Consider the following 277,379-nt stretch of genomic DNA (forward strand, 5'->3'; position numbering starts at 1 on the left):
TCAATTATGCAAGCAGGCTTTATTTAAGTTACCTTTCAAAATGCACATTGGTTTTTCAGACCAGTTCCCATCTTCCTCGCATGTGATTACGTCATGCCCGTCGATGTAGTAGCCATCATTACAAGAATATTTTACGGTGTTCTTGTATGTATACAAATCGCCCTCCTTCGACGCGTTCGCTACTTCGCCTGGTTCACCGCAATCAATGACTAAAAGACAAAACACCGCCGGCATACATAACTACAAGATTAAATCATAATGAATAGTCTTCATATCAAACTAATTTCTGTTTTCATGTGATATTATCCTTAAAGTGTCATATGAAGTTATCATGGAAATGACAGATGGTCATAGCTAATCAAAATATACAGTGACAATGCTATAATTTGTACTGTCATCTATGAGAAATAATACCTATGTTAGAAGTCGTCACTAGAAAAAATAGCTTCTAATAAGCGCTTGCACAATATATTTATCATAGCCATGTATTAAGTACTGAATACTTTTTGATTGGTTTATAAGCAATATACTGGGGAAATATTCTCGCAAAGACATTTAGTAAATGGACTGTCCTATAGTCTATGATCTCTGCACGTGACTGTGTCTGGCCCTGCTGTGTGGAAACCTTCATTACAAGTAATGAACAGAGAGTAGTTTTGAAGACTGTTGCCAATAATCTTAAAGCTATCATTTTCAATGCCAATGGGGAAATTGACAATCAAGATCTGCCTTAACAATAAACATTATTACAATAATCCTACATACACCAATAATCACTTATACATACTGAAGTAGGTATGCATAAAAGCATGTTTCACTCTTATATACATGGTGAATTCAAATGAAAACATTTCGAATTTAATCCATTTCGACTAAAGTAAAAACAGTATATTTTAGTCAATAGTTGATATAAAATCTAACACTCTGAAATAAAGTCTTCATACCTGTACAGTTCGGTATAGTATCATTCCATCCATGACTTTCATAACAGACAACACTTGAATGGGATGTGTTCACTTTCAGACCCTCGTTACATGTGACTGATAGCGTCCAGTTCTTAGTGCAGTCACCAAGTACATTGAGGTGGCCATGCTTGATTTCTCTTGGGAGTGGACAAGCAGTGTACACTTCTGAAAGTTAGACGTTAATTCACTTAAAGCGACTGATAATGAGTTAACGATGTATTCTCAAAGTTATTACGATGGATTTTGAAGGCAATCCCGGCAATGAATATTATTAGACTACGTTTACTGATAAAGATAACGGTAAGATATTGATAGAGAGAAGGTACTGTCAATTTTATTACGATATTTTATCGCCTGAAATCTCGTAGTCTACCTGCTGTTTTGCATTATTTGATATCAAAATGACAAAAGTTTGAAATCTATGTAATCTCTAAAGATCGAAGAAGTTCAATCGCAATTGGATTGCGCTGACATTGTTATTCGTCTAATCTATTGAAATGTGTAATTTAGTGGTCTAATCACTGCACATACCATACCGTCAGAGCGCATTGTCAACACTTATGTAGTTATTCAAAATCCTAATTTTACAACAACTGGTGTTGCAGAGGATATAACATTTCATTTAAGTTCAATTTATTTTTACGGATTGTACATGTGTTATTTCGGTATCATTTAACATATATCATTTTAAGGTAAAAAAATAAACATGGTCTAGTATGTAATAATGAGTGAATGTAATGTGACAACAGTGCAGATGACAAAAGAACAAATTTAAAGCAATAAGTAGTACGGAATGAAAGATGCAGCAAAGCGGATAAAAATATTAATATTTCGCTTAACATTGTCGACGGATGATATTCTCCACTTGTGATGTTACTTTCAGGTACTCAATTGAAATAAACGCGATTGTACCTTTAAAGGTGAGGGCAAACATCCCACTGTGCGAAGTGTTGCTGTTTCCAGAATGAAAGTCCACGAGAACCTTATTAGAGCATGAGAATATGACTTCCGGTGCGTCAGATCCGCTAAATTGATGAATGATGATTCGCTTTCCATCAATGACGTTATAGAGTGCGATGTTATCATCAGTATTATTCAAATTCAGGAAGACAAAGTTTATCATAAAGTTGTTGGCGCTTGAAGATGATAAGGTCCAGGTACAATCCCGAGAATTCGGATAATATCCCGGAAATCCAGGAGAGTAGATCGTTCGAGATCCAGTAACGTGGACTTGACCTCCACATGCACCTAAATGGGCTACAAAGAGACATGGAGATGAGTTTATGTATTTCAAAAGATGGACATCTATGCTCGGATACTACCGCCTATTCACAAAAAATGACCGCACATACAGCAGTAACGAAAAGCCATCTTCTTGCGCATTTAAATAAAATGATCGTTCTGTCATAATATTTATGCGGGAGTATCATTCATTTTTCCTAAACTTCTGAGGGACCTGCGAGAAATGATTAGTATTATTAGTTTATGGTAATTTTGCCTATGTATACTTACTTTTATAGATACTTATCCTTTCTTTACCGTCTTTACCACCGCCACATATTTGTTGATTATTTCCTCTACAGGTACTAACACACCGAGAATTTCGTGATGCTCCTTGTCGTGCGTAGTCGGTTCCCTTCCTACCACAGTGGCAATAATTACGCCAGTACAATCCTGCATACGTCCAGTTACGTTCCCTGCAGTAGTTCAGACACCATTGAATCGTCATTTGATTGTTTTCCGCCTCATCATCAGGAAGTACTGGATCGCTTGCGTTACTGTTGAAACATCCAATGCAACCATCGACTAGATTCAATAAAAAACAATGGAAATACAAGTCTGGTGATGAATAACAATCGTTGTTAAGGCTCCAGAGACGGTGTAATCGAATAACAAGACTAACTATTGAACACCTCGCCGAATCTTTCGAACTGCAGGTCACAGTGACACATGTACAATCGGTTGTCAACAGCCTAATTGTGACAATTCGCCCCGAAGCCAAGCAGGTACAAAATCATGTGGATCGAGGCCATACTCAGCTAGAACCTAACGTGGTGTCAAAACTGTTGTTTACTAGCATTTCACGATCTATTTATCATTAAATTTTCTATAATTTGATTATGTGAAGTATGTTATACATACAGCTTGAATTACCTGATTGCCATGTTCAAGACGGAACAAGCCTTAACAAGCGGAATTCCGACTCACCCAATAGCTAACGACAATCCCTTCCACTGCATTTAAACCGATTAAAGGCAAGACAATAACAGGGGTTTGATCTGATTGCAAGTGTGATCAAGCAGCATTACTTTGATTAATGTAATGTCTTATTTTCTTCAGTCGAAATTTAATATTTAGACAAGTTTGGTTTTGACCGAGATGACCGTGAATCATAAAATCTTGTGCGGAAATAGAGTCAAACATTTATGTTGGAAGTTGGGCGACGCATAACATTGGTAACAATATCTTCAATAATTGCGTAAACCTGCTTTCGCAAAACTTACAGTTACACGTAATCCTAGCGGTGTCATTGCAATGGCCGGGTTCCTCGATACTAAACTGACAATCATCGATGTTGATACAGTTGGCCGTGCAGGCAACCTGATCTACGACTCTGCGAGGGTCATTCCGTAGAAGACCATTTTCCCGCTTTGCTCGCATTGTACCATTGTAACCTATATGTACAAGGTAAGAATGTAATTGAATGAAGTTTGCATTAGCAGATATTGAGCAGCCAAATGAAGTCTACCTAGGATTTTATAGTTTCCAGTTTTTATTTCACTGTTTTATAACAAGAGACTTTAGGTTTTCAACCAATCTATACATCGAGATAGATACAAAGTAAATTACTTGTAATGTAGTACTAATGATTTCTATAGACTATCCTCGGCATTCCTAGCCACGAGAATGGCTAGATGGTCTCCGACAACTGGTGGAAACCTAAACGCAGCAGAATCTTCGTCCAGCGAATGAGAAGCATGACGATTACCCAAAAACTGCAACCTACTTGTCTTATTTAAATTGTATTTATTTATTTATTTCTTTCTTTATTTATTTATTTATTTATTTATTTATTTATTTATTTCTTTATTTATTTATTTATTTATTTATTTATTTATTTATTTATTCGTTCTGGTAATATCAGTTCAAAGGATCCTGATTGACTGATTCGCCACAGATCTTTGATATCAGAAGCTGCTCGCCGTTGAGTAAAATGAACTGATCGCGATGCTTACCAAGTTGATTACAAACGACATTGGCGTCTACAAATTTCCACACGCCCTTAGTTCCACATACAGGTAACCATCCCGTGGTGTCATTCACGTACCATTCCACGAGGCCGTCATAAGGAGACGATCCGTCAACAAGCCGAACAGTAGCTGTAGAATTGTAAATGACATGGACAGATTTAATCGTTAAGTGATTAAAATACTTATTTTTCCGTGTATCTTATGCAGGTCCAATGGCTTGTTGACAAGAGGTCATGGTCGTTTTATATGAGAAATCCACAAACAAAACATTCAACCTTCCAGTATCTATATTTATCAGTTCTAATGAACCTTCACTGTTGCATTCACATGCGTCGACTCTCAGTCACAGAAAACTTATAAATTGTCGAAGCAACTACACGTGTTTGATCGCCCAACAAATTCCTTTTTACCCTTTGTTCACAACAACAACAACAACAACAACAACAACAACAACATCCTAAATACTAATAGTTTGGTATAGAAGTATTTAAATGGTGAAGGAAGAAATATCAGAAAAGGGTTCCATTTTGTAGAATATGGCAAAATATCAAGAACATCCAAGTGTCAAGGGCAAAATTCTCATAATTAAATTTGTGATGTATCATTCCTTTGTGCACTTGGTGTTTGACACTAGATATTTATGTTTGATGTTTACACTAAAGGCTGTTTACTTTATGTAAACATGTGGACTCGAGTGATCTTCGATTGCTGACCGATTTGATAATCGTACGAAATTGTTCAAAATAGACATGATGAGGAATTTCTTGTCAATTGCTTGGGCAAGGTGACGCATTGTATTATCATACTTGCTATACTTGTATAGTTATTCTCCGAATTCTTAGAGAGTACTGGTATGAACTCGTATTTATTCGTGATGTTAAAAGATAAATTGTCATACCAGTATATAGATTGAACATAGAAAGAGATCTGATCGGCTGGACCTGGAAATAAAGCAATAAAGCACGGTTGTAACGCAAACGAGCTCTTGTCAAGAGAAAATTTCATTGTATTTATTATCTTGGTACTTCGTCAACCAACTGTATTCATAAATAGGACTGGTAAAAAAAAAGTTTTCATGGTTTGAGGTAGTTCGCGCCTCGAAAGTGAAAGACTTAAACTTTTTCTCAAAATTTCCTCAAGGAATCTTTCAACCATTCTCTTTCCAAGAATAACAATCGGGGGTCACCGTGCAGATTTTGGTACTAGGAAAAATAAATAACCTAAGATTTACCGATACTTAAAATTCACAACGGCCTCCATCCCTGTGTTAGCTCTATTGAGAAAAATAAAATTTTCGAATTTCGAAAAATAAGTCGTTGAAAAGTTTTCTTACACCAAGAGCTTTAAAATGAACCCCCACGTATATCAGAAAAGAATTGCTCATTTTCTTTGTTACTAGTTCCATCTTTACTGTACTTTTGTTGTTTTAGATCCCTGATGAAGATTTCATGTGTGGAATCGAAAAGTCGAAGTTTTAGAAATATTTTTATTTTCTAAACAGAGTCAGGTTTTTTCATCCGTTTAATCCAGTGATAATTCGATGATAACGTCCACAGATTAGTACTTGCCTATGCTTGCAATCAAACGCATCGGATAATAGCAGCACCAATGTGACAAAACGTAGCTTATAGTTATCACGGGACAAATATGTGAAGCAATGAAGGAGAACAGATGATATTTGTACAAAACCAGTGCTAAGACCAGGGTACCTAAGGTTGGTAGTATGAATCTTTCTGAGGACAATCACTATCAATTCATGTAAATAAACGATAGCAACAAGCAACCTGAGCTTCGCAAAAAGAAATCACCAGTATGGACAAATACGCTGGCTATGACATGAGCACATTCTTAATACAAGAAACTGCTTGAACTCTTTATCATAAACGCAGTAAGGCGCTTCTGTTCAGTGGCATTTTACGTAAATTCACGTCGTAAATTACATGATATACAAGTAATACTAGTAAGATAAGAGAGGTCGTACCTGGAGTTGCCACGACTACCATTGAATTTAGTTTCTACAAAATTCTTTAGTCTTTGTTGGAGTTGCCACGACTACCATTGAATTTAGTTCCTACAAAGTTCTTTAGTCTTTGTTGGAGTTGCCAAGACTACCACTGTATTTAGTTACTACAAAGTTCTTTTAGTCTTTGTAAGCCGATTGTTACACTTCCTCAAACTAAAAAAATAAGCAACTCGTATATTTTTGCGAGAATAATGATAAAGGAAATATGAGGAAGAAAATCCTATATACTGCCTTTAGGCTTTGAAGGCAAAATCGGGGAAGGGCGCAAGTATGTTGGCGTCCCTTATTGAAAATGTTAGTAGCATAGATATCTTAAAATTTGAAAGACGAAAACATTGGGTTTCACTATTTTAAATGTATTTTCTGACTGTTTTCACGCATTCCTAGTAATATCAGTATATGACAGTAATTTCAGCTAAAATGAAGAAGACACTCATTGAAGGAAACTGTCTACCGGAATAAAAAAAAAAATCATTACACCCAGAGTACTTCAGGCATTAACCCGTACGGGGCAGTCGTCCGCGGCTTGGCAGTTGTCCTGGGACAGTTGTCCTGATCCTAACGCGTATAGGGCATTGGGGATATCAAAATTAAATTAATTTAATAAATAAGAAAATAAGGGTAACTTTCTAGCTTAGGCGTTTTCCATTCCATTATATAAAATTTGTCGACCGAAAGCAAATGCACTCGTCGACCAAACTTTCTATAGCTTAACATACACATATATTAGAGGACGCAAATAAATCTGCAAGTTCGAGGTGCGTTCACACTTAGCCGTGCTTATTCAGTGACAGTGTTGTTTTTGGATCAAACTTACCTCCATGTCCTCGTACGCTGAGAACGTTAACGACAAGTAGGAGAATGGCAGGAAGCAGCATGGTAACTTTGGCCCGCCACCTCATTCTTTCCAATACTGTTCGTTGACGGTTACTCTCTAAGTATCTACGACTTTCCTCCGGGGGTGGGCGAAAACGAGACAGGTAAAAAGTGATGTCCGATTTCCCGGTTCAAAGGTCACATAGAAATTAAAATGTTGATGTTTCTGTTTGAAATAGCATCTGAAGTCATGGAGGACCTATAAATTAGAGTACCCATCGTCCCATGGGCCAATATGACCTGCTTGTGACACGAGTCACCAGTCTGTGAAACACTGACCGATGTTTCGGTCAATCTATTGTGTACAGGAAAAGTTACTTCTTCTTGAATTCCATTTACTCCACAAAACATTCAAACAAAAGACAGCAAAACTGTCTATACTTTAAAGTCTAGTTCATGATAGCGTTCTGCATCCTATTCACGAAAGCAGAAGTCATTAAAAGCTATCGGTATCATAAATTATCCGCCTCTCTATAATCGTTACATGATCACGATTACGGACTCAATCAAAGGATAATATTGTTCCTGTTTCCTTTGTTTTAGTCACATTCTACGGCTCGGCATTCTTTTAGTACCGGGCACGCAAACTGGGACTTTAATCGCGTAAATATCTGCGTTAGACTAGGTCGAGCTGTTTTCCAAATTGCGCCCAGACCAGGTACCACCCTCTGTGTACTACATATTGAAATTGCTAAAAAGGCGACCAAACTGTTAATGACCAAGGTGAAGATGGATTTAACTTTTCTGATTTAAATTTGCCTAAGAATGGGAAAAATAGTTTTTAGCTTTCACTTGTTTGAATTTTTACAATATAATAACATTGTAAGCTTCTGTGAATATTGGATAGTTTTATTTTGTTTTTGAACGAATGCATTTCAATTCACTTGAAGTATGGGGTAGTGCAACATGACAGCAACCAACATATAGCGTTCGATGAGCAATGATCTGCTGCGAGTAAATTTTACCTGAGCACAACGAAAAGATTTGTCTCGACAGGGGTCATTGCGGTAAAACTTCTCAGTTGTAAAATTGTGACGTCGCGTATATAAACAGAGCAGTACATTTGCACCGCTACGTGTTTAGTATGGTACTGTGTTCCTATCAAATATCGCAAATTATAACCTGCCTTGAATAAATCCTCATTCGGATTCGGCTGAATTCGACGTTTATGCTTTCTGCTAGAGGACTAATGCTCTAATTGGTGAATTATCAACAGAAATCTGACTACCTGCGACTAATTATTCGTTGGCTTCAGGCATGGTGAATATAAAGTGAAAACGGTCTTATCTACGACATCGACTAAATCTTGTTTTCTTTTAAAATTCCAAGAGTGAAGCATGGGATGTCATAAAACTGCCGCCTGATTGATTGTATGTAGAAAGATAAGATGCTATAAATGTGCAGCAAGAAATGTTTAAGCAATCTGACTGAACCTAAACGCTAAACCAAGCGCCAAACCAAAGATAAACGTATTTGTTCACTTGAAGAGTACAGGGATGCGGAACCCAGAACTCGAAATTATGTATTGCTTTCTTCCTCATTTTCCACGCACATTTTAGGTTCTGATGAATAACGTTGGAACATGTCACCAGAGGGAGCTGTCTACTATACTCCTGACCATGGTTTTAATCACCTGACTCCAAGGACAAATAATTGGGAAATCGATAATTTGGGAAAGTGTCCTGTGGCTTCTTCATTGGAAAAATCATTTGATCTGTCATCTTGCCCCTGAAGCTTAGCCTTTAAAGAAAACATTTGATCGTCCACATTAAACAACATGCTACACAAATTGACATACTCTCGGTTGTAGGAGCCTCGAGTCTGTAGGCTTCACCTCTTGGGAAAAGTGTACGTAGTAGGAACGGGAATCAATCCTTTTGGGTACCCCATCGTACTTCATCGCCCGCCGTGTAGTTTTATGACAGAGGTCATCATTTTGGGGTCAACTTTGTTATAAATGCATAATACCTACATATGTTACCTTTCACCTGGTGACGTATAAGTCGAAAACTTGTGAACAAGACTATAAATGGTGTTGATATTTGCGTAGCAGTGTGAGAGGGTTTTGATCACGAATGATATCAACATGTACAATGGATGATATGAAGACTTTGCATTTCAATTGCATACACATAACCACTGTACATATTGTATATATGAGGTGTCTTTACGAACAAAAGAGGAGAAGGCACAATACCCGACAATATGTAACATCAAGTTGCAAGAAATAAAAGGTGTTATCTTTGAACACTTCGGGCCACTTCTCTGTTTCGGTATCCCGACGTCCTCCCCTTAGCTATTCCCCGAAGGGAGACGGTGAACGGTAAAATGTCCTCGACCGAGGCAAGCAGAAACGAGACCGGAAGGGTGCACCAATAATAGTGACAAAAAGAAGTTTCCGCTTGACGAACAATGATATATGCTGAACTAATATGAATATTCAAATTAGTTGACTTCAAATGTGCAGTCTTGTTTTCATAACCTCTTTTGACACATGACGTCACAGTAAAGTCTTAAAGTCTTCCACTGATATATGTCTAGCTAATTTAACAGCGCCGTTTCCGAAAGAAGGCGATAACAATTTGGAAACAGTTGTATTTCCTTAAGATAAAACAAGTTTGCCACATTGCCTTTACGAAGACAAAATTAATGATCTAAGTACAGGAATAACCTCTTCAAAACTAAGTTTGGCTAGCCTTAATTTTCCATCAAGGTAGCAAGAAAAAATACCACGACATCCTACATGATTTGAAAAAACTTCCTCCATTACAATTACTTTATTAGGAAACCAGTATACAACACAACACAACACGACTGTTCTGAAGTAAAACTATTACAGTTTGATCAACATATTATACTTGTCATTATCATGTGTTTTTCAACCTCCGACCGTTTGCTAACATGCTTTTTAAAACAGTTAACAATTGACATAGCACAAGAAAGTGGCATTCTAAAAATGTGATTAAATCGTGAGGAGCAAATTGAAAATGACTCGCATTACAATGCACGATTTTTATTGAATGTAAAAGAATTTTTTTATTTTGGTATGTAGTATATAAAGAACATGAGGTGAAGATTTCACATTATTTGACCCGGCGAGAATGCAGTTAAAGTTTCTAAAATGTTAAAAACTGTAGTAAAACTGAAACTAGAAAACCGTATCGAACTGTCCAATGCACTCGTTGTGCAAAAAATTAACTATGCTATAAACATTTGATCAGGCCGATTTCTTCTAATCGCGTCATTCAGGGTCAAATAATTACATGAATAACGTACAAATATATCATGTCTCCTTCCCGGATGTAAATATCTTGTGCAAGGGTTGGATTTTCCTAACAAATTAAGGAAATTTCAATTTCAAAATGCTAGAACCACGGTATTAAGCCAATTGCATCCTCAGCAAAGCTCAATAGGTTAAAGTAGATTTCTAAATACTATGATAACGATAAATATATCGGCGGCTTCTACAATTTTTCCCCTTTATTTGAAGAATTCAAGGCTATTCACCTTTTCATACAATAGCTTCCCAAGTTGCAACATTATAAGAAGACGGACCCGATATCGAGATCATGGTGTGTGTGCAAACATTCGCTTTACCTTGACATGCGACACAGGTGTATGGCAACAGCGACATAAACGGAAAAAAACAAAAACGCACTATCATTTACCGGTGACCATGAACGCCAAGGTCAGAAGTTACAGGGCTTTCGAGACTTTCGAGCATGTGTCGAGAAGTAAATCAATTAAAGTATCAAAAGCTCCATGGTAACCGACAACCGCCGAAGGCATCCTAAGGTTTTGGCAAATTTACCTACTAGCTCAGGAATAATTTTTCTCCGCCATCAGAGTGCAAAAAATCTGCCCCTTCCTTTCGTTACGGGAGAACAAACCTCCACGCTCGTGTCTCCCTTTCGAACTCTTTTCACGAACATTTGAATGCCTTTTTTATTTTAATAATTTGTCCATATAGAAAATAACGGACGACGCGCTGACCATTAACGTTTATTTATGGGCAAGGGCGAGAGGAAAGCCAAGCCTCGCCCGATAATTTGGCTTTCCTCTCGCCCGCGCCCATAAATAAACGTTAATGGTCAGCGCGGAGTCTGTATTTCAATTATATATCAACGAACCCCCAAAAAACCGTCAAAATTTACGGAAATATCCCGTGCGAACGACAACTGGGCCCCAGAACCTGTCAGTGACCAGTGCGCGCGCTGCAAAAAATTTGCAAATCCGGAGATTGTTTGAAAAGAGTGTCTAATCTTGGCCAACAAATGCTCTATTTATTTTGTGATTGATTATGATCTTTGTACAAATCACAATTTTCGTTTTAGCCGTAAAGTTACTATGTTTACGATATTATTCATATTCACGGGCATGAAATCAGGCCATTACTATGTATTTGTCGTCATTCACGTGGTGCAGCTCTACCAATTAAAACGCAATGGACAGAGCATGGTAATATAATACATGGTAATCGTACCCGAACAGTTTGATATGAAAGTCTGCGCTTGCATGCAGTCACGGAAAACATCGTTGATGCCTTGCAAATCAGTAAACTCCCTCTACCGACGGAGCGGGATTCCGCATTGAAATCGACATGGCACTGCCGAATGGACATACTTCAATGCTCTACCAGTGGCAGGACATATCATATCTTTTACACATGAGAGTGTCACCGTCTTTACCCGCCTCAGAATTCAATAGGATTCGTTAACAAACACCAAGGAGGAAGATAGGAAGTTTCAGAATTTTTGCTCTTTTTTATAGAACACTCTATAAATCACAGAATATGTCAAGCACTACCCTCCCGAATCAAACTAATTTGGAAGCCCCCCTTCCGAAATTTTAATAACATCTTCCGTCCGCAGAGTTGTGGAGGGTTGCACATTCAAATTTTTGCATTTGGCAATACATTTTTATAGTCTTCTCTTCAGGTGAGAAGGCGTGAGGGCCACTGTATTCTACATCATTATCTTTGTACTATTCTTCAACCCGCAATCTGATTAGTATTTGATGCAGAGATGGGTCGGTCTTTAACGCTATCGTATTGCGGTATTATTTTTCTCCAGCCCTCTCTCACTACATCTGAACCTGTGCCATATAGGAAATCCCGTTTAAATCTTGCGTTTTTCCGAGCAAATCAAAATGCGCGTTACAGAAAGCGCTTGATGAGAGGGTGACAAATGAACGCGAATGACATGGGGAGACAATAAAATCAGTTAATTTGGTAATATACGTGAATGGGTTAAAGGTATACTGTCACCTGTTCCAATTATGCCACAGTTACCATGGAAAGAGAAAATCTAACCAATCACAGATTTTAAGCGGGTGGCCACTTTTTAAAACAGCGCCCTCACATGGGCATTTTGAATACCAAGGAACGCCCCTTTTACCATATATGGATATATTTAGATTACAGGTGACTGTATACCTTAAGGTCGACTTACCCGAAAATCCAATATTCAGAGCGAGTTGTTTCAGTACAATACTGTAACTCACTTTATGTGAGTGTCAGTTTGCATCCAAATGCGCTGAGGAAGCCACTCTCTGATTGGATGAGTATTTTTCTGTTGAAAAAAACACAGTGGAAAGACCGATCCATCTGTACATCGGATTTTAATCACATTGTTCAACCACAAACGTTCTTTTGGCACAATAAAGCGGCTAGCGCAATTTCATGTAATCTCTGTTAATCTTTATGGGTGTGAGAAACGACTTGTTTTTAATAGACTTGTCAAACTATTATACAATTGAGAAAGTGTTTGTACTTTATTTCATTTACTTTTCTCATTATTGGTCCATCGTGTTATTTCAAATCAGCATCATTTTTAAAGTGCACTCTTTCAGTCACACAGTATTGTCGTGTCCTCAATGTACCCTCATATTTGTCAATCCCCCCTCGAATCTTCCACCACTTCTAGAGGTGTTTGTGAACTCAGTCTTGTCTTTCGGATACTTATATCACCATTCTCTTCATGGGGAATTGTTTATTTACCGAATAGCACATCGTACTGTTCCCGCTACACCAGATACTATGGATCCGGAATACGGGGTTATGGTATCGGCCAGTGAACTTTTTACTGGAATTTATACATAGCGTCAGCCAGTGTCACTCAATACAAGACCGTCCGTAAATCGAACTTACAGAAACGCTTATCGCGTTAACTCGGTAATAGTCCGCGCATATACTCAAGAATTATACTATATAAGTAGACTACTGAACTGTGACAAAAACATCTTGCTATAATTAGACTAAGAACATCTGTTTTAAGTCAAGTGCACCTACACTTGTAAGTGGGCTGAGGGTTCGGAACGAAATGAGTCTTGCAGGAAGAGATCAATCTTACCCCTTCCCAAGTATTATAACGCTAACCCCTTCGTTTTGGACCGACCATGTGGATGTTGTGGGTAACGAGATGAAGAGAAACATAGATAAGGGGGAACCATTTGATTTCAGGGGGGGCATGAAGGAAGTGGGTATGGGAGCAATTTTTTTCTGTCAGAGTGACAGCATTTTTTTTCTACTGTCAGACCTACATCAATTTTTTTTTTCAAATGGAGTAGCAGTGCAATTTTTTTTATTGGTCATCAAGTTTGTAATGCAATGTATATAAGGGAGTTGTGATTATTACGGCCTGAAACTCCGAAATTTTTAAGATATTGATGTGTGAAATGGTGCAGTCTGTTGCAACCTGAGAGGTGTTTTTTAATTTGTTTACCAAGTGAAACTGTTAGATTACCCCAAGAGGGAGAGCATGAGAGGGGGTTCCCCCTCTCTTATTGGAAATTTTGAGAAACTGATGTATTTAATGGTGCGATCTGAGAGAAGTTTCAGTTTATTTTGCACACAGTAAAACTGTTTGAAAATGACATTGAACACTGATATTTTTTACATTTTTGCATGATCAGTGTTTGAGTCACAATATTCAACAACCATGCTTATATCATAAGTGCTGGGGAAAAAAACCAAGAATTGCTTGTGGTAAAAACATTTGCGCCGCCTATGGCGGCGCGCCGGCAAAGAATACATGAGAATAAGGTTTCCAAATTTTGCTTATTTCTGGTGCATTGTGACAATTTTTTTTTTCACTTCTGTCTGTTATGACAATTATTTTCTCAGGCCATGACAGGATCAATTTTTTTCTTCTTTTATCTTACCTGGTGACAATTTTTTTTCTTCTCAAAATCCTCCTTACCCCCCATAATCAAATGGTTCTCCCCTAATTTATTCTTTAATGACTTTTGAACTTTCAAGTTCCCCTTTTTAAAATGGTAAAGCAGCGAGTTAGAATAAGTGGCACATTTTCCCGTTTAATGTTTGGGTCATGTTACAGAATTGAGTGAGTGAGTGTATACAATCGATGTAAATCAAGAAGTTGTGACGTTACAGTGTATACAATCAGTTGACCGGACATCGGTGAACCCTTTCAAGGAGCGGTGACTTTTCGTCTCCGCCAAGCGCAGTGTATGCCTCGAAGGGCATACTGAATACAGTCATTGATATAGTACACTATGATATATGGCGGTGACGTGTATCTTGTACGCACTAGCTGAGCGCAGTGCGACGTCAGAGCTGAGGTGCCACTTCAAATAACACGCCACCGAAGTCAGAATGTAACCTTTGAACCGGGAAATCGACAATGTTTTTTCCTTCCCTATTCTCCTAATTGCACTAGAATGTTATTGTTGCTGGTTAGATAGGGACAGGCTATGTAAAGGTAAAGTAATGGAGTATCGAAGATGGAAAGTCAGAGCTACCTCGCTGGCTGTGTTAGTGATTCTACTCATTGCCAGCGTACGAGGAAATGGAGGTAAGTTTCTAACAGAAAAAGTGCAGTAAGTGGAAACTGTTGTTAGAGGAAAACTCTAAGTAAGACAACGTAATATTGAAACTTTACTGATATTTCTACCGTACATTTGCACTATGCATTATGATATGAATCAAAGTTTTGTCACTGTATTCCAGCGTGGCCAACACTCAAAGCCACAGGGCCATTTTCAGTATCCGGAAGTTAAGTGGTATGAAACTTACGATAGTAGAGATGGAAACAACATGACCAAACTTGGCTCATATTTATCACGCACGAAGCTAACGCCCCCTTTAACTTCTGTCAGATTAAGAGTAAAAACGAGGTCCAAGTAGTAAAATTCCAACACTTTTAATCAAACATCTAAGGATTGTGCACAAGTTGTTGTTGAACAGAAACCAGATGCCCACAACAATTTTTGTTGAATCGGCAGTAACTGTTATAATAATTGTCATAGTTTTATGTTGTCTTGTGTCTTGAAAGCAGGCAATGATACGATAGTTTGAAAATGAACACGTTTAGAATTTATCGGAAAGTGATAATCAAGGCTTGATATAATTAAAACCTGCAGCAATTTTGCTGAAGTGAATCAGGAGGGGGGTATTCACCATTTACTTTCCATCAACAAGAACAAACAAGTTGACTATTCAGGCACGCATGGTCACCATATTGATTAATGATAGCTTGCCACTGGCGACCATCCCGTCAACAACCGACAATCAAAAGATTGAGCCAGGTGCGAGGGCCGTGACAAAGTAAAATTGGAGTAAATAAAGCGGCACAGAAAAGCTTTACGGCATTTAGAAACGAGACTCAGTAAATAACAGAATCACAAAGAGTCACAAACGCAACTGAGCGTTTATAACCGTAAACAGATGAAGTACACTTATGACCTACATACAAATATCTTTTTTTATTTGCCTACATGTCCGTGTTACATGTGTTCTAGCGGGTAGAAGGGGAAGCAAACATTCAGATCGCAGTAATGTTTCTTAGGAGCTCAATGACAGTGTACAATATATGTGGTTAATCCAGTTTTGAAGTGTTGAATCTATTTTTCTAAGTTATAACCATTTATCACAGGTATGATTACTGTACATAGTTCCTCATGATATTTCATGGCTGCATATAAATCTTAGATTGTCATGTCTATGTGTACATAGTAAGTCAGACCTGCGTCGACGTGACGAAGGACCAAATACATTTATCGATTCAGGAATTATAGTTGACCGTTTCTACCCCAGCTACCCAACTCAAACAAACAACCAAGCAAGCAAACAAACAAAGGCAAGACTTGCCCGGATTCGGTTAATTCCGTTCATTAATTCAAAGTTTATAAAAATGATTTCAAGTTCTTCATAGGGCAAGTCTCCAGATTAACTTGGTTTCAGATATCGAGCGTAAATGAAGTCGTACACGCACAAAATAGATAGACAGAAAAGTCAGCAGGTATTAACATTGATAAACAGGTAAATAATAAATAAATAAATAAATAAATAAATAAATAAATAAATAAATAAATAAATAAATAAATAAATAAATAAATAATATAACATTATATTTACAACCATTATGATTGATAACAATGCCTTAAAGGACAGAATCGCTATCTTTTCAAATTAATTCATTTTGTTTTACCCGAGAAGTCATACTATTGAAATAATACTGTTGTTCTGCTTACTGATACATGTTTAATTGCCAACCGCCAGAGCTTTTTCATAATAAATGCGCATACACGTACGATGTAAATATGCTGATGTCGTAGTTGCTAGTACGTACCATAAATTATGTCATGGAGGCATTTATTGTTATATCTATTGACAGAGAAGAAGTAGAGATCTGACGGCTGATAATGTTACATGTATCACTAGAGAGCTGAACAACATTCTATTGTTGCTCACTGGGAAAAAAGTAGTGGAAATGATTTTGAAAATGTAGCGACTCTATTCCTTTGATTCATGTTTGCACCTGAAGTGGTCAGTCTGTCCACCCGATATAGTGCAGATAATGTATCCTTTGCGTTGCACACTGAATGATTTTCTAGCATCTGATCTTTGTCTTTGGTCAAACGGTGAAGGGTTTGACAAATTTGACATCTCAGACATTTTTTACAGTTGGAATCGCAAAAAAAAACATGTATACTGGAATCCGCTCAGAGGCTAGCGATGGGACAAGTCTGTAATCATTAATTATTTGTTAAAATACTGTGGTTCTCTAAGTCACTAAAATTGCTGATGTCGTAAATTCCATATGCCCACAGGAAAGAACACGCTGCGCTGAGAGTTTTACTAGGGGCCACAATCATGAAAGTCACTAGGTAAAAAATAGACTCAAACCATTCCATGTGCAAAGTGCATGATCTCTCTCGTACAAGAAGTGGAACCACGGTGATGTCAGCTACCACATTCCTTGAGCCAATCAAGCGTATCTACCAAAAGTACAGTTTACAGTGAAATTCAAAAAAGCTTGGAATTACAACGTGCTTGGCTGATAAGGAAAACGTTTCTGGCGATAAAAAATAACGCCATCTGCATTCATTACAAACGTTCTATTTCGATAAAGTTGCACAACAATTTAACCCAATGCGACGTTCACTGTGCCACAGTCAACATCGTCAGTGTTGCCGCGCTTCCATTAAAAAACTCGCCCGTACACTGACTGTTTGAACATTCTTATATTGCCTTTATCACATTTCCCGTCGATGAAACTGCAAAGAACGCTAACAATAGGTTTTTTCTCGGTACAGTGTGTACGGGTCGGTACAACGATTGGTGTTTCCTACACTCAACGTGTTCTGTGAGTGAGAGCAGTGGACGTCGTATTGGGTTAAATTGTTGCAAAATCTATCGAAAACACGATTGGAACTAATTTGGGATAATTGGATGGTGAAGTAATGTTGATTTAATCTACAAATTTTATCCCATCTGCTTTTCTTTCTATATTACACACTTGTTTTTATGAGTAATTTGCGACATAGAAACATTCAGCTATATGGCACCTAACACTTTTGAGAAATTTGCAAAATATGAAAATCCAATTATCCCAAATTAGTTCCAGTCGAGTTAAATCAAGAATAAAAATCAGGTGTCACCGTGCAAAGTTTTGAACTGAAAGGAAGAAATTACCCTACATTGACAGATACTTCAAATTCAAAATGTCCGCCATCTCTGGTTAACCTTAATGGGAAAAAGGAAATATTTGATTTTCATAAAAATGAGAATGTGAATTTTTTACTCGAAGAGTTTTAGGATGAGGAGCCCCCCTTTCGAAAAAAGTGGTAGATCAAAAAGAATTGTAAAATTTGAGAATCCGACAACATGTCCCCGAAGCGCAATCTACCTTAAACTATCGTCACACCTACGCAGTAAATTTTTTTATTAAAGCTTTTCCGCATTGTGATACTAACACTAGATCTTCTGACAGCCGTCTTCCTGTTTCAACAGTGTAACGCTGTTGTAGAACAAGTTGTAAAACGTTTATTGTGTTTTGAACATAGCCCAATTGGAATGTGCTCTGTTGAAATACATACAACAATGTTCGTATGATGATAAGGGAATCTATAAAAAATGAAATCATAAATCACTATGCTATCGTATCCACCTGTGTCTATGAATAATGCATACTTTCATAAATTATGTGTGCGGGTCGACAAATGCTCCTACTTCCACTTTCGAAAGATTTCAAATTGAGATCATTGAAACTGATCTAATTAAAACAGTTAGCATTTCAGCTTACACCATCATCACTTAGCATAGTGAATGAATAAGTACAATACGCTGAAGACTACCATAATCGCGACACGAATATTTGTCTGGGTACAAGTCAAATCTTTTTAAGCTAATTAAACGTAAAATTACTGCCGCCGCGAAATAATGCTTCCCCTGACCATCGACCTTCAAAACCCAACGTCGTGAATATTTGATAAAATAAACAGTCAACAAGTGATTTTATGTTCGTTCTAATTTCAAACTGCTCGTTCAAATCTGTATATCGCTGATTTAATAAATTGAAACTATCGTAAAACGTCGATAAAGAGAGCTTTGTAGGAAATAGATTGCCGGGTAATGCCACAAACGTAAACTCTAGGCACAACATTGGCGAAGCCTGAACATCGTAAACTTTATGACTTCGAATTTTTCGTACGATTGGAGCGCTTAGCGCATGTAAATAAAATCAAAACCATTCAGTAACCCCAGGTGGTTTGATTCCTATGGGAAGAGAAATGGGAACTTTCCATTGTTCAAGCCAACCGAATAAAACTTTATCAGCTTCTCGCAGCTATTTTCAGCTTGAACAAAATTTTTAATACTCTCTTCATGTGATAAGAATTTCTGTTCTGACTCCCTAAAATAATCCTTTGTCCTTGTTGTCGTGTGTGACCGCTGACCCAGATTACAACACTTATCACACTGTGCAAGCTGAAGTGAATAGTAGTCTAAATTCACGACGTTTTCAAACAAACGACACGGAAATGTGCTTCTATTTATATCTTGCATGTTTTGCATTTTGAAACTTTAGACATATTCACAACCCTCTTCTTCCCGTTTCAACAGAGTGGCGTTTTACATCTCTATCGACAGTTTCGACAACGTTAACCTGCCTTAACCCGGCTCATCTCGACGTTTGCTTCGATGCGATACAAATACATGCATGTGCAGTATTCATAGAATTTTCCAGATACTTACAGAAATTTAAAACACAATATCGATGTCTTTTGTGTTGATGAATTTGAGAAATTCCTCCTTTAGCTTTTCCTACACTATGAAATATAATGGAACTTGGCTCGTTTTAAACAAGTTTTGCATTTAAGCTTGAACTATCACAATTACCAGAGTGAATTGATTGAGAAATGCGTGTTAAATATCACATTAATATGGCATATAGAAAAAGTCTAAGTAAAATGAAGCACGTATTTAAAACTTTGCCACACACCTGTACATTCTTTTTTACGCTTTAGCATTGTGACATTGAATGATATTTCTGTTAAGTAGGCGAAATATTACGGGCGCGTGTTGCATACACTTCCTCTGACTTCCTGCCGGATCTTTCACAGCCAATTTCATTATATACTAAGTAAAAGAATGGTTATTCTGAAAAGTCAATTCTGTGTATCACTTCAAGTGTACAGCTTAGTTGAGTGAAACAATTTTAAAAAGATAAAATAGTGTATAAAGAAAAAACGTAGATGAAATAGTAATAATGACAACATTAGGCACAACCCTATCTTTCGGTATTATTTTCACATCGTACAGTGAACTTGAAACAGCAACCAGAGTATCCAGGCCGCCTAATGGTGTTATAAACAGCATAAATACATTAGCATAGCATACAAACGGTCTCTTATTGGAAGAGATATGCTTGGGTGAAAAAAAGAACAGAAATGGGATATTACCATTATCAAAATGAATGTGAATTCCTCAAAACAACCGCCAGGATGTTTTTGACAAAAATATTCGTACAGTACTTTTTGTCTGTGATCAGAATTTGTGTTCTCGTAACGCATATTGCACCTAATTCTACTTGATAATTTGCTAGTTGGAATTTTTCATATATGGTAATTATTACTTTATAAATGAATGTATATCATTTTTGAAGCTACCAAAATGTTGCTAACTTGTTCTCTTTCACAGAGTCATAATTATCAAGGCCATCGTTTACTGTACCATAATTACGAGTGAGAATTTAATCAATCAATTAATCAGTCAACCAATCAAGTTTATTCCCCAAAGTAGCAAGTGTTACATGGCATATATTATGATACATCCTCGAATAAAACCACGATTATAGAAACTTTTTTTTAAGATAATCGGATTTATATACATGCAATTGTAGTTTTCATATTTTCAAGGGTAGACTGCCCTTTACGGCAAATAGAGTTCCATTCATTAGTGCCTAAGAGGGGGGGGGGGGGTCACAACATTGCCCTGCCTCTTTTCGATCACACCGCCAAACAAGCAGCTTGCAGTTTGTTTTTCCAACAATTTATTCTCCGGCCTCCACCCCTCCAACCTCCATTGCTAGTCATAGGTTGGTGTTGGCGTTTTTGAGGCCCACACCTTTGTGGTAGATTAATATGTGCCTTTTCTCCAGTGTTTTACTGTTGTGTAAATTTTTCCTCGCCAGTTGACCTTTGACCTGTGACCTCCATTGTTTGGGGTTGTTCTGTAGTTTTCTCTCAAATCCAGGAAACTGGCGAGGAATTTTTCATGCTTTCCCATTTTTCATATTTCATTAAAACGTCAAGGATACTTGGCCTTTCGCTCCATCTCATCATTGTTTTGGTGATTATTTATCTCCCACAAACAGAGCAAAATGACCAGAAGTGGTTTAGTTTAAATGCAGGGATATAAAAGGTAATTATCATTTGATTAAGGTTGACTGAAAAGATATATTCGCTAATGTAGGTCAAATTCGTTCCGATAGCGATTTTGAATTGATCCTAAAGTAAACTCTGGAGGGCTCTGATATCAAATTCTGGAGGGCAACCTTTACGCAACTAACAGGGACTAACGGGTACGTAAATAGTTTTATAGATTAATGATCGAGATTGGTTACTTGGCAACTAATAACACTTGTTGATTCACCCAGTAACCACTGATCTCATTGAGTAAGTACACAAATATTCAGTGTATGCAATACAAATTATGAAGATTAACTGTAAAGTGATCTACTACATCTGTAATGATATCTATGAGGTTGTGCTTAAAGCAGTTATAGAATTTGTAGATTGAATATGTTTACTTTATGAATACGGAATACGGAGCCTCTGTATCAGATGTTTCAAAATATCAAAGGATGTGTTAACGCTGGGGACACGATACGCAATTACTTTAAACGATTAGATAAGATATAGGGCAGCTGCTGTAAATTTGTAATCGACAAGCTACTTGGTATCTAATTACACTGGTATATGAGGTTGAATTCGCTGTCTTTTAAATTACTATGGCTTTTACAGTGCCTATACATTCCTCATCTCTGCACCTTGTGATATTCATGTCTATTGCACCCTGGGTCTTTATCGTCCACTACGTTTATCAGCATCACGTTCAAATTATCTTATTTATCATTATACTTATTGCAGTGATTAATTCCGAGGCATTAACACAATATACATGAATACATTCTTTTAAAGGGGACTTTGTGATTTTATAGGGGATGAGGTTAAATACTACGATTTAATTTAGAGGAATAGTCCATCCAAAATGTAATCTGCCTTATACAGGTTTCTATGTATGTCATTAAAGCATTTATCATTACTTTTTGCACAGAAACAGCGATTTGTTGAAGTTATCTATGAAAATACATATCAAAATCGGGCAATATGGAGACCTTTTTAGCCGACTGTGCGCGGCTACTTCCTCGCAAAGCATGTCGGGAGAAATGCCAGGATGATGACGTAAATTTTTCGTGTTTTGGTGCATTGGCTAGGGGGGTCTGATCTAGGGAGTGTCATAAATAGCTTATGCCTGCCTGTAAGTATTACGGATGTACCAATAATCGTGGGCGAGATTTCGATGAGGCATTCTGAATGATCCGAAACCCGAAGTGAAAACACCGCCTCTAGAAATTGTTGCCGGTAAAGATTGCTACTGACATAAGTTTTCAAAATTATAATACAGTGCATTTTTTTACGTGTGCGAATGCCGTTTCCAACAGAAGGACTTTGTCAGCAGTTTGACAATCCATAATCAAACTGGGATTAGGAAAGACTTCAAGATGATGCTGTACCACAAAATTACACCAAAAAACAAATGCACTGGTGAAAAGGAGGGCATCAAGGGCGATTATGATTTTTCTGAACCTCCGGAGAGTTTTGTTGTGATCATCTTTCTTACAAAAAGTTTACTTATTATTCTTGTTATTTTGATGACATCACATTAGAATTTAAAACATAATAAGTTTGCGTGATCAGTTGAAGTCGGAAAGTTTTATTTTTGCTTGGGAATATTTAACCGCATCAACGCAAGAAGCACCCACGCGTCACGGAAACGATCCGTATGTTGAGCGTTATCTGGAACCTAGAATCGGTGCAAAAGAGTTCGAGAAAGAAGAAGATACGTAGATGACAACTTTCATTGATGTCGGAAAAATTTCAGACATAAGTCTTTTCTTCCTTTTAGAAAAAATAGGCACGTCAAAGTAAACTTTATTATAGAGCATCCGTGCTTTGAGTTGAATTTTTCTACGATGCCACGGCAGAAAGCCATATTTTCTCGCGTCGAAAAAAATAATGAGCAATTTGCCACTAAATTGTAATTAAAAACAAGAAGCAGTAAGTGAAGTCCGTTACTTCGTTGCTAGTGCGGAATTACAAGGGATTTTCCCGAAATAACTAATCACATGGATTTCATAAAATGGTCCAAAATGAACCATCGTTTTATTATAAGCACGCTACAAGACCGGTCGTACGACCATGTTGGATTGTAGTGAAAACGAGGCTCTCTGTTGTAAGGTTTCTAGAAATTTCCGCGTAATTACGCCGCGCCAAAAATCAGAGTGCATCGTATCGTTATTCAAACACGCCACTCAACCTCAGCACCACTTATAATAACATCATTGGGCTAAAGCCTGAAAACTTAAGTTCCAGAGTGGAAACATGGAATAAGATACTCAGTATGTGTGATCGAATATATTTTACGTTTCTCAAAGGCTATTCAGACACCGTTACTCTCGTAGCGTAGAGTAACCGTGATTCAGATTTTTTTCTCAGGGCTGCTTTCTCTCTGTACTGCTATATAATAGTACATGACTTTTTAATTTTGCCATCCTCCCGATCTGTCGGAAGGTAGTTTATTTCATTACTTTTTCTGTAATTTTTCTCTACGACCGGTCGCGATGTCATGGCTGTAACTTTTAGTGTTGAATTTTTGCCAACATTTTCTCCGAGACTGGCAGCGAGGTCGTGGCTGTCAGGTTTTAGACGTTTGTCAGTAATTTTGCTCCACGACGGGTCGCCAGTAAGGGCTTTCGTCGTTTTACTTTTTTCTTTTTGTTTTTTTTTCATGACCGGTCGCCAGTTCATGAAGTTTACTTTTTTCTTTTTGTTTTTTTCATGACCGGTCGCCAGTTTATGAAGTAAACTGTCGATTTTTTCTGACTTTTTTGTCCACGACCGGTAGTGAAGTCGTGGTCGACTTTCACGCTTGAGATGTTTTTCGGTTACTCTCCATGACAAGTCGCCCGGACGTTGCTGTAAAGTGCTGATTTTTTCCCAAAAGTTTCAAAAATAAGTGGTCCTGAGGTCGTGGCTTTCAGATTTTCACCATTCTCTATTATTTTTTCCAAGACTGCACCAAGTTGACAGCAGAAAACGGCTACTCGGATTCGCGATCTCTTCCTACCTCCATGGCGGTTTCTAATTACCGGTAACTTACGTTTAAAGTTCAATGTGAGTTGTGAGAACAGGAAAATTTTAGTGTGTTTTATGACTGTACATTGAAAGGATAAATTGAAATTTCATTTAGTGCCCCTAGAACATGAAAGTGTGTTTGAAGTTTAATTTAGTGCCCCGGAGAACATGAAAGTGTGTATGTATAACTATTGTTTGTTAGATGAGGTACACTCCATTTAGAGTCGGACAGATGAGCCGTTTCCGGTCGTCCGCTTTGTCTCTCCTCCCTCCCCCATGGGGAACGGTGCTTGGAATTATCTCGTCATTCGTTTATTCTTTTTCTATATGTAACTGAAAAACTAGCACTTTGAATTGGCAATTTTCGATAACCATTCTTTGTTATAAAAAGACTTATCCGTATTTTAAAACCAGCGTTGCAATGGCTAAATATGCGGAGCAATGTCGTCATACAGTTCTCTTCGGGCGTTTGAAATCCAACATCGTTTTTTTTCAAGTGATAACAGCTAGCTTGCAATGCTGATCAAAATTTTTTGCCCAAAAATACAACCATTTTGGGTAAGTAAGAGTCCGTTTTGTCACCAGGCGATATCGAAGATGTGTTCAGCCACGGTGGGGGACTGTGGTTCAGCTCCAAACATGGCCTCCCGTAACATTGTAACTTATCATGAAGCTACCAAAAGAGCCATGCTTGTACAGCTTCCTTCGGTAACTGGTGGAGCCACGTGCCCTTCTTTTACTTCTGAATTTATCGATGTGTCCGTCTTTCGTCGGAAACCCAAGTTCGAAATCCTGGAGTTCGGTATCGCTGAATTCCGGTTCAAAGATATAAGGTTGATGTCAAAGTGTATGGATTTCATGGGGCAGTAACTCAATACAAACGTACGGTAGATCAGACCCCCTAGGGATACCCCCTTACTTGCTCAACCAAACACGAAAACTTTACGTCATCAAATGTCAAGCCTCTCTGAGGATTCCTATAGGTGGCGCTTCCATATGGCTAAAATGACGTCATACACATCAGTTAATAAAACATTAATTTCTAGGAGAATAAACAGCACATTTTACATCTATTCATCATAAATGTCACAAAAATAACCCTCTTCACTTTTAAAGGCAGGTTAATTTTGGGTGGAATACCCTTTAAGGTCAAATATTTCTGTCAGTGTCTTCTCTTGACATTAGAGGCGTAATGACATTTGTTGTTTTAAGGTTTAACTTAGAAACAACGGCCCTCTAAAATCAGTGAATTGACATTATGAGTTGATAGAAAGTATTCTGAATAAACACAAAGCAATTGTGTTGTTATTTCTTACACTTTTTCTTCAGCATGATAACACTGTTTTGCTTGCTTTTTCAGACTGCGAACGAAGAGTAGTTAGAGATAACGTTGCGCAAACAAACATAAACACTTTGACCGCTGATCTGATAATCTTAAGTTACTTCACGGAAATGCAAAATAATTGAAGATTTATTAGACCTGACAAATATGGATTACCGCATATTTGAATTTTTGTTTTTCGCAAATGCACAGCTTTTCTCACATAAAAATGACCGTGACCACTTGACGACAAATATCTCGACCCTGAAATTTACTTCAGTTTTGCGCAATCAACAATCATTTCATTTGGTATTGTATAACCATTTTACAGTGAAGGTTCGACTTGATAACGGATCATCTCCCTATGATGGCCTGGTTGAAGTGTACGTGAACGACTCCACAGGATGGTTACCTGTTTGTGGAACCCAGGAAGTGAAGAACTTTGTAGACGCCGATGTCGTCTGTAATCAATTAGGTGAGCATCGCTACACATAGACTTAACTCAAAGGATAGCAGTCACTGTATCCCTGAATATCAATGACTAATCGCAAATGGGTAACTTCGTGGAACTAATATTACCAGACCTCGCGCATGTATATATTGTCTCTGCACATCAAATATTTGGGGGCTTTAAAAAAATGACCAATGTAGAATTGTAACCAACGTCGCCGATTTCAGTTCGGATGTTCTACTAATTGAACTGATCAGGTCAAGTTGGTTTGAAACCGACCTAAATCTGTCATATTAAAATGTTTATATTACAAAACACACACACACACACACACACACACACACACACACCACACACACACACACACACACACACACACCACACACACACACACGCACACACACACATGTATATATATATATATATATATATATATATATATATATATATATATATATATATATATATATATATATATATATATAATATATATATCCCTAATTAGGAAAGGTCATTGAATAAAGAGTTGGCTGAGCTAAAAATGCTTAATGACTATCAATAATGGTTTATCGTTTTATCTTCAGTGTACATAGCAAGCTTCATCAACTTTGGTAGAGTGATTTCAAATATATATCCCTAATTAGGAAAGTGCACTAAATATGCAAATTATGAATTGGCTGAAGTAAAAATGCTAAATGACTTTCATGAATGTTGAATCATAGTATAATATACATACCAATTTTCGTCAATTTGATCAAGTCAATTTTGATATATCTTCCTACTTAGAAAAGTTAATTAAATATGCAAATTGGCTATTATCTTTCTTGTTACCCCTTATTATCTTTTACTGCTGATACATCCTGGTGTAGTCAACATTTGTAGTAAATATTATCAAATTGTGTGCAGTCGTTCCCAAAGTATATCCCTTTTTTTCAAAAATCATTAAGTATGCAAATGAGCAAAAAGTAAGCAAACCACACCCACTAACTACTAATCAGTTATTGATAATTGCACGCTGAATCTACGTACCAGATTCGATTCTGATGTGATAAGCGTTTTTTGAGATATCAGGCCTATAGACAAACAGAGAGATAGACAGACAGACAAACACACAGACAAAGAGACAGACAGACAGACAGACAGATAGACATCGGTGCGACAAGTGAGCTACAAATGAAATGAACAAATGGAAACCGACATACTCGGTAAATTTCTAGTGACTGTCCTGTATCTGCAAATTGTACCTTGCAGGTTACAATGGTACAATGATATTAGAACGAGAGGAGGGTCATTTACGGAATGATTCTCGGAAAGTCGTCGACAGGCTTGCCTGTCAGGCAAACTCCATCACAATCGACGATTGTAGCTACGATATCGAAGAACCCGGCCACTGCAATGACATAGCCAGGATTACGTGTAACTGTAAGTTTGGTCTACAGAAGCAGGTTTACGCAATTGACGATATCGTTCCAGGTTGTGAGTCTCTTACCATCCAAAATTATTTCCCTGACAATAATTTTATGATTTCCAGTATACATACTCAAAGTTAACTAAATATCAACTTTAAATTGAAAGAGAGTAAAACAATACTTTGATCAAATTATTGCTGCTTTCACACTGGCCATGAGACTCAAACCGTATTGTTAGTGAGTCTTGCTTTTTATCGGTTTATATGCAGAGGGTACGAAAGATTGTTGTTAATTTGTGGATATGTCCGTCACCGTCAAGTAATCGAACCTGTTTGACTACTTTCCATCACCTCATAAAGAAATCAGGCACAGATCATGAGGGGCCAGGTTGCTTTTGGCTCAAATGATTATGGGCTAGATGTGTTTTGGGTGAAGTGTAACAAACTCACTAAATTAAAACGTATACGGAAGTATCAAAGAATGCGAACAACGTTATTGAAATGTATGGGGGAAACGTCTCAAACAAATATATCTGTAAAGATAAAATCAGCAAGATATACAAGAAGATGATATTGTAAAACGAGTAAATCTTGCTCGCCTGGGCTGCTCCCGAAATGTTATAGGTATCTTTATCGTTTTATTAGAAACGTAAATTTCGATTTCTTTTACTGACTCTAGTCGATGGTTACATTGGATGTTTCAAGAATGACGCAAACAATCCAGTACTTCCTAATGATGAGGCTGAAAACAATCAAATGACGATTGAATGGTGTCTGGACTACTGCAGGGAACGTAACTGGACGTATGCAGGATTGTACCAGCGTACACATTGCCACTGCGGTAGGCAGGGAACGGACTACGCAAAAGAAGGAGAGTTATTAAGTCATAAATGTAACGCTCCTTGTGGAGGGAATAAGCAGCAAATATGTGGCAGTGGTGGAAAGGGAAGAATAAGCCTCTATACAAGTAAGTAAATCAAGGCATCATGGTGAAATTCCTGATTTCTCAGCTTTAGAAATTGAAGCAGCTTCGAGGATAGTCGTCTACAAAATTAAAACAAGATAGTCAGTTTGATGTTTGATAGATATGCGCAAGAAGAAGTCTTTCTGTTTCTGTTGTGAGTGTGCTTCTGAAGGGAAAATGAATGAACAGTAATAGTGTTTAAGCACACATACCCTACCTTTTGAAATCAATAAAATCGTGTTTTTGTCTCTTGTTAGCCCATTTAGGTGCATGCGGAGGTCAAGTCCACGTTACTGGATCTCGAACGATCTACTCTCCTGGATTTCCGGGATATTATCCGAATTTTCAGGATTGTACCTGGACCTTATCATCTTCAAACGCAAGCAATTTTATGATCAGCTTTGTCTTCCTGAATTTGAATAAAACTGATGATAACATCGCACTCTATGACGTCATTGATGGAAAGCGAAACATCATCCGTCAATTCAACGGATCTGACGCACCAGAAGTCGTATTCTCATGCTCCAGTGAAGTTCTCGTGCACTTTCTCTCTGGAAACAGCAACATTTCAAACAGTGGGATGTTTGCTCTAACCTTTAAAGGTACATTACTATTTCAATTCAGCACATAAAAATAACAATAATAGTAGAGAATAATATCCGTGGACATTGTCAGGCGCCAAATTTATTATTTTACCTGTCTTGTTGTATCTTTCAGTCCGTTCTCATTGCGTTGTTCTTTGTCATCTAAATGGTTGTCACATTGCTTTAACGTATTCATTGTAACATAAAGACTATGTCAGATTTATTTATCTTAAAATTACTTTGACACGGGTACCGCAATGATGCAATCCGAAAAAATCAATTGAACGAAACTGAAAATGTTATATCGTTTTCTACCACGCTGTATAATTATGATTTTTGAGTATCTGCATAAGCGCGACCATGCGTGCATTGATCAGACCTCTAAATTGGACAATGCAACAAATGACAATACAAGCGCAATCCGAATACGATTGAACTTGTTAGATCTAAATAGAGGATTTCTGCCGAATTTGGTAATATATTGTTGTAAAATTACAGTTACTTCTCTATTACATTGTCTTACGGGGTCTAAATTAGTCAACTAAGTCCAATATCCATTGCAGGAGTTACCTTCATGTTCCATCAGAATACACTTGTTTAAAACTTTTACTCTGTTGTTAGTCGTGTCACATGAAGTAAAATCTAACTTTCAGAAGCGTACACGGCCTGTCCACTCCCAAGAGAAATCAACCACGGCCACTTCAAAGTAACTGGTGACTGCACCAAAAACTTGACTCTGTCTGTTACATGTAAAGAAGGTCTGCAATTGACCACATCCTATTCGAGTGTTCTCTGTTATAAAGACCTTGGATGGAATGACAGTATACCGAACTGTATAGGTATGAATCCTCGATTTCAGATTCATGAGTTTCATATAAACTATTGGATAATTTCCGCACTTTTGTATTTACCATGCACTTTATTATCAAGCAAGCAAGAGTGCTTCATACATGCATTCATTAGCTTATGTGAATGAAAGTGGGTACGATATGTTCATCTATCATTTTCAGAAAAAGATGTTTTCTATCAAGCGGTTTTGATATTGCCATACACCTGTTATTGCGTTTCTTTGTAATTTTCCACTCCGCCTACGACTTTCTTCTGGGGTAAAATATCATTATGACTCTATTATAGGCATATATAATCTTCACCAAAATTGAAAGCTTTCCGACTAAAATTTCAGGGTCTAAAGCTTCATTTGCTCCATGGGCCCTGTATGTTTTCTCTCGACATCATAATTCGTAAAATCTACATTACTTTTGCAATCGTATCCACATAACCATCAAAACGATGACAAGAGGTAAATAGTACAGAATGTAGTGTCTTGACAAATATGTTCGGTAATATACCCTGCCATATTCTAGTGTACTGATATATGCTATTACGTCATATTTCGATCACTTTAGGCCTAGGTTCAAGGGCATTTTCTTAAGCACAATTTGCTGTCTCGACTATTCATGACACTGCATGGTCATCCGCATGTACATAACCACATACAACAGAGTCGTCTAAAGTATATTTTTAAGTGTATTTGCGTAGTGAAGATAGCGTGTTTAATAGAAATGACAACATTAAATAAGATGCCAATCTATAGTATCTTTCAATATTCAAAGCTGAAGTACCGGTGAAACTGACGGATGGAGTCTTGCCTAATGAAGGATTTGTTGAGGTATTTGACTCTGAGCATGGTTGGCTTAAGGTGTGCCTGGTAGGAAAGAATGACGGAACGTGGAATTGGAATGCAGCCAATGTTGTCTGTACTCAGCTAGGTACTGAACATTTCTTATGATCGATCATGTATCAATCGATTTATAAATAATTATTTTGATATCCTCTGAGAAGTCAAACGTGATGTCGTTTTCTTTAACGGTTTTCTTGTAAAACTAATGACAAAATATAATAATTACATCTGGGGTTTAATTGTTAAATTAATAAGATGTTATCAAACAGTATAAGAATTACAGTCCTCAGTTGAAGCACAGCATACCTGTAAACATATTCAAATAATATCTCTTAAAAAACTGAGTCTCGACTGATATTGGACAAGAAAATTAGTCCCTCTAATGGCTTGATTGAAGTAAAACTCAGACTAGTCGAAAACGATTCAAATCTCCAGAGTCGAGCTAAGTGCCTATTAAGTTCATTGTTTACAGCTAAAACACTTTTTTCTGGAAAATTCTAAGACTTTCGCCAAGTCATCAAATAACTAGAAAACATATCTATTAGACAGTTATCTTCACTGGCTTGCTAACATAATAGAATTCTGGTGGGCTCTATTGAAATCTAAATTAAAGTGCAAAAATAAGCTACCGGTTGTAAACATGGTTTTCTATGTGACTGACCTGCATTTTTCTACAAATCTTCTCCTGTTCTGGTTATCGAAGTATAATTGCCTGATTATAATGCACGTGATTCAAAGTTCTACACACTTTACACACTTCTCGTTTCATAGTTATATGATGTCAAACACTGTAGGGAGGTTTTGATTGATATCCATATCTGTTATCAACCCTTAGGATATCCTGGAGCCATGCGGCCTACGTTTGGAAAACAGTCGGCAGATGACATCTTCGGTATTGCTTCTGTTAATTGTAAAGGCGAAGAGAATTCAATACTTGAATGTACTTATTTACCGACCAATTCATGTACGCATTTGTTCAAGACAAAATGTAACTGTAAGTCCAGCAATATTTAGTTCAGAAACACGGGGAAATTACTGAATTCATTAATCAACTCTTTCATGTAGTCAGTTTAAAGTTGTTATTAATTCACACTACACGAGAAGATTAATCGATCATGATCAGTCACTTTATATTTTGAACACTAATTGATCAATACATCCATCGATGCATTAAGGCGAGAGAGATTATATATATATATATATATATATATATATATATATATATATATATATATAATATATATATATATATATATATATATATATATATAAAACTATTCGGGTAATGGTACGTAAACCATGATTGCAATGATGAATTATTTCAACTGCCTCATACACAGATCGTGGATACTTTGGCTGCTATGGTTACGACACAGAAGAGCCACACTGGATTTCTACTGATGCCGTCACCAATGCTACAATGACAATAGAATGGTGCCTTGAATACTGTCGATCACGTGGCATGGCCTATGCTGGATTGAAGAACAGAAACCAATGTTATTGTGGACGGGGAAGTCTTTATGAAATGTTCTTGGAGCCAAACAACAAATGTGGGAGACCATGCCAAGGCAATCGAATGCAAAACTGTGGAGGTGCCAATAGTCTAGCTGTATATCAAAGTATGCAATCATTATATGGATTTCCTTATGATACTTAAGGCATAGCACGATTAAAACAATAATGGTCCAGGAGATAATTTACATTTTGAATGTTGATTGAATTAATGGTTGTCAATTACCTTCCGAAGTAATTTCAAACAAGGGTCTTTTTCACTTAAGAAAATCACTGCCGCTGATTTCAATTTCAAAATACACGCTGTCTCTAAGGAACACACACTACATGCATTTGTGTGATGCAAGGTAGCACTGACCAAATAAATAGGTGTTGCTTGAAAAAAGCTAATTATTGAGTAGAGGCTTTATAATGTATGGAAGTGGTATCTTGTGTCTCAATCTTGACCACAGGGTGCAACTCTCGTTTACAACCTTGGCAGGGTCTTTTTTATCTTTATACAAGCAGAATTTCTGTCTGCATCAAGTAGGCTTGATCAACAGCAAAGTGGCAAACGGTGTAATTCGCGTCATCTCTATTCACCATGGGGAGTTACAATAAGAAAGATGTTAGAATAATAGTTGTTATACCAATGATTTGACTTCAATGGTCTTTTATTATTAAGTACTAATCATCTTTTAATTTACGAATCACGACAAAACCCTTTTTAACTTAAATATAGCGTCCATGGGATCCTGTGGAGGTCACGTGAATGAATCAGGAGTCCTTTACTCACCTGGATTTCCTGGAAATTATCCAAATAATCAAAACTGCACGTGGATTTTATCAGCATCGAAGGAAAACACTATTCAAATTGAAATTCTGTTTCACAACTTTGGCGGTGCAAACGATTCGGTAACGATGAAAGAAGTAATAGATGGTATCCGCTACGACATTGGACGGTTTGAAAAAGCATCTGACCTATCAGAAGCTATATTTTCTTATTCAAACGAAATTTATGTCACCTTTAACTCGGCATACGGACAAGATGTTGGTAATGGCATATTCGTTTTATATTTTGAAGGTAAAGTGCTTCATCGTACGACATTATTATTACAAATGCCTCTTTCATGAATATGTTTATGAAGGTATAAATATGCTATCGTCAAGATAAGTCTAATCAATTGTTGGCTGTTTCGGCAAAGAAAACATGCAAATTATAAACAGAAAATGTATTAATGATACTGTTAGTGATGAGATTAGCCAGTCGACGACGAAGAGGAAAACCTCGAAGTATGAAGAGTTTGCATTTTGCTTACAGCGAAGGTTGTTATGATAGCAAAGGATATTGTTGAGGAATCATTTGAATATGCAATACATCTAATGAACCTGGCCTATCTTGCTGGGAATGCGGCACCAAACCCATGCACTGAACATCTGTTTTCATGAGAAGACGAATAGAAAGTTAATAATTTCTCGATAACAATATACATCTGGCGAATATCAATGCAACAGTATCGAACATGTAAACTAAGATAAAAAAGCACATAAAATCATGATACGTAGAAAAAAGATTATCATGTTTTTCAAAAAATTGCGAAGAAAATGATCCTACGAATACGACGAAATTAAGGGTTGAATAAGATTTAAATAGAATTCCTTGCACGGTTCCTTGCTTGTGATTCCAAGCCATAAACCTCTGCGTATTTGAAGAGTTAAATCACTCAATAATCAGCATTTATGGTGCATCCGCACTGTCCTGTCAAGTCAAATTTTGTTTTTGAGTATGAGTGTAGTTAAACATTATAAAATCCAAGGGCAGGCATATGACGTGTAGACGTGCTGTGCAGAATATTATAAAGGGATATGCATAATCGCGCAGATCTAGCAATATGCAGTTGATTTGCAGGATTTTAATTGTGATCACATTGCCAAGTTAGTCATTTGAGAGATACATTGATATGTTCTTTTCAGCTGCTCATCCTTTTGATTATTGGTCAATACTTGAAACAAGAGATGATAAATGGTGATTCAACTACGGGCAATCAGTTACATTACGTTCCTTTTTTGCATGAATGCGAGACTAAGTCAGTGTCTTACAGTTAGTAAAATAACAATGATATGACTAAAAATCTAAAATTATTTTTCCAGAGGCAGAAGTTGGTTGTCAACTTCCAATTGGCATTGAAAATGGTAATTTCAGAATAACTGGCGATTCTCCTCACAGCTACTTTCTGCACTTCACCTGCATGGAAGGTTTCCAGGCGACAGGGCCAGGCACAGTCACTTGCAGAGAAAATAGACAATGGACCAGTCCATTTCCTGAATGTTTAGGTGAGAACAGTCCTTCGATGTATTATTGTGATTTCTATAACAATTCTGAAATTGTATTCATTTGCTTAATACATGCTATGAAAATGCATTATGTGACCAACATATACACGGTGCATTGTGATCATGTCTGATTTAGAACAGTAACCTTTTAGTGCAATGCCACTGCAGGGTGGAATTATCGCTAACGATATACAGATCTAGGGTGACGAACAATAATTTACGTCAAAAACAGTAAGAAAACAGAAATAAACGTATCCGCCGCCATTGGCTGACCCAGCTTCTGAAATGCACGTACTTACGTGTGCCGGCTATGTTTTGTCTTTTAGTCATTGATTGTGGTGAACCGGAAGAAGTACCCAACGCCTCTAAGGAGGGCAACATATATACATACAGGAACACCGTAAACTATACTTGTAATGATGGCTACTACATCGACGGACATGACGTCATCATATGCAAGGAAGATGGGAACTGGTCTAAACAGCCAACGTGCATTTTAAAAAGTAAGTCAAGCGATACGAAGAAGACTTGAATGTTCACTATCTTAAAACGGCGCAAACCAAAGTTTGAATTATCAGTTGCTAATTGTTACTTATCACTTTTTTCATGTTGTGAATATTACTGTCGATACATTTCTGACAAGTGTTTCGCTATTTCTTCGTGAAATTCCAATGATGATATCTTTAATAGCTGCAAAAGGCCTGGGAGTTGAAGAGATCGGAATTTAACGATGTTTCACGTAATTTAAATTTGTATGATTTTTGTTTGTAACCTGGTCTGTGAATTTCTAGTACTTCTGTTAAGATTAACATTACGGGATTCCCAGCCATTTTTCATGGCACAGTATGATGTATTCGAGGGATTTGTAACAGACTGGCACATAAATAATGGTAAGTAGAGTAACTGAACTATCATGTTTCAAGTTTTGTCGACAGTGTCTCCAATCGCTGAACTGATGCCAAGCAAGACACAAACGGGTGAGTTTTATAATGGTATTATATAATGCATTCGGAATTAAAGGGAAGCGCAAGATTCATGTTAAACTCACGGCAGTTTTCTCACGAAAGAATCAGCTGTTCACATCAGTGGGTGCCTGTGTTACAGTAAACTTAAACTACAATTCACCATCATACCAGGATGCATAATCAACCAGAATCTTTCGATGTAGAATTGAACGAACGGTAGTGGTTACAATGTGACATTTTTTATGTCACACCGCTCTACCTTTTAACATTTAAAACTCCAAGTTCTCCTGGAAATTAAATGACCGCGATCGGATATTTCATTTCCTTTCTTTCAGGGATAGCAGACGAATTGGTAATTTTCCTTTTCACTTGTAACAGAAATGTAATTATTACACGTTTTGTTGCAACTTATTGTTTGTACATATTCTTAATAATTATTAGTGGCATTATAACAGTGTCATTTGTTTCATGACAGGCCGTGGTACTGTATTAGCAACTCTAGTAATTGTAGAATGGTTCCCTCTACAGGTGCTATAGTGGGGTCAGTGATCGGAGTATTGATCCTCATCGCGTTGATCATAATTATTATCATCCTGTGCAGAAGGTAAATCTTTAGTTTTGTCTTTTTCTATAATTGTAATACTTTTTTATTGTTTTCTGCATTTGGTAATATCCTTTAACTTCATCTTTTGATGTCATTGCGTAACGTTTTATTTTTCTGATCAAATTTGAGCTGAAAAAAGCTATATTCTGTTTTAACGGTTTGTAACAGAGATGCATCAAAGCTGAATTTTCGTTCCATCCAGTACTTTGTGTCGTAGGATACCCTCTAACTTTGTTTGGTACGCTATTCAATTATCTTCAAAGGAGAGACAGTTTCAAGAAAGTGACAAGAAGCGACATATTCACTTTCTTGCCAAGAATGAAGAGTAGACGCCAATCTGACATAGTGCTTGCTGAGAAACAGAGCAACGAATACCAAGACTCACACATTACCGTGATTGACATGACTAATGAGGGGTATCTTGAGGGAGAGACCAGGGAAGACGGCACCGTTCCACTCTCAAGCACGAATGTGCGAGATCAACAAGAGACCAGTGTCAGAAGTGAAGATGACCAGCGCAGTGTGAAAAAGCAAGGCATGGGAGCGTGGTTCAAAATGAAGAGAAAGAAAACGGCCAAAGACACGTCAGAAGGCATCTCGAACGTCGAAAACAGAAGTGACAAAGATGAAGACTCTCGCAAAAGAACACTTATCGAACGTGATAAAACCTTGCCTGACAAAGGCTCTTATGCACCTGGTGAGGGCAATGGTGACGACAATCCACGATATCTTGAAAATGTTGGTAATCACAATGGTGTGACGGTTGATCACAACCACGGTCATGACACATTTCAGCATTCCACCAATAGGGGCAGTAAGAATGCCAAAATTAATCGAAGTGGGAGATTTAAGAAACAAACTTCAAAATCTGAAATCAACCGTGATTTTAAGACTGCCAAATCCATGGACATACAAGATACAATAGCCGGCAAATCTGCCCTTTCAGAGCAAATGTCCGCAGCAGGCTGTAGACATAATGACACAACTACAGGGTCCGAGACGCCTGATGACTTGTCCGAGGACGATGATCCGTACTCGGAAATCGACAGCCATGGCAATTTTGTTGAGAAATTGGTTGATGATAGTGGAAATAACAAAGACATAAAGGAGAAATACGGTGGGAAAATGGGTCAGCAGGTGCTAAAAGAGCTCGTACACAGCGAGTCATTCAGGAAGCGCTCCTTGAGGTCGTCAACAGCTGATCACGACAAGCTGAAAAGTGCCGATAGCACCAAGAGGGAACCTAGAAGTGGAGATCAATTCAAAATGGCAGAAAACGTGCTGTATGACTTTGGTGATGATCCTGAACATGACAAGGATGGAATTTATGAAAGTGTTGGGGACAACGAGGAAGGGTTTGTAGATAACATACTGTACGAACCCAGTGGAAGTGACAGCAAAGACTTGCATGCCGCTGATGGCGCTGTGAGCCAAGAGGACGCAAAGAAACAGATACAAACGCAGGTAACAAGTGACACAGAATCATCCATTAAAAGATTAAACGAATACAATGAAAGCCGGAAGGCAACATTAATGAAAGTTTCATTTGACAACACAGAGAAAGAGTCCCCGATGGATCTTTCAACTGACGGTTCTGACGATTCCGATGAAAATAACCTGTACTCCGAGATAGGTGCCATTGACAGGGAAGGATTTGTTGACAACGTTATCTACCAGGACAGCTTTAGAGAAAGCGGTTTTCAACAAAGCAAAGAGCATCAAAACAAGGGACAGGAAGTCAGTGAGATGTTTAAAGATGAGGAACTCGGCGAGGATAAAATGGTAGATAACATTCTATACGAATCAGCTGGTAGTTTGGTAACGGCTGAAGATGAATCTGCAGACAATAAAGCTGAAAATCAAGTCAAGTTTGGTCGTCATAAAGTGAACATCGTGAAAGAAAGTGATGGCAAGGGGCAAGCGAAAGAGGGATATCTGCAGAAGATGGGTAAAATCGTCCTCCCTTCCCAAGCAAAATCACCAGATGGTCGTGATCAAGCTCCGAAGCAAAATGCTCCCAAATTAGCCTTTCAACCGCCATTATCAGCTACATTTGAGAAAAATCAATCCAATGAAGTTTCTGAAAAGGAAAGGATGTGTGCAGATGAAGACGTCGTGCGAAATGCCAAAGTACATGATGATGGTAAAGCAAATGTAGGCAGCGAAATGAAAACGGATGGCGGAGATCTTCAATTTGAAGTCGACAAACAAGACAGGAATAATATCAATGCATACGACATTGTTGGAGGTGATGACGATGAAGTTGAATATGAACTTGCAGGACCAAACATTGGAATGACAGGTAGTGGCACTAACATAAGTGAGCACTCAGCTAAAAATGAAGTTGGTTACCTAGACAAAGGAAATACAAAATCAAAACCTGCGATGATTAAAGATTCAAGTAAAGCTGAAAGTGATTCAGAAACTCATACACCTACATCCGACGTGGAGACGAGACCAACTGAGAATGTGTCAGATAACAAAAGCTTCGGAAATTTGGTAGACAATGGCGAAGGTATGGTTGATAATATCATCTATGAGTCCAGTAATGATCTCATCGGTGATGATACTTCTCGAATATATGCCAGAACCATGGAAACACTTGAAGAGAATAGCGAAGTGAGCAGTGACGGTCCTCAGGGAAAAGGCAAGTTGAGGTACCTGGCAAAACTCGGACAGAAGGTAGACGAACTGAAATCAAATAAAAAGCCAGAAAATTCCCCTTCAAGTGTTGACAGCGACAAGGCTAATATAGAAGAACCCTTCTTCAAATATACAGCAGAAGGAAAAACGGAGCCACCAGACGTTGGTGCTCATTTACAGAAAGATAGCAATAATGAAAGTGAAGATCGTATTGATGGACATATTAATACATCAGAAACGGGCGAAGGTATAGTAGACAACGTCCTCTATGAATCATCGGATTCAATACTTGGAAACTAAACAGATCACCAGCTATATCATTCACGTATCATGCGAACACAGGAAAATATGCTTCGTGATGGTTCTGCCGCCGTTGTTTTAGATACTACATAACACTGCCCGTAGCATGGCACTAAGCAATCTATTAGCCCAGAAATGGCCCAATATATAATTATATTATTGCATGCCTTGTATATTGTATGTCTCGCGGTCAACAGCATTCAATGGTGACTTGTTGATGACGTAGCTGGCCGCATAGTCATAATTTGACTAAAAGTGAACCTGTACTATTTTCAATTAGACAACTCTTGGATATAAAATCATAAAATTATATGTTTTAAATAGAAAATACCGTTTTTACAAAATTATGAGAAGAAACCGCATAAAACTGATTTAAATACATCAATGCGCCATTCGATTATGAATTTTTTTCTTGTTTTTAAAGAATTTTTACGTCTAACATATGATTGTCATTTATATTATTGTAATCCCAACAATTTGGAATGAAATTATGTAAGAGAGGCATGTTATAAAAACATAGCCCTAACAAGAAACTATATACCCTCGAGGCAGGAGACCGTTTGCCATTCTTACATCGGGCAAATGGTTACCTACCCTCGGGCACATAGTCTCATGTTTAAGCAATATGTTTTACTACATTACTCTCTCACATAATTTTTGCTCCACATGTTTGAGTTTCTTAGCAAATGATAATCATATGCTTCGAAAATCCGTCCAAAATAGGACGATTTTCATCATCGTACGGCGCATTGATATCTTCAAATCAATGTTATGTGGTTCATCGAGTTTTTAACATATAAATTTCTAAAACTTAATTTCTTATGTAAAATATGTAATTTGATCATTTTTAAATCCCAAATTTGGCAAGTTTAAAATGGTTCCGTCCGCTACGTCATCAACAACTTACCATTAATCCTCTTTGGCGCGCGACGTTCGATGTATGAGGCATTTCGAGAGCCTGAAAAACAGAGCGACTGGTACTAATTGCATATTAAACGTTTTAGTTTTCTGATATATGCTCTCTATTCTTACATGGTCATAATTTTTATCAGCTTCCCGCCAATCATTGTGGAGTAAAGTATTTTACATGGTACAAAAGTTCTATTCATGTTCTTCCTTCTCATTTTGTACTCTGTGCGTAAGATTTGTACCCTTGCAGAAGCTAGAACCTTAACCCTTCATCAGTTTGGGAAGACAGCTACAGTAGCCATTCTGTAAGAATATCATTTTATAACACTTTCAACTCGGCTTACATTTACACGGAATAAGGAAATCGACGGTACAGGCTTTCTATCACATACTTACTATGCTAAAGGTTGTCATTAAAACTTCATCAACACATTGCATATTAAAGCGGGAAATCTTTGGTTTTGAAACATTTGAAGTGTATGGTCAATATTATATACATTTACGGTTGATTTGCAAAGACATTTTATCCAAAAGGAAAATAAAACCATACACTTACATCATGGATGTATTATGCAGTGATTCAATATTACTGAAGTTATAGATTTATTACTGAAAAAAAATGATTAAAAAATGAATATGATATTCATCTTACTTTCAGATACTTTAAACCTTGCGTATCCTGCTATTGGCCATGAACCATGCACAGAAAATAATATCAATCCCCGTAACAACTTGTACTGCTACTAAAATGACAAACATGTTGACGCATAAAACTTAAGATTTATTTCTATTGAAATCAAATCATTTTTGTATTTACTACAAACTTCTAAACCTTGTGTATCCTTCTATTGGCCATGAATCATACACAGCAAATACTATTAATTCCGTATCAAAGATTGACATTGGAGTTCGACACTTTAAAACTTGTATAAATTCCTACTAAAATGACAATTTAAACATGTTGACGCATGAACCTTAGGATTTATTATTATTGAAATCAAATCATTTTTGTATTTACTACAGACTTCTAACCAAGCATTACATTTAGTGTACTTTGTGTACTTTGGAATTCATGTTTACAGATATTATGTGTATGTTATATTATATTTAAATGCAAAAGTATTCGACACCTACCAACATGCCAAAGGACAAAGATCGTCGTCTTGAAGGCATTAGCAAACGTGGGAAATTTACATGCAACTTACTTTTACCGTGATATTTATATGTTCAAATATTGTTAATTTATATTGTACAACAATGTTAATATAGTATGTGTTTATTTTCCTGGACACTGTTACTATAATTCAGTGTTACAATTTGAAGAGATAGACTCTCCCAACCTTGGCATCTTCATTATTCCATGCTATGATTCATTAAATGCGCTGATACCCTAGACATTTTCTGTACAATATGGAAAACTTAGTCTAGGATCGTGAGTGTATTGCAAAATTCTTGAAGTTATCTGACCTGTAAGCTGTATTCTCATATTAACACCTGTAATGAGGTTATAATAAAGTTTTGTTGTGTCAGTAAATGTGCATTTGTAATTTCGAAGATTGAATGTAGGAAGCTGAGAACACGTAGAAATTAGTTCCACTGACAGGTTTGTCAATGTCTACCTCTTTCAGAAGAAAATATTACTGCAGTCATCGCCAAAAAGAGGATTTTCGTATTGTGACTTAATGATACATTTCTTTTCATTTGTAATTCATTACCACAGCATCTGAAGTCAAAACTAACTGAAATCTTTGTAATGCATACCTAAAGTATATTTTTCGCATGTTGCATATTAATGTACATGTTACAAATATATTTTATTATTTATTTTTGTATTTACATGTTTTGGTATGTATTTATTGAATGTTAATGCATTTATACGCAAAAGCCAAACCAAACAATAATCTTCACATCCAAGGCACGAACACATCCTCGCGCCACTTTTTAATAACTGATAAAATTTTTTACTTGTAATTTATTACCACAGCATGTGAAGTCAAAACTAACTGTAATCTCTTTAATGCAATGCCTAAAGTATATTTGTACGCATGTTGCATATTAATTTGCATGTTGCAAATATAAGTTAATATTTATTTCTGTATTTACATGTTTTGATATGCATTTTTTGAATGTCAATGCACTTATGCGCTAAGCTCATCCGTTACTAAATCGCACGATTAGTGTGATTAGCTGCCAATTAGCAAAACTATACAATGTTTTTCATACCTGCTAGTCCCTGCTATCTGCTAGAATGCTGAAGTCCAGAATTCTTCTTGCTAACAAAATGCCCTCTATCTCAGCATTAGGCTTCTGTGCTAGTTGAGTGGCCCGTTTTAGCACTGATGAAACTGTTACATTTTTACCACGGCCAAAATGAGCTCTCGTTCAATAAGAATGACCTATTGGCGTGACTGACACACTGATATGATATCATTTTATTTTATGAAATTTTTAGTTTATAACAACATTTACAGGAAATTTACACAATATTAGTATACAAGAATTACTATGTGTTCTCTGCAAAATGGCACAAAAAACACTACTAAATTTTACATTTCGCCTCATCCCTCTATTTGATGCACTTTTTGACGACCCATCTCTGCTTTATGGTTGCCGTCATCTACGGTTTAAAAGCCTCTTCGGGCTGATTACTGTTGCAGGATTGTTTTCAGTGAAATATATACACATAAGTTTACAAATGAGGTCATTATTAAATATTACTATCACTGTACTGTTATAAAAACTGTCGTTATAGTATTACGTGATTCTAGTTTTTGTAAAAAGGGTGAGAAATGCTTTAATTTGGTTCTTACACGATATGTCGTATTGCATAATCAAAATGTGAACGTAAGTGCAATTGAGAGGATATTTTGAAGTCTTTAGGTCAAACACGCCATAACCCGGAACTACATTAATTTGCAAGAACATAGCCCCACTATCACCGAGGGCGCACATTACTTAACACACATTTTCCTAGAGAAACTCTTGAGTGTATTTGTTGAGCAGCTTAAAAGCATAACATCCGTCATAGATTTTTTTTTCATTTCAGAGAGCAATTCGATATCTCGCAGACATGTGAAGTCAAAACTAACTGTAATCTCTGTAATGCAATGCCGAAAGTATATTTTTACGCGTGTTGCATATTAATTTACACGTCACAAATATACTTTAATATTTATTTCTGTATTTACATGTTTTGATATGCATTTTTTAAATGTCAATGCACTTATGCGCTAAGCTCATCCGTTACTAAATCGCGCGATTAGTGTGATTAGCTGCCAATTAGCAAAACTATACAATGTTTTTCATACCTGCTAGTCCCTGCTATCTGCTAGAATGCTGAAGTCCAGGATTCTTCTTGCTAACAAAATGCCCTCTATCTCAGCATTAGGCTTCTGTGCTAGTTGAGTGGCCCGTTTTAGCACTGATGAAACTGTTACATTTTTATCACGGCCAAAATGAGCTCTTCTTCATTAAGAATGACCTATTGGCGTGACTGACACACTGATATGATATCATTTTATTTAATGAAATTTTTAGTTTATAACAACATTAACAGGAAATTTACACAATATTAGTATACAAGAATTACTATATGTTCTCTGCAAAATGGCACAAAAAAACACTACTAAATTTTACATTTCGCCTCATCCCTCTATTTGATGCACATGTCTGCTTTATGGTTGCCGTCATCTACGGTTTAAAAGCCTCTTCGGGCTGATTACTGTTGCAGGATTGTTTTCAGTGAAATATATACACATAAGTTTACAAATGAGGTCATTATTAAATATTACTATCACTGCACTGTTATAAAAACTGTCGTTATAGTATTACGTGATTCTAGTTTTTGTGAAAAGGGTGAGAAATACTTTAATTTGGTTCTTACACGATATGTCGTATTGCATAATCAAAATGTGAGCGTAAGTGCAATTGAGAGGATATTTTGAAGTCTTTAGGTCAAACACGCCATAACCCGGAACTACATTAATTTGCAAGAACATAGCCCCACTATCACCGAGGGCGCACATTACTTAACACATTTTCCTAGAGAAACTCTTGAGTGTATTTGTTGAGCAGCTTAAAAGCATAACATCCGTCATAGATTTTGTTTTTCATTTTAGAGAGCAATTCGATATCTCGCAGACATTTTCAGGACCCACTTTTGTGCCAAATAAATGGCTAATTTTACACTTTACAAATTAAATAGGAGTTTCGCAAAATGACAATATTGTCTCGGAATGTATGAATTCCTTCCAATATACCCAAATTCTGCGTGTACTATTACGGCTTAGTTTTGCCAACTTGTATTCTTTTCGATTTAGTATTATCAGTTATCCGTTCACTAAAATTGTAAATGTGAGATATCAACGACATACGTAGACAACTTACTTTTAAGGATTATATAAAGAAAAGAAGCAATTTTAATAGATGGCCAAAACCTTATCAATATCATGTTGATCCGATAAAAAGCAAAAAGGGACGCTAAGTTGACAATTATTAACCTATAAATTTAACGGGTTCAAATTTGTTCATTACAAACTGCATCAATATGTTAGCTGAAATGATAAAAATAAATATTTCGATGAATGTTGAATATATTTAGTCTCTATACGATTGGTATGTACAGTGCACACGCTGCGAGATTTGCACTGAATCCGTGCTTTTTATGATTAAGGCCTGTCTAGTTTGTGAGGGGATGTAATGATATTCCGTGTGAAGACGAAACAATTATACAAAACTATTTGAATTTCCGCTTACTTCCCTTTTCTAGCCATTATTAGACAACATTGATAATGTTATATTGCTCAGCCATTCGACAGCTTCGATAATGTTAAAATGCAGACTGATCACTTTTTAGCTGTCATGCACGGGTTTGTAATGCTAACTTTTGAAAATATTTTGATTTAGACTCGTCAGCATACCGAGATGTGTACTTTGTTGAGACATTCTGTGACATCAAAGATAATGGATAATAAACATGAAAGCTCTAAATATAGGAAAAACTTAATTTGACGTTTCTTCAGGATGATACTCCCCTATCAGAGAAGCCCATTGGCAATTAACTTGATTTTCCATAGGGTGTATGCTTGGAACCTATAAAGATGTTCTGTCAAATACAAATGTTTTTGATAAGGCCGATGGCACACCAGTATGAAAGAATTATCAAGGTTATGATTCCAAGACAATGCAATTGAAACTGCACAGGCCCTCTTTTGAAAAAAACGTCATGACAAATATTCAGTCTTGGGAAGACCAATGCGAAAGCCTATACTTACGATGCAAGGTGGATGCTAGAGTCGGATCAATGCAATGCTGGCAGATGTGCCCGATAATTAAACCTGTGATAGCACCGGTTACAAAATGAATTCGCTGTCAATTTAATGATCATTATTGAAGTCTTTGCCTCTCAGAAACGTTTAAATATCATGAATATTAAAAAATGATGATCGTTGTTCTGTTTTCAGAACTCAAAGAACTTCCAGTAAAATAGGCTTCTTTCCAGGTGAATTTCTCTTCATTTATATTTTTCAATATGTCTAATCATTTTTTAAAGTTTTGTATTCTTTTTTCGATGTTTCAACAAAGTCAAAATCACATATTGTATATTATATCATACCAGTATATTGATGGTGCAAATTCAACGATCTGATTGGTCGAGACGTGAAAAGAAACGTGATATATTCGCGATATACCACGGTTGACACACATGCGAATTCAGCGCAAGGGCAAAAATCCTTTTAAGATGTTTCATGTCAGAATTCCTATATACTCATATGGTATAATAGCAATAAATAACAACAAACAATGGTATACCACTTGATTTTGACCAGTCCAGTTCATATCTGCACTCGCTATAGCGAATGCCGTTCTGTGGTTTCGTTATGCGCAGAAGAAAGGACATATTTTTTAAAAGTTTTATTTCACTTTGTAATAAAACCTTCCAATGTAATATTCCAAAGAATAAAATCTCTTTATTATTTTTTCAGTTTTCTTTCAATAGAGCCCCAAAGATTGTTTCAACTGTGCATTTCTTATTTACTCTGTTTTGGTCGTGTACTGAAAGTGAACAAGCCTGGTAGGTCAAGGGTTACGTTTTTACATTTTTTCTATGTTTTCATTCTATATTTTACGTTCTATCGTCAGTGAGTGACATTGCAAATATAAAAAATTAGTCTAGCTTTTCCGGACTTTTTATAGCGAGCGCAGCGAGAGCGGCCGAAGGCCGCTCGCGAAGCGAGCATTAAGACTAACACGTGTGCAAGAAATTTAGAATGGAATCTCTATATACCTACGAGTTTGAAAAGAGAGCACTTCCATGGAGGCGGCCATTTTGAATACTTTTACACGGATTGCGTGAAATTAAAGATATCATCTACCACAAATCTTACTCGACAATGTGTATTTCCGACAAAAGAATCTCTCTGTTTCAAAGAAAGTGTGAAATTTGTTTCAAAATAACTATTTTCGATCACTTTTGAAGGCCCGGTTCGGTCATCACTAGGCGCCGCCATTTTGAAACAAGCCTACTCTCGCGAGAACGAACGGTCAACTCACGCGAGAATTAAAAATCATGTGCTGAGAGATACCAACGCGACGGGAATATCAAGTACGTATTTTACATCAGACTGCCTCTGTTCCCGCGCCCCTGTTTGATATAATAAACTGATCGGAATCATATAATTAACCAGTTTTAAATAATTTTCGTTAGCGAACTTGGCATTTCCGAGTTAAATTGCTATAAATGTTATTCTAGAAAACAATTGACAACAATTCAACCTTTATGGCCAAGATATGCATCATGCATCAAACACAGAAATTAGCATGCTATTGCCTGAAAACATCTAAGACGATATACCCTACGCTGCGCTCGCTCTCAGGTCAGACCTGTTACATATTAGGGTAACAGTATTTGTCCCCCTGCCCCCTCTTTTGTAACGCACATAGTCAGGTTCCATGTTCATCATGAGCATACCCTTGTATATTTAACATTCTAAGGCTGGGACAGCAGACGACAGTTCAGAGGCGCGCGCGTGCATGGCTGTCGTCGCGTGCATGTTCCATTCCAGCCACCGCGCTCATGTACACGGCAGTCATAGCAACGTCTATCGTCATTCTCCGCCGCACTTCTGCTGGTGGACAGAATTGTCCCCGAGGCTGTCTTCCGCCCAGTAAAGCAATGTCTTCATTGCTTCGCTTCGATAAAGTTTGTGTGCGATGTATGATAGTGTGTGTGCGAACGTGAAAGCTTCACGAACTCTACAGCGAGTAGAGAGGGCGCAGTCAGAATGGTAACAACTTTAGCTTGATTATTGAATTAATCTTTTTGAGATTGGGGATTTAGCAGAGCGGTTTTAGCCGAGCGGCTTTGTCTGTAGCTTTCTCCGCTAGGTGATTGGGTACCGTATGTTGTGAGTGCGAACCCGATCGAAATCATCGTATGGCAATTAACACCACTAAAACAAAATATATGATTGTTGCGTCTCGCCCCAAAATTTATCACTTAGCCGACTCTGATATTTCATTTCACATTCAGATCAATGATACTCTCATTGACAGTGTTGCTGTTCACAAACTACTTGGTGTTCAATTAGACAACATTTTATGCTGGGATGACCACATAGATAATTTGTGCAAGACTTTGTCTGCAAGAATTGGTGTTATAAGACGACTACGCCCCTATTCTCGAAGGAGTGTTCTTTTGCTAGTTTATAACGCTTTGTTCTTGTCTGTAATTGACTATTGTTGTATTGTTTGGGCTAGTACGTCTAAGACCAATCTCCAAAGATTGTACAAACTCCAGAAAAGGGCTGGTAAGGTAATTCTCGGAGTTGACACGACTTTTCCTTCTCGAACAGTTTTTGTTAGTTTGCACTGGTTGCCCGTAGATTTACGTATTGAATACTTTACAGCTGTTATGACTTTCAAAGCTTTAAATGGTCTCGCACCAAGCTATATTAGTGATCTATTCCAACCTCTCTCAGAAATGGATCGTTTAAATACTCGTAGTTCTAGTAATGGTAACCTTTACCCACCAATGTTTAGGACAAGCATGGGTCAAAAATCTTTTGTATATCGAGCTACTAAAATCTGGAATTCCATTCCCCCAACTATCCGTGACTGTGAAGCCTTGTCGACGTTTAAATCAAAACTGCATTGTTATCTTTTCATGAAATATTGTAATGAAGGCTCTGACTTAGACTAGCCTATTTTTCCTTTGTCTTCGACATCTTATATTCGTCTATTCCATACGTTTTTGTTTTTTCGATGATTTGTTTGTGTATTTTGCCTTCTTTTCATGAGGGCTCTGATGGAAATTACAATTACTTTACTGAAATCAGATTACCCTCTTTAAATAAAGTGTAATAATAATAATAATAATAATAATAATAATAATCGTATTCGAATACGGGCTACAGAATTGTGATAAATACGCGCTGGTAAGCACTCTGCCGTGCCGCAGTGGAGAATGACCGGGTGTGAGAGAAAGGATAATCGATTTGGTGAACCAGAGGGATGCGAGTGTTTCTATTCACCTTTGTATTAATGATATCTAATTTTTGTTAAGGCTTTCATTTTTTTCAAATCATGATGTAAGTTCTCCGACGGCAACATAAACTAAAATACGAAATCATGTCTATACGCCATACACCATCATTTAAGAACAACAGAATGCTCGTGCTTCAATAGATTACTGTAACTCGAACGCAAATTTATGTGACTGTCAGTTTGCATCCAAATGCGCTCAGAAAGCCACTCTCTGATTTGTTGAGTATTTGTCTATTGAAAAAAATTGTTGAAAGACCAATCCATCAATACATAAGATTTTTATCATATTTTTCAACCACAAAAGTTCTTTTGACACTATACAGTGGCTAGCGCAGTTGCATGTAAGCTCTGCTATATTTATGAGTTTGATAAACGACTTGTTTTTAATAGAATTGTCAATAGACATCAAATCAGGTCCAATAATCGTTATCATTCAAGGTAACTAAGAAATTTAGGAACATATTGAAAATGACAAAGGCAATGGGGTCATCTTGAACCACAAAATAGTGGTGGTACCAGGTGTCCGGAATGGGTAAGCGTACTCTGCCAGCTAGCCGCACCAGTCAAGATTTACCCAAAGCGACAAATCCATTGTTATTTGGTGAATTCACCAAATTACTTTTGTGAGTCAAAATTTGGTATGCTGTCACTCATCATTTGAGTAACAGACAGGTCATATTTTGATACAACATCTCCGTATCTACCGTAGAACTTCTTAAATGATTTCACTAATCTACTCTCTGAGAATCCTTGCCTCACTAACTTTTGAGCTAATAGGCTGTGTCTAACCCGAAAGTCTTCATATGAATTGCATGCTCTACTGTATCTAAGGAGTTGTGAAACATACACACCATAAGCTGGAGATGATGGTATATTGCTCGACAAAAATGGAAAGTTTATGATTTCAAAACTATTATACAATTGAGAAAGTGTTTGTTATACTTCATTTCATTTACTTTTTTCATTATTCCATCGTGTTATTTCAAATCAGCAGCATTTTTAAAGTGCACTCTTTCAGTCATACATAATTTTCGTGTCCTCAGTGTACCCTCATATTCGTCAAGGCACCCCAATCTCCCGCCACTTCAGGAGGCGTTTTGTTTGTGATCACAGTCTTACTTGTCTTTCCGGATACATATATCATCACTCTCTTCATGTGAAAATTGTTTACCGAATAGCAAATCATACTGTGCGCCCTACATCGGACTCTACGTTAGGGATATGGTATCGGCCAGTGAACCTTTTACTGGGGAATTACATAGCGTCAGCCAGTGTCACTCAACACAAGACCGTCCGTGAATCGAACTTACAGAAACGCTTGCCGCGTTAACTCGATAGTAGTCCGTGCATATACTCAAGGATGGTACGTATACTGTATAAGCAGAATACTGAACTGTGACAAACACATCTTGCTATAATTAGACTAAGAACATATGTTTTAATTCAAGTGCACCTACACTTGTGAGTGGGCTGAGGGTTCGGAACGAAATGAGTCTGGCAGGAAGAGATCAATCTTGCCCCTTTCCAAGTATTATTAATCCCGCCCCTTCGTTTTTGACCAACCCTATGGATGATGTGGGAAACGAGATGAAGAGAAACATGGATAATTTATTTTTTGATGACTTTTGGACTTCAAGTTCCCGTTTTAAAAATGGTAGAGCAGGGAGTTAGAATAATTGGCACACACAGTTTCTCGTTTATTTGAGTGTTTCATGTTACAGAATTGAGTGAGTGTGTACAATCGATGGAAATCAAGGTGTCAAGTTACAGTGCATACAGTCAGTTGACCCGGACATGGGTGAACCCTATTAAGGAGCTGTGACTTTCTGTCTCCGCCAAGCGCAGTGTATGCCTCGAAGGGCATACTGAATACAGATATTGATACATCCAGTATGATATATGGCGGTGGCGTGTATCTTGTACGCACAAGCTGAACCACAGACAAATAGAGAAACAGACTAGAAATGCGGCATGCCTTTTGTTCCATGGTCGTTTCGGTAGAACTATGGCCTTTTCATATTAAAATGAGCTTCAAAGGTGTTAAACTTTTTGGAGACTTTGTTTGTGGTTGATAATTGTACGAGATTATGCGAAAAATACGACGAGATGGAATCGTGCTGCCAGTCGCGTAGCAACCATAGCTACTTAATGAGCTCTCAGGGCAGAAACACTGCTTCACGATAATAAAAACATAACACGCCAGCAGTTTCATAAACATGTCCTTCCTTGACGAACGTGTATAAGGCTGTATGACTGACCGTAAACCATTGAGTAAAACCAGACAGGGTTGATAAAAAACTGTCAAATTTGGTTCAAACACACTCATTATATATTCATAAAAATATGAGAGGAATTTTTAAAATGGTAAAACTCACTTTCCTGAAGCTCAAAACACTCCCGTTTTCGCCATTACGCCCATGCCGCTCAGCACCACACGACAACAACAACACAAACTTTCCCGAACATACTTTCGCTTAACAATTGAGAAAAATCCGAAAATTACCGAAGGATGCATGGTCGGCACTCTTCGGAAAAATGAGACGAGAGCTACCTGAGGTGAGGCGAATATTGATAAGTTACGTAACAGCTTCACGCCTTGAACAATACCCGTTGCTAGTCTGTTTCTCTTTGTCTGTGGCTGGACGCAGTGCGATGTCAGGGCTGAGGTGCCGCTTCAAAATAACGCGCAAACGAAGTCAGAATGTAACCTTTGAACCGGGAAATCGACAATGTTTTCCCTATTCGCCTAATTGCACTAGAATGTTATTGTTGCTGATCATTAGATAGGGACAGACTATGTAACGACAAAGTAATGGATAATCGAAGAGGGAAAGTCGGAGCTACCTCGCTGGTTGTGTTAGTGATTCTACTCATTGCCAGGGTACGAGGAAACGGAGGTAAGTTTCGTGAAGAAAAAAATCACAGTTGTTGAAGCAGTGGTGAGAGGAAAACTGCAAGTAAGACAACACAATATTGAAACTTTGTTGATATTTCTACCGTGCATTTGTACTATCGCATTATGATATGAATCAAAGTATTGTATCACTGTATTCTAGCATGGCCAACACTCAAAGCCACAGGACCATTTTAAGTATCCGGAAGTTAAGTGGTATGAAACTTTCGAAGTTGACGCCCTTTTTTCCTTCCGTAAGATTAAGAGTAAAAAGGACGTCCAATTCGTCAAATCCAAGACTTTTAATCACACATCCAAGGATAGTGCACAATATGTTGTCGCACAAAAACCAGATGCCCACAACAAATTTAAAAATTTGTTGAATCGGAAGTAACTACTATGATAATTGTCATAGTTTTGTGCTGTTATTTATATCTTGAGAGCAGACAATGATACGATTGCTTGAAGATGAACACGATTAGGATTTATCGGAGAGTGATAATCAAGGTTTCTCTCATTATAACCTTCCGCACTTTTGCTGAAGTAAATCCAGAGGGGATATTCCTCATTAACCTTTCATAAACAAGAATAAACACAACGCTAGCAGTTGACTATACAACATGGAAGTAGATAGGCTTGTCTCAGAAAAATATTATGTAGCTAATGTTCCTTCTGAAAAAAATATTTGTCTTGTATTACGAATGACGTCGCTTAAAAAGGATCTTTGCTCCGAATTGTAGACCGTTTTGAGACAAGTTCAAAACTGGGCGTGATTTTTGAGTACGTGACGAAATATAAACCACAGGCTTTCCTAAATGAAACTAAACCTTCTCAGCAAATCAAGAATAAAAATTAGGAGTCACCGTGCAAAGTTTTGAATTAAAGGAACAAACTACCAAACATTGACGGATATTTGAAATTCAAAATGTCAGCCACCTCTGTTTTACCTCAAAAGGGAAAATGAAATATATGATTTTCATAAAAATGAGAATGTGATATTTTTCTTATTCGAAGAGGTTTTAGTATGAGCCCCCCTCCCAAAAATGTGGTAGCTGAAAAAATAATTTTTAAATTTGAGAATTCGAATATCTGGCCCCAAGGCGCAATCTGAAATAAACTATAGTCACACCTACGCAGTGATTGTTTTTATGGCAGCTTTTCCGCTTTCTGATACCAACACTAGATCTTGTTACAACCTTTTTCCTGTTTCAACAGAGTGTACTTTTACATCTCTATCGACAGTTTCGACAACTTTAACCTGCCTTGACCCGGATAATTTTAACGTGTGTCGATGACATACAAATGCATGCGGGCACGGGCAATATGCATAGAACTTTCCGGAAATCTACAGAAATTAAAAACACAATTTCGATGCTGTTTGTGTCGGTGATTTCGAGACATTACCAGTTCCGCTTTCCCTACACTGCGAAATATTATGGAACTTGGTCCACTGAAAACAAGTTTTGTATTTAAGCTTAAAATCTCACCATTAGCAAAGTAAATGGATTGATACAAGCGTATTATACAGCATATAGAAAAGGTGTAAGTAAAATAAAGCGTCTTGCTGCGTCTTAACCAAAGCCACATCTGTGCACTCTTTTTTACACTTTAACATAAGGACATCAAATATATCTATGTTTAAGAAGGCGTAAAATTATGGGCGCATTTAGCATATGCTTCATCTAACTTTTGACTTTTCATAGCCAACCTCATTAATATGGATAGATATTAAGTAAAGGAAGGGGTTTCCGAAAAGTCAAATCTGTGGATCACTTAAAATGACAAGTGGAGTGAAGCAATCGTAAAAAAGATAAAATATTGTAGAAAAATAAAAAGACATACGATGCAGATGAGATAGTAATAATGACAACGCTAGGCACAACCCAGTCTTATTTCCACTTCATACAGTGAACCATACAGCAACCAGTGCATCTGGACCGCCTTACTGCATTTTATACAGAATAAATACACTTGCAACGCGTACAGGAGGTCGCTCAGGCAAATAGCTGGGTTTGGCTGAAAGAAAGAACAGAAATGGGAAATTACCATTGTTAAAATAAATGTTAATTCCTCACTACAACCGCTGGCAAGTTTTTTCATCTTGACAACAATGTTACATACTCTTGGACTGTGATCACAGTTTGTGTTATCTTTATGCACATTGCACTTAATGTTGCCAGACAATTTGTTTAATGAATGTATATCACCTTTGAAGCTATCGAAATACTGCTGATTTTTTAACTTCCAATCCAATAATTTTTAAGGCCATCGTTCACTCTACCAAAAGAAGGAGTGAGGGTTAATCAATCAATAAGTCAATCAATCAATTCATTACACAATATGGTAAGTGTTGCATGACATTACGATACATCCTAGGATAAAGGTAGTTATCATGTGATAAAGATTTACTGAAAAGAGAAATTAGCTATTGTCGGTCTTGTTCCGTCCGGTGGCCAGTTTGAATGGATCCCTCTCCTTCTTTACGGAGCAATCACATGTCTCAGAGTTAGGTGGCCAGAGCCACTGCTGGTTGAACCGGTGTTTAAAGATGAATACGAATATGTGTTTTTTAATTGTAACTTTCGACCCTCCCATAAAGTTACCAGGGAGAGCATCAGAAACGCCATTTACAGTAAAGACGAATTAAGTCCAATTAATGAACGCTATTATGAAAGAGAATATGACTTTACTGGATCATGGTCTCCCATATATAGTCTACCATTTAAGGTAGCCATAGACACAAAAACATGTGAATTCCAGTTCAAACTTCTTCATCATATTCTGTACACAAACTACGATCTATCTAGAAGAGGCATGGACCAATCACCGCTCTGTTCATTCTGCCAAAACAGCAACGAGACACTAGATCATCTTTTCTACAGCTGTAAATTCACTGAGACCTTCTGGAACGAATTTCACACATTTTTGAGGAATCTCTCAGTTTGTTCACTAGACATAACTTAAATGAAGTGCTCTTTGGTGTTGACGGTTACTCTGACATTCACAATCACTTGCTACTATTAGCCAAAAGACACATCTATGCCATGAAAATGAAACAGAGTAAACCACACTTTGCAGCTTTTATGTTGCAAGTGAAATTCAACTACCATCTAGAGTACGAAATAGCTCTGGAAAGAGACAAACTAGAGAGACATTGCAGCAAATGGATTTCAATTTTACACAAAATTGTAGATAACTAAGCACTGTACTTCATTTTAATTTAAGTTCATGTTACTAAAGAAAATGTTATCAATAAAACAATTTAAATACAAAAAAAAGTACAAATACTTAAATTCTGGAAGGCAAATTTTAAACCTATGGACTAACAGGTGTGTACATTTTTAGTGGATAAATAAAGGACAAGGTACTTGGCAACTACTTACACTTGTTGATTAACCCAGTAACCACTGATCTTATTGAATAAATACACAACTATTAAATGAATAAATACAAATTATGAAGATAAAATATAAGGTGATCTACAACATCCGGAAGGACATCTCTTAAGGAGGGACTAAAGCATTTTTGACTTATTTTGTTTACTTAATCAATACGGTATACGGAACCTCTGTATCAGATCTTCCAAGATACAAAATGATCTGTTTCCCCTGGGAAATGATAAAAGCTCACACCCAATTTAAGTGTGAAAAGTTGTGTGTACTTGCAAAACTAACGATTCAGTAATCCGTACTTGTCAATTCTGATAAATCTAATCTTCAAATATTTTGTGTTTCCGTTTGATTCGGTCACACGAAAGTAACTTTCTCGTGACCGAATCAAACGGAAACACAAACTATTTGAAGATTTATCAGAATTGACAAATATGGATTACTGAATCGTTGAATTTTTTTTGCAAATACACACAACTTTTCACACGTGAAATGACTATGACGATTTGACAACAAAAATCTCGACCCCCATTAAATAAATATCCGCTTTTGTCAACAATAATCATTTTATTTGATGGCGCATCATTATTTTACAGCAAAGGTTCAGCTTGTTGACGGATCATCTCCTTATGACGGCCTCGTTGAACTGTACGTGAACGACACCACGGAATGGTTACCTGTATGTGGAACTCGGGGTGTGTGGCACTTTTTAGACGCCGATGTCGTTTGTAATCAACTTGGTAAGCATCACGATTAGACATTACTCAAAGGATAACAAGTACTATATTTCAGAATATCCAAGAGCTGTCGCGAGTTTGTCACTCCAAGGAACTTATGTTAACAGACAGCATAATAAATAGCTCAATACATTAATTAATCAATTAATAATCATAAATTTTGTTTGAATGTGTCTCTGTAGCGTACATTTTCGAATTATCCTCAGGTTTTCTCATTTCTTAGAATGAAACATTCAGTTGCGCTTTGGTCTACGCCAACGTGTTTAGGTTTGTGTTGGCCGAAACCCGAACTCAACTAAATCTTTTTATCTACCCATTCGCGTACCTAGAAATGCCAAGGATAGTCAACAGAAATCATTATTACAACAAGTACTCCACCTTTTAATTATCGTGCTTTCATTGCGTCCATCTTGGTGCATAGACCGGATGAAACAAAAGCTGGAAACTGTAAAACTCTCGGTAAATTTCTCGTGCTGCTAAATATCTGCTAATGTTAAATTCCTTCGACAACATTTGTACCCTGCAGGTTACAATGGTGCAATGCGATCAGAAGGGAAGAGTGATCGTTTACGAAATGATCCTCGTAAAGTCGTAGATCAGGTTGTGTGTCCCGCAAACTCCATCACCATTGACGATTGTACCTTTTATATCGAAGAATCCGGCCACTGCAATGACAAAGCCAGGATTACGTGTAACTGTAAGTTTTGTCCAGGAAAGAAGGTTCATGTTATTGAAGATATTTTTACCAATGTTATGTGTCTCTTAAACTTCAAATATTAATGCATGAATTTGTTTCCCGGGATAATATTTGTATAATTCATACTCAACTTGGTCAAAACCACACTTGTCTAAATATCAATTCTCGACTGAAAGAGACTAAGAGATCACATTAATCAAATTATTTCTGTTTCCACACTTGCAATCAGATCCAAATACTGTTATTGTCTTGATATTCATCGCTTTATATGCAGCGGTTACGATGAATTGTCGGTAGCTAATTGATGACTCTAACTCCCGCTTGTTTACGCTCGTTCGATCGGTCTAGAACATGTCAATCACGTTATCCAAACTGTATGTATTACCTGTTTCAAATCATCCACTGGAAAGTTTAATGATAGAAAATTGTGAAAAGCGAATAAACTACAGTATTGACACCATTTGTGTTCCAGCCGAGCTGGGCCTTCTTGGTCCAAATAATTTTGGACGCGGTTGAATTTGGGCGATGTGTCACAATTAGACTGTGGTCAGCAGTTTAGACGTTTCGGCCGAATGTTCAATGGAATGACATACGTAACGATTCTCGATTAAACTATTCCTGAAGCTTTAACAATGATTATTATGTTACGAAAAAAAGACGTATATTTCAATTGCTTGTATTGAATCTAGTCGATGGTTACATTGGATGTTTCAACAATAACGCAAGCGATCCAGTACTTCCTGATGATGGTGAGGAAAACACTCAAATGACTATTGAATGGTGTCTGGACTACTGTAGGGAACGTAACTGGACGTATGCAGGATTGTACTGGCGTAAATATTGCCACTGTGGCAGGCAGGGAACGGACTACGCACGACAAGGAGTGTTACGAAATTCTCAGTGTGGTAGTACCTGTACAGGAAATAGTCTGCAAGTATGTGGCGGTGGAATGGGAAGAATAAGCATCTATAAAAGTAAGTAAATCAAGATATCATTGGAAAATTCTGATTTCTCAGCTGCAGAAGTTGAAGCAACCTTGGGTATAGCCGTAATGCAATTAAGCAAGATGATCAGTTTGACATTGGATAGAGATGTGCAAAAGACGAAGTCTTTCCGTTGCTGCTGCGAGTGTGGTTACGAAGGGTACAGTAGTATTTGAGCATGCATATCCATCTTTTTGAATTAAGTAAAATAATCTACATGTCTCTTTGTAGCCCATTTAGGTGCATGTGGAGGTCAAGTCAACATTAATGGATCTCGGACAATCTACTCTCCTGGATTTCCGGGATATTATCCGAATTCTCAGGATTGTACCTGGATCTTGTCATCCTCGAAGTCAATGAGTTTTACGATGAACTTTGTCCTCTTGCAATTGAATAGTAATGATGACCACGTAATACTCTATGATGTCAGTGATAGTGAAAGGCATAACATTCGTCAGTTTAGCGGATCTGACGTACCGGAAGTGGTATGTTCGCACTCCAGTGAGGTGCTCGTGCACTTTTATTCGGGAAACGGCAGTGATTCAAACACAGGGCTCTTTGCCATTACCTTTAAAGGTAAAGCTACGTATATTATCAATCGATATCTGATAGTCACACCACTAATTGAGTATCGTCCGAAGGGATCGTTAAGTGCTGAATATGCAAATATCTTTCCAACTACTTTGTTGCATTATCTTTCACTCCTTACTGATAGCTTTATTCTTTTACAATTAAGTACATAAGTGACCAAATGCGACACATTGAAATGAAATGAAGATGCTACAGCTTGGTGTATTACAACTGCAAATGTTTAAGAGTGACTACATAAGGTTAGCCATGCGTTTTTAGGGAAGGGTAGCTTGCCACAAAGTGGTACAATGCAACATTAGTTAGATCAATAAAAATGGGTGTTGTCCAAGTGTGATTTAACTTATGACATCTTTGCTCCTACATTGTTTTACTACGGTCTATTAAAAGTAAGTGATTTAAATGTTCATTGGCAATAGTAACGTTGCTTTGGATGCCTTTCAGCGAAGGCTTCCTACATAGCAGTCTACTGTCAATTGTAACCATTACTTTAACATCTAATTTTCAGAAGTGTACACTATTTGTCCGCTCCCGAAAGAAATCAACCATGGCCACTTCAATGTAACTGGTGACTGTACTAAAAACTGGACGCTATCAGTCACATGTAACGAGGGGCTACATGTGAACACATCCCATTCAAGTGTTGTCTGTTATGAAGATGATGGATGGAATGATACTATACCGAGTTGTACAGGTATGAAGCCTTGATTTCAGAGTTTAGATTTTATATCAATGAAATCAACTATTTACTAAAACATATCGCTTTTTCTCGTGTCCAAATGGATTAGACACCAAGTATTTTCATTTGAATTCATCATATATGTGAGAGTGAAAACATGCTTGCATGCATATATACCTACGTTTTTATGAATAAGTGCATACTTGTGTATGTCTAAGTTTATTATAAGAATGTTGATTAAGGTTTTTTATAAGGCCATGAACGTTAGGTACTGTGTCATTCTACCGTCAGCAATACGGACTAGGATTATAGAAGGGATGAAAGGCAGTACATAGACTACGACATGCTAGGGTTAGATGTCGTTAGGTTTTACAAGTTGAATTATATCTTCATCGTACTTCAAAGGTTTTCTCCATATAATATAGTATCATACGCATACCGGTGATCGCCTCACCCTACTCTTGAGCTGTCTAAATTAATTCCTTAGCGAGCATGCGTTGGTTATCACCATTGATGATTAGGGTGAAATGTTCCTAAAATGAACTGGTTCGGGCGAGGGTGTATGATACTATTAATTCCGCCTGCCATATCCTAATACTGAATTAGACAAATAGGGCAGTTTTTTTCATATCGATGTTACATGTATATGCTTGGTCCTCAGATATTCTGTGAGTCATCATTTAGGGGCTTGATATATAATATATACATATCTGTGTAGTGAGCTTGTGTAGTTCATAAGAGTACACAGATTTGTGATTTTATAATAAGATACCACTATTATTAATATTCCAAGCCGAAGTACCGGTGAAACTGACGGATGGAGAATTGCCGAATGAAGGACTTGTTGAAGTATTCGACTCGAAATATGGCTGGCTTAAGGTGTGCCTGATAGGAAGAGAAGACAAAACGTGGAGTTGGAATGGAGCCGATGTTGTCTGCACTCAGCTAGGTAAGCATAAAATGTATCTATCATGTATCAATGGCTTATCGCATTTCAGAAGCTAGATAATTTATATGTTATTTTGACTGTATCTGATAGGGAATACTAGAATCAACAAAATCTAAGGTTGTGAAGAAATTAGTAAGTCATAATTTGGTTCTACCGATTAGGTCATTTTTGGTCATTCACTTTTTATATCATGGACCAGAATTGCTTTCCATATTTAGGTGAACGCGTCCATTACCGGATCTACCATTTGTTTATTTAAAGCAGCACGCACCAAATTCAGAAATGTCACCTAAATTATCATTTATGGCCGACAATACATTCGCTAGCTGGGAGATATTCGAACATAGCTGCTAGATTTCTTACTACCTGGTGACGATGACGACTGTAAATAAGTTCATAGAATCGCAAAGACAACCAAGCTCAGTTCAATTCAATTCAATCCAATTCAATTCAATTCATTTCAATTCAATTCAATTCAATTCAATTCAATTCAATTCAATTCAATTCAATTCAATTCAATCCAATCCAATTCCATTCATTTTAATTCAATTCAATTCAATTCAATTCAATTCAATTCAATAGAATTTCATCCATTCCAAACATCGGTAACTAAAATGTCTGATGACATCATAGAATATAAAACTGTACATAAGTATAGAGTCAGAGAACGCTACCGAAAAAATCACACAAAACAGTTAACGAATCATTTAAAAGCCGCACCGTGGTGAGAATGAATGACAACTTGTGCCGCTTTGACCTGCAAGCCGGGCATCTAAAACACCGACCAGAGGGAAGTATGTCGAATTCTGTCGATAAAATATGATACGTACTAGAGAAGAAAACATTTGAGCGGACTTTCCGGAGTACTTGCTGATTATAAAATGATGACAGGGTTCTCTGGGGTATTCCAATTAATTTTGAACTAAGTGACTCAATTCTATCAAGTGAAATTTTGTTTCTGACTGTCATGTTTGAAACAAACAGACGAACGAGAATGAAATAACGTTTTCTAAGTAAGTTTTATTAACAAGTGATAAGATTTCTCTATCAACCATGAAGGAACGCAGTTCTTAAAGAAACAGTCGTTGTCGCCCTTTCTTCAAGATAGCATCGGTGTTTAAATCCTATTTCAATTTGTTATTAAGTATTTGACCAAGGTAGGTTTACTTAGAGACAATATCAACTTCTTGATAGTAAAAAATTGTTGTCGGAGGGATACGTTCTTTCCGCCTAAAATCGATTGTAATATCCTTAGTTTTTTTAACATAAATTTTAGATAAGAGTGATCACATCTCTCAACAAACTCGCCAAGAGCGGGTCCATGGTGACATTCTTATTTCTGTAGAGCAGAGCACTACCGTCAGCAAATTTTACAAGATGGCTACCTTCGTGTGAGCTTCTACAATCATCAGTTTAAAGGATGCAAGGATGTGGAGTTGATTTGTATTGAATTGTGTTGAAAGCACTCGAAAAAACTGTACAAAGGATTTTTGCATGGGCCCCTGTTTTTTTCTAAACGTTTGTACAGTAGAATGAAAAGCGCAGCATATTCAAAACCTTTACCTGATCAATATGCAAATTGTAGGACATCTACTTTATGTTCAACCATAGTCAGAATATTGGACCTAATTATTTTCACATTTTTTTTCATTAACATAGAAGTGAGACCGTCGAAAATCATTTGGTTTTTTTTGGTTAATTTTCTGTGGGACTGGTACCACTATAGAATTTTTACATATGGCAGGAATAGTAACCTTTTCAAGAGAAACATGAAAGAGGTGTTGTAAGACTCCAAAATGCTGACCAGCACAGACCTTCAGGGTCGACCACAAGGATTTTTGTTCGCATTCAATGATTTTTAAAATTTAAGTTGGCGCCACTGATTCAATAGACGCCAATATCGCTCAAAAGCGACATTTTCCACTGCTGTTCCCGTTGAGACGAGATTCCAAAACCAATAATTATCAAAATTTCAATGAATTCATGATTTTTTTTCCCCTTCAAGCCAACTAAATCAACTGCGGAGCAACCGAATGATTCTTCGAACGTAATAAGGTATATTACAAAACTTTCGTCGACGTTAAACGTATCTTTTGGCCATGGAAAATACAGCGGATGTGCCCAAGCGTGAGCTCTACTCAGGCCGGGACATCGGTATACCATACATGTAGATTAATACTTAGATATCTGCTATCATATTTTAGGTTATCGCGGTGCCATGCGGCCTACTCTAAGCAAACCACAAGTACATGGCATCTTCGGTATCACTTCTGTTAATTGTAAGGGCGACGAGAATTCGATACTGGAGTGTGTTTATTCAACGACCAATTCATGTACGCATTTAATCAAGACCCGATGTAACTGTAAGTCATTTATGCAATATTTTGTTTAGCAATATTGGAATTCGCTGAGTTTACTAGAATTCGGACATCTGTACAGTTCCTTTCTTTGCTAATTTTGGTGTAACTTTAATGACAAAGGAAATATCAATCAATCAATCAACCAATCAATCAACTTATTCAGCATTAAACAACGAACCTATCGTCGGGTGCAAGCATGTATATGGACGCTTGTCTGCGTAAGGCACTCAAACGTACATTATAAGTTCTCCCGAAATCCTTACGTTTACAAAATTCGGAACGCAAAGTAAAGATTCACAAGTAACTGCATCTGTCTTCTGCATAGATATCGGCTATGTTGGCTGCTTTAAGCGTGACGTGGTAGATCATCGCTGGAATTCAAATGGCTCTTTTACCAATTCTACAACATTGACGATAGAATGGTGCATTGAATACTGTCGATCACATGGCATGGCCTATGCTGGATTGAAGGAGAGAAACCAATGTTACTGTGGACAGACACGTCCTGATGAAATTTACACAGAGCGAAATAACAAATGTAATTGGGCATGCAAGGGAGACAGATCACAAATTTGCGGAGGAAGAAATGCTTTATCTGTATATCCTAGTAAGCACCATTATATAGATTTCTATATAGTATTAAGACTTAGAACTAAGACGAACTAACGAAGCCTGTTCAGTCATGATGTCCTTTAAATGCATGGTCCTTAATTCACTTAAGGTAGTATGCACCTCGAAAGTGAAAGACTTAAACTTTTGCTCTAACTTTCCTCAAGTGATCTTTCAATCATTCTCTTTCAAAATCAAGAATGAAAATCACCGTGCAAATTTTGGTAATAGAGAAACAAATAACCCAAGATTTACCGATTTAGAAATTCAAAATGGCCGCCATCTATGTGTTAACTCTATGGAGAAAAACAAAAATTTTCGAATATCGATAAACTAAGCCGGTGAAAAGTTTTCTTTCACCAAGAGCTTTAAAATGAACTCCCACATGTGGTATATCAGAAGAAAATTGTAAAAGTTTTAGAGTCCGAATGTCTGTCCCCGAGGCGCGTTCTCACTTAAATATCTTCCTAATCTATTTCAAACTAAGCACCCCGTGTTTACTATATATAACTGCAATGTCACCATCATATCATGACGGCGAGGAAAGACCGATCCAAGAGCTAGAGAGCAAGGTTCAAGTTCTAACAGATACGTTACCGACAAAAGGAATTCGAATAGACCACGGTACAAACAAAACCATGTGCACAAACGCTGAGTGTTTTGATAGACGTTTGTACAAATTGGTTTTGATATTATAGTATATAACTTGGTATGTTCAATATTTATACTTCTGGTAAATGATAACAGTGCCCAGATACTTCACTCAAATCAGGTCTACCAGCAAGACGTTAATATTACAATTTTATCTGTCATAGCAATGGTTTGTCTTTGAACTCTCTTTTGCTTGTAATCACAAATCACACCAACACCTAATTTACCTTACCCATAGCGTCCATGGGAGCCTGTGGAGGTCACGTGAATGAATCAGGAGTACTCTATTCACCAGGATTTCCTGGAAACTACCCAAATAATAAAAACTGCAAGTGGATTTTATCAGCATCGGAGAAAAGCACCATCAAAATCGACTTTCTGTTTCTCAGCTTTGGCGGAGCAAACGATTCGGTAACGATGACAGAAGTAATAGATGGTATACACTACGACATTGGACGATCTGAAGAAAAATTAGACCTATCAGAAGTTACATTTTCTTTTTCAAACGAGGTTTATGTCACCTTTAACTCGGAATATCGACAAGATGTCAGCAATGGCATATTTGCTTTTTCTTTTGAAGGTAAAGTTATTTTTCGTTCGACATTATTACAAATGCAGTTTATGAATATGTTTATGAAGATATAAAGAATGATGTGGTCAAGATAACTTCTAAAATGCTGGCGACTTTTGCAAAAGAAAACAACCTAATTAGCAGAATTTGTCTACCTTTAATGCTGTAAGTGATAGCCACCACAAAAAAGAAGTAGCTATTCGACTGAGAAGAAAACGTCACAAGTATAAAGACTTCGCATTTTCTATATATAGCGAAGGATATTCCGAGGAAATCATTGGAATATGAACTGCATATCGTGCGTGGAATGCTTCAACAGATACACGTCTTTATCATCTGCTTTTATAAGAAGAATAAGGATGGATAGTTAATATGATATATTTATATCTAAATGTCTTCGATCACAATACATTAAGGTACCAAAGTAAAGAACATGTAATATCCGGAAAGATTCACAGACGTAAAAAAGAAAGGAAGAGAAAAAAGGCACATAAAAAGTCGCAAAGTTAAAAAGGATTTTCATGCTTTAAATTGTAGAAAGATTGGTTAGAAAATAATCACACGAAGAAATCGCCTGCTGCATAAGATGTGAACAAAACCGCTTTCACGTAGTTCCTTAAACTGTGCATATTTGAAGAATTAAAATCGCACAATAACCAGCATTCATAATGCTTACGAATTATCCTGTCAAGTAAAAGTTTGTTCTGTGAGTATGTGTGTAGTTCAAAGTTGTACAGTCCTAAGGCAGGCATATTACGTGCAGACGTGCCGTGTAGAATATTATAAAGCAAGATGCATGACCGCGCAAATCTACAAATAGGGAGTTGATTTGCAGGATGTTTATTGTGACCAGATTGCTACGTTAGTCGTTTGATAGATATATTGATGTGTTCTTTACAGTTGCTCATCCGTTTCATGGTTATAAGGTTTGGTGAACAGTTTAAACGATGGATGATAAATGCGGATTCCACTACTGGTAATCAGTCTTATTAAGTTCCTTTTTGCATGAATACTACACAATATGTGTCTTACGGTAAGTGCATCAATAATGATATGACGCAAATGTAAAATTATTCTTTCAGAGGCAGAAGTTGGTTGTCAACTTCCAATTGGCATTGAAAATGGTAATTTCAAAATTATAGGCGATTGTCCTCACAGCTACTCCCTATACATCACGTGCAAGGAAGGTTTCCAGGCGACCATCCCATACACAGTCAGATGCAGAGAAAATGGGCAGTGGACCAGTCCATTTCCTAAATGTTTGGGTGAGAACAATTTTCCGATGTATTATTGTTTACAAATGAATTCTGGTCAGGACTTGAATACAATTTTCAACAAAAATGAAGATTTATACTTATATAGGTTGTGTTGATATGCTAAATACTTGGCATTAAGTTACAGTTTAGGGATTTAATGCAGAAAGTGTAGAGAAACCACAAAAGTTCTGAAAAAATAGCCAAAATATACAGCTTATGGAACTTTAATACATGCTATGAAAAATACACTATGTGACCGCTCAATACACTGTACATTCTATGATAATGACTTTGAGCGTTGTGATCATATTTGGTCTAGAGCAATGTCGCAGCATGGAGGAACTTCCGCTGACGATCTTCAGAGTGACGAACGACAATTTAATTCCAAAAGCATACGGAAACAGATATAAAATTGACATATCTACCGTCATTTTCTGACCCAGCTTCTGAAATGCACGTAGTTACGTATGTCGGCCGTGTTTTGTTCTTTTAGACATTGATTGTGGTGAGCCAGATGAAGTACCTAACTCTTCCAAGGAGGGCGATCTGTATACATACAAGAACACCGTAAAATATTCTTGTAATGATGGCTACTACATCGACGGACATGACGTCATCACATGCGATGAAAATGGGAACTGGTCTAAACAGCCATTGTGCACTTTAAAAAGTAGGTCCAGCGACATGAAGAAGACTCGAATGTTCAATATCTTTGATGGCGCGAAACAAATTAGAATTTTCTGATGCTATAATCACTAATTATTCCTAATCAATTTTTTGTATGCTGTGAAGATTACTATAGATAAAAATTTGGCAAGTATTTCGCAATGTCTTAAAGAACTTCATATGAAAACGTCTATGACAGCTGTAAAAGACCTGGGAGCTGAAAGGTCGGAATGTAACGATGTTGTAATCAAATTTGTATGATTTTTGTTTGTACCTTGTTCTGTCTAATGTTAGTATACTTTAGTTAACTTCCATATTTAGGGATTCACAGCCATTTTTCATCGCACAGTATCCCTGGGAATTGTAACACACTATCACGTAAATAATGGTCATTAGAATAACTGGACTATGTTTCAAGTTTTTTCGACAGTTGTTCCAATTGGAGAACAGATGCAGAGCAAGACACAAACGGGTGAGTTTTACAATCATATTGCATTAGAGGAAATCGCAAGATACATATTAAACTCATGGCAGTTGTCAAACGAAAGAATCAGCCATTTCGATCAGTGGGTGCAAGAACTTATTGTAAACTTGAAATAGAATTCACCATATGATCATAAATTATGCAAACCGGCATCTTTCAATGCAGAATTGAACAAACGGTCTCGATTCAACTCCACACTGTTTTTTTGTCACACCACTCTAGCTATTTACATTTTAAACTCCAAGTTCTCCTGAAAATAGAATGAACGCGATCGGATATTTCATTTCCTCATTAAGGTAATACTTTTTCAGGGATAGTAGACGTATTGATGATTTTTCAATTTCACTCGCTATAGAATTGTAATTATCATACGTTCTGTTGCAATTCATTGCTTTCACACATTCTAAATAGTTGTAAATGACATTATAGTATCATTCGTTTAATGACAAGCAGTGGTACTGTATTAGCAACTCTAATAATTATAGAATGGTTCCTTCTACAGGTGCTATAGTGGGGTCAGTGATCGGGGTGTTGATCTTCATCGTGTTGATCATAATTATTATCATCCTGTGCAGAAGGTAAATCGTCAGTTTTGATTTCTCCTATAATTGTCATACTTTTCATTGTTTTCTACATTTGGGCGTGTCCTTGAACTTTCTCTTTCGATGTCAGTGCATAACGTATCATTTGCTGAGCAAATTTGCGGTGAAAAAAGCTATGACCTATACTAAAAGGTATCACAGAGGTGCATTAAAGCTGAATTTTCATTCCATCTAGTACTTTGTGTCGTAGAATACACTCTAACTTTGTTTGGTATGCTATTCAATTATCTTCAAAGGAAAGACAGTTTTAAGAAAGTGACAAGAAGCGACATATTCGCTTTCTCGCCAAGAATGAAGAGTAGACGCCAATCTGACTCTATGCGTGCTGAGAAACAAAGCAACGAACACCAGGACTCACTCATTACCATGATAGACATGACTGATGAGGGGTATCTTGAGGGAAAGACTCGGGAAGACGGCACCGTTCAACTGACAAGCCCGACTGAGCAAGATCAGCAACAGACAAGTGTCAGGAGTGAAGATGACCAACACAGTGTGAAAAGGCAAGGCAAGGGAGCGTGGTTCAAAATGAAGAGGAAGAAAACGGCAAAGGACACATCAGAAGACATCTCGAATCTCGAAAACGGAAGTGACAAAGATGAGAACTCTCGCAAAAGAACTGCACTTATCGAACGTGACAAAACCTTGCTTGGCAAAGATTCTTATGCACCTGGTGGTGACAATGACGGCGAGAATCCCCGAGATATTGAAAATTTTGGTAATCACAATCACAACCACGGCCATGACACATTCCAACATTTCACCAATAGGGGCAGCAAGAATGCTCGAAGTGGAAGATTTAAGAAACAAACTTCAAAATCTGAAATTAACCATGATTTGCAGACTGGCAAATCCATGGACATACCAGATACAATGGCCAGCAAATCTGCCCTTTCAGAGCAAATGTCCATATCAGGCTATAAACATTATGACACAACTACGGAGTCCGGGACACCTGATGAATTGTCCGAAGACGACGATCCGCACTCGGAAATCGACGGCCATGGTAATTTTGTTGAGAAATTGGTTGATGATAGTGAAAATAACAAAGGCGTACAGGAAACGCTTGGTGAAAAGGAAAAATACTCTGAGAAAATGGGTCAGCATGTGCTAAAAGAGCTCGTACACAGCGAGATGTTCAGGAAGCGTTCCCTGAAATCGGCAACAGCTGACCACGACAAGCTGAAAAGTGCTGATAGCACCAAGAGGGACCCTAGAAGGGGAGATCAATTCAAAATGGCAGAAAACGTACTGTATGACTTCGGTGATGACCCTGAACATGACAAGGATGGAATTTATGAAAGTGTTGGGGATAACGAGGAAGGGTTCCTAGATAACATACTGTACGAACCCAGTGAAAGCGACAGCAAAGACGCGCGTGCTGCTGATGGCGTTGTGATCCAAGAGGACGCAAAGAAACAGATACAAACGCATTTAAAAAGGGAAACAGAGTCACCCATAGAAAAGATGAATGGATACAAAGAAAGTGGGAAGGCAACATTAAGGAAAGTTTCATTTGACAAAACTGAGGAAGAGTCTCCGATGGATCTTTCAACTGACGGTGCTGACGATTCCGAGATAGGTGCCACGGACAAGGAAGGATTTGTTGACAACGTTATCTACCAGGACAGCTTAGGAGAAAGCGGTTTTCAACAAAGCAAAGAGCATCCAAGCAAGGACAGGAAATCAATGAGATGTTTAAAGATGAAGAACTCGGCGAGGATAAAATGGTTGACAACATATTGTACGAATCAGCTGGTAGTTTGGTAACGTCTGAAATAGAATCTCCAGACAATGAAGCTGAAAGTCAAGACAAGGTTGGTCGTCATGAAGTGAATATCATGAAAGAAAGTGATGGCAAGGGGCAAAACAAGGAGGGATATTTGCAGAAACTGGGTAAAATTGTCCTCCCTTCCCAAGCTAAATCACCAGATGGACGTGATCATGCGCAGAAGCAAAATACCCTCAAATTCGATTTTCAACCGCCTTTATCAACTACACTTGAGAAACACCCTGATGCAGCTGTTGAAAAGGAGAGGATAGGTAAAGGAAAAGACGTCTCGAGGAACGTCAAATTACATGATAATGGTAACGTGATTGAAGGCATCGAAATGAAAAAGGAGGGAAGAGATCTTCAATTTGAAGTCGATAAAGAAGACAGGAATGATGCCAATTTATACGACATTGTTGGAGGAGATGATGATGACGTTGAATATGAACTTGCAGACCCAAACATTGGAATGACAGACAGTAGCACTAACGAAAATAAATACGTAGCCAAAATGGAAGCGGGCTACCTGGATAAAGGAAAGGCAAAATCAAAACCCGCGATGCTTGAAGATTCAGGTAAAGCTAAAAGTGATTCAAAAAGTCATACATCTCCATCCGACGTGGAGACGCGACCAACTGAGAATGCGTCAGATAACAAAAGCTTCGAAAATTTGGTAAACAATGGCGAAGGTATGGTTGATAATATCATTTATGAGTCCATCGATGATCTCATTGGTAATTAATCTTCTCAAATAAATGCCAGAACCATGGAAACATCTGGAGAGAACAGCAAAGAGGTTACTGACGGTCCTCTGGGAAAAGGCAAGTTGAGTTACCTGGCAAAACTCGGACAGAAGGTCATGCTAGACGAACTGAAATCACCTAAGAAGCCCGAAAATTCCCCTTCAAGTGTTGACGGGGACAAGGCTAATATAGTAGAACCCTTCTTCAAATATACAACAGAAGAAAAAACGGAGCCACCAGACACTGGCGATCATTTACAGAAGGATAGCAATAATGAAAGTGACGACCACATTGATGGACATATTAACACATCAGAAACAGACAAAAGTTTAGTGGACAACGTCCTCTATGAATCATTGGATTCAATACTTGGAAACTAAACAGACTGCTAGGTATGTTATTCACGTATCATGCGAACACACGAAAATATGCTTCCAGATGGTCCTGCCGCCGTTGTTTTTGATACTACATAACACTGCCCGTAGCATGGCACCTAAGCAATCTATTAGCCCAGAAATGACCCAATATATATTACTAAATGCCTCGTATATCGTACGTCGCGCGGTCCATAGCATTCAATGGTAACTTGTTGATGACGTAGCTGGCCGCATAGTCATCATTTGACTAAAAGTGAGACGGTACTATTTACAACTTGACAAGTCTGGCATTTAAAAATCATAAAATTATGTTTTAAATAGGAAATGCTGTTTTTAGAAAATTATGGGAAAAAAATTCAATAAACCGCATAACAGTGATTTAAATGCATCAATGCGCCGTTCGATGATGAAATTCATTCTATCTTTTAAGATTTTTTGTCTAACACATGATTGTCATATTATATTATTGTAATCCCAACAATTTCAAGTGAAACTATGTAAGAGAGGTATGTTATAAAAACATTATAGCCCAAACAAGGGACTATATACCCTCGAGGCAGGAGACCGTTTGCCCTCCTTTCGTCGGGCAAATGGTTACCTACCCTCGGGCACATAGTCTCATGTTTAGACAATAGTGTTTTACTTCATGCCCCTCTCACATAATTTTTGCTTCAAATGTTTGACTTTCTTTGCAAATGACAATCATATGGTTTGAAAATCCGTCCAAAATAGGACGATTTTCATCATCGTACGGCGCATTGATATCTTCAAGTCAATGTTATATGGTCAATCGAGTTTTTAACGTACAAATTTCTAAAAACTTGATTTCCTATGTAAAATATGTAATTTGATCATTTTTAAATCCCAAAGTTGGCAAGTTAAAAATGGTTCCGTCCGCTACGTCATCAACAAGTTACCATTAATCGTCTTTGGCGCGCGACGTTTGATATATGAGGCATTTCGAGAGCCTGAAAAAAAGAGCGACTAGTAAGATTTGCATATTCAACGTTTTCGTTTTCATGTCAATGCATTGTATTCTTACATGATCATGATTTTTTATAAGCTTCCCGCCGATCATTGCGGAGCAAACTATTTTTACATGGTACACAAGTTCTATTCATGTTCTTCCTTCTCATTTTGTACTTTGTGAGTAAGATTTGTACCCTTGGTGAACACGATTAATGATAGGGGCAAAATCGGCACTTCTAGACAAGGAGCTAGAACCTTAACCCTTCACCAGTTCGGAAGGCAGCTATATTAGCCATTCTGTAAGGATATCATTTTATTCCACCTCAACTCGGCTTACATTTACACAGGATAAGGATATCGACGGTACAAGGCTTTCTGCAACACATTTGCTATGCTAAAGGTTGTCATTAAAACCATCAACATATTACATATTAAGGCGGGGAATCTTTGTATTTGACACATTTGAAGTGTACAGTCAAAATTAAATACATTTATGGTTGATTTGGAAAGATATTTTATCAAAAAGAAAAAAAACCAGCAATACACTAACATCATGCATGTATCATGCAGTGATCCAATGTTACTGAAGATATAGATTCATTACTGAAACAAAAATGATTAAGAAATGAATGTGTATGTGATATTAATCTTACTTTTAGAGTTTTGCAAACCTTGTGTATCCTGCTATTGGCCATGAATCATACACAGTAAATAATATTAATCCCCATATCAAAGATTGACATTTGAGTTCGACACTTTAAACTTGTATTCCTACTGAAATGAAAAACAAGTCGACGCATAAACCTTAGGATTTATTTCTATTGAGTGAATCCCATCCGTGACGTCATTAAATAATTAAATAACTTAATCCATACCTTTATTCGAGTGCATTCAATCCTAGGCAAAGGTTTATAGTACAAACCATAAAATCAAAACTGAAGTTAACACAAACTGAAATCGAACGCAATGCATAAAGTATATTTTTACGCGTGTTGCATATTGATTTACACGTTATAAAATGCACTTTGATATTCATCAATCTATATTTAAATGTTTTGGTATGCATTTATTGGATGATAATGCATCCTCGCGCCAATTTTTAATTAATAATACATTTTTTTATTTGCAATTCATTACCACAGCATCTGAAGTGAAAACTAACTGAATTTTTGTAATGCATACCTAAAGTATGTTTTTCGCATGTTGCACATTAATTTGCATGTTAAAAATATATTGTATTATTTATTTTGGTATTTACATGCTTGGGTATGTATTTATTGAAAGTTAATGCATTTATACATACAAGCCGTACAGCAATAAACTTTATATCCTAAGCACGAACACGTCCTCCCGCTAATTTTTAATAACTGATACAATTTTGTTTTATTTGTAATTTATTACCACAGCATGTGAAGTCAAAACTAAATGTAATCTCTGTAATACGATGCCTAAAGTATTTTTGTACGCATATTGCATATCATTTAACATGTTACAAATACAAGTTAATATTTATTTCTGTATTTACATGTTTTGATATGCATTTTTTGAATGTCAATGCATTTATGCGCTAAGTTCATATGTTACTGAATCGCACGATTAATGTGATTAGCTGCCAATTAGCAAAACTATACATTAAAACTATTTTTCATACCTGCTAGTCCCTGCTATCTGCTAGAATGCTTAAGTCCAGGATTCTTTTTGCTAACAAAATCTCCTCTATCTCAGCATTAGGTTTCTGTTCTAGTTGAGGGGCCCGTTTTAGCACTGATGAAACTGATACATTTTTATCACGGCCAAAATGAGCTCTCGTTCAATAACAATGACCTATTGGCGTGACTGACACACTGATATGATATCATTTTATTTTATGAAATGTTTTAGTTTATAACAACATTAACAGGAAATTTGCACAACATTAGTATACAAGAATTACTACGTGTTCTCTGCAAAATGGCACAAAAAACACTACTAAATTTTACATATCGCCTCATCCCTCTATTTGATGCACTTTTTGACGACCCATCTCTGCTTTATGGTTGCCGTCATCTACGGTTTAAAAGCCTCTTCGGGCTGATTACTGTTGCGGGATTGTTTTCAGTGAAATATATACACATAAGTTTACAAATGAGGTCATTATTAAATATTACTATCACTTTACTGTTATAAGAACTGTCGTTATAGTATAACGTGATTCTAGTTTTTGTAAAAAGGGTGAGAACTGCTTCAATTTGGTTCTTACACGATATGTCGTATTGCATAATCAAAATGTGAACGTAAGTGCAATTGAGAGGATATTTTGAAGTCTTTAGGTCAAACACATCATAACCCGGAACTACATTAATTTGCAAGAACATAGCCCCACTAACACCGAGGGTGCACATTATTTAACACATTTACATAGAGGAATTCTTGAGTGCATTTGTTGAGCAGCTTAAAAGCATAACAGCGAGATTACTGTGCCATATCGCCTGATTTTAGTTTTGCATATTTTCCTCTGATTGCGTCATGATGAGAGACCTACGTCAATTTTTTGCATCCGTCATAGATTTTGTATTTCGCTTTATTTTAGAGAGGATCTTTTGTGCCAAATAAATGGCTAATTTGACACTTAAATAAGAGTTTCTCAAAATGACAATATTGTCTGGGAATGTATTTCCTTCGAATAAACACAAATTCTGCATGTACTATTATGGCTTCGTTTTGCCAACTTGTATTGTTTTCGATTTAGTATTACCAGTAACCCGTTCACTTAACTGGTAAGTTTGAGATATCAACGACATACGTAGACAACTTACTTTTAAGGATTATATAAAGAAAAGAAGCAATTTTAATAGATGGCCAAAACCTTATCAATAACATGTTGATCCGATAAAAAGGAAAACGTGACGCTAAATTGAGAATTGAATTAAAGGCTTCAAATTTGTTCATTGCAAATTGCATCAATATGTTAGCTGGAATGATGAAAATAACTATTTCGTTCGCCCAGTTAAAGCAATGAAATTCGTTTCTTCGCTTCGATAAAGTGTGTATGTGCGATGTATGATAGTGAGCATGCGTGCGTGAGTGCTTCACGAACTCTACAACGTGTTGAGCGGTCTCAGTCAGAAAAATGTAACAACTTAGCCGGCTATTGAACCACTCTTTTTTGGGAGTGGAGATTTAGCCGAGTGGTTCTGTCTGTGGCCTCTCAGCTAGGCGACTGATGCCGTATGTTGTGGGTTCGAATCCGATTGAAAACTATCCGTATTTTCTACCCTGGGTTGGTAACACTGCTGGTGGACAGAATTGTCCCCGAGGTTATCGTTCGCCCAGTTAAAGCGATGAAATTCGTTTCTTCGCTTCGATAAAGTGTGTATGTGCGATGTATGATAGTGAGCATGCGTGCGTGAGTGCTTCACGAACTCTACAACGTGTTGAGCGGTCTCAGTCAGAAAAATGTAACAACTTAGCCGGCTATTGAACCACTCTTTTTTGGGAGTGGAGATTTAGCCGAGTGGTTCTGTCTGTGGTCTCTCAGCTAGGCGACTGATGCCGTATGTTGTGGGTTCGAACACAATTGAGAAAAAAATAAAAATCTGAAAGTGTCTAAAAGGTATATAGCTACCTTAAGGCCTGTCTAGTTTGTGAGGGGATGTAATGATATTCCATGTGAAGACGAAACAATTATACAAAACTATTTGAATTTCCGCTTACTTAGCTTTTCGAGCCATTATTAACCAACTAATGACATGTGACACAACAAAAAACAAAAGAAATTGCGAACAATATACAACGCACTATGATTCATTGTTGACCATGAAATCCCCGGCAAGAAATGACAGGGCTTTAGACACTTTCAAACATGGTCGAGAAGTATATCAATGCAAGGTACCAAAAGCTCCATGATAACCAAAAATGACAGAATCTTGCTTTCTACCCTCAGGGTTTTTGCAAATTTTCCACCTAGCACAGAAGTAATTACATTTTTCATACTTTACTTTTGTTACAGGACGGGAAAAATCTACTCGCTCCTATGCCTCTTGCGAACGTCTTTTCATGGACAGTAAATACTTGTACAGTATGTGCATCATATGTCGTGATCGTACCCTAATAGTGTTGTTATGAACGTCTGCGCATATATGCTGTCGCGAAAAAAATCGCAAATCACACACCTATTCTGTAAACGCCCTCTACCGATTCAGCGCGATTACTTATTGAAATCAACGTCGCGAGGCATTTTGGGCATACTTCCACCATGGTCTCGCCACAAAGAGTGACCGTATTTCAACGCAGTACGTGTAACAGTACAAATTTATTGCTTCTTGTAAGGGTATCCATCTTTACACATGAGAGTGTCACCTTTTATACTCGTCTCTGCTTACAATGAGCTTCGTTAACAGCACCTTGGGGAGGGGATGAGGGAGTTTTAGAATAATTGCTCTAAGTTTTTTAAAGGACACTCTTACAACCTCAAAATATTTCAAGTATCTACAAACTCAAACTAAAAGTTGGTGGCACGATGCCCCCTTCCAGAAATGCGTGTTATATCTTTGGTCCAAAGAGGCGTGGCGGGCTGCATCTTTCAATTCTCTCACTTTGCAAATCATAATAGCCTCCTCTTCTGGTAAACAGACGTGAGGATCAGCTACATCATTATGTCCGTACTTGTCTTCAACCCATAATCTGATTAAAAACCAATGTAGAGATGGGTCGTTGTTTTACGCTATCGTATTGCGGTATGTATTTTTCTCCGGTCCTCCCTCACTGCATCTGAACCTGCGCGCTGCGCCATAGGAAATCCCATTAAAACATCGCGCTTTCCCTAGCCAATCAAACTGCGTTACAGAAAGCGCTGGAGGAGAGGATGACAAATGGACACAAACTACAAAGCGACACAATAAGATCAGTTAATTTGGTAATAGACATGAATGGATTAGGTCGACTTACCCGAAAATCACAACCTTCAGAGCGAGTTGTTTCAGTAGATTACTGTAACTCGAACGCCAATTTATGTGAGTGTCAGTTTGCATCAAAATGCGCTGAGGAAGCCACACTCTGATTTGTTGAGTATTTTTCTTTAAAAAAAAAAAGCAAAATCAAAAAAACAGTGGAAAGACCAATCCATCTATACATCGGATTTAATCATGTTGTTCAACCAAAAACGTTCTTTTGACACTAAAATGGCTAGCGCAGTTTCACGTAAGCTCTTGTTTTTTAATAGACTTGTCAAACTATTATGCAATTGAGAAAGTGTTTGTTATACTTTATTTCATTTACTTTTTTCATTATTGACCCATGGTGTTATTTCAAATCAGCAGCATTATTTTCGTGTCGGCAATGTGCCCTTATATTTGTCAAGCGCCCCCTCCCCAATCTCCCGCTACTTCCGGAGGTGTTTGTGAACACAGTCTTACTTGTCTTTCCGGATTCTTATATCATCACTCCTTTTGTGGGAAAATTGTTTACCGAATAGCAAATCATACTGTGCGTGCTACACCGGACCCTACGTTGGGGTAATGTTATCGCCCAGTGAACCTTTTACTGGGGAATTTATACATAGCGTCAGCCAGTGTCACTCAATACAAGACCGTCCGTAAATCGAACTTACAGAAACGCTTATCGCGTTAACTCGGTAATAGTCCGCGCAGATACTCAAGGATGATACTATATAAGCAGACTACTGAACTGTGACAAACACATCTTGCTATCATTAGACTATTAAAGAACATATGTTTTAGGTCAAGTGCACCTGCACTTGTATGTGGGCTGAGGGTTCGGAACGAAATGAGTCTGGCAGGAAGAGATCAATCTTGCCCCTTCCCAAGTATTATTACGCCCGCCCCTTCGTTTTTGACCGACCCTGTGCATGTTTTGGGAAAAGAGATGACGAAACATGGATAATTCATTCATTTGATGACTTTATGATTTCAAATTCCCTTTAAAAGACCAAAAAATAGAGCTGCGAGTTAGAATATTTGGCGCACAGTGTTTCTCGTTTGTTTGTTTCATATTGCAGAATTGAGTGAGTTTTTACAATCAATGGAAATCAAGAAGGTGTGACGTTGCAGTGTATACAATCAATTGCCCCGAAAATCGGTGAACCCTTTCAATGAGCGGTGACTTTCTGTCTCCGCCAAGCGCAGTGTATGTCTCGAAGGGGATACTGAATACAGTCATTGATAGGTCCACTATATGATATATGGCGGTGACGTGTAGTACGCACTAGCTGAGCACAGTGGGACGTCAGAGCTAAGGTCCCTGCTTCAAATAACACGCCAGTGAAGTCAACATGTAACCTTTGAACCGGGAAATCGACAATGTTTTTTCCCTTCTCTATTCGCCTAATTGCACTAGAATGTTATTGTTGCTGGTTAGATAGGGACAGACTATGTAAAGGTAAAGTAATGGAGTATCGAAGACGGCAAGTCAGAGCTACCTCGCTGGTTGTGTTAATGGTTCTGCTCGTTGTTGCCAGCGTACGAGGAAACGGAGGTAAGTTTCTAACAGAAAAAGTGCAGTAAGTGGAAACTGTGGTTAGAGGACAACTGCAAATAAGACAACGCAATATTGAAACTTTACTGATATTTCTACTGTACATTTGCACTATGCATTATGATATGAATCAAAGTTTTGTCACTGTATTCCAGCGTGGCTAACACTTAAAAGCCACGGGGCCATTTTAAGTATCCGGAAGTTAAGTGGTATGAAACTTACGATAGTAGAGATGGCAACAACAAGACCAAACTTGGCTCATATTTCTCACGCACGAAGCCAACGCCCTTTTTCCTTCTGTAAGATTAAGAGTAAAAACGAAGTCCAGTTCGTCAAATCCAAGACTTTTAATCAAACATCAAAGGATTGCACACAAAATGTTGTCGAACAGAAGCTAGATGCCCACAACAAATTTTGTTGATTTAGAAGTAACTGTTATATTAATTGTCATAGTTTTATGTTGTCTTGTATCTTGAAAGCAGGCAATGATACGATAGTTTGAAAGTGAACACGATTAGAATTTATCGGAGAGTGATAACGAAGGCCTGATATAATTATAACCTGCCGCACTTTTGCTGAAGAGAATCCAGAGTGGGTATTCCCCATTAACCTTTCACCAACAAGAACAAATACCACGCTAGCAGTTGACTAATACAACGCGGAAGTAGATAGACTTGGCTCAGAAATATATTATGTAGCTAATGTTCCTCCTGAGAACAATAATTGTGTGGTATTACGAATGACGTCGCTTAAAAGGATTTCAGCTCCGAATTGTAGACCTTTTTGAGACAAGTTCAAAATCGGGCGTGCTTTTTGAGTACGTGACGAAATATAAACCACACGGTTTCATACTGAAAGGCACGTCAAATGTGCACTTTAAGTATCTTTATACCCTGTACGTTAATTTACGATGCAGGTGATTAAAACATTTCAACATCTTTACAAAGACCGTCTCTCAAATCTTTAGTTTTCAAAAAATTATATAACAGGATGTAAAGGTGTATGTTAATAATTATAATGCTAGTGCGCATGTTCTCCATACTACCCACAATTGTCCTACTATTATAATGTATCCAGAAATTCACACCGTTTACTTAGAAAAAAATATTTCAAGGTTGTTCTTTGCCAGATCTTTCACCTCAAGCGTTTTTTTCTCAGTAATGTGTCAACGAGACGCCTCATTGTCTACCTGCAAATGAAAAAACTTGTCACGCAGTGGCTTGTTTTTTAGATCAACAGAACAGAGCTTAAAATAACGTTGGGGAAGCGATCGTCAGCCGTGTCATGTCAAATTTTACAGAACAATTGTATGTAACACCATGCAAACTATGTCAGCGTAGATGTCTCAAACGATGCTGTGTCTCTTATTCAGGCACGCATGGTCACCATATTGATTAATGATAGTTTGCCACGTGCACTGGCGACCATCCCGTAAATAACCGACAATCAAAGATTGAGCCAGGTGCGAAGGCCGTGACCACGTAAAATTGGGGTTAATAAAGCGCCAACGAAAAGCTTTAAGGCATTCAGAAACGAATAAATAGCAGGATCACAAACACAACTGAGCGTTTATAATCGTAAACAGATGAAGTATACTTATGACTTACAAAGAAATATCTGTTTTTATTTGCCTACAAGTCCGTGTTACATGTGTTCTAGCGGGTAGAAGGGGAAGCGAGCATTCAGATCGCAGTAATGTTTCCTAGGAGCTCAATGATAGTGTACAATATGTGTGGTTAATCCAGTTTTGAAGTGTTGAATCTATTTTACTAAGTTATTACCATCACAGGTATTACTGTACATAGTTCCTCATGATGTTTCATGACTGCATATAAATATTAGATTGTCATGCCTATGTGTACATTGTAAGTCAGACCGTGGACGTGACGAATGACCAAATACTTTTATCGATTCATGATTGACCGTTTCTACCCAACCTACCCAGCTCACAAACGAACACCCAAGCAAGCAAACGAACAAACAAAGACAAGATGTTCAGATTTTGTTCATTCCGTCCATTGATTCAAAGCTTATAAAATGATTTCAAGTTCTTCATAGGGCAAGTCTCCAGATTAACTTGGTTTCAGATATCGGGCGTAAATGAAGTCGTACACGCACAAACATAGATAGACAGAAAAGTCAGCAGGTATTAACATTGATAAACAGATAAATAATGAATAAATAAACAAATAAATAAATTAATTAATTAATAAATTAATAATTTAAAATAATATTTCGAACCATTAAAATTGATATAAAATGCCTTAAAGGACAGAGTCGCTATCTTTTCAAATTAGTTCACTTTTGTTTTACCCGAGAAATCATTTAATGTTGTTCTGCTTACTGATACATGTTTAATTGCCAAGCGTCAGAGGTTTCTCATAATAAATGCGTATAAACATACGATGTAAACATACTGGTGTCATACTTGCAAGTACGTACCATAAATTATGTCATTGAAGCATTTATTGTCATATCAACTGGCAGAGAGGAAGTAGAGATCTGGCGGCCGATAATGTAACATGTTTAAGAGGCAGGACAACATTCTATAGTTGCTCACGTGGGAAAAGGTAATGGAAATGATTTTAAAAATGTCGCGACTTTGTTCCTGTAGTTCATGTTTGCACCTGAAGTGGTCTGTCTTTCCACCCGATAAAGTGTATCCTTACCTTTGAACAGTGAATTGTTTTCTGGCATCTGAGCTTTGACTTCGGTCAAAAAGTGAATGGTTTGACAAATTTGACATCTAGGGCATATTTGGACAGTTAAAATCGCAAAAAAAACCATGTATACTGGAATCCGCCCGGAGGTTAGCGATGGGACGAGTTTCTAAAAATTGATAATTTGTTAATAATACTGTGATTCTCGTAAATTATGGTAAATTGTGATTGTCGTAAATTCCATATGCCCACAGGAAAGAACACGCTTCGCTTAGTTTTACGACAGGCCACAAATTATGCAAAGTCACTAGGTTAAAAATAGACTCAAACCATTCTATGTACAAAGTGTATGATCTCTCTCGTATAAAGAAGTGGAACAACGATGATGTCAGCTACCGCATTCCTTACGCCCACCAAGCGAACCTACTTACTGAAGTGCAGTTTAAATCGACGAAAATTAGGTTGCAGTGTGTTTCTTCTCCCATTTAACAAAGGTTTGACTGCAGGGCGATTTTCAAAAGAGAATTTTTTCGTACTGAATGACTGTTTTATTTCGGACCACCCAACTTTATTATTTTTATTTTTCATTGTATTGAAAAGTGGTCACTAACATTGGTTTTTATGGTAGTATGCACCTTGAATGTCAAAGACTTAATTTTTTAGGCTCTCCTAAACCTTCTTACTAAATCAAGAATAAAATATTAGGAGTCACCGTGCAAAGTTTTGAACTAATGGAACAAATTATCCAATATTGATCAATATTTCAAATTCAAAATGTCCGCCATCTCTGTTTTAACTCAATAGGAAAAAGGAAATATTTGATTTTCATACAAATGAGAATGTGATTTTTTTTCTCACTGGAAGAGTTTTAGTATGAGCCCGTCCCCCCCCCCCCGAAAAAAGTGGTACCTGACAAAATAATTGTAAAATTTGAGAATCCCAATATCTGGCCCCGAGGCGCAATCTGAAATAAACTATAGTCACACCTACGCAGTAAATTTGTTTTATGACAGCTTTTCCGCATTCTGATACTTACACTAGATCTTGTTACAGCCTTCTTCCTGTTTCAACAGCGCGACGCTATTGTAAAACATGTTGTACAATGTTTATTCTGCTTTAAACCGGGCCAAATTGAATGTGTTTATTGTTGAAATATGCAATGTTCGCATGATGATAGGGGAATCTATAAAAACTGAAACCATAAATAAGTATGCTATCGTATCCACCTGTGTCTATGAATAATGTATACTTTCTCATATTATGTGTGCGGGTCGACAAAGGCTGCTACTTCCACTTTCGAAAGATTGCTAATTGAGATCATAGAAACTGATCTAATTCAAGCAAATTTCGCATTATAAGCTTAAGGTAGTATGCGCCTTGAATTGGAAAGACTTAATCTTTTGCTCAAGTTTTCCTAGGTGAAACTTTCAACCCTTCTCTTACCAAATCAAAAATAAAAATCGGGGTTCATGGTGCAAAGTTTGGAACTAGCGAAACAAAAACTCAACATTTTGCGATATTTGAAATTCAAAATGGCCGCCATCCACGCGTTAAATCCGTCTACTAGCTGATGAGCTGCTAATGACTTATTTGGCCAGGGCGATAAGACCCCACGTTGGTGATAGGCAGAACAAATCAATGAAGGGGATTAGGGAGGGCAATTAACAGATATGGACTGTTTTCTTTGAAATACGTGCAGAGATAGCTAGGGTAAAGTAATAGGCAAACAGACACGGGTAAGGGTTTTATAATGAAAAACGTTTACTTGACTATATGACATTTTATTGATATCATATTCATAACTTATTTGCTCGCGATACCCTGTGCTCTATGGGGTAAAAAGTAAAGTTCAGATTTTCGAAAACTTGAGACTCTAACCTGTGTCCCAACAAGTGGCAGATCAGAAAACAATCTGATTAAAATCAGATGTAGAGTACGGCGACGTCTACTTACGCGTACGCGGTATTCTCTTGTTGTCGCCGCCTCTCACTACACAGGCGACAACAAGAGAATACCGCGTACGCGTCAGTAGACGTCGCCGTACTCTACATCTGATTTTAATCAGATTGATCAGAAAAGAAGTTGGTGTTGTGTCCTTGAGCAACCATTCCTCATTGCTTCTCCCCACCCAGGAGTGATGGGTACCTGGTAGGACAGTGGTTGTAATGCATGCGTTAAGCTCTGCTACTCTTATTGGTTGCACATGTGAACTGTTATTTGCTCCCCAGGGAGTTGAGTTGTAAAATATAAGGTCCAGTGACCAGGGGTAATAATAATTGTAAAGCGCCTTGAGCACATGAACTTGTGGATATATGCGCCATATAAGAACCCATTATTATTATTAATAATAATTGGTAAAATACGCGAGATATAACTGGGGGAAACACAAAGCTTTTAGACGATTAAAGCTTAAACACTGAGGTGAATTTTCACCACCAGTTTACTGGGTTATCCTAACGTCAAATATTTTTTGCTAATGTAAAATTACTGGCGCCGCCAACAAATACTTCTTCTGACCCTTGACCTTCACATCCCAACGTCATGAATCTTTGGTAAAATAAACAGCCGACAAATTATTAGTTCCAGAGACCAGCTCTGGAACTCTTAGTTTTTGCTCACTTTCTTTCTTTCTTTCTTTCTTTCTTTCTCTCGTATTACTACCATAGAACATGTTATATACAAATTTTACCTTCATTACCCAGAATGAATTGCGACACGCTTATGACGTCATCGCTCAGCTCGGACGGGTTTTACGGGCATTTCTTGTTTGTTTATTTTTTTATTTTTTATTTTGCATTGCACAAATATCAAATTGCGTTCAGCTATTAATAATTCTAGCTTTCTTTCTCTTTGTTCTTTGTTGCTTTTTGCTTTTTATTTTTCTCTAAATACTCGCCATACGTGACGATATACTATTACGTTTTACGCTTTCCTATGGTTTAGACTCGACCACGCGTGAGACTCGACGCTGGTTTTCGCCCTAGTGCTCATTGGTTGAATGAGATTAACAATGGCGGCGGATACGAACGCTTCCCTCACATAGAGAGAGAAAAGTAGGCTTTGCCTAAGTTCACAAGCGCGGCTGGGCACATCGTGTACTTAGGCGAGGTGAGTGTGCTCGAAAACGAAAATCAATGCAAAATTTGGATTCAAAATCGACTGTTTCGGCGGAGAAACTGCCCGCCGTATTTCTGAGGAGCCACCAGCGGTTTTTTCTATATCAGTCTGTAGGGCTGTGGTGGGAGGCCGTTTAACGACGGTAACACACAGCCCTGCCATGCAGAGCTAGACATTCATAGTGAACTGTCTGTCACCGCACCGGCATGCGTTGGCTGCAGTAAAAGCAACTCAACTTTCCAAGATCAAACTGTCAGTATCTCGTGAAAACAGCGACATAGCAATGAAAATTGTTTTAGTCAGTGGTAAAAACTCTTAACAGATGAAGCGTTAATTGCTTTTAATCAAATTAAAATGCATGTGGCCTCGGTTTTCAAGTTCAATGGCCTAGGTCCGATGGCTCCTCTCGTCTAAAATACATTTCCGTGCGTTGTCGCCCCCGTATGTATCTGTTGCGTTTTTACCGTACATGTAAGCATTTGTAATCTGTGTACTGTAATTCCCAGGACTGCCTTGCTTTAAGTTGTATTCTGTTGTTGTATCAGCCCTCACTATAGGTACGTGCTTGCATATTAAAAATCCCAAGCACTCTTTCATTCTGCGCCAATCTTCGTCACACATCTCTTATCTTCCGCTGCTCTGGTCTCTGGAACTTCGCTTTTGCTTGCGAATGCTTTCTAGTTTATGTTGGTTCTTTCTTCACACTGATCATTCAAATCTTTACATCGCTGATTTAATAAAGTGAAACTATCGTAAACATGATAGAGAGAGCGAAGCCTGTGCATTGTACATTTTATTACTTCGAGTTTGCGTAGAATTGGAGCCCTTAGCACATTCAAATAAAATCATAACCATGCAGCAACTCCAGGTGATTTGATTACTAACGGGAACTTTCTATTGTTCAAGCCAACCTGAATGAAACTTTATCAGCTTTTCGCAGCTTTTTTCAGCTTGAATGAAATGTTAATACTCTTTTCGTGTGATTAGCATTTCTGTTCTGACTTCCTAAAATAATTGTTTGTCCCTCTTGTCTATTTCAGCTGTGACCGCCAACCCTGATCACAACACTTGTCACACTTAGCAAGCTGACGTGAACTCTTAAATTACTGACGTTTTAAAACTATCGTCATAAAAATTTGGTACTATTTATATCATGCATGTCATGCATTTTGACACTTTAGACGTATTTACAGCCCTCTTTCCCTTTCAACAGAGTTGCGTTTTACATCTCTAACGACAGTTTCGACAACTTTAACCTTCCTCGACCCGGATAATTTCAATGTGCATGTCGATGCATTACAAATACATGTGAGCACCGGCAATATGCATAGAACTTTCCGGAAACTTACAGAAATTAAAAACACAAAGTCGATGTTGTTTGTGTCGGTTAATTCGAGAAATTACCAGTACCGCTTTCCCTACGCTATGAAATATTATGGAACTAGGTCTGCTTAACAACAACTTAGCCGGCTATTGAACCACTCTTTTTGGGAGTGGAGATTTAGTCGAGCGGTTGTCTCTGTGGCCTCTCCGCTAGGCGACTGATGCGGTATGTTGTGGGTTCGAACCCGATTGAAAACTAGCCGTATATTAAAACAAGTTCTGTATTTAAGCTTAAAATATCAACATTAGCAATTTGAAAGTAACTGGATTGATATAAGCAAATAAACACCACTATTATACAGCATATAGAAAAGGTGTAAGTAAAATAAAGCGTCTTTCCGCGTTTTAAACCTGAGCCAAACCGGTGCATCCTTTTTATGCTTTAGCATTGAGATGTCGAATATATCCATGTTTAAGTAGGCGAAAAATTATGGGCGCCTTTAGCATATGCTTCCTCTAACTTTTGACCTTCCACAGCCAACCTCATTAATAATGGGTAGATATTTAGTAAAGGGAGGTTTTTTCGAGAAGTATATTCTGTGTGTCACTTAAATTATACAGATTAGTGGAGTGAAACCATGGAAAAAGATAAAATATTGAATAAGGATAAAAAGGTTGTATGACGAAGATAAAATAGTAATAATGATAACGCTAGGCACAACCCTATCTATGAGTATTGTTTTCACATCAAACAGTGAACGTGGAAAGGTCACTAGTGAATAAAAAAATAAATTATGAAGATGAACTGTAAATTTAAAGTGATCTACTACATCCCGAAAGATCTTTCTTAGGGAGTGCGTAAACCAGTTTTAAAGTTCATTTGCTCATGTAATGAATACGGGATACGGAACCTCATCTGTATCAGATATTTCAAAATACCAAAGGATGTGTTCATGCTGGGGACAAATCGTACGCACTTATTATAAACGTTTAGATTAAGGTATTGGGCGGTTGTTGTAGATTTGTAATCGACATGTTACTTGGCATCTAATTACACTGGAATATGATGTGCGGATTTTTTAAGCTTTTTAAATTACTGTGGCTGTTACAGTGCCATTCATTCCTCATCTCTACATCTTGTGAATCTTCACGACTTGTGCAATCTGGAGCTTCATTGTCCACCACGCATACCACTATCACGTTCAACTCCTCTTATGCATCATAATCCTCATTACAGTGATTAGTACCCCGGCATTAAGTAAATATGAAGGAATAAATTCTTTTAACTTGAAATTTGTGATTTTGTTGGGGAGGGGGAAGAAATGCTACGATGCCATTGAAGGCGAAATATATTCTGTCAGTTTTTTGCTTTGAAGTTGGAAGTGTAATGGCATTTGTTTTCAGGGTCAATTTGAAAACAACGGCCCTTCTATAAAATAAGCGGTATTTCAATAATCGAATGACATTATGAGTTGAAAGAAAGTGTGCTAAGTTAATACAAAGCCACTGTCTTGCTATTTCTGACATTGTGTCTTCACTGTGATAACACTTCTATGCTTGTTGTGTTGCGACCGAATAGTAGATTGAGATAATGTTGCGCAAACAAACATAAACACTTGAACAGCAGATCTGTTAATCGTAAGCTGCTTCAATGTGATCGGTTCAAACGGAAATGCAAAATAATTGAAGATTTATCAGAACTAACTAGTATGGATTTACCGAATCTTTTGAAATGACTTTTACGACTTAACAACAAATATCTCCACCCTTATTAACTACACTTCCGCTTTGGCCAATCAACGATCATTTCATTTGATAGTGCATCACTATTTTACAGTAAAGGTTCGGCTTGTCGACGGATCGTCTCCTTATGAAGGCTTCGTTGAGGTGTGTGTGAATGGCACCACGGGATGGTTACCTGTATGTGGAACTCAGGGCGTGGGGGACTTTATGGACGCCAATGTCGTTTGTAATCAACTTGGTAAACATCACAATGCATACTGTATTTTTGATTAACAACGACTTGCTACCAGTTGGTCAGAATTAATATTAATTAATATAATTGTCAGAATTAATATTAATTAATAATGTAAGACTAGATGAATGTGAAAGTGTGAACTATTTAGGTGTTACATTTTCATCGTCTAATCCTAATGAGCACATTACAAATAGAATGGATGCATGTAGGAAAGCTTTTTATGGACTTCAAGGCGCTGGATTCAGTAATGGCCATATTGATAGTAATGTACTCGCTTATGTATTGAATGCTGCCATAAGACCAGCTTTAATGTATGGTATTAACTGTGAACATATATCTAAATCATCCATTATTGAGGCCGAAAAAAATCAGTCAAAATCACTTAAAGCTTCTTTTCCTGAAGGCAATTAATGTTATGAAAATTGATACGTCACTTGAAATCAGTTCTCTTGATTTGATGAAATCCATCTTTAGTAATAACTCTCGTGCACGTTGTGTTTACCTAAATCTTTTGAATATGCATATATGTGGTAGATTTGAGGGTCACACTGATTTAGTATCACGTGTTAATAGAATTTGTGTCAGAAATGGTATCTCACTTTTGCGGTATATTTTTGACAAGTGATACTCTCAGTTGATCCGTAAAAATATGAAGACATGTTTAAGGCCAGATGGGCTAACTGACAGCATTCACCAGTTGCTGCTGGCAAAAGATCTACACATCTTAATATTTTATTATGGCCATTTTAAACTTAGGTTTTCCTTTGTCTTGTACAAATTGTTTGCATTTAATACCTTTTTTTTAAAAAATTGTCTTTGTATCAGTTTTTGTATTTCTCTTCTTTTGAAGGCTTTATAATGAAATAATACTAATAATAATTACCAGACCGCATAATTGAAAGATAAATGAATTATTTCTTATCATAAATCATATTTTAATATACCTTATAGGGTGGCGTTATCGTGTAATCATCAGGCTTCCCATTCCCTAGACTGAAATATTCAGTTGAGTTTTGCCATGTGGTTTTATTTGGTGTTGGCGGAGACCAAAACACGGCTACATGTATATATTTCCAACTACCCATTCCCGAGCCGAGGATAGTCAACAGAAATCGGTTATTGCTACGAGTAATCTAATTTTATTTACTCACTTCCAACGTGTCCATCTTGGTACATAGATCGGAGAAAACTTGAAATCACTTGTACAAAATGGTAATTAAACAAAAGCAGGAATTAACAACATGCTCAAATTCTCGTGTCTGCCCAAACACGTATCTGGTATGTTAAATTCTTTTTAATTACATTTGTACCTTTTAGGTTACAACGGTACAATGCGATCAGGACGGGAGGATGATCTTTTACGTAATGATCCTCGTAGAGTCGTAGATAAGGTTGCATGTTCTGAAAACTCCATCACCATCGATGATTGTCCCTTTAATATCGAGGAACCCGGCCATTGCAATGACACCGCTAGGATTACTTGTAATTGTAAGTTTTGCGAAAGCACGTTTACGCAACAATGTTTTGCGTCACTCAACTTCAAACATTAATCCATCAATCTATTATCCAGACAAGATTTTTATGATTCATGGTCAACTTGGTCAAAACCAAACTTGTTTAAATATTATTTTCTTTTTTCGACTGAAAGAGATTAAGACATTACATTGATCAAATTATTGCTGCTTTCCCACTTCCAACACCATGTGAAGTGTTCCGTATCCACAGACCTATAGCAATATCCATTTTGATGGATTCTTACAGTATACAGCAGAATCCATTAGAGTATCCATCATTATCCAGTACTGAGAATCCAGCACCGGAATACATAATGGATTCCCCCAGTATCCAGCAAAACTAAGGCTGCGGGAATACATGCCAAAATCCATTTTGGATACTAATGGATTCTAGTGTCACAATGCATTGTGGGTCTAAAAAACACAGACCTGGCTAGATTTTGAGAATCCATAAAAGTATTTATGATGGATACTAGCCTAGCCAGTGTAACGGAAAGTATGACTACTGCAGACACTTTTTTATGCTGAGTGAAAGCAGCAAAAGTTGAAACACCTAAAAATATTATCACTTGTAAATTCGTTTTGCAATCAACATTGGCAGTGTCAAAAACGCTTTTTCCTAAAGATCCTATACACATACAAATAAAACAAAATTCCAAAACTTAATGTACGTCAAGAACTACAACGTTAACGATAGAGGACTATGGCCTTTCATGATCAATCATTTGAGTCAAGACATGGATTGCGTTTATACTTATCAGCTTGAAACCCCCTCCCCCGATCAAATTGACCCCTCTCCTGCTGCAAGTTTACGTTTATCGATACCAGGTTTTGTTCGAGCTCGTTACAATTTGAGACGGTATATAGTGGACGGAATCGTTCATTACCGTCTGTGTAATAAAACCAAGCAAATATGTCATCGTGACTACGAGCTATACTCTCAAGAACTTGCGTCAAATTGCCGAAAAAACTAAGAAAATCGCAGAAATGTAGAAGTGACCTTTACTAGCTCACTGGATGAAAATCCAAATTTAACATTCTTTATGCAATTGCATAAATTTGCATAAAGTTGGTCAGCTCCTTTACGCACCTTTATGCAGTGCATAAAGGTGTGTAAACATGGTGTCAGTGGTGGTGCCTATATGCATCTTTATGCACTTGTATAAAAGGGTTTAATGGCTCACTAAAATTATGTACCTTTATGCTATCCAATAAAGTTGCATAATTTTACGTGTGAGGTAAAGATTGTAAAACAACACTGAGGATGACAACTTACAGTCTCTACAAATTGAAAAGGACTGTATGTGTTGAAGAATAGCTGGATGTATAGTGACACGGTCCCTCCACAAAAGGGACCGTGATAGCGAGAAACATATAATCACTTCCCTGGGCTCACATTTCTAACGTTCACTCTCTATTTTTTACATCCATGCCGCACTGTAGTAGCCACATATCCCTCCTTCAATTCTTATCATTTTGCAACTGTCTTTTTATCTTTCGACTGAAATAAAGCTTGCGTTTTGTATACCACAGTATATGTTGCTGCAGTCATGACGAAAATAGTGATAGGTCAGGCAATGGCAAGTCATGCAGGGCTCTGATTCATTGCTCCATAGACTCTCGAGGAAAACGGAGTCTATGATTGCTCCATTGTCTCAAGGTGTAAATAGCCATATGTCATTAACATATCAGGAAGGTTGCCATTGATATCGCCACAGCAGTTACACATGGGATACTTCCCTTTTCGTCACACATCATTCATTCAAATGACAAATGTGTGGAGTCAGTAGACGACAGCCTATCTTGTGATAGTATTTGGTAGCCGGTATCATGACAGTTTGTGTTCGTGTCGGCTACACAGACGATCTGCCCTCTTGCGCGTTCGACTTTGTGAAAAAAAGATATGACCTGCGACCAAAATTGCTTATTTGACACATAACCAGGAGACCTGCATTACATTTTGCACCGGTATGTCATGAAGAAAATAGTGATAGGTCAGGCAATGGCAAGTCATGCAGGGCTCTGATTCATTGCTCCATTGTCTCAAGGTGTAAATAGCCATATGTCATTAACAACAATCAGGAGGAACCCCTTGAATGTATAAACAAAGCGGTTTTCCTTGCTTCAGTCACTGTTGCTAGAAAGAAATAGACTTTGTTCAAGTCTGAAATTTGCATCAAATTCTTGTAAACTTGTTTTCTTTTCCTTAACTTGTTAAAAGTTGATTGAACGCATTGTCATTGAGTTGCACCCGAATCACATTTGCAGGATCGCTGTCAGCCCTACTGCACTATGGATGAAAAAAGGAATGTTATAAATTTGAAAGATTTTTGTGATGCATAGAAAATTATGAGTGAAGTTTGTGTGTGTGTGTGTGTGTGTGTGTGTGTGTGTGTGTGTGTGTGGTCCCTGGACGTACCACAGATACGTCCATGGAGTGTCTTGGCCGTCCTGATCATGCCACAGCTGAAAAGGCCAGCGTCAACAAAGATAAAATAATAGGTGTGAAAGGGATTATCAGGCCCTCCTGTACCCTTACATTCATGACTGCACAGACTCCACTTCTAGTGCGTTCTACAACTTTTAAGAACGTCTACAGTAAAAAAAGTAACTTGAGTAGTTTTGCGTGAAATAAAGATGACCGTGATATAGCCGTGATTAAAACAGCCTTTGTTTGCTGTCTTACTCGACCTCAGCTGACTACCATGGCAAAAGTCGGAGACTGCTGAGACGGGAAGGCCATTATCAAATTTGAAAATTGTGAATGTATCGGTCGTTTTATCCATAGACTCTCGAGAAAAACGTTTTCCTCGAGAGTCTATGTTTTATCCAGATGATTTAGTGTCCTTTTCGATATTAAGTGGTCGAACCAAGGCCCCCGGTACGCACTCTGTGGTCACAATCACAGAGTAACATACACAGAGTGGCAACACCTATTGTTTAAGGCGTGAAGCGGTTACATAAGCAATCCATGTTTGCCTCGCCTCACGAAGCTCTTGGCTCTCTTTTCCGAAGAGTGCCGACCATGCACCCTTCGGTAATTTTCGGATTTTCACCAATTGTTAAACGAAAGTATGTTCGACAAAGTTTGTGTTGTTGTTGTCGTGTGGTGCTGATCGGATTGATGTGCTGGCAAAAACGGAATGTTTTGAGCTTCAGGAAAGTGGGCTTTACCGTTTTAAAAATTCCTCTCATATTTTTATGAATATATAATGAGTGTGTTTGAACCAAATTTGAAAGTCTTTTATCGATACTGTCTGGTTTTACTCAATGGTTTACGGTCAGTCATACCGTCTTTTACACGTGCGTCAAGAAAGGACATGTTTATGAAACTGCTGGCGTGTTATGTTTTGATTGTCGTGAAGCAGTGTTTCTGGCCTGAGAGCTCACAAAGTAACTATGGTTGCTACGCGACTGGCAGTACGATGCCATCTCGTCGTATGTTTCGCATAATCTCGTGTAATTATCAACCACAAACAAAGCCTCCAAAAAGTTTAACACCTTTGAAGCTCATTTTAATATGAAAAGCCAATAGTCTACCGAGACGACCATGGAACAAAAGGCATGCAAGTGTTGCCACTCTGTCAATGGTACTCTGTGATGATATTTACAATGCATATGCAGTACAGTCAGGGTGAAGTGTGCAACACAGACAAAGGCAATTATTTGTTTGAGTGTGCAACAAGCATTGTCAGGGCAGGGACTTCCCTAATTACCGTGGTCACGGTCCCTCCACAAAACCGTACCGTGGTCAATGTCGGAATGTGGAGAGGTTGCCTGATGTCCTCCCACATTACGTGTATGGCATAATGTTATGAACACTCTGGTGCACGAATGCTTCAATCGTCGTTTGTGTGCAGAGGGTCTGTAGCTTGACGAAAACCCTATGATAACTTGTCATTTGCATCGTGCGGGTTTCGCATAGTTACTATCAAATCGCCTGTGCCCTGGCGAGTGCATAGCAATTATCCGGCGAATCGACTACCTTTCAAAATCGAACAACGAATGTTTTAAAATAATGAGTAAAATTAAATGCTGAACACAGAATCGACAATACTGAAAATACTTTGCTGTAGCTGATGGCATCAGTAATTTGAAATACGCTCAAAGGGAACCTACTATAGTCATAGTTTCCGTATGAGTAAATCGGTACAGCAGCCATCGGTAAGTATGAATGTGAAAAGATACATCAATGCTGTAAGGTCAAATTATTTTGCTCTTGTAGGTAAGATGTGTCCTTTTTTTTAAATTTTTCCTTGTGCTCCCTAGTGTACCAAGTATTTTCTGGTCAGATTTTAGAGTTGCAAACGTTGTATCTCATATAACGGTATGACCGCCAGGTTTGTCTATTGGGTATGTAAGTGTAAGAGTATCAGGGATAGACTTCTCCAAGTCTGTGGGCATATAAGTATCAAAAAATAATAAATTGAAGGACTAAACATCGGCAAACCGTTGTGTTAATGGTAGGCTATTTCGTGGATAGTGGAGTGAACGCCGCCTGGTCAGCAAGTAACTCAACTGAAGAGAAAGCGCGACTGGGGGCCAGTCTACACCTGGGACTGTGTTCCGTTAATAAATCCTGGGCTAAAATTTAATTTCCTAATAGTATAAAACAGCATCTAATGTGCCTATCAGATATCATGAAGTTTGACGCTTGATTGTAAAATATTAGTGCATGTTGCTTTCTAATGCTGAATTCTCATTGAGAAAACAGAAAAGTATCAGGAACTTATTATGCTTTTCATATGCGCTGGAGGTTTCATTATGATTAGTACACTTTGCAAAACAGACGTTCAATTTACAGACATCAAAATATTTTTATATATTTCTGATATATTAAAGTACAGCGCCCGGAGCGCCCGCTGAAAATATTAACATCTGGATATCACTGATATATATGTCTGATATATGAAAGTCATGCGGCTGAAGGAATGCTGAAAATAAGTTCGATATTTTAAAGTAATGCGCTCGAATGGCGCACCGACAACATTTTAAACATACAGATATCTCTGACATATATGTCTGATATATTAAAGTTTCGTGCTAGCTTGAAGGGGGCTCTGAAAAAAGTATTATTAATATTAAAGTTAAGCGCCTAAAGGGCGCGCCATGAATGCAACTGAATGATGAAATTTGTCGCTTGCACGATGCATTGTAGGCAAGTATGAGTCCGTGTCAAAATTCTAAAACAGACTGAACCCCCTCCCCAATTGGACATTTCAAAAAACATGGTGACCCCCTATCATCATAGTCAAAAACGGGGTGACCCCTATAAATCTACTGCCCCCCCCCCCCCGCCGAATAAACTGACCAGTCCCTTTAGTTGACTTTAGCAATTATGACTCTCAAAGGCAGGCACGTTTTATAACAACGACTAAGATCATAATCTTTCGCAAAATGCGCTCGTTCTTCATGCAGTCTCATAACGATTTGTTAGGGTTGTCATCGATATCGCCACAGCAGTTAAACATGGGATACTTCCCTTTTCGTCACACATCGTTCATTCAAATGACAAATGTGTGGAGTCAGTAGAAGACAGCCTATCTTGTGATAGCATTTGGTAGCCGGTATCATGACAGTTTGTGTTCGTGTCGGCTGCACAGACGATCTGCCCTCTTGTGAGTTCGACCATGGATGTAACTCTATTTTTTACATCCATGGTTCGACTTTCTGAAAAACAAGAGATATGACTTGCGACAAAAATTGCTTATTTGACACATAACCAGGAGATCTGCATTACATTTCACACCGGTATGTTTTTGAATATTGCCAATATACTCTTCGCCAGTGGTTTAATTCAACCAAAGGACCGTGCTTCAACCACATCAAAGATCGACTCGGAGGCGAGTCGAGGCTGTTCAGTGGCAATGTTAGCTTCACCGCTCGAAAGTTATTCTCGGAAACAGGACGGCAGCATTGGTCAGGGCCGGATTTCGCACATTATATGGAAAGCTGTGGTTATTTCTTCGAAAATATGTGATTGGGCTGCATACTTCTTCTTTGGGCCTTGGACTTTCGCCGCCGAAACGTCAATTAGCAAACAAATCACAAGATAGTTCAGTCACATGAATCCGTAAATTTTGATGCATCGATCTATCGTGATGAATTCTGAACTAACGCGCATTAATTTCAGAGTTAGGGGAATTATTTGTACTAGTTTCGAGAACTTATAATATCAGTATACCCATTGATATAAAAAATAGACCGTACTGCTGCATATCAAATCAACTTTTAGACGATGAACTTCGAAGTTTTACATTGTACACATTTTTATATTAAAACACACTTTTCCGGAAAAGCGGGTGTATGGGAAAAGATACCGCGACTGTAGCGACTATTGCTCAAGAAAATGTCTTTTCCACTTTCTGCACCCAACGTCAAGTCATAGTGAACTCTGAGCTCAGTCCGCATGTAAATTGCGACCGTGATATACGATGATGGATTTCATAAAAAAGTGCTAGAATTTCGCTTTTCCCGTCAGTAGGCCTACATGTACAGGTTGGTAGTTATTATATCAGACTGATTTCAAACCGTGTTCATATTTCCCAAAGTTTTAATTAGGCCTAATAGCTGCTATATTTTGACCATCTTGATAAAGATCTCGCCACCGGAATATTCATAAAGGTAAAAATGCGTAAATCGAAATCCCATTGTGTACATGCTGAGAGGTAAACTGCACAGCTAGCAGCCTGTTGATGAAAATTGACCCCCTAGCTAGCTCGTAGCCTGCTGCTCTCTTTCTTTCTACCTCCATGCTTTAGCTGGCGAAAACGAATATATGGTTCAGTTAGCAATATTTTTATTTAACGAGAGCAAAAAAAATAACATTTTCTTCAAGATTGAGTGAAAAGTGATAGTTATCAAATTCTTTGCAAAGTTCGTTTCGTGAATATTTGAGCACTTGGGGAGCCATACTCAGAAGACGCCATTGTTATGGATAGCGTCGCGTCGCCTACTCAACAGCTCAACGTTGCGTTGCGTCTATATTTTAGTACTGACACGTCCCGCCGGTGTCTAGGAATGTCCACTAAAGACTCTAATCTTGAAATCCTGGACCGTCTCGACGACTATGCGGTACGTTTGAATCTAGTGCCAGTGTGGTGATCGCCAAAGAGTCCTGCATCAGCTGAACGGTTCTCGTGTAAGCTTACAATTTACCAGGTATGTATGTACAGTATAGCTATAGCTATTCACTTATTCTTGACCAGCCAAAGTGTCTGGGATACGTCTACTCCTTCTGGTATAAACGTGTCCAGCAAAATCTGTATCTGGCAAAGTATCGAACGTTTGTTTGTTTTAAATCATTGATATTCCTGATAATTTCAAACGAATAATGAACATCGAATTTCCGGGTCACTTTATGCTAATGAGTGTTGATACCTGTCAGGGACTGGACAGAAATTACGGGCGGGGGGATTGATTGGTGTTTTTAGAGGCCTGTGTTGGCACCAGATTGTCTCACCAGAAAATTTACCAACCAGATTACAGTTTCAATGGAAAACAAAAGGTAGTCCTCCTACATACTTAAGAAAAGGCAATCCCAGGGATCAGCAAAAGTGCCTTATAAATGGAAAATAATGACCCTTCAAAAAGTGTTAGCAAGGAAAAGATTGTCCCTCCAAATTTTCATGTGCCCTGTGAGTCACAGTCTGTATAAATGATATCTTAATAATTGACATATAAGTTCTCATTTAACTTTGAACTGTTAAAGAATACTTTTAACCTTTACAAAAAATCACTAGGGTGAAAGTCCAATATCACATTTGTTGTTCACATCTGTTCTTTCAACCAATATTCTCATTGTGCACATTTTCAATTGCCAAACATTTATATAAGCACAGATTTAGCTTGTGTTGTATTTCAAAATACCTTTTCATATTTTCTTCAGAGACCAGAATGTACATGTTTAGTGAATCAACATTCCGGTGAAATTCCAAAATCAAATTTCTTGCACACACATTCACTAGTAACCAGCTCAATCTAATCAAGTGCATTAGCAGTGTTCAAAATAACACCTGTCCGGCAGTCCGAGAATGGTTGTTTTTCTGCAGGACTTGTAAAATAAAAAAGTTACCAGTCTGGCGGACAGGTTGACTTTAGCGTGGGGAGTCTTCTTTAAAACTATGTCTGCTATTTTTTCTCTAGGCTCCCATTCAAATTTTATGGCAAGACAGTTTTCTTTCCCGTAAATTCATCCTACTCAACAGCGCATAACAAAAATACTTAGGCACAAAAAGCAATCGCAGTATCAGGACTGGTAAGTTTTTGGCAGGACAGGCAACTTTTTGAAGTTACCAGTCCTGGTGACTGGTTGATTTTTTCCACAAATTTCGAACACTGGCATTAATATCAATAATTAAGCATCTATAAACACACAGATATAGCTATTGATTTATTGCAAAAAATCATGGTTTCCTCATGGACTACAATGTATATTGAATAATCCGAAAATCTTTTATTTTTGTACACAGATGTATTTTGCATCCAAATTCCAACTACTAGAATTACATAAATTATCAAACATGGATAAATGTACATATAATGCATGTTGCATAGGGGAAAACTGTCAATATTTTGCCTAACAGATTCCAATGTATTAAATTTGATATTTTTTTGGTAAAGCACTGTATTGGCCACATCTTGTTTTCAAATAGTTTCAATAGTTGCGCAAAAATGGTAACCCTGCCCCAAAGGCATGCATGACAATTCAAATGCTTTTTAAAAAATGGACCCAAAAAAGGCCTTACCCCCTGTAATTTCTGTTCAGTCTCCATGAAAAGTAATCCAAGGAACACATGATTTATACGCTCTATTGTTTTTTGAACCTCTACTCAAAATGGCTGTGCATGAAGGTTAATAATAAGATAATGAAGATTTGCTATCCTTTATTTTCTTTTGAAACTGTAATCAGTTGAATGTTGGCCGATTTTTTAATTCAATCCCACAAGTCCACTTATTCAAGCTCAAATTTATGTATGTACAATGGCTCAAGGACAGAATAGGGCCCATTGATATTTTTTGACCTTTTTTTTCTATAGTCATAGGAGACATTACATTTAATGATTTATGTTGTCAATTTATTTCCTTTGTCACAATAATAGTATTAATTTAGAAGGTTATAAATAATGCAAAGTTACATGTACATGACGACTAGCATGTTTAACCCTTTGCACCTGACCCCCTGGTACTCTATGACGTCATCAGACATTTATGTCTGAGTCGGGTTCAAAGGGTTAAAGAACCACTAGCTGTAAGTTTTGAAATTTGTTTACCTCAAAATACATGTATCTCCCCATTTTGTCCTGGTTTTCTCTGAATTCTGCCCTATAGTATTGTTTATGTAACTTATGTGACAAATTATTGATATGTTGGACTTGCACAACTCTACAAATTGCTAAGGACTGTGATTTTTACTGTGTGCACCGGTAGGATTTCTCCGAGAGTGCCCCTGCTTTGCAAACATAGACAATTACTCATACACTGCAGCACAAGAGAGTTACCTGTACGACCACGGATAAGGCTAATTCACGTGCCGCGAGCCAAAGTTCAGTTTGCATGATTAGCATTTTAACCTAGTAGAAATAGGTGAATTTTCACTCTAATTCACTTTATCGATTAATCTCCACTGTTAAATCACATTTAATGAGGCCTTGTATGTGCATAAAGTGGTGACCTGTGATATGTGTGTTCACGAATTCAACCTGTGCTGGCCGGTAAGGGACTGGAAAAAAATTATAGGGAGGGAGGGCGAATTTTTCAAAATGATGCTGAGAAAAGTGACTCTCCCCAATCGTTATGCTGTCCCTGTACGTGCTATAGTCAACGTCAATAATATTTTATTTGACAGATCTTAAGTAATTCATAATGTGACGCCTCATCCCACCAAATATGAAGGCTATTGCACTAATACTGGCAAATAAGTTAAATTCAGGTCAGAGGTCATCCTGGTTACTTGATATTTTTGCTGTACACTTTCCTCCCATGATGGCCGTCCAGCAAAAATCAGACCTATAGCCATATTGGCTGGGTCAAATGTCATCCTGGTCGCTTGATATTTTAGCAGAAATCTTAGTTAACATAATCAATCATCTCTTTCCACTAAACTTCAGACCTCCACCTCTGTTAGCTACAGTGTTGGGTATTGAAATTGTTTAACATTTCACACTACCGGTATGACTGAGGTGAGCCCAACTTCACTGCGGGAATGTATGAACTACATGCATTAGCATGAACTCTGTGTGACCAAACAATTCAGAGAATGTTGCGCCCTGAGTGGCCCATCAAATGATGAAGTAAGGCCATTCAACATTTTATCGCATGAATTGCACAATGCTCTGTGCATTACATTGGACTGCTTTGTGCAGTTTGTGTGAAGATTTCAGTGCAGATATGCACAGTATACAGGGTTTTGCTTGTATGCACTGTGATGGGATTTAATGTTTTGGCAAATATTTAATCACATTGCAATCTTTATCTTGTCCAAAATTGCATGTACAGTCCCAGTGTTAGTTAATAATAAGTGTATACATGACCAAAATTAGAACATTCTCACAAACTTATTTTGGCTTGACGTTAAAATCATAAAAACAATGCTAGAAGATACAGCTAGTGGGGGCTTAAGTTAACATGAGATTAATTTTAATCTTACCTAAACATGATATGTCATTTTATTTCTGTTTCTGCTGAAAATGAAATGTGGTGTTACTTTCAACATGCACATTTTAGATATTGATATGACCATGGATGTAAAAAGAGTCAATTTTTCATCAATGGTCTGACAGTCTACCAGCTCTGAGATACTGCAGGAATGCATAGTGCAGTGTGAATCCAATGAAGTTGAGCCTTTTCAGGCAATGAAAACACTTGATATATTTCTGATTCAAATATGTGTTGATGGACTGTCAGATTAATATGGTGATTCATCGTCATTTTTGTAAGGTGAAATCTGATGATTCATCATCTGTGTTTTAAGATAATTTAATTTTTCACAGTAGGATTTTTAACTCTTTTTATTTATTTCCTTGCAAGTTGCAGGTCCCGTGGAGATATTTATTAGGCGTTGAACAAATAGGAAAAGTGTAGTGCCCCAAGGAATGACAGAGTCACACGAAAAGGCATGCCAACAACTGAGAAGAATATGAGAGGTATGTACTTCATACACATGTACAAAGTCTGCACTGATAAGTTTTTTGTTTAAAGTTGTGAACTTTGAAGGACATGCTAACCAAAGCACCAGTGTTGGTGAATTATGGTACATGAACATGGTTAAGCAGAACCATTACAACACAAAGTAAGACAATTTTACTATAAGTTGACCGTTGATGTTTGGTTATATTTGCAGAGCACCTAGCTAACAGCCATAAGCAACAAAATCTGCGTTTATAATCTTCTTTTGAAGATACAGATGTAATTGATAGTGATGTAGCTTAGCCCATTCAAACTTTGAAATCACAATGAAATGTGTAAACTCTGCAATTTTATATAGAGAAGCAGAGTGTTGAAACAACTTAAGGGGGCTCGTACATGAGTTCCAAACACAAATGTACATGACATACAATAATTGCATAGTCAAACCTAAGAAATGTTCTTTTTAACTCTGTCTCCCAACACTTGCCAAAATATTATTGAAGGAATCCTTGAAGTGTACTTTATGAACTTTGTACGAGAAACAAAACATCTAAACAATATCACAAGACAAACTGTCGTTAGAGAGTTTGTTGCAAATTGTGTAATGAAAGATGAAACAAGCTTCTGTTCTGATAACATGTTCCAGATTTCATGACATGCTCAAAAACCATAATTTTATCTTTTACTAAAATAGTATGAACTATTTTCCTATAAACTTAAACCTAAACTACAATCCAGTGGAGACTATGTCATCAGCGATGACTTCTAGATCAAGCACCAACAGATTAACTCTTAAAGGTATTGAATTCGATCCCAGGGCCTAGGAGTGGCACATCTAAAACAGTGTGTATCTTTGCATCAGAGGCGGAATAAACTATGAGTGTATCTATTTATCCAGGAAATCTTAATCTCGACTGCTATGTTTGTACCGTACGCACATAGAGCCAGTCAACGTTAGGGACACAAAAAAAACCACAAGGAACAAACAGGCAGTGGTTTTGAACAAAATCAATGTACCCGGTACTTCAACATGAAAATATTCATACCTTGACGCACTTTGAACATAGCTCGTAACAAAGGACAATGGAAAGCCCATGGAACTACATGTACAACTATAACAGCCACTCATGTAGTTGGTGCACAGTAAAGATTTTTCAGATCAACAACTTTTACGGATGGTGGACTTACCTTTCCTACTGCAAAGCAATTGTTATTTAACTGGATTTAGCATGAAATTTTTTTATGGACTGTGAGGTATGTAAGAGTGCCTTCAACAGCATACTCCGAGTTCCAAAACCGAGTCGGACTTACAAGTCCGAGTACTTGGACTTGCATACTCCGAGTAAAACTGCTTACTCGGACTTGTATACTCCGAGTACATGACCTACTCGGACTTGAATACGTCGAGTTACACTTGCTTATAGAAAAAAACAATGCTGGAAAAAACACAGGAACAGCGTATACCGGTACACTGCAGTGCATTTCCAGTCGCTCAGAGAAAAGAGTTGTTAATGCAATCTGTCTGACCTCTGATCCGATCTGTGTATCTTGTACAACACGCTCAAGTCATCGTCGAGTGTAGCTACCGTCATGCAAATTATGAGTTTGTCTTGTCTTTTCGTTTCATTACCGGATCAGATTCTTATTTGATACATGACTTGAATTGGGCACAAAAACGTTTCAAGATCACCGCGATGCAGCGCGGCAAGTTATTAGAACACGGACGCCATAATTGAATGACCTGTCGACCTGTGACATCATGGCCGTGGTTTGCTGGCGTAGCAAGGCCATGATAAACTTGCCCAAGCATTTTAGGCATATTATGTCTTGATAAAATAATTAAACTAGTAATTTTTCAAAATAAAATGAGCACAGTGCGCTCGTCTATGGTATGAACCGAGTGCGAGTGACCACTTGGTCGTAAATAATGACCTGACTTGACCTGTGATGTCATGCATTGATTTAAGTTCACTGGACCGATTGTGATATCGAACTGAGTAACTGACTGGACTTGCCTGAAATTTATTGGTTTTTAATGCAAATGTTACGTCTAAGTCATCTTTCAAAAACTTGCCGCCAGCCGTGGCAGTAGCTTTCTTCTGAGGGTAAAATCACGGTCCCGGTCCCTCCTTGTGGAGGGACCGTGGTTAAATATACATTGCGCAACAGATTACAAGACATCGTGAAAATGATTTTTTTTTTCTGAAAAGAGCAGATTTTCAACATATCGATCCGCGCTAGCCGTAAACTCTGTGAGTAATAAAATTACTTTTTTTGACAGATCGTTTCTTGTCCGGCATGGCAAAATATGCATTTATAGGAACACGTATTACTCGGCGTATTCAAGTCCGAGTAGGCCATGTACTCGGAGTATACAAATCCAAGTAAGCAGGTTTAGTCGGAGTATGCAAGTCCGAGTACTCGGACTAGCAAGTCCGACTTGGTTTTGGAACTCGGAGTGTATAGTTTGAGATACTCCTACATACCTGGGACTGTTGACGCGGTGTTTACAGTTGTTACATGGTGGCAAATCCTTGTCGAATCGCCGACTGCTGCATAAACAGTCACTGAAGAATCTGTGCATGCATTTACAAGCACTGGATATTTTTACCATTTTTAATCGAAAACCGTTCGTATACGTGTATGATGGTGACAAAAACAACATAAGGAATCTTGCGTACATTGTTACTGATTACTTTGACCAAACAAAATCACCCAAATGCTGAACGATGATCATACAGAACTCTTCAGGTTGCAGGATTAAATGACCCCAAGCCCGATCTCAGTCAACAGTGCCGGTCTCGACGTCTACTCTATCAAACTGGACAAGAGAATATACTAAATTTACCTTGAAAAAAATTCAAATTGTGTATCATATTGAAAAAAATCTACTGGGGCCACGGAGCGAATTTAAAAAACCAACAAAACCCAACAGAAGCAGTGGAATGATCATTATTGTGCAAGGTCGCTGCATTATATGTCAGGGTAAAAAAATTGTAGCTTTGAAATTTCTGGACGGTATAAAAGGCTTAGTGGTACAAATGTTTATTCATTGTTGACATCGTATCGATCTGATTGACACAACAAATGTTTGATCGTGCATCCCCTCGTGATTGGCAGCTGTTTGAAAGCTTTCCCCTATTGTTCTTTGTATGCTTCGAACACGTCCACAGCATCGCAGCAGTTTTTGCATCAAAAATCAACTTAAAATGGATATAATGAGAGAATTTCACCAACAAGGTGATGCCACAAGTATTCACAAAAGTAATATGTTGGAACAGTGCTTTAATTTACTCTTTGGTTGTTGAAAACTCCAGATTTTCGGGAGCATTCGTTGATGCTGTTACCATGTGCCACTCATGTTGGATTATGAATGCCCAGGGAGATAGGGGGTATTTATAGGCTCCGAGTCCCCCTGCCTTTAATCCATACTGGCACCCATACACAGTCAGTTCAGTCTTTGATTTGGGTGATTCCCCAGCATGACATGCCCTCTTTTTATTCAATATATGTAAATGTTACAAGGCACTGTAGGTCAAAGCTGCATGGTACAAAAATATTTCTACCTCAATATTCCATCCTAATTTGACAGATTTAATATTCTAACGTATATGTCTTACTGTATTAGTTCTCGACCAACGTACAAAGACTTGGTCCATTTGCTGAAGCATTAATTGATGATATGTTTTGCAAAATTAATAGTGGAAGCACGACCATACACCATGTGTCTTGGAGATACATTGATGTTAGTCTCTCCTAACAAAAACAGGAATATTTAGTAAATAATAAAATAGGCAATGAATCAGTGAAAAAAAAATTTTATCTTCATATTTGTATATTATGGCATAAACTTGTCAGTTTGATGTGCAACAGTACATAGATGACCAGTTTATTCATCAAGGGAGCATTCAGTTATTACAGCCAGCACAATTTGAATGGGTTGGGGTTCACTTTAAATTGTTAAAAAAGTAGTTTAAGTGTTCAAAACATTTTTTGGGAGATAAAATGATTCGCTGCATTATTTCACTCTCGGTAGTCATTTAACTGTAAATCTGAACAAAAGTATAATTATCTGCCACATAAACATCTTGCCTTGGCAACTCTGAGGCTTGTCTTATTGTAAATCGAGCTCACTGAGAGCAATGAACAATTTCTATTACTTACATATTAAAGATATAGCAAGTTTTGTCAGGGAAAATATTTAACAGTGACCTGTTGACCACTAGTACCATGAAAATAGAAATGTTTAGTTGAAATTCCAATATCATTACTGTTGTCCACATCTGAACCTTCAAACACCCTATTTGAATCAAGTACATTTGTATCAATTGTCAAACACCTCAGAAAGCACAGAATGTGTTTGTTAAGCATTGTAAAAAAATTATTCATAGTTTTCTCATAGACTCCAGTGTATAGTGAATCAACATTTCAGTGAGATTCAGAAATCAAATTTCTTGCATACATATCAACTTTTAACCATTCTAGTCTAATGAAGTACTTTCAAATGAATTATCAAAGGTCTATAAATACAAAGATTTAAACAAAAACAAACTAAATGGATAATGTACAATTCTGGTGATTTCGTTATTTACAGAAATTGAAGGACGCAAACAGGGCTATCCAAGGACTAGCATGAAGCTGAAGACATTTGGTAGTTGTGTGTGTTTCTTCTGAGGACAGCGAGCAGGACAGAAGTTGCAAGGGTGGTGCCTTTATTCGGAGACACTTGCCATGGGATAGAGAGAGAAGTGAAACTGCGTACATTATGGAAAAACACTTGCATCAAAGGAAATGCATATTGAGGCTACCTTGCATTGAGGGCGTGGCCCCAATCAGACCAGAGCCTGAGGATGAGGATGGTGGGCCACACTGTACTAGAGATTTCCCACAATACATCATGATTTGTACCAATGTAGATTCCCCTGTGAAGTCTACCATGTCTCCCATGTGTAGACAAATTCCTGGACCACGTGTAGAAATTCTGAGAACGTACTTTTAAAAACACTTTCTTCTCAATTCCCATTGTAAAGGATTAAGAAAATTGTGCTTGATTGAGAGAAGAGAAAGGATTTTTGTAAATTTTCCACTGATTGTGTCCTCAGCCATACAGAATAAAGTGATGGAAAGTAGGGAGAATTGTTGCACCTGTTTTATGAAACAAAAGGATATTGATCTTTTTCCAAATAGAAAAGACAAAAGAAATTTACATGCTATTTTTTCAGAGAATAACCCGTTCAGTTGGTCATAACTTGCTTCCAAAAACTGTGACATTTGTAGTACATGAAGAATGTGACTTTTATGGTTATTTAATGTTTTCTTTGAAATTTATACTGCAATATTTCAACGTACTTTTAATAAATATAATTAATCAATTATCGTGAGACTTCACATTATTGTTTATGCAGAACTGAAAAAGTTACAAGAAAACTAACGTCGTTGGTACAAATCGAACAGCATTGTGGGTAATTGATTGTACTGTGGGCCATGAGCCGTTACACAGACAAATGACAATATCAACAGCGCTGACAATTCATTACAGGACAATGTTTTATGTATAAGCATATGTTTTTGCATTTTCTTGATTCTGCTAAAAGCTCAATGATGCATTTTTAGTTTTGAACAAAGACCACTCAACTTTTGAATTTTATTGACTAGATACAGGCTGTACTCATGTTATTACACCGACGAGTCATAAACAGTGATTATTTGTATAATTGTATTTTTTGGGAATTTTTTCTATTCTTGGTCAAGAATCTTCTCTGAGACCACAACTCCAATTGATTTGAAAGTTGGTGTGGAGGTTTTTAGGGTACAGCTCAGTAAGACTGTTTCAAATTGTGTGAAGTTTGCATAATTGTATATTTGGCAAAATTTTTACCATTGTCTTTTGCAAGTCTTTTTTTTTTAAATCGCAGTTACAATTGTATAGACGTTCAATGAATGACTTGAAATATTGGTTTCAAAAGTCTGGTTATATTATTGTTTGTGATTTTTTTCAGAAACCGCAGCTTTTGTTTAACACATGTATGTGTCAATTATTGTAAATATTTCATTGGATTAGTATTATTCAGTGAATAAAAAGGACATTATTTTTTTAATTGCATAACAGTTGTATGAACTTAAATTGTTGATGTGTGTAGTGTAACATGTGAGTATGAGTAAAATGAAAGAATACTAGTATATCATGAGAATACCGGTAATACATTTTAATCAATAATGGTAGATATTGTGCATACCATCCTATGGCAATATGCCTGCACATAATTCTGTAAACACAAATGGAAGAATGCAGAAAAGATATTAAATATCTGCACTGTACATATATATCAACTTGGTCCTGTTTGTTTCCCCATAATAGAACTAACTGCCCCATATCTATTTTCTAAGCATGTCTATGCATCATTACCAGTGTAATTGTTGATAATTGCACTGAAGTAAGGCCTTTTGAAATGGATCTGTCAAATATAACATAAAGGATACAGAGGCCATGTTTAGAAGCAGAATACAAGGTTATTTTGGTATACAATTATGAAAATAAAATGATGAAACAGTACAAAATGTGCAAAAGGTACAGGTTACTGTTTCAAGTAAATATCGATTCATGAGAAATTCAAAAAATTAAAAGGAATGACAGCAGAGCAGTGATATTTTATTCGATTTCACGCAAGGTACCATGGGAAAATTTAAGGCAAGAGGGTGGATTCCCATGATCACTAATTTCACGCAGAATCCATTGAAATCCTGCACAGGATTATTTCAGGAGACTGTCTTATGGAATCCATTAAAATGCTGTAATGGATTCTGCTGTGGATTCTAAAAGTGTTCCGTATATAGAAGAATCCATAATTGGATACCTTAGGATTCCCTGAGTACCCACAATGGATATCTCTGGATTCCCTTGGATTCTGATTGAATCCACGGAGGAATCCACAACAATGCTTGATGGATTCTGGCTTTTCACATAGTGCAATCAGACCCACACCCTGCCTTTATGCTGATTTTCTTGATTTCAACCGTTCCATCTCGAACGTCAATCCAACGTATTACCGATACCTGCTTCACGTAATCCAATGGAAAATTTAACAATTAAATAACACTATTGTTCTTAATTAAACCGTTCCTTGAGCCTGAACGATGGTTATAATTTACCGAAAGACGTATATTTCAATTGCTTTTACTGAATCCAGTCGATGGTTACATTGGATGTTTCAACAATAACAACGCAAGCGATCCAGTACTTCCTGATGATAAGGACGGAAAGCAGTCAAATGACGATTCAATTGTGTCTAGACTACTGTAGGGAACGTAACTGGACGTATGCAGGATTGTACAGGCGCAGATATTGCCACTGTGGCAGGCAGGGAACGGACTACGCACGACAAGGAATGTCACGAAATTCTCAGTGTGGTAGTACCTGTAGAGGAAATAGTCAGCAAATATGTGGCGGTGGACAGGGAAGAGTAAGCATCTATAAAAGTAAGTAAATCAAGACATCAAGGGAAAATTCTGATGTAGAAGTTGCGACCTTGGGGATAGCCGTCAATGCAATTAATTAACCAAGATGATCAGTTAAATATTAACGAGTATGGTTATGAGAGGCACAGTAGTGTTTGAGCACATATATACATCTTTTTGAAATAAGTGAAAAATAATCTCCATGTCTATTTTTAGCCCATTTAGGAGCATGTGGAGGTCAAGTCAACGTTACTGGATCTCGGACAATCTACTCTCCTGGATTTCCGGGATATTATCCGAATTTCCAGGATTGTACCTGGACCTTATCGCCATCAATTCAAGTACTTTTACGATGATTTTTGTCCTCTCGACATTGGATAGCACTGATGATTACGTGATACTCTATGATGTCATCGATGGTGAGAGGCATGTGATTCGTCAGTTTAGCGGATCTGACGTACCGGAAGTGGTATGTTCACACTCCAGTGAGGTGCTGGTCCACTTTCATTCAGGAAACAGCAGTGGTTCGAACACAGGGCTCTTTGCTATTACCTTTAAAGGTACAGTTATGTTTATTATCAATTGATATCTGAAAATAACAGTTTAGTATTACTCATTGCTTTGTTTTATGGTCATCCGAATGATCGTCAGATAATTTTCACACACTGTTTCATGCTGGATCAAGTTTAATTTATTTATCACACAATTAATTCTTCGACTTGAATGAAGTACATCAATGACAAAAAGTGAAACATTAAAATGAAATGGAGATGGTAAGCTTCAGGTTTCACGACAGCTACGGTTTAAGAGTAACTTCATAAGGTTACCGTGCGTTCTTACGGAAGGGTAAATTGCCTAAACGTTTGCGCAATGCAACATTAGTCAGAAAAGTAAAAGTAGTCAAAGTGTGATTTAACTTGTGACACATTTTCGTTAACATTGTATTGCCAAGGCATAAAACAAATGAAATATTCATTGACAATGGTAACATTGCTCTGGGTGCCTTCCACCGAAAGATTTCTATATACTACTCTACTGTCAGTCGTAAAATTTGCTTTAACTTCGAATTTTCAGAAGTGGACACCGCTTGTCAACTCCCGAGGAAATCACCCGGCCACTTCATCTGACTGGTGACTGCCTAAAGAACGGAACGACTATCGTCACATGTAAACGATGATCCTGCAAGTGACACCATCCCATTCAAGTGTTGTCTGTTATGAAAGTTATGGATGGAATGATACTATACCGAGTTGTACCGGTATGAAGCCTTGATTTCAGAGTTTTCGATTGTATATCAACTAAAATATATCGCTTTGTCTTGTGTGGAAATGAGTGTGATAAGAAATGTTTTCATTTGAATGAATTACAATGATATGCATAGGAATACCAGGTATAATGCAAGAGTGAAACATTCTTGTATTTATCTAATTAAGTACGTATAAGTGCCTATTGGTGTATACAGGACTAGCATAAGAATGTTCATTATTAAAAAGTTTTTTAAGGTCACGAACAAGCTGATTACTGTGTCATTCTGCCTTTACCAATAGGACTAGGATTTGTAGATACAGGTAGTACGTAGACAACAAAGTTCTAGGGTTAGATATAGTTATAGGTTCACAGGTGGAATTACCATCTGCACTGTACATAATATCCCTGAAATGAAGTGCTTTGAGCGAGAATGTATGAAAATGCAGCCTGCCATATCCTGGTACTGAAATTCGCCAATAGAATAGGTATTTCATATCAATGTTTTATGCTTGGTCCTCATATACTTTGCGAGTCGTCATCTTTTGCGACCTTGATATATTTTTGACACACATCTATACAATCGCCCATTTTTTTCTCATAACGTGTATACATAAGCATCTGTGCGGTGATAATGTGAAGTTAATAAGTGCACAGATTCGTGATTTTATAATATGATACAACTGTTATTAATATTCCAAGCTGAATACCGGTAAAACTGACGGACGGAGCATTGCCGAATGAAGGATATGTTGAAGTGTTTGACTCTGAGTATGGTTGGCTGAAGGTGTGCCTGGTTGGAAAGGATGACGAGAATTGGGATTATAGTTCCGCTGATGTTGTCTGCACTCAGCTAGGTAAACATTACATTTGCCATTCATGTGTACATGCTATTTTGACAGTATCTGATAGTGCATATTTGAATCGTCGAATTTTGTGATTGAGAAGAAATTAGTTCTGTCACGTGATCTACGTCACAGATTGGCTCTACCGATTAGTTTCTTTTATCAATTTGTTGATCAGCGCATTCAGCCCTTTCCATCAAAGATTTCTTTGGTACTCCTACATTCATAAGAGAGTTTGAATGGAGAAAGCGCCCCCAAATCTAATCAGAAACTTTGAGTATCATCCAACGGCCTTGCTGTATTATTTAGATTAACGCGTCCATTAAAGGATGGACTGTTTATTCACAAACAGCACGCGACAAGTTCAGAAATATCTTCTAAATTATCATTAATGGTCGACAATACATTCACTAGATGGTAGATGTTCGGACAGGTGCTGGATTTCACTCTGTGGTGACGCTGACAATTATGAAAAAGTTCATAAATGCGCAATGTAAAGGCTAATCGTTGATCTCTCTAAGAAGCAATTTTTTCCATCATTGGTCGCTTAGGAGAAGAGGTTCCCAAGCCAGAAATTATAGTAATAAAAAAATTAATTTCTATCTAAATGAATCGTGGGGCATGACATTCATCGACCGTAAACGGCTTCTTGAGCCACTGAAAGTACTGCAAGTGCCGAGCGTGAGCTCTACTGTGGCCAAAACAGCCGTATGCTTTCCATAAAGATTACTATTTGACATCTGCTATCACACTTTAGGATATAATGGCCATGAAGCCCACCATGAGCGAACAAGAAACAGATGACATTTTCGGTATTGCTTCTGTTAATTGTGAAGGCGACGAGAATTCACTACTGGATTGCAGTTATTCAGTGACCAATTCCTGCACACATTTATTCAAGACCAGATGTAACTGTAAGTATTCATGAAGTATTTTGGAAATCGCTGAATAGACCTTTTCCTCATTCAACGGGAAGTTACGTTAGCATATCATTAGCATGGGTAATTTGACCTCATTCCGGGGCAGAAGTCGCCCTGACAGCGTAAACATCATGGACATCCAATGGCTAGCTGTGACCACATGACAGAAATTGGCGTTCTTCAGAAGAAAACTGTAAAAAACTCAAGGAAATCCTTAAATCTGAAGTACTAGTCTCAAGGTTGACGGCAACAAACATGACCTCACCAGGAGGGTATAGACCATAGGTTAGACACCGCAGTAGGATCGGATTGGCGATTAGCATATCAGCTTCGGAAGAAGAAGAAGATGGTCATGAAACAGAAAGAAACTTAGAATTTAACATCTAGCTGCCTGTTGTTGCTGGCCAAGCCATGATTTTCCTGAAAACATGTCTGGGAATTCATAGTAAATTCTCAGTCTGACTGACTTGTTTTTTAAATTCCGAACCACATGAAGTCAAGCCGTTCGTCCGTAAAGCAGCAGCTCATATGGCCATGTCCCAGCTGTCATTATAAATACTTGTAGTGGGGCCAATTTATATTGGCGTAAAATTTTCAATGTGTTGAGTTCTGGTAATCATCGACATGATGTTTTAAAATCAAGTCGAAATCTAATTTTGCTACAGCTAGAAGGGTCTTTTTAAGTCTTTCACGGTTCCCCCACCTCAGAGAGGATATCGATTGCCATGGACTGCAACTGAGAGCCAGTCATGGTGCCAGCAAGACGGGAACGGATGGTTGAAATTCGTTCTTGCTTTTTACGAATTGGCAATCAAAATAAACCCATGTTAGACCTAAGACCCTGGTTTACAGTTCAATTAAACACCCCAATTTTAGACCAAGTTGCTGAAATACCCAACCCGGGTGGCACATACGTACATACTGGCATGTAAAGGGAGTGCCCCCCGCAGAGTTGATAGTTATAACGCCTGTAAAATCGAAAATAATAGTGTTCAGAAAATTGATGAAGCTTAGCCAAAACTTCTGTACGTCACACAGGTAATTTTTATTAAAGACTAACTGACGACAGGGAAAGAAAACAGCTGTCAATTGTCATAGGGAACTGTCAATGAGGCATTGTGTCAGCAGCTATAGGGGTAGCTCTGAGCTCAGCTCCGGCTGCGTATATACTGACGGTTGTTGCGATGCAGTTGGACAGCCGAACTTACTATAACATTTTAATCAAACTGAAACCTAAAATGTGAAAACGTAATATCTGAATTTTATTAGACCTTAAAGCATTTTTCATGCCAAACTACGCATACCATCAGGGATGCCGTGTGGTCATCAAAATGAAGCAGACACGATCGACCACTGCAACTTTGTCAGAAATTAGAACTGGCATATTTGCAAGCTGTATGACGCAAACATTATGATTAGTGTGATGGTCTTCACGCTTGTCGGAAAGGGGCTAGTATTCCATGAAACGGCAAAAATCATTCAGAAAATACAAAAGTAGACTTTGCAAACAATAACCCTGTCTATGAATTTCAAGAGGCTTGACTTTGACTGCAGCGGAATCAGGTCAAACTGCCGACCTGCATATAATTACGCATGCGCGAGCAAACTTCCGGTGACATTGAGGAAAGGCCATTTCTCAGCTTTACTGTTCGTTTCTTTGCAAATTTGAGTGTACTTCTAATAAGAAAGGAAATAATGAATCACATTTATATTTTTTCAAGCATTAAAAAACTATTGATGCATTTGCGCGTGTATAGTACACATGTCTTATGCGTCCAGCACACAAACGTACATTATATGTTCTCCCCGACTCGTTTTGGAACTTGTGTGGTAAACCCTTATGTACAGCAAGTTCGGAACTTACAGTAAAGATTCACACGTGATTGTATCTGTCTTCTGCATAGATATAGGATATGTTGGCTGCTACGATGATGACGTGGTTGATCACCCCTGGAATTCTCGTGATTCTGTCACTGTCACTAATTCTACAATGACGATAGAATGGTGCCTTGAATACTGTCGATCACGTGACAGGGCCTATGCTGGATTGAAGAACAAAGACGTATGTTATTGTGGACAGATAAGTCCTTATGAAACGGACAGAAGCCAAATTACGATTGTGATCGACATGCAAAGGAAACAAATCACAAATTTGCGGAGGAAGACTTGCTTTATCAGTATATTCCAGTAAGCAACATTATGCTGATTTCTATATGATACTACGACTTCAAACAAGGTATTTTAATTTATGGTTGTCAATACAGCACGGCAATGTCTCTATATGCCGGCGATAAAGAACGATCCAAGAGCTAGAGAGCAAGGTTTTAGCACTAGCCAAATACCTTCCTGACACTTGAAATTATATATAACCTTAACCGGACATGTACAGTATTTGCACGTAAGATGTGTGTTTTAATATACAGTATGTGCGAAGGCGCTTCACTTCAATCAACTCGATCCTCATTATGTCAAAATTACAACCTTACCCGTCGTCACCTTACCAATGGTTTATTTTAAAAGTTTCCTATTCTGAATTGTAAATTATCTTGTAATCGAAAATCACACCAAAACCCATTTTACCTTTCATATAGCGTCGATGGGAGCCTGTGGAGGTAACGTGAATAAATCAGGAGTCATCTATTCACCTATATTTCCTGGAAACTATCAAAATAATCAAACCTGCACGTGGATTTTATCAGCATCGAAAAATAGCACCATCAAAATACAATTTATGTTTCTTAACTTTGGCGGTGCAAACGATTCGGTAACGATGACAGAAGTAATAGATGGTATCAACTACGACATTGGGCGGTTGAAAAAGCATCTCACCTATCAGAAGCTATATTTTCTTATTCAAACGAAGTTAATGTCACATTTAACTCGAAATATCAACAAGATGACAGCAATGGCATATTCGCCTTACAGTTTGAAGGTAAAGTGCTTTTCCTCACGACATCATTACAAATGCCTCTCTCTTTAATGCTCATGAAGATAAAAATATGATATCCACAAGACAACTCTTCTAAAATGCGGGCTGTTTCGCGAAAGAAAACACACAAATTATATAAAAATCTGTCTATAATACTTTTGGTGATGGCCGCCACAAAAAATGTAAAGTAGATGGTCGACGGTGAGGAAATCTCAAAAGTACAAAGATTTTGTATTTCGCTTACATAGCAAAGGATACTGTAGAGGGTTCATTGATATTGGGATATGAAATCACAGACAAAATAGAGAAACAGACTAGCAACGGGTATTGTTCAAGGCGTGAAGCGGTTACGTAACCCATCCATGTTCGCCTCGCCTCAGGTTGCTCTCGCCTCTCTTTTCCGAAGAGCGACCATGCATCATTCGGTAATTTTCGGATTTTCGCCAATTGTTAAGCGAAAGTATGTTCGGCAAAGTTTGTGTTGTTGTTGTCGTGTGGTGCTGAGCGGAATTAGCGTGCTGGCGAAAACGGGAGTGTTTTGAGCTTCAGAAAAGTGAGTTTTACCATTTTAAAAATTCCTCTCATATCTTTATGAATATATAATGAGTGTGTTTGAACCAAATTTGAAAGTCTTTTATCGATACTGTTTGGTTTTACTTAATGGTTTACAGTCAGTCATACTGTCTTTTACACGTTCGTCAAGGAAGGACATGTTTATGAAACTGCTGGCGTGTTATGTTTTGATTGGCATGAAGCAGTGTTTCTGCCCTGAGAGCTCACAAAGTAACTATGGTTGCTACGCGACTGGCAGCACGATGCCATCTCGTCGTATTTTTCGCATAATCTCGTGTAATTATCAACCACAAACAAAGTCTCCAAAACGTTTAACACCCTTTGAAAGTCAGTTTAATATGAAAAGGCCATAGTCTAGCGAGACGACCATGGAACAAAAAGTATGCCACGTTGCTAGTCTGTTTCTCTATTTGTCTGTGATGAAATGCACATCTGCTGGGAATGTTGTAACACACTCATGCACTGAACATATGTTTTTATGACAAAAAGAATGAAAAGTTTGATATCATTTATGTATATTTATACGATCATAATATGATGCATCAAGTGAATATTATAACTTGCCATAGGTACATCTCCAAAGCTTAAAAGAGTCTGACGTGAAAACAAAAACACAGAAAAAATGGTACTTAAAACATCGTAAAATATAGAAAAAAAGATTATCATACTTGACAGAAACATTGCTTAGAAAATCATCACACGAAGAAATCACTGGTTGCAAAAAATCTGAACTAATTACCTGCACGTTCCTCGCTTTGACTACCAAGGCATAAAACTTAATATGTGAAGGCGTAAAATCACAAAATAATTAGCATTTATAATGCATACGCATTGTCTCGTCAAGTCGAACTTTGTATGTGATCATAAGTGTAGTTCAACGATATATAGTCCTAGGGCAGGCATATGACGTGTCGTTCAGAAGCGAGATGCATGATTTCATAAATTGGTGAGCATATCTGGTATCAGATGATTTAAAGTGTTTTGATTGTTATTACATTACTAAGGCAGTTGTTTGAAATATACATTGATGGTATGTTCGAATTCCTTTCAGTTGCTCATCCGTCTCATGGTCATAAGGTTTGGTGATCAGTTTAACGACAGCAGATTCTATGACTTGCAATGTTCGTTCCTTTTAATGCTAGTCAGTACGTGTCTTACGGTAATTGAAATAACAATAAGTTGACGCAGATTCTAAAATTATTATTTCAGAGGCAGAAGTTGGTTGTCAACTTCCAATTGGCATTGAAAATGGTAATTTCAAAATTATAGGCGATTGTCCTCACAGCTACTCTCTATACATCACCTGCAAGGAAGGTTTCCAGGCGACAGAGCCAGACACAGTCACTTGCAGAGAAAACAGAGAGTGGACCAGTCCATTTCCTAAATGTTTGGGTGAGAACAGTTCACTTGCATATTACTGTGAATTCTTTACAATTTTGACATTGTATTCATTTACATGCACTTAATACATGCCGTGAAAAATGCATTATGTGACTGCTCAATACTCGGTGCATTTTATGATAATGACTTACGGCGTTGTGATCGCATTTGATTCAGAACAATAACTTTGTAGAGTAATGTCGACGCAATATGAAAGAATTATCGCTTACGATCCACCGTGTGACGAACGACAATTTAAATCCAAAACCATACGGAAACAGAGAAATTAAATTGACGTATCCACTGCCATAGTCTGACCGAGCTTCTGAAATGCACGTAGTTATGTATGCCGGCCGTGTTTTGTTCTTTTAGTCATTGATTGTGATGAGCCAGACGAAGTACCTAACGCTTCCAAGGAGGGCGATTTGTATACATACAAGAACACCGTAAAATATTCTTGTAATGATGGCTACTACATGGACGGACATGACGTCATCACATGCGAGGAAGATGGGAATTGGTCTAAACAGCCAACGTGCATTTTAAAAAGTAAGTCAAGCGATACGAAGAAGACTCGAATGTTCAATATCTTAACATATTTGAATTTCTGATGATATAATCACTAATTGTTCCTAAACAAATTTTTGTATGCTGTGAATATCAATATAGATAAAAATGTGGCAAGTATTTCGCAATCTCTTTAAGAACTTCACATGAAAACATCTGTGACAGCTGTGAAAGACCTTGGAGCTGAAGAGGTGGGAATGTAACGATTTTGTAATTAAATTTTTATAATTTCTGTTTGTACATTGTTCTGTCCAATGTTAGTATACTTTTAACATTCACATTTGGGGATTCACAACCATTTTTCATTGCACAGTATCCCAGGGAATTGTAACAGACTATCACGTAACTAATGGTCATTAGAGTAACTGAACTATGTTTCAAGTTTTGTCGACAGTTGTTCCAATTGGAGAACAGATGCCAAGCAAGACACAAACGGGTGAGTTGTACAATCATATTATATACTGCATTCGGTATTAGAGGAAATCGCAAGATACATGTTAAACTCATGGCAGATGTAAACGATAGAATCAGCCATTTCGATCAGTGGTTGCAAGAGCTTATTGTAAATTTACACTAGAATTAACCATATCACCATAAATTATGCGCACCAGCATCTTTCAATGTAGAATTGAACAAAGAGTCTCGCTTACAACTTGACACTGTTTTATGTCACACAACTCCATCTATTTACATTTTCAACTCCAAGTTCTCCTAGAAATGGTATGAGCGCGATCGGGTATTTCATTTTCTTTGTTTCAGGAATAGCTGACTTATTGATAATTTTCAATTTCGCTCTTTACAGAAATTTAATCATCACTCGTTTTGTCGCAATTCATTGCTTGTACCTATTCTTAATAGTTCTAAGTAACACAACAGTATCATTCGTTTCATGACAAGCAGTGGTACTGTATTAGCAGCTCTAGTAATTGTAGAATGGTTCCCTCTACAGGTGCTATAGTGGGGTCAGTGATCGGAGTCTTAATCGTCATCGCGTTAATCATAATTATTGTCATCCTTTGCAGAAGGTAAATCTTCAGTTTTGGTTCGTCTATAACTGTAATACTTTTTCATTGTTTTCTGCATTTGGCAGTGTCCTTGAACTTCATCTTTCGATGTCAGTGCGTAACGTATTATTTTTCTGATCAAATGTGCGGTGAAAAGAGCTATGCCCTGTTTTAAAGGGTTATCACAGAGATGCACCAAAGCTGAATTCTTGTTCCATCCAGTACTTTGTGTCGTAGGATATCCTCTAAGTTTGTTTGGTACGCTATTCAATTATCTTCAAAGGAAAGGCAATTTCAAGAAAGTGACAAGAAGCGGTATATTGGCTTTCTCGCCAAGAATGAAGAGTAGACGCCAATCTGACACCGTGCTTGCTGAGAAACAGAGCAACGAATACCAAGACTCACTCATTACCGTGATTGACATGACTGATGAGGGGTATCTTGAGGGAGAGACTCGGGAAGACGGCACCGTTCCACTCAGAAGCACGACTGACCAAGATCAACAACAGACAAGTGTCAGAAGTGAAGATGACAAGCGCAGTGTGAAAAAGCAAGGCAAGGGGGTGTGGTTCAAAGTGAAGAGAAAGAAAACGGCAAAGGACACATCAGAAGACATCTCACACCTCAAAAACGGAAGTGAAAGAACTAATCAAATGCAGGGAACGCACGGGATGAAGAATCTTAGCGATAAGGACGAAGACTCTCACAAAAGAACGCTAATAGAATGTGATAAAACTTTGCCTTACAAAGGTTCTCATGCACCTGGTTGTGACAATGGTGACGAGAATCCCAGATATGTTGAAAATGTTGGTAATCACAATGGTATGACGGTTGATCCCAACCACGGTTGTGACACATTTCAACATGCCACCGATAGGGGCAGTAAGAATGCTAAAATTAATCGAAGTGGAAGATTTAAGAAACAAACTTCAAAATCTGAAATCAACCATGATTTGCAGACTGCCAAATCCATGGACATACCAGATACAATAGCCGGCAAATCTGCCCTTTCAGAGCAAATGTCCGTAGCAGGCTATAGACATAATGACACAACTACGAAGTCCGGGACACCTGATGAATTGTCCGAGGACGACGATCCGTACTCGGAAATCGACAGCCATGGTAATTTTGTTGAGAAATTGGTTGATGATAGTGGAAATAACAAAGGCGTACAGGAAACGCTTGGTGAAAAGGAGAAATACTCTGGAAAAATGGGTCAGCATGTGCTAAATGAGCTCGTACACAGTGAGTCATTCAGGAAGCGCTCCCAGAAGTCATCAACAGCTGATCACGACAAGCTTACAAGTGCTGATGGCGCCAACAGGGAACCTAGAAGCGGAGATCAGTACAAAATGGCAGAAAACGTGCTGTATGACTTCGGTGATGATCCTGAAAATGACAAGGATGGAATTTATGAAAGTGTTGGGGACAACGAGGAAGGGTTCGTAGATAACATACTGTACGAACCCAGTGGAAGCGACAGCAAAGACACGCATGCCGCTGATGGCGTTGTGAGCCAAGAGGACGCAAAGAAACAGATACAAACGCAGGTAACAAGGGAAACAGAGTCATCCATAGAAAAGATGAACGGATACAAAGAAAGCCGGAAGGCAACATTAAGGAAAGTTTCATTGGACAAAACTGAGAAAGAGTCCCCGATGGATCTTTCAACTGACAGCGCTGACGATTCCGATGAAAATAACCTGTACTCCGAGATAGGTGCCACGGACAAGGAAGGATTTGTTGAAAACGTTATCTACCAGGACAGCTTAGGAGAAAGCGGTTTTCAACAAAGCAAAGAACATCCAAACAAGGTACAGGAAGTCAGTGAGATGTTTAAAGATGAAGAATTCGGCGAGGATAAAATGGTAGACAACATTCTATACGAATCAGCTGGTAGTTTGGTAACGTCTGAAAAAGAATCTGCAGACAATGAAGCTGAAAATCAAGACAAGGTTGGTCGTCATGAAGTGAACATCATGAAAGAAAGTGATGGCAAGGGGCAAAACAAGGAGGGATATTTGCAGAAACTGGGTAAAATTGTCCTCCCTTCCCAAGCTAAATCACCAGATGGACGTGATCATGCGCAGAAGCAAAATACTCCCAAATTCGATTTTCAACCGCCTTTATCAACTACACTTGAGAAACACCCTGATGCAGCTGTTGAAAAGGAGAGGATAGGTAAAGGAAAAGACGTCTCCAGGAACGTCAAAGTACATGATGATGGTAACGTGATTGAAGGCATCGAAATGAAAAAGGAGGGAGGAGATCGTCAATTTGAAGTCGATAAAGAAGACAGGAATGATACCAACGTATACGACGTTGTTGGAGGAGATGATGATGAAGTTGAATATGAACTTGCGGGACCAAACATTGGAATGACAGACAATAGCACTAACGAAAATAAACAAGTAGCTAAAATGGAAGCGGGCTACCTAGATAAAGGAAATGCAAAATCAAAACCTTCGATGTTTGACGATCCAGGTAAAATTAAAAGTGGTTCTTTAGAAAGTCATACATCTGCATCCGACACGGAGACGAGGCCAACTGAGAATGCGTCAGATAACAAAAGCTTCGAAAATTTGGTAAGCAATGGCGAAGGTATGGTTGATAATATCATCTATGAGTCCAGCGATGATCTCATCGGCGATGAATCTTCTCAAATAAATGCCAGAACCATGGAAACACCTGGGGAGAATAGCGAAGTGGGCAAAAACGGTCCCCAAGGAAAAGGCAAGTTGAGTTACCTGGCAAAACTCGGACAGAAGGTCATGCTAGACGAGCTGAAATCACCTAAAACGCCAGAAAATTCCCCTTCAAGTGTTGACAAAGCTGATAAAGAAGAACCCTTCTTCAAATATACAGGAGGAGAAAAAACAGAGCCACCATACACTGGTGCTCATTTACAGAAAGATAGCAATAATGAAAGTGAAGATCGTATTGATGAACATATTAATACATCAGAAACGGACGAAGGTATAGTGGACAACGTCCTCTATGAATCATTGGATTCAATACTTTGAAAATGAACAGACTGCCAGCCTGTCATTCACGTATCATACCGACACAAGAAAATAAGATTCCAAATGATCCTTCCGCCGTTGCTTCGATGCTATTTAACACTGCCTTTGCACACTGCTTAAGCACTAGTATTGAACCTAAGAACTCTATTTGCCCAGAAATGGATATATATAATATATATATATATATATATATATATATATATATATATATATATATATGTATGTATGTATGTATGTATGTATGTATGTATGTATGTATGTATATAATACATATATATAATTGAGAAAAATCACACAGTTATATCTATATATATATATATATATATATATATATATATATATATATATATATATATATATATATATATATATATAATAAATTACTTTAAGTGCAACAAAGAATAATATCTGCTACTAAGTTTCATACATCCTGCACTCTTAAGACAGAAGTGAGAGGGTTTGTAGTTTTACACTCTCATATAAATGAGTTAAATTCGAGAGCCTCAAAGAAAAATTGACTAGTAGGAACACATTGAATATGCAATGTTTTAGTTTTCTGATCAATGCATTCCATTCTTACATGGTTAAGATTTTTATAAGCTTCCTACCGATCATTGCGGAGTAAAGTAATTTTACACGTGACGGTACAATGTGCTATTTCGTGTTCTTCCTGTTCATTTTTTACCGTGTGCTTAATACCTGTGCTCTTGTTGAACAAAACCGCCACTTAATATTACAATAAATTATATGGACGAAATCGCCATTTCTAGACAAGAAGTTAGGTCGTTAATCCTTTATTATTTAGGAAGGCAACTATATTAACCATTATTTAAGAATATCGTTTCATACTTTCAACTCGGCTTACATTTACACGGGATGGGAAAATGGACGGTACAGGATGTCTACTACACATTTGCTATGCTAAAAGTTGTCATTAAAATCACCAACTTCGCTCACATTAAAGTGGGGAATATTTGTATTTGACACATTTCAAGTGCATGGTTGATTTTAAAAGATATTTTATCACATAGATAAACAGCAATACACTTACATTATGTATGTAATTATATTAATAACTGATTCAATATTACTGAAGATTTAGATTTGGTACTTAAACAAAAATGGATGAAAAATGAATTTTGAACATGAATATTACTTTATTTTATTATTGAAACCTTATGCATCCTGCTATTAACCATGAATAATACACGGGCAAAATATCAATACTTGTATTAAAAGATGAATATTGAAGTTCGAAGCTTTACAACTTGTATCCCACCTAAATAACAAATATGTTAACGCATAAAACTTAAGATTTATCTCAATTGAAACCAAATCAGTTTCGTATTTACAACAGACTTCTAACCGAACCCAGCATTAAATTTAGTCTACTTTGTATACTTTGGAATTTATTTTTACAAATACGATGTGCATGTTATATTACATTTAAATGCAAAAGTATTTGATACTTACCAGCATGACAAAGGACAAAGATTGTCGTCTTGAAAGCATTAACAACGTTGAGAAGTTTTATGCAACTTATATTATGTATGCAACTTATATTATATTATATTATATTACATGTCCAAATATTGTTAAGTTATATTGTACCACATTGTAAATAGTGTTTATTTTCTGTGATACTGTTACTCTTATGCAGTGATACATTTTCAAGAGTTAAAGGAAGGGTGTCGTCGTAACTGCGCATGTGCGACTTTCTTCTTTACAAACAATATATTTTATGCATGATATGTAAATGCATCTCGTCAACATAGCTGCAACATTTAAATTTTACGATATTCATTGTTAACAAAGATGTTTTAACTTTCATCAATCGCCAACGTACCCTAGATACAGTGTTTACATCGGTCGTAGGGGTCCCAGGCAAATTTTGAGCAAAGTTCCGACGATAGCCTCCCTTTAAACTCTCCCAACCTTGAAGTCTAGAATATTCAATTTCAAGATTCACGAAGTGCGCTGATACTCAAGGCATGTTCCATACGATATGTAAACCCAGAGTCGATAGTGTATTGCAAGCTTCATTAAGTTATCTGATTTGTACTGGTTGCATATGATTTATCGCCTGGACATGACCTCGCTTGTTTTGCATTAAATCATGCATGAGTAATATACATTGACAGTTATATTAATAAAATGTAACCTTTAACCTTACCTTATTCTGACCTTTCATGTAAACCGATTTTGGTCAAGGACACTTACAAAGTGATTTCCGTGCCTATGGCTTCCATTTTGATGGGCTATAATGACATACATTTTGATTGGCAGTAATTTCATCGGAAATGCATGATTGCTTATAATTACATTCGATTAATCAGAAATGTCTGATGACGTGAATTTGGAATGTTTTGATTAACACTTGGTAGACGTATATGCTGAGATGCAGTGCAATTCGATATTGTCTGACATGTTTTGGGGGCATGTTTGTATTCATTCGCCATAAAGAGCGCCCTCGGACAATCACTGATTTCCACCCTTTTCAGGGTAATCTTAGGGCAAGTAGTTCTCAGGTGTATCAAACTAGGATATCAGATTTTTTAAGGAAAAACAAATCTTTGCTCTACAACCAATGATACATAAAAAGTTGAAGTATTTAAGATTGTATGCGAATCCATTTGGTGTATCTTTCAATGAACAAAATGAAAACACAATTGTGACCGTTTTAAAGAAGCCATTTTAACGGCGAAGGCCATTATTTTGGCACTTTGCCCCCCCTCCCCCAGTCTTCACTATCATGGAAACAACGGGGCCAACCAAGCAGGCATTTTAATAGCCCTGTGAACTATTCACCTCCAAGGATTATGTTTGTCAGTAAAATTGATTAGTTTAGGTCAAGAGCACGACGTGTTCTTCAGTCTTGATTATACATGGATCTCGCAGATTTGATTAAAAACTCATTACGTTTTCAGAGAAATCTGCATTTCGATGGTCCATTGTCATTTAATTTCTGAACTAGGAACGTGTGTCATAAATAGTTTTACTTCTAAAGCTAGGGAGTACAGACATGTTCTTAATCCAATGAGCGTATTGCATGACACACAGACTGTCGGCAGCCACCTGTCACAGTGCCATTGCTGCCTTTGAGACGGTCAGCGCCATTCGAATGGTTTGGCACTCGCCCTCAAGCCCTCGGCTCTCGCTGGTGGGGATAAGCCTCCTCAACGGCACCTGCCACAGTGGCTAGGTCAGTGTTTTAGGCAAGCACCTGAGACTGTTGGCAGTCCACATAACACATCATTGCAAGGTCTCACGCCTGGCACCAGGCTTCTTATGAACTGCAGAGTATAGCATCAGTCAACACAACGCACTTCTCTTACCATCATGAAATATAAAAAAATTAAAAAATATATATTTATTTTACTAAAGTTCTCAATATCCACCGATAGTTTGGGCAAACATGGACTGTTGTGTAAAATTGTCATAAAAGACGACACCGCTGTAAAGAGAAAAACAGCAATACACTAACACCATGCATGTAATTATATTATTGAGTATCATGCACTGATTTAATGTTACTGAAGACCTAGATTTGATACTGAAACAAAAATGGATAAGTAATGAATTTTGAATTTGATCGGAGCGATCGAGCGTGACGCCACCCAAGCCATGCTTTGCATAAACTAACTCCAACAGGGGGAGGTTGCTATTTATACCCAGCCCTGGCCTGGAAACCTTGTGTATCCTGCTATTGGCCATGAACCATACATGGCAAAGAATAGCAATACTTGTATTAAAAGATTAATATTGAAGTTCGAAGCTTTACAACTTGTATCCCACCTAAATGACAAACATGTTAACGCATAATTCTTAAGATTTCTCTCTATTGAAATCAAATCATTTTATGTATTTGCAATTTAGATCCAGCATTAAATTTAGTCTACTTTGTGTATTTTGGAATTTATTTGTACAAACATGATTATTTGTACAAACATAAGATGTGTATGTTAAATTGTATTTAAATGCAAAAGTATTTGGTACTTACCAGTATGACAAAGGACAAAGATTGTCCTCTTGAAAAGTATTAACAAAGGTTGAGAAGTTGCATGCAACTTATATTTACCGTGATATATTTACATGTTCAAATATTGTCAAGTTATGTTGTACTACATTTTAAATAGTATGTGTTTATTTTCTGCGATAATGTTACTCTGACACACTGTTACATTTTCAGGAGTTAAAGGGAGAGTGTCGTCGAAACTGCGCGTGTGCGACTTTCTTCTTTACAATAATGTACTTTATGCATGATATGTAAATGCGTCACGCCAACATAGCTGCAACATTTAAATTTTACAATATTAATTGTTAACAAAGATGTTTTAACTTTCATCAATCGCCAACGTACCCTAGATACAGTGTTTACATCGGTCGTAGGGGTCCCTGACAACCTTTGAGCAGAGTTCCGACGACACACTCCCTTTAAACCCTCCCAACCTTAAAGTCTACATTATTTCATGTCAAGATTCATGAAACTTGATGATACTCAAGGCATATTCGGTACGATATGTAAACCCAAGAGTCGATAGTGAATTGCAAGCTTCATTTTGTTATCTGATTTGTAATGCTTGCATAAGATTTATCGCCTGGACATGACCTCATTTGCCCTGCATTAAATCATTCAAAAGTGATATACATTGACAGTTATACAAATTTATACAAAAGTTATACAAATTTAACCTTTAACCTTACCTTACTTTGACCTTTCATGTGAACCGATTTTGGTCAAGGACACTTACAAAGTGACTTTCCGTGCCAATGGTTGTCATTTTAACGGCAAAGGCCATTATTTTGGTAGTCTTCAGCTTAGTCTTCATTGTAGAAACGATAGCGCCGTCTCGGAGTGGCTTGTCCATAGCTTATTGAAGCTACTCCCCGCCTAGGATTGTTGGTCTGTGACATTGATTAGTGCAAGTCAAGTGCATGTGTTATTCAGTCTTACTTATATTTGACCTTGTTCTTATGCGTGGATCTCGCAGATTTGACTGAAAACTCTAATATGTTTTCAGAGGAGTTTTTCGAGGGTCAAGTGTTTCCTAATTGCTAACCATTGAACGTTGGTCACTGGTATTCTTGTAATTTGAGCTTGAGAGTACAGACGTGTTGTTAATTCACTAGGCTTATTGCACGACATGCAGACTGCCATTGTTGTCTTTGATGGTCAGTGCAATTGGAGCGGTTCGGCACTCGCCCCCAAGTCTTCGGCTCTCGGTGAAGGGGACAAGCATCGTCCACGGTACCTGCCACAGTGGTTCGGTCTGCGTTTTTGGCAAAGAAGGCACGTTGGACTGTCGACAGTCTACATCGCACGCCTATCGCCAAGCTTCTTATGGACTACAGAGTATTAGCATCAGTCAATGAAACGCACTTCTCTTAACGTCAGGAAATATAGTATAATCAACAATCAATTTATTTTATTAAATTTCTAAATATCCGCCAATAGTTGGGTCAAACATTGTTATAAAAGACAACACCACTATAAAGAAGGTAACTTATACCCCTTTTGGTCGACGATTGTAAAATGGATAATTTGCATGATACTGTTTTGTTAATCACGCGTATATTCAAATAAAATTGATACTCAGTGAAAATGTCTGTGCCTTTTATTGATATAAGGCTTTTTTGAGAATTCTGGCCCTCTTGATTCATTATGAGGTGGCGCTGTGTGAAGGAAAATATTGGATATTGGTTCTCAGAAAACTATCATATTGTCAATGAACGTGTACCGAGCAACGTGGTTTAGTTTATTTGCTAGTTGATTAAAAATTCAAAATAATTCATTGTTGACTTTGGTTTGGAAAATAGCGTTGTCGTAAAGCAAGACAAGAAAGCAAGAGAGAGAGAGAGAGAGAGAGAGAGAGAGAGAGAGAGAGAGAGAGAGAGTAACACACCACTGGAAGATTTTGCGACAATATTTTCATTTAGGGAGTATTGATTATTCCACCACACCAGCGGGGGCGCCCTTCTGTGTCGCGAGGTCGAAAAGATCGAGGGTACGTGGAGTCATGAATATCTACCATAAATATGTAAAGACATTTTGTTTGTTTTTTCCAATTTCCAATACTGTTCAAGAAAAAGAATGCACATGCCTCCTATGTTCAGGATGTGAAATTTTACTTGTGCGACAGTACGATGTTATTTAGAAACGAATGACGCTATTATTGATATTTTGAAAAGGGGCAGTCAATAGAGCTGTTTGTACTCTGATCTCTTTTCGGGCAGGCAGTGATTTTTTCCGACAGGCAGGCGGGCGATTTTTTTTCCATTCGCACTGGGCAGGGAAATTTTCGGTCTATTGCTTTGCAAACGACTTTAAAATGGAACAATAGTGCGGGCAGGCAGTATGAGTCGGCTGTTGTCAGGATTTGTCGCTGGACGGAGGGGAAGAATTTTGTCAAAGAGATGGCAGAGATGACTATCGCAGTGGGGAAAGGGCGGTGTGAAGTTTCCAGTCGGGGAGAGGAAGCGGGGATATGTCCTATTTTGGAAGTCGGAATCAATTTGCGGAGGGAAAGTTTACAAGTCGTAGCGTGAGGGCAGTCACGAGCAGGTATAATTCTCTCAGTCAGATTTTAATATCTTTCAAACTATTTTAGAATAGCACATTGACATACTGAAATGGCCTCTGGTTACAGTTTCTCAAAATGAACTTGTTGGCCACCCCTGTTTGAATCACATCCAATGTTGGCTGACAGCATGTGACCAAGCAGCCATGACCTTTGAACTCTCGCACAGACTCGAGAACATTTCCAGCTGGAAGTTTGTAGTAGAGCTGCCTTCAGTTCCCTTCAGACGTCATTGGAGTGAAGATGTACTCTCAGTTAAAGATGGCAGAAGAGAACGGTCTATTAGCTCGCCTTTTCCTGACATTTTTCCTGATCGCGATTATTGAAGACAAAGGTTTCGTAGGTAAGCTTCCAACTTTTTATTTTGCGTACAAGTTTGTGGTCTTGTCAAAGTTTAATTAGCTCTGTAAAAAAATCCTTCACAGAATTGTCGTTCAACTTACCAACGCAGTGCGCACGTACACTCGTACTTCGACCTTACAATTCACAGTGTTATGCAGCCAACTCGAATTTATGCTCTAAGTTAGAACCGACAGATTGTTTAGCTGGTTGGCTGACGAACTATCTTGCAGAAGGGCGGTGAATCCTAAGTACAGTCAGTGAAAGTGGTCAGTTTTTTTCCCTTCGCGGCATATTTCCTGTCTGCTGAAGGCGACGCGACCTCAAAACTCAATGTCACAGTTCAAACAATGGCTTGCAATTTGCTTTCGAGGGATGGTTTAAATCGTGTAGATTTAGGGACATAGTGGGGAAATTTTGTCGGTATTTGAAAACTCAGGGTATTAACTCTCTTCATTGTCACCACATGAGAAAACAATATCATCGGTTTTCAATAAAAATCTCATTGTGAACATTTTATTATCCGCTCAACTTTCATAGTAGAGCCGCAAACGTTTCGGTTAAGGAGTTCAATTTTTCACTCTGTACATACTACAAGTCATCCAGGAGTCTGTCAAATGTCTTCCTTCTGTTTGTGACCTGTGGTTGGCACAGAGCAGGCGTTTTCGATAAAGCGTTCAAGCTCATATGCCACACAAGGGTGACAAAAACGTGAGAGCGGGTGAAATGCAATAAGTATTGAACTTCCACTGTGGCATTGGACACCAGCCTGAAGGACTCCCACAACCGAAGGCCTTTTCCTTGGCAATAATCTATTATCCCGGGGATGTATCCCTGACGTTGCGGATATCACAGTATATGCCTTGCAGTTGATGTTCACCAGATTTATTCTGAACAGCCACACGGGGAACACAACAATTGATTGTGTCTGCTACCGCTCTAATTCACAATTACGGCGATGAAGAGTTTTTTCGGATAGCTAGCGGTGCAAGTCACTGTAGTACAATCTACAGCAGAGGCTTAAAATTCAAATATCACTTTCGATAAAAATGTAATTACACGTAATCGTCAATTATGCGTTGGTGATCATTGTGTTTTTTGCAAAACAGTAAGCAACTTTATCATCTTTTGTCTGAAAGAGTGACTCACCTCACAAATATGCTGGTCGCATACGAATTCCAAGACTACAAAATGAACGGCTTCACAAGTGTGCACACGCAGCTGTGTGCCTCTTCATGACTAGCGCTGAAAAAGTTTTCGGAAACGTGAAAACTACCCATTGCTGCACTACATTCTATCCGTGTCGTGGTATTTTGGACAACACAAACACATAATCGATGCATAAAAGACCTCAAGAAGCGAAAGTTGATATTATTTGTGGTGACATCAGAATATGTCATCAATCGGCCCTGTGTAACTGGAGATCCTGATCATACCACTGGGTATCGAAGGTCAAACGATAAAATCTGTCTCTTTCCCAGCCAAACGGAAATTTCTGCAGAGTGTCAAAGTGTACATGTCTGTTATCGGTGATCGCTTTGCATACGGACTCACGTGTCATTCTTTCAACCAGTCGAACAGAGTGGCAACCGTTTTAACGTAGAAAATCGGCTGCTTTTAAGATAATGGCTTGAAAGGCATTTTTAAAGCCAGAAAGTCTCCGCAGTCCGAGAGCTATCGTTGTTGTATGTGTTTCGATTTTTTAAACGTCTCGTTAACTGCTGTGTTGCCAAGCACACTCAGTGCTGTTCGGTTGAACTTCAAAGGGCGTTCGTCGACCTTGAGTTCCAAAGCGATTTGGTTGAAAAAATAATCTAGAGATACGAAAGACATCCGTGTCAAGTGACGACGTCCAATAAACATCCGAACCGTGTAGACGTGAACAGCAGTCCCCCACTGGCAGCCCACAGACCTCCTACTAACTGAACGAATGTAAGCGAAGCTGTGATTTGTGGAAAACCCGCTCAGTGTATCGTCTGTTATCGAATTTATCGTCTGTTATCTTAAATGTGCCTGCAAAAGAAACTTGTATTTTATCTGTGTAAGTCATGTCGTATTTCCTGAAAACGTCGATTGTGAAGCAGCTTAAAGGGCCTTTATGGCGATCCCTGGGATCTCTTTGTTCTAGTCTGTGAGAGGATTATGGAGGTGCGATAGCTTTTGTTTTCCATCAAAATTGTAATCTCATGGGTAAATTTTCTGATGAGGGTTGCAACGCAGGTCTTTAACATTGAACGATATTTTAAAGGGCCAGTAGCTGTAACTTTTGATATTTTTTTTCACTGTATTAAATTTTAATGTCAACTACTTTTTATGCTTCACTCCCCAAAGCATGTTGAGATGGCAGCGCTGAGCTTCTGAAACTCATCCTATAGATATATGCAAACTGCATTGTTACTGTCGGCAAATGAATTCTGGATTTCAAATGTAAATGATAGAAACGATAGAAATGCATTTTACACTATCTGGCTCTGTTTGACAAGCTAATAGGTCTTTCAACGTGCTGTTGGGAATATAACAAAAGCTTGTGATTGATGTACAAAGTTTAACAAAATGAGAAAAGTCATCTCAAGTTACAGAAACTAGTGAAGCCATTATAGACTTTTTTCAAAATTGCCATGTTTTTGTCCGTCTACGGTCTATCCGCCTCTGCCAAAGCGATGGTCTATCATTGCGTCGGTCAGAGCCTTATCGTGTCTCAATTATCGAATCTATATTTACCCTGTGTGGTTAGGGTGGTGTGCAGAAACGATATCGTGTTTCCATCACTCTGGTGTGTTCATCCAAATCCCGTAATCCGAGGCCTATCGATCACCTCTTTCATCAAGATCGTCTTACGACATGGACGCTTTAAGTCATTAGGCCGCGCGGCCGGTGATTGTGAGACTCGGGTATCAGTTTTCGGGCATGGTGCACATGTATTTACAAATACACTTGACTCCACAGTAAAGAGTAAATGGACACAGGCAGTTAAATTTTCACAGACTTCACATTGTATGTCGCTGTGCTTTACACCGAGCTGCATAATGGATAATATTTTTTTCTGTATATCTCTTACAGACGGAGAGAGTAACGTTCGCCTGGTGCATGGACATAACAAGTATGAAGGTCGAGTTGAGGTTTACCGCAGTGTTCCCGGTTGGACTCCTGTGTGTCTCTGGAAGTGGGATCTGCTCGATGCAGACATCACATGCCGTGAATTAGGTGAGAATTGATCACGCTGCCAATAAACTTCCGTTTCACTGTCACTGTGAAAGCTCTCAAAATGTTGGATAGTGCGTATAGTTATGTATTTGCGTGTCACATGCGCGATGACGAAACACGATTGCATCGTGAAAATATCGTATTTTGTTTATGTGCAATTAAACTTCTACGAATGGCTCTGCCGTCTGGCGTATCACAGTAAGCATACACTTTTGGAGTTTTATTTGATGTATTTGAAGCAGAGGCTGCTGGCGAGACAAGTACGCCGTTTCTCAATGAAGGGGCGTCCATGAGTAAAAATTTCACCCCACGCTTGAAAATTCAAATTGACTGAATGTAAGCTAAGGATGTTTACAGATATCGACAACGAATGATTCATCATACATACTATTGTAAATTCTATTCATATCCGTTTTATTAATTATGCAACGTTTCCACCGAGACAATTTTGTAGTTTGATAGGACAGGACGAATTCCTTTTGGAGTGCCAGATTATTCGGGTAATTTTTGAGGCTTGAGAAGGTATGTAGGTCCACAGGCGAATGGTGTGTCCCGTATGGCCTGCACACGGAAATTGGCCCCTTTTTAGGTGACTGTACTCTGTACTATCCAAGCAATTGTGTGTAGGGCAAGCATCATAAACCTACATAGATGTACAAAGGTTATCCTTGCGGTTAATCGTATGGTGAATGAAGAAAACATTCTTTTGAATCCGATCGAAAGACTCGAAGTGACCTCCATCTACGTCACCGGACGTTTTTTTTGCAATCATCGCGTTGCGTGAAAGTACGCAACTGCGTCAAACCTTACTCCTCCATAATTTCCCAAACAGGACGCCCTGGTGCAATGTCAATGGGTGGAGATTTTGGCGCCCTCTTTGGCGATGAGCGACAGCGGATAATAAATCTTGAATGTACTGGAAAAGAACTTTCCATCTTGGGTTGCAGCTTCGACAGCTTTCCGGACTGTTACAATACAGGAACAGCCAAGTGTAATTGTAAGTAACTTCCTTATTGAGTTATTCCATAAGAGTGCATTGTTACTATGAGGGATAGTGGCCAATATCTATTTTCAATGCGCAGAGGATGTTGCTAATAGATTTTATTTCCAGAGTTTGATGACCTCCTGGTTGTTGTCGGCGGGGTGGTCTTAGCTGGTAGGATGTGGGACTCTCAAGAACTTCTGTGTTATTGAGCTGTTTCTGTTGTTTTGTCATTCTCGAATTCAAAGTATAAGATGCTAACGCTCGTCTGTCTGTGTGTGTGTGTGTGAGAGAGAGAGAGAGAGAGAGAGAGAGAGAGAGAGAGAGAGAGAGAGAGAGAGAGAGAGAGAGAGAGAGAGAGAGAGAGAGAGAGAGAGAGTGTGTGTGTTGGGAGGTAGGACATCCCCTCGTTTAAAGACAAAAATGAAAGTTGGTGCTCAAAATTGATGATATTGAGAACTCACCAGTGTGGCCGTGTCACTATATGAACACCATTCTTTTCCAGATACACTCATTATTGTACTCATTATTACTTATGAACCAATCGCGAGCATAGATAGTTAATAGTCTTCAGTTTGTATCCGACTTTTTCGTCTTGATACCATCGAACCTTCCTCACATATTAGTTTTGTGTAGAGACTTGGATGGACATATCAAGACTAATTCAGGACGCGCGTTAACCTCGGTCAGATGTCCAGACTGAAATAGAAGGCTGGATAAGGAATCACCAAAATCGAAAATTCTCACAGTTTCTCTGTAGTACTGTATAGATTGCAGGGTGTAGTGGGAGATATGCGAATTGTAAGCAGGGCGCCCGCACGTGGTGATGAGCATTGAAGGTCATATTTTAATGACCCTGAGATAGCAGACTTCGAGTTATTATCAACGTCATATAAATATTGTAGAGACAGGCACAATTCCGATGGCGTCTGGTGTAAAGGCATTCTACTTGCATATTAGTGAGGAACCCGCCTTCAATGAAAACAAAAAAAAATTGTAAAATGCAGAATACAGAGAGAAAGATTATCGGAAAGTATAGATAATCACAATGATATGTGTGAAGTGTGTGTATTAGCAGTTAGACTCTCTAACAGCCCCTTTGCAATTTGCTGGTTATGTACCGTGACCCTCTTCTGTTCTGATTTTGTATAGCCCGGCTCACTGAGCCGGCGCACGTAGGCAGCGCTTGCTACCTCTGAGCTGGCTGAGCCGGGCTAGACCAGCTCAAAATCAGGGCAGGTTAGGACCAGTGTCAAGCCAGCGAGGGCTTGAGAGATTCTAATTAGACGTGACCAGCTGCGTTACATTCGTAGTTCAGTTTAGTTTTAATATTTCAATGTTATTTTTTATTTCATTTTATTGCACAAATTAATATATAAAGTAACCAACAAAACAACAGAATCGTGCATGGATTACACCTAAAAGTCAGAAGACTTATTTCAACTGTGGTCCAATAATATTACTAACGACCGACAGACATGAAAAAATACAATCACAATACAAAGACAATGGAACAACAACCTGAAAGATAAAAACACACTCCGAAAACAATCTAAAAAAACAACAAAAAACACTTCGAAAAATCTCAACTTAATATATAATATATATATATATTATATATATATATATATATATAATATATATATAATTATATATTTATTTATTTATTTATATATTTATATTTATATATATAACGGAAATTTTTATTGGCCGCAGATGACGGTTACCTGGGATGCCATGCCACTCAACACAACGGCCCGGTGCCGCATCACTACAACATCCACAACGACGCTATGACCATCCAGGCGTGCCTGGACTATTGCCGGTCAATTAAAGCGCCTTACGCCGGACTGACGCGGGCAGCCCACTGTTACTGTGGAAACCACGAAGTATCGTATTGGGGAACTGAAAACACGCCGGAAAAATGTAAAACGACATGTGGTGGAGACAGGAACCAAATCTGCGGAGGAAACCGACATGTATCAGTCTATTCAAGTAAGAAATGACTGAAATAAGTTAATGTAGTTACTAGGCGCTTATCTGTCAAGAGTCGCGTAGTCACTGTATCGCAGTAATGTATATATATATATATATATATATATATATATATATATATATATTACAACATCATATATATATAATATATATATATCCATATATATATATATATATACGTATATATATATATATTTATATATATATCACCGAAGAGGAATGCAAACTATTGGGCACTGTAAACGTTAACATTTTTGCATGCGCATGAAGATATCGTACTACAATTTCGCGACAAGTCACTGAAGAATACGTATTACAGGCTAATTTCCATGTCAAGGACGATTGGTTAAGTTGGAGGGAACTGGACTTTCGCTCTGGCATGTTTTAAATAATTATTGAAAGAGGGTTGTCGAAACTACGCGTAAAGGTCGTAAAGGACCCATACGAACAATGTACACAAGAAAGTCGCTCAGGCGCAGTTCCGACGAGTCCTTCCTTCAAGTCAGGTCGGTACACTATGTCAAGTTAGGCTATGGATTAATTGTAACCTTCAACCATATCATAGTACTAAAATCGGCATCCTTAAATTACATACATCTACGGCAGCTTTTGATAAAAAGCTACCTGTTATTATACTGGCCATACTTTACATTTCAGCCGATTTAGGTGCCTGCGGTGGTAACATCACCAAACCGACCACTATATATTCACCGGGATTTCCAGGTAATATCTCCGACGATAACGCAAACTGCTCGTGGAGTATTAGGTTACCGACCGGGAGCGCGGTGAAGTTGGAATTCATCATATCGGAACCGAGCGACACGAACGATTTGCTTCGCATTGTCGAAATCTTCGAGGGCCGTCAACGGGTGTTGGAGAGTAGAAACACAACTGTGAGGTCGTGTTCTAATGAAGTTGATGTAGACATGTTCAGCTATGGTAACACTGACACTGAAGGAATGTTTGCCATTGAGGTTACAGGTACTTGAATGAGTATTTACTTTTCAAACTTTCATCTATATTGTAATATCGCAATTTTTTCCTTCGTAAACTTTCATCTACATTGTAATATTGCAAAGTTAGTACGTCTTAGAATAAAAAGGTCGACTTAATCCTTTGATCGTATGCGCCATAAGTTTTACATAAAGTTTTATAGGTATTCCGCAGCGTACATCTTCAAAACGTTGATTGAAATTGTACAAAGCAGAACGCCGTGACGAGATTTTAAGTCATGCATTAATACACTGGAGATTTCATAGATAAAATGAAAGAGAGTGAGTTGAAATCGGTATTGTAGTTGAAATCGGTATTGTATTTACATACTTGTATTTGTGTGTGTGTGTGCTTGTGTCACCCTACGTGTCTAATCTGTGTGTCGTTGGATCGCCATGACTAATGTTCTATTATTCGTTACACTTTGAAGCTGTGTATCCTGATTGCCAGCTACCCGCTGACTTAGACTCATCTTTACACCTGGATATGTTCTATCTATGTCCCTTATTCGCTGGTGATAACGTCTCAGTAAGCTGCCACAGAGGTTACAGTCTGGCCACACCTCACTACAGTGTCGTGTGTCAAGAAGACGGCACTTGGAATGACACCTTTCCACAATGTAAAAGTAAGGAAGGACATATGATTATCATTTATGCTGTCTGTTGCAATGCATGTCCCGGTGTGTTCTGCTTCATGAGGATGTCGTGTAGACGTCACTGATCAGACCATTGAGAGACTGAAGAGACTGCGCATGCTTAATAACAATGGCGATGGCTATACTTATATATGACAGGGTATTATCGGTGACTTGTGCTGCTGCGGATGATGATGAGGGTGATGATGATGATGAAGACGGCGATTGTCTTCATGGAACATTACTACTGTGTACTTTTACCCAGTACCACTTCTTGTAGATTTCAACGTCTTTAAATATCAAAGGTGAACGTAATCGAATGAGGTTATTTGTTCTTGATTCCAATAATTTGTTTTGTATTTGTAACAACTATGACATCTCTGGTACAGTTACAGAGTGCGATGACCCCGGAGCTGTAAACAATGCGTTCAGAGTGGGCGACTCGTTGAAGTACTTGAGTACCATAACATACACATGCCATCAAGGGTTCGTCGGTGGCGGCGCAATTTCTTGCGTCGACAGCGGCCTATGGACAGAGAAACCCTCTTGCAACCCGATAAGTAAGCAGACGACCTTTTAACTTCAACGCAATGAATAGACGACTCGCCAACTTGATAATACGACCCTGTAACCTGATGAATACTTCACTTAACAGGCTAAAAGCCTTTCATGACTGTACACATGTGGTATCTTGAAACTGTCCTTCGGCCAAACACTTTCATCGTCTACTACGGCCTCTTCACCGTGGTATCTGGTCTTACACACCCTAGTCTGCATCTTCTGTGACGTGATTTTAATGGAAAGTAGTCCTTTTCAGCGTCAATTACACTGACCCCAGTCGCTTTGCTTTTCCCGGCAGCAGTTACCGGCTACCCTAGCCATCTCGTTTACCTCAAATTCTACGCAACAGTCTACCACTAACGCGACAGTCTGCTGAAGTTTCTTCCTTCAATTTTACTCTGTTTTGGCATTTTTGCATACGCCCACAGTACTTTGTGTCTAATTGTAATTATATCATAACGGTATATTGATGGACTAAATAGATTGGTCGATACGTGGAAAGAACCATTGTATATTCGCCATATACCACGGCTGGCACACGCTTGAGCTCTCGACTCGACCAAACTCTTTTTTTTTTTTGACGTCCCATGACATAATTCAATATACTGTTGTGATGTAATAGGAATAAATTTTGCTCGTGAATATATGTCGTGAACTGGTCAAACTCTTGTAGTATACTGTCGCTGAGTGTGCTTTGTTGTTTAAATACAACTATTAGAATAATACTGCTTTTAAATATCTCTACAGACTGTGGTGATCCTGGTTACATCCAGCACGCAGGAAGAACTGGAGATGATTTCACTTACAATCGCTCAGTCGTGTACAGTTGCCGTAATGATTATGGTTACTTCAATCACGGGAATATGGCGATAGTTTGTCAGAGTGATGGAACCTGGACGGAAAAACCCAGTTGTATCAAGATTGGTAAGTGATAATGTACTTATGTATGAGCTCTAAAGATCTGTAACGTTAGTTATTTATCCCCATTGTAGCAATCTGTAGGTTTAAGTTTTTTTTTGGATAGCCAGATTTAAACATTCACCTCAACGATAAAATTATGTGTCATATGCCTAATCAAAAAACTACCCAAAAAATTGTTAATTGAAACAGAACGACAGAACAATTGGAAATTCACGCCTTTTTCAAGGTTTCAGTCAAAGACATTTTTCTATTTCGTACGTGGCTAAATTTACCTATATCCCATTGTAGATTGCGGGGATCCCGGTGATGTTGAGAATGCTGACAGATATGGAGACAAGTTCATTTACAAAATGCCGTCGTCTACAGATGCCAAAACGGTTACTATAGCAATGAGAGTGACGTCATTGTGTGCCGAGAAAACGCATCGTGGACAGCAAAACCCAAATGTTTAAAAAATAGTAGGTTCATCTGTAGTTGTAATTAACGCACGTACAATTTTGCCTGGCTTTAGAGTAGTAAGGATGATAAGAATATGCGAGTGTTAAGCGAACTCATTGCAATTGATCTCAAATTTCCTTATCTCGTAGAGTTTCAAAATGCACAATTCGAAGACATAGTCAAAATTTTAATTTCCATAAACGCCAATTATTGTTAGAATAAGTTTTTTAAAGTTTTAACTGTTAACAAATTCGTGAACATTAAACTTTTCTAAACGAAATCTGAAAGGCGATTGAATATCACGCATATGGCATAATCATAGCATAAAATTGACCACGACAATCAAAATAAGTAGAGCTAGCCCCTTTCCTAAAAGCGCAATGCTGCGTTTGTCATGGATATATATCATATCATGTTTGTAATTGAATATGAAATGTTTGAAATTTTCTAACAAGGGCGAAAGGAAACATGGACAAGCTACAATGGCTTGCTGTTACGTATTTATGATAACACAATAAGTATTAGTTGATAGCGCCATTATTTTATATTGAAGACATTGTTACGAATAAAATATCGAAAATACATTACAAAGAGACAACAATGAAATTGTCTCATATACAAGACATAAAGTCAAAACATGAGTGCCCATAACCTCAGTTCTGAGCATTCAAAGTTTTTTTCTGACTCGAGTAAGGGCTACCTAACGTAGCCGGGCGTTCGCCAGCATTTCTTTAACGCAGACACACACACACGCGCGCGCGCATATATAATATATATGTATATATAATCCATGGTATTTTCTCTGTTTGACGTCATCGTATACGAGTGTTTTTCGCGGAGCCGTACAACTTCGAGCCGAAGGCGAGAAGTTGTGCGGCTCCGCGAAAAACACGAGTATACGATGACGTCAAACAGAGAAAATACCATGGGATTATATATTTTCACATGAACAGTCTTCTTATTTTTCTTTTGACGTGAATGGATCAAAATTATCGTAACAAATTGCATGAATTTCGTCGCGATTTGTGTTTTACTTACGCGGATTACTTTCATTTAAAGAGTAAAGCGGCCCGTCACCCAGGAGATACTTTCATTCATAAATCCCATCAAGCTGAAATTTGCTACATGAAATGGTATCTCCACCACCAGACGTACGGATTCTGTCACGTGAACCTGTCAATCATTGTCTCGCGCTGTACCGATGCCAAGGCAAGTCGGCAATCGGTACGGTGGACATAATCGTGCTAGCGACGGATAGCCATAGTATTCAGAGTTATTCAGAATATTTACAATAGATTTATGAAGTAAATGAACGACACGATCGAAACAGTAATTCTCATTCTCAGAGATTCCGTGGCTTTTCAAAATATCACACAAGTTTACGACCGTGGCGAGCGCGAAAGATTCCGTTCGATGACACACAGAGTGTACCTCATTGCATGTTTATGCCCACAACGCTGCCGTCACCGGTCTCTGCCATGCCGGTGTCAACTCGTTAATCCCGATCTCGGTCGTCAATGTTTTTGTCTTAAGGACTTTGATGTTTGCAGTGACATATATCTCACCCGTAGATACATCCTAATTTTACTCTACGGAAACTCTGTTTTGAGTGTTGTCTGAGTCAACTTTCGAAGTACATCGGATTCCACAGCGCTGCACTGCAGATACAGCTCAACAGCTGATGTCTTCGATAGCGCTACAGCCTTACGCCGCGCTACAGGTTTGATTCCGAGCAAGAATTTACGATTTTTTGTATGATGAAGGAAATTTATCAGTTGTTATTCGAATAACTTTATGCTTGTGCCTGAATGTCGCTTTCCCGAAGATTATGCTGTACTCATTTATTCAGTTGAACTATCCGTTGAGGTGAGGATTTCAGGTTTATCGCCAACCGGGATCGCCAGGTACGACGTCCACATTGAGCCTTACGAGGCGACTATACTGGATCGGCGGTATCCCCATTCGATTCTCGGGAACAGCTATAGTTTTAGCGACTCAAAATTTCGCTGGACATGCCTTCTATGTTTCCATGTGTGGATCTATCGGGTCACCTTCACTTTTTGAAAAAGTGTCATGAGAGCACGGCATCGATCACGACAAATCGGTCTATGTTCACGTCGCGACCCGCATGATGAACGGTACCATGCAAGAAAAAAGTTCCGGTTGATGACGTACAACAGGGGTAATTCGGATTTCTTATCCGTCCTGTTCTACGTCACACAGGTGGGAATTCGGGCCAGTTCATGTGATAAATATATATATATATATATTATATATATATATATATATATATATATATATATATATATATATATATATTATATATATATATATTATAAAGCTGAACATTGTCTCGATTATGTCGTTAAGATCTATTTTTGTCTTAAACATTGCAGACACAATCAGAGAGCTAGCAGCTGTTGAACCAAATGTTCTAGATACAGGTAAGAGGACATATAAGCAGAGAGAGAGAGAGAGAGAGAGAGAGAGAGAGAGAGAGGAGAGAGAGAAGAGAGAGAGAGAGAGAGAGAGAGAGAGAGAGAGAGAGAGAGACAGACAGACAGACAGACAGACAGACAGACAGACAGACAGACAGAGACAGAGACAGACAAACAGACAGACAGACAGGCAGCCAGACAGACAGACAGACAGAAACAGAGTGAGTTGAGATGAATTTGTCAAGTTAGAACAACATAACACAGGCCTTCGGACTTTCTTAATTTGTGTCCCAACTTTCTATTACAGGAATTACAGCTGGAATATGTGTGGGTGCATTGATGCTGCTCACCATTATTACAGCAGTAGCGATTATCAAACGCAGACGGTAAGAATTTTTTTTCAATATTTAAAAAGTTGTCAATTATACGTTACTTGTAGAATCTGGTGTCGGAAGTTAATACTATCTTATCTACATTAAAAATTGGCAATGTTTATTTCGTACTTTGGCCTCCAGCCTATGGTACACAGAGTAACATAGAGGATAGATAAATCTACAATACAAAATCTTGACACACATTACAAGATAATACTGTTAATCTATTCATTGAGTACAAATCTTTCTCTTCGTTTGTTTGCAAAATAAACATACTTTGCAAAATAAATAACCCGTCTATTTTCCAGTTACATAAGTTGAAGGAATTTCTCATAGGTATGGTTTGTATAAAAATAAACATGAAGGTATTTCTGGCGCAGATCGTTATAAAAAGGGCAGACTAAACAAAAAATGATATTCGTCTTCAATTATGGCATTTAACTTACAATGTAAATATATTGACTTATTTCTTGCAACACCATATTTATGATCAGTCTCAATTCTCAATTGTTCTGAAGTAATCCATGAGGAGTTTTTTCCTTTCTTACCGAAGTGACGAATCCTATTTCGTGTAAATCTAAGTAATTTCGGGTCAACAAATGCTCTTTTCGGGTTTATCTCAAAATTTACTGCGATAATTGTCAAGGACAATGGTGAACGTCTTATTCAAAAATGTACAAAATGTTTTGTCAAGTTCCGTCGAAAACGATAACACAAGCATTTTACAACGATGACGTGAGAGATACAAACCGAAAAAAAAACAAAAACAATTTATGTTTATTTCTGACGACAACCATATTCATATCCCATTTCTAATTGCGTTTCATTTTGAATGCAGGAAACTCAACGAGAAGAAAAGTTCGATGGACATCCTCTTAAAGGATCACCCATTCAATGACGTCATCGAAGGGAAAAAGACACAGAACAATGGAGGCTGGATAATCATAGATGACACCGCACCGGATAAATGTACAAAACCAGCCAAGCACTTCTACGAAAAATGCGCCTCCACCTCAACTGAGATGACGTCAGAATATGGCGAACGTGATTATGAAGAAATGGACGAAGATGTGGACTATGATTGCATTGACACAGTAAGCAGTGGATCTGAAACGACTGAAAGCACAAACACGCGTTGCCATGGTGACCATCCCACTCTTCCAGCACACGAACGATTTCGAACTGAAGGGAGCCAACTGGGAACTGCCGCCAAAGACGATGCCGTTATGGTTGAAAATATCTTGTATCAATCCGCCGACGTTGACGAAGTTGAAGATGACGAATACGCAGAAATCGATGACGCAGACACAAGCCAAACCTGTCCCGACGAAAATGAGCACGATAGTTTGCCAAGTGCACAAATGGCAGACAATTCAGAGGTTATATATTATGTGCTAGAGGGACCTTGAGTGCAGGAGGACAAATGTGTTCATACCTTTGCGGGTTCTATACCACACACAGTACGACTGCACACTACTGAGTCAGTCGAAATTACAAGACAAACAAACTCCATACGCAGAGACACAGTCATGTACAGAGAATAGAAGACTATATTATAATTACTCCTAACCATAAACATCTGTGGTTACGCGCTATATTTTATTAGTATGCGCCTCGAAAGTAAAAGACTTTGCTCGAATTTGTCAAAGGAATATTTTAATCATACTCTTTCAAATCAAGAATAAAAATCGGTTACTAGAGAAAAATATTACCCAAGATTTAGCGATATTCGAAATTCAAAATGACCGTCATTCCTGTGTTTACTCTATGTAGAATAAAAAAATTGATTTTGCAAAAACTAAGACGGTGAAAGTTTTTCTTACTCCAAGAGCTTCAAAATGAACCCCCACAGCTGATAGATCAGAAAAGAATTATAAAAGATTGAGAGTCCAAATATCTGTCCCCGAGATTCATTCTACCCTACTCCACCTTAGTACTCGAGGAAAATGGCGATATCGGCGTTTAAGATACCGTATTACTACGACATTTGTTTTCCCATTTCTCAAATAATTACTTGTACGGGACCCACAACATTAAGAATCAATTTACACTGTGCAATATTTTTTTTAGTTTCATAAATAATCAGTATATGCTGATATAATATGGTCAAAGCCGCCATTGTTATATCTGGAATACGTTCATATTCACCATATATCTTATGTTTTCCTCTAAAAGGAAACACTAAAAACACATCTTTTACATATCTTCATAACTAATAAAAGGGCGAATGCATGCTATCTTGTAAAATTTTTGTGTGCCAACTTTGTCGTTATTTCATGAGTAGAGTGTGCTGTATGCGAATTATAAACTCCAGCCACGAGATTCAATCGCCGTATTCGAAATATTTCTTTACTGAAATAACGACTTTTTTCGAACGAAAGCTACCTTAATTACTCGATCACTACAAGTGTACCCAAATTTTTAATTACATACCTACACACATTCACACTATCAACATCTTTGGCTATAGACTCTCTTCTCCAGAGTCTATGCTTTAGCAGAGTATTTTGTTCAGTGGTGTTCAACCCCGGTCTATATGGCTACGCAAATCCTTTGCGAAATTCGCGTACATCCCAGTCACTATAGTCATCTGGAGCTATTTTAGAACTCTGTGACTCACATAGCCTCGGACTATGGGATGTGCAAGGATATCATAAACACGATTGGAACTAATTTGGGATAATTGGATTTTCATATTTTTCAAATTTCTCAAAAGTGTTAGGTGCCCTTTAAAACAAGTGTGTAACTTAAAAAGAAAAGAAGATGAGATTACATTTGCAGATTAAATCGACACTACTACACCATCCAATTCTCCCAAATTAGTTCCAATCGTGTTCATAATTGTTTCGTATCTATTCTAGTCCTTCTTCATTGGATACAACGATGGCAAACAACTAATTCGGAATAACAATAGGGAGAAGGCTTTGCACTTTAAACGTTCAACGAGTAAATCCATAACACTACTGCAAAACATTCGAAAATGTCAGCCTATGACTGATATGTCTGACATATGCATACAACATAACTGCCTGTGTACATATGCATGAAGTATACTTGTGTAAATACGAAGGGGGAATAACATCGCTACCAAAGACTGCCAAATTACACGGCTTTGCCTCGCCGCAGTTAATAGTCGCGCCAGCGGCTTACTGACTACGCATGCGCTTATTCATAATATACTATACGAGTAACCGGAAGTGTACCTTCTTTCATGGGCGCCGCCATGTTTTATTTTTGAGTACTCGTAAATAAACAAATTACGAAAGAAATTACTATTGTATAACATGCCATTTATAAAATATACCTCTTTTATTAGCCAGTAAATGTTATTATGCACCTTATCGCTGATACAAAATATCGTTAATATAGATAAAGGGAGAAAACTGTCGTGCATAGAACGGTGGCATACGCAAAGAATGCTGGATTGAATTTCAGAAGAGCGCCCCCTGTGTCAATAATTAGATTCAAAAATTGCCTGTTTTTAGACGGAACGCTGTTACGCTGTAGTTTTCAGCTTGCAAGTGGAAGGTGGTCAGTGCGGTTACCATTGCAACGACAATGATTGCACAATACGTCCTTTGTTTAACGCGATAGGCTGTTATCATTGTAAAAATTGCCAATTTTTGTCCAAAATTTTTTACACGTTACAGAAAATCTATACCTGCACTGCTGCAGGGTTTGACGTCGTGTACGTACGTGAACTGCTTTCATCAGAGGGAAACTGGGCATAGTTGTCATATAAACGTTTATGAAATAACAATTAATTACATTTTATCATGATTCAATACAAATTACATTGCAATCTTAACCCCCTGGCGCGACACCAAGGGCTGAGCCCTATATAATATTACTTCCGGGTCCGGGTCGCTTGCAAGTTATAGAATCACTCAAGGTGCATGTGTGACGCACCGTTATTGTCAAGTTGCGATTATACTTCCCTGTTTCTTGCCGAGTCGAAACACCACCGGTCAGTATTACAAACCAGAGAACTCATTTCGGCCTCCCGCAACTGTCATAAACAGTGTCGTTCCAGATGTTTGTCGGCGACTACACAGATGGCAATAGTTTTGGTGGTCTGTGCTCTTGTTCTTTTCGGACTTACTGATGCAAACACAGGTGAGTAATTTGTCTGTCACCATATTACCTGCGCAATTTGCGCACTCCACGTACAACGTGAATACTGCGCAAGTCAAGGACGAATATGAGGAAGAAACTTTTAAGGAAAAAACGTGTCTGCAAAAAAGGTACCGATTTTGAAGAGAATTACCTGCAATGACCAACGTGTTTTCAAAAAAGGCTTGGCAGTTGTCAATGTGCCGTAGTCACAAAAAACACTGACGCAAAAAAAGCCAATACACAATTTTAAAGCTATAGATCTCCGTGATAGGTCTTTACAGAGATAAGTGTGTTGTCGATGATAGCTAAATGAAAAGGTGACAGCTGAAGTCGTTGAAAGACAAAGAATATCGGCCAAGTTCATCAAAAAGAAGGGTGAACATCGCCTAGTTTCGAATTCTTTAAATCGCCGTTACCTTGCAGCTAGTCTGTTGGATTAATTGAGAGTATCCATGTTTTACCTTCAAAGAAATGAGCCCGACTGTGATGTGATAGTCACGAGACAGAGGGCAGACTGACCTAACTCCAACTTTTGTGTTGCTGACCTGAGAAATAGCCCATCAACTATAGCAACAGAACCATGTTTGTGACAAAGCACACTTCGAATTGAAGCATTTGTAAACAGCTCTCATGGAGCAGAGTCCAAACACAATAAAAGCTGTCACAGCAAATCACTGCTTTCAACAGGAGTGTTGGGTCGAATGTTAAGGAGCTGACGGAGGTAAAATCGAGCTGCATATATATAAAGTCGTTGACTTCACAATGGCGGGCAGACGATCACAAAATTTGTCGGTTTCCGGTTGACAAAACTTGGTTTATAGTTAGACAGTGTCGGGTGTAACTGCGAAGACTGATACGTTGACTTGTTAAGCTTGGCAAGTGTATGTCTCACCGTACAATGACATCTAAATTACAATTAACTTACCTCAAGGCTAATGCCTAACTTCTGTATTTATCCTGTTGTCTGAAAGCGTGACGTAATGGAAACGGTTCAGAAACTCTGCACTCCCCTGCTAATTCTCACTGGGGAGGAAATGTCAGATTCAAGTTTGATAACAAACTTTACTCAATGACCGAACACATTTGTGTCAATGTGTGTACATCCAGTTTGTATACAATTTCAAGATTGGTTAGCATAGATGGTAGACGAGGGAGAAAAAACCTCAAGTTTGACAAAGTCCTACCAACCCACACTCACACACAGCTCCATCTTCCTTTCTGAGTGTCTGTCTGTCTGTCTTTCTCTCTGTCTGTCTGTCTGTTTGTTTGTTTGTCTGTGTCTATCTATCTGTCTGTCTGTCTGTCTGTCTGTCTGTCTGTCTGTCTGTCTGTCTGTCTGTCTGTATGTCTGTCGGTCGGTACTTACACCCGTCCGTCTGTCTGTCGATCTCTCTGTCGGCCTGTCTATTTGTCTTCCCTCTCTCTATCATGTTAATTTACTGCACAGCACTGTCCGCTGGTTCTGCCTAGAAATAAAGTGACAAAAACTCCATTCCTTGTCAGTCCTCTCCTAACCTATGACATAACACACAAAAATCGTCATCAAAAACAAGAAAATGGCATTATAACCTAACATTACTAAGTCTTCCTAACGTTTAAAATATGTGTAGGCCGCTGACACTAACCTCCGATGGATAATACAATGCATTCTAAATGACCTTATGATTAATGAATATGTCTATGCAAATCTTTCAGACTTCCAGAGCTTAGTAAAAGCAGACCCACAATCATGAAATATCAAAATATTTCATGTTGTTTATTTAAGTTTAAGAGGTAGTAAAAAACGCAAATTACTTCCTCATTATGCGACAAAGCCAATGATTTACACAAGTATTAAGTGAACGAGTCCCATGGGGAATCTGTTGTCCGGATTATCAAGGTCCAGCAGAAAATAGATCAAAAAGCCATAGTCTATCATTTATGTCACCACTTTTCGACCAACCAGTTATTAAATATTTGAGGTCTTAGTACTATAGGTTGTTATTGTTCTGAATAGCAAATGTTTTGTCGGTTCTGCTTGGCCTAAAAGCATGTCGGCTGAACCCAACTGAACCTGAACACAGAGTGTTTAATAACTCGCCGTTTTCATCAGATCAGCATTATATTGTTTGTATTGTTTGCTGCAACACTATAACCCGTTGAATGTTCTCTCCTGCACAAATGACACCGGTCGAGGAGAGGAATTATGGGTACAACTGAAATAGTGCTGACTGAATTATCTAACGGAAAGAAATACTGTGTAAATAAAATTATTTTAGAATTTTATCCAACCATTCTTCGAAGGAGAGTAAACCAATCTCTTATAACCAACTTTTACAGGTCCCGTGACCAAGCTTGTCGAAGATAAAAATGAGCAGAGCAGAATTTTTCAGTGACTGGGTTGGACTTTCGCCCGGTTCAGTTTCGGGGTTGATATTAGGCCGAGTAAGTTTGTCGCGAGTTTGTTAACACCGAATTAGATTCCATTACCGCTACACGACAATGAAACACATCTTTTGAGTATTTCACCTCGACAAATAAACAGGTAAATACTTGCTACCTTGTGCAATGCTCGCAAACTATATTGTTTGTGGTAATTCCACGTTGAACTTGAACTCGCAGACGTCAAACAAAGATTACCTTGTGCAAACATTTCCTTATACTTGTTAAAATGAAAAAACATACGAGATTCAGGTTACTGAAGCTCAGCAAAGTTGTCTGAAGTTGTAGTTACCCTAAAGTAAAACTACATTTTTGGTGGAGTATTTTTGTTTGCATGCAAGCTCACCTCCACTCTCAGAGCACACTGGCGGAGAAAGATAATGGAACCATCCATTTATTTCATAAATGTTTCTCATTTTGTTCCGCTCTTTTTGGTTGACTGCATTACAACTAACAGCTCTCCTGGCACAGCAACAGCGAGAGAGCCTTACACGTTATAAACATCTCATGAGTCAAGTCATAACACTTTTACGCAACATTCGAACATATCTTTTTATGGTGATCAGAAGTTATTTTAAGATTCATGACGCATCATTGTGCACACATGAAGGCGATGAATAACAACGTTGCTACCAATATTTACATAGGCAGCAATACATATTGACAAAATATACAATACAGCTTTGCGTCACAAGAGTTAATTATACTTCCTGGTCGTATGCAAATTAGTCACCGTCATGGACAAGAAACGATAAATATTATCTTCCTCTTTTCATGCAAAGTTGAGGCATTAACATCAGTATTGCAAATAAGAAAGCTAATTTAGCGTTGTTTTCCTGTGTAAAACGTTTATCAACAGTGTCACCGGGGTGTTTGCGAAACGACTAAGATGTCTGAAGTGTTAGTGTACTGCGTTTTTCGTTCGTTTGTGACTCATTGATGCAAACACAGGTGTAGCTTGCATTTGGCCCTAAAACGTGCGATTGTAGATTGCGATTCAATTCACGTTGTGTGCAGAAAGCGACAAGCTGGTACTACGCAAGACAGACGTGATTAGAACCAGGAGTGGAAACTATATCCTAAAGGACGGATTTAATGTCAAAGAGATTAACCTTATTTGACCTTTCGAAAAAGAATAGGAGAGCACTCCCTGTAGTTGTCAATGAGCGATACCAACATGATCGCTGACGTAAAAGTATACGTCAAGGCGCAAATTTAAACTATAAATCTTCGAGAAAAATCGCACAAAGATGTAGGTACTACTTGTCGCTGATAGCTGAAGGTGATTTAGGTGTGACAGTTGAAAACTATGGCAGAAACAAGCAGCTGTTTATTGGTCAGCGGAAAGAAATATACAATATATTGTCAATTTATATTCCTTGTGATCGCAAGAATCTTCCAGACTGTTTGGCTACCGATAATATGTATATTTACCGAAAGCAAGACTGAGAGTAAAAGTCGTAGTAGTCACATTGACTGAGAGCAGGCTGACCCAATTGCAACTTGGGTGTTGCTGGTGTGGTTAGTAGCTCTTGGCAACGCGAATATGTTTGCGACAGAGCATAAGCTTACATTTGAAATTATCGCAACAACTGTAAACATTGTCAGAGAGTAGAGTCCGGACCTTGTAAAATTCTCCATCCATAATATATTACTGCTTTCAACAGAAGAGTTCGATCGAAACGTCAGCAAGATGACAAAGGTATAATCAATATATGTTCTGGATATTTAAGTTGAACTTCACAAAAGTTACAACGACGGGCAGACGATCACTGAATTTTTCGGATTCCGGACTGAAAAACTTAGTACATGTAATGCAACTTATACTAATATTTCTGTGCGGGGAATCATGTAAATTTTAAAGGGTCGTCCTATAGAAATTATGATAAATCACGTGTCCGAACTCCGAAAGGTAGTGTTCTCATCTATTTTAATCACACACTTTGTAAATTTATGGAGTATCTTTCGCAGATTCTCATAATTATTATAAACCTGCGTCTGTAACCTTTGAAGTTTCGTCGTACAGTAAAATTTGGCATCAGAGGACGCAGAATCCAATAACTTTGACGTGGAGTCCAATAGCTGTTATTGGACGCTATTTGACCTTTGACATCATAACATCTTACGTTAGGGCAGAGAAAAAACACGAGAAGACTTTACATACTTTACAATAATATACATCTGAACGTTCAGTACGTCATGCGGTGAAAGATTGTCAGTCAAAAATGTGAATTTTAGTGAAATTATGCAGTTGAACTACAATTTCTACCAAATGCGCTGCACTGCGCAGGTTGAAGTAGCGATGTACTGAGTGCGTTTCCAGTCTGCTCTCCATCGCGTGACGCACTACGTGACGGACTTCCTCAAAACGCTATAATTTCGACATTCTTTCTGCTAAAATTGACTACAAAGATGTACAATTATAGGCTATTCACAAATACCGGAAATTATGTCCCCGTACATTCTACGTTTCGGTACTTGATTGTCCTTGACGTAACAATAGTACGCGTCATCTCGAATAATACCTCTGCTGCACGATGTAAGCTTATTTGGACATAAATCCAGGTATTTTGTAAATAGCCATAGATTATTCTCGTTTTCAAATTGGTCTTTTCAAAATGCATTGCCATTTGCAGACGTCCTTGCTCTTGTAAGTAGTTCAAAAATAGGGTTGCAGTGTCTGCTTGATCAACTCTATCAATAGTGTACCAGTTTGAAATGGCAACTCACTGTCAATAATATAAAAATCGAAATTATTGTTTTAAGTGGCGGGAGGGTTAGTTGGAGTTGTAACAATAAATGTATATGAGAACTGGGAATACAATGGCCAATGGGTGGTAACTTATTTTTGAGCTACTTGGTACGACTCTTTCTTAACTGTCATTTGTCCCAAGCACAACAAAAAGCATTGAGTAAACAAGCAAACAAAAATCTGCACGGTTTAACTAATAGCCACTGTAAATTTTATCCGCTGCGTGTATTTGATCGTAAGACAAAATTACTTCAAGGAAATAAGAAATGCCAGTTCAAATAAGTGGAGATGTTCCATTCAAGTGTTTGGTGAGCGAGTCCATCGAGGACATCCCTTGGTCACCAAGGATAAATAGCTTGGATCAAATTCACATTACATTTAATAATATCACCACCTTTTGTGACCATTAGTTAATTTAAAATATTTGGTGCTAAGATATTTGGCTCCAAATAGCAAATGTTTGACATTAAGAAAGAATATATCGAATGCGATGTTCGAACTTCCTTTCAGGTGATTCTGGGAAGGTGCGCCTGGTAAAGGGGCCAAACAGATACGAGGGATTGGTGGAGGTATTTCTATCTGACAGTGACCAAGGTTGGACACCTGTGTGTAATAGTGGATGGGATCTCTAGATGGTAGCATTCTCTGTACGGAACTAGGTAATGTTGATTAATCATCTTACATCTACTTAAGGCTAAATAGTTTACACTGTATGAGCTTGGTTTATATTAAGGGATGACGGCTAACTCAAAAGAAGAGATTAACAGTTATTGCATATAGAAAATGTGCTAAATATGCTATTTCTCAAAATGACACATAATACACAAATTTGTAATAAATACAAAGGCAAAGTATAAAAACAATGTACATATATGAATTTGTAATAGCTATAATTGTTGAGAGTGGATTTAATTTTTAAAACATTTACTGGATTTGAAGAATAACAAAAAACATATATTAACAGGCCGACCAGGCGCAATGTATACGATGGGAGCTGCTAACGCTCTTCAGGGTGATACTCGTCAGCGAATTATAAGAGTGGAGTGTAACGAACATCACTCATCTATCCTCGACTGTGACTATCGTTCAAATTCCGGATGCAGAAATGCAGCATTTACAAAGTGTAATTGTAAGTGATATACCATTTTTCACAATGTTGTTTCAAAGTATTTCAAATTACAATTATGATTTACTTAAGCAGTAAAGCACATCCAGCAAAGGTATACCACGAGATTTTGACCAGTTCACGACATATATGCACGAGCGATAGCGAGTGCATATATGAAGTGAACTGGTCAAAATCGAGTGGTATACCGTCGCTGGGTGTGATTTATTGCTATTATATCGTAACAGTATATTGAAATTCTGGCGTGGAACGTCAAAAACGGATTTTTGCTCAAGCTGAGAGTTCGCGCGTATGCCAGCCTTGGTATACCACGATTCTTTTCGCGTATCTCGACCAATCAGATCGCTGTATTTGCGCCATCAATATACTGGTATGATATATATGTGATATAATATATGATTTAAAACCGTCGCCTTGGAAATATGTTGATATCAACATTACTCGATGAACGTTGCAAAATTGTATCTCCACATTATAAACGATAAGCTTATACATGGCGGAAGACTTTCCTTACCGAACATTTTAATAAGAAATAATTATGCATTTCATGTCTTAGATGATGGCTACCTTGGTTGCTATAATGCTGGGCGCTCTTCAGATTTGACACTACCCGACAGTTCAGATACCCACCCAGAAATGACAATTGAAATGTGCTTGAACTACTGTCGTGGACTGAATATGTTGTACGCTGGATTATCGAGGGGGAGACACTGTCACTGTGGTAAGCCGGGGACAGATTACAGGAGAAATGGTGACGCGTCCAGAGATGAATGTGATGATACATGTGATGGTAACAGCACCCAGATCTGTGGCGGAGGAAATGAATTGTCAATATATACAAGTAAGATAGTTGCAGATTGCAATAATATTGTCGCGATCTGTGTTTTGTTTCCACCGAATGCCACATTTACCAATCAGACACACGGATTGGTCACGTGAACTTGTAAATCATCTTCCCTCGCTGTCCCGACGCCAATGCAATTCACCCATCGGAGCGATACACTGGCGTGAAGGTTTAACCGCGCTAGCGGCGGACGGCCCTAGTAATCAGAGATATTTTCAAATATATTTATGAAGCAAATGAGACAACAAGATCGAAACTGTTACAAATGTTCTTATTTTAGGAGATCTCGTACCTTTAAAAGGCTTACAAGCTTACAGCTTACGATCTGGACGAGCCCTCTTGTGACACACTACTGCGATCACTATTCTCCGCTGGTATTTGTGTGTTTGTCTGTGTGCTTGTGTCTGTGTGCGTCCGAGTGTGTGTCTGTGTCAGTTTCTGTGTGTGTGTAATCTGCAGGAATCAGACATTATTCTACTGAAGATTGCATTGCGCATAAAACAGCTTGTAGGATAGCTACTACAACTTCTCGCGATATTAATGCCTGTTAGTGACCTAACAACAAACACATGAAAAAATCAGAAAAAATCACCAAATACAAAGACAGTCTCCAACAGATCAATTGGATATTAATATATGCGGAAAAACTATTGGAAATCTTCAAATTTTTATTGACAAACGATTAAAAAATACACAACCGATCGAAAAATAAAGTGAAATCTACCGTGAATGGTACTTGCTACGTCAACAACGAAAATCCACACAGAAATTAACGATTAATTTGTGAAAGAGTTGTGCTTTCATTTTGCAGCTAAATGTTTTAGGTACGCTGGCAGATGTTATTAAAATTGTGAAATTGTTTAAAGAGTGATAATTCTGTGAAATATAAATAGAATAATCGGTTCTGCGTTTTTTCTTGTTCAGATCGCAACGGTATGGCGGATTCAAAGTTGTTGCTGTAAAGGGTTCTCGCACCCAGTTGTTTGTGCCGTATAAAGAGTCCCTTTCAACGCTTTGTTATCTGACCACGTGCTCGCGGGATTAGCGAAATCTCAACAATGTATATTCAACACATTCTAAAATGTTTGCATGTTACCAATTGGATGTCTTCTGCAGTAAAACCAGATGAATTCGTGTCAAATTAAGCTTGTATATTGCCCGCCATATAACGCTATGGATAAAGCCCTCTAAAATCCGCACGATACATTTGTCCGTATAACCCTCTCTGGCCCAGCTGTACATATCTAGGTGAACTCGCCAGTTTCCTGATCTAATTATAATACCTTAATTTTTACTGCGTATTCGACCCTCGGTTAGCACGATGGAAGCGCCCACCTGTTTTCAAGTAGATTGAGTGTTTACTACAGGTCGCATTAAACTTAAGATCCTAATGAAATCTCCGACTTTGCACAAATTTTAATTACGTTAGTACTTTAACATATACGCATTCAGTTGTACATTAGACATTCTCATCTTTGCTCTCTTGACATGATGTCACCGATTATTCACAGCCGACCATGGAGCATGTGGAGGACGGATCAATGATTCGGGAATCATCTACTCTCCTGGATTTCCAGGAACATACACAGGAATATTTGACTGCACATGGAATATCTTGACACCGGCCAATACTGTCATTGAAGTCCAATTTATAGTCAATGCCGTGCATGATGAAAGTGATAGTCTGAAATTATACGAAAAAGTCCATGGTGTTCGCCGCTACCTTGTACTGCAAAGCATGACAGTGGTGTCATGTTCCAACGAACTCGTGTTCCAACTCCATACTTCTGACAGTGGTCCACCCTCTGCAAAAAGTTTCTTTGCCGTGGAATTTACAGGTATATCACACATGTACTTATATTACTTTTGTTACATAAGTATTTGTTTGAGATGACGCAAATCTTAGTTCCCTAAATTATACCTTAGGTCAATTTACCGGTTATGATGTACTTTCCTTGAACAATTAGAAGTAAACTTTTTTTATCCTTTCCGAAAATCGTACATCCTTTTTGACACTTGTAATAAAATGCAATATTTTAAATGCATACTCTTTAGGTCCATTGGAGAACAAAGCAAACCTACATGTATACATCTATCAGTCTGTCAGTCAGTCTGTCTGTCTTACAATAGGCCTACAGGAACAAATTGTGAGACTGGAGCGAGAAAGTGACACTTTTTTCTCATTTGGTGAGAATCTCCTTTTGTTCTCACCGCCATCAGTGAGAACGTTTCAATTCTCACCGGTGAGCAGTGCGAAATGCACTCTTGGTGAGAATAAAGTATGATATCAGATTCTCACCGGTGAAACTGGAATTCTCACCAAGCACAGTGAGAATGGAAATTCTCCAGTAAGCACTCATAATTCACCGGTGAGAATCAGTCAGACTTGTTCTTCACTAGCGAAGAATACGACGTAAACCCCCTCTTATCTTCACTTGCCACATAACAGCTGTTCAGATTGCCTGCCAACCACCCGGTCTGACTCCCTACGCAGGCCGTGAAGATGGTTACGATGTCATCGGGGAGTGTCCCTATCTCTACGGACATAATATTTCTATAGTATGCCACACCGGATACAATCTGTCCAGTGCACATCATTCAATAGTCTGCCAATATGATGGATATTGGAACGACACATTCCCACATTGTAAAGGTCAGTTACAAAACTACAATTAAATGAATTTTATCGGTGTCGGTGTTGACATGTTAACTCTGAAGATAACGAAGAAATGCTAATGTCTTTTATTGGCTTTGCTTTAAGTTATTGACTGCGGCGATCCTGGTAAGGTACAAAATGCTGACAGAGAAGGCAACAAGTCCAATTACCAAAGCGTTGTGAACTACACATGTCATGATGGTTTCAACGGTGGCGGCGCCATAACGTGCACAGAACAAGGAACCTGGTCGGATAATCCAATCTGTACAGGTAACGCTAGAAGCAGATGACATGATCATGACATTTCACTATAAGTAGCCAACCACTATGATATTCGAAAGCTTTGTATGCTTGTTTGAAACTTTTTTCTGTCGACCCAAGCTTGTAAAGTACAAATAAGATGACGCGATTTGAAAAATACACGCAAACTTTGAAAACGACGAAAACATCATGTTTATCTCTCTACTCAGCTGTTAACTGTGGTGATCCTGGAACCATTGATAATGCTAACAGAGAAGGTACCTCATTTGTGTACCCTAGTGTGGTCAAGTACACGTGTCTCAAGGGATTCAATGGTGGTGGAGACATCAAGTGCACAGAACAAGGCGCTTGGACAGAAAAACCAGAATGTTTAGGTGAGGAACTTTGAAAAATGATAGAAGTGTAAAGCAAACACAGCCAAAACTTGATTTAATTTATTCAACCCTCTCATCACCATGGTTTGAAGAATAAGTCACAGTTTATCAATGGTGATTGTGGACCCTGTTTACATTGTATTGGGGATGGGCAGGTGAAAGAATATTACCATCAAAGTAAACATCAACGGGATATTCTCATAGTAAAGACATTTCGCGTGGAGATTTTCGTGGCATTTACCAAATATTTGTGGATAGTTTCTCCATTCATGCCAGAATAACCGTTAGCCCTGACATTGTCTCAAGCTATCCCCTTTGTCCTTTTCTACATCTAGCTGTTGATTGTGGTGACCCTGGAGCAATCGCTAATGCAGAGAGATATGGCTCACTGTTCACGTTTCCTCATATCGTCAAATACAATTGCACTGAAGGATTCATTGGTGGCGGTGATATTCTATGTACTGAATTCGGGACATGGACTGACAAACCTGAATGTATCCCGGCAGGTATGGGCGATATTAATGTATTAATGTATCTGTCATAATCCTCAAAATTTTTGAGGATTATTACACAACTCATATGTATGTTAAAGTTTATAATTTTTTTTCGGGGGGAGGGGGTGGCTGTTGTAAATGTTCAAACGACTTAGCACATTGCGCAGATCATTAATTTTAGAACAAAACCGCCCCTTGATATCATTAATTACTACAATGAGTAGTTTATCTTGTTGAAAAATATAAAAATAATAAAAAAATTGTTGATAAAGAATTACCTGTTTACTTTTTAAAAAATGCAAATTTGATGAAGTACGAAATAGCAAAAACGAATTCACGTGTAAATCTGTAAAATGACTAAGCGATTTTTCCATAAAATTCCTCAATGTACGAGGCTGTTGTGACTTCTCGGGGACAAACACAACTCCATGTCATATGCTACTCAGGATGTGCATGTTGTGTTTAACGTTACGTTGCTGGTGTTAAGATAACATGGAGTAACAAACACTTGGAGGAGATGCGAGGCTTTTCATCCAGCATGTTTCAATATCTGGTTTCAATTACAATGGCATGCAAATCTGTCCTCGCAAATATCCTCGTAATTACTCCAGTGACGATTGTTTCTTTATTTCACTCTACATTGTTGTAGGCACATTGGAAGATTCTGCAAGCCAAGTAACTGTTGGTAAGTATGTGTTTGTTTGTTTGTGTGTGTGTGTGTGTGTGTGTGTGTGTGTGTGTGTGTGTGCTGGGGGGGGGAGGAGGTGACGCATGTACAATCCATCTGTATATCACCTGCCTGCCTGCCCACCTACCTACCTGTACCTACATACCTACCTATCGACCTACCTACCTGCCTTTCTGTCAAACTGATTGTGTCTGCCTGTCTGACTGCCTGCTTATCTATCTATCTATCTATCTATCTATCTATCTATCTATCTATCTATCTATCTATCTATCTATCTATCTATCTATCTATCTATCTATCTATCTATCTATCTATCTATCTGTCTATCTATCTATCTATCTATCTATCTATCTGTCTGTCTATCTATCTATCTATCTATCTATCTATCTATCTATCTATCTATCTATCTATCTATCTATCAACCTACCTACCTATCTGTCTACCCATCTAGCTAGCTAGCGAGCAAGCTAGCCAGCTGGCATCCGGCGACCCAGTTAATTAGTTAGCTATCTGTCTATGTGGCGAACTATCTCATGTAATTATATTACTTCTTATTATATCCTTGAATAGTATATTATATCATATGTTATCCTTATGTTTAATTGCATTCCAGCGTACATAAAGCTTACAGCGATCAAAAGTGATACATAAGTAATTAAGTCTGAAAAATATAATAGTTTGAAAACGCATAACATTTCCACGTTCCATCTGTCCCTAGGTCTGATTGCCGGTGTAACGATTGGAGTAATAGCAATGATTGCAACTATTGTGGCTGCTTCAATAATCGTCGTCCGCAAAAGGTAAATTAATAGCTCAGTTTATTATGTTTAAGAAAAACATTGAATGTTTCAATGTAAGGCATTTCAAACCCCGACACCTTATTTTGATAGTCTCAGCGCTATAATGGGCATTTATTGCATTACGTAGAAGATTCAAAAATTTCATATGTCGTGCGATTGGATAGCTATTTGTTATATCGTACATTGCAGTAAATGTTGACGTATGTGTCATATTTGGTGTAAAATTACGAATATGTTGAAAGTTCATTTCTGATATTTGTAGCCAGTGCTCTTACAATGAACCTGCGTTGGTTTGATAGGAGTATGACAAAACGCCTTGATGTTAACGTTCATATTTGAAAAGTTTCACGTGATATTATGTATTGTTCAAGCAGTAAAAACACATCTGTAGATTGGTCCGTAATATTTGCTTTTTTCGAACTGACAGAAAAGCCAAAAGCATGTCTGGATCTAGCGATGTCATTTTGAATAATCGTAGTTATGGTAACGTCGTATCGGATAGCGCCAATCAAGGTGAGGGACGAGTTCAACCATTAACACAGAAGAACGCTCATTCCTATGAGGAGTTACATGCTGTCAAGGAAGACTATACCAAGTTACAATTTCAAGAAACACGTTTCATGTCTGGAAATGCAGTAAAAAGCGGAATGCAGGCTGCTACAGGAAAAAAGGCAGGAGAGAGTTTTAAGGTGATTCAAGACCAAAGTGTTTCGCCAAATGGTTCTGATAATGAATATGCATATGCTAAATTCGATGACATTGGTGTGAAGACCGACAATGTTGATTCAAGCCAGGGACTGTCACAGAAAATACAGCGAGGATACAATCATGGAAAGAACTTGTTGAATCCTAACCATGAAGGGAAAACTTTCGAACGACAACAGAAGCAAGTCCCGGGTAACGATGCTCCTCAGGCTGAAGGGCATGTCGTTGCGGCCCCTGAAGCTGAATTACCGAAAAAGTACCAAGCTAGCGGTGACGTAATGACGGAAAACATTGCCTATGAATCTGCCAGTGACGTAAACAGTGGATTTATCGATAATGTCATTTATGAAAGCAACGCCGATGAAGAAAATCCTGACAATGTTAGACATTCAAACGATTTGCAAACGAATTGTCGAGGCGACAGTTCCCACAACCATGACAGCAATAAGGAAGTGAAATACGATGGAATGGTTGAAAACATTGCTTATGAATTGACTGACGACGTTGAAGACTATGGTGATGTTTATGCAGAAATCGCTGACACCGGTGCCGAGAATGTCGACGTTGAGGGCGGTGTGGATAATATTCTTTACGAATCAGGTACACTTGAAAACGCCGATGATGTTGAGTACTATGTGCTGGAGGGGCCATAACATAATATAAACATAAACTATGAGACACATCCACAAGATATCGGATTTTAAATTCTCGCGTATTAAGCTACTCAGGAAAATCATAATATCGCTTTAGCAGTGACATAGAAACATTCTTGTTTTTGGAAAAGTCGGCTATTTACTTATGATATGTCATTCTGTGTTTGCTCCATTTTGTGATCATTATGATAAGAGACAGTGTAAATATTGCAAGTAAGCGAGTAAGTAGATGAACGATTTAGTAAATTAATAAGTAAGCAAGTCAGTCAGTTAGAGAATGTAAAATGTCACAGTTTTTTGGATGCAGTATTTTATGTAAGTGAGTGAGTGAGTGAGTAAGAGAACCAGCAGTCAGTAAGTCAGTCTGGAGCACCATAAGCCATTATTCGTTACACTACGTGGCAAGAAAATATGTGCTGACTTAATTGGGCAAGAACAGGATACATACAAGAATTCTATTCAATGAAGAATTACACAATCGAAAAAAAATCGTTTATATATGGTTTTCAAATGATTAGAATGTAAGGAACTTCATATTGCTGTATTTGTAGGATATTGTGCAAAAAGAAACAAAAAAACAACAATAGAATGTTCCTATACTTCAATCCTTTACAAAAATACAAAGGCCAAATTGTTCTTGTTAAATCCATGGCAAGTTTTAATTTTACTATCAAGTTAAAGTTTTTTTGCTGTATTTTTATGTAGGTATACTGACCCCAGGTCACCTTTCCAGATGCAAGTTATTGACTGATTTACACAAAGAATCTTCTTAAAATAACAATATTCACAATCCGCAAATCTTCACTACCACTATTTCCAAATACACAATAACACATATATGATAAAGTCTAATATTAATTGCATTTTAAAATGACCAAGCAGGTGTTCGCCCAATATAAAAAAAAAAACAAGATCCAAACAGTGTGGTTTATAACGTCATCCGCACAATCACGGTAAACGTACATAAATACGATAACGTTAATTACCAAATAAAGTGAAAATTATCCAAGTGACTGCACTCCTGATTATTTCATTAACATATGAAATGGGCTTATACGATCGAGAAAAGGTGGCCATTCTCCAAATTTGCTTGAGGAAGATTCTGTCCTCAGATATAGACTCGGGTATCGCTAATCAATATCGTATACCCCTTGATGACCTTAATTTAGGCACAGAGAAACATATAGACAGAGTGGCAACACTTGCATGCCTTTTGTTTCATGGTCGTCTCGGTAGACTATTGGCTTTTCATATTAAAATGAGCTTCAAAGGTGTTAAACTTTTTGGAGGCTTTGTTTGTGGTTGATAATTACACGAGATTATGCGATAAATACGACGAGATGGCATCGTACTGCCAGTCGCGTAGCAACGTTAACCATAGTTACTTTGTGAGCTCTCAGGCCAGAAACACTGCTTCACGCCAATCAAAACATAACACGCCAGCAGTTTCATAAACATGTCCTTCCTTGACGCACGTGTAAAAGACGGTATGACTGACCGTAAACCATTGAGTAAAACTAGACAGTATCGATAAAAGATTTTCAAATTTGGTTCAAATACACTCATTATATATTCATAAAAATATGAGAGGAATTTTTAAAACGGTAAAACTCATTTTCCTGAAGCTCAAAACACTCCCGTTTTCGCCAGCACGTCAATTCTGCTCAGCACCACACGACAACAACAACACAAACTTTGCCGAACATAATTTCGCTTAACAATTGGCGAAAATCCGAAAATTACCGAAGGATTCATGGTCGGCACTCTTCGGAAAAGAGAGGCGAGAGCAACCTGAGGCGAGGCGAACATGGATGGGTTACGTAACCGCTTCACGCCTTAAACAATACCCGTTGCCACTCTATCTATCTTTCTCTATGATTTAGGGAAATATCTAACACTCATTAGATGTAATGATATTACTTATAATAAAGTTAATGAGTACCACCTCAACAATGTCGGATTCTTTTATGATTCATTTAAGGCCCTTTCGGATGCATAAGAAATATGAAAACCATGTTTTTGCAAAGACTGTATAAAACCGTGTCCCCTTGGTGGTAAACAAATACTCCCGATGCAGGTTTTTTTTTATATCCACCACCTTTACACCTGCCGGAGCACAATTAACCTGCCCGTCTAAAATAGTGCATCGTGGTCAGAGTAGGGTATTAAAAATGTAATGGCAGGGTGACGGAACTTTCCTGATATTTTGGCACTCTGACATCAGACGAGTATAGATGCGTTTAGATGCGTACATTGCACGGTACAATCACTGACTGGTTGACGTACGTGGAAATGTTTTTGACATTTTAATTGGTTGACATTGGAATTTTTGGGTGTACCATTAAAAAGGCAGAAATAAGCTACTTTATATCAGACAAAGCATGGTTAGTAGCGTCAAGTGGATTTTCAACTTCCGCCGAAGAACTGAAAGAAAAATATTTAACTCTTTGGATTGTGATTGGTATTTCATTTGCTTTCTTTCACCATCTAAAAGGAAAATTGGAGAAATTAACGAAATAATTATTCACATATTAAGTCAATTACATCAAATAGGCCAGAATATATTACTGGGATATCCTATTTTGCCATCGTTATGAAGACAACACGTACAAATTTGTACTATTGTTCTGTGATTCAGAGGTTATATGTTATGAGCTCGAGGGACCTTGAATTCAAGACTCGCCACCACTCGGTCTATACCATGTAAAAGTACGACATGTACACATACTTGACTCAGTCGAAATTACAAGACAAACAAACTACACACGCAGAGACACAGTCATGTACAGAGAATGGAAGGCGCATAACCATAAACGTCTGTGGTTACGGTTTATTAAAAAGCTAACTTTAAGGTAGTATGCGCCTCGAAAGAAAACGACTTAAATTTTCCCCAAGGAATAATCATGGTGCGCTTCAAAATATAGAATAAAAATCGGGGTACTAGAGAAACAAATTACCCAAAATTTACCGAGACTTACAGTTCAAATTGACCGCCATCCCTGTGTTAACTCTATGGACAAAAGTATAATTGTCAATTTCAAAAAAAACTAAAACTGTGAAAGTTTTTCTTACTCCTAAATGAACACCCAGAAGTGCTAGATCAGAAAGATTTGAAAAAGATGAGAGTCCAGATATCTTTCCCAGAGATTCATTCTACCTCAACTTAAGATTATCCACCTTAATACTTGACAGTATGGTCGATTTTTAAGACGCATGTATTACTACATCTACTTAAAGTTTATCCAATGTCTAAAATCATTACTTGTCCGGGACCTTTAACATTAAGAATAACATTTACACTATGCAATATTTTGTATTTCCTAAATAATCAGTATATGCTGATGGAATAATTCATGATCAAATTCGTAGAAATTATCGTTTGTCTTGGTTGTCAAGAAGTTTTAAATATTGCAGTATACCGACTTTACACATGCACAATTCTGTACATTTCAGTGAAAGCTCTTTATATCGTATTTTTTTCTATGAATTTTAGGACCTGTTACTTCAGGAACTGCAAATAGTCTGTTGTTTTTTCTTAAAGAGACTTTTTATTTTAAATTATGATAATTTAGTTATTAGTCAATTTCTACAAAAATGTTCTATGTTCTCATTCAGAACTTAATGAATGATATTTTCTTGGCAAAGTACAAGTAGAACAACACATTGTGCAAATATGCAAATTTATTATCTACAAAATGAGTTTTGATCTGGACTAACGTTCTTACACTTAAAGTTCCGGTTTCTGAAACCTCTAAAGATAGCTCTGATAAGACTTTGGATTTATTCAAAGTTGTCATCGTATTGTTATTCGGGAATAAGTTCATATTTATCATAATCTTACGTTTTCCTCTAGAAGGAAACACTAAAAACACATCTTTTACATATCTTCATAGCAAATAAACAGGTGAAGCATGCTATCTTGTAAAATTCTTATTCACAACTTGTTTGTCGTTATTTCATGAGTAGAGTGTCCTGTATATGCATTTGAAATTCCAGCTACGACCAACATAACCGTATTCGAAAATGCCTTTATTGAAATCAAAACAAGTTTTTTCAAATGAAAGCTAATAACTCAATCACCACGAATGCACCCGAATTTTTGATGACCCACACAGTCGCACTGTACATATTTTGACTTAGACCCTCTCCTCTAGACTCCATGCTCTGGAAGAGTACTTTTGTTCAATGGCGTGCACCCCCTGGTTCACTATAGGCTGCGTAAATCCTTTGCGAAATTCGCGTACACAGTCACAATAGGCATCTGGAACTATTTTAGAACTCTGTGAGCACATAGACTTTGGGACGTGCAAGGATTATATAATAATTTTTGCATGTATTATAGTCCTTCTTAATTGGATACGAGGACAAACAACTAATTCGGAATAACAATAGGGAGAAGGCCTTGCACTTTAAACTTTCAACGAGTCCATCCATAACATTTACAGCACAACATTCTAAAATATCAGCCTATGGCTGACATGTCTGACATGTGCATACAACATAACTGCCTGTGTAATATGCATGAAGTATACCTGTGTAAACACGAAAGGGGTGGGAGAATAACATCGCTACCAATGACTGTCAAAGTACACTGCCTTGCTTCACGTCAGTAAATACTTCCGGGTCGTTTGCAAGTTAAAATCACTCAAGGTACATGTGACGCACCGTTATTATCAAGTTGCGATAAGTACTTCTTTGTTTTGCTGAGTCTTAACAGTGTCGCCGAGACGTTTGTCGGCGACTACAAAGATGATAACGATTCTGGTGTCTGGTGTATCTGTGGTGTTCTGTGCTTTCGTTCTTTTCGGACTCACTGTTGCAGACACAGGTGGGTAATTTGACAGTCACCATATTACCTGCGTAATTTGCGCACTTCATGTACTTAACATTGATACTACGCAAGTCAAGGACGAATATGGGGATTCGTAAAAATTTAAGGAAAATCGTGTCATGCAAAACAGCGTTTAGTATCGATTTTGAAGAAAATTGCCTGCAATGACTTCTGTGTTTTAAACCAAAAAGTTATTTGGGGAGAGGGAGGCTTGGCAGTTGTCAATGTGCCATAGTTACAAAAACATTGACGTAAAAAGCAAAGGCACAAATTTAAAGCTATGGATCTTCGTGATAGGTTTCGAAAAGAGACGTGTTAGTTGTCGATGATAGCTAAATGAAAGAGTGACTTAAGTGTGACAGTTGAGACAGAAAAAGTTGAGACATAATTACTTTCGGCCCAGATCAGCACAAAAAGTGATCGTCTCCGCAACAGCCTGTTTCAAATTCTATAAATCTTTATCACATTGCAGCTAGTTGGTAGGATTGATCGATAATATCCATGTTTTACGCCAAAGAAGTGAGACTGACTGTCATGTGATAGTCACGGGACAGAGGGCAGACTGACCTAGCTTCAACTTTGTTGTTGTAGGCCTGATAAATGGCAGAACTATAGCAACAGAAACATGTTTGCGACAAAGCACACTTCGAATTGAAACATGTGTAAACAGTTCTCAGGGGGAAGGGTCCAAATCCGTTCAAAGCTTTCACTGTGAATCACTGCTTTCAACATGAGTGCTTGATCGAATGTCAAGAAGGTTGCAGAGGTAAAATCGAGCTCAGTCCTCATATTAACTTCATTATGGCAGGCAGACCGATCACAAAATTTGCCGGTTTTTGGGTAGCAAAACTTGGTTTACAGTTAGGCAGTGTCGGATGTACCTGGGAATACTATAATTGTTTGGTCTTGCAAGTGTGTGCCTAACATAATATTATTCATTCGATATTGCCATGTAACATCTGACTAGCAATGTTAAGGCTATCAACTTAATCTCCTACTAATCTCATGTTGGAGGGGGATGTCACATTTGAAGCCTGTTTAAACTTTGTTCATTGCAATTAAATCTCCAATAACAACAACAACAACAACAACAACAACAACAACGACATCATTAATCATCATCATCAACAAGAAAAACAACAACAAATAAAAGAAGATCGGTATCGAATGATATCATGAAATAAAATTAATTAACAGGTCCTCACACCGTCTAAAATGTATAGGATACTATCCCCTGTATTATTATGCATTCAAATGTATATGGAAGTTAAGCACAGTTACTCTTGAGTCGTTCCTTTGTTGTTACACTTCGGATATTTAACAACTGAAATTGGCAATGGAACGGTTCTTTCGGGAACACTATATATACGGATGTACAAAGTACCTCTGATTTAAATGTCATCGCACATTAATTTTCAGAGACGTTCAGAGCTTAATGATCATTGTCGATCAGCTCCACCATAATATCTCTGTTTCACCGTAGAAAATCTAAGACTGTGTGTTATGCAGTTGTCGTATGAGTAGAGGGTGGGGTAGGGGTCGTGACCTAATCTCAATAGAAGCATTTGTAAACATCTCTCAGAGGGCAAACGACGTCATGGTAAAAGCTTTCACAACAAGTTACTGCTTTGAACAGAAGTGCAGGATCTAAAATTCACAAAAGTGGCGTACGTAAGGATAGATTGATTCTGTAATTCTTGACCGGATTCGAAACCACAACTCATAACAGTTAAATTACGTCATTGACTTTGGTTCACAAATGTTACAGCGGCGGGCAGACGATTACAGACGTTGTCGTCTTTCACGGCAGCATAACTTGATCTGTATAGCTAGACAGTGCACAGTTCAATGCAAAGACTGATATGTTGAGCTCTTATGTTGAGCTTATGCCTCTGTATTTCAGTCAAAAACCACTTCAAAATAACACTTGACTTGCCTCAAGGGTAACACCTTTTTCTGTCACTATGCTATACACGAAGAGAGTGACGCAATTGAATACAAAGACTCACTCTTATACGCCGAGTGTTCCGTTTAAAGCTTTGCAAATAGCGATACACATGCAAATCTTGCTAACAAAAAAGTATAAATGTACATTCCTATCATTCTGTATGACCATGACCATGGAACTGCTAAATGTATCAACTACTGAACTGGTCTACATCCTATATCTGAGTTGTCGCATTATTGAAGCAACATGAGTAAACTCATGTGGGTTAAACTTGGCAGTGATGATGAATGGTGATGAACGGTTAAGATGCAGCTCTAATCGATTCTTAAATCAAATGGGAAAGTTTACCTAGCGATTCACGATGTGCACCTCACACTGTACAATATGTCCGTGAAAAATAATCCTTGATGAACTTCCCCTTGGCTTCAATCATTCAGTGAACGCCCCAGGATTAATCGACGTGTGATAAAATCGTAACAGTTCACGACCTGTTTAAATTTACACCGGTTACACTTTTCATTGAAATATAATTGTGTTTCGAATCAATCACTCCTTGATAAATCTGTAAATATTTGAAAAGGGTGTAGCTCGCTCCCTGAATAACTGCCCATGTTTTAAACATGAAGAACGACGTCACTTATCGTTTTTGCGTACTCGATGTCAGAAGTATTCAACAATCTTCATTTAGGCAGCCAGGTGTACACGAGATTGTACAATTCACGACATAGAGCATGAGGCAATGCGCTCATGACCGGATCAGATAATTATGAATATAAGTCTTATACATGTAGCTGTAAAATGCAATGAAATCCGTGGTTTACTGTGCCAAGATTAATCACATGACAACAAGGCATCGTCGCTATGGAAGACGTTTGGCAAAATGATTGCTCAAATACGTACTTTCGTGTAGTTTACTGAATACCCGAGCGTTTTACGCCTTCTTAACACCTGCTGTTTACCATAATGACAAATGATGGAACACACCTTGTACTATTAAAGTATCTTTTATAAAGCACAACAGCTCTTAATTTAGCAAGACTGACAGAACAACTCCTGTTGTGTCACGCGTATTTCTCAGTTTTACTTCTTAAGTCTATCATACCACCTTTTGCCTTCCAGGCTACTTGTGCTTTGTCATTTTGACAATCTCGGTTCAATATGGAGCTACAGTCTGAGAAGAGAGCGCCATGGCTTACCATGGCTTGACCAGATGACCTTCTTAAAACTTCGTCGCTCGATTGGATATACTTATATGCATGGTACAGAAATGTCATGCACTGACGACCCTTTAGTAAAGATATGCAAATATATAGTAATTTTAATGTAAATACTTTCAGTACAAAATTTTAAGCACACCTTAAAACTAATTCAGTGGTACGATAGACTTAAGATGCCAGCACTATTGGCTAGGAAATGCAATTGCTCTTTAATGTATGTAAACAGGATTATGGTATTGCATATTATCATAATATGTAGACGCAGCCACTCGACCTCGTCTTATGGGGTCGACTCCCCACATCAAGTTTCACAGATCGGGGACAGATATTCGGACTCTAAAATGTTTATTTTAATCTATCACTTGTGGGGGATCATTGTAAAGCTCTTGGAGAATTAACTCTTTTCACCGTTTTATTTTTTGAAACTCAAAAATTACATGTTTCCCATAGATTTAACATACGGATGGGGGCATTTGAAATTCGAGTATACGTAATTGTATGTAATACAAACGAAAAATTGTTGTGCCAGTACACACCTGTTTCCCGCATGGGAAGTAACAGTGTACATTTCAGTAGATTTGGAATGAGATAAACAACTTCACGCCTAACATGTTCAGCAATACGAAAAGATCACTTGAATACATGCCAGATTGAAATGCAGAGTGTCCTTGTCAGGATATTTACCGACAAACGTCATGATATTATGAGACTTCCCAATCTCTTTTGTTTAGGTCCAGTTGACGTCCAAGCACCTGGCCTAAAGTGAGGTCGATAATTACTCAAAGGCATGAAATTCAAACAAAGAGGTGAACACGAATCAAAATTATTCTCATCTTATCACAGTGACTCCTGGGTAAGGTCCCGAGCGGGGCCTTGAGTCTAGTGTTAGATACACATTGATCCTGGTTTGGTTTTTTGCCAGGTGGATCTGAGAGAGTGCGATTGGTGAATGGTCGGAATCGATATGAAGGCCGGGTGGAAGTGACTCTACAATCGACATCTTGGACTCCTGTGTGTCAATCCAGATGGGATTTACACGACGCAAACATACTCTGTAAAGAGTTAGGTAGGACATTTCATTTCACACACTGTTTGTCTTTGTTCATGTAATAGAACTTAGGGTAACCTTCATAAAGGAAGGAGCATACATTTACTGAATGACTGTACCATACGTGTTGCTCGGACCACATTTAACAAAATAATATTGATGTGACTTGTCTAATGCTTTAAATTAATAGAAATATAAAATATTCAAATCTGTTTTAATCATGTTTGGCAGCATCAAAGTTAATACATGAATTACATAAACTTAATGGTGTCGTGTTAGTGTCTTTCACCGTTTGAACTTTCAGGACGACCCGGAGCTATGATGTCGGGTAGAGATGATAATGCTCTTGAAAACGATGAACGCGAGCGAATAGTCCGTGTCGATTGTGATGAGGACAGTGAATCGATTACTCAATGTGATTACGAATATAACAGATGGTGTCGTAACGCAGCGACAGCAAAATGTAACTGTAAGTGAAATATGAAGCTTATGGAATGCTGTATATTAATTTTATTTTGTAACAATGCCTGTATAATTTTAGAATGTGAATGCCACACACGTACCAATGACTTAGCCGATACAGATAATCTTACATGCCTGCCATTCGTACAAGATACGAATTTCGGGTTCTATGTTAATCCATTATATTTCACAGAGTAACTAGTATTGCGGCTGCTTTCAATAAGAAAAATGTCAAAATACACGACCCTGATATTTTTCCGTTGCGTGCAGACGATGGCTATCTAGGGTGCTACAGTGATGATGACGAGTTCCCTGCATTGCCTGGAGGGGCGACAACCATCGACCAGATGACGATACAGTCCTGCTTAGACCACTGCAGAAGCCGAGGTATGTACTACGCAGGTTTAGGCCCACCTAACTATTGCTACTGTGGAAGGGAAGGGACAGATTATGGACAGCATGGATATGCGTCAGACTCTTGCTTAGAAAGGTGTGAAGGTGACGAGGGAATAGAGGTTTATACAAGTAAGAATTCTGAAAAGTTAAACGTCTGCATGAAAGAGATACGAGAATTTCTTTTTCAAGCAAATAAGTCAACGATAGCTGAATATTCTTAAAAGGTTAAAAAATCATCAATAGTTTTCTTGTTATCTTTTGCTATATTCTTGTATTCGAAATTTTTTTATGCATAGGGTAAAAAGGTACAATACCTATTTGACGACGTGGTTGAGTTTCATCAAGAGAAACTACAGTGTTGTAATTATGAAGCGGTGTCATTTTATTCTGTTGAAGGTAGCTGCATGAATAGTATAAAATAACTACATGATCTTCTCTGGTCAGCGCATACGGTTACCTTCTCGACGAGACATTATTGCTGTTCACGTGTCTTTTAAATTGTCATATTTTTTGCCACACCCTTCACTTTCGTTTAGCATGCACTACTCAGCGTCAATAAATTGTTGTTTTATGAATACAACAAATTTTATAACTGAAGAACTAACTTAAGGAGTTTCTGTGTGAAAACAGTAAATCGTGTATTTTAAGTAGTACAGAAAAGATAATACTGTCTGCGCGATTTTTCAGCGACTCTTGGTGCTTGTGGAGGTGAAATGGAGAATTCTGGTACTATTTATTCCCCTGGATTTCCAGGTCAGAGCTTGAAACAACAGAGTTGCTCTTGGAATATTTCAACTCCAGCAGAGACTGTGATTGAACTGAAATTTGGGTTCAATGACAAATATGACTCGTTATTTATCGACGAAAACATCTACGGTCTTCAGCGTGAGGTCGCCTTGACGGACACAGCTGTCAAGTTATGTTCGAATGAAATCCGTGTTCGTTTTTCAGGAGACGAAACGGGTGGTACCTTTGCTCTGGAATTCAACGGTAAGATGATAACAAAAAATTACAACTTACAGCATCTTTCTATTCAACTGTTGGAACATACGAACACAGTTTCTTTCGATGAGCTCCATTGAAGCGAAAGTCCAGGTGAATTTGTAATGACTCTGTAAATACATGCGTGTCTGTCTGTCTATCTGTTTGTCTGTTTGTCCGTCTATCTGCCTGTCTGTCTGATCGAAAGATAATTTTGGATGAGGATGGAAGGTTCCACGACAGTATCGACAAGTAGAAGTAACATTGCAGACCAATTTCATAGGCATGAAAGGAATCTGACGTACAAGATTAAGACACCATCGTGTGCATTCTAGTTTGAATGCCGTTGTGTGATAAAGTGCAGTGGTCGTCTCGGGGGCAAGCTTTGGACGAGTAGTTTAGACCTCAAGCAGGAGGAATTAACTGTAACGGACAAGGGGGATATGTAGAAATCAATCAAATTGAAGGTCAGAAATACATGTGACCAAATAGTTCAACTTGTTCATACATGTCATGAGAGAAGCTAAATATTCACGATAATTCCATTAAGTTGGTGGTACATATCATAAAACTTTTGCAAATGCCATTTAGAATACATTGCCAAACAATACACTGCTTTGCACATTAACTCGGTAGATAAAGATTAAAACACCCTACCAGTAAATATTTAGCATTTTTCATATTACGATTGAGTTAAAATTGAGTTACATTTATCAAAACTTGCGTTTCCTGTTCCGCAACGTCTTGCCTGAAGTGTTACTTCTATTGCTTATGTCATCTGCACACTGACAACTACATGTATCGGCCAATTGTCGACTACATGTGTTTGGAAAAGTTTGATTACAAAACCTCAAAAACTTGTCTTGTTTATTGTTATGTTCCGCAGGCGTTGCACAACACTGCATGACGCCCCCTGCTTTAGAAGAAGGCTATAGAGAAAGAGGACACTTTGATGTGACTGATTTCTGTCCATTGCAAGGGAGACATTTATTTATTAAATGTGTAACTGGATACAACTTGACATCTGCTCACGATACCATCACATGTTTAGAAAACAGCGAATGGAATGACACTTTCCCAAAGTGTTCCAGTAGGTAGTCCTATATCATGAAATGAAAAGGAATTGTATTTATTGAGTTTCTTTCACACAGAGGCACTATATTGGGGTTTAACAATATTTGCTATTTCTGAATTGGATCAACCTGTCGGAATATTTATTAGATCTCCCTTTGTAATCATTACAATCTCAACTTCATTCTAACACAATGAAACATACACTTCTCTGATGAGGGGCATCCTTTATTGATTCTAACACAACAACAACAATGCTTTACAATTAATGTTTCCCTTCCTGTTTTAGTCATTGATTGTGGCAATCCCGTTAATGTTGATAATTCAAGGAGAGATGGCACGTCTTACACATACCAAAGTATTATTATTTACACGTGTATTGATGGGTTTACTGGTAATAGTACCTTAACATGCACTGCGAATGGAAATTGGACAGAGAAACCAATTTGTACAGGTACATGATGATTATATTTTATTGGCAAATTTTTCATTTGCTAATATCGCAGCATTTACTATTAAAACCGTTTACGAAACTTAGTTTAAACCTCGGCCAAGTGAAGAATATTTTCAGTGTCTGTCGAGGTACAATATTCTAACGGTTGGTGCAAACTTGCAAATATTAACATGGTATAGGCCTTATGATCCTTTTCAACGATGCCTCTTTTCTGAAATTGGAAAAAAAATGTTATAATATTGAAGAAAGACGCATCACCATATACACTCTTGACAGTTGCATGCGTGTAATAGTACAGGGGTCTCCTCAACAAAAACCCTTTAGTGTGTGCCATGCATTTCAGCGATTTTAGCTTTTGCTTCAACTTTCTTTAAGGAACCTTTCTATCGCTCTTAATAAAGCAACAGTATAGAATCTAGGATCAAAGTGCGAGCTTTTGTTCTTGAGAAACGGCTAACATTTACCAATGTTTTTGATTCAAAATCGTCACCATCTGTGTGTTAACACCATTTGGGATATTCAAATTTTGGATTATCACAAAAATGAGACAGAGAAAACTTTAGTTACTCTAAAACCTTCAAAACGAGATTTGGATTTTCGTAATATTTCAAAATCATTGTCAAAGTTTTTATTCACGTCGGAATGACCGTTAGTCCTGACATTGTGTCAAACCCCTTCTTCCTAGCTGTTAATTGTGGTGACCCGGGAGAAATCGCTCATGCAGAGAGATATGGCTCACTGTTCACGTTTCCTCATGTCGTCAAATACAATTGCACTGAAGGATTCATTGGTGGCGGTGATATCGTATGTACTGAACTCGGGACATGGACTGACAAACCTGAATGTATCCCGGCAGGTATAGGCGATATTAATGTACTAATGAATCTATAATAATCTTCAGAATTTTTTAGGACTATAAGACGACTCTTATATGTATGTTTTGAAGTTTTTGTGGGAGGAGCTATTTTAAATCTCCCTACTGCTCAGCACATTGCGTCCTTTCATCTCATTAATTTTACTTCAAAACCGCAACCTGAAGTCATTAGTTGTTTTTCATCATACAAAAAGTTTATTTTGAATTCCGTAGAAAAATATCAGAGATGCAAAATTACTTTTATACATCACAAAAATGAAAATTTGATGAAATACGAGATAGCATAAACGAATTCACGTGTAAGTCTATAAATACTTGAACAACTTTCATAAGATTCCTCGATTTAAGAGGCTGTACATGTGGTGACTTCTCGGGGACAAAAGCCGCTCAATGTGATATGCTACTTAATATATGCATGCTGTGTTTAATGTTGCTATTGTTACGATAACACCGATTAAAAACAATTGGACAAAATGCGGAGCTTTTCATCCAGATATTATAAAATCTGGTTTCAATTTTAATCGCATGTAAATCAGTCCTCGCTAATGTCCTCGTTATTACACCCGTGACTATTGTTTCTTTATTTCACTCCTCATTGTTGTAGGCATATTGAAAGATTCTCCAAGACAAGTAACTGTTGGTAAGTGTGTGTTATTGTGTGTGTGGCGGGGAGACGCGTCTACTGCCTATCTGTATGTCATCTGCCTGCCTGCCTGCCTGCCTGCCTACCTACCTACCTACCTACCTACCTACCTACCTACCAAAACATCCAAGCAACCTACCTACCTTCATATCTACCGACCCATCTACTCACTACCTATCGACTTACCTGCCTGTCTGTCAATTTGACTCTGTCTGTCTATCTGACTCTGTCTGCCTGTCTGTCAATCTGTCTGTCTGTCTGTCTATCTATCTATCTATCTATCTATCTATCTATCTATCTATCTATCTATCTATCTATCTATCTATCTATCTATCTATCCATCCATCCATCCATCCATCCATCCATCCATCCATCCATCCATCCATCCATCCATCCATCCATCCATCCATCCATCTATCCATCTATCTATCTATCTATCTATCTATCTATCTATCTATCTATCTATCTATCTATCTATCTATCTAGCTAGCTAGCTAGCTAGCTATCCGGCAACCAGGTATAGTATCTAGATCGCTCCTCGTCTGTATTTAACCATCTCATGTAATTATATTACATTCAAATATATCTTGTGAGAGTATATTATGTCATTGGAATTTGCGTTGCTTATGTTTCATTGCATTTTAGCTTACAGAAAGGTTACAGCGATCAAAAGTGATACACAAGGAATTAGCTTGAAAAAAATGATAGTTTGAAAACGCATAACATTTCCACGTTCAACCTCTCCTCAGGTCTGATTGTCGGTGTAACGATTGGAGTAATCACAATGATGGTAATTATTGTAGTTGCTTCAATAATTGTCATTCGCAAACGGTAAATTAATAGCTCAGTATATTTATAAAAAATAATGAAATGTTTCAGTGAAGGACATTTTAAATCCGGACAGCTTATTCTGATATTCACAGCTTTACCATAAGCTTATGCGTTTATCACCCTACATAGATGATTCAACAACTTCATCACGTGTCATACTATTGGATTGCTATTTGTTATATCAAATATTGTAGATAATGTGAATGTCCCGGTCACATTTGATGTAAAAGTACGAATATGTTTAAAGATTATTTCTTATATTTGTAGCTAGTACATGCGTCGGTTTCATTCGAATATGTAAAAAATTGCTCGGTATATTCATATTTGGAACATTTCATGAGATGTATTGTTCAAACAGTTCAAAAATATTTCTGTAGATGGACCCATATTCTATGACTATTTTTTTCAAACTCACAGGAAAGCCAAAAACATATCTGGATCTAGCAATGCCATTTTGAACAATCGTAGTTATGGTAACATCGTATCGGATAGTGAAAATCGAGGTGAGGGACAAGTTCAACCATTAACACAGAAAGAGGCTCATTCCTATGAAGCGTTACATGCCGTCGAGGAAGACTATACCAAGTTACAATTTCAGGAAACACGTTTCATGTCTGGAAACGCACTAAGAGGCGAAATGCGGGCTGCTATTGGAAAAGAGGCGGGGGAGGGTTTGATGGTGATTGGAGACCCAAGTGTCTCGCAAAATGGTTCTGATAATGAATATGCATATGCTAAATTCGATGACATTGGTGTGAAGACCGACAGTGTTGATTCAAGCCAGAGACTGTCACAGAAAATACAGCGAGGATTCAATCATGGAAATAACTTGTTGAATCCTAACCATGAAGGGAAAACTTTCGAACGACAACAGAAGCAATTCCCGGGTAACGATGCTCCCCAGGCCGAAGGTCTTGTCGTTGCGGCCCCTGAAGCTGAATTACAGAAAACGTACCACGAATCTGCTAGTGAAGTAAACAGTGGATTTATCGATAATGTCATTTATGAAAACAACGCAGATGAAGAAAATTCTGACAATTTTAGACATTCAAACGATTCGCAAACGAATCGTCGAGGCGACAATTCCTGCAATCATGACAGCAATAAGGAAGTGAAATACGATGGAATGGTTGAAAATATTGCTTATGAAATGACTGACGACACTGAAGACTTTGGTGATGTTTATGCAGAAATCGCTGACACTGGTGCAGAGAATGTCAACGTTGAGGGCGGTGTGGATAATATTCTTTACGAATCAGGTGCACTTGAAAACGCCGATGATGTTGAGTACTATGTGTTGGAGGGGCCCTAACGTAATATAAAGTCCATAAACTATGGTACACATCCTCAAGATATCGGATTTCAAATGCTCCCATAATAAGCTACTCAGGAATTTTATAATATCGCTTAACCAGCGACATACAAACATTCTAGTTTTTAGGAAAAGTCTGCGCTATTCACTTCATGATATTTCATGCTGTGTTTTTCTCCATTTTGTGATGATAATGATGAGAGAGTGTTAGTATAGCAAGAAAGGGAGTGAGTGAGTGAGTGGGTGAGTGCGTGAGTGAATCAGTTAGTCATTTAGTCAGTCTGGAGCACCATAGGCCATTATTCGGTACACTACGTGGCACGAAATCGTGTGCCGACTTTATTGAGGAAAAAAGGGGTACATAGACGAATTTTGTTCAATGAAGAATCACATAATATGCGCGACGCCTTTTCACAAACCTCGAAATTCGCAAACATCATCTACGATAGTTTATCAAATGGTTAGAATGTAAGGAAATTACATTGTTGAATGTGTAGGATATCGTTCACCAACAAACAAACAAACGAACAATCAAACAAATAAACTATCTAACAAACTAACAAACAAACTTATTGGAATATTCCTACAATCTTCAATCCTTATATAAAAATACAAAGGACAAACTGTTGTTGTTGAATCCATTGCAAATTTTATTTCTATCGAGGTAAAGATTTTTTTCTGTATTTATAGGCATACTGCCCCCAGATCACCTTTACAGATGCAAGTTATTGATTGATTTACACAAAGGATCTTCTTAAAATATCAATATTTACAAACCGCAAATCGTCACTACCACTATTTCTAAATATACAATAACCCATACATGATAAGGTCTAACATTTTTATTGCATTTAAAAATGACCAAGCGGGTGTTTAACCAATATCCGAAAAACGATTCCAAGCAGTGTGGTTTAAAACGTCATTGGCGCAATCACAGTAAACGTACATAAACGTGAATTACCAAATACCAAGGCGCGACCATCTAATTAAAAAATTATCAGAGTGACTGCACTTTTGATTATTTTATTAACATATGAAACGGCCTTATACGATCGAGAAAAGTTGGCCATTCTTCAAATTTTCTTGAGGAAGATTCTGTCTCAGACATAGACTCGGCATCAGTAATCAATATCGTATACCCCTTGATAGCCTAAATTTAGGGAAGTAATGAACACTCATGGTATGTAATGGTATTTCTTATAATGAAAATAAAGAGTATCACCTCGACAATGTCGGATTCTTTTATAATTCATTTCATTCCTTTCCTGATACATACTAAATATGAAAACCATGTTTTTGTAAAGGCTGTATACACAGAAAACGTCGTCCCATTGATCATGGTAAAAATCACTGCAGATGCAGGTTTTTTGATACCCATAACCTTTACACCTGCCAGAATACAATTCAACTGCCCGGGTATAGGTCAGAGTAGGGTATTAAAAATGTAGTGGCAGGGTGACATAACTTTCTTGACAATTCTTTCTGCACAGTTGACGCATCAGACTGAGTTAAGATGCATTTAGACGCGTGCATTGCACGTGACGGTACAATCAATGACTGATTGACGTATGTGGAAGTATTTTCGACATTTGAAGTGTTGACGTTGGAATAATTGTGTACCATGTAAAAAGGCAGAAGTAAGCTTTTTTATATAGCGAAATACATAATTGGTAGCGTCACGTAGGCTTTCAACTTCAGTCGAAGAACTGAAAGGAAAATATTTGAATCTTTGGATACTGAATTTGTATTTCATTTTGCTATGTTTCACCATATAGAGAGAGCTGTTAACGACATCAATTACTCACACAATATGACAATGGTGACCTTTAGGATATAATAAAGCATAATTCTTGAATATCCTTCTTTGTTTCATGATGGCATTCATGTTCGCCGTAAACAAACTGTAAATGTCATCAATGAATCTATGCCAAAACCAGGGTGACACCGTACTGGGTGCCTCTTTAAGTATTTACTCTCCTGATCCCCCATGAAAATGATTGCATGACTAGGGGCCATTTTCTGGCCCATGGCTGTGCCGTGAATCTGAAATAATGTTGATTATTGAACACAAAATTGTTGTTATATAAATCAAGTTTTAGAAAGCGTATTATAGAGGAAGTTGGTGTATTCTGTTTTCACTCTTATCAAGTGCTTTTTGACATGCCGTAATGCCTTTATCAATGGGTATGTTTGAATACAGCGACACAACATCGAAAGTTACCATGGTACTACGTGGGTAGTATCTTTGACATATGATGGTAATTTGGCAGCTAATGGTTGCCAATGGTAATCAATGTACTCAGAAATACCTTGTATAGGATGGTTTATGGTAGAAATAATCGGTCGAAATGGGATAACCTTTTTATTAATTTTTGGTAGTATGTAAAATTTTCCTGGCCGAGGGTCACTAGAGATGAAGTAATCACGCGTCTGTTTAGTGATATAACCTTGTTGATACTCGCCATTTACAGCCGCTTTGATAGCAGTGTTGATTATATTTGTTGGGTCAGATTTGAGTCTCTTATAGTGTTGTTTATTTTCCAAAATCTTATTGGCTTGTGTATGTAATGTTCTTTTTCCATGATCGCTATGACTGAACCCTTGTGGGCAGGTTTTATGACCCAATCATTTCTGCTTTGGATTTGAGGGATGTTCGTTATGATTTGGTGTAATTGTCCTTCACTTTGGTTTTGTAGTTTGAGTGATCCGAGATGGCTTCGTTTGTAGTGGTGATAAACATTTTGGAGAAACTGGTCCCGATTAGGTGGTGGGCGGCATGAAAGAACTTTTTTACGAAATTGATTATCATCATAGGAAGGTGTTTCATCAAGTGAACTCCGTCGCTATGAAAAAATCAGCCAGACGGAGGCGACGATGAAAAGTGTTCACATCAGTTCCCAGTAAAGTCTTATTTATTTTTATAGAGGTGGGAGAGAAGGAAAGGCCATTTTCTTGCAAACTCTTTTCATCACCTGTAAGTTGGGTTTTGGTTAAGTTGACGATGGTACAGGGGTTGCGTTGCACGGTTGTCGTAATGTGCAAGAGACTTCTCTGATTGCTGTAGTGGTTGCCAGTTGCTTTCAGATTCATTTGTGTACTCTTGTGGTTTGGAGTTTGACGTGTATACCACCCCGATGTGATTTACGCTGTTTTCGAAATGCCAGTCTATTGAGACCAAAGTTTCCAAAGTGAGGGACAATTTCTCCACATCAGAACGAACAGCCCTCAAATGCGCATTTGTCGCATTTGTTCGGAGCCACAATTGCGTAATACACGCCTTGATACACTGCAATATCTCTGATTGAACGGGATTACCCTTACAACCTCGTCGGAGAACAAACAAATAGAGGAATATCCATCCACAGGTCTGTTCTTCTTCAGTACAAAACACAAACAGGCATACTGTCTCATCCCTCTAGTCATAACATATAATCCCCGTCATCCTTACTTGAAAGTCACCATGTCCTTCAACCTTTCAACACTGCATAAGTCACCAAGATGTAAAGAAGCCAATCCCCAATATGCCAATTATATCATACCTTCGCAATATTAATCTCAGGGACCTTCACCAAAATGTCGGTCTACAAGGGGTTTAAACATTTGCAAATATACATCCAATACATTGCAGTTCCAAAGCACGGTCAACAACAAAACATGTTAATCAGAAATGACATCAGCTGCAACAGCAAAAACGTCGTATACCTCCTTACACGCCAACGCTGCCATAATGAGTATGTCGGGGAAACGAAAACATCTCTCAGACTTCGTTTCAATAACCTACTCTCTCCTAAGTGCGTCACACAAAAGATACCCCGGTTGCCATACATTTTAATTGTGATCAACACAGTACCAGTGATATTTCAGTAATAGGCACCGCATCGACTCAAAAATGATACCAAAATCCTTAATGCGAGAAACATGATCGAGCAAACAATTATCCGCATGGTAATTAAACTTAAAAGGTTTCTTTTTTAAGGTGATGGTAAGTACCTTACATTTCTCAGCATTCAAATTTTTTGACCACTGAAAAAGGTTTATCTACTGAACAAGTTTATCTACAGACTTTTATAATTGCTTGCTATCATCAAGATTTAACACTGAAAAGTTTGGCATGATCGTCTGCAAACAGCAATGACTGAACAGATACAGTCATTGGCAAGTCGTTTATGTATAATGTAAATAGCAAAGGCCCAAGAATGGAAAATTGTGGCACACCGGATGTTATCTGGCACCTAGTCGACGATGCTCCATTTACTAGCCTGAGGACACATTGCTGCCTGTTAGTGACTATTCCAGCTTCCAACCTTCTATATAGGCTCTGTATATTTTGAGTAGCCTCTGTATATTTTGAGTAGATCGTGATGGCTAAGCCAGCCAGGAACTGCTACTGTGAAAAGCCAAGCGACAGGGGGTCAGTCTATGTAATTTGCATGTTTTACGACAATTTTTCCCAGCTGAACATAACTATTGGCCTATTGTACCTTGCAGCTCTTTCTCTTACAGTAGCTGTTGTGAATGAATGAATGAACGAATGAAAGAATGAATAAATAAATGAATGGGTATTTAAAAACGATAAATAAATAAACAAGCAAACAAATAAATAAGTAAATTAATAAATTAATCAACAATAACAAAGCTGCATGGAATCTATTTCGTATCAGCATGCCAAACGCTGAAGCGAGCTTACTCGATGCATCAAACAGCGCCCCCTATAGTTATTGTGACGATCTAGGCTTTACGACATAGTGGAGAGCAGGTAAGCCTACTCCGAAGCGACATGCTTGCCGCAAGCTTTAAATATGTTTAAATCAAGCTCAGACGAGAGGGAACATGTTTTCGGACAGGATAATGTAGCCATAAAATTCTTATATTATCCGAAATTTGCATATTTTTGATGATATATAGTTGGCGGATCTGAGATTCAGCGTGGAGGGCTTTTCTTCTTCATCCATCGGTAACCGACAGAGCTGTGTTACTTTCATCGTCAACCTGTCGTGTGCAAACATCACAATCTTGTGAAGATTTAATGCCAAACATGAAAGTCGTTACAGCGCTAATACTGTTCATTCTTGTCACGATTTGTGAATATGTGGCCGGAGATGTTCCGATTGGCGACCCACCATTTGTCTGTGACGATGGACGTGTAAGTACATAAAATTTTAACCAAGCTCCTTTGGCGCTTTTTGTCGATCCCAAGCATCATAGGTCACCAGCCAGGGGTTACGGGGGGGGGGGGGTCGTATGACAACAAAGCGTGACAATGATATCGAACAATAAATTGCCGGCCGACATTGAAAGTTGCAATTTCAGTCTCTTACCTTATTGTACTATGATTATTATTAATGGTTATGTTCATAATTGATTGATGTTTGTTACTTTCTATAACAATCATATCGTAGTTACTGGTACTATTGTTTGGTCATTTTGTCATTTCTGAATTGTACAGACAGGGAACAGCTCTCGTGTAAAATAAAGAAGAGAAGAGCAATAGTGTATTTAAATTTGTTCTTTTGGTAACAGTTACAGGGTGTTTTGAAAAGAATACCAGTAACCGGAATGAATGTGTAAGCTATGAATGTGTAAGCTTTCTGTTAAATACCATGGCAGCTTGCTCAGGATTCAATTTAAATATCTAAAAATGAAATGGGAGTTTGGGCGTAGCAAAGCATTTCAAGGACTGAAAATTACAGGCATTAGAGTAAATGTACAACTGCTTTTATATATATATATATATATATATATATATATATATTTTATATATATATATATATATATATATATATATATATTATATATATATATATATATATATATATTTTTATCACATGAACTGGCCCGAATTCCCACCTGTGTGACGTAGAACAGGACGGATAAGAAATCCGAATTACCCTGTTGTACGTCATCAACCGGAACTTTTTTCTTGCATGGTACCCTTCATGCGGGTCGCGACGTGAACATAGACCGATTTGTCGTGATCGATGCCATGTGCCATGCTCTCAAGACACTTTTTCAAAAAGGTGACCCGATAAATTCACACATGGAAATAGAAGGCATGTCCAGCGAAATTTCGAGTCGCTAAAACTATAGCTTTTCCCGAGAATCGAATGGGGATACCGCCGATCCAGTCGAGTCGCCTCGTAAGGCTCAATGTGGACGTCGTACCTGGCGATCCCGGTTGGCGATAAACCTAAAATCTTCACCTCAACGGAAGTTCAACTGAATAAAGGAGTACAGTATAATCTTCGGGAAAGCGACATAGAGGCACAAGCATAAAGTCATTCGACTAACAACGATAAATTTCCTTCATCATTCAAAAAATTCCGTAAATTCTTGCTCGGAATAAAACCTGTAGCGGCGTAAGGTTGTAGCGCTAGCGAAGACATCAACTGTTGAGCTGTAGGCTATCCCCTAAGCTTAAGCTTATGCATTGCAGCGCTGTGAAATCCGATGTACTTCGAAAGTTGACTCAGACAACACTCAAAACAGAGTTTCCGTCAAGTAAAATTAGGATGTATCTACGGGTGAGATATATGTCACTGCAAACATCAAAGTCCTTAAGACGAAAACATTGACGACCGAGATCGGGATTAACGAGTTGACACCGGCATGGCAGAGACCGGTGACGGCAGCGTTGTGGGCATAAAGTACATGCAATGAGGTACACTCTGTGTGTCATCGAACGGAATCTTTCGCGCTCGCCACGGTCGTAAACTTGTGTGATATTTTGAAAAGCCACGGAATCTCTGAGAATGAGAATTACTGTTTCGATCGTGTCGTTACATGTACTTCATAAATCTATTTGTAAATATTCTGAATAACTCTGAATACTGTGGCTATCCGTCGCTAGCACGATGAAAGTTATGTCGACCGTACCGGTGGCCGACTTGCCTTGGCATCGGTACAGCGCGAGACAATGATTGACAGGTTCACGTGACCGAATCCGTATGTCTGGTTGGTGGAGATACCATTTCATGTAGCAAATTTCAGCTTGATGGGATTTATGAATGAAAGTATCTCCTGGGTGACGGGCCGCTTTACTCTTTAAATGAAAGTAATCCGCGTAAGTAAAACACAAATCGCGACGAAATTCATGCAATTTGTTACGATAATTTTGATCCATCTACGTCAAAAGAAAAATAAGAAGACTGTTCATGTGATAAATATATAATCCCATGGTATTTTTCTCTGTTTGACGTCATCGTATACTCGTGTTTTTCGCGGAGCCGCACAACTTCTCGCCTTCGGCTCGAAGTTGTACGGCTCCGCGAAAAACACTCGTATACGATGACGTCAAACAGAGAAAAATACCATGGGATTATATATAAATATATATATAATATATATATATATATATATATATATATATATATATATATATATATATATATATATATATATATATATATATATGGCAAATAGGAAGGCTGGAAGGGTGCGTACATTTTAAATGAACAAGGAAGCTACATCAAGGCGCCTCAAAATGAATAACTGAAACTTTTACTTTAACTTTCCTTAAGGAATATTGCAACCATTCACTTTAAAAATCATGAATAAAAATCGGGGGTCACAGTGCAAATTTGGAAGTAGCAAAAAAATAACCCGAGATATACCGATATTTCAAATTATAAATGGCCACCATCCCTGTGTTAACTCCATACCAAGTTTCCCCGGCACAAACGCCATAGGTTCGAAATCATTTCCATATGAAAAGTTCCTTTTTTGGGGGGATGTAAATTAACTGTCAATCGGTGATTGCTCTACAAATATCATTGTAACACACCTCATCCGCAGTCTGTATTCTAATTCGCCAGTTGATGGTCACGTGGGATGCATTCTTTTTGTGCTGATCCACGTAAACGACGTCATCAGGCATCATTTGTTGGAACTGTTGCCTGCCAGGCATCAGTTCCGAAAAATGATGCCCGCTGACGTCAAAAACGACATTGACGCATGCGCTGACCGGAATGTAAACAAAAATGTCGTCTGCGGCCGATCGAAACGATAGTCGAGAATTTTTTTGGTTTATCCTACTTTCTGAAGAAGAATTGAATGCTTTGGTTTCCAACAAGGACTCGAAACGGACGAAAACTGTAATCAAAGGTGCATTGAACGTTTTGCAGAAGTATTGCGATCCTGTTAGGAAAAACGTTTTCTTACTGAACCCAACATATTACATCATAGGCCTACATGAGACAAGTTTAGTGTATGGTACGTTCTTATGCATGGCTACGGATGAGGTGTGTTATAAAACACATATTGACTGGCCTCGGGAAACAGTGTGTTTTTGGGGGTGACTCACAGTCCCTCGGGGTACAGACGTATGCTGTTGCCCTCATGGCCAGTCAATATGTGTATACTGTTTGCTTTTGAGTTAATTGTTGGTGCTATGCGTATTTGCAAACGGGAGGAAAATGGTAAAGCGACCCCTGACAAGACAATGTGACGAAAGTTTGACAAAAGAGGCTTTTTAAAAAGGTTTGACTAATTTCACTAGTACAGAAATTTGCGAGAAACGGACACTTTCTCGCTTTTTGCGAGAAGTAAGCGAGAATATATACTTTCTTGCAATAATTTGGCGAGAATTTAATTTTCTCGCAATCAGCTGGCGAGAACTGTGTTTTTACGCTCAGCATCTGCGAGAAACTGAATTCTCGCAATCAATCAGCTAGAAATTTGTTTTCTCGCTCTGCATCTGCGAGAAATTGTATTCTTCTGTGTAAGCGTTTCACAAAAATTTCACAATTTCTCGCAGATGCAGAGCGAGAAAACATAGTTCTCGCTGATTGATTGCGAGAATTCAATTTCTCGTAGATGCTGGCGAGAAAGCACAGTTCTCGCAGCTTGATCGCGAGAAAGTATGTATACTCGCTTATTTCTCGCAATACAGCGAGAAAGTGTCCATTTCTAGCAAATTTCTCGCAAATTTCTGTACTAGTGTTTTAGATTTAGATTGATTCCAATCATAGTTTTGGTCAATGAACTGAAATTATTATCTTTATTTATTAAAATATCCTCCACTTAGTGACACCACGGTACGAAGAAATAAGCTACGGCTAGCCAACAGCTATAGTCTGTGAGCTCAAACTCTCCGTCGCGTACGTCCGTCTGTCCTTGACATGACATTTCACATCTTCGTACACACAAAACAGGATAGTGAGCATGTTAACTCGAAAACACTGCAAATAAAAATTTATCTTCCAAGAATATGAAAATCGCAGGTGTGACTAGCCTTTTTGGAAAGAGTAATTGACATCCTGTAACATTTGACAAGTTCCTTCACAGTCTAGCCAGAAACGTGCATGCCCGGAGTGGCGTACCGGTCTTTTGGTAGCTCAATGGCGTGGGTGACCTATAACACCCTCGTTCGACTGAACATTTATAACGTACTCTTTTGTTCAAGATTTCGGATTCCACTACGGCTTAAATCTGCTACGTCTACTTATAAAATTTTAGTAATAGCTATGGTAAAATAAAATCTTACATTTCTTTTCCTGTCTTAAATATTGAATCAATGGTTCTCGTTTTGGCTGAACGAGCATGAATATGTTCGCCATGCATGGCTAACGCCTGGCCCGTCAGGCCGGTACTATTCGGCAGATTGGCAGTCAAATCCGATGGGGTCGGTTCATGCAGCTACAAAGCGTACATTCTGATTCAGCGGCAGCTGTAATTCCCGCCGTAGGAATGGAACATGTATCACCTAAAAAATGCATTTAATACAGTTAAGTTAGAGTAGCGCGACCGTGTAGCTTGGCGTGATCGTGTATAAAGGCCAGTAGGCTTAAGAGCCTTCCGACTTCTGGTTGTTTTATTTGGTGAGAACAAATACATGTCCAGCCAAAGCAAAACATTCAGAGTGGAGCAAAAAGTAACAAGAAGTGATACAATATGGAGAGGTAGAACTAATTATCCATTTACTAGATTTTATTAAGACCTAAAACGCCACACGGCTAGTGAATACAAGTGACATCTATTCATCAGGTCTAAGATGTCAATCATGTCTTCGACATGCAACGTGAATTGTAAGTCATGTCAGAGACGTAGGGTCCGGTGGTGTCATTTTGACAAACATTGTGATCTTTTGTTCTACTTGAACGGTACTTTATTTAATTTCACGAGGGGGGGGGGGTCATAAGCCATTAATTCGGTTACGCGGAAATTTTCCGCGTTCAGGGGATTAGCCTAGATACACGGTTTGTTCCGGCCAATCCCCTCATAAAATTTTCGAATTTTGAAAAACTCAGACGGTGGAAAGTTTTCTGACAGCAAGTTTTAAAATGAACCGCTACAAGTGGTATATCAGAAAAGAATTGTGAAAGTTTGAGGGTCCGAATATCCGAATATCCATTAATTGATCAAAGCTGTCGACTAGCCAGGATTGAACTGAAGTCATCAAATCCCCATATGACTCTGTCTGATGATTGAGACAGCATGTTGACCAATGACACATGTAAAGGAGGCGCTGGAGTCGGGTAGAGATGCCCTTTATACAAGCACACATAATTATTATGCTCTTTGAAGTGTTGACAGATTGTGTGTGAAGGCGTTGCCAAAATTTTGTAGAGCGATACGTCGGCATTGCTGAATTTTTTTAAATCGTAACTTAAGGTTCACTTTTCAGTATTTTGGCTAAGTGCCACCTCTGGAGTCTGTCTGTTAGCGATGCTCTTTAATACAAGCACTGGGTTATGCTTTTTGAAGTGTTTACAGGTTGTGTGTACATGCCGTGCAAAAACACGTTGCCAATATTTTATATAGCGATGCATCAGCATTGCTGAACTTTTAGTCCCCTCAAGGGGGAACTTAAATGTTTGGTCATGTCCGTATTTTTGCGTGTGTGTTCGTCCGTCCGTCCGTTCACGCAGATATCTCAGAGATGTCTGAAGCGATTTCATTCAAAAATGGTACAAGGATGACTTCTATGTCATACATGTGCACGTCAATTTGTTTTGTTATCAAATCAAAAACTGCCTATTTACGGCCATTTTATTTAAAAAGCGGGGACAATGTCATTGATAATGACTTTTGAGAATGAGCTTTGTTTCTAAAGCGCACAAGTGCACTCCATTTGATGAAACTTTGTATAGATGTTCGTCACAACGAACTCTGATAGCACACGAGATATGTCAGTATTGCATCAACTAATGCTAATTTGCATATTTGATGAATTTTTAGCTCCAACAAACTATAGTCTTTTTAAGCCACTGGGATGGGTATCCGTCTTTAAACTCCGAAATTTCGATTAGCCCCTACCAACCATGATGAACACTTTCTGAATCAGAAATTTTGAATGACCCCGTATGCGTGTATGTCGTGTTGTGAGGAGTGTCCGTCCACTCAAGTAGCGTGAGAACGCATTACTTAAAGAATTGAAATTTGTTGTGTAGATGCAAGATAGGATTGCGATAAACTATATGATTTTAGGTACTTGATATATTTGAAAATATGCAAATTACTTCAAAAAGCCGTTTTCCGTAAAAAATCTTCTTCTTTTATTCGCTGGTCAGACAGCTTTTATATTAGGTATACATGTCCCTAGGGATGATCTTACTCAGATTGTCTTACTCAAAGTATGGTGAAATATGCAAGTTTGTATTTTGAAGCCAAATATTGCCATTTTTAGTCAAAAAATCTTTAAAAATCTTCTTCAAGACTGTAGGTAAGGCAGCTTTGAGATTTTGATTATAGGTCCCTGGGCACCCGTGGCCACTTTAGTGTTGATCAAGGCTACTTGATACAGACAGAAATTTTACTTGTACAAAGGCAAAACAAGCTCTGTCTGGGGTTGTAAATGAGAGTTTACGATTGGCACCGTGTGTTCAAGATTGACATACAATGTAACATTACAATGCGCTGGTCCATGTTAAAGTCTTGTTTATTTCCATTTCCCCAGACACACTGTCTGCAGGGGACTTGATGCTATAGCAGTCAGCTCATAGAAGTGTGTTGCCTCAATAAACTAATTATGCCGTCGAGGCTTTAATGAATTGAAGTGGTGTCTTATTCTCAATTTTCAACACAGATTGCCAATCGTTAGCTGTCATTTACAACCCTTGGCAGTGCCTGTTTTATCTTTATAAAAGCAGTAAGTAATTGAAGATTTTGTTGAAATTGTGCAGAAATATCCAAATTTGTATTTTTAAGGCAATTTTTGTCATATTTGGTCATTTTGTTACCAAAACCGCTTGTCTAACAGCTTTGATATTTGGTGTACAGGTTCCTCCAGATTGACTATAATCAAAATTTTGAAATGATGATGAAATCAACAATTTGTACTTTTTGGGTAATGTTACCATTTTTGGTAAAAAATTGTCTCTCAGAAACTTCTCCTCTGAGAGCTTTGGTATATTTTACAGATTCCTGGGGTTTATCTTCTTTATGATGCATTGAAATAATGATGACCTCAGCAACTTTGTATTTTTGAGGCAATTTTTGACATTTTAGGTATAAATGGCAGTTTTCTATGCTGGGTATTGATGATTATCACATGCGCAAGCCAAGTTTGTCGTCTCCGAACAAAAAATACGGGATTTATTCTCTGGTCGACTCGTTCTACGTCACGACAACCCGCGTCTATGTCATCAATTTTGGTGCGTCGGACCTTTTTTTTCGTCGATCTTCGGTGTGCTCGTAAATATGTAAACAAACAACATGGCGGCCGATGTTTCTCCCACGATCAAAAGTCATGTAATGAAATCGATATTTTCACAGACTACGACATTACTAATCCGAACAATGTAAACACAAGAGTGTACCGCCTGTATATTCCGAAGGAATAACGTAAATAATTTGCGGAAACAACGAACTCGAAGCTGGTCGCGTAGTAACGTTGGTTCCGTACGCATTGCAAACAGGGTCAGGCGTGACGTTTACAGTGTTCGCGCCGAAGAGATTCAGTCGATATTTGTTCCCGAAAAATAGCGTATCTTCGTCTGTGATAAATTTCTAGGACTATGCTATCTTTGAAATAGAGTATAACTTTGCGGAAGGTAGCCTACGTGTAGACCGAGAGCTGTCATTTGCTCCACACACGAACGAACGTGAGCGATAACGCACAGGACGGACGACTGGAAATGATTGACAACTTGTGCACGGCGTACTGATATTTATTCCTAAAGTAGTTCAAAAGTTTAAACGCGGAATCGTCATGGAAAACTTATTTTATTTGGAAAAAAATAACGAATTCTTGGCTTGTGCATGTGATAAGTATATTATTCCCTAATATTTTTCTTCGTTCAGCTCAGAAAATACTCGTGACGTAATGACCGTGTCACCACTCGTCTTCGACTCGTGGTGACACGGTCATTACGTCACTCGTATTTTCCTTCGCTGAACGAAGAAAAATATTAGGGAATAATATCTAAATGTCTGTGCATATAGGGCGCTTTGTAAGTATGACCCATACTGTAGCAGTTCTTCTGCAATGAGAATACACTGTATTGCCAGAGGACTTCTGTGCTAACTATATCTGGTATTTTGCTGTCTACCTCCTCTGTACCACCTATAGTAGCTTCAGAAACATTGACCCTATGTTTGTTATGAAGCTTGGTACATATCTTCAGCAGACCGTCTCATGATAATGTGTAAAAAAACACTTGGCAGTGACATGTGAATTAATTGCTAATTTCGATAGTAAATGAACTGTCCTAATTAGTGGGTTATCTCCGGCTATACCGTATCAAATTTTATGAAACGTAGTACAGATTTGTTCTCTCAGTACTGTGATATTGTTTGAAAATAGTAAGCAGTATCATGTCAATAAATTGCTAATAGGCATATTTGATGAACGTTCATAACTAGTGTGGTATGTCTAGAAATACTGGATCAAATTTGATGAAATGTGGCACAGATGTTAAGCTTTTTGAAGTTGAATGGTGTGCATATATGTGTAAAAATATCATGCTTATTAACTGCTGATTAGCATATTTGATGACTTTTCATAATTAAGCTGATATATCAAGAACTGGTCCATCAAATATTATTATTATTATTATTACACTTTATTTAAAGAGGGTAATCTGATTACAGTAAAGTAATTGTAATTTCCATCAGAGCCCTCATGAAAAGAAGGCAAAATACACAAATAAATCATCGAATAAACAAAAACGTATGGAATAGACGAATAGAAGATGACGAAGACAAAGGAAAAATAGGCTAGTCTAAGTCAGAGCCTTCATTACAATATTTCATGAAAAGATAACAATGCAGTTTTGATTTAAACGTCGACAAGGCTTCACAGTCACGGATAGTTGGGGGAATGGAATTCCAGATTTTAGTAGTTCGATATACAAATCATCTTTGACCCATGCTTGTCCTAAACATTGGTGGGTAAAGGTTACCATTACTAGAACTACGAGTATTTAAACGATCCATTTCTGAGAGAGGTTGGAATAGATCACTAATATAGCTTGGTGCGAGACCATTTAAAGCTTTGAAAGTCATAACAGCTGTAAAGTATTCAATACGTAAATCTATGGGCAACCAGTGCAAACTAACAAAAACTGTTCGAGAAGGAAAAGTCGTGTCAACTCCGAGAATTACCTTACCAGCCCTTTTCTGGAGTTTGTACAATCTTTGGAGATTGGTCTTAGACGTACTAGCCCAAACAATACAACAATAGTCAATAACAGACAAGAACAAAGCGTTATAAACTAGCAAAAGAACACTCCTTTGAGAATAGGGGCGTAGTCGTCTTATAACACCAATTCTTGCAGACAAAGTCTTGCACAAATTATCTATGTGGTCATCCCAGCATAAAATGTTGTCTAATTGAACACCAAGTAGTTTGTGAACAGCAAACACTGTCAATGAGAGTATCATTGATCTGAATCTGAAATGAAATATCAGAGTCGGCTAAGTGATAAATTTTGGGGCGAGACGCAACAATCATATATTTGTTTTAGTGGTGTTAATTGCCATGCTATTGTTATGAACCCAGTTTGAGATTGGCACGAGATCTCCATTCAGTCTCCCCTCGACTTGTTCAATGTCAATTCCAGAAACACACAAAGTTTGGTCATCGGCAAACATATCTAAGCTTCCCATGTTGAGGCAAAGGGGAAGATCATTAATGAAGATCAAAAACAGAAGTGGACCCAAAATGGACCCCTGAGGTACACCACACGTAATCGACAAAATATCGGAGTGTACACCTAAATAGCTAACAAATTGGCTTCTTCCTGTAAGGTATGATTGAAACCACTTTAGGGACAAATCAGAAAGCCTGTAAACAGAAAGTTTTCTCAGTAAAATGTTATGATCAACAAGATCAAAAGCTTTACATAAATCTAAAAACAATACACCACTATACAATCCTTGATCCATATTGTGTAAAAGCTGGTCAGTTAACTTGACTAAAGCAGTGTGACAAGAGTGATATTGTCTAAAACCAGATTGCGAGCTGACAAAAAGATCGTTTGAATGCATAAAATTGTACAGACTAATATAAACATGTTTTTCTAGTATTTTAGAGAGAACAGGCAGAAGTGAGATAGGCCTATAGTTGTTTACATCACTCTTAGAGCCTCCCTTATGAATCGGAACTACTTTAGCACATTTGAAACAGTCGGGAAAAGTACCACTGGTAATTGACAAATTAAACATTTCTGTAACAGTTTCTGCAATACAAGAAACACCAATTTTCAAGAGTTTGGGAGAGACATTGTCGTAACCAGCTGATTTACATTCACTTAGTATAGAAAGCTGCTCTGTGACAAAATTAACAGAAATCGGAGGAATCTTAAAATTGGCCATGGTAGCACCAATTTTCGAACTAACCCAGTTATCAATAAGACCATGTCAGGTGAAGCATTGAGACTGGAATGATACTTATTAACAATACCTGTAAAATACGCATTGAAAACCTTAGCAATATTCTTATGATTTGTTAGCTTTTCACCCTTATACAAAATGCAAGGACTTTGTGAACGAGAATTATCATGAGAGAGAATATCACTTATACAACGCCAAATTATAGACGGATTTCTTGAATTGTTCCTGAAAATGTCACGATAGTGCTGTCGTTTTGCATAGGAAATAGTGTGTACAACTCTATTTCTTAAAGATCTATAAAGTAGCCAATCATTGGGAGACTTGGATCGGGTAGCCTTAACAAGATGATAATCCCGGACATGAATGAGATCAAGAATGTCCGGAGTGAACCATGGCGGCTGTCTGAGTTTTTTGACACGTTTCTCAACAAAAGGAGCATGCGTGTCACATACCTTGTTGAAACAATTGATCCACTTATCAATGAGTTCATTCACATCATGTATCTCAGAGAGATGTGGCCAATGGGAAGCATACAAATCACAAATAAAATTATGTGTGGAAAAATTACCAAACTGTCTGCATTTTATAGAAATATGAAAACCGGTAGTAATGTCACTGGCATGAAAACGCCTCACAACACACACGGGATAGTGATCGGAAGTACCAACTTTGGGAACACACACATGAGCAATATTCATTGGACAGGTTACATAGATATGGTCAAGAAGAGTACCGGAGGATGGACGAGTGGGAACAGTGATAAGTTGCTCGAAATTCAGAGATTCCATTGCTTTATGAACATTGTAGTAAGAAGATTTATGTTAAAATCCCCTAAGACAATGATTTCTTTGTTTTCAAAATACGCTGATTCTATCACAGATTCAATATCTTTATCAACAGACAGTGTTGAGCTGGGCGGTCGATATACACCGATAACAAGAAGAGGGCGTGCATTTTTCACAGAAATTTCAATAATGATAATTTCAAGAGTACTAAGCTCTAAATCTGTTCTTCGGATACAGGAAATGTCAGAGTTGATATATGCAAGAAGACCCCCGCCCGCTCCAGAAATCCTGTCTTTTCTTTGCAAATTATACCCCGACACAATAAAGTCAAGGTCTTGGTGAGATTCAGAGAGAAACGTTTCACCTAAAATCAAAATGTCAAAAGGCTTGTTCACGTGAGAAAGCAATAACCTGAGTTCGTCGATCTTGTTAGTAATATGCTGTACATTCCAGAAGCCGATGCGTAGACCCTTGACATTAGTTAGTTCTTGGAATGGGAATGTACGAGTACACGTGGGTGAACTGATGTCGGCCGTGTCTTGTCGATCGTTGCAAACGGCACTACCTTCTTGGCCGAGTTCCTAGGCACGAAAACATCGCTTGGATTTATGGCCAGGTTCTCCACAGGTCCAACAGCGAATTTCTTCGCCATGTTTGCAGACTCTGGCAGTATGGCCCTGTTCGCCACAGTTGTGACATCTGATTTGGTTGAACTGATTCTGGACGTTACCCTGTCGGAAAGGAAACTTAGATCTCACGTGGACAAATTTTCCACACTCGAAACACTGTGGATGCGACTGTCTATATGAACTTTTGCGATTGGTGCATCCATCAGTGACATTGCTGTTCGAGTGATTCCACTGGTTCGTATATTTTACTCGTCGATTTCCAAGTCAAGCCATCGGGCCTGTTGTGTTCATCGATACGTCGTTGATACTGCGGTGATTGATTAAACCATTGGTTGCTGCTGAAACGATTCGTACGTTCTCCACCGAATATATCTGGCTCAGATGTGCATTTAGAAGCATTCGGTGCAGACCCTTAACACTCAGATGAATACCGTCACGGTAAAGCGCAGAGGTGTCAATGGTGTTGTCTCGGAATTTAAAGGTGTTGTCGTTGTTTACAAAAGTTGCGTTTTGTCCCTGACAAAGCCGTTCAAGAGCAGAGTTGACATCATCAATACATATTTGTAGATTTGGGTTGTCCGTCCGAGGAGGAATGCTCAGTACAGTAACGTGGTCATTCGATTTGGAGTTTGCAAGTTTTATCAAGTTCTCATAGCTGGAAACTATATCGCCTGTTGACTTACCGTTGTTGATATCATTTGTTCCGACTTGGAGAATGGTCCATCAAATTTCATGAAACGGTACAGATGTTGAGCTAACATTGCTTAAAATGTTGATGAAGACATTTATCAATTTCATCGGAATGGATCGCTAATTTTTATATTTAATGAACTTTCCTAGTTAGTAAGCTATTTCCAGAAATACTGTATCAACTATGCTGATACTTCGTAGAGATGTTGATCTAATTGTACTGTAATACTGTGTGAAGACAGTAAGCAGTATCGTCTCAATTCGTTGCTAATTTGCATATTTGTGAACTTTCATAATCAGTGTGATATGTCTAGAAATGGTGCATTAAATTTGATGAAACGTGGTACAGATGTTGATTTTTCAGTAGTGTAATGGCATGCAAAGATATGTAGAGTGACATGTCACTTAACTGCTGATTTGCATATTTAATGAATATTCGTAATTAGGCTGTTATGTCAGGAAATGGTTAATCAAATTTCATCAGATTTGATTAAACTTGTTAATCTCACAGTGCTATTATACAATTCTTTTACACTAAATGTTTGGCAACATCCTGTCGTTTGATTATTGACTTATTAAATGACCTTTTGTAGTTAGCGCGGCAGTCCATATTGGTTTTTACATTTTCACCACCACGGAACTCAGTCTAAATCACAGACCCAATTAATGAACAGGACTCTACCTCTCTAAAAACTATAATATTCAAAAACAAGCCTAGCAGATGACTTATAAGAAGACAGATATAAAAAAATGCATGCAAATCTGCAACACTGTGAGTGGTTTTTCGGTACCCTTCAAAATATGACTGTTACAGATGTAGAGTCCCAATATTTTTTTCTGTTAAAAGTCTATTTGATATTTCTGACATATCCCTGTACCAAATAAAACAGATTGAATAGCAAAAACGGCCAGATTGTTTTGATTAATTCTTACGAGAATTAAAAACTCGTAATTACGAGAATCAAAAACTCGTAATTACGAGGATTAAAAACTCGTAATTACGCGAATCAAAATCTCGTAATTACGAGAATTAAAAAAGTCGTAATTACGAGAATTATCTTGTCATGAGCATCTATAGCCTGTCATTGTCATTGCAAACGAATGAATAGTAGGTCAAAAACGACAGTAAAGTAATCGCACATTTCTAAAATCTCAAAATTATGAGGTTTTAAAATTGCCAGAATGTTTGCATAATGATGATTCTGTAATTTCAATTTTTATGGAATCATGTGAAAATTTAACCATCACTGCGTTATTTCAACTCATCGTCTATTTTAAGATTTCCTTTTCACTTCTACTTGATAACACCTATGATAAAAATAAACATCTTTTGGCTTTTATTTGCCATTTTCAATCATTTTCAATACAAACTTTGATTTTGTAAATCTTTGTTAGCAAATAATACTAATCTGGAAGTTTGGAAATCTGTCCGACTTCCTCGTTCACAGCTGTTTTGGATATGTCTTTTTCACACATGAAGGGGGTGTCAGAAGATGTCAGTTGTTCGTCATCATTTGTAGTGCAAACCCAACATGATGACAACTGCCAATCTATGCTGGATGTAAAAAAATAAAATCACATCGGTAGGTATTCGTAGTTAGGGGTTTATCTCCTGAGGCGGGGGGTGTTTATCAGGTTGTCAGAATCTAGTAAAGGTGTTGATAGATGTGAAATATTTGTATAATGTCATACTATCGATATTTCACCCAAAAAAGAGTGTTTATCCAGCCAGACAAAATCTACACGCTATTATGCTTGACTTTTGATCTAATGGATAACATACTGGATATCTAAAATTGTAGCCATGCAACAGTCCAAAGTTCATTCATTTATTTATATAAGTGTATTATAGTTGCTTACTTTTCCTTATAAATCAGGATAATACCATATTGAAAACACCATACTGTAATTACGAGAATTGAAAACTCGTAATTACGAGAATTGAAAACTCGTAATTACGAGAATTGAAAACTCGTAATTACGAGAATCAAAAACTCGTAATTACGAGAATCAAAAAATCGTAATTACGAGAATCAGAATCTCGTAATTACGAGATTTTAATTTTTTTTCTTACAAAAAATGGCACGAATACGCTTCCGTAGTATAGAGCGGTTGAGTCCAAAAACATTACACATTTACACATTGCGCGTTCTTCGTCGACAGTGAGCGTGGTGCGGTGGTGAGCACAAGATCAGCCGCGTCGTTTTGTATTGCGAATTATAATAATTTATGCGCGTTTATGAGACCTACTTTCTGATTTGCTCCGTTCAGCCAGTGCTGGAAACCAGCGATAGATCCGCGAATCTTTGCGTAATCAACCACGGTCTCTTGACGGGTAGCGCTGAGCTGTTGCCGTAAAGAGGCGCGTGGTTTACGACGATGGATCGCGTTGCCAATGTTTTCTATGGCGATGCATCAGCATAGCCTAACTTTTTGGATCGAAATTTAAGGTTCACTTTCCAGTATTTTGGTTAAAGGGATATCGTCGGAACTGCACCTGTGCGAGTTTCTTGTTTACAAACAATGTATTTCGTGCACGATATTAAGATGCACCTCATCATCATAGCTGCAACATTTAAATTATACGATGATAGATTATGACAGACAGGTTTTAACTGTCATCAATCACCATTGTGCCTTGGATACATTGTTTCCATGGGTCGTATGGGTCCCATACGACCTTTGAGCGCAGTTCCGACGACTATATCCCTTTAAGTGCCAGTCTGTTTCGTTTAGAGGTGATCTTTAATACAAGCACTGTCACATATGCGTCACATATGCTCTCTGGAGTGTTTACAGGTTGTGTGAACTGCCGTGTGAATGCGTTGCCAATGTTTCTATAGCGATGCATCAGCATTGCTGACTTTTTAAAATGGTGACTCAAGGTTCATCTTTCACTGTTTTGGTAAAGTGCCAGTCTGGAGTCGGTTTGAGATGCTCTATAATACGAGCACTGTCACATATGCTCTTTGAGCTGTCTAGAGACTTGTTTACTTGCCGTGTGAACACGTTGCCAATATTTTGTATAGCGATGCATCAGTGCCAGTCTGGAATCTGTTAGAGACCATCTTTAATACAAACACTGACACATATACTATTTTCAGTGTTTACAGGTTGTTAGTACGTGCCGTGAATACTATGCCCATATTTTGTATGAGCCATGCATCATCAATGCTGAAATATTTTGGTTAAGCGCCACTGTTGAATCTGTTAGAGATGATCTTTAATAAAGACACTGTCACAAATGATCGTTTTAGTGTTGACAGGTTGTGTGTACGTGCCGCGAATGCGATGCCAATATTTTGTATAGCGATGCATCAGCATTGCTGAACCTTTTGAATCAATACTTAAGGCTCATCTTTCACTTTTTTTGTTCAGTGCCAGTCTGGAGTTGATTAGGGATGATCTTTAATACAAGCACTGTCACATATGCTCTTTTAAGTGTTGACAGGTTGTGTGTACGTGCCGTGTGAACGCGTCGCCAACTTTTTATATAGCGATGCATCAGTATTGCTGAACTTTTTTAATGGGTGATTATGGCTTTGCTATAATCATTGTTAACGTCTGGAGGGACACGGGGAGAAGGGTTTAGACCAACTAAGTATGGGTCACCATGCGCCACTACTTCTACCGCTTGCTGGATGCACTGGAGACGTAATTTTATCTACCAACCGCCTTCAAATTTACCGTTATCTAAACAACTTGCGTCACCCTTGCCACGTCATTATCCATGCACATATAGTATGATCAAAGCCACAGATCGTCCATTTCAACTTCTGCCACACTCAAGTTCACACCACAAAATTCACCATGCCAAAACCGAAGAAAAGCAGGGGCCGCGCACAGGCGGCCACCCGTACATCGGCGAGGGCGAAGAGACGCCCAGCGCTCCTCGGCAAATACCTACTACCCAAGTAAGTACCGACGGAAACCACACCAACCAACCCTGCCAGCGGCGTGCCGACAACCGCCACAGCGGCAGCCGATCCAGGTATATCAGACCACATCGCCAAACTAATAGAAACCGGCATCGCAAGCGCCATTGCTTCAATCCGACGGGAACTACGGCAGCCAACTACCAATACTACAGCACCGGCGCCTATCCTGACGCCAAACCTGCAAGTCCAGCCAACTGATACAGTCGTTGGTGCACTATCACCTGCTTCACTCATCTCCGCCGGGCCGACGACGCTCGCCGCTCCGTCCAGCTCGGTGCTTTCTCAAGACCACCCAAGTAATCATCTCGCTAATCATAATGGATATCAACCCGCCATTACAGCTGCCCCACCCGACTCGACCACCAGTGGTGGCGCTGCGCACATCCCGGACCACCCTATCGATGGTGGCGCACCTCATAACAACAACCTGGACAATATGGCTGCGCCCTACGCTCAACCCGCCCAGCCAGCTGGTCACGATACACCGCCATGGCGCCCACCACCTAGCGCCGGGCCAATGGGCAAATCTTCTGCAGCAATACCCCCAGCCGAAATGCTACTGCCATACGTCGATCAATCAACACTCAACGCCTTGGCTAACCTCGGTAAGTTCATCGAATTTGGTGACTTACACCCGGATGCCCTAGCTCCCAACTCAACCCAGGCTACCAAGACACAAGTAGCTTTCGAGCCAGACAACCGTGGCGTAGCAACATTCACAACCGAGGTGAAGCGGAAAACTATCGACGACTTTGACACCTGGTTACAGTGCTTCCTCGTCTTTTTCTCATATCGAACATTCTACTACCCACATTTGGCGATCCCCATGGCCACCTACCTTTGTTTCATCGCCTCCAAAGCTGCTGCCTACAAGCCGGAGGCCTGGCTCACGTACGACAAATTCTTCCGTCTGTACGCTGCCCGCTACCCAGACAGGGCCAACTGGAGCAAGCCAAACCCAGACCTCAATTTCCAGCACTTCCTCAACCAGCCACACCTCCTGCGCCCTTCCTGCTTCGCCTGTGGCCAACATGGTCATGTGAAGACCGACTGCCCAAACCTACGCAGCAGCAATACCAACCCATACTACTGGGAGAGCTCAGCGAACAAGAAACAGTACGACGAACCTCAGGTATGTCGATCTTTCAACCGAGGCTCATGCAAGACCCCCTGCCAATATGGAAGGCTACACAAGTGCTCCGTGTGTAACGCGACCGACCATAATGCTTTACAACACCACCAAGGCACCAAACAAGAGACCCCCAGCCCTTTCGAGGGAACGACCATCCACACAGCGACAATCGCAATGCAACAGCCGATGACATCAATCAACCTCACTAAGCTTCCAGCTGCCCTGCACAACCACCCGCATAAACAATTCACAGCCAGCCTCATCCACGACCTCACCCATGGTGTCGACATCAGCTCCAGTGGAAACCAAACCCAGCGCTACACCCGCAACGCCAGTCAGCAACGATCAACCCGAATACCGTCTCCACCGCAATAGCAAACGATCTGCACCTGGGCCACACAATTGGCCCATTCGCCGTGCCACCTCTGCCATGGGATGGCAAGAGAAGGGAAAGAGATGTACCCAATATTAGTCGCCTGTTCAATTTGGGGACACGGCTTCCGCAGTGGTGCCGCCACAACCACCGCCGAAGCCGGCTTACCTGGATGGCTCATAAAGACACTGGGCAGATGGAGGAGTGACGCGTACCAGATCTACATCACAACACCAAAGGAGACCCTCGACGTAGTACCGAAGGTACTCGCAACTTGCCAACAATTTGACGTAGGACTCTGTTCTCGGTGGGCAATGCCAATGTTGTAATGGCGCTACATGAACTATAGAGACACAAAACGTTAGGAACAATGAACATATACTATGAGAAATCTCCCTATGGTGCATGGTCACCAAATTTGGGGGGCTGTGCTGCATGCCCGCAGTTTGACCATAATTTGAGGGGTACTGTCATGGGTCTGCTGCGGGCGACTGGTAGCACGTTGCCTGATGCACGGTACCGATAACCCGGTACCGCCATCCAGGCCGCTATGACGCCTCGTTGCCCCCGCCATGGCAGTACGTGCATAACCCCGGATTTCGGCCAAACACTTGTCTCCGTGTCGTTCCTTTGCGTTAATGGGTGATTATGGCTTTGCTATAATCATTGTTAACGTCTGGAGGGACACGGGGAGAAGGGTTTAGACCTGCTAAGTATGGGTCACCATGCGCCACTACTTCTACCGCTTGCTGGATGCACTGGAGCATAACCTTATCTACCAACCGCCTTCAAATTTACCGTTATCTAAACAACTTGCGTCACCCTTGCCACGTCATTATCCATGCACATATCAGTATGATCAAAGCCACAATCGTCCATTTCAACTTCTGCCACGTTCAAGTTCACACCACAAAATTCCCACCCACCCTCCACTAGAAAAAAAAAGGCCTTGCTGCAGGCTAGCAGCTCACAATAAAAGGTACTGTATGTCTCTATATCGCTAACTTTACATAATAAAGTTCCAGGGGGGGTACTGTCATGGGTCTGCTGCGGGCGACTGGTAGCACGTTGCCTGATGCACGGTACAGATAACCCGGTACCGCCATCCAGGCCGCTATGACGCCTCGTTGCCCCCGCCATGGCAGTACGTGCATAACCCCGGATTTCGGCCAAACACTTGTCTCCGTGTCGTTCCTTTGCGTTAATCTAAAATTAAGGATCACCTTTTACAATTTTGGTCAAGTGCCAGTCTGGAATATGTTTGAGACCATCTTTAATACAAACACTATCACATATACTATTTTCAGTGTTTACAGATTGTTAGTACGTGCCGTGAATACTATGCCCATATTTTGTATGAGCCATGCATCATCAATGCTGAAATATTTTGGTTAAGCGCCACTGTTGAATCTGTTAGAGATGATCTTTAATAAAGACACTGTCACAAATGATCGTTTTAGTGTTGACAGGTTGTGTGTACGTGCCGCGAATGCGATGCCAATATTTTGTATAGTGATGCATCAGCATTGCTGAACCTTTTGAATCGATACTTAAGGCTCATTTTTGTTCAGTGCCAGTCTGGAGTTGATTAGGGATGATCTTTAATACAAGCACTGTCACATATGCTCTTTTAAGTGTTTACAGGTTGTGTGTACGTGCCGTGTGAACGCGTCGCCAACTTTTTATATAGCGATGCATCAGTATTGCTGAACTTTCTTAATCTAAAATTAAGGATCACCTTTTACAATTTTGGTCAAGTGCCAGTCTGGAATATGTTTTAGACCATCTTTAATACAAACACTATCACATATACTATTTTCAGTGTTTACAGATTGTTAGTACGTGCCGTGAATACTATGCCCATATTTTGTATGTGCGTTGCATCAGCATTGCTGAACTATTTGAATAGAAACTTAAGGTTCATCTTTCACTATTTTGGTTAAGCGCCACTGTTGAATCTGTTAGAGATGATCTTTAATAAAGACGCTGTCACAAAAAAAATCTTTATAGTGTTCACAGGTTGTGTGTACGTGCCATGAATGCGATGCCAATATTTTTATAGCGATGCATCAGCATTGCTGAATCTTTTGAATCGATACTTAATGCTCATCTTTCACTTTTTTTGTTAAGTGCCAGTCTGGAGTTGATTAGGGATGATCTTTAATACAAGCACTGTCACATATGCTCTTTTAAGTGTTTACAGGTTGTGTGTACGTGTCATGTGAACGCGTTGCCAATGTTTTCTATAGCGATGCATCAGCATTGCTGAACGTTTTAAATGGTGACTCAAGATTCACCTTTCACTGTTTTGGTGAAGTGCCAGTCTGGAGTCGGTTTGAGATGCTCTTTAATACAAGCACTGTCACATATGCTCTTTGAGCTGTTTAGAGATTTGTTTCCTTGCCGTGTGAACGCGTTGACAATATTTTGTATAGCGATGCATCAGCATTGCTGAACTATTTGAATAGAAACTTAAGGTTCATCTTTCACTATTTTTGTTAAGTGCCACAGTTGAATCTGTTAGAGATGATCTTTAATAAAGACGCTGTCACAAATGATCTTTTTAGTGTTGACAGGTTGTGTGTACGTGCCGCGAATGCGATGCCAAAATTTTGTATAGCGATGCATCAGCATTGCTGAACCTTTTGAATCGATACTTAAGGCTCATCTTTCACTTTTTTTGTTAAGTGCCAGTCTGGAGTCGGTTAGGGATGATCTTACCTGAAAGCTTATTGGGTATAAGTTTTGTGTTTGTGAGTTTTAGTTTTCTCGTCAATTTTTTTTTTGTTATCTAGTGTGATTGTGCATTTTTATTTCCTGTGTGCAGGTTCACTCCTGGCCATTTTTTTCTATGCATTGTATTGTTCAAGCTTTGTTAGTCATGTTTCATGCTGTTCTGCTTTGCATCAGTTTGTATGTTCATCTGAGGGCCCTGGGGAAGATAAGCATCTTTACTGAAGCTTACCAGGCTACCCTCGTTAAACAAGGTTTAATAAAATAAAATAAAATTTAATACAAGCACTGTCACATATGCTCTTTTAAGTGTTTACAGGTTGTGTGTACATGCCGTGGTAACGCGTTGCCAATGTTTTCTATAGCCATGCATCAGCATTGCTGAACTTTTTAAATGGTGACACAAGATTCATCTTTCACTGTTTTGGTTAAGTGCCGGTCTGGAGTCGGTTTGAGATGCTCTTTAATACGAGCACTGTCACATATGCTCTTTGAGTTGTTTAGAGATTTGTTTACTTGATGTGTGAACGCGTTGCCAATATTTTGTATAACGATGCATCAGCATTGCTGAACTATTTGAATAGAAACTTGAGGTTCATCTTTCACTATTTTGGAATTGTAAAACTACACGCTTCTGATCAGACACACCATGTTTGGTCCCAGAAAGACATAATTTTGCCATGTTTCAGGCGTTCATTGTCATGGAATCTTGCATGTAATGTCCGTGAATAAATAGCGAATGAATTTGAGTAAAAAGTAAGCTGAAAAAAATGTTTCGTTTTTATTGGAGAGCGCTTATATTTCAAAATGTGTTCTCTGTACGACCATGTGACCCCTCTTTACATATGTCACAAAAGTGCAAATCATGATTGTTTAAATGTATCACACGGTCAAAGCGATGTTATGAAAATTCACAAACTCCCGCTAAGTGTAGGCTAGTAGCTGCGTCATCAGTAATGCCCCTATCGTACACCCACGGTCCTGTAACTTCCCGTTTGAGAGCTACTGTCATGCTTGCTATACAAAAAATGCAAATCAAATAGACCCCTCGGTCATTTGGAAAAGCCACTTTTAGGTTTTTGGAAAATCCTATATGGCCACCAGGTTACGTGAAATTTGTATACCTAGGTGCACGAGTACTCATTGGTGCCGATTAGCCCTGCAAGTTTGAGAATTTTACTGTTAGCGGTTTTTGAGTTCTAGGTTAACAAAAAGCTGCGGAAGAAGAAGGAGAAGAAGATTTTGATTTTTCAAATGAACGTTTATTACTAAAATTAATCTCCTGTACAGAAAAGTACATATCAAATCAATTCAAATTTTGAGACGAAAAGCAAAAATGAAATCTGACAAATGCGTTATAGCAAATGATGGTCAATTACTGGAAATACTAAGCAAAGTTTGGCTATAAAAATCAGCAAAAACTGCAAAATGGCAATGACACTGATGCTGGAAGGAGACGGAGAGAACTGGTGAAAAGGCAAACAGGTAGCTATATCGCTTGCAACATGAGCAAAGAAACCAATCAAATCCGAAAAAAGCACAATTTTGTTATTGACATAAGGCAAGATGCGAGGTGCATTAAAAATCTCCGTTGAATAGGAGAAAGCAAAACAAACTTCGAAACAAGAAAAAGCGACAGAAATTTGCAAAGAATTAGTACAAAAACATATTACATCTTGCAGAAAAAAGCCGCCTAGCCGCCAATGAGAAGGGACATGCCAACCAAGAATTTTCTCAACTGACTTCCCCCTCTAATTCCGTGAGGAGTACGGTGCCCATAGTCGGGTCAGAAGGTAGGGTTCCCATGCACCCCATGGATGTATTTTTTAACCTACATTTTTGTAATTCTTAGGGTCTATATTTAATGAATTTTGATGTTCCTAAAATCAAATAGTGTCCCATGGGGTTCATTTGGCGCCATCTTTGCTGCAATCTTGGCCGCTATCTTGGATTTCAAAAATGGGGTAGGGGTCACCTATTTACCGCTCAACGGAAACAGAAACAATAAAATACTATAAACGTTACATTTTTAGAAAGCCAAGATCATGGCCTTTTCATTGATATATAACTTAATTGGGATAAATTAATATTCGAACGTCGATTAGACTTTATATCGGCCATTGACCGTAAATCGTAAAATTTGCTAACTTTCACACCCAATAATTAAGTTCCCGTTCCTCCAAACAATTTTTCATAAGGTATTTATATATTTTTTGGAAGAACTCAGTGCAATAAACAAGAAAAACAACATAAAAAGTATGTGTCTTGAGATTTAGTGGGTGCATGAGCTTGTTTTCTTATTACGTGGTATGCTATATATCCGTATGTAACATAATGGGTAGGGGTAATGTTTCCCTTTCTGTTTCGAATCATGAATGATGAAACTATAAAAATGTTACATTTTTTATAGGTGCTGCATCAGACCTTTCTAAAAATATATAGGTTTATGGAGAAAGGTTGCATATTTAAAAGTTACAAAGCTTAAACCTTTCGGTTTGTGTCGATTTTAAGTGATTTTTTAAAGAACGAAATTACAACATATCTGGTAGGGGTTGTGTTTCCCTTTCTGCCTCGAGCCATGAATTAAGAAACCATATAAATGTTATACTGTTTGAAAGCTCTGAAATAGGCCTGTCCAAACATGTATAGTTTTATTGGGAAAAGTCCAATTTTAAGGTTACAAAGCTAATGCCTTTCAGTTTGTGTCAATTTTAAGTGATTTTTTAAGACGAAATTACAACATATGGGGTAGGGGTAATGTTTCCCTTTCTGCCTCGAGCCATGATTTATTAAACCATATAAATGTTATATTCTTTAAAAGCTCTGAAATAGGCCTGTCCAAACATGTATAGTTTTATTGGGAAAAGTCCATATTTTACAGTTTCAAAGCTTATGCCTTTCAGTTTGTGTCAATTTTAAGTGATTTTTTTTCAACAAAATTATATTATAAGGGGTAGGGGTAATGTTTCCCGTTCTGCCTTGAGCCATGAATTATGAAACCATATAAATGTTATACTGTTTGAAAGCTCTGAAATAGGCCTTTCCAAACATGTATAGTTTTACTGGGAAAAATTGCATATTTGGAAGTTACAAAGCTTAAGCCTTTCAGTTTGTGTCAATTTTAAGTGACGTTTTGAACAATATGCACAAAACAGTTAGTCTATTGGCCAGGTATCGAAATCATCCCCTCTAAGGCATTTTACCCACTATGATTTTCTGTCAGCTAGTATTCTCACCTGTCATAATCTGCTTATTTTCCATTTAACTGATGGTGTGTGGGAGTGTAACGACTTGTTTGTGAAGGACTGTCACGCCCTCAGTAGTAAAATAGGAATGGGTTAGCGGTAACATATTTACCGCTAGTCGGAAACAAAAACACAAAAGTACCATAAACAATACATTCTTAGAAAGTGCAGATAATCCCCTTACCGTTGGTATACAACTAAATAGGGATAAATCGATATTCAAACATCGATTAGATTTTATATCGGACATGAAATGTAAATTGTAAAATTTGCTTAATTTCAAACCCAATAATTAAGGTCATGTTCCTCCAAACAATTTTTACAAGGTATTTATATATCATTTGAAAGAACTTAATGCAATAGAAAAGTAAAAACATTAAAAGAGTGTATCTTCTTGAGACTTATGGGGTGCGTCGATATATATGGTATGCCGTACATCCCTCTATAATATACATTTATGGGATAATGTTTCCTCTCCTACCAAACGCAGCGAATAAGGAAGCCACATGAATATCATATCTCTGAAACACTAACGCAGTTGTTTTTCCAACAAGATATGGCTTGATGGGGTAAACTCAAAAATTATGCAGTGACAATGCCTTAACTCAAAAGTTTGTGTTACTTTACTGACATTAACTCGTTAAAAGGAACACAGAAAAATACTCTAAAGGCATTAAATAGCACTAAAAAGTTAAAATGGTGGTTAATAAAAGACGTTTTACTCATTTCAATAACTCAAATTAGGGAAAGAAAGTTAAAAGCTATGTCAAAAATTATATATTCCAAACCCACAAACACTAAAGTGGATGTCATAGTCGTCATGCTAAGTTGATTTGACAGCAGCAACAATCAATCCCTTTTCTTTAATTGTATCGCGAGAGTATATAAGAAATAAAGTACCACTTTGAAAGGATACCACACGGTTTCGACCGGTAAACAACATATACGCACGAACTTCAGTCGTATGTATAAGGAGTGAAATGGTCAAAACCGGGCTCGAGTGGTGTACCCAACTTATAGGGGTTGTTTATCGCTATATTATATCAGTATATTGAAACTTGTGATGAAAATAAAAACAATGTGAAAGAAACCCACTTTGGAGATAGGAATGGCCAACTTTACAGTATATCGTAAATATATGCACAGTCACGTGACCGTCTGGGCAAATCAGAGCTCACTATTAATAGTGTTACTTTTAATACCACACAAGAACACGAGAGAATCTTTTATCGCTCAAAACCAATCACCATTAATCCACAATATAGGTTCTCCATACTAAGATAAGATGGATCGACAACACTTTACCTTCCTTACCAGAAAACAAGAGATCATAACCAATTTTTCGAAATTATTTTACAACGCAGAACACTATATACTCCCAATGAGGATTACATTTTCGACTGGGTACTAAAATTTAATAGCAAATAATTCTGGAACTAAAACCCGAAAAGCCAAATGTCACAGAACGCATTCAAATTACGCAACTAAATAGTAAACAGAAGGCGAACAAACACTCTCTACACCAAGCAATAAGAAGGCGAGACAAACCTCAGAAAGTGACACCTCAATGTTTAAAATGCCTTGTGAGTGAATCTATCATTAGTTTCTTATCATTGATGACATTTAACCAATGTTAGACCCTGACGTCTTTGAAGCAAAGACCCTACAAACGGACGTTTAAGGGTCATGCTTGAAGATACTGCTCCCACCAGCATGATCGAATCAGAGAGACTAGATTGATCTAACTTTCGAGCTAGATCAGCCACCAACAGCTGAGAAAAAATAAGTCAACATAATCATCAGAGTCAAGCGAGCTAGACAACGGCTTCACACATTATACTCCACAGAGAGGACATTCTTACACAATTCACAAAAAGCGTTCAAAAGCTTCGTTAACATTGTTCGCGATCCCAGGGACGGGCATGGCTGGTTGCGTTGCAAATGCAAAATATTAGTCATGCTGAATCAAGGTGTAATCAAGTAATAGCTTATTTATAGATTGGGAAAATCCTAATCTTGATAGTAATGATGGAATATAAACTTTGTGAAAAGTTGAGAAAATTTGCCACGTCTTTGATTTGTATATTTTACATTCCATGTTGTACGGTACTGCCTGTACTATACATGAACAGTCAATACACCCGGCAAGTATTCTGTGCTGTTCTTTTATAGTTAGGTCCCCGCAATCCGAGATAAGTCTTTCTATAGTGTCAACCATTCTCTTCGATTACTGTAATCTACTCCAATAAATTCCCATTTAACTCATTTGTATGATTACAGGTAAGCCTAAGCCTATCTCTTACAATATAAGATTTGAGATATTTGACAACAACATGTATGCAATTTTCATATTTTTCATAGGCCTAAATAACACACAGAAGAAAGTCATACTCTATGTTTTGTCCAATTGAAAGTCAAATTTTCACCGAAACAAGTAGAGGTGGCCATCTGTAAGCCAAACGAGAATTAATATTAGCAAAGATGGATATTAATTAAGCCTTTCCCATTTCCGATCCCAGTTACTCATACAACGGGGTATAAGCGAAAGCCAAGAGTATCGAATGTGTTGAAACGTAAGTGGGCCCTATTCAGTACCACGTAGCCTACAGGTACACCTTAAAGAATACTTACCAGGCCAAAATACCGAGTGTTGAATTCCTTCAAAAGTGGCAACACCTGGAAAGACACTGCGGTAACCAATTTATCACCCTGATCTCTAACTATTTACCTCTACACCCAATAAAGCACCGGGACTCAAGACAGTTGTACATCAAAAACTTAAGAGAGCGATCGAAGACACTCGCTACACAGAACGCAGGATTGAAGGATGCAAAGACGATTCTTCAAATAGGAAAAAAGAGGCTAAAACAACACAAACATTCACAGCAACGACGATAAGTCGGGTTTTCTTCCTATACTTCGGTACAAAACCAAACCAAAGGGTCTTTCAAAGGCCACCGCACTTCCCTTAAAGCCCGGCTCGAAATGGACTGGGATCATGATTAGTGCCAAGTTTGGTTGGGCGTTTTGGGGCATGGCTCTGCATAATGAGTCTGTTGGTAACAGTTGCGATCGTTCGCATTATCTGCGGACCTGTTCGCTCTCAGATCACGCTCAAGCTCGGACTAATATAGATACGTAGAGCCTTCGTTTTCAGGTTCGTTTCAGTCATGCCATGGCAAATACTCTAAATAAAAAAGAAAGGAAAACTATCAACTTGATCAAACAAGAGTTTGCTTGAATGAATTTACCGAAGTTTCAGGCCATATCAACGTTCATTATGTGAATGATTCGGCTACTGACCGCCATGTACATACGGAATATTGGCGCCGTCTAAAGTCGAATAATTATCAAAAAAGTAAAAAGCTTATATCTGGCCTTTCTAAGAATGTATTGTTTATGGTACTTTTTTGTTTTTGTTTCCGACTAGCGGTAAATATGTTACACTGCATGAAAACGCAATAATACAGATAAATTCACATTAATGAGTTGCCTGTATTTAAGCAATAATGCACCCCCTCCCGGCTCATAATGGACGAAAGCAAACTTTGCACGACATAATGTACGAGGCGAAGCCGAGTACATTATGGAGTGCAAAGTTTGCTTGAGTCCATTATGAGCCGGGAGGGGGTGCATTATTGCTATTATTTTATAGTTTTGGCAATGCCAGTGAATTTGTAGTTGGAGAAAACGAATAAAAAAGGAAATTTTATCTGAGTTTGAAGCCAGTGAGCGTCGTCCAGCATTATCGGCCCTGACTCTGTACATATGCGCTCAACACTGCACAGTGCACTGCACTGAACACACACGTTCAGCACAAAAAATGACCAGCACTTTCACGGTTCATTTTGAATTGAAAAACGATGTATTTTCGAAGGAAATGAAAAGTAACTGCATCCCTACCGTCTATATCAAACTTGAAACATCACCTTTAAATATCATGCCATTCAAAAAGCCGACACGGTGAAATGCCAGCGATGAAGAAAACGGAATGTTCATGCATCGACATCAGTATGATCAGCGAGCTGCATGCCATGGTGTCAGCTGATCAATACGATTATGTCGCTAGTAGTACAGCATTCATTGCAAACGATATCAACAGAGTTCAACATTGTTAATCAAATGTTTATATTTCAATAATAATTGTGTCTATAAATTTAATTTTCGATGGCTCCTTGAGAAGAGCTATTTCATTTCGGCGAACGATAGAACTTTGACGTAAACGGGTGCTTGAAAGGTACAGTTGACAAACATACTAGAGGGTTTCGGTACCGCCGCGATATCGAGAACAAGGCAAGGTAAAATCACAGACATGGAGAAAAAAACGATGAATGAAAGTTGTCTCCGATTACAGTCAGTGCATCGGAATTAGATGGCCGAGATGTTAGATCAACGGAGAGTCCACGGTCGTCATGATTGTTGGTAGTAGCTGACCTTGGACCGAGACTTTGAATGGCTCCGTAGTAATTTCCGTAGACACTTCCGGTCAAGGTTGATGACAGCAAGCTGCCGTTGTTGGCCCGTTTACGGCTGGTTCGAGTAGCCTTTCACGCTTGCATAGTTTACATGGCCACTGACATACATAATATGCCATGTGTCAAACCCAGTATCGTCTAGGAGTTTGCAAACGTACTGAGTTCTGTTTCACCTATACGGCAACGAAGCGAACCATGTTGTCAACAAACGTGGTAGTACAACCAGCGTATCGGACGGGGACTGCATGCTGAGCGCCAGCCAGACAGACGGCAAGTGCGTGTGTGAGGACTCAAAATAATGTAATAAATCGTACAGTAAGACATTATTATCAATAGTGTGAACCATTGTCAAGATTTATAGTTTTGTGTATTACATGGTTTATCCGATATTTTCCCTCCTTTTAAATGCGCAGTCCGTTTTTCGTTTTCCAAAAAAAACTTGCTCGCTGTGGGGCCGCAATGCTGAATAATGGAATACATTATCAGTAATAATGTATGGATATGACGTCACAAAATTCACTGGTATTGACAAAGCTATAATATAATATAGAATAATACACGTGAATTCACATGAATCCACATGAATACAGGCTTTCTGAATACAAGCAATGGATTATTAACTGTATTCACCTGTATATGCACTATTCAGCTAAAATACAGGCAATAATTCATGCTAATACAGTAAGTATTATAGCGTTTTTATGCAGTGTTACCCCTAACCCATTCCTATTTTACTACTGAGGGCGTGACAGCCCTTCACAAACAAGTCGTTACACTCCCACACACCATCAGTTTAATGGAAAATAAGCAGATTATGACAGGTGAGAATACTAGCTGACAGAAAATCATAGTGGGTAAAATGCCTTAGAGGGGATGATTTCGATACCTGGCCAACGGACTAACTGTTTTGTGCATATTGTTCAAAAAATCACTTAAAATTGACACAAACTGAAAGGCTTAAGCTTTGTAACTTCCAAATATGCAACTTTTCCCAATAAAACTATACATGTTTGGAAAGGCCTATTTCAGAGCTTTCAAACAGTATAACATTTATATGGTTTCATAATTCATGGCTCAAGGCAGAACGGGAAACATTACCCCTACCTTTTATATTATAGTTTTGTTGAAAAAATTCACTTAAAATTGACACAAACTGAAAGGCATAAGCTTTGTATCTTTAAAATAGGACTTTTGCAAATAAAACTATACATGTTTGGACAGGCCTATTTCAGAGCTTTTAAACAGTATAACATTTATATGGTTTCATAATTCATGGCTCGAGGCAGAGAGGGAAACATTACCCCTGCCCCATATGTTGTAATTTCGTTCTTAAAAAATCACTTAAAATCGACACAAACCGAAAGTTTTAAGCTTTGTAACTTTTAAGGTGAAGTACTACGAATAACGTCAAAATTAGGTTGTGGTGTCATTTTCTTGAAACTTTGCACAAATATTCTTGGAAGTTGTGCAAGTGCAAAAATGAAATAAAAAATGGGGGTCACCACGCTCGTTTCCATGGAAACGGTCGTTAAAATGGCGTCGTTAGAAATAATAACAATGATATAATTCACTTAAACTAAAGAAAGCAATTATAAAACGCTTAGCAAATGAGTTAATTTTAATAAATACCAAGACTTAAGATTCATATCTATCGAATGTATAGCTTTCATGATGTTTGTAAAGAAATTTTAACATAAGTATCGATTACAAAATGACGATATCGAAATTATATCACTACATAATTTTCGAACTTTCTTCCTGTCCCTTTGAATGGTGTCATTTTGACCAAACTTGGCGAATAAAATCCTAACATAATACCATTTTGTTACACTTTTAATAAAAAGGGTGTCACCACGCTACTTTTTACAATATCTCCAGGTGAATGGGTAATGTGCGCCATGTAAATGGGAGAGAAATGTTAATTTTTCGCTCATATTGAATAAAAACCAGCTTCCTAGGGGTCAAAATATGACACGGTTATAGGTCACATATATTTCTAAGAGACTGGGTCAAAAATTTTGGTAAAAGCGCAATTTCAATAATGACAGGGGATGTTAATACATGCTCTACAAAATAACCCATTTGCGGCAGGCTGGAGTTAAATCTGCGCAGAAAAACGTTCTAAAGCGTGGTGCGCGTCCGAATTCGTCGCCCTTTACCTTAAATATGCAACTTTTCCCCATAAATCTATATATTTTTAGAAAGGTCTGATGCAGCACCTTTAAAAATGTAACATTTTTATGGTTTCATCATTCATGATTCGAAACAGAAAGGGAAACATTACCCCTACCCCTTATGTTACACACGGATATATGGCATACCGCGTAATAAGGAAAAAGGTCATGCACCCACTAAATCTCAAGACACATACTTTTTATGTTATTTTTCTTGTTTCTTGCACTGAGTTCTTCCAAAAAATATATAAATACCTTATGGAAATTTGTTTGGAGGAACGGGAACTTAATTATTGGGTGTGAAATTTAGCAAATTTTACAATTTACGGTCAATGGCCGATATAAAGTCTAATCGACGTTCGAATATTAATTAATCCCAATTAAGTTATATATCAATGAAAAGGCCATGATCTTGGCTTTCTAAAAATGTACTGTTTATAGTATTTTATTGTTTCTGTTTCCGTCGAGCGGTAAATACGTGACCCCTACCCCATTGTTGAAATCCAAGATGGCGGCCAAGATGGCGGCAAAGATGGCGCCAAATGAACCCCATGGGACACTATTTGATTTTGGGAACATCAAAATTCATTAAATATAGACCCTAAGGATTACAAAAATGTAGGTTAAAAAAATACATCCATGGGGTGCATGGGAACCCTACCTTCCGACTAGACTACCAGGACGAGTTAGATTTTGGCAAAAGGGAAATTGTGCTTAAAGGTGAACGTACACAAAACAAAGACATGTTCACAACAAAATTGAATCAATAGTAATTATTCCATCAATGTCGACGGTTATTAATACACCAAATGTTTTTGAAAGCATTTATGTTTGAATTTAGTGTGAAGAAATTATATTATTCTAAAATGCGAGAACACACTCTCCTTTTAAAAACAGTAACAAGCATATTACTGATTGAGGGATCATGACCATTAATTGCATTTCGTCTCGTCACATGAATTGCAATTTTAGCTGTCGTAAAAAGAAAATTTAAAAGCGCGAAATTATTCTTATCAATGTATGATTTATCAAAGGGTGAGCCTAAAACAAACCACCAATATGCAATCTTGCATTCCTGACCGAGAAAACGGTGACAGAGTTTACGAAGGAGAGTGAACAAAAGAGAAAGACGAGGGCATTCTATAAATATGTGTAAAAGGTCATCTCTGGCACTACAGAAAATACAATTATGGATGTGCTATACCAAGAATAGAACATAACCGAGCCAGTTGCGTGCGCACCTTAGAGAAGATGCCATTAAAGATCTCCTTTTTGGGGGAATTGGACTGAGATAACAAGAAGTGAACAAAGGTTTGATACTTTCAGAAAGTGAAAGCAGATCTCTCCAAACTTTATCTTGACGTTTATTGTTCCCATAAAAATTGGACATAATCAATGATTTATATATGCTACCCTTATTTATACAAAGGACAATTCAAAATAATATGGTCATCAGTGCCTTTACAAATAAGTTCGAAAGAGTACGAAGGACGATGACAAGAATGAACGTCATCCAAATCAATTTCCTCTTCAAAATAATTTTGGATTTTTTTGTACAATCACAGGGAATAGAATCAACCAACGTTTTGACAGTATTTGTCAATATTCTGTCCGAATGAATAGATACAATGTTTTTAAACTGGCTTGAGGAGCGCAAATACAAGTTGTTTTGGAAAGGCTCAAAAAGATCTCTAACTTTTGTAATGCCGGCACTGATAGAGTGATTAACAAGAGTACTATCAAGATGATTTGTAAAACTAACACAATCATTGAAAAACGGCCTTCATGGAATATATCTTTGATTGAAAGGGGTCCACCGTTTCTCAGGAAAATACATGACTTCCAGACTCTCAAAAGCTCATGATAAACACTATGTAGAAATTCTGGAACAGACTGAAAATTCACTGTAAATAGTAGAAGAAGAATATTGAACTCCTGTAAAAAAATAGGGGCCCAAGCCACAAGGTTTGGCCTCCTAAAAATAACTGCAAGCAACGATGCCGGGGCCAAAACAGTCTAAGTGTGTAAAAGAAGTCAAACGTCGTCAGAGAGGTCAAAGGTCATCAGATCACATTATATTTTGCCGAAAAACTTTCCTTCCACATCTGGTCTTATATACCGGAAACCAGATCTAGACCTCTAGCTCTTTCGGCCAACCGAGAATAAGACATGCATATAATTAATGAAGCACAGGAGGTTTCACCATAAGGCCTTATCAAATAAATATGAAGGGAGTAGTTCTTCTGGTTACGAATTTATTGGCATATAAGTGTATTTTCAATCAAAGGTCATCCAGATCACGTGACATTTCGTAAAAAATGTTTACATAAATATCCATGTGCACCAATAATCAGAGCTCTGCCTCTATTGGTTAGCCCAAAATTAAATATTCACATAGCATCTTGTACAAATTAATGTAAATAATATGAACAAAAATATAAATACAATGACAAAGCTACTTATGTGTACTTGGGCAATCCGATTGAAATAATTATGGATATACACTTTCAATCAAAATACATTAGTTAAAATGTAACAGTTTCATACATTACGATATACAATTATCCTGTGAATTAAATCATTTTGGAAAAGTATGCCTTCTAAAGCAAGCGATTTATAGAAACAAATGAAATGAAAAACAAATGAAAAAGCTAGCTGCATTTGATGAGTAGCCTGTGGCAAATAAGTTGTAAATTGTCCGAGTGGTATTAATATGTTTTACCATTCCTTTTTTTTTTCTTTTTTCAAAAGACAAACTTGAAAATTGACTGGGATGGTGATGTGGATGATTATCACTGTTTGGAAAGTCATTACTGGTCTAGCCAAAGGGTAAGACTGAATTCTTACACAAGATTGTTGTAAAATAGCAAACAATGAAGCCTTGAGATCTCGCAACTGCATTTGCAAAACAAAATGTTTGGATGTATGATTGGAGGTCGGGAAAATGTATGTAGTATTTTTTGTATATCTGCTGTGATATGTATTACTCAATAATTGCATTATTGTACACCCTGGTTGAAAATATCCATATGGCAAGATGTTTCGGCAATGGAATTGTTCAATGGTTATACAAGACTGTAAAATTTAACATTTACCATGGTGAGCCACGGGCATTCTGTTGTTCTTAAATGATGGTGTATAAGCGTGTAAACATGATTTCGTATTTTAGTTTCCGTTTGCCGCTGGAGAATTTACATCGTAATTTAAAAAAAAATAAAAGCCTCAACAAAAATGAGGTATTATTAATACAAAAGAAACAGTCGCATTCTGCTGGTTCACCCAACTGATTATTCTTTCTCTCACACCCGGTCATTCTGCACCGCGGCATGCACGGCAGAGTTCTTACCAGCGCGTATTTACCGCAATCATGAAGCGCGTATTCGAAGTGCGGCGGAGAATGACGATGGTACGTTGCTATGACTGCCGCGTACATGAGCGCGGTGGCTGTGGAATGGAACGTGCACGCGACGACAGCTATGCACGCGAGCGCCTCTGAACTGTCGTCTGCTGTCCCGGCCTCAGAAATGTATAAATATACAAGGGTATGCTCATATGAACATGGAACCTGACGATGTGCGTTACAAAAAAGGGGGGACAGGGGGGACAGATAATATTACCCTCTAAAACGTCCGCAAAAGGTAAACACATTTTTTATTTTTGCAATGTAACTCACTGACGATAGAAAGTAAAATATAGAATGAAAACAAAGAAAAAATTTGAAAATGTAACCCTTGACCTGCCTGGCTTGTTCACGTTCCGTACGACCAAAACAGATTGGCTGGTCCCCGCCTCAGTGACAAGCACAAAGAGGCAGGTAACGGGAAACCGCCATGTTTAGAATTACGAAATGTGATTGGTGGAACCATGGCGCGCTGTCATTGGCTGTTCGATTTTACTTTGAAGTAAAACTAAAATTATCACAGTTTCATGATGCGAACGTGGCTAGAATTTAACTAAGGATTTAATTACCATTCTTACAAGTTTTGAAATATTGGCAGTTACCAGATTAGACTAAAAAGCACGCGACAAAAAATGATGCACTATGTGCGGGCATGCGCAATTAACAACTTCCGGGAGACCAAAAACTGTCTCATTTCAAAATGGCGGTTTGCCGGTATCTGCGTCTTACTTCGTGCTGCGTCTAGCTAGTCACGTGAGACGCAGTGATCAGCGAACCAAAACAGACTAAGTAAAAAGAAATGCACATTTGAAAAAATCTTTCGGGAATTCGGGTTCTATTGAAAGGCTTTCACTAAAACTGAAAACAAAACTTAAATGTTCTTCTTTGGAATATTATATTGGAAGGTTTTTACTTAGAAGAGAAATAAAAAAAATATGTCCTTTCTTCTGCGCATGACGAAACCACAGAACGGCATTTGCTATATTAGCGTATTTTGCGACGTTCGAACATCCAAAGTCGCTACCGGATAACGGCAATTTGTAACGCACATAGTCAGGATTAGCGATGCATTTATTGTCGGTCATATTTCGAATATCTACTACATGTCTGTCATTTTCATAACTTGATGTGTGCTACGATGCCCTTTCAAATTTCATACGTCGTTTTCGCGACGGAATTCGACTCACATCATCGGTAAATAATATCGTCCAGAAATGATTTGCATACCCTTGTGTATATATATCATTATGTGAAACGACACGTACACAGCGCAGGTCGCGCGAGCGTATGTATAGTACGCGTATTTAAATGCGTGCGTCGTTCCGCCGCGGCGTTTAGCATCGAAAGAATGCGGTCGATGTGGTCGCTTGTGACGTTCACGTAGACACGTCCGACCTTGATCTGGTTTTGTAGCTAAGTCGGCATTTCAATCTGAACGGCATTCTGTTATAAATTTCTTACACAGTTATCATCAAAGTTCGTATTTACATATAAGCCGTTTAGTTTATTCAGACTATCAATTTAGAACAACAGAGTGCCCATGGGTGAGCTTGAAAAATAGCAGATCGATATTTTCACGGTACCATATTGTATGAAATATATAACAGTGTTTTATGGATATACGAGGAGAAAGAAACTTATGTATGATATGATAAATTGAGACATGTAACTTGAGAAAGATATCGAGTATTATAAATTAAAAGATGTTTTAAATACAGAAATTATAAGTTCTTTAGAAGATAACCGCTAAAATAGATGGCATTGATGACTCAGAGCTAAGGTATGAATGTTTGCCGTTAATTTTATTGGTATTGTTTACTCTCTATCACGACTGAGCTAACTTGATTTCCTTCTGGTGGTAATGATGTTCACAAGGCGTTACCTTTAACCTTTCATTGCTGTAAGCTATATACACAGAAAGTGACCCTATGTGCAGCGCCACCAGTGATGGAACTCATACCAAATTAATTTAGAAATACAGTAATCCTAAGAATAATCTCTTGTTTTTAGAAAGACAGCATTGAGTGGACTGAAAAACTAGAAAATTTTGAGGCAATGCCGGTAAGTAGAAAATTCTGTCCAAAGAAGCACGATGGCTAACTTGAAAATATTTTGCTCATTGATATTCCATTTGAAAGTCACTGTGTGATTTATCTAGGTCATCTATTGATGTGGAGGGAGGTTTTCAAACTATTCAGATCAGTCTAAAACTCGGGGCCATATTAACATAATGGCTGTACTAAACAAATTGATGTACCTGTAGTTCCGAGCATCTTGCAGAAATTGCTGCATTGATTTGTTCGTAACGTGATGCAGCTTTCAGAAATCTGTAGGGCCACAAAACTAAGCATAAAGAAACTAATCTCTTCAAAGATGAAGAAACAATGTGGTTCTAAAATGATGGCTGGAAATGTATGCGATCAAGTCAAATTCTTTTCTTGAATGCTAGAGCAGCGATGTTGTTTGTACGTATGTGTACCTAAATTTTTCATGTAAATATGAATGATATGATAAGGACAACACATCTGTCTTCGTCCATTATATTTGTGATGTCAGAGCTCTCAATGTTTATGACATGTCAAATACATGCACCTACAAAAATGTTTGTAGAGCAGAGAACAGAATGTAATTGAATGGAACACAATGTTTATGTCTCTTTGTAAATTCAAAGATACTAGGTAAATGTTCATGGTTTGTTTTTATTTCTGTGATCAAGGCTACAGAAGTGTGCATGAATTCGAGCATTGTCTATGAGGACCCTATTCCAACGAGTGGTGCACATCGTCCTCTATGGCCAGTCTATGGAGAGTACACCTATCTGCCACCACAGAGATGGGTACACAGTCTAAAAGTGAGTGAAGTAATGATTCCATGCCCACCAGTTGGATAAATAATTTACACTGAATAAGTATAACAAAATTAATGAAGTTCATAATTAATTTGATAGTACAATTAGAGGAAATATTTCACCATGCTTGAGTGATTTCTCTCCACTATTATCCCACTAAAATTGCCAGATGTCATGGGTAGTTTTTATCATATTATCCTCAGTGTACGGTATGCTATGCTTTCGGTGCTGATGAAAATAAAGTTTGTTTGTTGTTGTTGTATCTGATATACTGTATTTGTCTTTGATGTCAAATTCGAAAAATTATAGAAGATATCATATGTCTAATGTGTTTTGCATTTTTCGTCCTTGTAATCATTTGGATCAGTTGTCTCAAGCTCATTCATAAAGTTCATTTATCAATTATTCAGTTGGTCATTGTAAGTGTGTTTATTGAAATAATGATATTTTAAACTTCTCGGTAGAAAGTAGCATATTGATAGCGATCATTGCTATGAAAGGAGTTAATACTATAGTTACGTTGTCGTAATTTTCCATTCATACTGTTGATCTGTAGATAAATAGATATTTTATTTCAGATTTCATTTCTTATGTTGGTATATGCCGCTATTGGAAAGTATCATTATGAAACAAATGCTTTTATAAATAGTTTTGACTTGTTCGTGCCATTTATTTATTCGTTTTTACAAAAGTCCATAAAATAGAACATAGTTATGATTTCTCCAAACGCATTTTTTCCAGCTCGGCGCTATCGTTGCCCTATATCATCCCTGCACGGATCCTGCAGAAGTTGAAACACTCCGTAGTGTGGTTAGAGGATGTCTCCGTAGACATATCATCTCTCCTTCCAAAGAACTTACAGAGGACTTGGTAAGTTAGTGACACAACGGAACATACCAACATTCAACCATTGCACTCTTTATTTCCACTTTGATCATTGATACAGCTTGATTTAGAGATTGAAAAGTTGGTGAAAATTCAAGCAATTGTAACACAACTTGTTGTTGGCCATAGGAAGACATGTTTTACAGTAGGCATATTTGCAGACGGGCACAGCCAATTTTGCGATTTAATCAAGGATCTGTATGAATCGTATGGCCCAAAAATTTTTCTAAGAGTATATCGTAATTCAAACCATTAGGATTGATTATCAGTAGCAGACATCTTTTAAACACGCAAACACCACACCACGACAAAATTGAATCTTGAACTAGTAAGGGGTCATACAAATAGATTACAAGCCTTAGGCTGTGCTGACCTTTGCAAGACAGTAATGTTGGCTGGTTTCTGTCAGTTTACCTGTCGTTTTCTTTTCTGATGTTATCATTACACCTGTAAAATAAATACCTTTAGGAGAACTTTTATTTTTTGTCTGTCCCTTCTAGCCGGTAGCCTTGGTGACATGGACATGGAAGGTGTTTCTACCTTATGCTTATGAAGGGGATATGAAAGACTTTATCAAAACATACGCACTGACTGCCCCTGAAGCCCACAAATATTCTGATGGTCAGTTTAAAAAGTTTCTGAAAGCTAAAGCTGCAATGGTAACTAATGAACGAGACGAAGTTTTGTGTCCTGAAGAATAATAAAGACAAAATATTCTATATTCTATAGTCACCTGAATCCCCATGGTAAACTTTAATCTTCATTAATGATCCGACTCAGGTTCAAAGATCAATTTTAGCATTGTTTTGTTTCAAATTTTGCTCTCTGTGGAAAAAAAATGTTGGATCACATTGTTGCGTAAAATTCCTGAAATATTACGGTAGATTATCAGCTACACCGCGTGCGGTTTTGTTTCTCTTAATGGTCCCAGATTACCGACCACGATTAACTTTGATAAACATGCATAGATTACAGTATGATTGTCTTTGCGGTTTAGTGAGCATGCGCCGTCAGCAACTCAATACTGAGCGTTCTGAACTCGGCCCGTACACAATCACAGTGACCATAGGCAAACATTTCTGACGTCCAGCAGACCATTTTTAAGTTCATGAGCTGGCACTCGCGCTCAGTATCGTTGAAAATCAAGTTAGGGCCACAAAAGCCAACCAGAAAAAGACCGAAACGCATGGACGTACTACGTCCTTGATTAGAAACAGTCCGACCTTGGCAAATACTGCAACAACACACATGATACGGTCATATTTTGTGTAGTGACAGTGCAAGAACGCAGTGAAGAGTATGGTGTGATCAAGGACGCAGCTGCTAACATCATGCAACCTTTTCGTCACTGTGTACAGTGTCTGCTTAGGTACGACTACTCAAACGTCGAGCTACACTGTATCCATTCTAGATCCTATTTGTCGCTTTCGGCCTTCGTCTACACTCACAAAGGCCTTAAGCGACGAATAGGGTCTAGGCCACACTGTATCTGGCATGACACGACATTTTATATCAAGTTTTCCGAGAGCGAGTGCTTGAGTTCATTCACACATTAATTCGCAACGCAGATTCTCAAGAGCAAGTTCACCGATCTGTTAATTTTCAAAACAAAATAGAAATAATGTTTTTATTTCTTGCCTTTTCTTTCTTTGAATATACTCCAAAAATTAAATTATGTCAAATCACAGTGGATTGAGAGAGTTCAGATATCATTACTGTTGAAAGTTGTGTTGTCTTAACTAAATTACCCGCACACTTTGGAGACTCCAGCTGAACCTTAACCCAAAACAAGACTGGAGCTTCTTTACGTGCCGAAACTAGCAATTTTTGCTATATGAGGTTTATTTCACGCTAGTCAAACGTATTCTTGGAAAATATAAGTAAGGATTTTGTATTCATGCTCTGCTGAACTTCATTAATTATCTGCAATGTGCAACGTGCGTACGACGATGGCCCATCAAACAATGATCAGTACTGACTGCATTAGTCGACTTACGTATTAGGCTTAGCTTTTTTTTTATTTTAGCTGCCAGGTTATACTTATACAGTGGTGAGATTAGCGGTGTAGATAATTCCAACTTACGATTAATAAAGATGTGGGGGATAAAATGTTGTCGGTCATTCAGAGTTTGATTTAAAGTTGTTACGATGCAAAAAAATCTCCGAAATCATGTGGGCTGGTATCGATAGTCGAGCGAAACCTCCCGCTTCTCTATAAACTGTAGTCGAAACTCTTTCGGAATACGACGTCGAAGACAGCCCGCACTTGTTTACGCTATGGCATTAGTGTTAGTTTGATAAAAGTGGGCCAATGGTTTGATAAAATCAATCGGTACTGACTCTATGATGTGTGACGCATGGATCGACGTCATTTACACAATTCGTCGATTTTCTCTGTTCCATTTTTGGTAGAGTATACTTTATTCAAATATGTATAAGTCGGCTGCGCCTGGAGGGATTTGCCTGATTTTTCACCCATGGACACCCATGAATTTATCTGAAAAGGCCGTGTTTATAATTTCCGGTAAAAGGCCTGGAAGTGAAGATATCTTGACAAGCGTGAACAGGATGATAATTTATGCAAAAATCGTCAAGTTGGCACTTTAATGGCTCATTGTACAAAAACAAAAACGAATTACAAAAATCCAAGTCACCATCTTTTGCCTAGTATGCCAAGCTATCGATCGCCGTAAACAGATCACCAACGTCGATTGTAGATTTGTATTTACACTTTTTTGAGTAAAACAACAGTATGCGCACTACTTTTGAAAAACTAACAAATTTTCTGAACTCTTCGGTGACTGACCTGAAAAAAGTACCACAGGTCTGTGTGACCTCTTTTTCTATGTAAACATGCAGATTGAAAATACGCGCCAATGAACCTGACTTGCATCCTTAATCCTGAAAGATTACTCGAAAGACGATACCACCAAGAGAATACATTTCTAAATATCCTCCATTGGCCAGAACTTACTCCACCCACAAGTTTTACCACTGGAGCTTGTAAAAGTAAACTTTAACATGTAACTTATATCATAGCTAAATAGATTACTGATTAACACTTCAAGTTATTGGATCACAGTAAATCGATGTAAGGGAGAGAAGGCTCGTCTGCATACACAAACAATGAGGCGTATCAGCCGTAGTTACTTATGGAATGTCAGAATAACGCAATTTTGATGGTGCGCTTTTTTCTGTATGGTCAACCTTGACCTCTATATTTCAATTTCTGTATTTACCTATATTTACCATATTTAATAACTCTGTAATTGATAAATGTTGTACACCATGATACATGGGAGCTCATTGATGTGCTCTCTTAGAATATTCTGGCCTTAAACCAGGACATGGGCACTTTATACGGAAACTGCTCAAACTAATGTTTTCTCAATAGCATTCAAATGGTCACGACAGGGATGATCAATGTGATTAATCACAGTGATCTTGAAATGGTTCGTGCATATATGTCCTATCAAATAAGAATCTGGCACATGAAAGCTAAATCAAAAGGATCCTCAAATGCCAATAGTTCTTATTGGCCGTATTTGACCCAAGACCCGTGACAATCATTAGCTTGAGCAGAAATTGTCACTTGTCTTTTTGACTTGTTCACTAATCAGCATATTTTTAAGGTGGTATTAATATTTTATGTATCTTTGCTTTGACGTAAGATTATTGTCATTCTGATTTGTTTATAACCAATGCCTGCATATCAATCTTGGTTTCTCATTCATTTAAAAACAGAGTCGTCTTGTATGACTTCACAGCTGGGATTAAGGTTTATGTCCTTATTGCAAACTTCTAGTGATCTGTATTTTCCATAATATCTAATGGTTACATAAAGACAGATTTCACATCTATGTAGAAATGTATCTTTCACAGTACTCTTATACACATATCGTTGCTATCATTAAACAATTTTCTCTAGCTCAAACACGAAAGGGTATTAAAAGGTACAATTATGGGAATCCTGCCATGTGCTTCCTGTTTATTTCTATGATATCTACACTAAAAAGTGTAATGTTGCTGTATTGAACCAGTTGATTTTCTTTAGCAAGGTAACTACAATATCAGGCAGTTTATGCAGATTATAAAGTAGTCCTAGCAGAATCAGTAGTATCAATATCTGTATCCGGGGTACAATTTATTAGTGTGTCTTCCGTATAGTTAGTACAATGATGCCTAACCTAAGGGGTCCTATTTGACAGTTGCAGTTGTGAAGTGGCACAACTCTAACAGATCGACTTGCAAATATCATAATTTGTGATTTCTGCTGATGTTATTGCATGAAGTTTCAAAGTGGTAGTCTTGTCCATGGTCGATTTTGTGACAGGTGCAGGATACAGCTACTAGAGGCTTAATGTCTGATGTCCAACATGTCGAACTTCTGGGTAGCCATTCCAACCTTTCCCTACACAGAAACTGGTCTTTGCTTGGAATTATAACACATGCATAATTGTTCTCGATGTTTATCTACAAATGTTAGATCAGCCCAATATTTTGACACCTTTCACGAAGCGGGTATGTGATTGGATAAAATGGCTGTTCTGAGGATTTGTAATTACCCCTAGGCCTATGCATCACCAGATTATCACCGGATTAAATTTGACAAAATCAACAACGAACGCACCAGCAAGGTTACACTTCTGTTATACCTTGCTGGTGCGCTCGTTGTTGACTTTGTCAGAGTTAATCCGGTGATAATCTGGTGACAGTGTCCACAGATTAGTAATTTACCCTGACTTATTTTGGCAAAATAGGCACACAAAAAAGACTAAATTACTGACTTGCTTGCTTGGCGAATTAGGCAATCAAACTCATCAGATAATAGATACAACACAGTAACAAAACTTCGCTTAAGTCAAGATTGTCAAAGGACAAATACGTGGCACGGCAAAGTAGGAAAAGAAATCATTACATAACCAGTGCTAAAATAAGACAAAGACACCAAAGCTGCATAGAAAGGTTGGTAGTATAAATCTTTATTGGCAATGCATATCATAGTCAAACGTATTAAAATAAAATAAACCATAATAGCAATGAGAACCTTGTGCTTAGACACCCCTACCCCAATCTCAATTCCTGGGGACGGATTTATGTGCGATCCCCTATACCCAAGTAGGCCATAGCCACCGCGTCTAAATCTGTGTGGGGGAAAGCTATTATGGCCTGAGAGAGCATTAAAATTTAAGGAGTAGTCCAAATTGTGGAACACGTTTCGCCTGGTTCAATGATTCTTTGGGTGATTGAGTGTAACTCCATAGCATAGAGCTTCCCATTGTATCCTGAGGTTGCACACTGGTTTGATGAGAAAAGAATATAAATGTTTCAAATGCAACGACACTATCTGACACCAAATGAACCACTACAAGATGTACCCTACCCATCATTATTTTTTTATCTGAAATATATATGACAGATTTAAACACCTTCACCAGTAAAGAAAAAACCAACATCACTGCCATTTCAAAAATTTGCAATCGTAACTGTCTTTAATGTTCCCTTCGATTCTGGTTACTACGCGCGTTGCTATCCGCAAACGTTCCATTCGTACACAAAGCCAGCGCGAGATTTTGAAAACGTCTGCTCGCTCAGATCGTAGTTGCGCGTGGCGTCAATGGAGCCGCGCCGGTAACATCGGCCTTTATTTCTAAATTCTAGTGAAATCCTGTGAATGCTAAGTGCGTGCGTGTTCAGTATAAATCACCAGAAACTGACATCATGCTTTTGTCCTTCTTACACCTCGATTTCAACCTGGATCTCTGTTGGACACGTACTAGTACGCACGTTGCTTTGCGCGTTCTAGAATTCTGCTGGTAAACAAATGACGTCATTATATGTATGTCAATCCGCGACGGGAAGCGGCCATCGTATTTATGAAAAACTGACACAAATGGCGATGAATTTTTGATATCGCACGCATTTTTATCTCCCAAAACAATGTTGAATATTGTGTAAACTACATTTTTATCATTCCATAAGGTATAAAATAAAACCTTTACGGCCCTGATACGGCTTTTGCGGCCCTTGGTCGTACGGCGTATGGGCCCTCGCACGCTCGGACCCTTCCGCCGTACGACCTCAGGCCGCAAAAGCCGTATCAGGGTCGTAATAATCTTTACGGCCCTGATACGGGTTTTGCAGACCGAGGTTGTACGGCGGAAGGGCCCGAGCGTGCGAGGGCCCGGACGCCGTACGACCGAGGTCCGCAAAACCCGTACCTGGGCCGTAAAGGTTTTTATCATATACCTTATTGAACGGTTGTGATATGTTTCAGTATTTATCAGTTTTTATAAAATTCATTATTTATCAGTATTGATAAAATTTTGTTAAAGTTATGGGCGTAAATAAAAAAAAACATGAGCCACGCAACTTTGCGGATTAAAGAGGCGCTCCCACTTGGTAACGTTTTTAGAACACATATTTTTAATGCCAACGGTCGATATTTGACGTGGCGACTCCGCGCGGATCGCGAGATATTGATAAAAACATGTCATTTCCCGAGCGTATTTTTCACATCCCGAAGTTTTACGACCGTTTCTGATTTTGACCCGAAATCCCCGCGAAAGTGTGTTGTTGTGCTGATTGACGATATTTTAAGGAGTCCAAAAGTAACGTTCGAATGACGCAATTAATTTACCTCCTACTGCGATGACTTTATATACATCATGATCAACGCCCTTACCTCTGGTAATTCTTTTTTAAAACTTCTCCTTAGTTTTTGTCGTTTTCATTATTCTCAATCAGTTGTATTAAATTTTTAAACAATACCACATAGATATCAGTTTTGACGTGTGAAATATTAGTCACCTCTACATTTTGTCGTCTGCCACACAGTTACGCGTGGTTCGATACATAGTGGCCGCCGCGTGGTATGCGCGCATACCACGCAGCGGCCACTATGCATACTATGTATCAACCGCACCTATCTGTGCTAGTCACCTATGAGAATTCTGGTGGAATCAGCAAAGTAACTTTTTTTTTCGTTTTTTTTGCCTAGTCAGTAGGACTCGGCTTTCTCCCACGGGACATGACCGCTCACCGACGCGAGTGGTACTGCTGTGGCATACAGCAGCGTCAGCGTAGACTCGTACTCCATAGCTTAGTTGACAATTGCCCCAGTGCTGAACGTTCTATGTTCGGAAGCTGAATTCAGGTGGGCCACCGGAATTCAAACTTTAACTTTTTTGAGGACATGTTTTTATCGATATCTCGCGATCCGCGCGCAGTCGCCATGTCAAATATCGACCGTTGGCATTAAAAAAATGTGTTTTAAAAATGTTACCAAGTTGGAGTGCCTCTTTAATATGTACGCGCCATAGTTGTCATTTGTTCTGTTGTGGAACGCGTCACGAGCTTAAAGCTTGTTCTATGCGAACGCCAATGCCACTACAGAATGAGCACAGATGAGTAGTTGATCCTGCTCGTTAAAATACACTTTCTCAGCAAAACATTGAGAGGAGACTATCAAGCACTTGTTTTAAACCAATTTTGATCGGAATAAGATTCGAACTGTCTACAATTTACTTCAAAACTACGAGCGAAGCGCATAGAAACGGGTTCGAATCTCGCGCTGACGTGCTTTCGAATGGAATGTACATGGATAGCAACGCGCGTAGCAACGACAACGAAAAAGTTCGAAAAAGCGCGCACACTACCTTATTTGGGCAAAGTGTGCCTGGGCGTGATACGGCAACTTATTACACACCTGTATCTATGTGTGTGATAAAGATTATTATCATATACCTAAATTCATGTACCGATGTAAACCTATGGGAAAAGGCGCCCTTCCGCCGTACAATTTCGGTCCTGAAAAACCCGTATCAGGGCCGTAAAGATTAAAATGACATATTGAGAGGTACAAATATGTTCAACCCTGTCAGAGACTGTCATTCAGAGAAAAGAAAGTGCAACAATACGCTCAGGTCACAAAGTTTTGGACACTTCCATGAATTACTCTGCAAATATATTTGGCTTGTCAGGCTGATATTTGGACACCCCTTATTTCGTCCAAAGGTTTACATACATACATCATCCCGATTTTCTACAGTCAACAATGGCCTGGACTCATCATGTGAAAGGCTGTTGAGAAATGCCTTGGCTTCTTGGTGTCATATACACAAGAAGACCCTTAAAATCCATGAGCTCCAATTAGAACTTGAAATATTTTATTTTCTTTATTATTTACAAAACAAGCATTTCCCTTTTTCTTTTCAAAAATAGTCATACCTCTGTCACAAGTTCACATTTCGTGTGACTTATACAAAAAGAAAAATCGTTGGAGTATCTAGGTGATATACAAATTCCGACAAAGTTTCAACTTTATCTTCTCATTCTATAACTATGAACGTACTGAAATGCTTATTGAAAAATTCTGCTTTGCGGAACACAGAAAAAACTCTTCACTAATCAAACGGACAAGGGAATACTTTTAGTTGTTACCATTGCAACATTACTGGGATATATCTGTCAAAAATGATCTATGGCGTAAAAAGAAAGTGTGTCTATAGTCCATGCATAAAAGTTTACAAATGTCCCAACCATGATCTTGGTTTTTTAAGAAAAATGTATAAGAAGCAAATTATTTTTGTTCATTTTTTCACAACATTGGTAAAAAGGGAGAGGCTGGATAATTGCAGTTATTAAAGAAAAGTTTTAATTATAACACACCTCATCCGCAGTCTGTGTTCTAATTCGCCAATTGATAGTCACGTGGGATGCGTTCTTTTTGTGCTGATCCACGTAAACGACGTCATCAGGCATCATTTGTCGGAAGTGTTGCCTGCCAGGCATCAGTTCCGAAAAGTGATGCCTGCTGACGTCAAAAAAACATTGGCGCATGCGCGAACTGGAATGTAAACAAAGATGCCGTCTGCGGCCGAGCGAAACGATAGTCGAGAAATTTCTCGGTTTATCCTACTATCTGAAGAAGAACTGAATGCTCTGGTTTCGAACAAGGACTCGAAACGAACGAAGACGATAATCAAAGGTATATTTTTGAAGGTTTTGCAGAAGTATTGCGACCCTGTCGGGAAAACACTTTTTTTTCCGAGAACCACTTCAACATATTACATCATTCATGCGACAAGTTCTGTGTATAGTACGTTCTTACGCATGGTTACGGATGAGGTGTGTTATAAAACACCTATTGAATGGCAATGCGGGCGACAGCATACGTATTTAACCCCTCGGGCCTGTGAGTCACCCTCAAAAACTACGGCCTCGGGAAACAGTCTGTTTTTTGCGGTGACTCACAGTCCCTCGAGGTACAGACGTATGCTGTTGCCCTCATGGCCAGTCAATATGTGTATACTGTACGATATATCTCACTTGCAAAACACATGATAAAGCCGTGAACTTATCAATCGGACAATGGTGTTCGACATACGGGCACATGTGGGGAACCTATGTTTGCAGAAAATAAGGCTTTTCCCAATATGTCGGCAGATAATCCGAGAATTATTTTACTCGTTGAATTCAATACAACATTTATGAGGTGAAATGACATAACTTGCAATGAAGATATGTATTTTAGATATGTGTACATTTCAACTTGCTCTCTTCCAATAGTATGAGAAATATGACAACGGCGTCAACTCAGTAAACACAGCTGTAGGCAGAGCGCGTGATCAACAAGTCTGACTAATACCTCGGTTAGAATATCGGTCGCCAGATTGAGTCAGGAAATGACACACATAATTTGTAGCAGGTAAACATTCTCATAAGTCTTTGGTAAAACTGACACATTTTAAGGATATCGTTGACATATCAATGGGGATATGTTTACATAGCGTGGTAAAACTATTGACGAGTCGGCGTAAGTTGAATTACTTTTGAAATGACGAGGGTTGGAAATGCAGAAGTAATCTATTTCTGGCTAAAGTCAGTACACACAATCTGAAGTACTCATCACTGCTGTTTAACACATACAGAAGAGGTAAACTTACGCGTAACTGAAAATTTTCGAGAATTTATAACAGTCTAAATAGCATAACCATAAATTACTTATATCCCTGTTATATTACTTACAGCAATTGTCCAAACTACTTGTAGCTAGAATGATTGAAATGTTTGTCAAAAAAAACCGTACAACTTAGAGATTGGCATTCACATGAGTTTGAAATTCCATCATTGAAATATTAGTCAAATATTAACACAAGTCGGCACATACTTTTTGGTTGACGTTAACTAAAGCACAACTACGTACGCTTGTCATTATTTTGTATGTAAACAAAATAAGGAAATGTTGTCATTGTTTAATGCTGTTCCGCGAAAACAAAATTCAGAAAAATCAACGCAAAATTAGTCTAAGTTGGTGACACAATTGCTCGATCCAGTGTCCGTGGCTGGTGTAAGGATAATTATTGCTGAAATATAAAGTTAGCATGGCCCCCTTCAGTATAAATTCAAAATCAGTTTAAGAATAGAGAAAAATGTGCAAGTCAAAGACAAACACTTCGAGTCAGCTGGTTTAACTTGTATCGGATGCGACGCGAGAGAACTAAAAAATATAGTGAAAACTATGGATAAAAAATTTCACCCGATTAAAAACATCATCCAGTAAGGAATGCTTTAGTGATGTCCGAGTAGCCACATGCCAAATCTCTAACACCAATTTTACAGTCTTTATAGGAAGCATGACCCCATACTATAGGGGGCGCGAGTGTTTCTTGGCGACTGTTGACTGGGAGCTACTGCTTGGGGCATATTGTAGCGTCAATCTGGCCACAGTTAACGGACTAGGACTAATAGCTGATGGCTTAAGCACAGGTTCAGGAGAAGATATTTTATCTTCAGTTTTTAGCCATAAATATACAACGGGATACACACAATGACCGGCCATACATTGGTAACAGCTTACGTTATTATGTGAGGGACTCTGGGTAGTCACCAAACTTGCCTGATTTCTGATGCGGCCAAAATCTTTACAGTTTATCTGTGGAATTGTTCCGGCATATGTATGTTGCTCTCAACACAACGACAAGGATAATGGAGCTGCTTAATATGTCAATCATTGAACTGATCTACATCTTTGGTCTTAATTGTCACATAATTCGAGTTACAGGAGTCAACTCAGGTAGGTTTAACTTGTCAGAAATACAAACACGACAGTTTTGATATAGCTCAGATAGTAAAATCGATAGGAATAGAAAAGGAACCCGAGGGAAGCTTGCCTTGCGATACAAGATTACGCTCTATTGGTAATAGGCTCCTTTTTATCTGGTCTGAGAGCCAAATTTAGGACTCTATTTTGATTCAGTTTTGACGCGCATTGCAGAACTAGGCTAAGTATGAAAATAACCGAACTGTGCAATCATTGCAAAGTCGTTTGTCCATGAGGTAGAGACGAGAAGCTATGTTCATATTTTGTCAAAAGAGACACGACGGCGTGCCCGAGGATAAGTGGAAGTATTCGACGTCGCTTGTTGTGTACGTTTAGTTGTTCCTACCAGTTTGTATTCGGTAGTTGCTGTACTAAACGCATTAATTTCATTCAACTATTCATGAAGGCCTATCACGCATTCCGAGTGCGTGTGTTGTTTTTCAGCATCAATGATCGACGGCTCTGATTATCGATCTATCCTCATGATTGCTTCAAAAGCAGAGGATCGAAATCGTCTAATAATGTTGATTAACGACTTTGGTCTTTACTGTTTTTTTTCGCTGTCATTTTTACTTCATGTCTTACTTTCTCTGTTACCCTGTACAACCCTAAACTTTGTCAAATTGTCGACCTTAATCCGCCATAGGCCAGAGCTTCACCCGCTCACGTTCTTAAAGGTTCGTGGCTCGAACCGAATCGATGTAATTCTATGCGGGTACGCATATTGTCTACTCCACGATACAGAAATGCAAACATATAAAAATCTTAAAATTTTATGCGAGTGTTGCCCACTAAACATTAACAGCTCATTCAATTCAACAGTGTGGTCAACTTGAGTTACCAATGATGTTTGCAAAGGGACTGTTGAGCTATTCAATGTCTGTAAACAAGATCATTAGATTGCATTATCATAATAATGTATACCTTATTATCATTTGAAACAAACCATAGATGTAAGATGGCCTCACATCACCACTGTGGACTCTCAACACTGAAAACTTTAAGGTTCCAAGAAAAAATTGACCTTTTTAATCTAACAATTCTCTGGTAGTTAATAAGCTCAGAACCCCCATTCATTATATGTTTTCTATAAGCATAGATGTAGGGGAACATTTTGGTAACCACAGTGTCGCCATTGTTTACATATGTCATGTGACAGGTTATTTGCATATCCTTTCAAAAATCGGTTTTCCCTATACTTCAAAATATCTGACTCAAACTTGCTTGAATGCAAGCTATTAAAACGTTCTTCCAAAGTGTGTCTCAGATTCTTTATATCTTGCTCAGTTTTTTTTTTAAACACAATTTTAAAGAAATTAACTAGGATTTAATTCACTGCTCTGGAAGTTTTTCTGGCATAAAAACTGTTTAAGAAACTTTAAAAAAATTGTGAGACACTGTTTGGAAGATCCTCAGGACAGCTTGCACTCACACAAATTTCAGCCACATATCTCGAAGCATTGAAACAAAACATAGTGAAAACAGATTTTTGAAAGGTTATGCAAATTACCTGTCACGTGATAATTGTGTAAATAATGGTGATACTATGGTAACAGAAATGTTTCCCTAAATCTATGCTTTCCGAAAATATATAATTTACGGGGGTCTGAGCTTATTAACCACTAGATTCTGAAGCATTAGCTTAAAAAGGTCAATTTCTTGTCTTGGTACCTTAAAAACATGCACTGTAGATAACATTGTCAGAAAGAAACACTGGACAAATTGAAGAACCAGTCTCTTGTTCCTCTCAAAAATCATATTGGAATAGAATATTCAGATCACCAACCAAGTCTGAAAATGTGTAAACTAAATTGTTAATGTTGGCAATCAATTTCTTACCCTGCCCAGAATTCAAATTTTAACAATAACGGAGCATTTACTGTACCAGAAAATCTTGTGAGATAATGCGGTAACCCCAAAGCAGTTGCAGTAGTTATCGAGTATCAATTACTATCCATAAGGTATTTTTTTTCCAATTACATATCTGCCAGGTGTGTCAGAAAGAGTACGGTTGATAAATGGACGAAATCAATATGAAGGTCGGGTAGAGGCTAATCTTAAAGGATCAATTTGGACACCGGTGTGCCAAGCTGGTTGGGATTTACATGACTCAAGCATACTATGTAGGGAGTTAGGTAAGGAAGTTTTGGTCAGTGTGAACTACGCTTGTCGTTGCCCAGGCAGCACTTATACCGTTTAGTGCCTATGTGCCTTACCTTAATGGAAAATAGCGTAAAGATGGATGCAGTGGGACTTTACCAGCTCTGTAACACGGACTTCAAATATGTAAGAAATATCTGGTGTGTTAAGGGCATTGAATCTTAACGTTTTCAGAATTTGCTGAAGAAAACATATCTTTACTGTGCGAAATGTGTTAATGCTGTAAGTTATTTTTTTCTGATGTATTAACGTGACCATTTCTACAGTTGTATGTTTCGTCGTTTGAGTTCGTAGGACGCAATGGAGCTATGAAGTTCAGTAGAGACAACGGTGCTCTCACTAGCGATCCGCGTGAACGAATACTGAATGTCGACTGTAATCAGGACAAAACGTCAATAATTGATTGTGAATATACATCCAGCGGAACGTGTCGTAATGCGGCCACAACGAAATGTAACTGTAAGTTAACAATACTGTCAGTGCAATCGCACTTAAACCAGTAACATGCTCTTTGGTTGAATGCTTTTGATCAACGGCGTACATTATTTTTACTGTTTGCGCAATTTTCAGCGCTAAAAGGGATCTTCTTGAGTAAGTTCTTTGAATAAAAAGGGAATAGAGTATTCAAAACCACATTCAATGATACTAGAAAAGTAAACATATCAGTCATCTTCATTTCATTATACTTTGCCACGTGTAGACGATGGCTACGTGGGTTGTTATGAGGACAATATTCATGATCCAATACTGCCAGGAGAGCCGGAAATCATCACACTGATGACGATACAGTCGTGTTTAGACTTCTGCAGAAGCCTTGATATGCATTATGCGGTTTTAAGGCTATCTAATGAATGCTACTGTGGAAAGCAAGACACCGATATGAGCGACACGGCGGTGCGTTATATTCTTGCAATACAGAGTGTGAAGGCGATGAGTCTCAAACCTGTGGAGGAGATACAGCAATATCGATATATAAAAGTAAGACTTCTAAAGATTTTAAAGCTCAAAGAAATAGCCATACGTAGATTTAGTGCTGTTATCGTCGTCGCTTTGCTGATATTATTTCGTTGTTTAATATTTGTTGTCGAATAAGATTAAATATATCACAAATATATATATATATATATATATATATATATAATATATATATATATATATATATATATATATATATATATATATATATATATATATATATATATATATATATATATATATATATATATATATATATATATATATATATATATATATATATATATATAAAACCGTACTCTCTGTGCCCAAGTTCAGAGGTTGCCATAAAGCCATTATGGTGATAACCGGGAGGGCACATTGTATACATTTTGTGTGTGTGTATATATATATATATATATATATATATATATATATATATATATATATATATATATATATATATATATATATATATATATATATATATATATATATATATATATATATATATATATATATATATAATATATATATATATATATATCTCGAATTATACAGATATCCTGTGGATATATATTATATATATATATATATATATATATATATATATATATATATATATATATATATATATAGATAGATAGATAGATAGATAGATAGATAGATTACTTAATCTTGTCTGAATTCTTTTGCAGCGTCACTCGGTGCCTGTGGAGGTGCAATTGAAAATTCTAGTACGATCTACTCTTCTGGATTTCCTGCTCAGAGCTGGAAAAAACTGAATTGTTCCTGGAATATCACAACTCCAGTCGAAACTGTGATTGAACTGAAATTTGGCTTCAAAGACACAAAAGATATATTTTTTATCAACGAAAACATATTCGGTCTTGAACGCGAAGTCATCGTGACGGAGAACACATTCATGTCATCGTGTTCAAATGAAGTTCAATTTTTGTCGTATGGAGATGGAACGGGTGGTGTTTTTGCACTGGAATTTAAGGGTATGGTAATGTTGTACACATCCATGAAGCATAATGTTAAATAACAATTTTCTTACTTAAAACCGATGGAACATACGCAATGAGATATTTATTGCTGATCGTTCAAGCAGAAGTGGCAAAAATTCGTCAGATATCCCTTCTAACGTGAAAACAAATCTGGCAGGCATGCAGTTTTGATTGGATTTTGATGCCCGTGGTCTCAGTTACTTTGAAGTTTTGTGAAGAGAAGTTGTACTAAATAGTGGTTTATATTGTCCGATGCATGTTTCAATGTTTTGACGTCTTTTTGGCGATAAAATTAATGTTGTCCTGCCATAAGTTGGTCGCTGTGTTGATTGTTTTAAAAGATTGAAGCGTACCATCCCAAAGACATGATGGACCGACGCTTTCCTAAAGTCTTCACAAAGACAATACGAAGGTTGACATTCGGTAGTTAATTTGTAGGTTCCATATATTGCATATTAACAAGTCTGCATAGTGTATTGATTTGTATCAGAGACATTGTTCATCTTATATTTCCTAAATTTGCAAATTTGGTTTTGATATAAAAATATACGTCATTTTAAAGAATCCAGTCACACATGTAATAAAAGTTTCCAAATACACAACTTGAATCACCAAGCAAAATATTAGCGCGGCCACACATAATGCGAACGATTTCAACCAAATCAGATGCAAAGATGGTTACGTATCCATCTTTACTTGCACTTTAATGTTATGGTTGATCGATAGACGCTTCACTACACATGAATCACTGCCATAGAAGATTACATTCGAATTTCGTTGTTCGAAGGAGCCGATTACGTTGTTCCCAACGCGATTCATATGTGGTTGTGATATGAAATAAGTTTGCAGTTTCCGTTCACTTGGTTTATTTTGACTTTACACGGGCAGACTGAAAATGGATCACTTGTAAACTGACATTGTCAATGTTTGTTTGCATTACTAGACATCTTACGTTTGAAACTAATAATAGTGTTACCAGTTCAATCGCTGGTATTGTCAGAGGCTCTGTGGTATCACAATGAAAATACTATATGGTGTTGTTAAACTCTTTCCAGTTGGTCGGCCGTCCTGGGCGCTTCGCGTGATTTGAACGCAATCTTCTGTGGCAGTGGGTCAGAGTTAGTAATGCGGCTGTCAGTTAACTAAAAAACAGCAAAGAACAAGCAAAGGAGAAACGTCTTCTTATATGTATATATGATATAAATCATAATAGTTGAAATCATTCGCTAAAAAAATTATGTGTTGCTGTGTGAAGTTGCAGAATGTTTTGTTCTCTAAATTTGATTTTAATCAGATTTGACTTCAACGTGTTTCCAGAACATTGATTTCTTGCATGGGAACAAGTTATTCTTCATATTCGTTCAATAAGGTAAACGGGTACGTGTGATTGTTATTCAGAAAACTGTCAAATAAGAGAGAATATTCAGTTCATATCTGGGTTATTGCTGTTGTCTTCAATAGGCGTTGCACAACATTGTAGGACACCCTCTGCTTTGCAAAGCGGCTACAGGGAAAGAGGACACTTTGATGTCACTGATTTCTGTCCATTGCAAGGGAGAAATTTATCCATTAAATGCATAACTGGATACAACTTGACGTCTACTCACGACACCATCACGTGTTTAGAAAACGGATCATGGAGTAACACCTTTCCTGAGTGTACAAGTAGGTAGTCGTATTTAACTCTAAAAATACAATTAAGGGCATTTTTAATGAAGCGTCGTTTCTTGAGAAGATTATGTACAAAGGTACTACATGCGGAGTTAACACAATAATTATTGTAATCCCTGTATGATGGTGTATCTGTTGGTGATTACATCCAACTTTCTAACGATTAAATTCCAATATATATTCTCGAAACTTCTCTGATATTAGGAATCCTAACTCGATTCTTCACTAATACTAACGTATCAAACATGTAACAATATATATAACTCAATTGGCTACAAATTAAGCTCCTATAAATGATAGACCAGAAAGAAATTGTAAAATGTTAGAGTTTGATTGTCTGTCCCTGAGGAGCATTATACCTGAAAGGGAAATATATAGCATCCGATGGATGCACGTATTTCACGAAACGTCCTCAAAACTCCCGACTTATCAGTCTTATAATTCAAATTATCATAGTTTGGCACTTTACTATCAAGGGATTTTTGAAAACATTCAAGAAAAACACAGATGAAAGTTAAAAGAAAACGAAAAGCAAATGATGAACTTCGCTTTTAAAGCAAAAGGTTGTGTAATACTTATTGTGCCACAACAATGTTTAAGGTTCCAAGACAAGAAATTTGACATTTTTAATCTAACAATTCTCTAACAGTTAATAAGCTCAGAACCCCCGTAATGTATACATTTTCTGAAAGCCTAGATATACGGGAACATTTTGGTAACCACAGTGTCACCATTGTTTACATAACTATCACGTGACAAGGTAATTTGCATAACCTTTCAAAAATCGGTTTTCCCTATGTTTTGTCTCAATACTTCAAAATATCTGACTCAAACTTGCTGGAATGCAAGCTGTCACAACGCTCTTCCAAAGTGTGTCTCAGATTTTTTATATCTTGCTTAGTTTTTTTGGAGCACAATTTTAAAGAAATCAACTACGGTTAAATTCACTGCTCTGGAAGTTTTTCTGGCATAAAAACTGTTTAAGAAGGTTTAAAAAAATTCTGAGACACACTTTTGAAGACCCTTAGGACAGCTTGCACTCACACAAATTTCAGCCACATATCTCAAAGCATTGAAACAAAACATAGGGAAAACCGATTTTTGAAAGGTTATGCAAATTACCTGTCACGTGATAGCTATGTCAACAATGGTGACACTATGGTACTCAAATTGTTCCCCTATATCTACGCTTTCTGAAAATATATAATTTACGGGGGTTCTGAGCTTATTAAACACTAGAGAATTGTTAGTTTAAAATGGTCAATTTCTTGTCTTGGAACCTTAATAAAAATTTGTGAATTCTTATTTGAAGTTCTATCAATGTTTTGCTTAGTAAACGGAAATAGGAATTAGCCTATCTGAAAAGAAATATTTCATTGCTAGTTTCTGAAGCGTAAATTCAATCAGAATGTAGCTCCAGTGATGATATCTTATATTTTCCAGTCATCGATTGTGGTAACCCTGGTAATATTGATAATTCCAAGAGAGAGGGCATTTCTTATACGTACCAAAGCATCGTGGAGTACTCGTGTCACGTTGGGTTTACTGGTGGTGGTAACATATCATGTTCTTTGTCTGGCTCATGGACAGAAAAACCTCGTTGTACTGGTAAGAATTGACAAATAAAAGTTTAGCTTTTCAAAAATGTCATGGTCAAGATTATTGAGAAGCAAAATTAGGGATTGTAGTCGACTGGATCATACATTTACATTTTATTTCAAATGTAGCATGAGTTAATATTATAGGAAAGGAAATTGTGGTAAATTGTACTTGCAAGACTTTGCCTTCTAACATTTCCCCTCTCGCAACAGAGTACGTCCCATGCTGCACGAGATGTTACGAGACCTAATGTGTATGCAGTATCATGCTTGACTCGTTTGGTGTCGGGGCAAGCGTATACTGCACACCATATACTGAGTGGGTGCCTTGATAACAGTCATTTATTATACTAGCTTACTAAAACTATAACATTGAACCTGTCTCGTTTGTATACAACTACCATAGGATATTGGATATTGAAATACGGTGGTAACAGTATATTCATTTCACATCATATCTGTGAAAAACGTGTTAAAAACAATATTCTCAAAGATAACACAATCCTATTTATTATCTATATGTATTTTAATTATTTAATTATTTAATTAGCGTTAAGATATAGAATGCGTATAGGGACCAGATGCTCGCACTGTCCTATTCTTCAAGTCTTTTCTGGTATACCATTTGTGGGGGTTCATTTTTAAAGTCTTGGTATGAGAAAAAGTTTTACTTGCTTAGTTTTTTTTTCGAAAATCGAAAATTTTATTTTTCTCCATAGAGTGAACACAGGGACGGCGGCCATTTCAAATATCAAATATCGGTAATTTAAAAACTTTCGGGTAATTTGTCTATTATCAGCATTTGCACAGTGACCCCGATCTTTATTCTTCATTTTGAAAAGGGATGGTTTAAAGATTTCTTGAGAAAAGTTTGGGCAAAGTTTAAGTCTCTCACTTTCGAGGCGCATACTACCTTAATGTCAACTTTCCTGGCATCTGAACCCTCTCAATAACAGTTGATGCTTGTTTACGATGCGTCCGATCAGAAGGATACATTGGCGTACTTGACACACTGATTTTTTATAAATAATGCTGTACCTTTTGACCTCGACATGACACATATGATGTAACTAAACACTTCTTGTTAGCTTGTTAATTTTTTACGACCTAACGATACCCTTCGGATTCAACTGTTTATAAGCTTTATAACTTTATTGCTTCTAATAGGTTTACAGTATTTACAGATGGTTTAGTTCCTCTCATTCTAGTGTTGAGTGGGTCCAGTGAGCAGACAAATATATCATTTGAATAGTGACAAGCTAGTATAAATGGGGAGTAACACTCAGTACTTTATTAAAACAATTACATAAAAGTTGTTCAATGTTGTGTCACTGCGACGATTTTTGGTTGCATTACACTACTGTATTATTAGCAACTCAAATATTGTACCTACCAAACGTACTTTTTAAAGTAGTCCTGTATCACAACTCTTCCTAACTTTTGTGAAGACATGGCCATGACGTCACTTGTAAAAAATAAAAAAGGATTGATTTGTAAATATGTATTATTGTTCTCTTTTTATCTTTAAGTCAATAATTGTGGTGATCCTGGTAACGTTGATAAAGCAAAACGAGAAGGCACGTCTTACAGTACCAAAGTGTCGTGAATTACACATGTCAAAATGGGTTTACCGGTGAGGGCAGCATAACATGCACGGCAAATGGAAATTGGACTGAAGAAACCAAGCTGTACAGGTATAGGGTTATATTTTGACTGTATATTGTTTACTTGCTAATATCGCAACTTTCACTCTTTGCAACCAGTAAGTTTCAGCCGCAGCGAAGAATATCAATGTATGGCTTGTTGCCATGTTCTATAAGAATTGTTAAAAACGAGAAGTGGTCTAAAACCTTTAAGATTTATCACTATATAGACATAATGACCCCTTTCTGAATTGCCGTTTCCGCAATTAGAATTCTTCAAATGTTTAGGAAAATCGCCAGCTTTGTACTTGTTCCTGACACAATACATGACGTTCTGTGCCATATTCGACTCTATTTCATCTTATGTACCTGCTGAACGTGCCATTAAACGTTATACATGATTAGTGTTAATCATTTGACCGACGGTATGACAGCCTTAAAGACCTAATGATGCCCTGCTCTTTTCAAATATCGTTTTTATTACTTTTGATACTATTTCGTGAACGATCGGATTTTTCACTGACTCTGCCCTTCATAATTTTTATACAATGCAACGAAGACTATTGCATTTTAATAGTTGTAGTTTAGCTTAAAATACACATCCAGCAGACACCAAGTAAATGCTGTATTACAACAAGAACTCTGGAGTCAATATATTTAATGCTGTCTTACAAACATACAGTACTATCACCAATACTATCGGTAATAAGTAACCATAGAAATTGATTCTAATTAGGTTATAGCAAAACAGATACAAACATAACATATAATCTGATGATGTCTGGGACAAATTCATGCTCAAGAAACTCCAGCATGTTGGCTTCTCAAAAAACTAAACTTACCAATATGTTACTTTTTTCTTTACTATGCAGCTTCGTCAAGTTTTGGTGCAGGTATGTATTGTAATATCGTATAGTATAAAGCCAGAGATAGACAGCGAGACACCAAGACAGACGGACAGACTGACAGACAGTCAGGCACAAATATCAACATACAGCGATTTCAAGTAGTGATTAAACGTATGTTAAAGTTCCATTAGCTGTATCTTCTGGCGAATTTTCCGTTAGTTTTGATATAAATGATCACTGGCTCACGTTGAATAGCCTGTCAAATAACAGAGAATCGCATATTATCGGAAACATTACGTGCCCTACAACTAAATAACATGTGATTTTACAACGAAAATTTCAATTTTTGTCCGGACAGAAATACAAACTCTGTTGACACGTGGATTGCAACGTAGGCATTCTTCTGCACCTGCGCGAGCCATTTACAGCAATTTCAAAATAAATATTCATTACTTTTGCCCGGTACTTACGTCGTAGTCCTTGTCCTAGCACGTTGCGTAGCCAGATGTCTGGCAATCCACGACGCAATGTTGTTTTGATCCCGCAATAAACGTGAACTTGTACATCTCGCGTGATTGCGGCGTCACCATATCTGCGTTCTCCCCAGCACGCTGAGCGTGCCAGACGTCAACAAACGAGCTCGAAAGGGCAACACGTTTGAACAAAAATTAGCAGTTTTATGTGGCTATAACATCACTAATCATGCTTGTTTCTTCGTAAAACAACATTTTGCAACAAATATGAGCCTCCAACATGGAATTTTCCGAGGTAAAAAAATGGTCAAAAGTTACAAATAATGGCCGTTTAATATATTGTTTATATGTATATCTACTCATTCCAAACCCATATATATGTTAACGCAATATAGTACCTCTGCGTTTGCAGGTTATCTTGCTGGTATACTAATTGCAATTATAGTTCTGATTTGCATCGTGGTCGTATGTGTAGTTTTCACTTATAAACGGTAAGTACAAAGCTCTCTTGTAAATCCCAAAAACTCAATTTGAAAATATTTATATGTATTTTTCGGTTTGAATAAGAGGAATAAATTGGGCACTTTAATCTCATTGGCATCATTTCTTTATATATTTTTTCCATCGCTTTTGCTGATAAAAGGAAAACGAATACAGTATAGAGCGAATGATGTTAATGAAATGTAGTGACTGTTTTCCGAAACGTGTAAAGAAAAAACGCAGGTTTTTCACATACGTTAAGTAGGACTGTCATTAAAACACTTGTCTTTTTGTCCCTCAAAAAGAATAATCTCGTACGTAGCTACAATTTACGAAAAGAAGTATTATCTTCATATATGGGAAAATACAACATAATTTTAATCGCTCACACAGACAAATCTCCTATAGTCATTCGCGATTCATGTAGTAACAAAAAAGTATTGCGTCATTTTTTTTGAACATGTAGTAGAATTTCGCATGAATCATTTATGCACCATGTATTAAAATTTGGTTTTACGCACAGGAATTCTAAGCGGATCACTAAATCTACATGTCTAAGTTATGTGAATAGTCAATATGAGGACATCATCCAAGTGAACGACAACACAATTGCCCAAACATCGATAAGTGGACACGTTCACTCTTACGAAATGATAGATACCATCAAGGACTCAAATGACCATGTACGATTAGATGGCAAAGACACCCCAAATGTCTTTAAGCAAAATGCATTTTCTTCAAAGGGAGCGGGAGCAATTGATGAAGACACCGGGGAAACAATTGGAATTAATCGTCACCATGACAACAGCGACACGGATAAAGGAATCAAGGCGGCTATGCAAATGCAAATGCCCATGAGATTGGAGCTAGAATTATCAGAGGTGTGGATTCAAGTCCAAATAGAAAGACCAAGTCGCAAGTATCTCTCGGGTACACCTTTGCTTCCGGAGGAGAAATACCGAACAATGATACCGGTAGGGTTATGTTGATGAAAGATAATGTTGCGTATGAATTGACCGATGAAATAGGTGACGGATCAGTGGAAAATATCTTGTATGAAGCAAACTGCGGCGAGAATCTCGGCCTGACCTGTTCATCAACTGAGGCAAACAAAAATAATCGGGAGAAAACTGATTATAAAAGTGTGACTGACAACAGAGAATCCAGTCACTGTACAAGTGTCGTAGCTGCAGCTACTGAAATGGTTGAAAATGTTGCTTACCAGTCAGCCGGCGCCGATGAAGATGACATCATTAACATGTACGCAGAAATTAATGACACGCACACAGCTGCAGGTAATGATGACGATGCGGGAGTTGTTGTGGATAATATTCTGTATGAGTCAGGGAAATCGGAAAATACAGACGCCGTTGAGTACTATGTACTGGAAGGACCCTAGTGTAGTAGATAGCGCTGTTACCCTGGTCTTACATAGCCGTGAATGGAACAAAACATTGCTGAGCAGGCTACCCCAACAGAACATAATTCGGACTAGTCATCAAGACAACGACAATTCTGGTGAACAAGTTGAAAATCAGTTCTCACATGTGTTATCATTTGATCAATGCTCGATGAAACTTCATGTACATGGCGATAGCCACACCTCGTCGCAACGTGATTATTCCCTCATTCGAAGAGAATCTACCCAGCTTCTATCAAATACGAAATTCGGAAAAGGATAAGTATCTAGCATTTGATCATGATAGACCATGAACATAAACTTTTCGGCAACAACGTTTATACTTCTTTAGAAAGAAAGACTTGACTCTAAGAGGACGCCGATCCCCGATGTGACTGAACTCTTAATCACGAGAAATTAGCGCATGAAACACTTCTAATTGTTGTGACTGACATAAATGCTAATTAGAGAAACATACTCTGACCGAAAAGAAATGTTTCTTTAAATTACAAGTACTGTGCAAAAATGTTTTCCGATAACATGACATACTGCTATGATGCTGAATTCTACAGAATTAAACACCTTACACAAGTTTCAGTTGTATGTATTTTTTATTCCTATTGATCATGTAAACTACACCAGAGATGGAAATTACGTTAAATCTCACAACAACATAATATTGAAAGTATTGTCATTTCTTTGCAAGTTCATGCATTTGCGTAGAATTTGCGAAACAAGAAACCGTTGCATTTGTATTGTCTTCGATTTTGCGGATAGTGGAGCAGACGTTCCCCTGATTTGTCTGTATTCTATTTACAGACAACTTTGCACGCTTGCATCCGGAGCCATGGATAATTAATCAACAAAATACATATAAAGTTTCTAATTCTCTGACACTAATTGAAGATGGCCAGAAGCAGTGTGTTATGATTTTAAGCTAGAAATATCATCTAATTATTAGATTCATGATAGAAATATTAACCATCTATCATCTGTGCCTGCGGCTTTCAGGTTGGAAAACAAAAGCTGAATTAAACTTTTGGTTCAAACTAACACACAATTGTAAGAGCATGTCATTATGTACAACATAAGAAAAATTAAAGTCCACTATTTTTGAAAATAATTGTCGTATATATTTTTGTTTTGATCTTAAACACATTCTGGGTTTTTGTGATGTGGTGCCATTGCTATTATGTAAGCAACGAAAATAATACATAATAGATAAGGATATGATATTATAGGAAATCGCTGAACTGTGTTTTGTCATGTATTTGGATGTAGAAAATCAATCTGTGGTAGCAATGGCTATATGTATTTAATTCGTTCAATAGAGCTGAGCTGTATAAAGATGGTATGAATGCGACAATGACATGACATGAAAGATATTAACCCTTCTGCTACGTTTTGTCTCATTTTCTATAAACTGTGTGGTGTAAAGAACGACAAGTTTGCTCTCTCGCCCCGGCAAACTTGGAAGGCCCTATCATACGAAGTTGTTATTCAAAGTCTCGATTGGCATTAAGAACATTTATTGTTTCTCGAAATGATTTTACTATTCTTGCTAACATTAGACGTTATGACAGTAAATTAGACGAGTATTCACTATTTTTGTCAACAGTATACTTAGCGATGTGTTCTAACCATATACTAGTAAAATCGACTAAATCCTCATCGTCTTATGTCGTTTCTTTGAATTTTAAGATTTAAGATTAAGATTGTTTAAGATTTAAGATTGTTTACATTTGATGTACCTTAAGGCACATACATGTATCACATAACGAAGCTTCTTTTCACCAAGTCTGTTTAAGGCCCAAAGGTCGATCTCAAATTCCGTAAATCATCCCGAATATTTAAAGTTAATTTTATACGATGAACATTGTCAAGGCTTATTAAAAATCAAAGTAAAACTTAAGTTGCCCACGCGGAAATAGTTGAAAAAATGCACGATTAATTTCTTGAAAAAGAAATTCACCATAAAAATTTTCAAAAAGAATAGGATTTGCGTTCCTATGATATAAAAACAAGCATGGGATCTCTGAAGTTACACGGGCTTTAATTTATAAAAAAGACAAAAACATTTCCATTGATAATGATTACGTGACACATGAGTATTAATAACTCTTTTACTAGAGTAAATGAAGCAAGACAATTAGTTTTAAAATGAACAAACAGTATGCATTTTTCAAGTTACACTTTACAATTACATAGAAAGAAAAAACTAGGGAATTTACACAACTACAATTAGAGAAATGTAAACTTTTGAAGTGCAACTTTGGAATTAATTGTGTTGTGGCATGAATGATTCTAGATTTGTTTTTGTTGGACTGTTATGCATTGCAAATTGTGTATGAGCAATGACATGATCAGGTCAAAATAAGTGAATTTAGTATGATTGACAGTTGTTCTGTCTGACAGAGCATCTTTCACTGTCGTTTCTGTGCTCCCTGGAGGTGAATGCCACAAGCTATAATTGGTTCAGTTCTTCAGAAATCTGAGGAGAGAAAAAGGAATATACATATTAAAATATATGCAAAATATATGCAAATGAACTAATTATGATATGGGAACCTCATCAAACTTCCAAAAATGTATTCAAAAACATACTGCAAAATGTAAGTATGATGTACTTATAGCATGCTCATTTAGCAAAAGTAAATCCACTCCATTCGGGTTTGTTCATGGCCTAATTACTAAAAGGCATCAGATGTGGAAATGAGCTAACTATAATATGAGATACTCATAAATTTCAAGCATGACTTTTAAAAGTATAGCTGTTGAAGCTTAAAATATCAAATTAATTTACAAACATCACATTCATTTCTAAATAAATAGCCCAAATACAGAATTTCATTAGGTAAATCTTTTTAATCAGTGATCAGGGTCATCATATTTTTAGTATGAATAAAGCTATTAGTACGTATAACCAATGTACTCCAAGAAGTCCAATCAAATGCATTATAATACACTGCCTTACTAAAGTTTCACTAAATTAGCAAATGATCTATTGATTAAAATGTCATAGATATGAACCTTTTACTGCAACTAACACTAGATATGATCAGCAAAAGGCAAAGGACCAATTTAAATCGATGCACTAAATACTGATATATAGCCTAATTACAGAAATTAATTAAACATGTAAATGAGCTTGAATAAGAATCTCACTCTTCGTGAACCGTGTGTTTTGAACGCTACAAATGAAAATGAAAGCCAAGAAAACGGAGAATGAAGGCCTGTACTATTTACGTTTACGGTTGAAGTATAGAACTAGTGAAGTCACAGCGTGTTGTCGTTATTGTCTGGCCTCACACCGTTACGCTAAAAAAATACCAGAAGAACATTCACTAGGCGAGTATTATTGCAATATTTTATCACATTGTTGCTGCAAAATCGATCCATTCTGATGCTAGAATATGCATGCCGAAACTAAACTGAACGGAATATTGGAAGTATTACGTAAAATTAACATTTAATATTAATAATAATTAATATTTTGCGACATTGTCAAATCCCCTCCCTTGTCGGGCGTACTGTAGCGAAAAACTAAATGCGGTAAAGCCTCGCTTTCATTTCCCATATCAGCGGGAAGAGAAACACAGAACCATTGGTTCAAATATTCATGAAGGCCATTCGCTATACAAAATCTTCAAAAATCATGCGTTAAAACAAATCCTGTTTTCGATGATGTTCGCATGGTAAGCAACGTTATACAACTTTAGAGTCCTATTTGAACATCAAGCTACACGCAAAATACGAAACAAATAAAAGCTATTACGAACAGCTATCGACAATTTCACAATCTTGCACGACAAGACATACCGTGTCATACGTCTTGATACTGGGGGGCCGTTCGGGCATCCGGCCCATGCATTTTGTCAAAAAGTATCGATCCGCTACAGAGTTGTTGTTCATTCGTAAATGTTCATAACCCCGGGGACCGCTATCCCTGTTTCAATGCATTCATTGACAGATAGATGTATCAAAGTTTACAAATTTCACGTAGCTGACGAATCCTGTGATTGGTAGCTTTTAGATAATAGGTTGGCTGGGTTCTCGGAATTCAGTCTGCTTTACTAAGAAACAAACCGCTAGTCTCCATAGTTACGATGCAAATTTTGGCCTTGAAATGGTCGTATTCCAATCCTTCAAAATAACATAGACGATGAACTAAAACATCAGGACACCGAGTGAATTGAAAATTGGAAGTCAAATCAAATATTCAATGTCAGCGAGCAAATTAAACCTTCTCTCCCTTGCAGCAGAATGGACGTCTTTCATACGTTTATGATTACAGCTCCTTGGATGGTTTAGTAAGCTAATGCCGTCTAAAGTTACGCACGAGGTTATTAGTTTGCCTGTAAGTTTCAACGGGAAAAAAGCGACAACGGCTATAGAGTTCTTATCGGCCTCTACATATAATAAAAATTTCAGTATCTATGTTTTCATCTTTTCACCGTTGTCGCCGTTTTGATTTCCACTACAGAACTATTAAACTTGTCACTAGGAATTTATTTTAGCTTACGCGGTTGCTGCTATGATGTAGCTGGTTTGCCAATGTGGATTTCGCGTTCATCACACGTTTTTTAGACGACAGACTGCCAAAGTATGTTGCTTCAATTTCACTATCAGTTCACCATCAATGCTTCCATTTAACGTTTATCCTTCGATTCACTCTATTAATAGACCGCAGACATTCAACAACTCAAGTTCTGCGTGAATGATATGAAACATGGCGGGAATATAAACAAAATAGAATTACGTAGATCGAGTGCAAGCAGGTTAACACAAACGGTACATGTCACAGCCTCTCGTGAAGGAACTGTGTTTATGTCGACAAAAGAAAATAATACCATTGAAAGTGGTATGCTGGACGAGAGAGAGAGAGAGAGAGAGAGAGAGAGAGAGAGAGAGAGAGAGAGAGAGAGAGAGAGAGAGAGAGAGAGAGAGATGAACTGGTGACTGCTCTACCGTATCTTTCTCACGTTGATTTACATTCTACAAAGATACGACAAAAAGCCGGATCGACTTTTTCTGAACACTGAAACGTTAACGTTTAAACGAAATATCACAAACTCACTTTGATTTTTGGAGCCTCGGGCAATCTAGAAAGCACTATAAGGCTAAATCTGTACTGAGAAAGGGCTACTGTATAGAGATACTTTCATTCGAGCGAAACTTCAATTCGGAAAGGGCAACGCGTAGGCCCTCTAGCATGTCTAGCAGTTGACAGAAGTTATCGAAATTATCTATGCTTACTTGCAGTCCTGTGATCAGACATGACACCTCACACTCTGGAAAAGCCATAAAATAACCTACCTGCTGTATGTCCACAATATCACTGTATGGGCCCTCAGAGAAAGCTACGTTAAATACTCCACACAGTAACAGTCGTACCGATCAGGGTTACTGTGGCACGTAACCATGTCGGCCTTGAATCAATTGCCTTCATGACGACGTTGACTGTATGCGCTTGCGCACTTGATGCTGCACGTGATCTAGGGCTAGACCGTTTTGTACTAAAGGGTGGGGTTTTTAATACTCTATAACTTTGTCTCCTTCATAGGACCTTGACACCGATTTCCTTATTTTGATGTTTGTTTTTCAAAAAAAAAAAAGATTCATCAGCCGGTAACACAGTACTGGAGATTTCCCATAATTGATCATGATTGGTACACTCGGAAACTCCTCAGTGGTCTACTGTGTCTCCCATGTGTACATAAATTCGCAGACTAGTTTTTAAAATTCTGAAAACGTACTTTTATGGACACCATTCTTCTCAATTCCTATTTGAAATTATTTGGAAAAATATGCTTGATTGAGAGAGAAGATAGCATGTTTATAAAATTTTCCACTGATTGTGTCTTCAGCCATACAGAATATAGTGATGGAAAGTAGTGAGACTAGTTGCACCTATTTTATGAAACAAAAGGATATTGATTTTTTAAGAACTTTGGTCAGGTCAATCTAGATATATATCTAGATATATATCTGTGATGAGCAAAGTTAGTTACATACACAAACCAACAGAGTCATTTTTGTCATAATTCTTAGACAGACAAACAAACAGAAAGACAAACACAAAGAGAAACATACACAGAGACTTTAAAATATCAGTACCACAATAGCTCATTCGAATGAGCACACAAGCTAAAAACCCTAGTCACGGTAATACTATTTCCTAGTCCTCTGTGCCCCACTCCTAATAATTTAGTGCATCCTCCCTTGCTATGTAAATGAGCAAAAATGAGCAAAAATAAGTCAAAATATTATTTCAAAAATTAATTTCTACTGAACTATGCAACCAACATCCCCCAAAACCTAATCAGATCTAGTTTTTATCTTAAAGATTCTGTATACCAAATTACGTGACATTTGATGGACAAGTTTCAGAGATATCTACGACACAAATCCATAACACACACACGCACACACACACATACATATTACAGACACACATACAGACTAACAAACGCCATCCTATGACAGAGGCCCACTTAGGTGGGCTACGCCCACCGCGTGGGCCAATTAAAGTTCCATTTGAAATAAACTGCTCTTAGAAAACAATAAAAAATATATAAAATGTTAAAAGTTGCACATTTCTATTCATAATAATACTGAAGTTGTTGAATGGAAAACGTAGTTCGTAAGGGGTTATTCACGCGGCATGGACTCTCTACCATTTTCTTCCCCTTTATCATGCACTTGCTGTTTCATCAGCTGGGGGTTCAGTTTTGTGTTGCCGTCTCCTTTTCCTGCATCTCGTTTCCTTCGTTAATTTCGCCACCTTTGGGTGACCACGACTTCTTCCCGAACATCCTGAAATGATGTCATCAGCAATATCTCAAAAGAACGGTATAAGTTTTATTATCGAGAACGCGACTTTGACCGTGTCGCTCATAAATAAAAATTATCACAATAGAAGTTCGGACATCTTGGTCATTCAAGGTTTATGTTCAACTGCAACAATTATCAGTGGCTTCAAGCTTGTCGGAGACGAGAAGCCTTCATATAAACACATAGCACTCGCACTGACACTAGAACTGGCAGCTTAGATTATCTGATCACTCGTGATTACAAAAGAGGACAAACATTTCTATAGATGGAACCATACTCAATGACTCTTTTTTCAAACTGACAAGAAAGCCTAAAACATGTCTGGATCTAGCGATGTCATTTTGCATAATTGTAGTAATGAAAACGTCGTATTGGTAGCGCCAATCGAGGTGAGGGACGAGGTCAATTATGAAAAAAAGACGCTCATTCCCATTTAGCGTTATATGCCGTCAAGGAAGGCTTTACCACGTTACGATTTCAGGAAACGCGTTTCGTGTCTGGAAATGGTATTGCTATGCTGCTATTGGAAAAGAGACGGCGGGGGGGGGGGTTAAGGGGGGGGGGGGTAATGAGATTTGAGACCCAAGTGTCTCGCCAGATGGTTCTCATATTAATATGCATATGCTAGATTCGATGACATAGACGTTAAGGCAAACGGTGTTGATTCAAGCAATTGACTGTCACAGAAAATACAGCGGGAATTCAGTCATAGAAAGAATTAGTTGAATCCTAACCATAAAGAGAAAACTTTCGTACGACAACAGAAGCAATTCCCGGGTAACAACGCTTCTCAGGCTGAAGGTCATGTCCCTGGAGATGAATTATCGAAAAAGTACCGAACTAGCGGTGACGGAATGATGGAAAATTACCTATGAATCTGCCATTGACGTAAACAGTGGATTTATCGATAATATCATTAGAAGGCAAAACGATGAAGAAAATCCTGAATATATCAGACAGTCTGACGATTCGCGTACGAATTATCGAGGCGACAGTTTCCGTGATCATGACAGCAATAAGGAAGTGAAATACAATAGAATGGTCGAAAACGTTTTTAAGAATTGAAAGACGGCAGTGGAGACTCTGGTGATGTTTATGCGGAATTGCTGACACCAATGGTTCATAGAATGTCGACGTTTAGGGCAGTGTTAATTATATTCTTTACGAATCAAGTACACGTGAAAACGCTTATGATGTTGAGTAGTATGTGCTGGGGAGTCATAATGTTTTCTAAACGTCAACATCTACGAGATATCGGAGTTTAAATTCTCGCCTAATTAGTTACTCAGGAATTACAATATCGCTTAATCAGTGACATTGAAACATTCTAGTTTTTAGCTCATGTGTTCACACACGTAAGGCTATGTGGCAGCGATGCTTGTCTTTCTGCGTGTCTGTCCGTCTGTCCTTCTATCTGTCTGTCTGTCTGTCTGGCTGGCTGGTTGACTTCTGTGTGTCTGTCTGTCTGTCTATGGGCCCGATATCTCAAAAACGGCTCATCAGATCGAAATCTAATCTGGTGCATAGATTAAGTTTGTAAATGGCAAGATTAGTTTTTGGTGGGTGCGGCTTACTGACTTTTTGCTCATTTGCATCTTCGTTACACATCTCTTTTCTTCCGTTGGTCTGGTCTCTGGAACTTCGCTTTTGCTTGCAAATGCTTTCTAGTTAGGAATATATATCTGAATTGACTAGAAAAAAGTTGACGAAACTTGCTACATATATTGAAGGTACTATGAAACCACATTCTTGAAAGTCATATAAGCATTTTTACTTCAGCCAATTCCTAATTTGCATATTTCATGAACTTTCCTAATAAGGGATATATATCTGAATTGACGAGACCGAAGTTGAAGAAACGTGCTATATACATTATAGATATCATGATATAACATTATTGAAAGTCATTAAACATTTTTACTTCAGCCATTACCTAATTTGCATATTTTATGAACTCTCCTAGTTATGGATATTTATCAACATTATTGGAAGTCAACATTACTGAAAATCATTAAGTATTTTAACTTCAGGCAAGTCCTAGTTTGCATATTCAATGATGTTTCCTAATCAAGGATATATACTTGGATTTACTTGTTTTAAGTTGGCAAAACATGCTATGTACATTAATGATACGAGATTAAAAAATTGTTTGAAGTCATTTCGCATTTTCATGTCAGCTAATTTATAATTTCCATATCTAATGAGCTTTCAACGTTTGGCACATATAGCTTTAAGGACTTGACCACAGGCAATTACACCTGCTATATAAAGTAGTGATAAATGACAGCAGTCAAAGAAATCTAGTATTTATATTTCAGCTTATTACATATTTGTATTCTTAATGACCTTTTAGAATTGATCTGTGGTGAATATTGTTCATCATGTTGATTATAATACTTTCAATGAAGTTGCAAACATGTGGCAAAGGTTCAAATTTACACATACATGCAATATATAATGAAACACGTGAGCATTTCAGTTCATATCTGGTTAGGAGAAGTCGGCTCTATTCACTTATGATATGTCATTATGTGTTTGCTCCATTTTGTGATGCTCATGGTGAGAGACAATGTAAGTATTACGAGAAAGCGAGTAAGTAGTTGAACAATTTAGTAATTAATAAGTTGGTAAGCCTGTCAGAGAAAGTAAAAATGTCACAGAGTTTTGGATGCAGTAATTTATGTAAGTAAATGAGTGAGTGAGTGAGTGAATCAGTAAGTCAGTCAGTAAGTCGGATTTGAATACCATAGGCGATCAATACATTAAGTGGCAAGAAAATACGCAATTGTGCTGACCAAATAGGGCAAGACAGGAAACATACAAGAATTCTGTTCGATGAATAATCGCATAATGTGCACCACTCCATATTCACAAACAAAGATAATCGAAAAGAAATCATTCACGACATGTTATCAAATGACTGAAATGTAAGGAACTTTATATCGCTGCATGTGTAGGATACTGTGCTGAAAACAAAGAAACAAACAAAACAACTCAACGGAATGTTCCCTTACTCTTCAATTCTTAAACAAAATATACAAACGAAAAACTATTCTAGTTGACTCCATGGCGAATTTTTATTTTCTATATAGGTAAATATTGTTTGCTGTATTTCTATGTAGGCATACTGCCCCCGGGTCACCTTTCCAGATGAAAGTTATTGACTATTTTAAATAAAGGATCTTCTTAAAATATCAATATTTACAATCAGCAAATCGCAATTACAACTATTTCTAAATATACAATATAACAAATATGTGAAAAGGTCTAACATATATTGCATCCTAAAATTACCAGCGAGCGGTAAATTACCAAGCGAGCGGTAGCCAAATATCTTGAATACAATTCCAAGCAATGTGGTTATAGCATCATCCGCACAATCATGTAAACATACATTAATACAATAGCATGCATTACCAAATACCAAAACGCGATTATCTAAGCTGACAATTATCCAGATACAGAGTCGGGTCAATCAATGTCGCAAACCCCTTGATGACCTGATTTTAGGGAAATAGCAAACAATCAAGATGTGTAATGATATTACGTATAATATAGATAATGGGTTACTGTACCATGTCGACAATGTCAGATTCTCTAATTTTTATTTCATTCCCTTCTGGATACATACGAATATATGTAACCCCGGTTACGATTGTGAGTCACGTGATTAGGTCTACTGCGTGTTGTTTGAGTGTGATGACACATGTGTGGAATTTCATTGATAGCGTCTTCACCCACAATGCATTGCAATGCTCTACTGATTTTCACTGCTTGAAGACAGTATTTTGGTGTGGACGTACGTTTAGGAATTATTATCCGTTTAACTACCAAGAAAAAATTCCAAGACAACGTGGTTGGTCTTTTACATGACTGTGCTTACAGGTATGTGTATTTGAATGCTTTGGTATTGAAAACAATGAACTTTTAAAAGTCTCAGAGTGTGAGACACACACCCCTGAAGTGAAACGTGGAAGGACCATGTGTTTTCCCAATTAACGTGGAAAAGTTTCTAAGTTGCTATTCTGTAGTTAGTGTTATTCCAGTAGTGATTTAGAAAGTAGTGAAGTTTTATTTAACATGTTGAAATTTGGGTTTTCTGATTTTGAAGGAAATTTTCTGTGATTCTTAGTTCTTTGTTTCAATGGAATTTTTGTACAGTGTATTTGCTATCATGTTGACTTAGTCTCATCCTGAATGAGATTGTGTAAACAGGAGGAAACGCTTACATAATTGCCATTGGTCTTTTACATGACTGTGCTTACAGAGGAGATCCAGTTAATGAATTACTGATACACTGTGTTCCTATTGTGTGGCCTGATTGAGGAGCCAGCAAGGAGTGCCTGGAATTGTTCGTGTCAATCATCAACTCATTGCTACCAGGGTTGGAATACAAAATCTCCAGGGAGGATCAGCTGGGAGGACTCTGTGTGTGTGTAACGTAGTTTCCTATTGGATAGACTGTCATCGTCATAGCAACAGGACGGACATTGACCTACAACTCGAGGAGAAACCATTGTGCAGCCATATGAACAATAGCTAAGTGAATAAACCCTAGACAACAGCCATTTTAGAATTACCTGGAACTTTATTATGGTGGATGAACTTTAGATTTTGCGCCTGGAAACTATTTTCCAGTAATACTGCGATAGGTTTTAATTATTGTAGACCAGTGTTTTATTCTTTTATTATTATTATCATTAGTAGTAGAGATTTTAGTTGTAGTGAAATAAACCTTAATATAAACTGCAACGCAAATTGTACGATAATCATTCTTTCCTGGTTTGTTGATTGTGTAATATGAACTTGGGTCGGGTTTAATTTACTGGCTAAATTTAAAGTCAGTTTAATTACCCGGTTACATATAAAAACCATGTTTTTGAAAAGGTTGTATACTCAGAAAACGTAGACTCATTGATCATGGTAAAAATCACTTCCTATGCGGTTTTTGAATATCCATGACCTTTACACCTGCCAGAGCACAATTCACCTGCCTGGGTCTAGGTCATAGTAGGGTATTAAAATTGCAATGGCTGGATGACAGAAGTTTCCTGACATTTCATTTTGCACAGATGGCGCATCAGACTGAGTTAAGATGCATTTAGATGTGTACATTGCACGTGGCGGTACAATCACAAACTGATTGACGTACGTGGAAGTGGTTTCGATATTTGAATTGTTTACATTTGAATTATTATGACAAAAGGAGAAGTGGGCTATTTTATATAGCGAAATACGAATTGGTAGCGTCACGAGAGCTTCCAACTTCAGCTGAATAACTGAAAGAAAATATTTAAATCTTTGGATACTGAATTTGTATTTTATTTTGCCATCTTTTACCATATAGAAAGAGCTGTTAACGACATCCATTACTCACACAATATGTCCATTTTCTCATTTAGGTCAAAACATAATTCTGGAATATCCTTCTTTGTAATCGTTATGCTAACATCTCACACAATTTGGTACTGTTGTATGATTTTTATCCATGACTCCATTCAAGTGCAATTTGTACAATGCTTTTATGTTCACAATTATATGGATATTCAATAAATTTGTATATAATCACTGAGAATGATTTATGACAATAAAGTTGTTTGCTGCAACTGTAACTGGGACCCAATTACGTATTTCCAGTCACTTGCGTATCATATGTATGAGTCATCCACACGCTGACAGTCTTGCCTGAAGTACGACTCATTGAAATCCTTTTAAGTTATTCCGACTGTGTATATCGTTCTGTATGACCATGACCATGGAAATGCTAAATGTCTCAGCTACTGAACTGGTCTACATCCTATATCTGAGTCGTCGCATTATTGAAGCAACAGGAGTAAGCTCAGTTGGGTTAAACTGGCAGTGGTGATGAATGGTGATGCCAGGTTAAGGTGTGAAATCGATTTTGAATCACATAGGAAAGTTTACCTAGCGATTCACGATGTGCACCTAACACTTAATAATATGTTCGTGAAAATATTATCCTTGGTGAACTTCCACTTTGCTTCAATTATTCAGTGAACGCCTAAGGATTAATCGACGTATGATAAAACCGTAACAGTTCACGACCTTTTTAAATTTACACCAGTTACACTATACATTGCAATATAATTGTCTTTTGAATCAATCACCCTGTGATAAATGTGTAAATGTTTGAAAAACGTGTAGCTCGCTGCCTGGATAACTGCCCAAGTTTCAAACAGGAAGTACGATGTCACTTATTATTTTCGCTGACTCAATGTCAGTTACTAGTATTCAACAATCTTGATTTAGGCAGGCAGGTGTACACGAGATTGTACTATTCGCGACACATAGCTAGCTATGTGGAGCTTATTGTATATCAAAATTTCGTGTATACCCGACTGCGGTGGGTTATTGCTATTATATTACGTCAACTTGTGTGTCTCTATCGTCTTATAGGTGCCCGTTTCTTGTCACTTTACCCTCCAAATGCAGAAAACTGACGTCTGAGGGTTCGAACGACGGAAACTCAGAGCCCAAGACCGAGCAATTTTATACGTTGGGATTATGTTGACAACACGCACACACAATGGTGTACTTTGTTGCAGTCTATAAAAAGCTCAGAAAGACAATATATGAACAAAGTAGTTGACGTGTCATGAATATAAAGAGTTTCAAAACATCTGAATATGTACATTCCAATCCAACTTTTCCCCACACAGAAACTGGGCAGTTTGGATTATTCATACCTATCTTAATCCTACTGTTCGTAATGTTTATGTCGTAAACACATCTATCGCACACTTTTAACACCTTTCCCGGGTTCTTGAACCCGGTTGGTCAAAATTGGCTGTTCTGGCCTTTTTGATAACCCCTCTTGAAATGCTTGGATAGTTGACTTGGAAAACAATTAAAATTAAAAGTTTCATTGTAAAAAGTGTGAAAGAGGCTCCCCACCTAACTATCCAAAATGTTTTTGTGTCGAGTTTGTGTTTGATTCGTTTCAAAAATGTGTTCCTACATTCTAATCCGATTGTTTGTGTTAATAAAAATGTTTGTTTCGCCTCGGATATTTGTAGGGAAGTTTGGATTAGTGTGTACGGTAATGTATTGTTTGTGTGGGGAAAGCTTATGGCGAGACGCAGCCGGACCTATTGTGTTACAAGTTGATAGAGTGGCCCTTTGACGCTTGCGTTTCGAAACCCGAGTGTGGTTTCTCATCAGTCGCAGTGTAGATTCTTTCCTTAGTTTGTGTTTGTGAAAAATTATTTTAATGCATTTTAGTGGTCTTGCTCTTCGAGTAGCGAGGCAAGTATATTAATGTTTGGGTCTCATTGTGAGTCCGTTTGGTGGTTCAGTTTGTTTGTTCTATGTTCCTTTACTTCAGTAAATTTTGTTTTGATTAGTGAGTCTTTTAGATTTTTGCCGAGGTTTGTGAATTTTTAGGCAATAAGTACCACTGCGGGGTACGGATTTTATGTTTTCTGGATCAAGATACTTACAAGTATCATGATCGATGTGTTTGTACTCGTACATTTTGTTTAGTAGTTCGTGTACTTTGTTTACTGTTTGTTCTGTGTCGTCACTGGCTGGTTGTGTATAATACTTAGTGTTGCGTAATTGCCTTTCGCATTCGTGTACGTATAATCTTTGTGTTGACAAAGACGAAAACCCGACCCTTGTCGAAGGGTTTTTATGGTAATTTGTCTACTGTTTGCAAGCTAGTTTATCACGATTCTTTGGGCACGCGACATGTTTTATTTCCTTGTTTGAAAGGGTATCTCTAAAAGTGAGAGTTTAGCAGCTACAGATAGCTTTCAGGTTTTTGTAGTTTTTGCTGTTCGTGGAGTCCAATTTGACTTTTCTTTGAATTGGTGTTGTTGCGATTGCGATTGTTTGTGTCTCATGATGTAGCGTAGTCACATTTTACGAACAGCACAAATACAAAAACCTGAAAGCTATCTGAAGCTGCTAAACTCGCACTTCTAGAGATACCCTTTCAAACAAGGAAACAAAACATGTCGCGTGCCCAAAGAATCGCGATAAACCAGCTTGCAAACAGTAGACAAATTACACGGTGCCTTGGGGCAGCTTCTTCTACGTTGCACGTTGCACACCCTCTCAAAACCTTGTCACTCGCCTATATATTTTTATTGAGTAAATGCGAATGTATTTTCAACAAGAGGAGACTCGCAGTCCAGTTGCTGTGATGTACTTTAAGAAAAATTAAGACGTTTACAGGAAAATTCAGTTTAGGCTACCCTCGGCTTTTCAAGTAACCGCGAGTTACTGGTAGTGTAGCTTTCTTTGAATTGGTGTTGTTGCGATTGTTTGGTCTCATGATGTAGCGTAGTCACATTTTACGAACAGCACAAAATACAAAAACCTGAAAGCTATCTGAAGCTGCTAAACTCGCACTTCTAGAGAACTCTTTCAAACAAGGAAACAAAACATGTCGCGTGCCCAAAGAATCGCGATAAACCAGCTTGCAAACAGTAGACAAATTACACGGTGCCTTAGGGCAGCTTTCACGTTGCACACCCTCTCAAAACCTTGTCACTCACCTATATATTTTTATTGAGTAAATGCGAATGTATTTTCAAAGAGGAGACTCGCAGTCCAGTTGCTGTGATGTACTTAAGAAAAATTAAGACGTTACAGGAAAAATCAGTTGAGGCTACCCTCGGCTTTTCAAGTAACCGCGAGTTACTGGTAGTGGTAGCCTGCGGTACGGTAACTTATGCACTCAAATACGATCACGGACGTACCACGCACGTACAAATACCACGATAGTAAGCTTACGATGTTGTGTGGGCCGCTGTGTGCATGTTTCATTCACAGCGTTACCGACGAACATATCACTGCACACGGGCACGAGCTTTAATAGGCGGCTTCAAATTGTCCCTTTCCAATGAACGTTAGTGTTGTATTTGTAGTGACATGTGTGGAACCAAATAATTTGTCATGCTTTGTAAAGAGTAAGTGACATATGTGGAACCAACAAATTTGTCCGCATGCTTTGTAAAGAGTAATTTAATTCATTGCTCTCGTGTGGGGAGTTCTCAACCTGATGTAATCGCAAATCCTCAGATTTCCATCTGATATAAGTATGTACGTACACAAGAAAAGTAAACTCATGAATTTTAATAGACGGGGTGGTTAAGACCAATTTCATTCAAATTGGTCACAGCCACCCCGTCTAAGTCTGTGTGGGGAAAAGTTGTCATGATCAACTTAAGGGAAACTATTTTGGTACTTTAGTTGCCTGTGCCCCGGATCAAAACCAGGCAAAATTGCATGTACTACACTGTCATCACAAGGTAAAACATGGTTAAAGTTACTAGTTTTTTCATGTTATGATACCGCAGTGAAATGATAGAAGTAGACAGTACTGTGTTTACCCGGTCAAAGTTTGCCCCCAATATTTCACCCTACTTTACCCACCCCGGCAAAGAGAGGCAAATTAGCTTTTTGGTACAGTGGAATGCGCATGCTTCACAACACAGTCAGATATCTGTACGATCAGTATCTCCTGCAGATTCAATCAAATTTGGTGCAGTGATTTCGGAGTTATATGACAAATTACAAAACTTATCAAATATGCAAATGAGCTATTGTAATTTGACACTGCCCGATGCTTCTCAGTACAATTAGATGTCTATCAGATCAATATTTGTAGTAGGTATCATTTAATTTGGTAAAGGAATTCGGGAGTTATAAAATTTATTAAGTATGCAAATGAGCAGATAATCGGCATGACACTCTCAGTATGATCATAGTGTTCTGAGATTGTGTCAAGTTTCATGAATTTTTTTTGCAGTATTTCTATATATATGACGACACTGCCATTACTGTCTCCATAGGAAACCATTATATGAGAAAAGATATTTCATAATTTCATTAATATGCAAGCCACACTTATCAAAATCTAATAAGTTTTTGCCATTAGCATATGGTACCAGTCTACTAAATCTGACTTGAATCCGTTCAGGCGTTTTTGAGTTATCGTGTAAACAGACTAACAGACAAACAGACAGACACAAATACACACATGGACAGATAGACATCGCTACGACATCGGCTCACGTGTGTTACCACGTTGGCTAACAACGACGCTATGCGCGATTGATTTATAAGGCGGAGTAAAAATGCAATGTAACCTTTATCCTATTACGTATTTCCGGTCACCTGGTTAGCTTTATCGTTGACTTATTTACACATTCCTATAGTCTTGTCTGAAGTACAGCTTATTCAGTTCCTCTAACGGATTCCGGCATATGTATGTTGCTCTCAACACAACGACAAGGATAATGGAGCTGCTTAATATGTCAATCATTGAACTGATCTACATCTTTGGTCTTAATTGTCACATAATTCGAGTTACAGGAGTCAACTCAGGTAGGTTTAACTTGTCAGAAATACATGCACGACAGTTTTAATATGTGTCAGATAGTAAAATCCATATAGAAATAGAAAAGGAACATGAGCCAAGCTTGTCTTGCGGTACAATATTGCGCTTTATTACTAATGGGCCTTTTTTATCAGATCTCAGAGCAAACTTAGAACTATATTTTGATTCAGTTTTGGTGGGTACTGCAAAACTAGGCTTAATATGAGAATAACCGTTACGAAATGTGCAAACATTGCAAATCGTTTGTCCAAAAGAGACACGCCGGCTAATGCGTGACTGCCCGAGGAGAAGAGGAAGTACACGGCGTCGTTTGTTATGTTCCATATTCGACAGTTACAATACTAAACGCATTTCATTCAACTATACATGAAGGTCCATCACGCATTCCGAGTGCGTGTTGTTTGTCAGCATCCATGATCGGCCGCTCTGATGAGCGATCTATCCTCATGATTGCTTTAAAAACACAGAGGATCCAAATCGTCTAATAGGGTTGATTAACGACTTTGGTCTTTACTGTTTTTTTTCGCTGTCATTTTTACTTCATGTCTTACTTTCTCTGTTACCCTGTACAACCCTAAACTTTGTCAAATTGTCGACCTTAATCCGCCATAGGCCAGAGCTTCACCCGCTCACGTTCTTAAAGGTTCGTGGCTCGAACCGAATCGATGTAATTCTATGCGGGTACGCATATTGTCTACTCCACGATACAGAAATGCAAACATGAGTTACTAATGATGTTTGCTAGGGAATGTGAGCTATTCGATGTCTGTAAACACTTTCATTGGATTGCATAAATAATGTATTCATTATTATAATCTAAAACAAATCATAGGTGGCCTCACATCACCGTGGTGGATCTAAACGTAAACTTTAAAAACATGCACTGTAGCTAACATTGTCAGAAAGAAACACTGGAAAAATTAAAGAACCAGTCTCTTCTCAAAAATCATGTTGGAATACAGTATTTAGATCACCAACCAAGTCTGAACATGTGTAAACTAAATTGTTAATGTTGGCAATTGATTTCTTGCCCTGACCAGAATTCACATTTTAACAATAACGGAGCATTTTATACATATAGGCGATGAATTAACTAGCAAAATAGTCAGTATTTCAACATCCTTTAGTGAGTAGAGGAAGAAGATACGATTGACAAACAAACCTAAAGTAATGAAATCATCAAAAGTTCAGATACTAGATGAACTGTGCACAATTGTGTATGCAACTCACAGTTCATCCTCACAGAGAGGTCGCATTCACATGGATAAATATTATCAACGTGTTCATCAGATTTCTTGCCATTTTATAATATCAAAAAATAAACAAAATACATTTAAAATAAATAGTGGACAGTAGGTGAAGATACTTCCCACTGTTTTAAATTGTGCTTCACTGCTTTTAATGGAATAATATAGTGATTAAAGGAAGCACGCCAAGTATTGGGCCCTTTAAAACAATAAGTACTCTGCGAAAAACTTAGCTTGTAATAACATCAAACTATATAGCTTCTGAAAGTTAAGACATGTTGACTGCTATTATCTGTATTTTGACATCCTTTTTAGCCCACGTATTCACACACGTGGGCTAATGTCATCGTGAAATCTGTCTGTTGCTCCGTGTGTGTGTGTGTGTGTGTGTGTGTGTGTGGTGTGTGTGTGTGTGTAGAGAGAGGTGGTGGTGGTGTGTGTGTCTGTGTGTCTGTTTACATGATAACTCAAAAACGCCTGAACAGATTCAAGTCAGATTTGGTAGACAGGTACCATATGCTACTTGCAAGAACTGATTAGATTTTGTTTAGTGTTATGAAGTTATGCAATATCATTTTTTTTCATATAATGATTTCCCTATGGAGACGGTAATGACAGTGTCGACATATATCAAGAAATACTGCACAAAATTTCATGAAACTTTTCACAGATGACAATCTCAGAACATTATGATGGTACTGTGAGTGTCATGTCAATTATCTGCTCATTTGCATATTTAATGAACTTTTGTAATTAGTGACATAACTCTGAAATTCCTGCACCAAATTTGATGATAAATGCAACAAATATTGATCTGATATATATCTAATTGTACTGAGAAGCATTGGGCTTTGTCATTTGCATATTTTATGACGTTTTGTAATTAGTCATATAACTCCGAAATAACTCCACTAAATTTTATGATATCTGCTGCAGATAATGGTCTGACAGATATCTAACTGTGGTGTAAATCTTTCAGCAGTGTGAAGTTAGTTAAGGGTTCATTTGCATATTTATTGAACTTTATAATATAACAGATATCCGATTGTTCTTATTCCACACCTCACACGGCTGTCGATTATATTGGTATGAATTGGGTTTTTTTGACAGGAATATTGAGAAAAAAAACATAATACAATAAATCCTCGTCAAAATAGTTACCTGGCAGTAGACTGGCATACACGTCTAGTCTTATCAGTAGTCTGTCTTCCACTCCGCGTCGTGTGCTCAATTGAACTGCTGTCAGAATATACAATGTCTGTCTTTGTTCTTGTGTTTTGGTAAGTGATTATCCTGAGGTCTGCAAATGTTGCGTAACATCTCCTTGCTCGTTGTTTTGTCACTTTAAAATGAGACAGGTCAAAGGTACAATTGTTTTACACAACTTCATAACAGTCAAAAAGTATGCAGTAATTCATGTCATACTGTATTATTTCATGCGTCCAGTATTGTCTGATAAATGTCAATACATGTCGAGTCATCAGCAGTCAATTTCAATGCTTGATAACTAAGTTTGTAATTTTGTCAAACTCAAAATCTGTACAAGTCATTTGCATATAACACGTCATTCCTTCCATTCAGGGGTCACATTAGCAGGTCAAGTTGTTCTGTTGAGTAAATGCTAAAATTTTCTAGTCTGTTTACTGGATATCCAACATTCTGTGAAGCGTACTACTATTAATGAACCTGTTGTAAAACACGTGAGCACATTCAGTTCACATCTGGTTTCCATAAGTACCACATGACAACTAATAAAATAACCTCTTAAAATCAGGGTTTTTTCTTCTCCGGTAAAAATCACTGCAGTGTTTTTAGTTGGACTTTGCTTGATCCAAAGGTGTTTACAAATCCTGCAAAATATGTCTGCGATTTTTGTATGAGGCTTTAGATCGTTTTCTATGACTCGACATCTTATTTCGACTTGCCTTTGACCAACTGTCTTACACCATTAAATGTATGTAACAAAAAAACTAGTGCAGATAAAAAGAAATTTGAGACAAAATTTGAGTTCGTTGTTTCCAATAGTTGGCGAAGTTATTTCTAGGTGAAACACTCCTGTTTTTGTACAGCAGAGGGTAAAGACCCATTTTATTCAAATTGATTGTCACATGAAACATTTTACAAAATACACATGGTGGAATGCAATAATAGAGTTTGCCATAGCTTAAAAGCCGACGACAATAACATTTTAAATACTAAATTTATTTTTAAATTAGGGCTTCTGTATTAAATGGTAAGCGTGACGAATCGTTTCCTAGTTATCTGTAAAATATGTGTTTAAATCTTAGTGTTGAGATTCAAAATGTACCTGGCACCACTGATTAAAGCCATATTTGACCCGATGTCAAGCGCTCGATTAATTGGTCAATGGTTTTCATATTAAGACGTTCACCAGGATGGTTAAAATTCCCTTACGTACATGTAGAATGCACCCGAGGACAGATATTTGGACTCACAAATTTTATAAATTATGTTCCGATTTACCTAAATTGTTGGGCTCAGCATTAAATTTGCACCATCCTATTTTTTCGAACATAGGAAAGTTTCCCTTTCTTTATGGAGTTAACACAAATATAGCGGAGATTATAAATTGCAAATATCGGTACTGTTTCTCTGGCATCAAACCTTACACGGTGACACCTGATTTTTATTCTTTATTGGGGAAGAGAGATGTTCCAGGTTCATTGAGGAAAGTTTGAGCAAAAGCGTAAGTCTTCCACTTTCACTACCCCATCGATTTTAAGTTTAAAAAAGGAAAATGCTAAAAACATCCATGTATAAGGAAAGTCCGATTGTCTCCACAGTGTATATGGTCAGTTCATCTATTCCACCAAGCCAGTCTTAATGAACTACTAAATGTATACGAAATCAATAAATGGAACTTACCAGAAAATATGAAGAAATAGACTAGTTACTGTACCAGAAAATCTTGTGAGATAATGCGGCAACCCCACAGCAAGTGCAGTACTTATCGAGTATCAGTTACTAATCATCAAGTATTATTTCCCAAATACACATCTGCGAGGTGGATCGGAAAGAGTAAGATTGGTAAATGGACGAAATCGTTATGAAGGCCGCGTAGAGGTCAAACTGAAGGCATCACTTTGGACACCTGTGTGCCAAGCTGGGTGGGATTTACATATCTCAAACATACTATGTAGAGAGTTAGGTAAGAAAGTTTGGTTAGTATTAACTTGTTAGTATTAACTTGCTCAGACAGCACTTATACCGTTTAGTGTCTAGTTGCCTAACCGTAATGGAAAATAGCGTAAAGATGGATGCAGTGGGACTTTACCAGCTCTGAAACACGGACTTCAAATATGTAAGAAATATCTGGTGTGTTAAGGGCATTGAATCTTAACGTTTTCAGAATTTGCTGAAGAAAACATATCTTTACTGTGCGAAATGTGTTAATGCTGTAAGTTATTGTCTGATGTGTTAGCATGACCATTTCTACAGTTGTACATTTCATCGTTTGAGTTCGTAGGACGCAATGGAGCTATGAAGTTCAGTAGAGACAACGGTGCTCTCACTAGCGATCCGCGTGAACGAATACTGAATGTCGACTGTAATCAGGACAAAACGTCAATAATTGATTGTGAATATACATCCAGCGGAACGTGTCGTAACGCGGCCACAACGAAATGTAACTGTAAGTAAAAATTACTGTCAGTGCAATCGTACATAACCTAATGGTTTTTGGCCGAATGTTTTGGATCAACGACGTACATTATTTTTACTGTTTGCGCAATTTTCAGTGCTAAAAAGGGGGATCTTCATGAGTAAGTTCTTCGAATAAAAAGAGAATAAAGTACTATTCGAAAAAATCCACATGCAATGATACACGGAGTAGTAAACATATCAGTCATCTCCATTTCATTATACTTTGCCTCGTGTAGACGATGGCTACCTTGGTTGCTACAAGGACAAAAGTCATGATCCAATACTGCCAGGAGAGCCGGAAATCATCCAACGGATGACGATACAGTCGTGTTTAGACTTCTGCAGAAGCCTTGATATGCATTATGCGGGTTTAAAGCTATCTAATGAATGCTACTGTGGAAAGCAAGACAGCGATTATGAGCGACACGGCATTGCGTTATATTCATGCACTACAGAGTGTGAAGGAGATGAGTCTCAAACCTGTGGAGGAGATACTGCAATATCGATATATAAAAGTAAGACTTTAAAGCTCAAAGAAATAGCCATACGTAGATTCGGTGCTGTTATCATCGTCGTCTTTGCTGACATTATGTCGTTGTTTAATATTTGTTGTCGAATAAGATTAAATAAATCACATTTAAATTATATGTATAATAATGTAAATAAATATAATATATATATATATATATATATATATATATATATATATATATATATATATATATATATATATATAACTTTATCTAGTCTGAATTTGTTGCAGCGTCACTCGGTGCCTGTGGAGGCGCAATTGAAAATTGTAGTACGATCTACTCTCCTGGATTTCCCGCTCAGAGCTGGAAAAGACTTAATTGTTCGTGGACATCACAACTCCAGTCGAAACTGCGATCGAACTGAAACTTGGCTTCAAAGACACAAAAGATATATTTTATATCAACGAAAACATATTCGGTCTTGAACGCAAAGTCGTCGTGATGGAAAACACAGTCATGACATCTTGTTCAAATGAAGTTCACTTTTCGTCATATGGAGATGGAACGGGTGGTGTTTTTGCACTAGAATTTAAGGGTATGGTAATGTTTTACACATCCATGGCAGTGTCCTTACTTTAAAGCAAGAGAACATACGCATTGACAGATTCATTTTGATTGCTGATTCTGAAGTCAATTTGGCAGAAAACAACGACCCTCCCTCACCACTCCATTGTATATAGAAGGCGCCGTTGAAACCTTAATGTTTAATTATCAATGTAGATGAATTGATACATTAAATTGGAAAAAAGAGGCTTCGTTTCTATCATAACTGCAGAACATGAAAAGTGAAATTTGGCATGCCTGCTAACGGCCTGCGGCACGGGGCAGGCGGCCCGTGGCGCTTGAATTAGGTTTAACCGTTCTGGTCGGCCGACAGTCGCCTCACTACATATGAACCCATGCTACAGAAGACTGTTCAAATTTTGCTCTTTGCAAGAGCCAATCAGGTTGCCCCGAAGACGATTTATATGTGGCTGTGATGTGCGTTCGCAGTTTCCGTTGCTTTATTTTGACTTGACATGGGCAGACTGAAAACCGATCTCGTGTAAACTGACGTTGTTGATATTTGTTGACATTGCTAGATATCTTGCATTTATAAGTGTTAGCAATTAACTGCTGGTGTTATCAGTGACTTTGTGGTATCACAGCAAATATACTCCGCAGGGTTATTAAGCTGGTTTTTTCAATCTGTCGTCTGATCTGGACGATTCGCGAGATTTGAACGCGATCTTCGATACAGTATTTCATATGTAATGATGCGACTGTCAGCTAACGAGAACATCAAAGAATATGCATACTTTTAGGAGGAAACGCCGTCATCTTTACATCTGATATTAATCAGATTTGTTGAAATCATTTGCATGTGTTGCTGTGTTTAAGTTGCTGTATGTTTTGTTTTCTAATTCTGATTTTAATCAGATTGGATTTAAACGCACATCCAGAACATTGCTATCTCGCATCATGCATATCATTCTTCATATTTGTATAAGCACCAAAGATTACATTGCAGTTGCGTTGACCGATTCCATTCTCCCTTTCAATTGCACAAGAAAAATCATCACAGGCTTACAGATAATCACAAGTCACTTGTAAAGTTTACTAAATGTTGCGTTGATTTAGGTTAACGGGTAAGGGTGTAGTTACTCATCAAAGAGTCAAACAAGGAGAATATTCAGTTCATATCCGGTTTGTTGTTGTTGTTGTCACTCTTCGATAGGCGTTGCACAACATTGTAGACAACCCTCTGCTTTAGAAGAAGAATACAGAGAAAAAGGACACTTTGATGTGACTGATTTCTGTCCATTGCAAGGGAAAAATTTATCCATTCAATGCATAACCGGGTACAGTTTGGCGTCTGTTCATTACACCATCACGTGTTTAGAAAATGGATCATGGAGCAACACCTTTCCTGAGTGTTCAAGTAGGTGCCAAAAAAACAAACAAAAGAATTTTACTAATGGAGCGCCGTACCTCTTGTAGATTGACGTACAAATGCACTATGTTAGAGTTTAACAATCACTGCTGGCATTATTACATTTGGATGAACCTGTAGGAATATTCATTAGATCGCACTTTGTAATCGTTAAAATATAAACTCCATTCTAACACAATAAAGCAGACATTTCTCTAATTAGAGAAACCCTATATTGATTCTTCACTAAGATGATCACAACCGTAATGCTAAACACTTAATGTTTCCTTCCCTGTCTTCAGTCATCGATTGTGGTGATCCCGGTAACGTTGATAACGCCAGCAGAGAAGCCACGTCTTACACATACCAAAGTATCGTGAATTACACATGTCACTATGGGTTTACTGGTGAAGGCAGCATAACATGCATAGCAAATGGAAGATGGACAGAGAAGCCAAGATGTAAAGGTGCATAATTACATTTTGACTGACTTTCATTTTTATACTCGCATAATGTTGTATGCAGCGCCAAAATGGGAATCATATGGCATCAGCTGGATGCACCTACTGCATGGAAATTCTGCAAAATTTAACTTTTCACGAGTTTCAGTGATTTACAGCGTCATTAGCTGTAACCTTTGAAGACGTATTCACTGTTGTTGCTTTGTATGACACTGAACAGTTCTTTTACTGCACCCAAATATTTATAAAATATATTACTGTTTACATTTGAATTCTAGTCAGGACCAGAACTAACTTGTCAATAATGCAGTATACACAAAGCTCAACAATTTAGAGCAAGACCCTATAAATGACACAAAACTATTTAAAATAATCAGAAATTATGGTCCTGACTCTTCACATATATTTCCTGAATACAATTAAATAAGAGATGGACAAAAAAAGAAACAGATAAAGGTTACAAAAAATAATTTTAAAATCATTACAATATTGGGAAAGGTTATGTAACCATCGTGCGGCCAATGTCTCTATGGTGACATCATAATGTACAATTGTCATAGTGTTGTTAATAGTTCGCTGTATAAAACAGACGCAAACAAAGATAGCAAAGGTCCTATGGAATTGCGTTCTACTTGTCATATTATAAATGTTATTTTATCAAAGGCAGGTAGACTGTAGCTTGATGTTTTCAGTCATCGACTGTGGCGACTCAGGTTTTGTTGATAATGCCGAGAGAGAGGTATTTTCTCAAACATACCAAACCAATGTGAAGTACAAGTGCCATGATGGGTAATGGGGGTGGTAACATAACATGTTCTATGAGTGGTACTTGGACTGAAAATTACAATGCACAGGTAGAGATTAATACAGAAGCTCAACATCTTCAATAATTCCACGTCGATTAAGATTGGAAGTTTAGCTGTACTCTACGTCTATCATTATACTTTTGATATTTCTTTTCAAACGTAATCCCTGAAAATGGAGATATTATTGCAAGAAGGGTTGAGGAAATTGTACTAGCCTGGCCTTGCACTTTTAAAAGATGACGTTCCAAATTATGCTGTACAATACTTATCAAAAACTCGTTTTTATGCGGTACTACCGTCCACTAGTATAATTTCATGACAAGGACATACTGCATATCATATAGTAGAGTCGACGATCTGAAAGTTACTCAAAATATGTTAGCAAGCCTGAAAACCTATATCTTACTACATGTATTATACTGAACTGGCCCTTTGGGCGAGTGTGTTGAGTATACAAAATACGGTGACATTCTATATATGTGAATCTCAACTCATGTACGTGCAAACGTCCCGTAGATGGTTCGTTAATCCTTTGACGTTTATATGACACCTATAATTTAGTAATAGATTCTTGTTTATGACAGAGTAATGCTATTTTCAGAATCATACCTCAACTTTTTATATTTGAGAATCGATTGCTTTATAACCATGTTTTTCAGACGTTAAGTTCCGCATATATTTGTCGTATAATATTCGAATAGTTGTAATTTAACAAGGAGCGACAACTAACTGACGCGTGTTCAACGGTTCATTACGATGACATATTATTAAAGGACAAAGTCGGCAATTTTATATGAATTATGTTTGATGCGAGATACTACTTACATTGTTTGACATGTTGAAATATATTGAATGAATGGGTGACTTTGCATATATGCTATCCCGGTTTCAGACAAATTAAATGAAACCATCCCGAATATGAATTAATTGTAATGACATTTAATTCATTTTCACGATGATTTCATGTATCGTGTCTAGAACAGAGGTGGAATATATGCATGGTCACCCATTCATCTAGTATCTTTCAACATGACAAACAATGTATGTTGTATCTCGTAAGTCTGTAAGTGTTGTGATTTATGTTGTACAACTAACATACTACAATTTTTCATGGTTTGCAAACAACGAAAATTACAATTTTACATTTCCCAATGTGAAGTGTGATAGTTGCCTTATCAGTTATCGCATCACTATTCGTAATAAGTAACCATGGAAGTATACTGTTGCTTACTTCTGGCAGAGAGATACAAAAATGTCACACTAATTTATAGCTATTCAGACGCAGAAATAATACTCTTTCTTGGATTTGTATGATACATTCATTTTCCAGAAGCCCACGTATATTGATATATTTTTAAATTACACACATATCTGACTGTTCCTTTTTTTCTCCTTTGTCAATGTTAGCTACGCCAACATATAATGCTTTTATCTTACCTCATATAATGTACTGTTTGGAAATCTGGGAAACACTTATTTCAGCTATTTAGAGCCAATTTTTCGCCTTCAGAAACGGGTGTTCGCTCAATTACCTTTTCTCATTTCATTGCTCATTCCGAACCTCTGTTTTACAAACTGAATATTTTAGATATCTACAAACTGAGTAAATATTGTACTTGTATGTTTGTTTATGATTTGAAACATAACAATCTTCCTCATACAGTTGAACACTATTTTGAGATTCCAAAGCACTCGTATCCAACACGATTAACACAAGTTGAAAATTTTCGTATTCCAGGCTCAAATTTGACAATTTCACAACATCATATATTAGGTATGCAGCTGTGAAACACTGGAATTCGCTGCCTGACTATCTCAAACAATTGTCAAGTAGACAAGTTTTCAAGTCTGCATTGAAACATCACTTACTGAATTTACATTAAATCTGTGTTTGTTTCTATCCTCCATCACACTTAAGCTTGTACCGAATAGTTATTAGTATACTCACGGGCCATGAACTCGACTAGTCCTTTTAGACTATTTTCATGGCCCTCACCAGATTTTACAATATTGCAATGTTCTTTTCTTTTCTTTGACTTTGTACGATTTCAGTAATACACAGTTTTCTGATAATTTTCATTATTGTACATACTGTGAAGCATCTGGTGAAATAAAGCATTCATTCAAAGACGCCAGACAATCCATCAGGGTTTGGTGCAGGTATGTATTTTAGATCTCTATCACATTGTAATAGCACTGAAATATAATGAAAGTACTGAGCCGAAAATATGGGCATACACAGACAGTCGAATGGACAGAAAATCATTTTCATCATATGCACAAGACAATCTGTCCTCTCCCAACACAAAATAAACAAACTATGATTTATACTACGTCGTTCAACTTGATGAAATCACAAAATTCTTGCGTTTGCCTTTCTTGGTATTAGCTATCGAAATGTCTATCGAAATTTATGTTTAAAGTGAAAGCTTTGTATTATCCTATTTAGATTAGTAGAATCTGACAAAATGCATCGACTTGGCAAAGGTTTAGTTCTTGTGTTTGCGTTTTGTTACCAATGTTAAGAAACGTATTATTATGCCTAGAATTTACCACTTTATCTTTCGACGTTGAAGAAGACGCCTGTGCCCCATACTTACAGTATCGGTTACGACATATAGGATCGAGAACTGCGTCTTGGCCACAAACTGATCCCAGACGTCGTCGGGACATCAGTACTTTCATAGAATACGACAACAATTATCCGAATAACAAAAGGAGGCATTACCGCCCATATGTTGGGGAAAAAATACAGTTTTTTTTTTATTTTTTCTATTTATTGAAAGACAAAAAAGGACAAGAAACTGAAAACCCAGGAGGAGAGGAAAACAAATTTACATATTTTTTTACAAATTACATTATAAGAATCTATCTAAAATTTCGATGACTCTCTAAGACTTTGCAAAATTTGAATTACAGTCTAACACCTTCCTATTGTATTTCATGTCTTCACTTAGTGCCACATAAGTTGGAAGTTTATTCTCAAATCTACAGTAGTAAATATATCTCTTTGTCAAAAGACTTATCATATTCCAACCCTGAAAGGTTTCCTCACAGGTTTTAATCCCGAGGATGATTTCAGTCTCTGTAAATATCACCTTACAACGGATAAAGATACAGTTCCATATTTGTTGTACATAATCACATCCATTAAAAAATGCTTGACACTTGCCCAAGCGTATTAATGAGCACTGCTAAAGTACTTAAAAAGTTTAAACGCGGAATTCCTTTGGGAACCTGTTTTTATTTGCAAGTAGAACAAAGTTTGGATCGTGCATCAAATAAGTATGACATTCCCGAAATATTTCTTAGTTCAGCTCAAATATATTGGAGACGTAATGACCGTGTCACCACTCGTCCTCATCTCCTGGTGATGCGGGATGTACGTCAAGGGCATTTTCTTTCGCTGTAATAATATGTCAATAACAATGTATCAGTATGTAAAATAATTCAACGTAGTAGCATTCATGTGTCTATACACGTGTCTACAAACACACGCACCCAAGACAGCAACCATCAAGCATATATAAGTATGCTTATGTACAATGAGTACTGTTTAGTGTACATATCAATTTATATCTATCTATCTATCTATCTATCTATCTATCTATCTATCTATCTATCTATCTATCTATCTATCTATGTATCTATCTATTTATCTATCTATCTATCTATCTATCTATCTATCTATCTATCTTTGCCTGTTTTAAATGAAGTTTCGTGTCTATCTGAGTGTAAAGAGATCTTAAAACAGAATAAACCCTTAATTACAGGTCCCATCGCTGGCGTATCGCTTGCAGCATTAGCTTCGATTTCTATAGTGGTCGTATCAGTAATATTGATATACCGAAGGTAAGTTTAAATCTCTGTCTAGATCCGTGAAACTTATCTTGGAAGCAGAAAAAAAACATTTCATAGAACTAACTCTTGGTCAGTTCAGATGTTAGCGTTTCTGTCTATGTGATAGTGAAAACAATACACGCACAGTATTGAATACTGTCGAAAGTGTAATGACTGTTGGACATGATTTTGGAAGGGCAACGCATGGGTTAATCGATATGATGAACTGTCGCTAATGTAAAGATTTATATTTGCCAGATAAGAAGGATTATGTATGCCATGTAGTAACAATTTACATGTTGAAGATGTTTCTTCAACTGATGGAAAGGAAAACATAGTTCTAAATGGACCCAACTCTGATCGATCTTTTATTACTTTGTGACTTTTTTCTTGTCAACCTATGAAAACATTACAAGTATATTGGTACCTTACATCTATGTATTTTTGCTTTTCAGCAGTTCGATAAGAACCATTTCTATTTCTAATTCTGAATTGTCTTTCAATGCGTTTGTATGTTGCTTTTGAATTGAATTTTTCCTTTATGTAAGCATCACAGAAATTTATGTGAAAGGCTTCCTAGTATTAGTTATTTTGTCAAGAATAAGCCTCATCAATCTCCATATTTAAGATGCAGTCATCGTTTTATGCAAGTATGTTTTTGAACATAGACATTCATAATCTGGACAATCATGTTATGCAAATCATCAAATTGACAACTTAATTCTGGGTAAAGACAGTATCGCCCAGCTTTGATTAAAGTACAAGTTTCCTAGAATGGGATTTTAGTAACACCGAGAACTCCAGTGACAGTTTGCAATTTGATTGCACCGACATCCCTGATATTTGTACTGTTTCTTCAAAAGGCAGAAAGAGCAGCGAAAAAGTCACTAATGTAACGGATTAGATGATAATAAGCACAATGACAACAGCGACAAAAATAAAGGAGACCAAAGCGACTATGTAAATTACATCGCTCGTTGACACTAGCAACGATTACATAGAATGTATTGTAAAACATGGTCTCTAAGACCCTGGGAATTTCGAAAAAATACGATGCTGTAGAGTGCTGCATTTTAACATTTTAGAGTTTTGACTTGTCGTAAATCAGATATTATGGAACAGCACATTTCACACTGAATATGCCATCTTGTCCTAATGTGACAGTTTTTATTGCGAATTTAATCGAAATATCAATAGTTCCGACAACCTATCCTACAGAATAATTATTTCAAAATGTCCAATCTACGGACTTGAAAGACATTAAAATATTATTTGGTGAGAATACAAGTTCCTTTATGCATTCACTTGATCGCAACATAGCGTTTCTACATGCAGGCATACTTGGACTACATCAAGAGCTCATTGCAGATTTATCTTCCTTATATGTTTAATTTCCAGGAAACAACGGGAATCCAGCAGGCGTCACTCCGACAAGAATGTTGACAGAAATGTAAACACTGTATCAGAAGAAGAGTCTAAGAGCAGTACATATCAGGATCTAGATCACAGCCTTTTCAGCGAGAACGTGTACACCATGTTAGAAAGAAACGTTTAAATTTCAGATTTCCAAGCATAAATCAAAATATTACCTGAATTTTTTCCTAAACATAGTAGTATTACAAGATAGATGATTGTATACGCACATCATTACCTACTTTTGTTTCAGAAAAATATAATACGTAGAACAGTTACTGTAGTCTAGCTAAAGGAATGGTAACTTGTATGCAGCATCGCGCCGAGTACCAGAAATTGTCCTGACTCTCTGTTGGCGTACTAGATTGTTGAGCTGCTCCAGTCACCTTCGGCCATGAAAAGGAGCAATATATAATGTAATATCCATACTTCTTTATTTCCGCCCACGTATTCAAAAGAAGACGCAACTCTCGCGACGTAATCCTAGCCGATAAAACTTAACAAACTTCTAGGTTTACAGTACAGAGGTAGACAGTTATTATAGGCAAACCTGGTGGAATGATATTTGAAAAATATTAGGCCAAAAATGAAAGCATGTAAGATACCATGATAAGGGGATTGTTCTAACCAGGAAATGACCATGATTGCCCAAAATGCACCCATGTATTTAAATCAATAACAGGGCATGATGTGGTTGATTGCAAGACTTTGTTTGGTATTATCTTTATTGCTTTAATGGACGATTTGTTGAAAATGAAATAAGAGAAATAATATTTCTGTCATGTATTGTTGATTAACCTTTTAGTTGGTTAGCAACAGTAAAACCATATAACATCCTTTAATTGTGTCAACAAAAATGTGGTCTGTCTATCAAATACGCACAAGGGAGCTTACAGTCAGTAGTTGCCGTTGAAAAGAAACTCACTCATCACTATCCGTTTAGTACACTATTCAGCTGATATTTTAGAACACTACGTCATAATTAAGAAATGGTTTTCTGCCATTATGAAATTATGTGACCCTAATATCGATTTATAGATACACTGTATGTCATTCGCACGCTATATAAGAATGTTCGCAGAATTCATATTGCAATATACTTAGATGTTAATGAGAGAGAGACAGAGACAGAGAGAGGCAGAGAGAGGCAGAGAGAGGCAGAGAGAGAATTGTTTTTGAAATGATAAAAAATATGAATTTAACATTTTCGTCATCATCTTCGTAATCGTCGTCGTTGCCATAATTATCATTATCACGAAGTATTTAATCCATTTTATGGGCTTTGTACACCTTTTATATTTTGGTACAGACCTCTTGTATTTTGGTGTCATATGAGATATGTAAACCAATTTCACAACTGTTAAAGTGATTTCCGCAATGAGATAGCTGTGTTTGTGCTTTAAGTACACAGTTAAGTAAAGTCGGCAAATACAATAACTTGCTTGACTATATCGCTAAATAGGTAGTGTCAGTAAAAGTAAGTAACAATTCACAAGCATAATGAGGAAATCTTCATACCATTTGGAGGTCACGTCGGCCTGTAACACCGGGTTGTCTGCCAATATAGTCCGTGTAAATGTGTTACAAAGGTATTTAGCGTGACTTTATGCGTCAAAAATATTAATAGTGACTCCCTTGCATTATGTGAATTCAGACATCAATTGCAATACAGTGTAACCTCACGTTCGAAAAGATTTATGTCATTATTTAATTTAATTGAAAGATTGAAAGATAGCAGGCCGATTTTAATGCATGTATATATATATATATATATATATATATATATATATATATCGAAGTATATCTCTTGCGTAAATCACTTGATTTTGCGAGAGAATATACTCAAATTTCTGATGAAGTGGTTGATATCATAATGCACTCGAGAAAGACCCTCCTTTTTGACGATATAACACCATGGATTAGAAGAGAGAATAAGGATCTATTCGATGTGGCGATGGGCAGCTTCGATGGTGCTGAAATATGCGAGCTGGTGGGTCTGTATATACTTAACACGCTCGCCAAAAAGTATGATAAGAATCATATCGGCTTATACCGGGATGACGGGCTTGGTGTACTCAAAAATATCACGGCCAGCAAGGCGGATAAGATCAAAAAGGAAATCACAAAGATATTTCGTGACATTGGCCTGAAAATCACAATCGAGACAAACCAGAAGATTACAAACTTCTTGGATGTGACATTTAATCTGAACGACGGCAAGTTCTACCCGTATCGTAAACCGAACGACCAAACAATGTATGTCCATAAGCAGTCTAATCACCCGCCAACCATTATTAATCACATACCTGACGCAATAAGCAAACGCATCTCAACAATATCTAGTGATAAGGGCATCTTTGATAAATATAAAGGGCGATACAATACAGCGCTAAAGGAAAGCGGCTACACCGAACAAATTGAATTCACCAGGACCAACCAATCAACGAGGAGAAGCAATAACAGGAAGCGTCATATCACACGTGGTTCAACCCCCCTTTCAGCAGAACGTGGAAACTAACATCGGCAGGAAATTTCTCCAACTTGTCGATAAATATTTTCCAAAGGGGTCTAAACTTCACAAGATCTTCAACAGAAACACAATTAAAGTGAGTTATAGCTGTATGAGGAATATGGCAAGCATAATCAAATCGCACAATAAGAGGGTAATCTCCGGAGAACAGCGTAAGGACCAACCAGCTGATTGCAATTGCAGGGTTAAGTCGGCATGCCCCTTGAAGGGTAACTGTCAAGTCAAAGGCGTGGTGTACAAGGCCAACGTATCAACGGAGGACAACGGAGAGAGGGTTTATATCGGCCTCACTGATAACACCTTCAAGACGCGCTACACTAATCACATGAAGTCGTTCCGCAACGAGAGATACAAAAACGACACCGAGTTATCAAAATATGTATGGAACTTGAGAAATAAGGGACAAGACTTTGACATTTCATGGTCAATCATTGATAAAGCATTGAGCTACTCTAACATGAACAAGCGATGTAATCTTTATATATCAGAAAAGCTGCACATTATCAATGCTGACAAATCTACACTGTTAAACAAACGCTCTGAGTTGGTTTCAAAATGTCGCCACCAAAACAAATATTATTTATCGAATTTTAACACTACCTACAAATAGAATGGTTCGTCCCAATCATATATGTAAGAGTATCGAGCTAATAATCCTTTCACTCTATCTGAGGATTGCAAGATGCATGAAAATTAAGTAATAGATTTCATTACTTTGTACTTGAAGTATTTTGTTATTTATATATATATATATATATATATATATATATATATATATATATATATATATATATATATATATATATATTATATATATATAATATCCCCCGAATTATTGCAAAGAATACCTCTAAGTGTGAAAAGATACAGTACTGTTTTGTGACATCAGGAACAACACGCACTATCTTGTTTGGAAGCCTCAATAAAACGATGGATAGCATGTCCCCACTAGAAGTTATTCATGTCCTGGTCAAGTTAATATAACAGATATGTTTCCAATTTCAATTTTAGAACTACTTTTATAAAGTCGATGTACGTCATATTCCTGAAATATGTGTCTACCTGCTAAAAATTAACGAGAACCACGGTTTTGGAGATAAACAAATGACATTAAACTGAAGAAGTTTGAACCACAAAATTGTGCCTTACACGGTTACATTTACCATTAGAATACGAATTACGAAACAATTTACGTTGATCATTACGGAAAGCTCCATTAACTTAGGAATACCCTGCTTCCCTACTTAGTTATCAAAGGATCAATTTCACAAACCTACCTTTCGTACAATGGCACTACAATGGCACCAGCTGGATTGGGGTGATTAAAAGTCTTCTGTTTGTCACCCGAGTTGGTCAGACAAAGACCCGGGTTTCAGGTACCATGCAAGTTAATGCAGTCTTTTCCTAATGTATATTTTCAAGTAATCAGTATATCGTAATATTCCCTAATTATGATAAGTTATGCATATTTTTATTTTTAAAGTGCTTTTATTTATTTTATCATTTAATCTATGATACATGGTAAAAATATGTGTTAGTAGACATTTCATATATAACTAAGGACATTTTTATATAAAAAAATTATACCGCTTTTAGCCAGTGCCCTTTTTTGCCTTTTAAGTGAAATTTAAATGCAGCTTCTGTGAAGACTTCAATATTTCTCTGGACCGTAGCATAATGTTGCAGAGAAACAACTTTCGCCGTGAGATACCATAATAATTTTCCTTTGGCTAATTATACATCAGATTTAAATACAATCATATTTACATTTATTTGCAACATGTGCCTAATAAAGAAATTCATATTTTGTCACATTCCTACGTTACTGAGTTTTCCTAGGATTTGAATATGCTTATTTGAGTTCTGCGTGTACATGTACTCTTATAGTCTGTATATTTATGTATTGAGTATTTCCCTGTCATTTCAGCATTATGTCAATTATTATCGCGTGATGAAGCCTAGTTCCTAAACTGATATCATCAACAAAATTAAAAGTCGCATGACAAAAACGTTAGAAAATGTAACACTTCGTTACGGTCGCGTATAAGGGTACTAAAACAATAGGACGTTGGTTACTTAATTGTGGCTCAACCAAGCTGAGTAAGTTAGGCTTTGGTTGAGCTGATAGCTGACTCAGTAATATTTCAATAGGGCTTTCCCAGTAAGATCTATTATGGTAACCTTTTTATTCAGCTAGTAAAAGCCCTTAGAGCGGGCCACCGAAGGCGGCCTCAAACGGCTCACTGATACGTATATATTACTGCACGACGATAAACATAAAATTCTTGATCGCAGAGTCGGCGCCATTACAATCCGAAAATGCTTGTGAGTGAATCATCGCACCTCACGACCGTATCTTCAAATATGCTTTACTTTGGTCAAGATTTTTAATTGATAAAGTTATAAAGTTAATGCGATTTAAATTAAAATGCATCAATATTTTGGATGAAACAACCGTAATGACTTGTCCCACAGGGGAAAGAAATCAGTCCCCTGGGGTGGGAGGGCTTTTTTGTGCAACGGTTTACCTTATTTGATTTTATTAATTTTGACTGTGATATTTCAAATAAAGAGTTCAACTCCACACCGTCTGACTGCTTTATATATTACCGACAAGTCCTTATCTCCTCTCCAACTTGTGTATACACCACTATAATTGCTCCGAAAACATTGCCAACTTGCTAATCCGCTGTCCGTATCAGCGGATTAATTGATTGAGTCAACACCACAGCCGTCCCACACGCATTAAAATAAGGATTTTACTACGTGTGGGACGGCTGTGGAGGAGATAAGGACTTGTCGGTAATATATAAAGCAGTCAGGCGGTGTGGAGTCGAAATTTTTATTTGAAAACCACAGCCTAAATTATTAAAATTACAAGTAGTTATAAAGAAAGTAGTCAGACGGTTTGGAGTTGAACTCTTTATTTGAAATATTACAGTCAAACTTAATAAATCAAATAAGGTAGACCGTTGCACAAAACCTCCCTCCCCACCCGAGGGGACCGATTTCTTTCCCCTGTGCTTGTCGATGGTCACCGTCCAAGCGCAAAGCACGTGGGTACAGGGTAGCGAGGCTCGCTGTGCAAATGGCGTGAAAGCACGCGGAGGAGCCCAGACAACATGTAGACTCGTTCTCTTTAGTTCCCAATGGGACGCTTCACTTTGCTATACTGCCGTTCTTAGCGTACGCGTTGCCAGAGAGGTCATTAAGTATATGGTGATGAGATCGCCCCGAAATATTTCTATCACACTAAATAATTATACTACGAACAGTGAACAGTCACTCAATCCAAATCAACGATTGTCTGCGAGAGCTCATAGACTCAGCCCAGTTGTGTGATGTTGGTATAAAAAGGGAACTGAAAACAAAATTCAGCTTGGCTGCATGAGTTGACGGGAATGTCGAACTTTGGGCGAAGATCAAGTACGGTCAAATAAGCAGCGAACTGTTGCAAAAAGTAAGATACCATTTCAAGTTCTAGGAATAGTTAATTTTGAACATCGCTTGAAGGCACTGTCTGTTGATAGGAAAGCGACTAGCGTGTGATTCCTCCAGAATAACTGAGACCACTCTTAATAATTTGAATTGTGAGCAATGTGGGAAAAAAGTGATCTACATAATTGGTTTGAAGGTATAGGGAGGCTAGACTGAGTTCACAAAATTATTAAATATTTTTTGCCACTAGTCGATTCACATCACAGCAAGAAAATAAAAGTCAATGGAGCAAGAACAGGAACAGAAATATGCACAACAAGGATCCCCTGAAAATATAAACACATATTTAACTGTAGGACACATCTGACACTTGCATAAAACTATTGAGCCATTCACTCATCAATCGGATCATAGTTTTCGACATACGGGAACATGTAGGGAACCCAGATCTAAAAACAAGGCGTTTCCAAATATTGCTAGTAGATAATCCGATAATTACTTTATTTCGTGAATTCAGTAAACCTTTTATGAGGTGAAATGACATAACTTGTAATAAAGATATATATTTCATATTAGCGCACGTTCATATTAGTCCAAACAGTATGGAAATATGACAACGGCGTCGAGTCAGTAAACACAGCTATGAGTAGAGCATGATCCACAAGCCTCACAAATTCCCTGGTGAGAATGGCGGTTGCCAGATCGAGCCAATAAATGACACAAATAATTTATATGGGGTAAACATTGTCATGAGTGTTGGATAAACTGACGCATTTAAAGAACATAGTTCACATTTAATGGGGATATGTTTACATAGCGTGGTACAACAACTTACGGTGTGGGCGTAAGTGGAAGTTCTTGCAATATTTTTATCACCGTGACGATAATGGGTTAAAAAGGCAGAAGTAATCTATTTCTAGCTAACGTCACTACAAACAAGCTGAGGTTTTCACCACTGCTGTTTAACACATATAGAAAAGGTTAGCTTATGCGTAACAGATATTTTCCTACAATATATTACAAAAGTATCACCATAAATGACTTATGGCCCTATCACATTATTACAGGAATTGACCGCACCACTAGTAATTAGAATGATTGTAACGTTTGTCATAAAACTCGTACAATTGTCAAGATCGGCATTCACATGAGTTTTAAATTACAACATCGAATATAAGTCAAATATTACAAGTTTGTCATTGTTTTCTATGTAAACAAGATAAGGAAATGTTGCCGTTGTTTACTACTGTACCGCTAAAAGAAATTTCAGAAATATCAACGCAGAGTTTCTCTAAATTGGTGACACAATCGCTCTTGCCTGTGTCAGTTGTTGATATAAGAATGATAATTACAGAAATATAAAGTCAACATAGTCCCGTCAGTATAAATCTAAAATGCGTTTCAGAATAAACCAAATGTGATTGTCAGAGACGAACACTTCAGGTCAGCTGGCCCAAGACCTACATCACGTGTAACGCGAGCGAAAAAAAAGATATAGTGAAAACTATCGGTAACAAATTACACCGATTTAAAAACATAATCAAGTAAGAAATGCTAAGTGATGTCCGAGTACCCACATGCGAAATCTTAAACATCAATTTTACAGTCTTCATAGGAAGTATAACTTTATACTATGGGGGTGGGGGCAGTGTTTATTGACGACTGTTGAGTGGAAGCTACTCCTTTGGTGCTTATTCTAGCCTCAACCTGGCCACAGTCAGATTAACGGACCAGGACTTATAGCTTATGACCTAAGCACAGGTTCAGGATACGATAGTTTCTGCAGTTTACCAACTTGGTACACACAATGACTGGTCACACATTTGTAGCAGCTTATATATTTCTAGTAGGAACTCTCTGTAGCCACCAAAATTGTCTGATTTCTGCGGCCGCCAAAATACTGTAGTGATCTATGGCACAG

At 37.8% G+C, this 277,379-nt stretch overlaps 11 protein-coding genes and 6 long non-coding RNA genes across 18 annotated transcripts; all 17 read left to right on the plus strand.

Annotated features, from left to right (window-relative positions):
• The first annotated feature begins 14,844 nt into the window (after window positions 1-14,844).
• Window positions 14,845-41,455, plus strand: LOC139143933 (uncharacterized). Its single transcript, XM_070714556.1, has 15 exons — window positions 14,845-14,929; window positions 25,928-26,071; window positions 27,299-27,469; window positions 28,135-28,422; window positions 28,677-29,021; window positions 29,657-29,842; window positions 30,617-30,772; window positions 31,520-31,678; window positions 32,025-32,303; window positions 32,918-33,259; window positions 34,327-34,509; window positions 34,836-35,012; window positions 35,445-35,486; window positions 36,003-36,078; window positions 36,342-41,455. The coding sequence occupies exons 1-15, from the start codon at window positions 14,845-14,847 to the stop codon at window positions 39,019-39,021; spliced, it is 5,313 nt and encodes a 1,770-aa protein (XP_070570657.1). The 3' UTR covers window positions 39,022-41,455.
• A 9,563-nt stretch (window positions 41,456-51,018) lies between these two features.
• LOC139143942 (CUB and sushi domain-containing protein 1-like) lies at window positions 51,019-65,580 on the plus strand. The gene is made up of 12 exons (XM_070714567.1): window positions 51,019-51,371; window positions 55,353-55,496; window positions 56,020-56,190; window positions 56,880-57,164; window positions 57,405-57,749; window positions 58,270-58,455; window positions 59,234-59,389; window positions 61,594-61,752; window positions 62,075-62,356; window positions 63,248-63,589; window positions 64,663-64,845; window positions 65,330-65,580. Exons 1-12 carry the CDS (start codon window positions 51,287-51,289, stop codon window positions 65,578-65,580), a joined length of 2,589 nt encoding a protein of 862 aa, XP_070570668.1. The 5' UTR covers window positions 51,019-51,286.
• A 309-nt stretch (window positions 65,581-65,889) lies between these two features.
• On the plus strand, window positions 65,890-73,067 carry LOC139135032 (uncharacterized). The gene is made up of 3 exons (XM_070702218.1): window positions 65,890-65,974; window positions 66,489-66,564; window positions 66,825-73,067. Exons 1-3 carry the CDS (start codon window positions 65,911-65,913, stop codon window positions 68,356-68,358), a joined length of 1,674 nt encoding a protein of 557 aa, XP_070558319.1. The 5' UTR covers window positions 65,890-65,910; the 3' UTR covers window positions 68,359-73,067.
• Window positions 73,068-76,762: 3,695 nt separating this feature from the next.
• LOC139135069 (uncharacterized) lies at window positions 76,763-118,666 on the plus strand. The gene is made up of 15 exons (XM_070702269.1): window positions 76,763-76,919; window positions 85,857-86,000; window positions 87,315-87,485; window positions 105,826-106,114; window positions 106,310-106,653; window positions 107,168-107,351; window positions 108,041-108,195; window positions 108,941-109,097; window positions 111,008-111,290; window positions 111,695-112,035; window positions 113,815-113,997; window positions 114,358-114,534; window positions 114,935-114,988; window positions 115,502-115,577; window positions 115,840-118,666. The coding sequence occupies exons 12-15, from the start codon at window positions 114,462-114,464 to the stop codon at window positions 118,577-118,579; spliced, it is 2,943 nt and encodes a 980-aa protein (XP_070558370.1). The 5' UTR covers window positions 76,763-76,919; window positions 85,857-86,000; window positions 87,315-87,485; window positions 105,826-106,114; window positions 106,310-106,653; window positions 107,168-107,351; window positions 108,041-108,195; window positions 108,941-109,097; window positions 111,008-111,290; window positions 111,695-112,035; window positions 113,815-113,997; window positions 114,358-114,461; the 3' UTR covers window positions 118,580-118,666.
• LOC139135039 (uncharacterized) lies at window positions 94,411-104,744 on the plus strand. 2 transcript variants are annotated; one of them, XR_011552921.1, is made up of 3 exons: window positions 94,411-94,672; window positions 98,546-98,655; window positions 103,233-104,744. It is a non-coding gene; the product is annotated as an uncharacterized lncRNA (long non-coding RNA). The 2 variants fall into 2 exon arrangements; XR_011552924.1 differs by having other exon boundaries at window positions 94,423-94,672; window positions 98,540-98,655.
• Window positions 118,667-125,359: 6,693 nt separating the features above from the next.
• LOC139135073 (uncharacterized) lies at window positions 125,360-159,849 on the plus strand. Its single transcript, XM_070702284.1, has 12 exons — window positions 125,360-125,500; window positions 128,557-128,700; window positions 129,533-129,697; window positions 131,399-131,677; window positions 132,335-132,658; window positions 133,101-133,295; window positions 133,694-133,864; window positions 134,613-134,789; window positions 137,621-137,668; window positions 137,970-138,048; window positions 138,875-140,172; window positions 159,296-159,849. Exons 1-11 carry the CDS (start codon window positions 125,401-125,403, stop codon window positions 139,443-139,445), a joined length of 2,253 nt encoding a protein of 750 aa, XP_070558385.1. The 5' UTR covers window positions 125,360-125,400; the 3' UTR covers window positions 139,446-140,172; window positions 159,296-159,849.
• Window positions 148,342-151,127, plus strand: LOC139135057 (uncharacterized). The gene is made up of 3 exons (XR_011552925.1): window positions 148,342-148,454; window positions 149,008-149,292; window positions 150,807-151,127. It is a non-coding gene; the product is annotated as an uncharacterized lncRNA (long non-coding RNA).
• LOC139135048 (uncharacterized) lies at window positions 152,034-156,704 on the plus strand. The gene is made up of 6 exons (XM_070702241.1): window positions 152,034-152,221; window positions 152,422-152,586; window positions 152,922-153,092; window positions 153,730-153,765; window positions 154,487-154,568; window positions 154,996-156,704. The coding sequence occupies exons 5-6, from the start codon at window positions 154,522-154,524 to the stop codon at window positions 155,924-155,926; spliced, it is 978 nt and encodes a 325-aa protein (XP_070558342.1). The 5' UTR covers window positions 152,034-152,221; window positions 152,422-152,586; window positions 152,922-153,092; window positions 153,730-153,765; window positions 154,487-154,521; the 3' UTR covers window positions 155,927-156,704.
• On the plus strand, window positions 156,955-157,879 carry LOC139135063 (uncharacterized). The gene is made up of 2 exons (XR_011552926.1): window positions 156,955-157,095; window positions 157,810-157,879. It is a non-coding gene; the product is annotated as an uncharacterized lncRNA (long non-coding RNA).
• Window positions 159,850-160,643: 794 nt separating the features above from the next.
• Window positions 160,644-166,049, plus strand: LOC139143953 (CD5 antigen-like). The gene is made up of 4 exons (XM_070714577.1): window positions 160,644-160,754; window positions 164,845-164,988; window positions 165,275-165,439; window positions 165,703-166,049. Exons 1-4 carry the CDS (start codon window positions 160,676-160,678, stop codon window positions 166,047-166,049), a joined length of 735 nt encoding a protein of 244 aa, XP_070570678.1. The 5' UTR covers window positions 160,644-160,675.
• Window positions 166,050-166,496: 447 nt separating this feature from the next.
• Window positions 166,497-170,057, plus strand: LOC139143961 (C4b-binding protein alpha chain-like). Its single transcript, XM_070714590.1, has 5 exons — window positions 166,497-166,818; window positions 167,696-167,899; window positions 168,170-168,334; window positions 169,020-169,190; window positions 169,813-170,057. The coding sequence occupies exons 1-5, from the start codon at window positions 166,542-166,544 to the stop codon at window positions 170,055-170,057; spliced, it is 1,062 nt and encodes a 353-aa protein (XP_070570691.1). The 5' UTR covers window positions 166,497-166,541.
• A 548-nt stretch (window positions 170,058-170,605) lies between these two features.
• Window positions 170,606-173,549, plus strand: LOC139135074 (uncharacterized). Its single transcript, XM_070702300.1, has 2 exons — window positions 170,606-170,682; window positions 171,100-173,549. Exons 1-2 carry the CDS (start codon window positions 170,636-170,638, stop codon window positions 171,992-171,994), a joined length of 942 nt encoding a protein of 313 aa, XP_070558401.1. The 5' UTR covers window positions 170,606-170,635; the 3' UTR covers window positions 171,995-173,549.
• A 3,199-nt stretch (window positions 173,550-176,748) lies between these two features.
• On the plus strand, window positions 176,749-219,038 carry LOC139135080 (uncharacterized). The gene is made up of 6 exons (XM_070702312.1): window positions 176,749-177,137; window positions 210,691-210,768; window positions 213,350-213,400; window positions 214,056-214,190; window positions 214,929-215,057; window positions 215,573-219,038. The coding sequence occupies exons 1-6, from the start codon at window positions 177,021-177,023 to the stop codon at window positions 215,771-215,773; spliced, it is 711 nt and encodes a 236-aa protein (XP_070558413.1). The 5' UTR covers window positions 176,749-177,020; the 3' UTR covers window positions 215,774-219,038.
• Window positions 219,039-226,025: 6,987 nt separating this feature from the next.
• On the plus strand, window positions 226,026-232,050 carry LOC139137117 (uncharacterized). Its single transcript, XM_070705112.1, has 6 exons — window positions 226,026-226,149; window positions 228,168-228,311; window positions 228,631-228,795; window positions 229,037-229,314; window positions 229,989-230,294; window positions 231,762-232,050. Exons 1-5 carry the CDS (start codon window positions 226,029-226,031, stop codon window positions 230,073-230,075), a joined length of 795 nt encoding a protein of 264 aa, XP_070561213.1. The 5' UTR covers window positions 226,026-226,028; the 3' UTR covers window positions 230,076-230,294; window positions 231,762-232,050.
• Window positions 232,051-233,338: 1,288 nt separating this feature from the next.
• LOC139137205 (uncharacterized) lies at window positions 233,339-236,155 on the plus strand. The gene is made up of 3 exons (XR_011553352.1): window positions 233,339-233,579; window positions 235,099-235,263; window positions 236,085-236,155. It is a non-coding gene; the product is annotated as an uncharacterized lncRNA (long non-coding RNA).
• A 24,197-nt stretch (window positions 236,156-260,352) lies between these two features.
• LOC139135090 (uncharacterized) lies at window positions 260,353-262,973 on the plus strand. The gene is made up of 4 exons (XR_011552930.1): window positions 260,353-260,514; window positions 260,762-261,040; window positions 261,289-261,593; window positions 262,776-262,973. It is a non-coding gene; the product is annotated as an uncharacterized lncRNA (long non-coding RNA).
• Window positions 262,974-266,363: 3,390 nt separating this feature from the next.
• LOC139137262 (uncharacterized) lies at window positions 266,364-270,762 on the plus strand. Its single transcript, XR_011553361.1, has 3 exons — window positions 266,364-266,397; window positions 268,011-268,089; window positions 269,476-270,762. It is a non-coding gene; the product is annotated as an uncharacterized lncRNA (long non-coding RNA).
• Window positions 270,763-277,379: the final 6,617 nt, after the last annotated feature.

Source organism: Ptychodera flava, chromosome 1 (genome assembly GCF_041260155.1).
Source record: "Ptychodera flava strain L36383 chromosome 1, AS_Pfla_20210202, whole genome shotgun sequence".
Classification (NCBI taxonomy): domain Eukaryota; kingdom Metazoa; phylum Hemichordata; class Enteropneusta; family Ptychoderidae; genus Ptychodera; species Ptychodera flava.

What these genes read in the sequence shown, in the direction of transcription:
- LOC139135074 (XM_070702300.1), top strand. Translation starts at nt 170,636, where the DNA reads ATGATGGTAATTATTGTAGTTGCTTCAATAATTGTCATTCGCAAACG. An exon ending in ATAATTGTCATTCGCAAACG is followed by an intron (nt 170,683 to 171,099) that starts GTAAATTAATAG and finishes TCAAACTCACAG; the next exon opens with GAAAGCCAAAAACATATCTG.
- LOC139143961 (XM_070714590.1), top strand. Translation starts at nt 166,542, where the DNA reads ATGGAGAATTCTGGTACTATTTATTCCCCTGGATTTCCAGGTCAGAGC. An exon ending in CACTTTCCCAAAGTGTTCCA is followed by an intron (nt 167,900 to 168,169) that starts GTAGGTAGTCCT and finishes TTCCTGTTTTAG; the next exon opens with TCATTGATTGTGGCAATCCC. An exon ending in AGAGAAACCAATTTGTACAG is followed by an intron (nt 168,335 to 169,019) that starts GTACATGATGAT and finishes CCTTCTTCCTAG; the next exon opens with CTGTTAATTGTGGTGACCCG.
- LOC139137117 (XM_070705112.1), top strand. Translation starts at nt 226,029, where the DNA reads ATGTATGTTGCTCTCAACACAACGACAAGGATAATGGAGCTGCTTAAT. An exon ending in CATACTATGTAGGGAGTTAG is followed by an intron (nt 228,312 to 228,630) that starts GTAAGGAAGTTT and finishes TTGAGTTCGTAG; the next exon opens with GACGCAATGGAGCTATGAAG. An exon ending in GGCCACAACGAAATGTAACT is followed by an intron (nt 228,796 to 229,036) that starts GTAAGTTAACAA and finishes TGCCACGTGTAG; the next exon opens with ACGATGGCTACGTGGGTTGT.
- LOC139143942 (XM_070714567.1), top strand. Translation starts at nt 51,287, where the DNA reads ATGGATAATCGAAGAGGGAAAGTCGGAGCTACCTCGCTGGTTGTGTTA. An exon ending in CTTTGCCATTACCTTTAAAG is followed by an intron (nt 57,750 to 58,269) that starts GTAAAGCTACGT and finishes TCTAATTTTCAG; the next exon opens with AAGTGTACACTATTTGTCCG. An exon ending in ATTTGCTTTTTCTTTTGAAG is followed by an intron (nt 63,590 to 64,662) that starts GTAAAGTTATTT and finishes TTATTCTTTCAG; the next exon opens with AGGCAGAAGTTGGTTGTCAA.
- LOC139143933 (XM_070714556.1), top strand. Translation starts at nt 14,845, where the DNA reads ATGGAGTATCGAAGATGGAAAGTCAGAGCTACCTCGCTGGCTGTGTTA. An exon ending in CAGTATACCGAACTGTATAG is followed by an intron (nt 29,843 to 30,616) that starts GTATGAATCCTC and finishes CAATATTCAAAG; the next exon opens with CTGAAGTACCGGTGAAACTG. An exon ending in ATTATCATCCTGTGCAGAAG is followed by an intron (nt 36,079 to 36,341) that starts GTAAATCTTTAG and finishes TTATCTTCAAAG; the next exon opens with GAGAGACAGTTTCAAGAAAG.
- LOC139135080 (XM_070702312.1), top strand. Translation starts at nt 177,021, where the DNA reads ATGCCAAACATGAAAGTCGTTACAGCGCTAATACTGTTCATTCTTGTC. An exon ending in GATGGGTACACAGTCTAAAA is followed by an intron (nt 214,191 to 214,928) that starts GTGAGTGAAGTA and finishes CATTTTTTCCAG; the next exon opens with CTCGGCGCTATCGTTGCCCT. An exon ending in AAGAACTTACAGAGGACTTG is followed by an intron (nt 215,058 to 215,572) that starts GTAAGTTAGTGA and finishes TGTCCCTTCTAG; the next exon opens with CCGGTAGCCTTGGTGACATG.
- LOC139143953 (XM_070714577.1), top strand. Translation starts at nt 160,676, where the DNA reads ATGATAACGATTCTGGTGTCTGGTGTATCTGTGGTGTTCTGTGCTTTC. An exon ending in CATACTCTGTAAAGAGTTAG is followed by an intron (nt 164,989 to 165,274) that starts GTAGGACATTTC and finishes TTGAACTTTCAG; the next exon opens with GACGACCCGGAGCTATGATG. An exon ending in AGCGACAGCAAAATGTAACT is followed by an intron (nt 165,440 to 165,702) that starts GTAAGTGAAATA and finishes CGTTGCGTGCAG; the next exon opens with ACGATGGCTATCTAGGGTGC.
- LOC139135069 (XM_070702269.1), top strand. Translation starts at nt 114,462, where the DNA reads ATGGACGGACATGACGTCATCACATGCGAGGAAGATGGGAATTGGTCT. An exon ending in GCCAACGTGCATTTTAAAAA is followed by an intron (nt 114,535 to 114,934) that starts GTAAGTCAAGCG and finishes CTATGTTTCAAG; the next exon opens with TTTTGTCGACAGTTGTTCCA. An exon ending in GCCAAGCAAGACACAAACGG is followed by an intron (nt 114,989 to 115,501) that starts GTGAGTTGTACA and finishes TTCCCTCTACAG; the next exon opens with GTGCTATAGTGGGGTCAGTG.
- LOC139135048 (XM_070702241.1), top strand. Translation starts at nt 154,522, where the DNA reads ATGATTGCAACTATTGTGGCTGCTTCAATAATCGTCGTCCGCAAAAG. An exon ending in ATAATCGTCGTCCGCAAAAG is followed by an intron (nt 154,569 to 154,995) that starts GTAAATTAATAG and finishes TCGAACTGACAG; the next exon opens with AAAAGCCAAAAGCATGTCTG.
- LOC139135032 (XM_070702218.1), top strand. Translation starts at nt 65,911, where the DNA reads ATGTTTCAAGTTTTTTCGACAGTTGTTCCAATTGGAGAACAGATGCAG. An exon ending in GCAGAGCAAGACACAAACGG is followed by an intron (nt 65,975 to 66,488) that starts GTGAGTTTTACA and finishes TTCCTTCTACAG; the next exon opens with GTGCTATAGTGGGGTCAGTG. An exon ending in ATTATCATCCTGTGCAGAAG is followed by an intron (nt 66,565 to 66,824) that starts GTAAATCGTCAG and finishes TTATCTTCAAAG; the next exon opens with GAAAGACAGTTTTAAGAAAG.
- LOC139135073 (XM_070702284.1), top strand. Translation starts at nt 125,401, where the DNA reads ATGTACTCTCAGTTAAAGATGGCAGAAGAGAACGGTCTATTAGCTCGC. An exon ending in CACCTTTCCACAATGTAAAA is followed by an intron (nt 133,296 to 133,693) that starts GTAAGGAAGGAC and finishes TCTCTGGTACAG; the next exon opens with TTACAGAGTGCGATGACCCC. An exon ending in ACCCAGTTGTATCAAGATTG is followed by an intron (nt 134,790 to 137,620) that starts GTAAGTGATAAT and finishes TAAACATTGCAG; the next exon opens with ACACAATCAGAGAGCTAGCA.